The 243,726-nt window shown below is 38.0% G+C and overlaps 8 protein-coding genes and 1 long non-coding RNA gene across 21 annotated transcripts in view; 8 read left to right on the top strand and 1 right to left on the bottom strand.

Moving 5' to 3' along the window:
* The first annotated feature begins 10,134 nt into the window (after positions 1–10,134).
* Positions 10,135–118,259, top strand: bcl9 (BCL9 transcription coactivator). 4 transcript variants are annotated; one of them, XM_079864627.1, is made up of 12 exons: positions 10,135–10,476; positions 48,928–49,042; positions 69,207–69,361; positions 94,847–94,924; positions 103,954–104,348; positions 107,433–107,767; positions 111,684–111,794; positions 112,453–112,612; positions 113,475–113,574; positions 113,677–115,966; positions 116,255–116,539; positions 116,639–118,259. In XM_079864627.1, the coding sequence occupies exons 5-12, from the start codon at positions 104,011–104,013 to the stop codon at positions 117,754–117,756; spliced, it is 4,737 nt and encodes a 1,578-aa protein (XP_079720753.1). In that variant the 5' UTR covers positions 10,135–10,476; positions 48,928–49,042; positions 69,207–69,361; positions 94,847–94,924; positions 103,954–104,010; the 3' UTR covers positions 117,757–118,259. The 4 variants fall into 4 exon arrangements, with proteins under 4 accessions (XP_079720753.1, XP_079720754.1, XP_079720752.1 ...); XM_079864628.1 differs by lacking the exon at positions 48,928–49,042; XM_079864626.1 differs by lacking the exons at positions 10,135–10,476; positions 48,928–49,042 and adding an exon at positions 66,338–67,268.
* LOC307153486 lies at positions 45,243–48,110 on the top strand. Of its 2 annotated transcripts, XR_013820161.1 has the most exons (7): positions 45,243–45,677; positions 45,789–45,862; positions 45,961–46,037; positions 46,162–46,223; positions 46,338–46,412; positions 46,650–46,759; positions 47,639–47,980. It is a non-coding gene; the product is annotated as an uncharacterized lncRNA (long non-coding RNA). The 2 variants fall into 2 exon arrangements; XR_013820160.1 differs by lacking the exon at positions 46,162–46,223 and having other exon boundaries at positions 45,246–45,677; positions 47,639–48,110.
* Positions 118,260–121,063: 2,804 nt separating the features above from the next.
* gja5b (gap junction protein, alpha 5b) lies at positions 121,064–129,600 on the bottom strand. The gene is made up of 2 exons (XM_079864647.1): positions 128,616–129,600; positions 121,064–123,171 (listed from the first exon to the last, which is right to left on the bottom strand). The coding sequence occupies exon 2, from the start codon at positions 123,153–123,155 to the stop codon at positions 122,025–122,027; it is 1,131 nt and encodes a 376-aa protein (XP_079720773.1). The 5' UTR covers positions 123,156–123,171; positions 128,616–129,600; the 3' UTR covers positions 121,064–122,024.
* gja8b (gap junction protein alpha 8 paralog b) lies at positions 128,614–143,583 on the top strand. 2 transcript variants are annotated; one of them, XM_079864646.1, is made up of 4 exons: positions 128,614–129,016; positions 132,131–132,332; positions 133,447–133,645; positions 139,892–143,577. In XM_079864646.1, exon 4 carries the CDS (start codon positions 139,907–139,909, stop codon positions 141,077–141,079), a length of 1,173 nt encoding a protein of 390 aa, XP_079720772.1. In that variant the 5' UTR covers positions 128,614–129,016; positions 132,131–132,332; positions 133,447–133,645; positions 139,892–139,906; the 3' UTR covers positions 141,080–143,577. The 2 variants fall into 2 exon arrangements, with proteins under 2 accessions (XP_079720772.1, XP_079720771.1); XM_079864645.1 differs by lacking the exon at positions 128,614–129,016 and adding an exon at positions 129,393–129,699 and having other exon boundaries at positions 139,892–143,583.
* Positions 143,584–144,678: 1,095 nt separating this feature from the next.
* On the top strand, positions 144,679–146,592 carry LOC307149238 (uncharacterized protein; the record flags this gene model as incomplete). The annotated part of the gene is made up of 8 exons (XM_079855441.1): positions 144,679–144,762; positions 144,882–144,948; positions 145,132–145,253; positions 145,366–145,395; positions 145,506–145,535; positions 145,644–145,673; positions 145,785–145,805; positions 145,912–146,592. 8 exons carry the CDS (start codon positions 144,679–144,681, stop codon positions 146,053–146,055), a joined length of 528 nt encoding a protein of 175 aa, XP_079711567.1. The 3' UTR covers positions 146,056–146,592.
* A 1,673-nt stretch (positions 146,593–148,265) lies between these two features.
* On the top strand, positions 148,266–164,128 carry fstl1a (follistatin-like 1a). Its single transcript, XM_079864649.1, has 11 exons — positions 148,266–148,332; positions 148,430–148,486; positions 155,786–155,887; positions 158,425–158,554; positions 158,904–158,936; positions 160,263–160,393; positions 160,519–160,640; positions 162,749–162,861; positions 162,981–163,091; positions 163,230–163,330; positions 163,481–164,128. The coding sequence occupies exons 1-11, from the start codon at positions 148,330–148,332 to the stop codon at positions 163,520–163,522; spliced, it is 945 nt and encodes a 314-aa protein (XP_079720775.1). The 5' UTR covers positions 148,266–148,329; the 3' UTR covers positions 163,523–164,128.
* Positions 164,129–164,800: 672 nt separating this feature from the next.
* lrrc58a (leucine rich repeat containing 58a) lies at positions 164,801–169,637 on the top strand. Its single transcript, XM_079860048.1, has 4 exons — positions 164,801–165,403; positions 166,814–166,942; positions 167,040–167,317; positions 168,585–169,637. Exons 1-4 carry the CDS (start codon positions 164,949–164,951, stop codon positions 168,776–168,778), a joined length of 1,056 nt encoding a protein of 351 aa, XP_079716174.1. The 5' UTR covers positions 164,801–164,948; the 3' UTR covers positions 168,779–169,637.
* Positions 169,638–174,661: 5,024 nt separating this feature from the next.
* stn1 (STN1 subunit of CST complex) lies at positions 174,662–183,937 on the top strand. Its single transcript, XM_079864648.1, has 9 exons — positions 174,662–175,015; positions 175,293–175,388; positions 175,733–175,810; positions 177,597–177,764; positions 177,899–178,019; positions 181,062–181,212; positions 181,709–181,834; positions 182,558–182,630; positions 182,953–183,937. The coding sequence occupies exons 1-9, from the start codon at positions 174,871–174,873 to the stop codon at positions 183,108–183,110; spliced, it is 1,116 nt and encodes a 371-aa protein (XP_079720774.1). The 5' UTR covers positions 174,662–174,870; the 3' UTR covers positions 183,111–183,937.
* A 143-nt stretch (positions 183,938–184,080) lies between these two features.
* Positions 184,081–243,726, top strand: part of sh3pxd2aa (SH3 and PX domains 2Aa) — a 103,756-nt gene continuing 44,110 nt past the window's right edge. For 7 of the 8 annotated variants that reach the window (XM_079864640.1, XM_079864637.1, XM_079864636.1 and 4 more), the window contains exons 1-6: positions 184,081–184,638; positions 199,084–199,164; positions 220,217–220,292; positions 221,747–221,823; positions 224,346–224,437; positions 241,743–241,768. In XM_079864640.1, the coding sequence (XP_079720766.1) occupies positions 184,567–184,638; positions 199,084–199,164; positions 220,217–220,292; positions 221,747–221,823; positions 224,346–224,437; positions 241,743–241,768 (424 nt within the window). In that variant the 5' untranslated portion in view covers positions 184,081–184,566. Of the gene's footprint in view, positions 184,639–199,083; positions 199,165–220,216; positions 220,293–221,746; positions 221,824–224,345; positions 224,438–241,604; positions 241,769–243,726 lie in introns of those variants that run through there. The other variant, XM_079864641.1, reaches the window with a different exon arrangement.

Below are 243,726 nucleotides of genomic sequence, written 5' to 3'. Positions count from 1 at the left end.
TATAATATTAAATTATTGATTTTTTCACTTGTCTTTTTTTTTATTTCATGCAGAATGTTGGTGGAGGTCAATATGAAATAGACTTGGGAATTGAGAAATAAAAAGACACTCAACCCATATCACCAGGTCCAAAGGTCAGCCATTTTTCTATACTTGCAAAATTAGAAAGGTCCATTTCTTACACGTTTACTATTGTAATAAGTAATATCCCAAGGGTTATGTGATTTTCTTTAATCTTTACACCCTCTGAATATTGTATGTTGACTTATGGCCCACACGCTGAGTCAGATCTGGGTCTCAAATTGTATTTTAATGGAGTCACATTAGAGTTATTGAGTTATTCCAGATTACAGCTTATCAGAAAGCTCAAATTCACTATTCGCATCAGTCCATCTCAACTTGTACTAGGCCTGTGAGAGTTGTATATATAAAGGGTGATGTTGTGAATGCGTTGCATTGACAGGTTTTGGTGATTTCTTGCATCATCTCTTTTCTGGAAACCTTTCCATAGGGCTGCTATTTAACTTTATTTTTTATCCAAGATAATCTAACACAGTTTAGCTATTTTCATGCAATAACTCATTTAAGTGTACCCTTTTAAAAGATAGGAAGTAAACCAGTCCCTGAGGAAGCAAGATTGCATTGACTCCATACCTGGTAATATGCTTGTTTTGCTTGTGGTTTTGTTAGTTAAAAATAGAGATGCAAACACTTTCCACCCATCAACAATTGCAAGCAATTGCGTCTTTTACGTTTATTGCATCTAACTGCAGGTGTTGTAAAATGTGGAAAATATTAATACACTGTAAGAAAATTTTTATCGAATTCTTAAGCCCAATTTATACTTCTGCGTCGAACTCACGCCGTCTACGTCGTAGGCTGTGTGTAGCGCGCGTACCCTTCGGCGTAACCTGACGTGCACCTCTCCAAAAATGTAACAACGCGTCAACTCTACGCGGACGCAAGCCTGTGATTGGTCTGCTAGGACCGCTCCCTCGGGTCTCACATGCTCCCTCTGCATGTGTAATTGCGCGTCAACGCGGACAACGACGCAGAAGTATAAATGAAATCCAACGCGTTGCCTACAGCGTAGAGGCTCCGGCGTAGGTGCGACGCAGAAGTAATCAGCCTTTAGTCTTTCTACTTTAAAACTTCAGGTTTAAAATGTTCTATTGTTTGTAATTATTTGTGAAATTTACTACACTGTAAAAAAAAAAAAAAGTTGCTGCCTTAAATTTTTAAGTACAATCAACTTGGATGTTTAAGTCATTCCAACTTAAATTACATTAGACTAACTTAAAAAAATGAGTTGAATCTTGTGTAACATATAAAAAAGTTGAATACTGCTTAACCTATTTTGACGAGTTAAAGCAATGTAAAAAAACACATGTTTTCATAACTTATTGATCATATATTGTTTTTACAGTTTAGCAGTTTTTGAATGTATATTAGTAAAGAGTCTGGACTTAAATCTTGATGTTATTCATCTACCCAAATGCATTTCCCCAAGTGTCCACAAGGGGACGCTCAGTCTTCAGTACTGTTTTTACACAGGTTTATCCTATATGAATAAAAAAGCTCAACAATATCTGGAAAATATAAGCAAACATTTAATTATTCACACTATGGTTGATATTATTATTATTATAACCAACAAAAAAAGCACCGGAACAAGAATCAGTGTGCAGTTATTAAATAATTTATTCTGATGATAGTGAGAACTGATGAGAGGACAGTATCCTTTCTTTCCAAAGCTGATCATCCTTTTCCTCCTCCTGTAGATACCATAATGTGATTACACTTCTGTAGTCTTTATATAATGTTTAAATAACAGATATGTAGCGTTTGGGAACGTTCTCATGCCTTTCTGCTCCCCTTAAGCAGCAGTAGCAGCATCACTAGGGAGTGAGAACGTGATTGAATTCCTGGCTGTACGGTCACGTCACAGCTCTGAAGTCGTAATGAGGACACAACGGGCCACATGCCTTCCGTCTCATATCTGTCTGTCTCTACTAGAAACACCACTAGAGTTGAGGGGTGTAGGAGAGAGTGACTGATGGTGGAAGTGAGCTCAGAGAAGATATTGTGAGATGTTAGAGAAGAAGAATAGGGTGAATTAGGGAGGCCGGGGCTAGTTGTCACACATTATCTTTCAGAGTGGGCACACATACCTTAAAGTCTTGTTTTTAAAAAAGCTACTCAATATTTCCACCATTTCTGCCCAGTAGCCTATAATTTTAAAAAATGTTGTCAACATGCCCCAATACCAGGATACAATGTCACAGTGGAACAGCCTATTGTAGGTTTTTTTTTTAGCACAATTTATTTCAGGTCAATAATATTTTTATTTTTAAAGAAAGAAATGAATGCTTTTATTCAGCTAGGATGCATTGAATTGATTAAATGTAACTGTATACAGTAACTGTATAAAGTCAACTGTATACAGTTACATTTCATCAATTCAATGCATCCTTGCTGAATAAAAGCATTCAATTGTTACAAAAATTGCAAATCATTGATGATAATTATAAATATTTCTTGAGCAGCAATTCATCATATTCGAATGATTTCTGAAGGATCATGTGACACTGAAGACTGGAGTAATGATTCTGAAAATTCAGCTTTGAATCACAGGAATAAATTACATTTTACAATATACTCAAATAGAAAACAGTTATTTTATTTGTAATAATATTTCACAATATTACTGTTTATTCTGTATTTTTGATCAAATAAATGCAGCCATGTGAGCAGTAGAGACTTCTTTCAACAACATTTCAAAATGTTAACAATCCCACTATTTTGTACAGTATGTATAAGGTTTCATTTTAGCTGACAAATGTTCTATTTAATTATTGTACAAAAAACAGTGTGCAATTATGCTGAGATAACTCGCCCCATATCCCATTTCTGACACCACAAATCAAAGTAGTGAAAACTAGAAACTTTGTCCTCCGAGGCCGTATTACAGAAACATCCTTTCTTATCTGATCGGTTACCATGGCGATTTGAGTTAGGAGTCAGATCTTAACTAAAGATAGGAAGTTACTGTAATACAGCCACTGATCTGCAGTAATTCTGTGGCGGCAGTTCAGAATGAGAGCCATTATTACCTCATCCAGCCAGGATTCAACTACCTTAATAGATGGAAAATGTGTGATGGTAAAAGTTGCTCTTTGATGCAAGATTTCTCAAAAGAAGGTCGAGCTGGTCTAATATGAACATAAATGGTCATTACATCATCTCTTATCAAGGATACAATATTTTTTTTAAAGTATATAAAATATCCTAAAGCTTGAGGATGGAGAAGAGAGGATGAGTATACAGAGAAGCTCTAAAGCAATTACAATAGCATTTTTAATCATTTTCTTTGTCTTTAAACAGTCTACATTTACTTGAGAATGAAGATGTTGAGATAATTGGCATTGGATTGGTTTCCCTCTTGTTTTAAGCACAAACTTATACATTTAGTTTAGATTTATCCTTAAAACAATAAAAATGGCCAGCTTAATTCAAGATTTTTTTGCATAAAAGTAAATCTTAATTTCTTATGCAGTTTTACCTCTCAAGTCCATTTATCGTTTTGAAGGGTGTTTTAATATTATAATGGAAAATAAGAAAGTATATAATTTTTTGCACTGTAAGGAGCCAAAGAATAGGGCGTCAGTCAATACCTGAATTTGTTTTGATGTACTGTTCAAAAGTTTGGGGTCGGTAAATTTTTTTTATGTTTTTGAAAGAACTCTCTTATGACAAAAATACAGTAAAAACAGTAATATTGTGAAATATTATTACAATTCTGTTTTCTATTTGAATATATGTTAACATCTAATGTATTCCAGTGATGGTAAAGCTGAATTTTCAGCATCTTTACTCCAGTCTACAGTGTCACATGATCCTTCTAATATGCAGATTTGCCGCTCAAGAAACATTTCTTATTATTATCAATGTTGAAAACAGTTGTGCTGCTTAATATTTGTGTGGAAACCATTTTTCTTCAGGATTCTTTAATGAATGTAGAGTTTAAAAACAACATTTGTAACATTATAAATGTCTTTACTGTCACACAATTGAATGCATCCTTAATGAATAAATGTATTTAGTTCTTTAAAAAAGAACCCAGATATTTGAACGCTGTTGTATTCGAAACATTCTTGCCTTGAAGCAGTGCACGTTCCTTCTCAAGGTCCCTCTGATATGCGTAGACATATGTCATGGCATTGCCCCCCTTGACTTCAGAATGAAGCAGCGTGTTATGGTAGCGCAGGAGAACGCCTGCTGATGCATCTGCCATCCCATGTGTGTTCCTCACCCAGAGCCGTCCAGTGTCTGATGCATTTCTCCTTCAGGCTGTGGCATGTAAGCGATCATCCCAGCCAGCATGAGGTCTCGCAGCGACGTCTGGACACTGTCCAAATGTGCAGTGGCCTGTAATGCAGTGGAATGTGATTGGATACAATTGCCTCGATTGTCTGAATGACAGCTAGAAACTGCCTCATTTTGAGCTCATTCTGTCCAGTAAATCAGATTTGCCATGAACACTGTTAACTGGCCCGTTTGGTTTCATTTATAACACATTAACGCTAAGATTAAAATAATGTGGGTGTTAGAAACTGACTTGTTTACAGGAGCACATTTCTAATTGCATTCATTGACTGAAAAATATATATTTTTTAAGGTTTTTGAAAGAAGTCTCTTATGCTCAGTCACCAAGGCTGCATTTATTTGAACAAAAATACAGCAAAAAACTTAATATTGTGAAATATTATTACAATTTCAAAGAACTGTTTTCTATTTTAATATATTTTAAAATGTAATTTATTCATGCGATTCAAAGCTGAATTTTCAGCATCATTACTCCAGTCTTCAGTGTCACATGATCCTTCCTGATTGATGCTCAAGAAACATTTATCATTATCAATGTTGAAAACAGTTTGTTTTATACAATAATAATCACCATATTTTTGTGGAAACTGGGATACATATTTTTTTGATACAGTGTTACAGTCTTTACTGTCACTTTTAATCAATTCTTGGCATCCAGTTGCTGAAAAAATAAAAACTTACTGACCCAAACATTTGAACAATAGTAAAACCGAACTGTTAAGAGCTTGATTTGTGAAAAAACAGTGGGAAGTATGTGTGTAGGATTGACTGAAAGAATAAAGCTCAATTTGAACTCAAGATCAGTTTCAAAGCATTTGTTTGGTGTAGAATAATTTTGAAGTGTAGTAGTGAAACAGATGTTGGTACACAGGATAGAAGTGTGGCTAAAACAACAACAAAAAAAACCAGTTTGCTTTTAGTGGCGCCGTTTACGGCAGCTGAGATTGTTGAAATCATAAACACAGTCATTACAAACCTCCAAGGTTTTTTTTTTAATAGCCTGGTCCTTTATGATAATCTACAGTGTACTTTTTCCAGATACCAAGCTATAAATCCACCGCCATTCATTGATGCTGGGAATACTATCATAGGGGTGGTAGGATTTTTTTTTTTTTTGACGGTTGTTTTAAAGGTACACCCACAAAGGGGTAGTTTTCTCACATTTACAGCAATTTATTAACTAACGACTATGAGAAAATATGTGTAATGTGGCATTTTCAACATGACATGCAAAGGAAGGTAGATGTGCGACTGAGACCCTCCCCCAGTGGCCTGGAATAGTTCAGCTCAATCACAGAAAGCTCAATTCTCAATGGAAGCCCGTCCCGTGGCCCCGCCCCCTCCTGTCCGCCACACCAGCAACCAGCCGTTTAAATGTTAACTCTTCGTGTGCACGCTGCTAAAAAACCTTCCTTAGTATTTTTTTGTTTGTTTTGTTTTCCACTCTCTAAGGGGGAAAAAAGCTACAATATCTCTCACTGGGCCAATATCCTTTCAAAAAGTACATCTTTGTACCTAAAGAGTGCATAGTAGCTTAATAATTGTACATATTGGTACCAAAAGTAATACCTAAATGGTAAGTTACATTAGAAACGTTTTAAAGGGTACCATGTCGGCTTCAGATGCTAAATGACAAAATTATTAAGTCTTATTTTCTGAAGAAATAATCAAAATTAAGTGAGGTTTGAAATCTTAGAAACCTCATTTTTTTTTCATGCAAGAATTAAAAAAATAACATCTATTTTTTGAGGGAAAGTTTTTTCCGTTTGTCTTTATGTGTTTGTTAGAGGTTGAATTCATATCGAATACTGCCATATTACTTCTGAATAACTGCCGTATTACTTCTGAATACGATGTCTACTTCATAAATTGTATGAACATTATGGAAATACATGGTTCAGATCCCTCAAACCAGATGGAAGAGTCTTTATTTAAGGTGAGTAACCATGTCGTAATTACCGTAACGTTCTGAACTGTAAAAAAGCTTCACATGCTTGTAGAACTTGTAATTACAACGTGTAAACTGGTAATTTTTAAACTGGTAAAGCCTAGTTCACACTACATGATTTTAAGCCCGATTTGCAAATCGTTGAGCTCGCCGACAGGTCAGGGTGTTATCGCGTGCAAATCGCGGGGGATTACGGGCGATGAACGCTCGCCAAAAGAGAGCTACGACTTGTACCACCTGACCACTGCAGATTTAAGGTGTGTTGGGTTTGAAGCGCCGCTGTGCAGACCGATCGGTGTAACGTTATGACATTGAGCTTTATTTACGGTAATTATGATATGGCGTGAACGCAGCAAAAGTCACCAATAGAGCCTGGATATCATCTAGTGGAAAAGTTTGTTACTTCGCCCGAACTAAATCTTACTAAAAGCTTTTTTTTTTAAAGATATCTAGAATTTGGAACACAAAATGTTCCGATTTTTGGCCATGAATTTCTCTCAGTTTTCGAGTCAAACAGGTTTTGTAAAATATATATTTTACATAAAATATAAAAATATATACTTTTATATTTAACGTTTTCATAAACTTAAACTTCTATAACTTTTTTTAAATTCCACTTTCATAATTGTTTTCACATCTACAATAATCTGCCAAGTGACCAAACTTACACTGTAAGAAAAAAAAAAAAAGTTGCTGCCTTTTATAATGTAAATATGATTTAATGTATTTGTTTTTGTTGAACCTTTAATATAATGGCTCAGTGGTAAAAACTAAACCGCGAGGAAGGCTGTTGGCGTCTTTGTGTCCATCTGCTTACAATTGCTTCTGATTGACACATCTGTCTACTTCCCAGCTATTACCCCCTCCTCTTCCATGCTTATTTTCTTTCCCTCATTTCTCTTCACTCTTTCACGTCCTTTACTACAGTGATTCCCAACCTGGGATAAGTGTACCCAGGGGATATTTAAGTAGATTCCAGCGGGAAAGATTTTCATTTTGCTTTGTTAAAGGGATAGTTCACTCAGAAATTAAAATTCTGTCAACATTTACGCAACATCATGTAATTTCCAAACCTGTGTAACCATTTCTTCTGCAGAACACAAAAGAAGACAACCAACACTGGAGCCCATTAAAAAACACTGAGACATTTCTTAAAATATCCACAGAAGAAGGAAAGTACAGGCTTGGAACGACTTGAGGGTGAGTAAATGATGACAGAGTTTTCAAGTTTGTGAATGAGATTTACACAAATATTATGTGGTTGACACTTCCAGCGTAATATATGGGCCACTTTAATGCATTTCATTTTTTTTATTTAATCGTATGGATGCATTAGTCAGTCATGGCTAATTTATGCAGCGAGAGCGGGTGTCTTCAAAAGGGTGGTTATAGACAAAAAGCAAGCAATATTTGGCAGGTCATGTGATCTCATCTCAATATGGCGGGCCTCATAATGAAGCGACCCAATCCATGTAAAATAAACGGCTCTCATCAGGCTACCGACATGACTGGAGTCTGGACTGCACTTCATTTTAATTAATTAAATATTCAAAAGTACTATTTTCTTATTTGCAAAACTTTTTTAATGAGGAAATTATTGAAGCTAAGCCTTATTAATGATAATGCTAAACAATATTCCATAGCCTTATACTGAGCGGGGCATTCAGAAGGCAAAAAAGGGTTGGCAAACACTGCTTTAGTGTATCTCACTTTTTGGCTATCTGAAAACAAGCAACTTTCGAACTGTTTGTTTTGAGTCGGAGCAAGATGAGGGCTTCACATTGAGACATGATTTTAACGGCCCACAACTTGAGAACTCTTACCCCTCAGTTTGGGGTCTGGGATTCATTGTTCCTTAATCCTCCTCCTCCCCCCACCTTCACATCACCCTTTTTTTCCTTCTCTCTCTCCTCTCTCTCTCTCTCTCTCTCTCTCTCTCTCTCACTCTCTCTATCCTTACTTCTGCGGCCCCTGACCCTCCATTTCTCTCTTTCTCTCCCTACTGCTATAGAAGCCAGATGAGAGCACGAATACCGTCCCACCCTACCCCCCTTCCCTTCTCACTTTTCTCGTCCCCCTCTCCCCCTCTTGTGTTTTTTTTCACTCCCTGGGAGTAACAGAGATGGAGAGAAGGAGCGAAAGGAAAAAAGAGAAAGCTCCTGTATTCCATGAGCCCCCCAACAAGCCATTGACGTGTATGTTTCACAAGTTGCGAAAACTCACCAGTGTTGGAGACTGTCTAACTAAAAGTAACAAAGAAACTAATTTAAAGGTGATGTGTGTAATTTTTCATTGCTTAGTTTCTCCTATTCTGGATTAAAATTTAGAGCCAATTATAAATAATGCATAAGTAATGGTGTGCGTTTGGGGTGGGACTATCTGTTTATTGACCAATGGCAGATGGGGGAGTGTTTGAGGAAACCTGTGTAAAAACAGTCATTATTTTTCCGTTTGGGGATTCCATTAGCATTTGAATTTTATATGGTTATTTTGTCATCCAACATTAGAGTCTGATAGTCTTAAGGAAACAAACAAACAAACAAAAAAGGTTCTCAGTCGTGTGGAACTCTCTAAGCAGAATTTCATCATTTTGTGCAAGCATCTTTGAATCCAAGCGAACTGAGGCAATGATCATTCGCAATGTACTAGAATCTCTCTCTCTCTTTAGTAGCAGTGTAGGAGGTCTGATTCATTTAATGAGTCAGTTGGTTCGAACGAGTCATTTTAATTAAACAGATTAGGAAACTGATTCATTTGAATTGGTTCTCAGTCATGCATGTGGTCGTTCTGTGCAGCGTTTCATTATGTTGCACACACAGCCTTGAAACTGAGCAAACTGAGTCAATGATCATTCGTGCTTTACTAGACTGTCTCACTCTATCTTTAATATTGTTATAGGAAGTCTGATTCATGAGGATCTGGTTTAATGAGCTGGGTTAAAATGCTAATTTGAATCAGTACTCAGTTGAGCTTTTTCGTTTTTTTCAATAGTGAAACACATTGTTACACTTAAAAAGTTCTTTATTGGCTTTGATGGTTCCATGAAATGGTTCTTCTATGGCATTATGGCACAAAACAAATAATAAAGTGTTTTATTTATACATTAAGTTTATTTGTTTAGTGTTGAATATAAATTAATTTGTATTAATTTTAGTGCTCTCAGTTGATTAAAATGTTTAATATTTTTTTTGCTCCACACCTTTAGTTTTTAGAAATCACACAGATTATAGGATTACATTTAATATATGCATTGATGACATTATATAAAAATGAATTAATCGCATATGTTAACGGTCTAACTTTCACAGTCCTTGTGTTAATATATTACATTTGATGCTATCAACTAATTGATATCGTATGGACTGCTCTTTTTAATAATATATTCTGATAATTTTATTTAAAATATATAACCCCCCCTTTATATCGCAGCTTGTGTAGTTTCTTTCCCCAAAAACATAACTTGTAGTTAAAGCTTGCCAAGACAGTTTCAAAGAAGTTTCCCCAATGCTGAAGCTCACACTTCGAGATAGTACGATAGAGAGATATGGGGCGTGAATGATGTTGCTGGGCTCAACAGCGTCCGGTAAGAGAGGGCTTGAGTCTCAGCGAGAGAAGCGAGTTGTTAACACACGAGTGTGTGAGAGTGTATGTGTGCAGTGAAGGGGGATGGCTGCCTTGTTTGTAGCTTGTCAGCAATTGCCTGAGACAAGCTTCCCCTGCATGTGTGAAAGCTGCTTGGCTTGAATGCACGGACCGTACCAAGTGGCGTCAAAAGCGAAGGGGGGGACGGAGGCGAGAAAAAACGATCAGACTGGAGACAATAGGCCCCTGAAGTGTTCCCCCCAAGTTGCTTTGATGTTGTCCTAGTGTCTAGATGCTGAAGGGGACCGGGGACTGCAGGGAAGAGCAGCCCTTTGTGTGGATGTGTGTGCACTTTTTGGGCCAGCACGGACAAAAGGGAGGGGTACAAAAGCCTGGAGAGAAATAAGAGAAGAAACAAATGATGAAAACCCAAATGATCCTGAACGTGTTTTTGTATGGCTGCTGTGTGTGAGAGGGCACACAGAAAGGGAGAAGAGCGAGAGAAATAGGAGGAGACGCTCATACACGGGGGCTGATAGAGTGACAGAGAAAGAGAGGGGGTGAGTATTGTATCTTCTTCAGCACCAGATCACTCTTTTTTTTTTTAAATTCGCCTTTCTTACTTTATCTCTCTCTTTTGTTTTCGAGGGGGGTGGGTGTGCGAAAAACGAGTAGACCCAGAGTTGGTACTGAAGTTGCGTGCTGCTATTATTGTGGTTATTCCTGGTTGGAGCGTCTACGTGAGCGTGGGTAAAAACAATTACGCTCCGTTATTCTTAGTCCTTGAAAAGATATATGGATATGTGGAAAGAGCAGGGGGTGAAGGGGGGAGTGGATGGTTTGGAATGTGTCATTGGATAGTCTGGATGAGTTGCCCTCCATGCCAGTATAAACCTCCTCTGCTCTCCTCTCATTATTGTCTGGTTATTCAAGCAGTCCATGTGTGTGATGGCTGCAAAGCAACAAGAGCTTTTCTCTTTCTGTATGTGTCAGGATTGTCACTCTCGGCAGCGAGTGAATTGTGCAATGATTGGAGCCGTGTGTGTGTGTGTTTGGGGGCGGTTCTATTCTGCCTGGGGGGTTTCTCAGTCTGTGCCCTCCATGGTGGTAGCAGACTGCTTTTACACTACCAGCTGTTCCGAAAACCTGCAGTGATTTTCTCTTTCTTTCTGCCCGTCTCTCACGCTAAAGGTTATCCAATTGTCACCGGTGTGACATGCACATGCAATTTCTGTTGCTTTTATATGTTGTATTAACCAGTTGTTGGAAAAGTCAAAACAATTGTTTATTTATTTATTTATTATTAATATTTTATTGTTAAGAGTTATGGGCACTACAATGTCTTTTATTCCATAGGTTGCAGGATATATGTTGCCTTTACTTGCTTGTCAGAAGATTCTATTTATTCCTGTTCAAGATTTCAAAAGAAACATGGCTGATAACGGACATACTCATGTTCATTTCGCTGTGTAAAAATGTACAACATGCAGCAAATGGTTACAGATATACATAAATGTATATGACCAAAATAGCAAGGTAGTTTACTCTCTGTTACTCAGGTTTCCTAGTTGTAATTCAAAATTGAGAGGACTTTAGTTTTCTATTTACAATAATTTAGGTATCACGTGAAACACTATTTTTCATAAAGTTCCAAAGATTGTGGAAATTATTGAGTAATAAAGGCAGTAGGTCAGTAATTGATGACTAATATATCATTATAAAGTAGATAGTTTGGTAACACTTTACAATAAGGTCTTATCTCTTAATGTTAGTTAATGTATTATAACATTACCGAACAATGAGCAATACCGTATTTATTCATGTTTTTTAACTAAGTGAGAAAAATTAACTAGGTAAATAAAAACTCAGATCCATTAAATAATCCATTAAACCACTTTTAATTGAATAAATGTATTCGTAAATATTGAATTCAGCATTAACTATGCTTAATAAATGCTTTAGAAATATTTGTCATTGTTATTTCTTGTTAACAAATCAAACCTTATTGTAAAGTGTAACAAATTTTTTGACTCTAAATTCTGATTGGCTGAGCCACGTTTCAAACCCACTGTAAAATTGTGATAAACATACAGTTGTGACTACACTTTGAATATTAATGTGCATTCTATATAAAGTTGAGGTGTTTTTGGCAACAGTAAACATAGATTTAAAACTATTTATTCAAAATGCATGTTGCTACTTTATAAAAGCATTACAAAACCTTTAAACTACAACTTAAATCTTTAAACTAAATCCCTTACTATGGCTTCAGTGGACCATGTAATGTATGTATAAACAGCAACAGTTTTATAAATGATGTAATAATAGTTTTTATTAAAATATTTACAGCAACACAGTTTAATAGATTTTTATGATGTTTGAGATGGAGCAGAGGAACATGAACATAGTGTTTTATTTGATGTGAATATAATGGTTATATGTCCCCTGGGTTTAAGAGCAATTACACGCAAACTGAAAGTCAAGTGGAATAAAAATAACAGTGGTTTGCGAAAGCTCATTAATCATGTTTTAAAAGCATCACACATGCCAATAGAGAATGTAAATGTATCCTGCAGTTTTGACATTGCTTCATTGTTTATTTATTTATTTATTGTTTTGTCTTGCGGTTGATGTCAGTCTGCTTGACAGCGAGAGGTCGTAACAGAGGGCATGAGAAAGGTAAAGAGCACAGGGTCAAATGTCTTCTTCATACCTCGCTCTATGATGATTTGAAATGGAGGTGACCGATATTTTGCCAAGTATGATGTCTTTCGAGCAATATTCCTGTCAATCAAACCATAATCTTAATCCTTATATGCCTAAAACCAGAGGCCACCAAATTCAAAAAGTTTGACGTGGAATATGTCACCTTAAGACAATAAAGCAGATAAAAATGAGGTTGTGAGGGGCAGAAGTCTGTTCAGTGTGACATACACTGGTTTACACCATCCACTAAGTTTAACAAGCACCTGTACACTCTAAAACCTGGCTGGGAGACCATCTTAGACCTGTAAACCAACTTAGTTACTGTATTTCTATCCTTCACAACCTAGTTTTAGTTAGCAGCAAATTCAATCTGGCTGAAGTTTACGCTATAAAACCAAGGCCACCAAACACCATTTTCCGTTCAAACTTTGATATGGAATATTCCTTCTTCCGGCCATAAAGAGGAGGAAAACAAAGGCTGGGATGGATAGAGGTCTGTTCAGAATGACATACGCTGGTTTAATCTGGTCTATAGTCTCCCGGCCTGGCCAGGCTGGTGTTCATCTGGTTTAGCTGGTCAGCCATCTTGTTTCCCAGTCAAACCAAGTTTAACAAGCACCTGAACACTCTAAAACTTGCTTGATTAGGCTGGGAGACCAGCTTAGACCAGTAAACCAGCTTAGTTACAGTATTTCTATCCTTGGCCACCAAACACCATTTTCCGTTCAAACTATGATATGGAATATGCCTACTTTCTTCCATAAAGCGGATGAAAACAAAGGCTGTGAGGGATAGAAGTCTGTTCAGGATGACATACGCTGGTTTAATCTGGTCTAGATAGTCTCCTGGCCTGGCCAAGCTGGTGTTCATCTGGTTTAGCTGGTCAGCCATTAGGTGTCCCAGCCAAACCAAGTTTAACGAGCACCGCCTGAAAACACTCAAACCAGCCTAACTAGGCTGGGAAAGCTTAGACCAGAAAAACAACTTTCAGTTTCAGCTGTAGTTCTATACTTTTTTGTTCGCGTCAAATTAAATCTGTCTACGCTATAATCCGACATGGCGAGATCCATCCAAATGCCTTTCCAATAAATACCAAGAGTGTGCCAATGAGGGAGGTAGATTGCAGGGTTTGGACTGAGAAATGGAAGGAATAAGAGGCCTTGGAGATCTGCTACCGAAGGAGGAGAAGAAGAAATGGAGGGAGGGGTTGGGATTTGATCAGTAGGATGGAGAGATGTGCCTCCAGAGAGAGCACCAAAGGAAATAAATGGATTTATTCTTCACAGTTGTCAAATATCCAATGCATAAATTACGAGTGTGTTAAGGGGACGGCTAATAACTCACAGCAAACATAAAACACATTTAGTTAGATGACAGTTTAGTTAATTCTGGGATGCGCGTGTGCACGGTCATAATTGTTTCATTATTTCATTGGAGACAAGGCGCATCTCGGTCAGCAGGGATTTTCGAGACGTAAAAAAAAGAGAAAGATTCCCAATCTCTCTTTTGAAAAGCATCCCTCTTTTGAGTGCCCTTGCCTTCCGATGTATCCTCTGCTCTAATATCTTTCTGAATAGGTGGAAATGTGCGCGCTAGCCTTGTGTGCCTAGCCGCCGAGATGATTGCAAATTCATTTAGAGGTGCCTATCACACAAAGATGTGGGGATGGAGGGAGAGATGGAGGGGGTGGGGTGCAGAGAGATGATGCCTTGGGTTTTTTAAAGCACATTTGTATTCATGTCATGGAGGAGGAGAGCGCAGAGAACGAGAGAGGAGGCGGCTACCTTAGCGTGACAGACGTTAGGAGGAGGCTAGCCAGATTAATATGACAGGCGCTAGCAGAATGCCGAACGCCTGGCTCAGGTCGAGTGCTGATGTCACAACCCACCGTTCGCTGATGTAAAGTGGAGCAAATCCGCTCGGAACACTGTGTCAGAACTCTGACGTAAATAATTCAATCGCAGCGGGGCGCTGTCACCGGCTGGCTGCGGCATTTGCACTTTGTTTATTTTTTGGACTGAACTTGGCGATAATCGTCAGTTATATAATGAAGTATTCTGCTTGTGTAATAAATCTAAAGTAAAATGCTCGAAAACCACTATTGAGTAGCATCAATGGGCCACTTTACCACAACTAGCAGTCGCAGAAATGCATTGTGGGGGCATGTATGTTTTATCATGGACGTTGTGGGTGTTCAGAGCGTTCGGGTATTTGTGTGTAAGCTCAGTATGAAAGATGGCAATGGAGATGTCATTTATTGTGGTTTGGAGGCTCTGGTCACAGCATCTTCATACTTCTAACGAGTGTCTCTCTCTCTCTCGCAGCCTCCTGTAAATCACAGCTTTCGCTACGCTCCACTAGTGACACAGGACATGCTCGCACACTCCAACGACCGATTACATCAGGCGCCTCACACACGCACATACACAGTGAAACCAAACTACTGATTTAAGGAAGAGAAAGCATCACGTCTCACTCTTTTCCTCCCCGTCTCTCGTACCTCTATGTTTCTTGAAGTCGTTCTCACTCATTTTCTCCTATCTCATTCTTGGTTTCTGTGGCTTTCTGCCTTTATTTTCCTTTCCTGTCTGTCTCGCTCTCTTTCTCCCTACTTTTTTGGTTTCATTCCCCCTCCTTGTCTGTCTCACTTTCCTTCCCTCCCTGTCTGTCTCGATTTCTTTCTCTCTCTTTCTCTTTTCCTACCATCTCCCTCTCATTTCCCCTCCATGTCTGTCTCACTTTCTTTCACCCTCACTATTTTCCTCTCTGTCTGTCTCTCATTTTCTCCCTGTCTGTCGCATTCTTGTTTTCCTTCTCTTTTTCCTCAGTCGGTCTAAATTTTTCTATACCGTCTCACTCTCATTTACCCTACCAGTCTGTCTCGCTTTCTTTCACCCTCTCTATTTTCCTTTTCTGTTTGTCTTGTTTTCTCTGTCTGTCTCATTTTTGCTTCCCTTCCCTCTTTCCTCTCTGTCTATCTTCATGTCTTTTCTTTCCCATCCCACTGTCTTTTCCCTGTCATCCCTCTTTACCTCCCATCTCTCTCTTCCTCCCATTCTTTTTCCCTCTCTGCTCGTCTTACTCTCGTTTTCTCACCCTGTCTCTCTCTATCTCCCACTCCTTCTCCCTTACTCTTTCCTTCCCTGTCAGTCTCCCTTTTTATCTCCTTGTCTTTCTCCCTCTCTGCCCGTCTCACTCTCGTTCTCTCCCTCTCTCTTTTCCATCCCTGTCTCTCTGGCTCTGCCGCCCACACTGGGCTCATCATTGATGCGTTTAGCAGCACCGCTGAGCAAGAGACGCAGGCCATCGATTGGCTGCGTAATCGACATGGATTTTTGCCCAAAGTGGTGAAAAATATGCCATGGCTATAGCCAAGCAATTTCTCCAGGCTTCTCCAGCCAGGAAGGAAAAAGACCCCAGCAGCTCTATAATTGATATGGAGATCAATTTTCCTGCTTTGGACTGTACAGTCTTGCACTGACCGGCCCAGTCAACCGTGCAGCTTGTGGCTTCTGTCATGATAGAGGGCAGATGAAATGGTGGGAAGAGGATGAGGAGAGACGGAGGAGAGGGGGGCAACATATCCTTGTGACAATGTGGCCCATCACTATATATGCTGCTGTGTTCGTGCTCTGGAGGTTTGGATGATGAGGGACCAGTTTTTACTAGCATATAGTAAAATGCCAACCAACTGACATGTGATCGGCTAATGCTGGCAACACTCTTCGTCTGTCCCTGGTGTTCATACCTCTTTTTTTCCTTCTCTTCCTCCTTAATAACTGCACCATCTGTCTCTGAGACTGCAGAATCATTCAGGTCAGAAACAAACCTTGTCCTGACTGTCTGCATCTTGCCCATTAAGACCAGAGGCCCTCCGCTACAAGCCAGACATGCTGCATTGGATGCCATCTTGGCTCAAGTCATGGCCACTCCACCTGGAGCCATTTTGGCTCCGGTTCCTGTAGTAAGACCAGAACATCTAAACATAAGCGCTCAAATCCAAAGGTCCAGGGTATTGCTACTCTGTGCATTGCATCGATTGGCAGAGGGCTCCCTCATGGGCCAGTGACATCAGGCGATTGGAGGTGGAAAGCCGTCTTGGCTCCCGTCTCGGTGGTTAAACCTATGACCATATTGGAACCTGTTTTGGAAACAACCAATGCTCATTCGGATTTCACTGTTGAACAGCACAAAACGCACACTGATCGTTTACCATTTAGATCCCCAATGTGTGTTTATTTGTATGTGTGTGGGTAAGAGCAGACTCATTTAAAAAATGAAAGACAGACAGAGGTTTCCTAGAAGGAAGAGAAATAAACTAGTTTAGGCATGGTGAGGGAGAGTAAATGCGAGAAAAAGAGAGATCACTTAACTTCTAAGCAGATCGCCTGCCTGGACCGCCGGCTGAAAAGCGTTGTTGCCATGGTGTCGCTGGTTACACATATCCACGGACAGTGTGTAATCATCAGCGATATGCCAACACCTCCACCTTCCCTACCCCCTGCATCTCTTCCTCCTCCTCTCTCTATTCTTCTCTGAATGTATCGTATATTCCTCTCTACCTTCTTTCCTAGATAGACAACATGAAATTAAAACTCTATTTGCCTTCTTAAAGTCCCCCTGTGATGAAAATCAAGCTATGTTTATATGTCTATGTGGTGTTTTAAATATGCTTTAAGACAAACCATGTGCAAATTCATAAGTCAACACCATTGCTGAGTATTTTCTCCTTAAAACTGAAGTAAACAAAAGACGGTTTGAAATCGCTGGTGTTTCTGACGTCACAAACTACCTTGTAACCAATCACGTCAACGTGTGATCGTCAACGAGTGGATCTCTGAGCTGGTGTGAGTGAGTGGGGGCGGGGCTAATTTACATATTCATAGAACCGCGTATACTAAATGAGGCAAGTGTGTAGAGTTACATTAAAAATGACAATAAAAATGACAATTATCGTCATTTATGATCGCAATTATTTTATGATTCCCTTTAACCCCCCCCCTCCTATTTTTTCTTCTGTACATCTCTTATTGGCTCCTCCTCTTCCTCCCCCCTCTTTAGCAGGATCCTCAACATCAGAGAGGGACTCATCTTCTCAACAGATACTTGATTACAATCAACAGATTGCTTTAGAAGTATCAAACACTCATCGGTACATAATACATTAGAGTAAACAGAGGGACAGAGACTTGAATGATAAAAGGCTCCTCTCAAACAGAGGGTTTGGGTTATTGTAATAGAACAATATCCTTCTATAATCGTCACAGATTCAAGCTCAGCTTGTGGTTTTGAGTTTGGGGCTTGTGTTGACATACTCGAGTACTTATGTCAAGGGCTGATGCCATAAATGAACATTTGTACCTTTAGCTCAATGACTTTCAAATTTTAGTTTTGCTGCTAACATTGTTTACATTGCTAACATTAGCATTTAGCAGTTTGTAATCTCAGCCTCAGATGTTCCTTGACCGTCTGCTTTTATATTACAAGGAAAAGAGGCGAGATGTAATCCCCAAGATCTAATTTGATTGGCTGGCTGGCTGTATGAAACTTTCAGAGGTAAAAACCAAACAAAAATAACACAGGTTTGTCATTTTTACAAGGAACCAGGTTGCTAGGTTTGTTAGCATCTTAGCATCAAGTAAACTAGATCATGCTGAGTCAAGTGTGGGGAATAATCAGGACTTTTTATTTTTTGATGCACAGAAATTCTCTTTCTGGCTCAGTGGGCGGTTCTTGGCCAGAACACGCTGAAAACTGAAGCAGACTTTTGCCAGTAGCCAGAAGCCTGGCTACGTACAACTATCAGGTCTGTGACTGGAAAGGTTTTCTGGGTTTTTGTGGATTTTAGTGTCTCAACATTGTCTGAAACTATACCCAAAAAGGACTGACTATAAAGAGTTTAAAATGATTCTCTGTAGACCAAAATGATCCAGTATTGCACTGTATCGGTGAGTCATTGTACATTTACAAAGGATCTCAGCCAGTTCAACTTCAAAATGAAAACATTTGCAACTTCTTGTAGTTCACTTTAGTAGGATTCAGGGATTTATGGAGCTTCCCAGAACAGACGTTGTGAATGAAAAATTGTCAGTTGCGTTCACTGGCTAAAATCTTGAAGTGCAATTTCTGGTGTGTTCTTCAGTAAAGCAAAAACACTGATAGTCCCTGATAGTGTTTGGAGAGGTCATTATGTATCAGCAGAAACCTGTACATAGTTTAATAAAGTGAATGAAATGAACTCATAACATGGCAACTAACTGTCATGCTGTACAGAAGAATACACACTGAGTGGCTTGTGAACATTGGCTTCGTTTACGTCGTTTCGGTTCAACCTGTGTGTCGGTCTTCTATCTTAAAGCGGCATTTTTACTTGCCGTGCTCAGCCACCATGCTTCTCCGGCGGTGACAGAAATCCAATTTCAGCACGTCTCTAGGAAAGAATCCCTCCGGCTGACGAGAACGATCGGAAGAGCTGGAGCGGTGGTCTCCATTTCCCCCTCGTCATCATCTTCCTCCTCCTCCTCCTCCTTCCTTGTCCCTCTATTTCAGAGCTCACATTTTTCCAGAAAAGTATAGTTGCTGTACTTTTGTTAGGCTGCTTATGAGAGAAATACATTTTGAAGGGTTGAATAGTTTGTTCCTTTACATATAATCTGATTTCAGTACTGTATTCAATGTGAATGAGAAAGTATTTAAGGTTTCGGTTCAGTCCAATTGTGAATTTCCATGATAATTCAGACAAAGCCAAATGGTAATTGAATCAGATTAGGAATATAATCAGTATTATTTTAGTATTAATTATGTTTTATTATTGCTTTTAGTTTTATGTTTTCACTTTAATTTTCACAGGGGGCGGGGCTAATCCCAGCCACATAGAAAAGAAACTTTTGACAAAATGTACAATTACTTGTCACAGAGACAGTTGTTTAGGACAAAATCAATGTTTGGTGCTTTATCGTGTCTTGTTAGGATACAGGGCTAAACTGACTGATCTGAATTCAGACCACTATTAATGTAAACGCCAATGAAGTAAGGATAGTCTTTTCAGCGATGTTGCCGCAGCACCATGTGTTTTGCAGAAGGTCCCGAATCAACACGCATATTCGCTCACACCCTCTGATTAGTCACAGCAGCAGGGAGACGACACTGCCAGCCGTACGATTATTTATTTATCTATTTCCATAATTTTGCTGCTCTGCTGGGGGAGTCTTCCACTTCCTCTGGTATTTCAGAAAGCATCACAGTTCCTCTCCTCTCTTCAGTGCACAAAGAAATGCAGCACATTCGATACGCTTTGGATCTTAGAAATTTGATTCTGAGAGAGCGAAAGAGAGAGATGGGGGAGGGGGTAGATAGGTGGAGTGAATGAAAGAGAGAGAGAGTAAAAAAGATAAAAATGTAAATTTTCATCTTTAAGTCTGTCGATTTTTGTTGTGTTTGTGTGTGTGCTTGTGGTGGGGGTTGAGGATGGGGTGAGACTTTGCAAAAGAGATGCTGTCTGTCTCTCTCTCTCTCTCTCTCTCTCTCTCTCTCTCTGTGTGTGTGTGTGTGTGTCTTTCTCTCCCTTTGCGGTGCTCTGATGACAGAGGTGACTCATCAGGGGGCACACTGCTCACATCTACAGACAGAGAGAAAGAAGAAAGAAGGGATGGGGAGGGGGGAGAGAGAGAGAAATATGGGGATGATATAGAGAGAAGGCGAGAGAGTGATGAATTCAGAGCAGTCTTGCTTGACTGCTAGCGTTTATTGGCCCATGGAAGCTTCGGGAAAGATGCTAATGACACTTCTCCCGTGAATGAGAGACACTGTGTGTGTGTGTGTGTGTGTGTGTTTGTGTGTTGGTTGCGATTGCAACCCAACCCCCTTGATTTTAAACACTTTGCTCCTGTAAATACACTTATGATCAGGGAGCCAGGCTCAGGAGTAAACAGAACAAATAGGAAAGCGTTTGTTTTTCTACACTTCATAAATACAATCATTCATTTACTTTTTTGCATTTGATAGATGCTTTTATCCATACATTTTAGCGGTTCTCGCACTGCCTGGGAATCGAACCCATGACCTTGGTCTTTCTATAGCATCATGTTCTACTGTTTTAGCTGGAGAAACGCAACCATTTGTCAGACTATGGCTGTGTCCAAAAACTAGTGAGATGCATTTTAAGGAGTCATATGCTTCCAACACAAACGCTGTTTTAAAGGTAGGCATATTATAATGAACTCATTCATTTTCAGCCTTAGGGATGCCCACCTGGAGGGCAAAACAAGGTTTCCTCTGCTGCCCGGCAGTTATTTTTTGCCAGGTTTGAACTAAGTATTAACGTACTTACACTGATATTAAAACACCAAATTCATTATACTAATGATGCATACACAGGCAAGCAGAACAACGTTCAATTTAGCGTAGGTGTTCAGTGCATTCATACCTGCTTGCCTGTATATAGTATGCATCATCAATAAGGTGTATATTGAATTTGATATTTTAATATCAGTTAATTTAATAATATTATCTTTATATATTCATGGCTCACAGATGGAAGAGTTTGATTGACAGTTCTATGGATGTTTTGCCCCCCACACCTATGTGCCAGTCACATGACTGAAAACTATGAATTGCAAAGAGCTTAGTAAAAAATTACATCCAAGAGGGTGGACAAAGTGAAAAAAAAGAAGAAGATGCAATAATTCATCTTTTTATAATGTCATGTAAATGCTTTAGGCAAACTGAAATAGTTACTGTCCAATTTTGCGGTATACATTTCTTTTCTTTTTTTGACTATTTGTGTGAATGTTTATGCGTAAAGAGTTTTACAATATTAATTCTGTGGTCATACTACCAAAATGTTGTGGGCAAAAAAAAAGGTCTATAGTCCATTATCATCAATAATAATAAGCTCACACAGAAATCACTTTCAAACCAAGCAACTTTCTGTTGGTCAAAGTGGGGAATACACGCGACCAACTTGAACACAGACAAAAAAATAGTGTGGGGAAACTTTTCGTTCTGAAGCGAAACTCCCAACCGTATGGATTCCTATAGAAATATCTGGATTTCGCTGTGAAATTTCATTGAGAATGGTAAATGTGACCACCTTTTGCTTAGCAACTAACTTGGTTTGTAAGAAGGTTTCCTTTGTAGACCTATATTGGCACTTTTGATTTGATTTCAGTTTCATTTAAAGGGGAACTATGCAGTTTTTTTTTAGCTTGATTTACCTTAACTGAGCAGCTTCGGAGTCATTGGAATGGCTATAAGACTTTTTTCGGGTTGAATGGTGGCCGTCTCGCTTCCCCATAGCGCCTGTGAGTGGAAAAACCACCCTTGCAACTTTGGGCCGGTGGGCATAATCTGGCGGGAAATGCTTTACGGCTCTGCACACAGACACGCCCCCATCCAAATATACACTCTCTCAACATTTATTTGCTAGCCTTCTGTGTATCATACATACCTCAGTGGACATGGCTCCATGCGTTCGCCGGCTTCTTTGAAAACAAATGCACATGACCAGAGGGAGAAGATGGGAGGGGGGAGAGTCGCCAACGAGTTTTCAGTGTTGTCAAATATCTGATCCGAAGCTGGAGGGGGAGCTCTATGGAGAAACCTGCGAGCAAAAAAGCGAAGAAATTGCCAAAACTGCATAGCGCCGCTTTAAGAGCCTGTATATGCCCCTCTTTAAAGGAATAGTTCAGCCAAAAAAGAAATTCTTGTCATGACTTACTCATCATCATATTGTTTTTAATCAATTTAAATGTAATCATATATCTTTATTGTAAAGACTTTTTTACTTCCATTGAACACAAAAATATTTGTGTTGTTCTTTCTTCCAATATAGAAATGCTATGTTGACCAGTCAACATAAAAGTAGTTCTTATGACTCAAATAGACCATTATTTTTCATTATAATATCTGAAAATTTTTCAGAAGTTCAAATGAGATTTGTGAGCTACTGCAAAAGGAATTGTTAGGGGGTAACAAGGACCCAAGGACCAGATGTTTGAAAGAAGACCCGGAGTCAGAATTATAATAAATTGAAGAAAGGTTTTACTGAAGATAGTTTGCAGTTTCATCAGCAGAAGTCAGCTTCAAGACTCACACAGGAGTCCGTAGGCCGCCCCCTTACAGTTACAAAGATCACAGCAGTTATACCCTACACCAAGGTCTAAGCTACGTCCTTGCTTCAGGTTGCAGTTTCTGATTGGCTAAAAAATAGATAAACATAGTAATTTTCCACACATATACAGATAGACTGAAGCATATCTCCATCAATTATGCAGCTGACACTCGGACCCTGAAGTTAGGCACGTCGTGACCTTCCAGATCACAGATTTGGGTTGCTGGGCATCAACATGTCCAGAACAACAATAATGCCAGTGGTTCCTTAACCTGTAACCAAAAATACTAACACACACACAGACACACAGCTTTTCCAAGGTTGGATTTGGCCAGGCTCTAACTATAAACAGGAGAGTCGTCTCAAAACATCAAGATAATGCGTTATTTCTCTCAAGGAGAGGACACTTTAGTCTAACTGGAAAGTAAGGTTTTAACAAAGAGATGGTCCCTTAAACTATAGATTTCATTGACCCCTGTGACCATAGTTGTCAGAGTACCCTAGAAAAACAGATGTATGTATTGACACCCTATGATTGACACATGTTGAAGACCTTTCTCAAACGAAACATCTTTCCGTATTTCATTTCTGGAAGCCGGGCTAAATGAGCAAGCACTGTTACTGCATTCATATCAAATACAGACATTTCAATACAAAGAACATTTCAGTGATCACACTGGTAACTTCTATAACAAAGTAAAATCTCACAAGCTTAGAGAAGTCATTCAACTCATGTGATATTTAGAAGGGAAAATATTGATTAATACCTTGATTATAATCACTCATTACATATACACTGAAGCAGCAGTGGATTCCAATCCACCCCCTTCAGAATGAATAACGATCGTATGGCCAGTGATACAGTGTATGAATCGTACAGAATACCATCATGGTGCTTTTATCCTATACTTCTCTTTTTATACTCCATGGATGAAAGACTTGAGGTGAACTATTCCTTAAACCAGCTCTCCATGATGGTATGACATCATAACGTATGCATGCCGTTCTTGGTTCTGATTCGCCGATCATTCGCCTTTTAGTGAGCTCATTCATTCACAGTATGTTTCTAGAGCAAAACCCAATCCACGTCCAGCCATCGTCTTGTTGAATATTCAGGCAGACAGTCAAGGAGAATAGATTTCTTCTCAATATAGCGTTTGCAGACAAATACCTTTAGGACTTGTCTCCCATGGCAACAGTGGTATTATCTCCTGTGTATGTGTGTGTGTGTCTATTTGTGTGAAAAACGTCTTGGCTAGGCATTATACTCCGGCCAGGTCTTTAGAACTGCCATTCACCGGGTTCTTATTTTTCAGGCCAACTATACCTGCAACACCAGTCGACGAGAAAATGATGTGTGTATGTGGGTGGGTGATTCTTGATTATGCCAAGCTGAACACTGTATATCCTGTGCATCAGATGGAGAGCATGTGAGCAGTGTACGTTAAGCACCGTTTGGAAACGTCTGTATTTTGTCCACGGTTTGTATAGTGCGAATACTCGCTGGCAGATTCACTATGAAGCGGTGTTACAGTAGTATGTGTGAGTGTGTGTGCTGTGATGCATGGCAGCAATGCTTATGCTCAGTCTAGCACGTCACACCAGCATCTGTGCAGCTGTACTGGTGACTGCTCCTCTGAGAGATCACATACAACACATACACAACTCTGTTTTGATTTCTACACAGCTTATCTACCACTTATTGGGCAGCAAATAAACTCAGTGTTAGGATGTACCCGAGGGCGTTTTCTCCGAGGAGGCAAACGACAGTACAACAATAGAACAAAGCAAAGATTACGAAATATGAGCTCGAACAATGTCATATTTCAAACTGAGACACTCGCAGATAAAGTTTCAGAGGGAGAGTGCGCATTTTACCTCCCTTGAGCTTTGTTGCAGTCTCATTAAAGGCAGTTTCCCCAAAAATTACAATTCTGTCATCATTTATTCAACATCCTGTTGTTCCAAACCTGTATGACTTCTGTGGAACACAAAAGAAGATATTTAGAAAAATGTCTTAAGGCCTCGATCAAATAGACGGACTGGTGTGACATCATTTCGAACAAAATCAAGCCAAAAGACAGTTCGTTGGGAGTTCGTTTTGGGAGTTCAAAACTGCTTGCCAAAGCAAACTTTCTGGAAAAGTTTGCTCCGGCTGGTAAACAGCTTTAAACTACCATTGGTTCGTGGCGATTATGTAATAGGTAGGTGTTCTCTGAGGCTCCGCCTACTTTGACATGGAAATTTTGTCCAGTTTTTTTCTGTTCAGTCCGTCGAGGTCAGATGCGAGGTAAAACATGAACACACTGGAGAAGCTGCTTTATAGTAAAAACAGTATATCACTGCAGAGGTATTTCGAAGTGAAGAATGAAAAAAAATGTTGTGAGTAAATCCCATTTAGTGTTTTTTTTTTTTTTTTTTTTCTATTTATTTAATGAAACTCAATGGGGTTTAATGTTGTTTTTTGAACCCCATGGACTTTCATTGTATGGACAAAAAAAGTTCTTCAAAATATCTTTTGTGTTCAACCGAAGAATGAAAGTCATACAGGTTTGGACGATGTCTTAATCTGTCTGTCCAAGTATACATTGTACATATATACTTGAAATCACCCGTCTTTCCTAGCAAGTGCACAACTCTGAGGCCAGTTTTTATTCTTTTTGTGGTTTGTTAATCTGACTTCAGAAAAATTGGACAGTAACTATTTCAGTTTGCCTTAAGCATTTACATGACATTATAAAAAGATGAATTATTGCTTTAATCCAACGAAATCAAACTTTTAATGTGCATATAAATGCACTTATCGAGACCCTAAAACATGCTGTGAATACAAGGGGTGTAATGGCGGAATACGTTTTTAAAGTCCTCCACACGCCATTGGGATGTGTATATGTTTAATTTAGAGGGACATAAATAATCATAATCGCACAGGAACAGTCTTTCCATCCTCTAAAGACAAACAGCTTCAGGGTTTCAGCGACAGAGAGAGAGAGAGATAAAAGGTCATTGAATGGCATTTCAGCATAGGGCTCAGCCAGAGCACTAGCACCTTAAGGCTCTCTGTTTTATCTGATGGAGATTAGCAGTGTGTGTGGTGTCCTTTTTCTTCAATCAGAATTTGTGAAAATGCTTAGAAGAAATTGTGTATTTGTGTGTGTCTAAAGCCCCTTTCACACAGCGCGTTGATCACGGGAAATTGACGTAAAATTGCTAGAGTGCCTTCTGTGTGAACGCAAACACGTCCCGGGATTGATGCCGGGATGGGGACCTAGTAACATTGCGGGATCAACCAATGCCGTAAGGGGTGTGTCGTAGTGATGACGCACGTGCCATCGCAATGTCGTAGTTAGCGTGCGACTCTGTTGCTCTTAGAAGAAAGTTTGTGTTCGTCATCAACAAAGAAAAATTGAAAAAAATTCTGAAAAACTGGAATGAAGCAGAGAACAGGGAGCTCCTTACTATCCGTGCAGAAGCTGAGATTGTTCGCCAGCTTTGTGGAACGGTACGACGCGTACGTTACACGTCACATCCTGACATCACGTATCTTTACGGGATGTGTGTGAACGCACTCACAGATTCCGGAAAATCACTGGCAGTGTGAATGAACCAAAATCAAAAGATCCTGTGACAAATCCCGGGACACATTATCCATGTATTTTCCAGAATCTCTGTGTGAAAGGGGCTTGAGAGAGACAGAATGATAAAAAAGAAAGAGAGTTTCAAAAGGGGAATATGTAGTGCTGTGTGTTGATTTTGTTTTGGCAGAGATGAGGAAAATGTTTCCAGCAATGGCTGTTGAGGATTTTATTGTGTATTTGTGGTTTTTTTTTTATACCGGTAAGTGTAAATGTTTTGTCACTGGTCTCTGTGCATGCTATACAAATTAATTGTCATTTTTGTGCCTCTAGTATCAAATAGAATTGAAGAAACAGTGATTGTTTTCAAAGTTTTCCCAAATACTCCCCTTGCTCTCAGATAGCTCCGCCCCCCAACTCACCCCATTGGTTGAGCCAGTGTTGCTATGTTGGGCCGCCAGACTCTTCAAACAAACAGAGACGGCATTAAATTACCTCATGTCTTAAAACACATAACATTAAACTAATAATAAATGTAAACAACTTGCAGAGCTCTGACCTGTACCACCTGACTGACAGCGATGATAGTGTTGCCAGAGAAATGTATAAATCCGAGTCTGAGGATGTGAACAGCTCAGGGTAGAACGTCACGGGTTGCCATCTTGTAAATATGGTTACGACATGGCGTGAACGCAGCATAAGCTTGTTGTTTTGGTTCAGAAGGAACTGTAAAAGCCTTATTAAATGCTGCCTTATTAAATGCGCTGACGACGTGTGATCTCTGCGCGAACAGGGTGCACGGAGATATGGAAATACATGTTGACAGGCTGGTAGGCCATCGAATGCAATAATTGGACGAACATTTTTTGGTCCTGAGACTTCCACAGAAGATATATGTTTAAATAATTAGACCACTTCTGTAATTGATTGCTATCAGGATGTGAAGAGAGTTTCAACAAGAATAACAAAAAAAAAAATTACAAAAAAAAAATTGTCTAGCCTACCTTTAAGTAAATGAACCTTTTTTTTTACAGTATATGTGGAAATATGCAGGAATCTGTGACATTTTGTAGGAAATTAGATACATATGTTAAATGGAGCTTGGAGTACTGCACCTTCATTTGTAGCTGAAAGCATATCAGCCAAAATATTTTGCAAATGAACACACAGAATTGGTAAAACTTTGTGAATGACACAAAAGTCTGTGGAAATCTACAGTGCTTTTGCAGAGTTCTGCGGGTGCAGGTTTGTTTGGACCTGCTAGTGAGTGACTACATTTAGTTGATAATGAGACATAGGATATAAATACAGACCTCATGCCTAGTTTAGTTCAGCTTTACACCCTTCTCCTTTTTCTCTCCATGTACACACACACACACACACACACTTTCCTGTCATTAGTCTCTCTGTCCTAACATGCATGTTTGCACGGATGCATGCGAATGCACACGCACACATTCTGTCATCACTCCTAGCACACACACACATATAGACACACACTGTCCTGATGGTCCCCGAACACACACACACACACGCACCTTGGCTTGGATAAATAAAGGAAGACAAAGCATTTTTGAGAGCAGCTCAGTGCAGTATGGCAGTGAAATCAATATCGCTTCCACAGTAGCTAAAAAGCCCTCAGTTGTCTCCTTCTGTATTGGAGAATCAGCAGCCGTCATCAAAGACCGCCGCTTGTTCATTCCCTCTCTCTCTCTCTCTCTCTCTCTCTTGCTCTCTTCAGCATTCCTCTCTCTTGATTTCTTCTGCTCAGTCACTCTCTCAAGAAAACGAAAAAGTAAATAATTTTTCCTCAGAAGTCGTTTAAACTCTGCAGGCTGTTGTGGTGCTGTCTGTTTTCCTCTATGCTAACACAGAGAATAGTCAAAGTTTAGCTCTCCCACAGAGACGAGTCTCCGCTCAGAAATACACTTGAGTTGTTCTTCAATATTCCATTCAATATTATTCAATACTAGAGTTGAAGTGACACGTAATTCGATGAAAGAGCTCTGTGTATCCACAAAGTCCCTTTAAGGCTAGTCAGTTCACTCAACGGCCATCTTGGTAACGCCATCAGGCAGCTATTTTCTGTGTAGGCAAACAAGTACAGCTCCTATCTGCAAGATTATGTTTCAATAGTATGTCAAATCAGCAATACAATCGGACACATTTATCACACCATTGTTGTCAGATTAAAAAAAAATAGTGAAAAACACAGCTTTTCTGTGTTATTTGAGTTCTTAGCTTTTGATTAGCTTGGCATTCATGTAGCTTCTTTAGCTCAAATCACACTATAAAGCTGTATGTCTCAGGCTGATTAAGTTCATTTGCATTAATAAAAAGACTTTCTATAAAAAAAAGAATGGGTTCTTTTAATTTTTCCTTTGGTCACGAATCACGACTCATGATATTGAGTGTTATGGTTTTTCATCGCCTATCAGCATAAACGCACGCCCCTTAAAGGGATAGTTCACTCGCAAATGAAAATTCTGTCATTATCAAGCACATATTTGATGAGCTTTGTGCTTGAGCAATATTTATATGTGAATAAAAACTTTACAAATTAAACCTGTTTATAATGTAAAGTGATCATGTGACTTGGATTAAACAGCTCGATTCATATGGATTTTTTGGTTACACTTTTTTTTTAAGGTGTCAGTATTACAGTGTAATTATACATTTAAGTACTGAGTAATATAACTACATGTATATACCATAGGGTTAGGATGAGGGTTTGGTTGAGGGTTAATTGTAAATGTAATTATGCATAATTTTTAGTTATTAATACAGTAACTACATGTAACAATCAAGGACTGAGTTTTGAAGTTTTGAGGTTTTGGTGTACTTTCAATGGAGAGACCGAAATCTTTCAGTTTTCATTAAAAATATTTTCATTTGTGTTGATGAATGAATGTCCTCTGTGTTTGGAAAGACATGAGGATGAGTAAATGATGACAGAAGTGAACCAATCCTAAAAATCATAACTATTGACTATCATAAGAAAAGATATCTGACCTACTCATGACCTTATTGTGCATACAGATGTCTAAACGCTGACCTGTGCGTGTGGGTTAGGAATTTTCTTCCTTGCATACGGTAATCGGTAGAATCACACTCAGCAGTTAATCATGCAAACATCATTAATAGAGACGGCTTTTCCTGTGAGGTATTGATCTGTGCCGTCCGGATAATGAAAAACAGCAAGCGTGTGCTGATCATGCTAATCTGATCATGCCCCCCCCCCCCCCCCCCCCACCCACCCCTAGAATAAAGAGTCAGTGCTGAGAGGTCACCAGTAACTGAGTACTCAGATGAGTAAAGTTCAACAAAAAGAATGTCATCGCTTACTAACCCTCATGTCATTCAAAATCTATGATTTTCTTCCATTGAATTAGTGACTTTCAAGCTAAGAAAACAAGAAAAGCATCATGAAAGTAATACATTTGAAGGCGTATGATAGCTTTATGTGAGGAGCATGCCGAAAAATCTTCCTCTTTGACGTCGCTCTCATAAGTCATGCTTCATTCACTTGACACACAAGAACCAATGGCATTATGATGTAATTTTAAGACAAATCAGTCATTGTTTTGAAATGAGAGCTTAAACTTTTCCTTTTGTGTTCCAGAGAAGATAGAAAGTTATGATGGTTTTGGAATGACATGAGTAAATGATGAAAACATTTTCATTTTCGGGGTGAACAATCGCTTTTAAGACATTATATCCTCGGTAATAATAAAATAACGGTTCAAAACTGGGATTTTCGCAGCAATGCATTAGAAGAATTTTTGGTTTCACTGTAAAAAGTGTTCAGTTGACTTAACTGAAAAAGTGCCTTAAATTGCCTTAAAATTCTTAAGTAAATAAGCTTCATGCGTAATTGAAAAAAAAAAAACTTATGTCAAGTTCACGTAACTGAATTTTTTCAATTTCGCAAAAATTCAATTCCTCACTTTTTTTTTTAAAGTTAAGTCAACTGATCACTTTTTACAGTGTTCCCAAAGAACCTTTCAGTGAACATTTCTCAAAATAACCTTTTTTTTGTGTGTGTGTGAAGAAGAAGATTTGAATAATCTAAGGAACCTTTTTCCACTGTAAAGAACCTTTTGTGAAATGGAAAGGTTCCACGGATGTTAAAGGTTCTTAACCATAGACGCCAATTAATAACCTTTATTTTTAAGAGTGTAGGCACCTGAATCTGTGCCTTTTAATGTTTATGGAACAAAAACATGTAAAAGAGTAACAGTTGAGAAGAGGAAAATGATTCACTCAAGTATTTTGTACATGGTTAAAAGGAAAACAGTGATTTATTGAGGTATGATCCATTTAGTGATTCTGTCTGTAAAATGAATCCTCATTCGATGTTAGTGAAAGTACGTCTGTACGCGTGGCTGCTTACAAGTGAATCCACGGTTTTCACGCATAAAAATTCCACATTTTCATTTCATTTTTCAAATGATTCAAAATTACAACACCCAGTCAGTTCAAAGGTGTCATATTTGCATTGCATGAAACGCCCGTCCCCACCGCTGTCCCTGAGGACTCAAACGGCTGCGTCCAAACCAGACAGAGACTGCTTCGTGTCCACCGGCCAATCGGATGCCCCGGTGGAAAGCGTCACCATGACAACGATGGCTGCCCATCCCAGATGGGCTCCATGTTGCAGACACAAAAAGAAGAAGAGGAAGAAAAAACAAGAAGAGAAAGGGAGAGGGTTGATTTTGTTTGTTTAATCAAACAAATTGCATGAAAACACTGAAACATGGAAACGTGTTTGTGACTGAATGAAAGTTGTCCTCTTTTGCGTGTCTGTATTTAGAATTAATAGTAACACTTAACAATAAGATCTCATTTGTTAATGTATTAACTAACATGAACTAACAATGAGCAATACATTTTACAGTATTTGCATTTACAGTATTTATTCATCAATAAAAATACAGTTGTTCATTGATTGTCCATGTTAGTTCACAGTGCATTAACTAATGTTAACAAATACAACTTTTGATTGTAATAATGACTTAGTAAATGTTGAAATTAACATTAACTAAGATTAATAAATGCTGTAGAAGTATTGTTAATTCTTAGGTCATGCTAACTAATGAAATCTTATTGTTAAGTGTTCCCGAATTAATTAGTGTGTTTGCATTGGTTGACTCAGTCCTTGACTGTTTGCATGAGGCAATTTAAGATCACAATTTTTCAAATTAAAAACCTTTAGATGATATTTTTAAAGAGAAAATTCAGTAGCATTACATCTTGCTAGCACATCAAATACATGTATTCTCTTGGAAGAACCTTTACTCACAGAAACAGTTTTTGTGTGTGTGTGTGTGTGTTTTTGAAAGAAATCTCTTTTAAGACGGCATTTATTTGATGAAAAATATAGTTAAAACAGCCATATGGTGAAATATTATTACAATTCAAGATAAGTATTTTCTATTTTAATATACTTTCAAATGTAATTTATTCCAGTGATGGCAAAGCTGAATTTTCAGCATCATTACTCCAGTCTTCAGTGTCACATGATCCTTCAGAAATCATTCTAATATGCTGATCTGAAGCTCAAGAACATTTGTCACATTAATAATGTCGTTATGGTCACTTACTAGTGTTTTTGCACAGCTGGAACGAAATATTGACCAATCAGAACACAGGACCAGGAACAGAATCTGACTGTAGAAACTGCAGGTAGACAACGAGGCCTATAAAAACATAGCCATTCCTGTGGCTTTTCATGTAAATCAAACCGGGAGATTGTGAAAGTGAGAATTTAACATATTATTCATCAAATCCAGTGGCTGACTCTTATTAGCTATGAATCTAGTTAACGGTTACGATCTAATGGTGTGTGCACAATATGGCATATGCTGGTGCTGTTGTGCAGGTAGGAAACCTGGCTGATGTAACAGGGCTGAAACACAGACAGACGGAATAAAGCACAGCACAGAATCAGCTTCATTTACCTCAAACCACCTCGTGCTTTCTCTCTCTCTCTGTCCGTCTTAATCTCAGAGGCAGTGATGTGCTGTCTATTACAGAGGCTCAGTGCCTGGTTAGTTTTCTGAGTACAATATCAACAATCAGATTGAAGTTTGTTTGTATGAGAGAGAGATAGAGATTGAAGAAAGTAGGAATGATGGTGAGAGAGAGACCCCACACTCTAAAAGCGAATGACACCGCTATACTAGACGCCGATTTGCTGCGACAAAGCGTCTGGAAGTCATTGGGTTGCAGTGAAGGCTGGCGATTTGAGGTGACACGAGCAACAGCAACCGTAGGCGAAGCGAGCAGAGTTCAACTTTATGCTAACGTGCAACGACTATTCAACTTCGAATTATTTGTATAGCGCTTTTCACAATATATGTTGTTCTAAAGCACATTTGCAATGAATAGTGCCTTATAAACCCCTATAGTAATTTAGCCAAAGGCAATAAGGCAAGGAAAAACTAAGATGTTTGAGTACATGAGGAAGCCTATTTCCTCGGGCTGGCACATATTTAAACAAGGCTTACATGCATGAATACATAGATGTTAATTTCAACAGATGTAATCCAGCCACATAGTATTAATTATATAGACTCATTTGTTGTGTAATTAAATATGATTCTAATGACTAATAATGAGTGTGCAGACAGTGCAGCTCATGTGATCCGCTTCATGAGCTTCACGCAGGACATTTCTTGCGCTCAAAAACAGCTGGATAGAGTGCAACAGAATGTAACATTTTTCAAACTCTGACAAAAGTCGCACTCATGGTGCAATAACTGTTCTTCAGCTGAACAATGACACTTTTCTTTTAGAGCTGCTGTACATCTGAAATGAACGGTTTGCATCATTGAATCATTTCCCTGTTATCACTGTAAAGCTGCTTTGAAACTATCTAAAGCGCTGTTATAAATAAAGGTAACTTGGCTTGAACTATACACATCTTGTAAAGCATTGAGGATAACACAATTGAATCAGTAATTATGGTAGAATGACCACTTATAGTAATTGATTATAAGTATTTGCATTTTTATTTATGGTTACACTTTATTTTAACCCTTAAATGCATGAATGTCTCACTAGTCATTATTACATATTCGGGTCTTTATTGACCCGGATCTACATCTAACATGGATGGATCTCTACCTGTCGTGATAATATAAAACTCTCCTGATATTAGAGTAACAATTACAGAAGAATAAAATAAAGCATATTTTGTTACATGTTTGGAGCTTGGAAGGGTTCAGTTTGACCAGATGTTTTATACCATCATCACTGTCCTCGTCAGAGCTCATTTCAGTACATTCAGCATCTGGATCATATTCGCCATCTCAAACATATTCTCAAAACTATCGTTTTCAACATTTTCAAAATCAATATTTTGCTCGCTGACAGCTTCTTCACCAGATCCACTATCAAGTGACAGTAATATTTGATTGCATTCAGTTCTTGCTCTGCAGTAAATCACTGAGCAATTTCAAGTTTTGCTGATGATACTTCCTATTCTTTTGTTTTCTGCCTGCGGTAACTATGAGTGAAACATCACTTCATCATTGTGTATCAGACATTGCCAGCTTGTGGAGTTATTTTGAACTTCCTATTCATCAAAGAATCCAATCAAAATAAACAAATGTATCATGGTTTCCAGAAACATAAGCATTACAACTGTTTTCAACATTGATAATAAAAAGAAATGTTTCTTGAGCTTCAAATCATCATATTAGAATGATTTCTGAAGGATCATGTGACACTGGAGTAACATCAGCTTTTCATACTTAATGAATTACATTTTACAATATATTCAAATAGAAAAGAGTTATTTAAAATTGTAATAATATTTCACAATATTACTGTTTTTACAGTATTTTTGTAACTACTGTTGCAGTCTATACTGAAGGCATTCAACTCTCTTGGTCATAGCATGAGCATTCTAGCCGTTTGCTGTTCACTTAGACGCAGTGTAAGCGATAGAGATGGCAATATTATTCAGCATATCAATTCCCCTCCATCCATTCAGAGAAAAAAAGATCCCCCTCTTTCTCTGTCGATGCTTATCCTGCTAAATGAGCTCAAGAAAGAGCAAGAAAAACTGTTATCTCTCTCTCACACACATGCCTTCTTACTCTCCTCTATTCTAATAACCCCATTTTGAAAAACAGGAGGAGGAATTTATCCATCCCTCTGCTGTTGCGCGTGTGTGGCTAATGTGTTAAGAGTGTTGCTGCGTATTAATTTTGATTATTCCAAAACCTCCATCACTGGTGTTTCTCATTTCTAGTCAGGTGTGTTTCATTACTGAGGGTAATAATCACATGCCTGAACAATAAAATGAGAGAAAGTGAACATCAGTGTGTTTTCCAGTGCGGCCATTAGTTCTGATTAAACCTGAAAGCTGCATATTTGTATTGAGCTGATGGTGTTTATTGGCTTTGTGTGTTAGAAATTGTAATGCCAGTGTGGTTTAATGCTTCATCCAAACACAAACACCTCCCCAGGAGAGAATCGATAGTGTTTGAGCAGGGGATGTGTTTGTGTATTTATGAGTGTGTTTATAGGTATGTGTGTGTGTGTGTCTCTGGGGTGTGTGTTTGTGTGCATTCTCAATGACGCTGGGTTTGTTTTAAGCATGTTTTTGCACGTTTGTGTATGTGTTTATGTGTGTATGTGTGTGTGTTTATGGAGCTGCTGTGCATGAATATAAATGGTGAGTGAGCCAGGAAGAATCTGAAGGAGGGGATGTGAGAACCTGTCTGCTGTTGTTCCCATAGCAACCCAGCCAGAGCACGGCCGAGAGAGAGAGAGAGAGAGATGGGGGGAGAGAAAGAGAGATTAACAGAATGAAAATGATTTCTCGTGCACACTATCCGCCTAACTTAAACTGTTATATGAATTATTATTAATGACGTGAAATGTTTAATCTGATTCTAGAGGCTCCAGTTTGGATACATTCTAAAATAGTGAGAAGGGTATAGTTCCCTAGTGAAAAAAACTATACCAAAATGTATTTAAAATGCATGTATTTCATACTAAGTATACTACAAATCCATTAAAATATTTACTGACATATCGCTTGAGACTTGCTGATATAAATATAATTCAACTTTATTTGGAGTGTTTCTTTATTGAACAATGCACATTTCTTAATATTACGCCTAAAATGTGTTTAATACCACTATTAGTAAGGATAGTATAATATCAGTCTTTAAATGCAAGATATTTTAAGTGTGCCTAAAGTAAACTTGCAATAGTTACATTTTAGCACAATCAAATTGACTTAATGTATATTTAGTTGGACCTCAGCACTATTTCTGGAATACTAAAGTACATTAAGTACAAAATTAGTTCCAATTTAGCAGACTTTAAGTATATCAGTATATTCTGAAAGTACAGTTGCAGGGTATTTATAATAAGTACATAATATGTAAATGCATTTGTTGTATACTTAGCATAAAATAAATGTATTTCAAATACATTTTAGTATTATTTTTCACTAGGGTTATTTATTATAGTATGGACTTTATAGTGGAGAAATCAAGGCTGTCTCTAAAACAGAACCAATTATTTTGTACAAAGGCATTGTTTTGGTATAGAATAAATAGCGTGTTGTGCATGCACTGTCTGCATTGTTTTACCACCTGATTCATGAATGATATTAGAAAAATCAACAGCCCGAGCAGACAAAAAAATGGAAAAGTTCTGATAACAATTTTAACAGTGCAATTGAGCATCTTGTGGGATGAAAATGTATGATTTAATTTTAATAAATAGATAAATAAACTCAAAACACATGGTGCAATATCAGTGCCGACAATGCCTGGTTAAACTGGACTGTGGGTGTAAATCTGGTTACAAAAAACTATACAGTATATATATATATATATATATATATATATTAGGGCTGTCAAACGATTAATCGCGATTAATCGCATCCAAAATAAAAGTTTGTTTTTACATAATATATGTGTGTGTACGGTGTATAATTATTTTCTATATATAAATACACACACATGCATGTATATATTTAAGAAATATTTGCATGTATATACTGTGTATATATATATTTATATTATATATCATTTATATTATATATAAATATTTTATATATAAATAACACATTTTTCTTAAATATATATGCATGTGTGTATTTATATATAGAAAATAATTATACTCCATACACACACATATATTATGTAAACACAAACTTTTATTTTGGATGCGATTAATCGCGATTAATCGTTTGACAGCCCTAATATATATATATATATATATATATATATATACACATGCACACACACATATATAAAGTTAATTAAATATAAATGAATAATTTACATATTTGGACGCTGTATTTATTCTTTACACACAGGATTGTGGGATATCATAGGCAGCAAAGGATGCATCTATTGTAACTGAAGTCTGCCTATACTTCCACATACTGGCAAAGAATGCAGCATTGTTCAGGTTTCAGAAGCGGCCCATATTTACTGAACACCTATAATTATAAACTGATGGTGACTAGACTCTGAGCCACTGATTCATTTGTCCAGTTTTACAGGGTCATTGGTTTTGCGTAGCTCCCACCGTGGGGATTGTGGCCCATGCCGTGTACACACATGGTGACGCCATCTGATTTGATGACAGACTCGCGTGATCGGTGCTCGCAGCTGCTGCTGATTTACCACAGAGGTGTGTTGATGCTGTCACAGCGCACACACACACACACCTGCAGTGTAGTATAGTGTGGGATAGTATGTGTGTGTTTTCAAGGGATGATGAAGGATTACAGCCATACACACACACACACACACACACACACACACACACACACACACACACACACACACACACACACACACACACACACACACACACACACACACACACACACACACACACACACACAGTCTCTCCAGTTGTGTAACTGTGACAACACACACATTCACCCACACAAATATGATCACACGAAAGCATGTCAGGTTTACTACCAAAAAAGCTGCTTAGTATAAACAGAATAAAATCAGAAGCAAACCTGAATCTCAAATGTTGTGTCTTTTTGTTAGCGCGCCAAAGACAGACAGCTTTTACCTTTCCATCAATCCCACTTCATCACTGTCAAACACACAAAGTGTAACGGTTATGCTGCATATAAAGGCACGAAGATGAAGGTTCAAACAGTATTTAATAATATCCACAGGGTAAATTCCACACAAAGAACAGCAAGCAAACACAACCATACGTAAACAAGACCGGACGAGGGTGAACTGGAAGCACAGGACTTAAATACACAGACAAATGAGGTGATTAATGAAGATACAGCTGACAGTGATGACAAGTCAAATTAGAAACCATGACGACAAACTAGTGGCGGAAAAGATGTAACTTTTTTGGACAAAAATTATATATATATATAATTTAATTAAATATATGTAGAACTATTGTTTAAATGCAACCAGATGTGGGATCTATTCTGAATGGTTTCTAGGTTGTTGGTTACTGCTCCAAGTCAAAAGAGCCCACCACCAAGCCTCTGTGCCATACCTATATATGACTCTGTTTCCTCCTTCAATGTAAGTCTATGGGATTTTTTTTTTTTTGCCTATTTTATCACCAGTTAATTCAACGCTATCTCACGACCAATTCGTACGAGTGATAAAAAAGTGGCTAAGACCTCACTCGTACGAATTTGTACGATTTGTCTAAACCCACGTGATGGGTAGGTTTAGGGGCGGGGTCAGGGGTAGGTCATTCGTATGAATTCATACGAATTGGGCAATTCGTAAAATATGTACGATTTAGCAAAAATCGTACGAATTCGTACGAGTGAGGTCGTATGAATTCGTACGAATTAGCCACCTCGTAGAATTCGTACGAATTGCCGTGAGATCAGGCTGGTTAATTCATGTTCATTTAGTCATAGCACACGTCTCCTCAACAAGCCGGATGGTGGAACAATCAACAGTGCTGGATATTACGTGTTAAATTTTAATACGGTCAGGGCTTTGTTCAAATGGCAGGGTAATATAGGTGAACAGAGTGTTTGTGTGTGTGTGTGTGTGTGTGTGTGTGTGTGTGTGTGTGTGTGTGTGTGTGTGTGTGTGTGTGTGTGTGTGTGTGTGTGTGTGTGTGTGTGTGTTTGAGGGGAGGTGTCACATCGCATACCACAGAAATGAACTCTCTCGCTCCCTTTAACACACATATATATACTTTGGCAACCAGTCAGGCAAGTTTACAGAGAGACTGTCCAGCAGCTTCTAGTGTGAAGAGGCAAAATTATTTCCTGTCCGTCTCTGGGCTAGACTCGATTAAGCGCCTCAAGCCACACACACAGACACACACACACACACACACACACACACACACACACACAGTCACAGTATCTTGTGTGCACACCTCCGCAAGACACTAACACACACACACACACACACACAAAACAAACACCCACACACTTGAAAACGCACACAATTTATCAAACTCCCACATTACCCTCTTTCTGCACTCTCCATTCATCCTGCCAACTTGGCTGCTTTCCTCCCTTCTCTCGCTCTCTCTTTCCCTCCCCTCTCCTCTTGCTTTCCTCTCCTCCACCACTCCTTCCTTGTGCAACACATTGTCAACAGTCTTCCTCTTTTGTGATCACTTACTCTCGCTGAGCACATCTGTACTTCATATGCTGAATGAGCTCTTACTCAGAGAGCGCTTTCTGCTGATACGGCCTGTTTATTCTTTTTCACATGAGTGGAGAGATTGTTTGTAATATGGTTGTTAACAAGTGGGTTCTGTTTTACAGCCTCGGTCTCTCTCGCTTTATCTCTGTCTTCCTCTGTTTGTCTGTCTTGAGTATGTCTTTAATTTTCTGTTGCCCTGAAGTTGGGCAAAAACAAAAAAAGAAATTGTTCAGTGGAAATAAAGAGAGTTTTTTTTTTTTTGCACTGCAACAGTATTTTCATGAGAAATAATAATTTCCCCCCAAAATGCTTATTACCTTGATGCCCTCAAAAAATCCATTACATTTTGAAGAAAAAATTACAATAAAATTAATTATTTGTACAATATGGTAGTAAATGATATATTAACTTTTTACTAATGAACAAAACACATAAACAAACTGTATTACAGTAATTAGAAACACCATTGAGAATAATGGAAATTACAAAATAATAGACTTATATAATAATAAATATATAAATACATAACCAGTAAAATGAGTTGTGGTCTATTTTGATTAAATATTATGAATAAAATACTGCATTACAGTAATGAAAAATACAATTGAGAATAAAATACAATTGGAAATTACAAAATAAGAAACAATCAAACTGAAAATTATGCACATTATAAAATGCTAAATAAATAATTCACCAGTAAAAAGAATTGCTATATATTTTTTCTTTCTTTTGGAATGCCATGCATGGCTGAAAAGTTCACATGTAAGGAAGGAAATATTGATTTCATGTTGCCTTGAGTATTCATGAATTTTTCACAAAGCAAAAATAATCTCAATGGCAAAGTATTTTCAAAACATATTTTCTTCTTTTGATTTTGGGGTGAACTCATGACTGTTACATGTTTCTATGGTGTTCCAGTAATTTCGTGATCCGGAAAGCATAGTTGTGAGTGACAGTCATCCTATAGCGCTGAGAGAAAGCAAAAAAAGAGACAGACAGACAGACAGAGGGAGCAGCTGCATACAGGGGGCCAGTATCAGGCTTCAGACCACTGGGTCTCAACACACTCACACATATGTCCTTCCCATATAAATACATGCTTGAGTAAACTGTGCAACACACATAAACAGTGTTCCTCCTGACGCCTCCCTCATACTGTCTCTCTCCATATCCATTACTCACTCGGTCCCTGAAACTCCCCTCATCTCTCTTGATTTCTCTCTCATTTACAGCTCTCCAGGTTTCCCCATCCCCCATTTGTATAGTGCTATTTAGGATAGAGCGGAGAAGCCTGGACTGGAGCAAAACTGTCTGACTTATTGTTTGAACTGTCTACATGATTAAGCCCTTATTTCATTCTAGACAAAAATGTCAGCTTTCCTATCAAAATGGACAACTTTAGCTATTTTATGTCAAACTGCTATATTTATTTCAGATTGGTCTAGTGGTTCTGCTTCAGTTTATTGAGTCCACTCCTTGAGCCCAAACTTTTCTGTCTGTGGAGAGAAGCGATATTTGATTGAGCTGGTGTAAAGAATTTGAACACGTCAAATTTAGTGTGGCTAGAATTCGTAGGGTATCTCATCCTGTTGGCCTACTTAATTGATTTCAGGAATGAGGCAAGGTATACGAAAACATGGTTGGATTGTTGGTGACCAAGAGGGAAATTTATGGGCACTTAGGAATTAGATACACACTTAGAAAAAAAAGTTTGATGGGGTTCTATATAGAACCCTAGGGTTCTTGACTCAATTTTAAAGAACTCTTTATGCCAAAAAAGGTTCTATATAAGGAGAAATGTCTTATGATTGAATAATACTTTCATATTTAATGAGTTATTTAATTTGTTTATAGTGATGAAGTACACTGTAAAAATGACTGTTGGTTTAACTTAAAAAAGTAAGTTACCCTGGTTGCCTTAAAAGTTTGAGTTCATTGAAATAATTTTTTTTAGTTGGTTTAATCAACAGAAACTCAAAATATTATTTTATCTGAACCACATTAATTATCCAAGTTGTTTTGACAAAAGAAAAAAGTTTTTTTTAATTTGAAATGAAAAAGTGTTTTTACAGTGTTTACGAGCTGCTTAATTCATACAATGTAATTAAATAAATTAAAACAAAATTAAAAATAAATCCATCAAATGATGTGAACCAAGGTTCTATATATGACGTGCCTGACAGAACCCCATATAGAACCTTTTCTTCTAACACAAGTGTCAACACCGGACATTACAGTTGTCGAGTCGTGTTGCGTCGCAACAGCTTGAAAGTAGTGCGAGCAGTTGAAGTACGTCAGAAATAGAACGAGGCATCCCAGTTTACTGTCGGGAATTTGTCGTGTCTTGTGGCGCCATATCCAGAGACAACATCACTGATTATTATGGATTCGATTTGCCTTTGTCACGTCGTCTGGTGCAGTTTAAAAATCATAACTGTTCTATTACTTAATAATTTTAAGGCAGTGGGTTTCCTCACTTTTTTTAAGTTAAGTCAACTGATCACTTTTAAGAGTAACTAACTTACAACTGCAAAAAGGACCTAAATAGAGCTAAAATAAGGTTCACAAATCAGTAATGTTTTGAAGTTTATGCCATCGTCTTCTAGTAAAAGAAAGGGTGTTTATGAATTTATAGTTGTCATGGAATTATATTATGGCTGAATATTTTTCAGAGATTCTTTCAAGTAAAACATTTGTCTATTTCTAAGGAAACCTTCTAAAGAATATTTCTGATATATGCTTTTTTAAATGTATAAATATAGAACAAAAATCCTTGTTTAGACAAAAAAAGACAGGCGTTCAGATGGAGCACTCTTACTGAGTGCCTTTCTGCTGGTATGAGATCTTCCTCATAGAACAGAGGCTGTATTGTCAGGACCTGTGACTCTTAAGAGAACTAGAGGACAGGAATGAATGGATAGCGAATAAGTGAGTGCCCTGTTTTTTCCCCCTCTTCCACCAGCATAAGATAAATGGGGTCCAGACATTTAGGAATTTGAGGAATCTTATCTGGTGCCAAAACTATTTAAGGGAATATTTTATTAGTGGTTTTAGAATGTTAAAAAAAGAGACACTTTCATATTCATATCAGGTTTCCGGCATATCGTACAGTAGCCAGATGTTAAAAACATGCAATGATCGTTGTTATTTGTTGTATAAATTTCAGAAATGACTTAATATTTCCACTTCTAGACATTTCTCATATAAATACACTACCGTTCAAAAATTTTGGGGTCTGTAAGATTTTTTTAATTTCTTGAAAGAAGTCTCTTATGCTCACCAAGGCTGCATTTATTTGATTGAAAATACATTAAAAATGGTCATATTGTGATATCATTACAATTGAAGTTACTATAGAAGAGTTTGGTAGCCACTGTAGACGCTGACAGTGTTGCGGTCATATTTCAGTACGAACTCTTAACAGTGACAGCACATTGATTCCCTAACTAACAAATGATTGATTGCAGTTGCTTGCGGGTCAACTGGTACCTTATTAAAGCTCATGAGCTGTTGTTGTTATTGAAAGTAGTTGCTTAGTCACTGTTCAATAGCATTTTGTGCTCAAAGTGACCATGAATCTGGTTTAAAGATAGCCAACCGTCTCACACCTATTCTTCAGATTTAAGAATGTGTATGGAACTCGCAAGACTTCCATTAAAGACAAATGAAGGGAAATTGAATTAATCTTTGCATATATTTGTCCTCTTTACCTTAGGTCAGCAACCCATTTTACTGTTTAATTAGAGTAAATGGCTTTCTTGATTAATGTGGAATGAATGGTGCTAACGCTAGTCAGGGCGGTAAACATTCATCTGTATATGTTCTATATACACAGTTAGCGCTTAATGCTGCCTTCAAGTCATGTCATAGTGATCATATTTACAACATAAGCCTACTTTAAGTGACGTGTGAGTGAGCTCTGACTTTCCAATATGGTGTGTGAATTAGCAGAAGCTAATTGATATTGATCATAAGGGGTGAATGCTAACTGTAACGTTTAAATGCCTATTTTAGTACTGTTGATGAAGAATAGTATTCAAGCTAGTTAGAAAATACTACTCATTTATCTGGTTTATGAGTTGACAAGCTTGTGCAACCAAACTACATGTCCCATGATTCTCTGCGGCAGCACAATAAATGCACAAAGCATCACTTGCACACCTAATAAGCATTAGTACTAAAAAAGATTCCTGTTGTTGTCAGGAAATATAAAAATATAGGCCAATATCAAATGTACCAATTTGCTCTTTATTTTGCTTCATTAGTGCTAAAAAAAGGCTTCCTACCATTGTCAGGAATTGTAAACGAGACAAATAACTATTAAATGTATCTATTTGTTCTTTTTTTCCCCAGGAGGACTTGAAGGCAGCGTAAGTAACTGAGTTTAGTGACATATTCAAAATGGCTTCCATCTGGTGAGCCATTCCGGCTCTGATTGACAGTGGTGCGTGTTGGTGGCTCGACTTATCATTCAGCACTGTGGGGGTGAAATGCAACTGCTCCTGCTTCTGAGCCAGTCGACGCAGAGCATAGCAAAACACCCCTGAATGAATTATAATGTTGCTCTTAAGCTCGATCGAGTGTTGGATCGAACGCAAACACTTTTTGTTTTGGACAGGTGGTTTTATCATGCATGTGTGCATAAGAGAGCGGAGAGCGCAAATAAAATACAGAAAGTCTGTTTAATCAGTCATAAGTGGGTATATATCAAAGCCTTTCATTGCTGTTGAGACAATTTCGTTAGTTAGTGTAAAGCTCATATTGTCTACTGAAGAGCCGAGGGCTTTTGGAAAAAACAAAAGTGTGTGTCGTATTTTACATAAAAATGAAATTTAAACCTATTAAGAGGTGGTATTCAATTTACATGTGTGCTGTATTGTTGTAGGATTGGATTAGAGGTTTGCTGGGAGCTGGAATCACAGTTCACAGCTCGGTTCCTTATTACCGCTGCAGCAGGGGAGTACGATGACAGAAATAGTGCACTGAGGAGACATTTCAGTATCTCAGAATGGAATCGGCCAACCACACACACACACACATTGGCTGGTATGGAGAGGACATGAATAGGAGAATGAGGCAAACAGTGATCAGGTCAAAAGTGACAGTGACTGCAGAGAGACAGAAGCAAGAGTGAGATATGTAAGAGAAAGAATTAGGGATCGCGTGAGACATGGAGAGACATTTCTGTCTGAAGCCCTGAGAACTCACCTCACCTCTGGTTTTCCTGTCTCTTTGCTCTTTTCCTCATTCTCTTTCGCTCACCTATCCTCATCTCCTTCCCCTCCCCCCCTCTGCTGATATTCCTGTTACCATACCAACACAGCTCTCCGCTTCAGGACCTGCTGGCCGATGTACACTCCAGTAAATATGATGCTTGTAATCTAATAAACATAATTTCATGGAGCCGTTGACACAGAACGTGCTAAGTTTCGGTTGCGTTTCTACGTAAACATGCGCTAGACGGACATATTTGACCGTTGCACCGCGTCTTGCTGCTTTTTCAGGTCGCGTCTTGTGCATGAGCGCCACGTTTCAAAGATGTCGTATAAAAAGTTCAACTTTTAAAAACACGTTCCAAGACAGTTATTTTCATCTCTGTGTGTTTGTAATGCTGCACTACATTCTACACATGCAAATTTTAGTTTAGACTTGTACATGTAATATAGAAATGTAGTATATAGTACAGTAGTTATATATTACCGTTCAAAATGTTGGGGTCAGTAATATTTTTATTAATTAATATATATTTTTAGTCAGTAAGGACTCATCAATTGATCAAAAGTGACAGTAAAGACATTGTATAATGTTACAAAAGTTTTCTTTTGAACTTTCTATTTATCAAAGAGTCCTGAGAAAATGTATCACGGTTTCCACAAAAATATTATAACATTATAAGACATGGAAAATAAGATTTTCTTTTTGCAGCAAATCACCATATTTGAATGATTTCTGAAGGATCATGTGACACTGAAGACTGGAGTAATGATGCCAAAAATTCAGCTTTGATCACAGGAATAAATTACATTATAAAATACGACTATTTTAAATTGCAATAAAATTTCACAGTATTACTGCTCCTTACTGTAGTTTTGACCAAATAAATGTAGACTTGATGAGCATTAGACTGATTTAAAAAAAGAAAAAAATCACACAACCCCAAAACTTTTGAACAGTACTGTATATCTAAAACTGAAATGTACTGTATAATACAATATTAAATGTAACATGCACTGTAAAAAATGATTGATGCGAAAAGTTGTACAAATGAGGAAATACATGTTGGCTCAACATAATGGTTGTGTCAAAAAAGAAAAAATATGTTTGGTCAATGATTGCATGATTTCCATGACTGTACTACAAAATGTTCATCAAGAGAAAATAAATAATTGTGTTCACAGAACTTTTAACGTTGCACAAAAAATATTATGTTGGCCGAGCAAGAGGGAACAGCGTCAATCGTCTGAGCATGCGCAAAGAAGCGCGACGAAACTTTTTTCACAGACGCCATTTTCTTTGACTCACGATGCAAGGCATACGAGGAGGGAAAACACAGATATTTAGTGTTTTATCGCATTTATATATGCATTTTATAACATTATATTGTTTTATTACAATATGTATGTGCTGTAAATGGCTAAATCGTTCTCAGAAAGGCATTTTCGTTGACGCGCGATGCGGAGCAGACCTGGGTGAGGTTGCTTTTAAACAGAGAAACGACGAAAGTAAGTGTTTTATCTAATTTACAATATGCATTTTATAACATATTGATTTATAGAGAAATTTAAATGCTCAGTCTGTGCACATGCTTAAACGAGCTGAAACCTTTCTCAAAGGCGACATCTTTGACTCAATACGGAGCTGACGACGAGAAGGTTTGCTTGTAACGTTAACAGGGAAAACACCGAAAGTAAGTGTTTTTAACCTAATTTACAACATGTATTTCATGGCATTATATTGTTTTATAACGATATTTATGTGATGTGTGCGCCTAAACCTTTGTCACAGACTAACGTTAGGCCCTGCATCTTTGACTCGTGACGCAGTGCAGACACGGAGTTTGCTTTTAACGGTGAAAACACAGAGTAAGTGTTTTAACTCATTTACAATATGTATTTTATAATGTTATTTTGTTTTATGACAATATTTGTGATGTGCAAATATCATAATGTATTTATCCTCAAACCATATTTTACTTTCGTTTGCCAGCACACCTAACTTATCTTAACTGAAACCTAACGTTAACTGAAAAACAAATTTTCTTAGAATGTGTAAGTAATTCTTTAAGATTAAATGTTTATGAAAATGTATTTATCAGATTCAATTTTGGTTGATGTTTGGATATGCTTTCATGTTTAAATGTATTTGCTATTTGTGTTTGCTAGGAGCATTTCCATGCTGCACCAAGTGGTTAAGGCTAACCAGGCTTGGTCTTTAAAGGCTGTGCAGACTAGAACCTGGTGAGGGTCAGATTTTACAGATAACATTTGAGATAATCATGTGCATAAACATTTAAAAAAAGCTTTGTTGCTATTTGGTATAACTAGATTTTTTTGTGTTTCATAAGTCATTTTGAATTTGTCCAGTCAAATTACTTTACAAAAGTTACTTTTCCTTTTCCTTAAATAAAATTAGTTTTCAAACCAATTGTTTTCATGATTTGACAGGTAGATGTTGTCTTGCTTTTTTAATTTTAGACTCAACTGATTGGGAAATCTCTGCCCATCACCTGCCTCCAACATCACAAAGCCACAAGAAGGGAACAAAGATTCTTCCGTCAGCTGACTATTTAGTGAGATTTCTTAAGGTGCGTGTCTAAATTTATTCCTAAAGGGTTAGTTCACCTACAAATGGAAATTATGTCATTACTTACCCTCATCTCGTTCCAAACATGTAAGACTTTCTTTCATCTTTACAACACAAATGAGGATATTTTTAATGAAATCTGAGAGCTTCCTGTCCCTCCATTGACAGTCTACGCAAATACCACGTTCAAGCCCCATAAAGGTGTAAAGGTACATCATTAAAGTACTCCATGCGACTCCAGTGGTTTAACATACATTTTATTAAACTACGCGAGTGCTGTGTTTGCAGCAACAAAACATTTACCACTTAATTTAGAAAATATAAATTTCCAACATGCGTTCATGAGAACATTACGAGTTGTGCATGTTGTTGATGCGAAAGCAGATGTTAAGTGAGCGTGCATCGAAGATTAATAATTAGTACATAAAGTTAAGTTTTTTGTTGTTGTTTTTTTGTGCAAACAAAGCACTCTTGTTGCTTCATAAAAAAAAAATTGAGGTTAAACCACTTGAGTCACATGATTACTTATGATTTCCTTTATACCTTTCTGTGGCTTTGGAAGTGATAGTTGAATAGGCTGTCGATGAAGGGACAGAAATTTTAAAATATCATCATTAAGTGTTCCAAAGATGAGCAAAACTCTTACTGGTTTGGAACAACATAAGGGTGAATAATTAATGACAGAATTTATATTTTTGGATGAATTAAGTCTTTAATTTACTTGGAAATCAGTAAATTCAAGTCTTAATCTAACCAAAATAGTTTATTGTTTGAGTCACGAAAGTCTAAGATGATTGAACTTTTTCCACCATAAACTTGCTGTATTTATAAAACACAAATATTAATTGTAAATGGTCTGGTTTTGTGTTGTCTACTCTAGGGAACCAGCACTACAGGATTTTTCGAGAAAGTTGGATCTGCACAGCCTTTCCTTCTCTGTGAAACAACTATGCACTGAACTTTACTGTTAGCAATTGGACACAACTGATCCACTCGTATCCTGCAACTGTTTTTCATCTGTTGAATGTTGTTGCTGTACTGTTGCAAAGTCGAAGGTATTGACTCAACTTCACTGACACAGGACTTACATTCACTGACATGTACAGGACTTGAAGTATTACAGAGATAACAGACCATTTGATGAGCAGCTTTCACATAATTCTGATGGCAGAAATGTCTATATTTTGCCTTCATTTATTTTAAAAGTTAACCTATGATGTAAAGGGACTTGTTTGTTAATAAAAACTAGTTTGTTAAAACAACTGTTTGCATTTTGCCTTTATTTTTAACATTACAATGAACAGAATTCTACTATGATCCCAGACTAAGGTTACATTTTAACTTTCTGGATTGTTTTGATGTGCATTCATTGTTATCAATAGGTTAAATGCTTTGCTTTTATTTCTGAAAAGATTCCTTTTGTCAAAAAGCACATCTCATAAATACAAACTCAATTTGAGTCAAATTTAACACTCCTGAAATGTATATATGACTCCCTCCATTTTGGAGTTAAAATAACACTTTTGAAAGTGTGAAATATGCACATTACTAACGGAATACATTTTAACACTGTAAGTGTAAGTTTCGAGTTTCATTTTGTAAAGCAGATATTTGTTTTTCCAGTACAGCTATTGACTAAGAGTGATATGCCATGCTATTTTATTAGCATGACAGACAAGTTCATATGGATTTAAATAAATACATAAAATGTACTTTATCAGAGCATAGTGTGTTATTTATTTGAAATAACGAAAAATAGATTTTTTGACCAACATTAATGAAAAATAGACTTTTTGGCCAACATGAAATATTTAATTAATACAACATTTTATTTCAATTTGAGTCTGCTTGTTGGCCCAACAAGCTATGTTTAGTCAACAGAAAATATTTAATTGACACAACATTCTATTTCAAGCTCAGTCTACATGCAGGGGTAGTCAGCACAACACAAAGAAGTTGGTTTCTGCAACTTAAATTGGGCCAACTAAAAATTTTAGGTGCAACGGGTCACTAGAAATTTTTATGTTGGAGAGGCATATTTTTTTTTACAGTGTGGAAGTGTACACTACACTACTAAATGAATTACTACAATAGTAAATAAAACATGGAAATGACTAAATACACCACTAAATTTGACATCAATAATTTGTTTAATTTCATTTGTTTCAGGATTCTGTCAGAAGCTTTCGTGTATCTTAAACAGTGGAGCATGGTGCTAGCAACACCAAGGTCATGGGTTCGATTTCCAGGGAAAGTAAGGACTGATAAAATGTGTACCTTGAATGTAAGTTGCTTTGTTTATCATCAAACATGAGCATGCACATTACAATAGTAAATATAACAAACTACTCTTTTGGAAATGTGCACGAAACTACTAACAAACAACATATAAGTGTACTCTATACTACTAAATGAATGCTACTGTACGCTACTTTTACAGTAGTTTATGTAAAATGTAGGTCATTAGAATTGTGTGTTCATGTTTGTGTGTATTTTCACCAAGTATTCCTGATTAAATATTCTGTGCAGCCAAAGACAAAACCATCTTGAGAGACTTACGACACACACACACACACACAGCAGGTCTGCCCCTAGGAAAGAGTCTCTGAGCTGAACACACAATCAGGCTGTAGACTGGGGGAACAAGCAGGGAGTGTGTGAGGACAGAGCGAGGGGGAAAATCTACCGCTGCTTCTCTGAGAAGAACACTTCACTGGAATTAGCTTCAGCTCAGATGGGAAAACCAGACTGAAAACCGTAGGGACAATACTGCTACAGGCGCTTATTCTTGTCTTTCATAACATCGGTATGTGTGGCTCCACATTGATGGCCCTATCTTGCACCCAGCGCAATTGACTTTGTACACCGACGCATGTATCATTCCTATTTTCCACCCGACGCATAGCGGACTTTTCCCTCCAGAGGCGCATGTCGATAAATTAGGGAATGAACTTGCGCTCCCAGGGGCGGTTCAGCGAAAAGAGAAGTGTTCCGGCGCAACACTTGGAGAAGACAAGTGTCTTCTCCAACAACACGGAGAAGTTGTTCCGGCGTAAACGTTCCCTGGTGCTATTTTGCAGTTTCAGAAAACAATTCCGCCACAGACCAGGAAAAACCTATAGTCTAAAATCAGTGGCGCTTTATTAAGATGCTATTTTAAGGGCGCATGCTTGGCCATAATGTAGCGTGTGCACAACGCACATACACTTTGCTTCTCTCATCTACACAGACGCAGACAGCAGTTCCCATTTTTGCAAACCATACATAATTACAAGGAAAAATATTACCACACAAGGGAAATCATTGTGGTGTCCAGAGATGACGCTCTGATTGGTTTATTTCACGTTACGCCCAAACCACACCTATGATTAATGTAGCTACTTCAGACCAACCCATTTTAGATTTGCGTCGGGCGCAAGAGTAATTTATCCCGCCGGTATAATAGCAACAGCGCCCGAGATCCGCCCACAAAGTCACTTGCGTTTCGCGTTTGATACTTGCGTTTCAGATCGTTAAAATAGGGCCCTGAGTCTGTTGCTCCGTTCCAACACCTAGAAAGTTGCCATCATAGTCATCTCAACGTGAAACAAAGAAAAAGCATGTGTAACCGTATAATGGATCCATACATGATGACTTAAAGTGACAGCAGCCTAATTTACCTGCTACCAAATTCTGAGATAATATTAAAAGTGGCTGGTGAGCAAATAAGTTAATGTCAAGCCCTGGTTCTAGCTTAGCAACATGCTAACATCAAACTCTATTGAAATCAATAGTTTGTTGATTCTCCAGTACGGAGTGCTATTTGTGTGGTATGTGGTATGCCAAGCAAGCAATAGTCGTCATTTCACCGTCTACTCTAGGTTAACTATAGACTCGATATATAGTTCGGCTATGAGTTACCCACTTATAGCCAAAATAAGCTTGAATTTGGTTATTACCAAAATAACTTGCGAGATGTATGATATTCCATCATGTAAGCAAAGTCAACAGTGATTACAAGGTGTTTGGTTTCATTTTATTTGGTGTTTCAATTCATTTAGTCTAACTGATGACTAGTCTATTCTTTGGATATGGTTGTTAGACGTCTATTAAATTTTCACTGACAGCCCAAATTTTGCCTTGTTTTAGCCTAGACGTCAGAGCTGTGTTTGGATGGCTAAAAGACGTCTTTTAAACGCAAAATTGTTTGCTGGGGGTGTTTCAAAATGGTCAAAAGCAGCTGCCTTTAGGCGTAGACTTTGAGGAGGCTTCCTAGCATTTTGGTAGAGAGGCCATGTATGTATTTTCCTGTTTACAGTTGTTGCAGCCGTCTTTCTTACACGCATTCAAACTAAATCAGACAACTCTAGATGATGACCCAGATCATTGCTGTTTTACCAGTTGTTTGTCTCCTCCCCATCTACTTCCCTGTCGCACACATTTCTCTCTAAGGAAGAGAAGGAGAAAGGGGCAAGACAAAGAATGGCCAAGAGAGAGATAGAAAAAAGGAGAAAGATAGAGAAAGAGAAAGAGGGGGAAAGTCGGTCAGACCCCCTCCTCAGTAGAAGAGGAATGCAGGGAGTCTGGTGAAGGAATGTAGAATGGGTCTCAAGGGGAGGGGGTATAGTCTAGATGTAAACACTGTTTGTGTGTGTGTGTCGCACTGTTAGTGTGTGTGTGTGCACGGTGTAATGGGTTCAAAGACTTCCAGCGCATTATGAGGTTGTGTTATATGTGTCCTGTGTGCGTGTGTTGGTGTATTTTGAGAAAAGGGGGCTCTTTAGGTAGGCCAGCTGTAGGGAACAGCTCCCCGTCTCTGATGACAGCTTTGGGCCAATGAGGTGATTTTATCATGCATGGAAAAGTACCAGCCCCACTTAAACATTGCACTGAACCGAGACCAGTTTCTCAAAGTCAATTCCATGTCTTTTCCGAGATATTCATAACCTTTGCCCTTCCGTCTTGAGCTTGTTACATTTACAGAATCTCATGCTGTAGTATTTAGCAACCTAGCCAAAAAAAAAAACATGCCTCTACCTCCATTTTAGGAAAACTCACAAAACTTTTGCATTTCCCTGAGAAACTTTGTGTGCACTCACAGAACTTTTGTGATTAAATAATATAAGGTGGGATGAAAAACTATATTTCAGTGCTTTTGCAAGTGAACGAAAAGTTTCTTGGAGGAACAAGCAAGCAAAAGCAAAAGCAATGAAACGATTTTTTTGTCCCATCCCATCATGGCTTTGTACTTTTCACACAATTTATGATGATATATTATTGATTATCAGACAATTAGTTAATCAATTATTAAATACTTGTTTTTGCGCGATTCTTTAATTTTGCGCAATATAATTTTATGACCTCAAAACACTTTTACAATAGTGCATAATTCGCAAACGTATACATTTTGACATTTGAATCATATTACCAGTTCTATATGTATAACTTTTCTGATGTAGTAAACTTGTTCGGTAGCTCACCTGGTACAGTATTGCACTTGTGTAGTGTCGTGCTTACATATGAGTCACCATAAAAAGGCTCAAAGACTTGTAGAAAAAAGATAAACTACAATGGTTACTTCAGCAAATGAGTTTTAATCTCATGTTTTCTATATCGGTTAGGTTTAAGGTCGGATTTAGTATAGGTGGTATGTTATTTTCGAACGCAATAGACCATTAACGTTTTAGCCTTACTGACCGGACATTTAATTTCCAAACTGCTTCAGTAAGTACAACCAACTGAATAAAATGTTGACATTCACCTGTTTTGGATAAAACTGAATACGCTTTTACTGCCACTCACTGGATATTTCCCTTTGAAAGTGTCAAAAAGTAATATTCTGCTGAAATATCTCTATTTTTTTCCAATGAGCTTGGGTTGGTATTTAGATATGGATACAACTCATAAAACATAATTAGCAAAGTTAAATGTTAACATGATATTACAAACCTTGTATGGTCTGTCAGGATTTTAAACAGGCAATCCTTTTAGTCACTCGGCTTTGTAGCACATACATTCTCATTTAAAGTGACTTTCGCTACAATAATTGCCAGGACAGACCCTCTGGAACAACCTGGGGCGGAACATGGAGAAGTGTCGCGCTCCAGGGAAGAACAGTGACAGAATAGGGCTGAAATCATAGCACTTCTCAGTTCCTGGGTCAACACTACTTGAGTTTGAGCCCACAACTTTTGCGTTCACAGCTCGGATCGTTTGCCATCACAATCTGGATTTTAAATACGTTATTTAAGTTCTGTAATCATCTACTCACCCTTGCGTTGTTCCAAACCTGTATGACTTTTTCTCTTCTGTGGAACACAGAAGATGTTTAGCAGAATGTCTGAGCTACTCATGTCCATACAATGAAAATAGTAAATAGCCAAGCTCCAAAACTGAAAAAAGCAGTCCATATGACTTATATTCTAAATCATTTGAAGTCATACGGTATAGCTTTGTGTGACAAACCATCCAATGTTTGCCATTATGTGCTGAAAATCATCCCCAAAGTCATTGTTGTCAAACCTGAAATGTGTTTGGTTTGAGGTCAATAACTCAAACCAAAGGTTGGTTGGTTCTTGCACATTTCATGAGCAATCATGATGCAAGAGGGAAAAACTTTTGGTCTGTTCCTCACATAAAACTATTACAATTCATACATACTACTTTTTGTTTAACTACCTTTGACTGTCTATTTTTATTGTATAGAAAAGATTCTGCAAAAATACCTCTTTTTTGGCCAGTTTCACTGAGAAGGTTTAAATCTAGTCCCAGACTAAAATGCATGTTTGAGCTGTCTGAACTGAAAGTAACTTGTACTAACATATCTTAAAGTGTCAGTGCAATTGTTTTGTCTCAAGATGCACACCAGTAATGTTTTTTTCTAGGGCACATTTATAAAAAGCTACTTAAATCTCCTATTTGAACTAAGGCCTAATCCTGGCATAATCTAAGCCTTGTCTGTGAAACCAGGCCTTTGTGTTCCACAGAGGGAAGAAAGTCATACAGATTTGGAGAGTAAATTACCCTGGAAATCCAGAGTTCTCGCGAGCGCACTCTGGCGTCGAGTAATTATTGTCTTTAAATATGCCCTTGTATCCGAGCTGCACCAATCACATCGGGTTATCTGATATAGGCAGGCCAGAGGTGAGCTAAACAGATGACGACAGCGCTGTGACGTCGAAGTCATTAGTAAACATTTCAAAATGGCTATGAATGAACACCAGTTGTTTGAAACGGCTTTGGCCGCTACAATGAACGAGTTAGACTTGGCTTATTATCTAAAAGAGGAACGGAAGACGGCGCTCAAATCGTTCCTTTGCAAGAAGGGCATTTTTGCTGTTTTGCCGACCGGATACGGCAAGAGTCTAATCTACCAGTTATCTCCTCTGGTAGCTAAGCGTATGGGGCGTATTGTTGTGATTGGTCGTAGTGTTATCCAATTGTGTGCAGTGAGATTTTCAAATGCATGCTTGGTTCCGCCCCTCGAGCTGGCCGATTTTCATTAGTCGATGCCAGACCATTAATCTTTCAGATTTAGGTCTGGATTTCCAGGCTAAGAGTAAATAACACAAATGACACAATTTCCCTTTTTTTGGGTGAACTACTCCTTTCATTTTACTAATGCAATAATCAAATGCAAGCTTCCAGGGTCTCACCTTAATAGAAAACTCTGTCTAGAATGAAGTGAAATAAAGCCAATTAATCAATTAACTTGATAAGCACTATAGAGCCTTTAAATTGTAACGTATTAATGTAATGCTGGTGGTCTACGCTGTTCATCTGCTGATCTAGGGTGGAATAGAGCCGCAGGCAAGGTTGAGTCAAGGTGCTGGGCTTAATTCAGACAGGGAGAGAAAAACTATATGTGAAGGTTAGGGTGAAAGACTGAACTGTATACTTCCACTACTATACTAGAACTAATGATTTTAATAAATAATGATACTCATTTGTGGTTTGGGTGTTATTTGGTGCTAAGAGGGCATTTGTGGCAACACTAAGTAGTTGAAAAGAGGGCAAAGAACTGTGTGTGTGTGTGTGTGTGTGTGTGTAAAAGAGAGATTGCCTTGCCTTTCTTGTAAGTGTGTGTGTGTGTGATATTTTTAGCTTGTTCCCTCCATGAGAGGGTGTGCTGCTGGAACACTATGCTTGTGTGTTTCGGAAACAAGCTCCAGTGCTAACAGCAAAAACTTCCATGGCGCACACATGTACACATAGAGACACAAAGTGTTCCCCTAAAATCAACTCTGTCCTAAATTGAGTACCAAAACTGCATACCTAGAAATGCTATGCTGAGGTTTTCAGAGTTTTATTTGGTCTTTATTTCTTTCTTATTAGGGTATTTATTCAAATAGCTGAATTGTGCACTTTGGGTCAACGTCTGTTGCTTTTAAATGTGCGATATTAATACTTCTGTCAGGACCACTATCGTCAAATACGATTGACAATTAGCATACAATTTGGATTGGTGGTATAGTTCTGTTCTGGGCAAGAACTATCTACTTAGCAAATGTGCCTTGTCTTAATTCAACAGTACAAGCTATTCTGCAATATTACATTTTAATATTCTTAAATTGTTTCCCAACAAATATTCTGCCTCACTCATAAATTACAGTTACGTTAAATGTTTTGCTAATTGCCATGTTTTTTTTTCTTCAAGTCAACGTGGTTCTATTCTGGTGCTGAATGGCCCCTTTTCAATCAATCAATTCCAGATCCAAGCCTACCCTGCATTATTTCCCACTGAACATTAAAATACTGCACATTACAGAAGTTAAATGTCTCGCGGATCCCGTTTCAATCGGTGTGTAAGTTACCCAGGTTTAAACTTGTCTTTAAACAGCAGCACTGCTCAGGTCAGAATGAGAGGACAACCTCTATCAGTGCTGATGGAACAGCATGTTGTATCCACACAAAGCTTGTAGATATTAACCTTCAACCTCATTTTTCCTTCCTCGTTTAGGATAGTTAATTACAAGGGCCTGGCCAAGCTCCCCCTATTGTGTGTGTGAAGAGTGTAGTAGACAGTCGACTCATTTGTAAGCACTAAACGAACACTAATTCACGGCCATGTCAGTGTGGCCCTTAAACGGGCAAAGACGGAGGTAATAACACTTCTGTTTACATTCGTAGAGGTCTACACTGGTGACCCGAACTGGTGCTGTGAGCTTTCATTCGCTTGCCCGTCTCTCTGGCTACAGAGGCCCCGCCCACTCAGGGAGTTCCAGCCACACAGATGGCTCCCTGATGGTCTGTTTACATCTTATTTGCATACAGAAATCTTCACGTCTTGTCGCTGTCAAAACAGACGATTGCGTCCGAGCCTCAAGTGTCAGGGATAGCCGCAGGGGTGCTACTCCTCATCTCAAACGCACAAGATGTACCATTACAAAAACTAGTTTTTCTCTTTTTATTGCTTTGAACATATCTGGACTCAGAAAACAGATATATTAGAAAATACGCAGGGAAATTAATTGATGTTATTCTTGATGCCACATGTGTTGTTTAGCAGTATTTGTGTTTGGATATAAGTGATCCAGGATGTGTCTTAACAAGGTCAGTATGGTTGTGTATAGTGAAAAGGTTTCATCGGAAGGTATTGATTTTTTAATTACGTATCTTGCCTCAAAATAGCAGCAGAATGGCGCTCACTCTATAACAGCTGGCCGCAGACCCGGGAGAGAATAAACCTCATTGATATTCAAACCGCTCTTTATCAAGAGGACAGAGACCTGCAATAGAGAGAGAGAGAGAGAGAGAAGGGAAAATAGAAAGTCATATTCACTATCTGCATTTGTGGAGCTTGCTTTTAATTCTTTTAATGTTTGGACCAAAACATTAAATTTAGTCTTATATGACCATTTTCCAATTAAATACACTGATTTTTGGCTGTTGGACCTTTAAGACTTTAGGTGCGGTCACATCTACTGTATTTCAGACGAATTTTCAGGGGAGTATACACAATCTGCAATTTTGCTTGAGGGCGAAAGATTTCCCCATGCAAATTTTCAAAACGGGTTTAAAAATTCGTCGCTTTGAACAGCTTAAAAAGCTGCATGTATTGAAAGTTACTTCAGTGTGTACTTCACACATAGCTACACTATTTACAATAGAAATGGGCCTTTTTTGCTCAGAAAAATTTCGCTAATCGTTAATTTCACCGCACATTTTCACATCTGTTATTACTTTCAACATCTATGCATGTGAACTGGGTGAAAAACCCAAAATACATTGTGACAAACTCACACAATAATTGTGACTTACAAACTGTTAAAGGGGACATATCATGAAAATCTGGACTTTTTCCATTAAATGCTATAATCGGGTCCCCGGTACATCTACCAACCCAGTAACTTTGTTTTGGTAAGCCTTTCTCTGCAAGCATGTAAAAAAATAAGACATCAGATTTTGCTTCCCTTCTGACATAGAAAGGGGATCTTATTATAATATTACCGCCCTTTAATCTGCACGTTTACACCCGTGGCGCCGCCATTTGGTTTTCACAAGCAACAACAGTGTAACCAGTTTTAACGCAATGGTAAAAGTTGGAGCAAAGCATACAAACAGTTCTGTCATTTGACCAAAAAACGTCACTGCCGTCTTATAAAGACCTCAGGGAACCATGTCAACTTGTATAAAAGTTAAACATGACTGTACATGCAAGTCAATGAGATGAATATGACTGTACATGCAAGTCAATGAGATGAATCAATGTACTGTAACTCCACAACAACTACATAAATGTATCCACTAACCATCCAGAAACGTCCAGGTGCAGTCTAAAAGTTGCAACCACTTCCTGAGTCTCTCCATAAGGCAGCACTGCGCTACTGGTTATTTTGAGATTTTGGCTGAGTGAGATTCGCGTGTTTTGTTATTGTATCCGAATGAAGCTTAAAGGTAGTAAAGGATCGGCCGTCTTCTGAACGGAGGCTGGAGCAGCAGCTCATTTGCATTTAAAGGGACACACAAAAACGGCGCGTTTTTGCTCACACCCAAAAAAGAGCAAATTTGACAAGCTATAATAAATAATCTGGGGGGTATTTTGAGATGAAATTTCACAGACGCATTCTGGGGACACCATAGATTTATATTACATCTTGTGAAAAGGGACATAATATGTCACCTTTAAGATTGAACAGAACAGTTAGTTAGTTCTGGTTCTGATTGGTCAGTCCAACATGCAGCTCCGTGACTTTTCAATGTTTGTGCATTCCAGACAGTCTGTGCATTAATTGAGGGTTTTGTTATGCCAATTTGTGGCGACAATTGACTGTTTTTGAGTGAGTCACTGATTTATTCATTCAACCGATCCGTTCAAAACACAGATTTATTAGTTTATTAATGAGTCATTGAATCATTAACCAATTCGTTTAACAATGCTGATTCATTCACGAACGAAACGTGGTAGTAACTGACAATATTTTGTCTAATGTATAAGTTAATCATTATTAACGTATTGAACTGTTTTTAAAGCAACATCACACTGTGCAAAGAGGATTTTTGTGGAGGATTCTTTTTCCTTACTTCCAATGTCAAAAGATCAATTCATAATGAATAATGATTTATTCACAATATGACCCCTTTTAAATGAAGTGATAAATATGCATTTTATGAGTTTTGAGTTTGTGTGTATGTATATGCCTTTCTGTACTGGAATAAGCTGGCGTGTATGTTTTTTAGAAATTCTGGATGTGCTGTGGGTTGGACAGTGTGTTTGTATGTGTTCTGGCGATCCTCCAAGCGGGTCGAGGGGCCCAGCAGAGAGCAGACTGTTCCAGGGTGGCTGGGAGGAATATCTTTCTTTAGTCTTGCTGTATGCCTTCATAAACCTTACAGCTTTCTTTTCTAACAGTGTTTCCCTGAGTGCACACTGCTGTTCTTTCCTTCCTCTACTGGCATCAGGCACAATCTATTCCTCCCTGTTTGATTCGCAGGTGCTGGCTCGTAACTTTGAATGTTCCTCCTTGCTCATTGTGAGGTAATGACTTCTGATTGTGGTGGATTGAAGCCAGCGTTTAAGCTAAATAATCTAGGCTAATGAATGTGCTGTTCAATTATTTATCAGACTCAACACGCTCTCTCTGCACAGTATATATAGACATCCTGCTGGTTGGCTGGCTGGCTGGCCTGATGACCTAGTGACTGACTGGCAGCCGTGCTGACTGGCCTATTTGCCAGGAATTGCTGAGTCACGCTGCCCATGGGGTGGAGGGGCTCTCTAGAGCCGGTCCCAGATCTGCAGGGAGGCACTTATACTGATTCTAATGTGTATTGATGTACATTTGTGTTTCACAAAGTCAACATTTTTCTGAGTTTGCTTTAAAGACCATAAATGTTTCAAAGAGTTCCTCTGTTGACATATTTCCTATGAAATCTATCTATCTATCTATCTATCTTCAAATTCACACAAGTGTCCTTAGCAGAACCGGTATAGTTCAACTACACTAAGTATAGTTGGTATAGTTATACTATAACTAAGTCTGACAACCAGAATATGTCCAAGACTTTGTCTTAATTTATTATTTAATTTATTCTTCATATAGTTATTGTTTCATATTTTAAACTAATCAAACTTTGAATCAAATGTTTTGAATGAGGATTTTGCAAAGATAGATCAACAGTGGTCTGAGGTGAGACAAACCACAATCCGGCGACAGGGTGTTGGGCGCCCTAGACTCGATGCAGGAGGGCAACAAACGCTATCCAGTCTGTTTACCTGGGCAAGTGATGGCACCAGGATACAAGCCGGTGGAGGGAGTGTGATTCTCTGGGCAATGTTCTGTTGGAAAACTCTGGGTCCGGTCATTCATGTGGATGTGAATTTGTGAAACACGTGCCACCTACCTAAACATTGTTGCAGACCAGGTACACCCCTTCATGACAGTGGTGTTCCCTGGTAAAAGTGGCCTGTTTCAGCAGGATAACGCACATGTCCGCACTGCACATATTGTTTAGGAATGCTTTGAGGAACATGAAGAGTTCAAGGTGTTGCCCTGGACTCCAAATTCCCCAGATCTCAGATTGAGCATCTGTGGGATGTGTTGGACCAACAAGTTCTTCGGTTTCACTTCGCAACCTACAGGACTTAAAGGATCTGCTGCTAACGTCTTGGTGCCAGATCCCACAGAACACCTTTAGAGGTCTTGTAGAGTCCATGTCTCAGTGGGTCTGCGCTGTTTTGACAGCACGCAGTGGACCAACAGCATATTAGGCAGGTGGTCATAATGTTTTGGCTCATGTACTACTAGGCACTCTAGTGTGTGGTTAACATTTAACAAATCCAAGTGATTAGGAGCAGTATTAGATCCATGGAAACATCAAGAGACACCTAGTAAAAACACTAAAACTCTTTGAACTGATCTCATGTTGCTGACTGAGAGAAAAGATGTGGAAATAAATGTTGTTGAGTGAAGAAAACCTCAGTCTGTTGAGCAAACGCCACAATGGCCTCCTCAGCCACCCTGACAACCACAAACCGCTACAGCTACATTACAGTAAACACCCTCTGAGACACACAATGAGAGACAATGGTTAACGTGAGAGGGAAGTGAAAAGATGCAGTTTGTGTAAATGTTTATTTTTGCTTAGATGTTTATTTGTGTCCATAGAAACTCTTGAGTGTCATGTGTTGAGGTATTTGTATCTCTAAAGGTAGATGGGAGAAGACAGGGACACCTGCATCTGAAATGTAGCATAGGGGTTGGCGTGCAAACTACAGCCACATAATGACTGGATACCTGCCTGAACAGATGACATGTGTAAACCCCCCATCAACACAGCCTTGGTGGTCCAGTCCTCACCTTCTAGTGTGGGACAAGCACATCCATTTCTGTTGAAGATAACATCTCACGGCTCAGGCAAAGCCCAAGAGAGACTTGTGTGGAATGCTATGGCTGTTTGGATATTCACTAGAACTACAGAATTACAACTATGCTATTTCTAAAAACAAGACATCGTGTCTATGAATGAGGGCATCATTTGGTACAGGGCCAATGATTAACATGTATATTTCCTATAATACCATTAACTAATGTATAGTTTATGTGGAACTTTTTGGGGGAATTCTGCCTCATTAGAAAAAAAAAACTCCATTAATTAAGAAAATGTATGGGATAAGGACACATCTTCCACAGAGAAAGTTTAAGAGGAAAACGCGAATAGATAACAAAATCATGGTGGCATCTTCACAATATTGTGGCTGTAAGAATGGAAGCTATTTCTTTACTCCAAGGCCCTGTTAACACATTAAGATGCGTCTTGGCCGATCGAATCACAAGTAGACGTGGGAGACGCATTTCCGTTTACCTGGTGTTTTAACCCGTTTCTTTAGTCCACTTTTAACCACTTCAGTCCTGATTTCTTCAAGTGGAGGATCTATGGGCACATAAATTAATGTGTTTTTCAGATCTTTCGATCTAATGGACAAAATAAGCTCACGCAATTTACATATGAAAGCGCTAAGAGACGACAGAAAACATACAGAGAGCATCAGTTTCGTTTCTGCTCTGACAGCCACAAGAAGACGCTGAACGCTGTGAGTGTGTGTTAGAAGTCAGGAATGGTGAGAGAACATTGTGCTTGGTGTGTTTTTTGTCTTCAAACCAAATTTGGGTCTTCAGCCGACAAAGTTTAAATCCGTTTCGCATAATGTTTACATATTAGGTCAGTAGGAGGATAGTAGATAGCCTTTGTGGCTGTTCGAACGCATTCGACCACATGAGCGTCTACACTACTGTCAGCATTATGTTCAACAGTATTCAGTTCTAGGACTTTTAGTTCCTTGTTCTTATTTCCCGCCACTCATCTGTCACCATGGACACTAACAATCACCACAGCTGTTTACCGTTTAGTTAATCATCTCTGTGTATTTAAGTTCCTGCCTGTGTTCTGTTCATTGTCCGGGAACGTCAATGTTAATTGTATGTGTTGCTTTGAGTTCACCTGTCAGTTGGTTCATTGTTCTTTGTGTTGGAATACCTTCGTCACCTTTGCCTGCATGTTTGCCAGCAACCACCCCTGTACGAAAGCAATCTGGTCGAATGCGTTTTTGACAAGCTCAAAATGTTTTAGACCCCATTTACACCTATATTTAGGGTCGTCCACTTGTGATCCGATCGAACAAATCGCATCTTAATACCAGGCCTAAAACACACATGTACATTACCTGGACCAGCCTTAAAAAAACCCTGTTTTTTTAAGCGTAATTTATTATACTATGGTTGCAGATATGAAAAAAATATAATCTTGGTAATATAATCTTGGTAAACATGCATTACTGTTCAAAAGTGGGGTCAGTCTTTTTTTAAGGGCTTTTTAGCTTTTTTTTTCTTTAATCAATTATGCATTAAATTGATCAGAAGTGACAGTAAAGACTCTCTATTTTCTATTTTGGATAAACGTATCAAAGAATTGTGGAAAAGAATGTATCACAGTTTCCACAAACATTAAGCAGAACAAATGTTTTTATCATTGATAATACGAAATGTAAGCGCAAAATCAGCATTGCCACCATATGAATAAATGATATCTAAAACAAGAAAGCAGTTATTTTAAATTTGAATAATATTTAAAAATCATATGTTTTACAGTAATTCTGATTAAATAAATGCAGCTTGGTGAGACTTCTTTCTAAAACATTAAATCTTACCAACCACAAATTGTAGGATGCTAGTGTATTTGAAGATTTTGGTCTTTCCCGAATCAAGTAGAAGGTATACTTGAATGACTATTTTATACACAGAAATGAACTGTCTGGAGACGTTGCCAAGATGGCAGCCGAGTGAACCGACTTGTCAGACTCGAACCTGCAGCAACTGAGCACTGACTCAACCTGTTGCTAACCACTGCACCATGGCTCCAACCTCTTATGATATTTACGTCGTATACGGAGCACGCGAGGCGTTTATGTAGCAAGCTGGTGTTGCTCTTGACTCTCTTTGTGTAAAACTGAAGCTGTTTAGCAGGGATAGAGAGAAATGTTTCCTATTACAGAGACAGAGTGTGCAACACAGAGACGAATGAGATAGAGGTTGAAGGGAGAAGGAGGGTAGAGTGGCAAGAAGGAAATAAACATTAGAGGAACAGAGAGAGAGAGAGAGAGAGAGAGAGCGAGAGAGAGAGAGAGAGAGGGAAAGGCAAGGATGGATGGTGCAACTAAGCTATGCATGCTGCCAAAATCGTAGAAATAAATTAAAAAGGAGGAGTGCGGGCCCAGCAGAGGAAGTTTGTTTTGCTGTGACGTTTGTGCAGAGTCGAAAGATCTTCTGTCCTGTCGAGGCGGATATGACTGCGGCCAAAAAATCTTTCCTTCAAACTTCAGCCAAAAGTTGAAGAGAGATCATAGCTCTCTCGCACTGGCAGCACTGAAATTTTTTTTAAAAAAATTAAAGCATTGCACACATGATCACTCAAGCATTTCACTTCTTCTCTAATTAATATACAGTTTTAACGAAACATGCCCAAGTTAAGTAAATGTATTATTTAATTTTGTTAACAACAATTAGACAGAAATTCATTTTGAAAACTCTCGTTTTAATTCAGAGCTTTGATATGCTATTATCGAATAAATTACGGCGCTTGATTAAATTGTTTGGTATTAAGTGGCATGTTGATGACATGTTAATTGTTCTTTTCAAAACACATTTGTGCGTTTTAATGCGGCTGAAGCAGTTGTAGTTGATATTTGACCCTGAGGGAAAACAAAATAGGGCTAGTTGTCATCATTTTTGTATGTTACCTTTTACATTATTCCTGTTTCATGAATCGTTTATGCCTCATTTTGCCGTGTGGATTGTAAATTTCTCTCACATCACTCTCTCGAATACAAATTTTAACCCTATAAAGCCTACTGTTCATATCTGATACACACATTTCTAAGGCCTGTTTTACACATATGCCTTCTGTTGTCTGATTGATAGTTTATATTTTTAAAGAAATTAAAGGCCTTTTAGTATAAAACATTTTTACCTCATTTTTATAAAGTAAATGTACAAATTTTTGTATTGTAAGTAATATTTCAAGATGAAAACTTAGCAACTTTGGTTTAGTTGACTATCTATGCATTTTATTTATTAATAGAAAAACCATGTAAAATATGTTTAGATTTAAATGAAAGGTTCAATAAACTGTTCCATTTAAAAATATTTGATTTTTATTCATTTATTATTTCATATACCAGGCCTTACAGAGTTAATATTTGACAGCGATCTGTGCCCTGGTGATGTTTGTGCTCTTTCATTCAACCAGATGTCACCTGGTGACACTTGATGGTTAAACACACCTGTGACATATGGCTTCAAGGGCTTATGTTTCCAACACATCTTCATCCCCATCGTCTTCATTATAAGAGCATCTAACAAAACTGGTGTCAAATCAACAGTAAGGTTCAAAACAAACATGAACGTGAATGCTTCTAGCTAGACATGCTTGATTTGACATATCACTGCCACAAGGGGCGCTATAACTTTCTGAGCAATTTAATTAAACCGTTAAAGAGACAGTTCACCCAAAATGAAAAGTCATAATTTACTCACCCTTATGTTGTCTCAAACCTGTATGAGTTTTATTCTTCTGTTGAACTCAAAAGAAGATGTTTTGAAGAACCAGTTGATGGACCCCATTGACTTCTATAGTATGGAGAGAAAAATACCATGGAAGTCAATGGCTACCATCAACAGTCTGGTTACCAACATTCTTCAACCTATCTTCTTTTGCGTTCAACAGATATAGTAAATCAATGATACCAAAACAGGAAAGCTCAGTCGAGCACATTAAAGTATGTAAACAGTGTCATCTGTCCCTGTTCTCTCCTTCATAGAGCAGCAAGGTAAAAGCTTCATACTCCACTAAGACACTTTCATGTTTTTTCTCTCCTGGAAGAGAGTAAATACATTTCCTTTCGATCAGCAGGGAAGCACTGTTTGTACGTATCACTGCTGGAGGAAAAGGCAACAGATCATCGGTTTTCCACTTCTTTGTTACCTGGGGGGACCCAGTTCGGGACTCAGCAGTGGGTAAAAAGCGAGAAAGCAATTGCTAACATCACGGGGAATTGAGCACACCCCAGGATGGAAGGAGAATCTGGTGCTGTTGTTTTTAGCCAGCCCCCCCAAACGGGGCGGTGTAATCGCTTGGGTTTGTTGGTGGTAGTGGCGGTTCAGGATTAGATTGCCAGCAAATGCATTTAATCCCATGAGTCTCACCTCTTCCTCAGCATTTAATATTCTGTAGTGTGAACAGCAGATTCTGTCAACTCTGAGCTCTCACTCACTCACACTAGTTGTTTTGTTGTCGTCGAAATTAAGAGAAATGCATTTTTGTCCCATCTCGCTTTCTATTTCAGGCTTGAATAAATTGCAATTTCTTGTTGTTTAAATAAGTAAATACATTTCTGCTATTGCGCTCAGCTTATACTTATGAAATCCTTTTGTATTCTCTTGTTTTGCCACTATAAGAGTTTGCTGTCGGAGTGTCTCAGTGGAACGGGGTGATATAAGGATTATGTCTCTCCAAATGACATTTAAACAAGAGGATCAGCAAAAGATTTTGGGAAAGATTGTTGGACCTGTGGTATATTCTAGTGCGAATGTGTTTTGACATGAACTATGTGCCCAATGGACAATTATTTATTTTTTTCTGTTGAATAATGCCGATTTCATAATAATATATTACGTGTGTTTTGATAAAACCTGTCAAGAGCATGTCATACCCCAAAATAAAAAATATAAAAAGGAAAACAATACAATAATTGAGCTGTAAAGTATTTGGTAGTGTACTTATTCAAGTGGTTGTATGGATTTCATTTATGCTGTACTTTCAACGCATGGATGCACTTCATCCAGGAATTGTTTGCCTATATTGTTATGAATGTTGTCGTCATATGCATTTGAAATAGTAGGGAAGATTGCATATTGAGTTGTGAAGATAGTGTCCAGACAGGATAAGTTTTGTTATTATATTACAATAAACACATGGATGTTGTGTGATCTCATCTGGAGTGCTGGTGGTGGTTATTGATGCTCAATGATCGCTCAATAGCAGGGTTTCTCTCTCTAATGTATGTTGGGCGAGAAATGTAAATCCTGAAGTGAATCTAAAACTGAGTGATTATAGAACACTTTACTCCACTCATATACACGGTTCCAGACCAGTCCATATGTAAAGCATGAGTTCTCTCTCTCTCTCTCTCTCTCTCTCTATATATATATATATATAAACGACAATGCAGAATTTTTTTTATTAGATTCGTCCCATATCTAGCATCATACATCAATCAAATGGCTGTAAATGTGACTATAATGTCATGTTTTGACACCTTCTCTCATGTCTCACTCTCAACAAAACAGCAGTACACCACCACGATTCACCGTGTCCTAGTGAGCTCTTCCTTGCATTGTTTGACCATTACCTACCTATATCTGAACGACAAATCATAGCGGTTGATTCGGAGCACAGTCGCCCGAACTGATGCCCGCCGTCAGTCACTATATTCAATAGCAAGTCAACCTGACCTAGAATTGCTACTTATTACAATATGGACTAAACCATCCGGCCGGATCATAGCGGGGGGAGGCGAGTGCACATCAGCGGCGCTCGCTGATTTCTGATGGGGGAAGCCATGTTAGTGCCGTGAGCTATTTTAATCACTTGTGTTTCACAAGGAAAGGCTGTGACTAGCACGTTTTGGGGAGAGTGAATCGCTCGTGAAGCCCCGTCGCGCGGAATCGGACACCTCTCTGTGTTTTTCCAACCGCACACTTTTCACCATTAAAATATAGCGGCTTTTCCCAACCACTGTAAAAGGAGAGCAGTCCAAAGGATAAAGGAAATAGAGTATCCTTTTTGCATCTAAAACACTTAATGTCGATTAACAAGGAAAGCATAGCCCTACAAGTGGTCCGATATATTGTCTATAAGGACTAACGTTGGTTCTCATATAATGTCTTTGTGTTTAGTGCAGCCAGCTGCGGTTATTATTTAAACCACTGCTATTTCTTTAACGTTAACGGATATCGCTCGCTCTAGAAACACACTGCAGACTTGATTTAAACCGTTTATTCTAGTGGATATCTAGCATACAAGAGCCAGCAGGATTTTAAGCTCTCTCTCTCTCGCTCTCTTTGGCCAGGAGCTTGATAAAACAGCTCCCCTCCCCCAAGCTTTGGCGAAACAGGAACAACTTCTTTGAGAGAGAAAAAGGGCTGCACAAGTTTGGGACGTCTTGGATCAGCCGTTTGGCCATTTGTAGTCTGGAGCTGAGATTTTTTTTTTTTTTTCATCACCGATTCTTTGGGTTTTACCTTGGATGGTCGGAGCCCTTTGTTAGCGAGAAGGCTCGGGCATCTTGAATTTGTCTTTGGAAAATGGGATACCTCTAGGATTATAATGAGGGGAACGCGCTCGCTTGTGGAATAACTTCACTTTTTTTTCAGTGGGAATGGAATTCGCGGAGCCCTGATTTTCTTTTATCACTTGCAAATGCTATGGGAAAAGTGCTTTGTGTGGAATATTTGCTGTTACCGTGCTCAACATGGGTAAGATTTGTTTTGCTTTCGTTCCTACTTTTCTTCTTCCATGCTCGATTGGCCTTGCTCCCATTGAAATATACTTGGGGAAACCCCAAAGAATGCCTTATTTAAGATCATAGGATTTAAAACACCACATTTAAATAGACTAAGTGCTTTTAATTTACCTTTATTGTGTTGTATTTATTTCCCTTTATCAATATGCATTCATAGTAAGACGCGTATAACTTTCTTGCAAATACCATTATGGCTGGAGATGCTAAAGCTTGTTTTTCCCACCCCGCGGTTTGTCCCACTCTCATACCTACGTTTAATCGCAACAATTAATTTTAAAGCATGTATTTCCGTGTGCACCATTTTTATTCGGTAACAGCACTTGTGTTCCTCTTGTAAACTCCTTTGCTTCTCCAACTTTCCTCGTTTTTTTTTGTCCTCTTCAGAGAATCCACCAGGTTACAAGGAAGTTCGTGAGGCCGCCGCTGCGTGTTTTTACAGCTCTCCATTGTTACATCAAACCCCATTTACTTTTCTTACAATGTTTCTAAAACCCTCGTTTTGAAACCGTATATCCAGCTGAACGTGATACACCACTCGACTGCAGATATAAACGGTGTTTTGTTGTCTATTAGCTTCCTCTGTGTGCAGGTATCTGTGTTGGGTTACTCGAGAGAGGCTAGTTAACTCTGCCCAGGCCTGCACTCAACAGGGTGTATCACAAATGGGCAAACACATAAACAACCAAGGTGTTTTGGGACTACATCTTATTCAGAAGATTGTCAAGACCTCAGGAAGTTTGGGTTTTGAGCTCGATAAGGTTGTCACAGTTGAGGAACTCTCATACTCTGCATACTTGTGATATTATTCAAAAGGAAAGCCCATGTTTGCTGGGTGTGGTTTGCCAAGCATGAATATACAACCTTAAATTCTTTTATTTATTGGTATTACAACCTCTGGTTACCCTGGTTTGAACTAAAGTGACTTTTAGTGCATTATGTATGAACATTAAAGTCTGGTCTTCCTATATAGTGTTGTGAACTTGCTGAGACTTGGCATAAGACCACAATTTGGATATTGATAAGGAATTAAGTGTAAGTTTTGTTTTTGTAGTCAAGAGTAAAAGCACACAGATTGTTTTTTTTTTTTTTACTTGAAATAAACTCACGCAAAATAACTATTACAGTGTGCTAATGCAATGCTTGTTTTCCTCTGATCTGAACCTTGACTTTGCCAGTTGTGTAGACTAACCCATAGTAAACCTCAGAGAAATCTTCCCCTGTTTCTTGAACTAGTCAGTGTGTGTGTGTGTGTGTGTGTGCGTTTAGAGAATGGAATCCTTGTTGTACCTATCCACAAAGTGAGTCATGTAATTGCTGCTGTAGGTTCGGTTTTGTCAAGAATTAGCATGTGGTGAAGTTCGTTAGAACGATTGGAAAAGGGGGGAAGTTCTTGTGTTTCTTGGGTTTATTCTGGCAAATGTTCTATTCGTTTTGGCTTCGCCTCATCACAGCATTCAGCAATAATGCCCGGTATTTGTCCCAGGTCACTGTGCAGCAAGTGAAGCCCAACTCTAAACTTATTTAGGGGTTTCTGAAATATTGCATACTGTGATATTTGAGAACAGCTTGGTTTTTCTTCATTGAATCTCGGTTTCTTGCTGCCGAGTAATGCAGAACGGCATTGGCATTATTTGGAATCTCGCTTACAAAAATAGCTTCCCGGTTTTGCCTTCATTCCTGCACTTTCCATGAAATCTCATCCTCGCTTTTATGAGCTATACATAATCTCAGTGCAACCAGTTCTACCTGACACCTAAGAATAAATGTTCAAATAAGTAAATCGCACAACAACCTCTTACTTCCTCCAACAGACATCTACCACTGTCCTCAGATCTTCTGTGGTTATGTGTAGGTTTGTGGTCTGACTCTGGTTTCTTTTTTTTCTCCACAGGTGTTCGGATAGTGTCTGTGATCTCCTGAGCTCACTGGTTTAATCTACGGGAGAAGAGCCGGACACAAATTCAAACACTATTTACAGTGGAAATTATTTGCACGCTCTTCAGATGAGGGAGAACAGGAGACTCTGAAACCTGAGGGGCGTTCAAGGTAAGATAACTGTTGTGCAATGCACATACCATCTTGTTTTACACAGATCTGAAATGTAGGCTAGGCTTAAATATTTAAGACCTTTCAGATTCTGCTAAGAATGAATCACAATATTATTGTACTTAAAATCAGTTGTGCTCCTCCTATTATAAAATGGGAGACCCTGGAAATCTATTCGAGTAAGAGAGCCCAGTAGATTGATTTGAATGGGATTGGTTGATTGAATATATATTAATAGTTGAGTTTGCTAAAGTAGACTATGCATTACTTTTCCCCATGCTTGAGATTTGAGTTTGATACATTAAATTGTGTGTCTTGAGGAGAGGTTTGCTATTGCTTTAAAGGAATGGTACACCCAAAGATTCCAAACTTTCTATCTTCTGGAGAAAGTTGAGCTTGTTCTGGCTGTTTTGTTCCATGTTGTTACAATTAATAGAGACAAAAAGTAGTCATGCTATGCTCCAAATTCTTATGGAATTTTTGTATGTGGAACAAGCCAAAAGCTAAGTCGTTATTCACTGATAATGTCATTGAGTTCAATTTGAGAACTGGAGTAGAGTATTTTGTGAATGAATTGCTAAACCTGATTTTGTGAACCAGCTCATTCAATTCATGCCAAATATTCACTCAAAGAATAATGTTGTTATTTAATGGCTTCAAGAGATTTGTGATGTATTGCACATTTGGTCCATTTGCATTCTTAAGCTTAAAAACTCTAGTCCCCATAAATTGCAATTGCATGGAAGAAAAAATTGAATACAGGAGTGAGTAAATAATGACAATTTGGATCAAATGGGTAAAAATCTTGTCCACATTGAATAAACGACTCAAACCATATTTAGGAACCAGAATATTATAGAGACTGGACACTGGTGTAGGAAGGAACCACGTTGCAACATGCTAAAAAAAATACACACCTGACCATTGTGGCTTCAAGTTTTGCATAGGCAAGCATCACTCATGTTCATGTAATCGACGTCTAATAAGACATTTGCTTTTGACGATGATTATTTTGATGATTATTTTCACAGTATAGGCTAGATGTTACAGTGGAATTTACCTGCTACAAGTGAAAGTGAGTTTGTGAGAGAGTTAATGGGAAACTATGATTTGATTGTTTCTTCTGATGCAATTTTAGTGTCTTGCTTTTTCAATATCTGTTCCATTCTCATATTTGGCAGATGTTCTTAGTATACTGTATCACAGGCTTGGCTGTAGTTGTGGTATGCCCAGAGGTGACTGATGCTAGCAACCTACTGTCTTTTGATCAAAGATAACTGTAGGCATTTACAACTTTGAATTGTGTTGGCGACGCACTAATAAACTAATTATTCTCATGTTGGTTTTCAAACCACGAAATCTGCCAAAGCATATTTTTTCGGCCGACATTTAGCAGTGTAGTGTTGGAAGCTGGATATTAATTGTGACAGCGCACTCTGTAAAAAAGGTATTGTTGGTTTGAATTAAAGTAACCTTGCTTTAAAATTGCGTTCATTGAAACAAAAAATATTCAGTTAAATGCAAAGAAAGAGATTGCACTTTCTTCATTCGTTTACGGTCTCTGTTTATCAGTTAGTTTGTTTTAAAAGTTCTGTCTAATCAATTATTAAAGAAATGAAACGCTATACGTTAAACTATTATAGTGTTTACTTTTCTGTTATTAATTGAATGGAAAATGCGAAGTAAATCGATTATATTTCGTCAATAATTTTTGTTGTCAGTTACGGCTTGTTAGATCTAGCATTCTGCCCACTTTGAATCAGACAGAGATAAAGTAGTGCATAAGATTACAATGCTTTGAATTAATTAATTATATAATTTATTTGAATTAGTCATATTGATCGAGAGAGAGATTTGTACATGCGTCTGTTCAGTGTCTCTCTCTATTAACAATGAAACTGTGAGTTTAATTACTTCAAAATATCAATGTAACCCCCTTGTTGCTGAGAAATATGTTGCAAAGCTATTTTATTACTAAAAGTTGCGATCTCCGCTCTCTGTGTGCGAGTGACGTCTGTCTGTGTGTGTGTGAAATGAAAACAGCGCATTAATATAGAACAGTGATTAAACTGACTTGGAACTTACCTGCGAGTTAAATGGTTTTATTGCACATCTTCCAGCCAATCAGAATCATGTATTCAGACAGACCATTGTATAAATCATTGCTGTTGTCTTGCAGTGTTAAACCTAGTGTTGTTTGTGTTCTTTTGAAGGTAAGGAACTGTATTAAAGTTTGTGTGCAAGTGAGTTGGGACTCTGGGAATTTTCTCTGTGGATACCTACACAGAATGCAACCTGTAATCATTGCTACAGTCTTTGGGCAGATGTAATGGTCTCTCATTTGTTTTGAGCTGGATGGTCTCTCTGTATGTCTAAGATCTGTATGGTGAGAAAAGTTTATAGTGCTTGTTTGTCTGCGAATGGGGTTTGTGTGAATTATTTTCGATGTCTTGCCCGTTTGCTTGCTTGCTCTTTGATTTAGTACTATCCCCTCTTTCAGGTCTGTGTATGTTAGTTTGTGGTTTGCATTTCCTTTGCAATTCATAATTAAAGGTGATTTTGATAAATGTGCAGGAGGATTTTATAAACCCCACTGGCCACAGCGGAAATCCTGCCCTTTAACCGGAGCGGGTCATACTTTTCTTTATTGGTTGTCTTGTTGCCTGGGTTACCTCACTGAATTGTGAGTGTAATTTATCACTGACAAACTTCTAAACCCATGTTTTTTTTGGGAAAGTTTATAATGGTCGCAGTTTAACCTTTAGTTGAATGCGATATAACATTGAGTTCATAGGAGTAGTTTTGACCAAAAACCCAAATGCTTGTTTTGCATAAATTGGAAGCAAACAAGCAGGTTGCTTGTCAAAAAAAGTGCTGGTTTCTCCTGGAAAAATAGGATTTGCATGTGTAAATGTTCAGACTATGTTTTTGCTTTTCACAGAGAGGTAGGCCTATTTATTTACCTTTGAGAATATCAAGCATTATGTACTCATTTGAATTTGTCCCTTATGGTGATGATACACAGGGCAACTTTTTGAGCAATGTTGCAATCAATGGGCAACCAGGTTAAGACCCAGGGCCCACGGCCGATCTAAAGTATCCAGATAGAAATTTGTTGGCCATTCTCAATTAGGGCTGGGCAAATTTTTTTAAAATGTGGTCGATTCATTTTTCCCCCGATATTTATTTATTTATCGATCACCCAAAAGCCAGTATTAGTTTTTCTAGACTGTTAATAGGCTTTCAGCCTCCATGTTACAGCTAATGCTGTGAGATTTTATGTTTGTTTTAACTTAAACATAAAATAACCTGATCCTGTTTAATCAAGGCATGCGGAAATCCTGTCTATTCATTGTATGCATTTAAAATATAGAGTTGGCTTTTGTTTTAATGTACCCAAGTGTACCTAAAATTAAAAAGTTTAATATACAGGTTTGTGGCTCTTAATTTCTTTTTCTTAATTAACCGCTTGTAAACTTATGTTCTCTGTTCTGTTTTATGAAATATAGGATTTGTATTAAATCTATATTCATTGAGTCGAAGCAAGAATCGAATAGGGAATCAAAATCGAATTTAGACTTGAAAATCGAATCGAATTGAGAGCTTGCGAATCAAAATCGAATCAAATTGGAATCTGAATCGATACCCAGCCCTGTTCTTAATGGAAAAGTGCCCAAGCAACATCACTCGGCAACATTGTATTGTGATTGTGAATTAGGCTACATCCAAATGAAACCGTTTAGTGAGGTGGGGACTTGGTTCTATCAGGTGTTGATTGGATGGAGGCAGATTTGAATGCTAGCTTGCAGTTGGTTTAAAAAAGGGGTGGGGTTTAAGCCAACCAAATGATTGGAGAAGTCCGGCATACGTCACCAAAGAGAAGTCTGTCATTTCAATGGAAGATTGAGTTATGACATTTTCATTAAATTACGAACTCAAAAAAAAAAAAAAAAAAGTATGGCTGAAACTTATTACACAAACAATTTAATAATGTTTAGAAATTAGGTTGAATTTTAATTTCATGCCAGTTTTATGGTCCATACTGCCTTATGTCTATAAATGTCCAACTATCAAATTATGTCCAATGTAAATCCTTTACACTTTGCTAATAAATATGCATGTCAAAATGTCTATTTTTCTGCAATGTCGTTGCTGAAATGATACAAAGTATGGCAATGATAATCTCAGGTAATGTTTATGTGCTTTATTTGTTCTGATTGGCTGTGGTTTTTGATTGATTTTGTCACGTCTGGTGTGGACAGACAAATTGCTTGTCGCTGGAATCTTATCGTATCGCATCTGGTTAGGACACAATGTAAGTTGCCATTCCTGATTAAATGAAGACCCTGGTAGTGGCATATGTCTCAAATGTGTCTTCTGTGACCATGTGTGATCGAATTTTCTAACAAATGGGGTCATTGGTTTTTGATACTTGACAGTTGCACAGTTCTTGTTGTTCAACTTCTTTATACACTGGATTTCTATATAAGCTAAACTTCAGATGTGTGTGCTTCACATGATGTATAGAGATATAAGGCAAACTGGAGAGTTTCAGTGAAATCTTGTGCATACATGTATGGTCTTTTTCATAGTTTTCCAATTGGAGGGTTATTTCCTTTTTAAGCTACATGTAAATGGAACATTTTAAAACCATTGTTTTAGTGTAATGGTTGATTGACAGATGAGTGGGCTCTCCTGTGCTCTTTTCTTGGCTGCATCATTCAGGGTGCATTAGTGTACACTATGGTTTGGATCACAAAGCATTTTGGACACTGTGTAGGTCTGACCACTTGTAATCGATCGGATCACCAGAGACTGAAGTGGGTCTAAGATGCATTACTCCCTTGTAGGGCTGTCACTTTTGTGAAAAAATCCTGTTCGATTTTTGAGACATAATTGTTCATTGAATCGATTATAAAATCGATTTTCCATGTCTAAAGACGTTTCCATTTTAAACGCCAAATATGGGCAAATCCACAGACAACTAACAGGCATTAGGACGAACGTAAAGAGGGTGCTTGAGACGCACAAGTCTGCAATATTTCTGATGATTTATTGGCATGAAGTTTCGTGCACAATGACAAACTGGAGTGCAACATTCTCGGAAAACAATAAGCAGAGTGGACTGTCATAACATCAATGAAAAACATTACTGCAGTCTTCAACATGGCTGTGTTTACGATTAGAAATGTCAAACAAATTTAGGCGATTGTAGACCATAGCCCGAATCTGTATGCATGTGACTGTCTGAATACCGGCAGAATTCACATTTTTGTAGTAAAAAGAGAAACATTATGCAGAAGTATAATTTGCTGTTATGTGTGTGTGTGTCAGAGCCTGCAGTTGCTGTGTGACGCGCGTTCGCTGTGGGCGTATCGTGACGAGCTGGACGCGCTCTGAGAGAAGGCCGTTAAAATCGATTCCCTATTTTCGTTTTCGAAACTTGTGTTGGTTGGTCCAATCGATTGTGCAATCGATTTTCGAACGTAAAGTGACAGCCATACTCCCTTGTAGACTGGTGTAGATTGAACTCATTGTAATCTAATTCAGTTTATGTTAAAGGGGCACCAGGCAACTCTTGAGTGTTTTTTCTCTACGAAGCTCCCCCTAGTGTCTGGTAGTAAATGCTTTCATACACTCTGTCGTAAAAACGAACTGTTGTCACCCCACCCCCCTCGCCACGAGCAACCCAGCTGATCAGCTGTCAACCCAGCTGAGCAGAGGAACTGGCTATTTCAAAGCCAGTTATGTCTACCGAGGCAAGTAAAGCAATATTTTCTTTCCAACTGATGGCGATTTTTATTTTATTTTATTGTGTTGTCATGCATACTAGTATTTTTACCGGGAACGAACGATATGAACGAGGCGAACTACTGCTTTCGTGTTTGTTTGTTTTTGGGAGAGTGGGCATGAGCATAAAATATATATATATCGGAGGCTAATATTTGTCTAAAGTTATATTAGCAAGGTCTATAAGTTCATCTGGTAGAATGATGGTTTACCTTTGCTTGTCTAAGAAAACATCCGAACGTTTTTTCTAGCTCGATCATGATATGTGCAACATGTTTATTGCCTATTATCAGACGCGTTGACTTAGTGACATAAAATAAAAGTGTAAGTTACACAAATAAAACCGACAGAGGAACGGCCACACAACTACAGAAATCAAACGTGTTTGCTAATGACAATGCCTAACATCAAAGTTATAGTATCTAGCGTAACGTTACTAGTAAGCCCGTAACAGACAGCGATCATAATAAAAAAACTTTATGGACAATAGCAAACATCCTGAGGTCGCAATTACTTGAAATTTAAATATTAAACACAGTTTATTCCAAAGATACTTACAAGTGCAACAGCAATAAGGCCAGGTCAGCATCCGTTTTGCAGGCTTCTGTTTCTCTCAGTTCTCACCATTCTGAAAAAGCCGGTCCGATATTTAACTTTACTCGAGTCTGACTTATTGCTCGGTCAGTCTCCCGTTTCCTCTTTCGTTGGTCCTCCGACAAAGATTTCCTAGCTTTCTGCTTCTTTTTACAGGCTCAGCCATAACTAAATCTATCGTTGCCCTTTGCTTAGCTAGCTGGTGCTTGAATGGGGGCGTGTAATTACGTGTGCAGTGCCGTCAAGCAATTCGTTACATCGCGAGACCTGATATCACGCGATACTTCCTGGAACACGACCCGCGTCCCAAAGTTGCAAGTGAGTTTTTTCCGCTCTCGGGCACCAGGTGGGTGCGAAACCACCACCATTCAACCCGAAATAAGTAATATAACCATTCCACTGACTCCGAAGCTGTTCAGTTAAGGTTAAAAAGTTACCTAGAGCCCCTTTAAAGCAGAAGCCTGTACTTGGCTTGCATTGTTTATTTGCCTCATGGTGCTACCAAAATGTATAGTATTACCATTGCACTTTTGCTGTTTTTTTTAATTAATTTATTCATTTTGCCTCATTCTTTAAAGTACCGTCCCTGGCCCTGCTGCAGAAAAAAACAACAAAAAAACCTAACGCTGTTTAGCTTGTCTTGGCTGGTTTAAGATCAGCTTAAAAAAGTGGTCAGAACCTTTCTAAAACCAGCCTGCGAAACCAGCTGACAAGTCTGGGAGACCAGCCAACCAGCTTAGTTGGATTTTAGCTGTTTTTTTCAGCAGGGATGCAAATGACAATGTGCATGAATATGGTAATCAGTCACCACTATAGTGTAAATTAAAGTAATATCTGATTATTATGGTCCTGCTGTAGTACATTTTTGTAAGGAATTTTCTTTAGTCTTTTCCTTCTTTACCTTATTGTAGTTGGTTTGCTGGTAAGGTGTTGGGGAGTATATCTATTAAACAGTTCAGAAAATGCCCTGAAATTTAATTTGTAGTTTAAATTTGCAGATTAGAAGTGGAGTGTTGTGTAATAGTGTAATCATTGTCTGTTTTCAGAGAAAATCTAGCAGCATTAAATCGACCTGCAGTTCACCAACTCTGTTAGCCAAATTGTAGCCTCAAGCGAATGAAGAGAGCAAGAGCTTCAGACTCCTGCTAACCACATTTATACAGTGGTAAGGTGCACACATGTTCAAATATCAAGAATTTTAACTGAGAACCTTTTATATCAGTATTACTGGTTTATACTGATATAAAAGTATATAGTTTTTAAACGTCCTATCTAGACATACTTAACCCTCATCCTTTTGCACTTTTTGAATAACAATACTCATCATATATTAGCAGTAAGTAGGCTATTTGTTTTTTTTGGCCATATTTATCTGGATTTTTCTTAGCAAAATGAATCAAAATAGTCCTAGATTTATTCAAACTTTCTTTGACTTAAAACAAAATGTTTTTATTTCTTACCAAACGGTAGTTGTAACCGTATTTGTATAAGCAGTCTCAAGACTTTTTAGGACTCTTTTGTATGTAACCATATTTGTCTCCGAGAGTAGTGTTCTCAGTATGCAAGCGTCATTAAATGCTAATCATGGCCGCTGGGTGCTGTGCTGCAGCTATAAGCTTTTTGGTCTCATGGTTTCTCACTGATGACCAAGTAACCCTGTCCTGACACAGTCTCGCTGGCTTCTCCCCTACAGGCCAGCGCACCATCTGTCCACCCTCACAGCTGTCATCCAGAGCAGCTTTAAGGAAAAAGGCTCTTTTAATCTTTGCGCGAAACCATACTGCTTTGCTAATCTTGGTGTGCATACTATTTTGCCAAGCTTAATTTAGGAATTAGGTATTAAGATCGAGGATGCTCCTACCTTCTGCACAGACGCTGTGTGAAATTCATGCGGTTGTTTGCATATCATTCATGCTAATGTGCAGTGGGACTATGAAGTAACATTGATTCATGTAGACAAAGCCCCCACCCTGTTGTCCGTCTTGGTTTCCTTATTCGCCATGGATTTTTGGGTGTCAGGCAAACAGCAGAGAGTAGGAATGGGAATCAAAAGCAATTGAATGATTCTGGTTCTGATTCCTTTTTCATTCTTTTAGTACGTTTGAGTAAGTTTCTGTAGGTGATTTGGTAAGTCAGTGCAGTAAGACAAGAACCACACGAACTAAAGCTGCACAATTAGTCTAATCGTTAAAAGATCGCAATCTTGATTCAAACACCGATGCGATCTTAATTCTAAATGACAATGTTTTGGTTATGTCTAAGCCTTTGAGAAGTACGATCACAGCGGAACATTCAAATCTGCGTTGACACTAACCCAGAGAGAGCAGTTTTCTTGTATAGGTATGAAATGGCTTTTCAACCACAAAGTATCAGAATTTTTGTTCCAATCATTTAAATGATCACAGAAGTTCTGAGATTAAAGTTTATATCTTGGATAGAAACAAATAAAACTCTCTTTGAAAGTAACTTGACTCTTCAATTGAAGATGGTAGATATTACATTGTTACACCAGTAGGTGGCGACAAGTGACTGTTAAAAATGTGTCATTGAATCATTCATTCAAGAGATTCATTCAGAAAGGCTGATTCATACAGTAATTAAACAAGTGAAGTCTTTATGAGTGAGTCAATGAATCATTAATTAAAAATGATTTTTTTTCTTTTCTTTAAAAAATAATTTGAAAAATCGGTAGGTGAAATGTACCCGGATATCCTACTACTTCAAGATTCTGGACTGTGCATTCAATGGACACTTTACTATCCCATGAGGCCACGGTAGAGGAGTTGTAAATGGCAGTAACCTGACGCTGATGAATGTAGTGTCCGAATTCAGTGTTGTAGTGTCTCGCTTTTCGCTTCACGAATTCACGATCACACTCTCGTACTTTGTATATAGGGAGTGACGTACTATCCACAAATTTTACAAGATAAGATATTTGTCAGTGATGACCAGTATCTATTGAGCACAAAATCCTTCGCTATCATCTTGTCAGTCGTGTTCTTACTCATCTCACGTGTTAAGTGAAATCTTAACTCCTGCTGCGCTGTGCTGCGACTCTGCAAGGCGTGCTGTATGGAGCAGAGCAGGCCCTTTCAGTTTATAATTGTAGTATGACTAGCGTCTGTTGTCCAACTGTTCGCTAAATGGTTTTTATTTCTATAAAAAAACACCACGACACCGACTACCGCAGCAAGCCTACTGCAAATACAGTGTGAAAGTGTTTAAGAATTTAACTACTTTTAACCAATTTGAATTGCAGATGTCATAAGTCTCCTACAAATTAAAATATTTATTTTATTTTATGAATGCTGAACCGGTTTTGAGTAAGCTCTCCAGTGTCTTCAGCATTTGCTATCCACTGCATCATTGCATGATGCCATGCTTACCATATTGGCCATACTTGAGTCTACATTGGAAAGGTGTTAAAAGGTTTCTAATTTGCCTTTGCCAATTATTGGGTACTGCTGACCTAAAGCTGTGTCATTTATGGTGTATGTGTTCATAGTTGCAGCCTCTGTGGGATATGGAGAGGTCCAGCTGTGCCAGCTTACACCCACCAAGCCAAGAGCAGTTTGGGCCTGAGCATCTGTGTGCCAGTTCATAAGTGAATGTGGGGGGTCTGTGTGCCAGCCTGCTAAATGGACCCGAATTTGACAGTGTCATTTTGTTGGATGTCTGTCTGTGTTTTTGTGTGTGTCCTGAAAATCTGGAATCTATATGAAACGGATTTGCAGATTACACATGTTTTTTTTGCTAGTTAATGTGAAGTTAAGCATGGTTAAGCAAGCTGTTAAGCATGGGTCATGATGATCAAATAGTTAAAGCTACAATATGTATTTTTTTAGCCGCTAGGGGTCGCTAACCTCTTACAATAACAAAGGCGTAGGTTGATGACGCATAAGCGGAATTATGGAACTTGTCATCATGCCGATGGATCTAATAATGTTTATGGATGAGTGAATACATTGATGTTTTTAACATGACTGTGGTATGAAGCATGGTGCGATTGCTAATGAGAGACAGATATCAGCGCCACACGCGAGTCCCGCGAATTTGACGAATTAAACTTGTGAGGTAACGCAGCGCTGTTTCACTTGGTCTACACTATCATACTAAACAGCATTTGAGTGTGTTGAAAGTTATAATGTTATTCTATGTGTTAGTTTGTTGGCTGTATGAGACTAGCGGTAAGCTAGATCAACATTAGAATAACATACTGATCATATTCTAACATTTCATCATGTTGAGCTATATAACATTTGATTTGTTTTATGTACATTTGCTCACCTGTCTAATATAGTACATGCAAGAGCGGCGTCTCTGTCTAGTCGAAGTTAAGCCTGGTTCACACGGGACGATTTTAAAATTGTCGGCCGATTTTCCAAACCTGAGAGACCCCACACATGGCGATTAAAAAATCACGGGTCTAACAGTTTTAGTCGTACAGTGTGTGGTGCGCAGCCACATGGCAAAATCAACACATCACACACGAACCGATTTGACTCCCGAGCATTCCCAGGTCAGATGGGAAATCTCGCAAAATCCCTCGAGATCAAACGTGACTTCAGAGTTAATGCCGCCGGCTGTTTTGATTTTGTTTCCCGGTGCTTCCTCGCCGCCTCGTCACCTCGCTTTGATTGGCTACACGCCACAGTCCACAGGCTGCGTGCTCATTTGTTCCCGGGGGACACCACACAGAGAAATCGGGCCAAAAAAATCCCCGATTTGAGATCGGAGCGGTCCCGACGTCCTTCCGAGCAGACGAGAGCAGTCTTAACACACCACACACGGCAGGAATATCTGATCAGATTATTTTACGATAATCGGAGCATCCTTAAGATTGTCGCAAGGGGTGAATCGGGGCTAAAATCGGCCTAATTATCCTGCCGTGTGAACCAGGCTTTAGTCGCAGACGTGGAGCTCTCGGGATCTCGAAAACGCCACGCTGATATTGATCCTCGTTTTAGTTCACCTTTTGTCCCAAAGTCTGCTTGCCATGGTACTTTTTGAACGAAACAACAGCATGAGCGTGCCACTAGACTTTACACAGTCGTCCACGTCTGTCGCCATGGTTACTTGGCAGTACGAGCGGAAACCAGGGATAATGCGGATATTACGTCGTTAACAGGCGACAATGACCAGGGACGAGCCATTATTTAAAATTGGAATTTCTCTGCAATTAAAAATCTTTGGAAACTTTTGGGATATTGTAAGTACGCAACTGCAGGAAATATATTTTTCATTTTTCATTTATTTTGGTTTGGTCATTTACAGATCATTCAAACAAATCATTCGAAACGTAAAATACAATAGATGACCAGGTGCAGGCAGAAGCTAAAGCTTATTGTGCCTGCCCTTAACTTTAGAATCATAAATGCAGCACATTAATGACAACATCTGTTCATAAAATTAACACATTAGTGGACCATTGTCCACACCAGAAACAAGCCTATTTAATTAATTTTCATTTTGTTGAATATTTTTCCATTATTATTCTCTTGTAAATATTTTTAAACTGAAAAAGAGATGTGGCTTGTTTTAACTCATTACAGCAACTATTCCATAATTTAACTCCTTTATTTGATAAACAGTGTTCTCTTAATGTAGAGTGTACTTGTGGTTGATTAAATATACATAGTCCTCTGAGATTATAATTACTTTCTCGCTGGGTAAACAATATTTGCAAGCATTTAGGAATTTTATCATGTTTAACTTGGTAAATAAACTTTGCCGTGTACAGATCGACTAAGTCATAAAACTTCACAATTTTTGATTGAAGAAACAGTGAATTACTTGATGAATTGTAAGATGCATAATTAATTAATCTGATAACCTTCTTTTGTAATAGGAAAATTGTATTGGTTCTAGTTTTATATGTATTTCCCCATAATTCGATACCATACGTTAGGTATGGTGTGACAAGTGAACTATAAAGTAAATGTAATGCATTTTTGTTCAAAATATATTGCAACTTATACAAAATTGCAATCGTTTTTGATACTTTCTTTTGAACGTTTAAAATATGCGGTTTCCATGTCATTTTACAATCAATAATTACTCCAAGAAATTTTATATGATTTACTCTTTCTATTTCATTTTCGTTAATAGTGATCCTGATCTCATTATTTATCTCTTTATTACTAAATACCATAAATTTCGTTTTATTTAAATTTAGTGACAATTTATTCAAATCAAACCAATTCTTTAGTTTATATAATTCTCTCTCTACCACCAACACAAGCTCTATAGGATTTGGGCCAGAACAATAAATTGTTGTATCATCCGCGAAGAGAATGAAATTAAAAACATCCGATACTTTACAAATATCGTTTATATATAACAAAAATAACTTGGGGCCCAAAACGGAGCCTTGCGGAACCCCACAATTAATTCTCTGTAAGCAGGACGCAACTCCATTTAAATTAACATATTGAAAACGGTCTGTTAAATAATTTTCTAACCAAGAATGTACATTTCCCCTAAATCCATATTTTTCCAGTTTATGTAATAATATTCTGTGATCGATGGTATCAAAGGCTTTCTGTAAATCTAAAAAAACTCCGATTGTATGTAATTTTTTATCTACTGATTGTGATATATTTTCTACCATTTTAACAACTGCCATTGTTGTTGACCTATGAGCTCTGAAACCAAACTGATATTCATTCATTATATTGTTCACTTCAACATAGCTATCTAATCTTTTAACAAATAATTTCTCTAATATTTTTGAAAATTGTGACAACAGCGAAATAGGTCGATAGTTACAAAACAAATGTTTGTCGCCACCTTTGTACAATGGAAGAACTTTTGATACTTTCATTTGATTTGGGAATATACCAGTTTTAAAGGATTGATTACAAATATATGTAAATGGATAAATAACATTTTCAATAATATTTTTAACCATAAACATATCAAACCCATCATTATCAGTTGACTTTTTATTCTTGCAGTCTTTCACTATTTTCAATATTTCATCTTTATTGGTTGGGTTTAAAAAGAATGAATTTGGACTTTCATATGTAACCCCAATTTCCATTCCATTGTTTGGAATGGGTACAATTTTCTTTGCTAAATTATAGCCTATATTTACGAAATAATCATTAAACTCTTTAACTATTTCCTCCGTACGACGTATTGTGTAGTTGTCTTTATTAAAGTAATTAACACTATCCATATTGCAGTGTTTTTTATAAATTAAATCATTAAGTACCTTCCATGTTCCCTGAATGTTTTGTCTATGTTGTGTCAACAATTTTGTGTAGTACTCTTTCTTACTATTTCTAATTATATTAACTAATTTATTCTTATATGTTTTATATTTGCTTTCAGCATCTTGTGTTCTGGAATGTATAAATTTCCTGTATAGTAAATTTTTCTTCTTGCAGGACTTTATAATTCCTTTAGTAAACCACGGTTTCTGCATATTACATTTATATGTTATCGTTTTAAATGGGCAGCATTTGTTATAGATTTCTAATAATCTCTCTAAAAAAATACCATAGGCTTCATTTGGATTTTCATAACTATAAATCTCATCCCAGTTACACTTATTTAATTCCATTTGCAGTGTTTCAATTGCTTCAGGTGTTCTATGTCTCACTGTTCTTGAATATATAGTTGGACCTGATGGTGGTTTAAACACATTTTGAAAACATGCAAAAACAGGCAGGTGGTCACTAATATCGGTCATTAAAATACCTCCATCAATTTTACCAATGTCATTTGTAAATATATTATCAATTAATGTTGCTGATACTGTTGTTATTCTTGTTGGCTTTGCTATCACTGGGAATAATGTACTATTATAAAAGGCATTAATAAATTCTGTGGTCTTCTTATGTCCACCTGGATTAAGCAGGTCAACATTAAAGTCACCACAGACAATATTTGTCTTATTTCCATTTGAATTGAACATGTTTCCTACAAACTCATTAAAAATATCCAATGATGAACCAGGTGTTCTATATATACAACAAACAATTATATTCTTTTGTTTTTCCATATGAATCTCAACAGTAACACATTCCAATATATTTTCAATAGTGGTTGACATACTAGCCATTATATTGCATTGCAGACTTGAGTCCACATAAAGAGCAACTCCACCTCCTCTCCTATCTTTTCTATTCATTACAAACATTTGATATCCCTCTAATTCTACATCTGCTAATTTGTCTTCGTCCAACCATGTTTCAGAGACAGCTACAACACTAAATTTTGGGAGCAGGTTCAAAAAGTCTTTGATTTTTGAAAAGTTACTCCGCAAACTTCTACTATTTAAATGTATTACAGAAAAGGTATGTTTCATATTCACTCCTCTCTTAAACTGTTCTTCCGTATAATAGTGACAATTTGGCTGACTACACAAATATTTGTCCGGATCAATATCTCTTTCAATATCATACTTGCTATAATTTGTATCATCTATCTCGACACCTAAATGTAATATATTGTCATCATCAATATTACATACTGCCATTTTTTTAAAATAGACTAATGTAACAAAAGCAAACGTAAACTAAACTAAATACTCTACAAGTCCGTACGATAGTCCTCATGTCCATTAACAACAAAAGAAGTATATCTTCATAAAGTTCATCACCCATTTTTGCAAAGAAAATTGTAATCTTCTTATCCTGAAAAGTGGTCTGATCGACGGTATTGAATAGGTATCTCATGCAGTTTGCAATTAGAGTTACTTGAACTGTTCCAAATCTTTTGTTTCCCTTACCGTGATCACCTTTGATTCTTCTGGCATCCCATTTGTACGGACAAGAACACGACCATTTCTGGTCCATGTCGCCTGTATCTTCTTTTGTTTCCACAAACTCCTCGCTTGCCTCGCAATATCTGCATTCTTTCTGGTAAGGTGTTCGTTAATATACACGCCGCTTCCCCTTAGCTTGCGTGCTTGTCGCAGTAGGTCATCCTTGCGCTTTCTGTTCGCAAAGCGAACTATTATCGCCGGGTTGGCAGGCTTTTGCTTACTGGGAAGCAGGTGACAAGCCGATATATCCTTCGTGTCAATGATGATGTCCTTTGTTGCAAGAAAAGTTTCCACTTGTTGCTCCAATGTTTGTAGCTCCTCTGCCGGTGCGTTTTCCCCCTCCATAGCGCGCCCGGTGCCAGCTGCAGCTACTCGGGCGTAACTTCGGTGCTTTGTTTCCAATCCATTAATGATTACTTCGTCTACTCGCATATACTGTTCTAGGTCATCAATTCTTCTCTCTAGCCCATTTATGACCTCGTCCTTCTCCGAAAGAAGTACTTTTAGATTCTTCACTTCATCCAACAGCGTCACTATCTTAGCTTGCTGCTGCGTCAAGGTGAAGATGTCTTTAGACATAGAGTTTAACGATCTCTTGATTTCTTCCAGCTCATGGTTTACTTCCACTTGTGGATCTATTCTCTTGGGCGGCATGTTTAATCCAGTTGAACATCAATAAATGACGTATAAATATATACATATAAATATATAAATATATATATATAAATGACGTGAAAATATATCACACTGTGTTAGTTATTTTTGGATATTTTATTACAAAAACGTTACATATTGTACCTTTTAACTGCAAACTCAAAAGAATTAGTCAGTTCCCATTAACTTTTTTTTCTTTTTGGTTGTTTTTTTTGTCTGTACAATAAAAATAATTGGGGTCCAAAAAAACAACACATTTATTAAAATATCATCTTTTGTGTTGTTTTATGCTACTTGTTCAGCATGTAATATCATCTTGAAACTTTTTCCAGAAAGTTTTGTCTTTCTCTATGTACAATTATTTATTATTTTTGTGATAAGGGATAGTATCTTCTTTAGATTCTTTTATTTATTCTTCTTTAGATAAGGAATAGTATCTTCTTTATTTATTTAGCCAATTTTTATCCTGTTCTTGCCATGGAAATAGCTTTACTTGCATAGCATAAAACAAATAATTTTTTAATTTTTAATTTTTAACTTTTTTTAATGTTGCAATGCCTAAATTAACTTGTAGTTTGATTTTATTTTTTAGGCTTTTTTGTTTTGTTTTGTTTTTAGTGTCATGTCATATAATTATTAGCGTATAGATATAGTCTAGAATTGTAGTGCCAGTGTTAAATATCACTGAGATACCACTACTATAATTGTCCGTTTTAGTAATTTTTTGCCATTTTTATTATTTTGGAAAAAAAGTCTAGTTTCTATAAATTTTATTTAAGTTTTTTTGTGATTTAGTACATGGAGTACTAAATGAAAATCTATTCAGTGCTTTCTTAAGACAATTAGTTGACTAGTCTTTCAAGTGGAGTCGATTTTGAAAATGTGTAGTGGCCATCTGTACTTTGTGTATTACTAAGTACTAAGTATTGTATAGTGTGTGTGTGTGTGTGTGTGTGTGTGTGAGCATGCTCGTTTTCTCCAGTTGTGTGTGAATGCATGCATGCACGTGCACACACTTACGTGCCAGTGCACATCACCCTTCTCACCAGCTGGTCGTCTGACATCATGTCACCATGGCGCCAGGCCTTTGGCGGCCTGTAGAAGCCTGCAGCACCATGCCAACAACACACACACACACACACACACACACACACACACACACACACACACACACACACACACACACACACACAGAAACAGAAGTTTAGTCTTGCATTTAGGGAGCAGGAACGCCATGCCAACTCTGGTAGACAAGCAGGAGAGCCTTCTACCACAGACACACACATACACACAGGAGCGAGTGTGATCCATGCCAGCGGTGGTCTCAGATCAGGAGAGCTCACTTCACTAGACAGACACAGACACTCCACTGAACAAAGGAACGTACACGGCCAAGAGTGCAGCGCTGCATTTAGAGAGAATGAGGAGGAGAAGGGAAAGAGGCACTGAACATTTGTCTACTGTTTAAGTTCGCTGGGTTTAGCCCAGGCCTGCACAGTTTACGGCTAATGCGTTTGGAATATGTTCAGGTGCTGTGGAGGAAACAGACACACGCCTGATAGAAATGGCCATTTGAACATCCAAACAGCATGTGGGTATTTTGTAGAACAGTGTTTTTCAGGCTGGGTCTTTTTGAGTTAAATTGAAAAATAAAAAAGCAGAAAGCAAAATGGTAGAATACATCCATAAATACATGTTTGCATTGTCTGTGAACAGTTTGGGGGCCTTCGTTGAGTTATGTTATGTTAGGGAAATCCTGGTGTAAAAAGGATATCTGTCCTTTTTTAAGATGAGAAATACCACAGTTTGATCTTAACATCAGCCGTGTTTCCATTACCCTTCAAATTGCGCAAATTAAAAATACGCCCAATGGAAACACGTCAATTTTGCAAAAACTCCCATATATCGCAAAAACGTTTTTACACTCTCATGAGATGGTTTTTCAGGCAGTTCGTAAAAGGAATATTTCGCAAAACTCACCTGGTCACCTGACGTAGATGGTGCGGTATGTTTGGACCGAAGACGAGACAGAGTTCTTCATTAAATTCATAAAAGACAAAAGAATTACGGGAATACTGGATTCTAAACCACAAAGAATATGAGGGATAAACACCCAGAAATACCACATACGTGCCACTCACAAGTATTCCAGGCTTTTCTTGCCATTAATGCTTGGAATGCTCGCCTATGTCTCCCATTAAAAAAAAAAAAAGGCCAGTGCGCAATGACTGCGCAAATCTGTAATTGAAACGCGACTACTGAACTCTTGATTTGGATGAGGTCTCTTTGCTTCTTGATTTCCTTGATCGCTTTCTTGTTGTGATAGCCAATGAATCGGTTTGGCCAATATATTAGTCTATTGTTTGGCCAATTAAAGACAATTGACCAATAACTGTTAAAGGTGAATAAATGGGAGTTTAATGCTCATTACATTCTAAACTTTTGTTTCTTGCGTAGAAAACAAAAGAATATATCCATAAATAATATCCAATCTGCTGTTTTGCCATGCAAGTGGAAGGGGGCAAGATAATTCCTTTGTCAACAATATAGTTCTATAATCTTTTATTTTTATATGTTCCATTTTAAATTCTGAATTGTATGTAATAAATAAAAATCAGCTGAGTGGGCAGTTATTAGCCAAGGCCTAGTGATGCTTTAAATATTTTGTTGAAACCATCATGATGTAGTCTCAATTTATTCATTCAAAGAATGAATGAATGAATATTATTTTGACGGTGTTGACTCGTATTGATTGAGTGATAAAAAAGGAAAAGCTTAGTAAGGACGAATTGAATAAATAGAAATCGTTTGTAACGACATAATGTCTTCAGTGTTCTTTTTTATTGTAAAAAAAGTGTTGTGCCGGTAGACGAGTGTATCGACGATAGTCAGAGATGTGGTAATTGGCACATTTTCCAATGAATGTATGTTGTTGTCGTTGTCGTCGTCATCAGACGAGTATTGTGAAATTAATATTAGTATCTATAATTCATTTGCCTTTCCTAAGTTCTTAACAAAATCACAGCATAAACACTTGCAACACCGACACTCGCATATGAGGATTGAGGACCTCCTCAATGACAATGTTATTAAAACGACTAAACTACATCAAAATAGAATTGCAAGGTTATATATTCACAAATTGTCAAGAGTGCTTGTTATAAAATAGCACATAATTCTTATACAGTTGTTTATTTCAAGGCGAAAACGGCATTGTTGTTTGTCAGCATTTTGTGTTGTTTCCATAGTTTATTAACAAATCATTTTAATGACACTAATGAAACTACAATTACAAATTATTAATAATATATTGACTAAAAGTATATAGGCCTAATAACAGTCTTTAGGTCCAAACAAATATTCATCAAAGAAAATCAAAAGCAGCTTCAAACACAGACTTTAAATAAACACAACTTGTTTAACAAGAAATATTGATTCGTCTCATTTTTTCCCACTGTCATTAATGTATGGTCCACAAGAGAAATATTAAGCCAAGAAATTAAGATGGTTGATATACCATTATCAGCACTGAGCTCTTGTGTCTGAGAGTATTAAAGTGCCATGCAGCATAAGATGTCAAAAGCTCAGTTTTTTACTTTCACGTTCAGGGAATAATTGACTGGTTTGAGACTCCCTTCACTGGCATAACTCCGATGCAAAGCTTGCAAAATGTATGTGGGCTCTCCTTTTGGGTGAAATATTTACGTGACGTGACATTTTTCTTCAAATCCATCTTTGCTTGCAAAATGATGATAATAACATGAGTGAATAAATAAATAAGTAAATTAAGTAAATTAAATCAAATTAGTAGACTATTGCATCCCCCGCACGTGTGATAATATTGTGTATCGGCGATCTCAAAGGCTGATGATAGGACTGTATGACTGGAGCGTATCGCCCAACACTAGCCCAACTGTGTCATCATTGATGATAATAAGAAATGTTTCTTGAGCAGCAAATCAACATGTTAGAATGATTTCTGAAGGATCATGTGACAGTGAAGACTGTAATGATGCTGAAAATTCAGATTTAACATCACAGGAATAAATTGCGTTACAGGAATAATTTTTCACAATATTACAGTTTTTTTTTACTGTATTCTTGATCTAATAAGTTAATAAAAGCATAAAAGACTTCTTTCAAAAACATAAAAAAAAATCTTACCAACTCAGTAAGTGATCCTCTGAACCGATTCAGCAAAAAATAATTCCTGACACATTTATTTTTTTATGCATTTGCTCCAGTTCTAAAGAATCAGTGAAATGTCGCTGTCAATCCCAAACACTGATTGCACGAAGATTCATTTAGTGTGATTCTAAGAGTTTGAAAAGAATTTGATTAGATTTGCTATCTTTGAATATAGTATGTTTTATGCTTTCTAGATTGAACCCTGCTGGCCTTAAATGCTTTTCAAGAGTGTGTTCTACTTCCTTTGTGAGGGCCAGAGAGATACAGTACACTCAGGTTCAGATGGGCAGTGAGAGCAAGGCTTATTTTTGTTCCACAGTTCTGGACCGAGACAGAATCATTGCCTTCCAGCAGCGGGGAAGCCTATAGGTTTCTGCACCAGTCTTCCCTGAACACATAAACTGGTTTGTTGAAGCATGTGCGGAATTCTATTGTGAAAGCTCTGTGCAGGGAAAGGTTAAGTCGTACCATGTCTGCTTGCGTCACTGTCCTCTGATTGAAGGTAGGGTGTATGTGAGTTCGCACACAAAATAACCTATAATTTGAGGCAACATTATCTGACAGACTCATGACGACACCCAGTTGAAGCTTTTGTTAGCACCTCTTGTTTGCTTGTCTGCCGTCACCTAGCTCGGTGCGGATACAAATTTTGTAAGCCTTTAATACATAACTGTAAAACTGTTATAAAGATTGACTATAACATAACCCTGGGCGTAGACACGGGCAGGTTGAAGGATGTTTTTCAATGCTGAATGAGAAAAGCCTTGATGTGATTGACAGGAAACAAGGAAAGGCGAGGAAAGGTCGTTAATGTTTTGTGAGATTGTTAAAAAGTTATAAGTGTTGTTTATGCTTTCATAGTGGATTTAAAGGAGCAATCAACCCATAATGAAAACTTCCATTAATAACTCACTCTCATGATGTACTAAATGCTGAAGCGGAAATGTTAAACTTTTAGTCTGTTGGTTTTCTATTGTATAGCATTAGAAGACCGATAATAGTGGGTGTGAATGGTAATGGATCACAACGGACAACTAGTTGTCTTACTAAACTGACTATTCTATTAGGGAATAAGTTACTTTTTTAAATTTTTTTATACAAGTTTCAGTGACAGGACTTGACATGCTGACAGCTTGCTGTACTTGAGGTGTTTGGACAGTTTACACAGTACAGTTATTTACCTATTTTTATTTGATGATTTTGGACATTTTGCACAGTACAGCTATTTTTTTTTTTTTATATATATATATATTTTTTAGTTTCCATCCATGCAATCTCCAAATTGCTTTTCCTAGCCTATGTAGGGACACAGGGATGTTGGAGCAGTATCTTGGGCCGTAGGCAGGGAAACGCCCTGATTTTTTTTTTTATTATTTATTTTATTTTTGGTTTCTTTTTAATCTTTTTCTTTTTTATTTCTTTTTTTGTTTTATTTTACATTTTTATTTAATTTAATTTTTCATTTAATTTTTATTATTTTTCATTTTATTTATTTATTTATTTTATTATATAATTTTACTCATTTTTATTTTGCCTGAACATTCTTTAAAAGGGTCTTGTTCTGTTCCACAGAAGAAAACAACATATGAATTAGAAACTACATGAGTGAGTAAACCCCTGGTCTGGAAAGTTTAAATGGTTATATGTGTGTTTGTATGTGTAGGAGAAATTGAAACATTGTGTTGATGTGTTTATCTTATACACAGAACCTGCTTTTGCAGTCACATTATGTCAACGTCTGTCTCTCACTCTCTCTGTCCTTAAACACATTGAAGTCACACTGTGCTGTGCTGGTGACCATAGAATAATCTGGATTCTGCAGCCGTTCGGCCTCTGGTAGTGGCTCATCATCACACTGGAGCTTGTACTGACTGTGACTTCCTTCGATGATATGGCCAATTGATGTCACATTAGAAGAAATAATTTCACTGTTAGAAACGGCACAGAAATGGTTCTCATGTGGAGATGCACAGTTTCTTCTGGTTTGATTTGGTGTAATATTCTGCTGACCCAACTAAATGCCTTTTTAAAATTGATGCTCACATTTATTAAACCAAAACACCATGCCCGTTGAATCGTGCACATGCTTCAACAAATAGCGTGCAGGAAACTTTAGTTCACAATACCACCCACCTTTGCCACTATCCAGTTAAAAGTAGTACAAATAATAAAATGTCGTCATAATCAACTTAGGCTTCACTGGACTTGGCAATGACAATGAGCCAGATGCAGGAAGATTCTTTTAACGACTCTGGGGAAAGAGGAAACTGGATGTTGATCAGCTCCTGTTTGGAGTAGGAAGTGACCTCATTATATGAGGATGCTTCTGATGGGATTTAGAGTGTCACTTTAAAACAAAACAATGCGTCATTTCTTCACGCCGTTGTATTTCTCTGCTCTTTGTCTGATTGTGGGCTTTGAAGCATAGTTTGTGGGCGACATGTTTTTACCAGTGCTTAGAACCTTTGATAAAGTTCTTTCATGTCTTATTTCTAAGTTTATTATATTTGGGGACACCCACACAGATTCACACTTTCTCTTTCGCTTTTATTCATTCACCTACTCTCGAACTGCAAGGTACAAGCTTGCAGACTTCATCACGCTTGGAATAGAAGAGCCCCTCACCTGGTCAATGCATTTAAATGTGTCTACTTTGCTGTATTTGTGCTTGTTCCAAAGACTTTACATGTTAGTGTGGTGTTTTTTTTTTTTGTTTGTTTTTTTGTACCACTCATGCTCACCAGAAAAGCAAAGTCGCTCAAATTGACCGCAAAGACCCGCCCCCTTTAGTTACTGTTGCTATGTCCGACAAGCCACGCCTCTCTCACGCCACATCGTGTTCTCACGCAGTGAAAAATACATCGCGGAGCAAAGAGGACACTGACAATACACTGACAGACAGGACAAATCAGTTTACTTTTGATGTGAAACAAAGTCTCAACTTTCAACTTTTTTTTTTAAACCAATTTAAACAATAAATACCGTTTTGTGGCGGTTTAATGTGTCGTGACAGATCACTGTAGAGCCTCAGTTAAAGCTGCTCGTGAACTGATCATCTCTTCCTTCTAGTTCATTTATAGCATCAAATAAACATTAATGAACATCAGAAGGAATGTTGTTTTAACCGCGGAAAGACATCAGTACACTCCGTTTTTCAAGTTCAAATCCTCCAACGTGAATCTACTAACTTTCCTGACTGTTTTGTCAGACAAAAATTAGCGGATTCGGCGGATGGCGGATTATGATTGGTCAGATCGCCTGTTATCACTGTAAAGCTGCTTTGAAACAATCTGTATTGTAAAAAGCGCTATATAAATAAATGTGACTTGACTTGACTTGACTGATCCGCCCCCCTGTAAGCCTCTCACATGCTCTGATAATAATATCTTTCTTGGACTATACTTTATTTTGATAATTGGTCAAAAAATAAATAGTTAGGGCCTATCTGATTCTGTTGCATAGAACTGAATGAAGAATAGGCCAATATATTGATATTTATATATTTTCTCTCCCATTTTGGTGTGGTACTTAAAATAAAAGTGTGATTATTTTATTGTCTTGTATTTTTTAAAATTCAGATTCAATTAAGTGTAATAAAAATAAGAAGTCTAATATACAGTTATACCAAAAAAACTAATTTAAAATAAGAAATTCGTAATTATTAAAAAAGGTCATTTTTGTTTCAGCCAAGTGCATCCAGAATTTTCGTTTCGGTGCGTCCCTAATTTCGATACGCATCGATACTGAAATATCTGAAATGGTTCCAATACTCCTTTTCTGCAGTATTGATACAACGATACCATCTTCTCTTCGAAGGCGAATTGACACACCTGCCTCCTTTCACTCACTCGTCTCATTCGCTCCGGTTGAATAGTGCTTGTATTGCACATCATTTTAATCATTCTCGCAGGTTTCACACTCACACCGAAAGCACCCGCACCACTGATCTATATAAGTGGAGCGCACGTAAAGCCGCCTCAAACAGCTCGAGAGTGCAAAATGTAGTTATTTTTCGTGGCTTATTGTGCTTAAACTGTCAAATACACGCAAAACAATTTTAAAATACCAGTCTTGGCGGATATTCAGGTGAACAGTTATGTAACAGTATATTGGATCCGTGCATAAACTCAAGTCATGGCAGCCTAATATACCTTTTGCTGTCCGAGAGAATCACTCGCTACTCTTGACCTAAATAACTTTTGTTAACTTTATTTGTAAGCATTAATCTGTATTTAATTTCTACAATGAAAACTATCCAGTGTTATTTTACATTTGATTACTATTAGTATTTTTATTTATTTATTTATACAGTTTAGAGTTACAGGGACAGTGCACATTAATAAACATTTATGTCAATGTGCCAGTTTAGCCAACTTGGCTAATTTTCAACTGTAGTCCCTGGGCAGGAGTAATGTCAGATAAAATACATTAAAACAAATTAACAATACTTATACATACAGTAGACCACATTTCATAAGAATACATAAAGTACACTTTAAAACAAGGACAGCAAAACATAAAACAAGGCAAAGCACGCTTCAGGTGATTTGAAATGGCTACAAAGTATGGGCACACACTTGATTGTCTTTTAACCATGATTTTAAGTTTAATTTTAAATGACCAATATGAATCACAGTCTCTGATAGACGTAGACAAACTGATCCATGTGTTAGCTGCTCTCACTGAAAAAGCTGAGTGTCCAAAGGCAGTTCTCCTCATTTGTATTACACAATCCCCTCTTGCCACAGATCTGGTGTGTCTAACAAGAGTTGTTTTCTGCTTTATTAAAGCAATGAGTGGTGCGGGAGCCAAGCCATGTACAAGCTTCTCACTTCTATTTCTTACCTGAATACTATTAGACCCATCTGAAAAACTTGGCGGTATATGGCGGTTTTCCACATGGTATCGAATATCGATATTTTTCAAGGTATCGTATCAAAGTTAGAAATTCCAGCATCTTGCCAACACTATTTTAAAATGTAATAAAATAATTACTTTTAAAAACAAGAAAATCTTACTGATTTACATTTGAGCAGTAGTTTATGATGAAAAAAGTTAAAAATTAGGTTATTCATATTAATTCTTGGTATCCACTTTCAAATGTCATTCATTCTTTTGCATATTTAAGACAAGGAATCATACAGGTATTAAATGGCATGGGTGAGTAAATGGTGATTTGATTGATATATCCTTTCACAGGCTTCATAATGGTATATTACAGCTTATAGTGTGAGTGTGGGAGAGGGTTTGACAAGCTTGACAATTCTGAAGGTTCTTTATAATGATACACATTTCAAACAAGTGTCATTCAATCAAAATCTGGTTCGCCCATCTATTATTAATCAAGCCATTACCTCAGTCCATTCTGCAGATTTGGCTTTAACACACTACTCTTCCCTCTTAAAGCATTTCCTCAGCGGTGTAACATTGGCCCTCTGAGTGCGTTTAATAAATGTGTATTCTCTGTCTCTCTCTCTCTCTCTTAGATCGTTGTGCGGTTGGTGGTGTTCTGTTGCAGTCAGTGCAGTCATGGCCACAGCTATATCGTGACAAAGAGGGACATGGTGAGTGCAGCGTACATATCTTATTTTCATGCCTGTGCTAGCACATCCATGTCAAACAACAGCTGTGATGTATTTATGGGTTTCATACATGTTCAAGAGTTTGGGGTCTGTATGATTTTTTTTTTAATGTTCTTTAAAGTCGTCTCTTATGCCCAACATGGCTGCACTTATTTGATCAGAAATATAGTAACAACAGTAGTATTGTGAAATATTATCACAATTTAAAAAAAACAGTTTTTGATTTTGATATTTGTTGAAGTGTAATTTATTTTTCAATAAATGTTCAGAAATCATTCTTATGTTTATTTGCTGCTCAGTAAATAATTATTATTATCGATGTTAATACCAGTGTTGCTGCTTTACATTTCTATGATAATAATTTGTAATTTTTCTTAGGATTCTTTGATGAATAGAAAGTTCAAAAGAACAACATTTATATGAAATGGATCATTTATAACATGGTAAATGTCCTAACTTGGGATGCAACGAAATTTCGGCTACAGCTATTTTCGGTTTCTGGGCTAAATCAGTGACCAAAACACATGTTGAATAAGCAATGGCACGTTTTGATATAAAAACTCTTGATATAAAAACTACCGCATGTGCAATTTAAATGTTTGTAAAACTCAGTTTAAGCTATTTGAGTGATGATAATTAAATAAGTTTAATTAATTTAATTAATTAATTGATTATTGTTGGTGCATCCTGAATTTTCGGTTTTATAAAGTATTAGTAAATGATGAAATTAACAAAGATTAATAAATGCGGTATAAGTGGAGTTCATTATTAGTTCATGCATACTAATGTAGGTAACTAATGAACCTTATTGTAAAGTGTTACCAATTATTCATTTCTTATTACTGACCCTATTCATGTTATAACTGGCAACTGTTCTGGATAATTGATGTCCATTGATGGTTTGGAGTTTGTTGGGATATTTTTGGACCACACATCCTCAACTGGTTCAAGATATGTGGTGATCATTATCTGGGCACTAAATGAACTTGGTGGATGCTGTAATAGAATGGGTCCTCTCTGTGAAAAAAAAAGAAGTTCTGGGTCTCGTAATATCTGAAGAAAGCTGAAAGCTCTGAAGAAGTTTGCAAATAATAATAAAGCCCCATCCCCCCTCACAATGTAAGTGTCTCTAGTCAATTTAGAGAGAAATAAAGCTCAATGTATTGAAAACCCCCAATTAATTAACTTTTAGCTAATAATGCTGGTTTATGACCAATGAATCCCTTTCTACCTGTAAGAGTGACAGAGTACACATCTCAACCTTTTTTCCCTCTCCCAGTATGCACTGCTAAGAACTGAGCTTGAAGTGATTGAACTGAGTTGTCTTTAGCTTTACTTTAGCAGTGCAATTAATGGTTGTAAAATTGGATTACTTGTTCTGCCATTTGTGTTTAGTGCTCACTTTCATTTGTTTTGCTATATAGCTGTGGGCAAATTTGATTGATTCTGATCATTTTGATACCATAAAAACTAATATGCTAAATGAACATATATTCCTCTTTAAACAATAAAACAATGCAGTGTAGCCTTCAAGTAACAATTAAATTATTAGCATGGTGTTTACTGCGTGTTTATTGCCTGTAAATCATTTAGTAAGGATTTGTTTAATGCTGATTATCTAATACTGATTGGTTTGACTGAGAAAGAGACCTGTAATTAAAATTAGTACAAGCTAAAAGTTTTGTTCATGTTAGATTGTAGAGGACTTATGTATGCATTTAATTTTGTTTTTTATTTTTTAATATTGTTAAATTCTTTAAAATTCCTTAAATAGATCTGAGGTGCTCGGTCCTCCTGCTGAAGATCTGCTTTCTTGCAGACTTGAGCTACGGCTGTAATTAAATTCGCACCTGAAAGAGCTAATCAGGGTCTTTGGTTCACTTTATCACTTATAAATTACAGTCAGGTGTGTTCGAGCAGATCTCAGCTGGAAGAAAGATCTGCAGGTGCAGGACTGACTAAATAGACTAATTACATGAAGTCACTTATCGGTTCATAAGTGTGCTGCTGTGTTTATGGTGGACGTGTTTCTGTAAGTCTCTGCTCCGTATCTTCACGCAGAGAAGCGTTACATTGGCATTGCTATGTTCATCATGGTGCCGAATAATATCCAATGTGTTTTGCATTTGATGTAAGTTGATTAAAACACCTACTGTGCGTTCATCATTTGCACTATGCATTGGGAGTTTGTGAAGAATTGTGGTAAAAATAACCACACTTCTTAGCGAATAATCAGAATAACGAAAATGGCATGTAAACGGGAGTGAAGTGCTCTTGTCATGTAAACATCTCGCTGCGATTAAAGGGTAACTCTCGCCAAAATGCAACCTAGGCTCATTTTGTTAATCTACCCGAGGCAAACTTTCGTTTAAAAGCATAATTAGAATGGAAACGCCACTTTTAAGTTTGACCGTGTTTTCGTTTTAGGTTAAAATGCCTTGTGAATGGGAGTGCTTGGAGCACTACTATGATAGCATCAAAAATCACTATTTTTAAAACACTAAGGATGCTCGATACAACATGAAACTTTGCTCGAAGTATCACCAGGGGCTCTACACATGAACTCGAGCATTGAGAACATTGTTCAAAATCTTTCTTTTTAGTAAACTCTGTGTACACAAACAATGTTCTCAATGCTCGAGTTCATGTGTAGAGCCCCTAGTGATACTTCGAGCAAAGTTTCATGTTGTGTCGAGCCTTCTTGGTGTTTTAAAAATACCGATTTTTGATGCTATCATAAAAGTGCACCATTCACAAGGCATTTAACCTAAAACGAAAATACGGTCAAACTTAAAAGTGGCGTTTCCATTCTAATTATACTTTTAAACGAAAGTTTGCCTCGAGTAGATTAATAAAAAGACCCTAGGTTGCATTTTGGCGAGAGTTACCCTTTAAGTCCTTTATCTGATTATTATAAAAAATTGCATTATTGGGGGTGCACATGTAAACGTAGTCATTGAAACACACCTGAAGCTTGAGCCTTGAGCTAGCAATGCGAAGGTCGTGAGTTCGATTTACGCTGTACAATGTATAGTTTGAATGCACTGCTATTTGCTTTGTGTAAAAGTGTCTGTCGATGCATGAATGTCTGGATGGCTCAGTCTGCGACGGCCCTGCAGTTAGTCAATAATCTACAATTGACAGGCAGATCTGCTTGTTTGCGTCTTTGTCACTGCAGGCAGTAAGCCAAGGCAGACGGTCAGTTTGGACTTAATCATTTGTGCATTATAAATGGGATTTGCATATGTCTGGCCATTTTTATAAGGAATGAAAACCTTTCTCCGTAACCATCTAACACTGAACAGTTCAGATTGATGGATTTTATGTCGACTGTTTGTTCTGGCTGCTATATCTAGCCTTAAATCATGCTAGCTGTCTCTTTAGCTGTCTTTATTATATTAACAGAAGCTCCGTCTAATAGCAATATAATACTAGTTTCATACGGCGTCTATATTGGTAAAGACTAGGATTTTGGTACGGAAAACCACAGCTAGCATTAAACGACAACTTAAGTGTGTGCATGTGTTTATTTATTTTTTTCCACCCAAAGGCAATGGCTTTCAAGGTTATTGCAGCTCTTTTTGTCTCTGTGGAAAAATATAAAAAATCCTTTTCACCATGATGCCGCACGCGTGTGTGGTCGGGCCCACACGTCTCCTACACACATGCACAGTCTCTTTATGATTTATAAGTGGGAGCATACAGCCCTTGAGCCATGCAAAATGGAAATGCAGTTTAGGAAGCTTTGCTTTAACTGAATAAGGGTGGCAGGACCTCTGCCGTAAACAGCCCATTACACAGTTCATATAGTCATTTAAGCCTCACGGCTCTGTGGCGTCCAGCTCTGCTGTCTGTGTGCACGACGCACCTCCTGCTATTTTCCTATTTGCCTGTTTGCGTTCCTGATGATGCCCTGTAGCAGAACCGCCCGCCGGCCGCATCCCGAGCGCCTTGCCGTGTAGCCTTGATATTGCTGTGCCAGTTTTGCGGTAATGGATTGTGCAAATATACAGCGAACTGGCTTGATCTGCTTGTGTGGCACTGCACAATACATTTGAATCTGTCTTTCTTTCTTTCTGGCTGTTTCTCAATATGCGTTCTTGTCTGTACTTGTGTTCTTGTGGACTTGTGAAACGTCATCAGTCGCTGCCCAAGTACTGTTCTAGTTCATTGTTCACATCTAGCCAAGTCCAGTACAGATCCCCGGATGTGTTCTTGATCCGCCCCTTTTACCGAGGATGCATTTAGAGGTGACTTGTGCGGTCTTGAGACAGCCAGGTATCCCAGAATGCATCTCGCACCAACCAGCAACCTTTCAATAGCAGAGGGGAAAACCTGCTTAATTTAAAAATACTATTGTTATTGTGTCACGAAATGTAGTTTTAACAGTTTTTCACGCAAGAATGTAGTTGTTTAAAGCTCAAATCTGTGGTTTATTTATAAAGATAGCGCCTATCTGAAATTTTTATCTAACGTTTGAGTTGTGAGATCCAGGCGATCACCGGGCGCTCAGCGCTCATGTACCCTTCCTGAAACAGCTTTACCTCAGCTAGTCCTTCTGATGTTTGCCGCTGGCTCTGATGTCTCGAGTCTAGTGGGTAAACATGAGATATAATTCGTCTTGTGTATATCTAACGGGCGATCTTTGGTCTCATTAAAGTCCAACTGAAATCAAAATTGACCCTATTTACTTTGTTAGCGCATATTACTAGTCTTGTGGTGAAAAATTAATCCGTGCAAGTTAATACACAGAAAAAAATTGTTTGCCGTCGTAATCTTTAATCAAAGTCTGAAAAGTTACTTCCGGTCTGGAATGGCGTTCCTTCTCTGATGATGTAGGTTTGACGGCTTGGGTTGGGAAACGCTTAACCACTCCCCTCAAACCGTTAGTCTGCTATGAGCGAGAGATGGAGAGGAGGAGCGCTAGAGTAAAACCCTGCCCTCTGTTCAATATTCCTTTTCACTGTGAAATATGTCACAACACTGGAGAAAAGTCGTTTGCAACTTCCGATTCATGGGGACTTTAATCTATAATTTGTTCCCTGGCAAATATTTTTGGCTGAGGGGATCAGCGAATAAAAAATAACATGCATTTTGTATGTTCCGTCTTATTTTGTTGAAATTAACATTTTGCTGATTCTGCAAGGGGTGTGTAAACTTTTGAGCACGACTGTACAATGTTATATATTTTGTTTGTTATATACAAAGTTATATGCTAATAAATGCATAGGAAAAAAATATGTAGTTAAATTTTTTCTTTATTACTGTAATGTTAACATTTATTTTATAATTTATTTTATGTATGATATATTAAAAGTGTGAATATTTTCAGCCTGCATTATTGAAGCTGTGATTTTCTTCTCATTGAAAGGGTATGTTTTGGTGGTTTTGACCTCTCTTGTCTCTATATATTAGATTTATATCATCACGCCATTCCAGATGGCTGGATATTAACTGGATATCTCATCGCACTGGCCGCTGTTTTCACCTCTTTCTTGTTCCCACTCACTCAAGGCTGGACAGGAAGTGTAAGCGCATACTGGAATGTTTGTCCATTTCTGAGAAGGAAGTGGAAAAGTCTGAGCTTGAATGCACAACATGCATTCTCTTCACCCGTTTCTTGCCTCAAGTTCAAACCTCGTCTCGGGCTTCTTAGACTCACAATCGGGCATTCAGTTTAACAGGTTTTTTCAAAATCAAAATAGACATTGATTTTTTTTCATATCAAATAATTTAGCATTTTGAAAAAATATGCGTATTTGTTAGTGCATGCTATTTCTAGGAGAAAAATCCTGTGTCTCTTGTAAGCCTTTAGAAACATTTAGAAATATAGTAAAACTGTGTGCAATATCTGTCTGTACCTTTAAGTGCACATGTGTTATAATTCTTCAAGCAGATTGGTGGGTGCGCGTGTGTTTTTGAGGCTGTTGTAGATCCAGGGCCTGTCGGTTGGGGTTGCCCTGGCAACGGTGTTGGTGGGTGTGCGTGCATGAAGAGAAATGTCTATGGCGGGCTGGAGAACGCTTGACGTCAAGGCCATGCTGCTGCCGCTGTTCGCCATTAGAGCAGCACACCGGCCTCTCACACTGCAAACGGTGAAATCTGAGAATGTCAGTATGCAAGTGTGGGTTCAAGAGGAGAGAGAGGGGCCATGCAAGGAAACCACGCTTTAAATGACAAAAAATTGAAATGGCTGCCTCAATTGACGTGTTCATTTCTCTTACTGTGTTTCCTTTTTACTTTTCGATATCAAACTGAGCTCTATGCTTGTTTTTGTTAAAGAAATTAATCCCGCAAGGATGCATTAAATTGATCAAAAATGGCATTAATGACATTTTAAAATGCTACGAAAATTTTTATTTGAAATAATTGCTGTTCTTTTGAACTTCAGACTCCTGAAAATAAAGTATCACTATCAGGGTTGCCAGGTCTGCGCAACAAAACTATCCCAATGGCCAATCAAAAATAGCGCATTGCGATTTTTCTCAGTCTGGGGCCAAATTCATCTCTATAATTTGGGGGAGAGGAATCAACCCACGCTGATGACTGTTTCCACACAAATATTAGTAAGAAATGTTTCTTAAAAGTGCAATATGTAATATTGACAGCTAGTGGTTGAAATGGGTACTGCAGTCCAAATTCTAAATATTGGTGTGTTTTTCCCTCGCCCCCTCTTTAGACTTGGTGCTCATGCGGGGTGGGAGATTGAGGACACGCAGCCACGATCTCTGACCCAGTTTGACTTTGTTTGCTGGCCTTTATGGCTGCAATACGCTGTGCTTTCCACCAACTGGCAACCCAGGGTGTCGAAATACTTTTGGGTAAATTGGCAGTGGGTGGATCACAGACCAAAACAAAAACAGACATTCCGACACGAACACACATTTCATTGTTTTTCGGAGAAACAAGTATGTGAACTTTGCATGTTTCTTAAATATCTGCAAACATATTATGGTACAAGTGTCTAAAGAATGTTAAGCTGGATTGCGATTGGGTTTAGATGGTAAACTACGACTAGGAATGTTTTGTTTGTAATTTACCTAAATTTTAATTAACATATGATACATTAAAATAAATAATTGACCTGCATTATAATAAACATTTGCCCTTTTTTCTGAGAAGCTTCATAAAAGCATTAAGTTTAGGGTTGAGTTAGCGCTGTCTTTCAATCCTCACTGTTAAACTGGGAGGGAATATGCGAGATGCTTGCATCATTTGAGTGTTTTGGAAGCGGTCCTGAATATTTCCTGGATGACAACGCAGTCTGACACTGCAGCTTTTTGAGAGGGTTCTCATATCTTATGAAAGCTAGCGTTTGCGTAACTGCAGAAGGCCACTACATGTTAACACAATCTCATTCACACATGGAAGCACAAGCACACCCTGAAAGATAAACTCGATCATTCTCATTCCTGTGATTTTTGTACGTTATTGCGGAGTACAAAGATTTGTACTAGTCAGTTATCTTTTGAGTTTTTGAGGTGGTACATATTACATGCTTCTCATTCTCACATTCTCTCTCTCTCTCTCTTTTTCGAATTATTTTATGAATAGAAAGTTTAAAAGAACAGCTTTGAATTGAAACAGATTTAAAAAAAAACATTTATAAGTGTCTTTATTGCTTTTGATCAAATGAATGTGTCCTTGCTGAATAGAAGTATTCATTTTCTTTAGAAAAAAATTAAAATACTCTGACCCCAATCAAGATGAACAAATCAAACTCTTCAAATCAGAGTACATCTGCAGATTTCATCTGAGACTGGCTTTTGCTGAATGTTTCGAAGGATTGTCCAGTTGGTTATTTGAATCCTCCAATTTTCCATCCTTGGTTCCATCCATTTTGGTTGGATTTTTAAGTTTTCCAGTCCTGTTACTGAGACTTGCTCTTAAAACACGATGGTTCTCTTTACTGTAAATGTGTTCTCAGTATGATGTTCTGGTGCAGACTACAAGATCCTCCAGCAAACTGTTTTCAGTCTATCACACGCCTCCATCTGAGATGTTACATGACTTCTTGTTTTCAACAAATCGGTATTTTGGTGCCCTTCGGTCTGACCCTTCAGTCAATTTTGGATGATGTCCACTGCCTGGCAGATTCACAGTTCCACATTTTCTCACCTTAAATTTCAGTGTTTTGGCGAATATGCAGTGTTTTAAAATGTTCTTATATTCTTGGAATGACTGAGATTTTTTAGAACTTTAGTCTTGGATGTGGTTTGGAATGGTCTGTGGATTTCATGGTGTAGTAGTTTGTTGTGGATGTTCATAGACACTTATTCAGAACTCATACGGAGCATGTCTGCACAGGTGTACAAACAAGTAAACATGTGACTTGAAGTTGGTTACTTTAGAGCTAGTTTAGGTGTGGCAATGCAAGGAGAGAAATAGATTTAAACTATACACTGCCATTCAAAATTTGGGGATCAGTAAAATCATTTTTTGGATTTTTTTTTTCCCCTTTCTCCGGGAAAGGACGTTAAATTGATCAAAGTTAAAGATCTTTAGCAACATTATGAATGTTGCTACTATTTCAAATTAATGCTTTATCTATTCAACCTTTCTTTTCTTGAAAGAATGCTGAAAAAAAGTATCACATTTCCACAAAAATATTAAGCAGAATTTCTTGAGCAGCAAATCACAGGAATAAAGTACATTTTAAAGTTATTTTAAATTGTAATAATATTTCACAATATTATTTTCTTTACTGTGTTTTTGATCAAGTGCATCCTTGATTATCATGAGACTCCTTTCAATAACATTTAAAAAAAATTAACAACCTCAATCTTTTGGTCAAAATTTAGTTTAGTTGGACATTTAGTTTTTTTTCTAAATGTTAAACATTTTGATTATTGCATTTTTATTTTCAAAGTTTTCCAGTTTTTTTCAATGGATGTAGTTTAGTTTTTTTCTTAATCTTTGATATTGAATTAATTGAAGTGAAGTACAAGGACAATATTTGCTAGCTCTCATGGTCTTAACACACTGTTCTTTACTTGTTTGTTTGTGTTTAGTGTGGCCAGGGGCTGTGAGGGCTCCTCGGGGAGACTCCAGACAAGCCCACACAGAGAATGCTGGAGGTGCAGGAGGAGAGACCAGCAGCAGCAGCCACGGCTACCACCGCAGCTACCGGAACCACAGGAAACGCTTCAGGCAGGAAGGAGAGAGCCAAAGAACGGCAAGAAGAGGGCCAGGACTGCAGCAGCCCTGTCGCAACCCCCAATACCGGGCCCCGGAGCACCCGGGCCAAAGCTACGCCCACCACTACACATACACACTCCCACACACATACACACACCCACAGTCCCCACCAGCACTCTACTGCTCCTGCCTCTGTCGCACTGGGACTGACGTCAATGCATTCCAGCAACCCCAAAGTGAGGAACTCTCCATCGGCTAACACTCAGAGGTGAGAGAACCCTACATGCGGGTATATGAACTGTTCCTTGAAACTGACCTTTTATACTTGTATACATACACTACAGATCAAAAGTTTAAAGGAGGTATGGTTTTATTTTTAAATGAGAAGAATACTTCAATTCAGCAAGGATGTATTAAATTGATCAAAAGTGACAGTAAAGAAAAATATAGTGTGTCAAAAGTATATTTCTATTTATCAAAGAAAACCTGAAATAAAAAGCATCACGGTTTCACTAAAAATAATTAAGCAGACCAACACTGATAATAATAATCAATGTTTCCTGAACAGGAAATCGGCATATTAAAATGATTTCTGAAGGATCATGTGACACTCAAGACTGGAGTAATGATGCTGAAAATTCAGCTTTGCCATCACAAGAATAAATTGCATAAAATATATTCAAATAGAAACCTGTTATTTATGGAGCCCCTCACATGACATGCAGGACAAATTAGTAAATCGTGCACTACAAAATCCGTAGTTATTTTATTTTGTAATGAATTTTTTTTTTTTGCAGAGACTTCTTTCAAAAGCATTAAAAAATTTAACCACAGTCTTTTGAATGATATTGCATATAGCAATACAACAAAATGCTAAAATTAATTATACAATTCTGTAATTAATAAAAATGTTTTTTGTGTGCAGTGTGGCATGCAAAAATGTTTAGAAGTAAGTGAAGATAATGCTGAAAACAATATTTGACATTTTTATGGGAATTTATCAATTACTTGAAGAAATAATCAACAAGGATGTCACCACAGTCGACTAGCCATCCAACAACTGAATAGTGGATATGTCTATCTAGATTTGTTTTGAACATATCGACTTGTTGATTTTGAAAATATGTAGTTTTGAACATCCCTAATGTTAATAAAGTATCAAAATAGTTTTTTTGTTTCATCGCTAGTTTTATAGCATTGCCTAGGTAAATGTGTTAATAAACCGTTTTAATGCAGTAGGGCAAATGTAGATACAATTAATTCACTGCAATCTTATTACACTGTTCTTAAGTGTATGAGAAGGAGTTGTTTTAATTTCTTTTTAATGGAGATGCACCACACCAGCAAATTATTTGCTGCCCACTTGATTGCAATTCCCACTCTGCTTATGGCCATTGAGCTGTCTCTTGTGGACAGGAAACCAGTGCAAGCTGAAGTAACTGCAGCAGAAGTGCAGGGGAAACTGTGCCCTAAAGGCAGAGCTGGACCTGGAAAGCTTCCAGAACCTCATTGAGCATATGAGAAACTGACCCACTTCAGCTCAGCCAGAGCTTATACATCCCGCCCTGCTGGACGTTGGTTCCAAAATGGCTGTTCTTGCTGATTCACAGATCTGGAGCTGGTTAAAGCGTCTGCAGAGGGGCTCCTGGGAGTCCTTCAGTGAACACTATGGCACATAGCCTAATCACTCCCCATTTTGTATATGTTAGCAGCTGCTGTCCAAGGAGTTTGGATTTTCTCTTGAATGTTGGAAAATATTTTGCATTGTAGTGTGCAGAGCTCTGAAACGGGTACCTTACTTTTGGAAAGTGGTCTGCGCTTTCAGGCACACATTCAAGATCCAAAATGGTGGCAGTGGACAAGGAATATGAGTGTAACTGGCAGTAAAACTCTTATTGCTTGTCCATTGCCACCATTGCAACTCAAAGATGTCCAACAATGACCAGCCCTTACTGTTGGTGTGTAAATAGTTTCCCCTGGTTTTCTTACAGTTGGCATGTAACCGGACACTGTGGACCCAATGCATTGGGTATGGATGGAGGCTAGCTTGTGGGAGATCTGGTTTGACGAGTTTTGATTAAATATTAACCTGGCACTCTGTCAACAAAGAACAGGGCTAGGACATAAGGTCACTGAGAGTACTGTAATTGCGTCACCGGTACACGTCAAGATTTTCCTATTATTGAATGGCATGTTTTCAGGGTGTGGTGGCTGCAGCCGGTCAGCTGCTAAGATATGACTCAGTTGTCTCAGGCTTGTGTTTTGGTGGGTTCTTTACCAAAGTGAGGGAAGGTAATAGTTATGACTTAGGATTCCACTGCTTTTTCACCATAGACTGTAAATAAATATGGATGTAGTGTCCGTGACGTCACCCGTAGGTTTCTCAAGAGCATTTTTGAAGCCCAAAGATCTGAAATCTTGGCAGAGCGTCAATCCCAGATAACCGAAAATGGTCAAAGAGGCGGGTTTAGCTGAGGTGACATTACGGCTTACAGACAGCAGACAAACGTCTAGTAGTGACATCAGCAGTGGCAATCCACCTGTCACTCAAGTGGTCACGCCATTATACAGAACTTTAAGGCTTAATATAAAGGGGGGAGGTATATGGGATTGACTCTCTTTTGCATCCAGTCTCTAACAGCCAGTCGATGAATGGCAGTTTAACTCACTTCCGTGTTGGTTTTTAAGAGAGAGACTGGCAGGTTGCCGCTCGTTTCACACAGACAAAAGTGTAAACTCCAAAAACATTTAGTGCTCTGTTTTTTAAGGTCTTGTTTTGTATTCCTGATACTACAACATGTAAAACTATTGATTGAAGGCATTTTGTTGTCTTGTTGCAAGTTAATGTGAATGGGTTACAATCTATGTCAGTTATAAATTCATAACTTAAAATATAAAACAATTAGTGCTGCCCAATTGACCAAAATAAAATCGAAATCGCGATTTTTAGCTTAGTGCAGTTATGAAATCGCAAAGGCTGTTACTGTTATTTATATTTATATATTTTTATATATACACTACATTTTAATAATAGCACATTCCATTTACACATTACAAAATATTTTAATTGTAAAAATATCTGCTGGTTGTCTTTCTCAACTCCAGTCCTTGAGACCGTCCACCCAGGATGTTTTAGATGTTTCCCTAAAAAACTGATGAGTTGAATCATGTGTTTTAATTAGTTAGACATCTAAAACATTCTTGGAGGTGAGTCCCCAGGACTAGAGTTGAGAAACGCTGATTTGTTTTCGGTTAGCAGTACCAATGTTTTATTAGTTCTGAAATCAGAGATCTTGATCATCCACGTGTGCCCTGGGCCATTCTCACAGACTTTTCTTTACGCTTTTCTCAGCAGTCCGAAATCCAAGCAGGAGGCCATGGTGAGGTCGCCACCCGTGATGTCCCCCTCCAGCGCTGCACAGATGGACTCCAAACTGCCCAACCAGGGAAAGCAGGGGGGCGCTGGCAGCCAATCACAGTCGTCTCCTTGTGACCCCAAGTCGCTGAGTGGAAGCCACACACCCAAAGGTCCCCAAGGCCCCATAGGGAGTATGGGACTCAAAAATGGACAAGGCCTGAGTTCAGGCAATGGTGCAAAAGGAAAGATTAAGAGAGAGAGAAGCACTTCAGTGGAGTCATTCGAACAAAGGGATACGGGAACGCCAAGCAATGAAGGGGACCAGAAAGGTAAAAAAAAGTGTGAATTGTTTATTTTTTCCTACTACAAGTTGAATTATGAAGCTGATTCAGAGCTCTTGCATTCATAATGTGTCATTCAATAAAGGGATCATTTATCCACTGCGGTTTTAAATGACCGATAGTATGGTTTAAAGCAACTCTAGTATCTAGCCTTACTTTCTTGGTCAGGTAATTATATTGAGCGGTGTCATGATGTGCAGTTATTTTTGTATTGCTGAATATTATGATCATTCTGTGGCACAGAATGATACTGTTACCACCTTGTTCTGACATTGAATGGACATTATTTTTTTCCAGAGCGAGCCTTAGGCCCATTCTCAGAAAATGAAGCAGTTTCTGTCTAAGAAAATTCTTTGTTTAATTTCATTTGAAAAAGTGACTGCTGATCTTCCAAGAAACTATATTTTTCCCACCTCAGGCCCACGTACCAGCACTGTAACCCCCATAGCGTTACACATTGTTCAGCCCTTTCACAGTAGGGAATTAATTTGCTTACAATTTGAGTAGATAACTGAGGAAAGTTTGGTAGTATCTGGTTGTTACTGTTTTGCTTCCTTGTAATAATTCACATGTTATAATTCAGGGATGTCCAATCCTGCTCCTGGAGGGCCACTGTATTGCAGAGTTTAGCTCCAACCCCAATTAACCACACCTGAACCAGATAATCAAGGTCTTACTAGGCATTCTAGAAACTTCCAGGTAGGTGTGCTGAGGCAGGCTAGAGCTAAACTCTCCAGGACAGTGGCCCTCCAGGACTGAGTTTGGACACCCCTGTTATAATTGGATGCAATTAGATCACAGAGTAAATATTAATAAACATGATGATTTTATATTTTTAGCTTGACAAGGCAAATACAAGTATAAACATGATAAAATCACATGGACAATAATCTTTTATTTATTTTACACTTTTTGTATGGTGTCTTGAGATTGAGCCATTAATGCTCTAGTTCGTTTTTTTTTTTTTTGCTTGTTTGATAATGGCCTTTTTATGCTTTTATGTCGTGCTGTTATATCATTTTTATGTGGTTCTGGTCCCAGTTCTGTATCCTTGTGTCATGATAGACTATGGCAATGTTCCATTGGGAACAACCTTTTAATGATTCAGGATGCAAATGCAACTATCCCAAGGGTCACGCATTTTTGCTGGTTTTCCTGTCTCACATATGCGTTTATGTGCATGTTTGCCCGCCTCCTCTGGGTTGCTCTGAGGACTGTAGTGATGCATCAAGACATCCACAACCCTGTGTGTTTCCTAGTGGCATCATCACAAGATAGGCCTGGTTTGGGAACGCCAGGGAATGTACCATTTGGTTTGCTGAGTGAGGGGGAGACACCTTTTCTTCTCTCTCTCCCCCCGCCCCCCCACCATTTTTTTAGGTTGGTGTGCTTGACAGTCTGAAGGACCCCTGCTGGTTGTTAATGTCTCTCCATAAACATATTTCAGTATGAAGCTCAGGCAATTTTATTTTTGTTTGAGAATCTTAAAAAAAAAAAAGTTAATTATTTGTGCTTGAGGTGCAGCACATAACGAATATTAAAGAATGTTTAGGCTACATGTGTGTGTTTTAAATGCTGCTGTTGATGTTTAAGTCAGAAATTGCTTGTCCAGAAGCAACCTGTTTGGTTTTCTTTGTGTACTGATGTGCTTGTGTGCTCACAGGGAGACAGCTTGTAAGGCAGTTTGGTGTGCATGTTTGTGTTTGTTCAAGCTGTCGATAGTTTGCTCTTGCCGTTTGTTTGAGCTGTGTGTGTTGTCTGTACACAGGAAGTCTTATATCTCCCCTTCTGACCTGACCATGTCCCAGTTTCAGTGAGATGTTGTGGTCTGTGAAATAACCAGTGGTATAGAAACTAACAATAGTGCTATTTTATTCTCTTTCTTAAACCTTGTTCACGCTGACTGAATTTTTCTTTTTCTTTTTCTTCTCGCTGGCGGTCAGCTGTATTGTTGATTGTTGTAGGTGTTCCTATTAACTGAATGCCATAACGTTTTAGGTGGGCTGCACAACTGGCCATAGATTAACAAAAATACATAAAGTATTGCCAGTAAATATAAGATTGTAATTTGTTTTTACAAGAAGTTCTTGCCATTGTAGTGGGTAAAAAATTGTGCGATAAACTTGGTCTTGAAAGTGTAGGCAAAAGCTAATTCGCAACCTAATGCATCTGTTTATGTATTAGGCTGTAGATACATGTTGTGCAGTGTATGTTTGTGCATTAAACTTATGAAGTGGTATATAAGTTTTTGTGAATTTTATCTCATGCATCTGTAAACTGCTGTGTGCATCACTGAGAGGTTCTGAAACCATTTTAATCTAGGCTAATGATTGGTGGAATATTTCATCCAGTAATTTGGAGTAGTGGCTTGTTTTTGTCTCCTTATTTAAAGTCATTCTGTATTTGTATTAATAGCCTATGCTTTGATTATGGTTATGTTTGTTGGAATGTGTTCTTATGTTTTTTTATATGTTTTATGGACTTGTGGATTTTACCTTCAACCTGCCAGGGACTACAGATGAAAAATAGCCTGTATGGCTAAATCTGGCACATTTACATGATGGACTTGAGTGCTCATGTTAATTAATGTGCATTGTCCCTTTTCAAGTATAGGCCTAAGTGACTGGGTCGCTACAGTGCTCCAGACTTTGTTGTGAACTGGCCTGTGGTTTCATGACACTTTAATGGTGACTAAGAACTTTCTACATGGCCAATAAAATTGTATTCTTTTTATGGAGAGAGCAATGTGTGTGTTTTTGGCTGAGAGTTATCCAATGTTTGTTTTAAGTAGGGATGTGCGCAACGACTAATTTCATTACAGTTTGAACGGAAATTTTGCAACCGACTAGTCAGCCCCGCCCCTCCGGAGACAGTCTGTATATGCAATCCATTTGAAATAGACTACTTAAACTATTAAGTCAAATCCCATACTAAATGGCACTAAAATAGGTACGATTGATGATCATTGTATATTAAACTTGAGCATTCACTTAAAGCAGCAGTCCGTAACTTTTGCCGCTCTAGCGGTTAATAAACAGAACTGCATACATCTTGCGGATAAACATTGTAGCCGAAGCTACTTCTCTGTTTCTGTTCGTACCAGTCTAAAATTTTCTGAATATAAACACTTAATAAATGTGTACCGTAGTGACTCAGGATAAGACAACAACATGGTTTGGAAAATGGATTCATGATGTTTGCTTATTATATACATTTTATATAAATCGCAAGAAAAGCCTGGCATACAACTATACATTATTTAAGCATATTCTCTTTATTAGGATGTTGAAATTGAAACTGTTCAAGTGTCAAGTAATTTTCATTGATAATGTTTCTCCTTTAATCCGATATAAAATTTTATACTGTATCCCTCATAACCGGTAGTATAGCAAGACTAAATGCACGTTTAATTGTTATACTAGTTTGACATGACATAGAAGAAAACAGAAATGTTTCGATTAGGCTGTCATAATACTCCCTCATCTTGCTCATCTTACGAGTGGACATTTCTCTAAACCCGCCGCTTGTAAAATAGTAGTATCGTTTAATCAACTAGTCTGCTAGTCTCGCGCATCCCTAGTTTTTTAAGCCATCCTAGACTCCTGTAAAAGTTTCAGGACAGCCTGGATTAGTCAACATGGCACGAGGAGAGAATGCCAGAGGATAGCACAGCACTTTCCAGACAGTGCTCGGTGTATTCATGCAGGTTTAAAACTTTAAGGGGACATTTGCTCAGAAAGACTAAGACCTGTCTGGTACTACACTACACTGCCATTGGTGATTTGTTATATTTTCTATCCTCTTGGTGTTTGAGAAACAAACCTACAATTCAGTAGTAATGTACTCCATGGTAGTAGAAATCTCATGACCATTATGGTAATCATGCTCTTCTGTCTCTCTAAAGAAATAGGTAGTAGAGCAAAAAGGTTATGTGTTGGAGAGCGGCGGTTGCCCTACAGCGGTGCAGATTGGTGTTCAGGGGGAGAGAGCGATGAAGATGACCCAGGATTCTTCAGTACGTAGTTTCAGTATTTCATTTATTTATTTGTCTATTGCATTTGTAATAAAGTGCATGTAAAGTATACATTAATATATTTTACCTTAAAAATGTAGGTATGAAACTCTTGACGGTTATTGTTGTCGCCTGGTGGCATAGATTTATTATGCAATATCCACATTCAGATCAAGCAATTGTAATAACTTGCAGTATTCTAATGAAGAACTTTTGCATGATTACTAATGCAATCTATAAACTAATGACATTTAAAAATATTGCTTTTACTGCAGTCAAATGTTAATGTCAATGTTTTGCCATGCTTAGTGTATCATCAGGCTCACACAAAATCTACACATGGAACTTTGTGAATTTACGCATTAAACTGGAACTGCTAGGATTCACAAAGTTGTGTACATAACCATACAAGCATTTGACTATCAATCCGTCGTTTTAGTTCCTTGATTATAGCGAGTAGTAAGAGTGTAGTACTTTCAGATGTGTTTTAACAGATTTTTCCAAATGCATTCTGTTGTTTTTCCCAAAAATGTGAAAATGCAAAAAGTCTGCAGATTCCTTTTGTGCATGCACATCACTGAACGGAATGATTGGCAAAATGTACCTTATTGTGGCTAATGCTATTTGATAATAACCATAACATTTATTATGTTTTGCACAGACTGTAACTCCACTGACATAAAGCCAGATCCAGGTGCTCTTTCTGCATCTACGCCTACCCACAATACAGTTGGAGGACAAAGCACAACGTCTGAACTGGGGAGTGGGCAGAAACCAGGGTCAAAGGTTGTTTACGTCTTCACCACAGAGATGGCCAACAAGTAAATATTTTCTTGTTTGTTCATTTTTGTTTTATGTTTGTTGTCTAGAATTGTGAATGTGTGCTAACATTTTTTTCAAAAACAGGATGCCCTCAGGTGCACTGCTAAACTGCAGCTGTTTTGTGAAATCATAGTGTCAAGGTTTTGTCAGTTCAAAGAAGCAAATCCCACTATCTCTCTTTTGCATTTCCTTTTTGCTGAGCTAAGAAATGTCTAAAAGTAGTAGTGGTAAAAGATGAAAGTGTTTGAGCACTGACAGCAGCGTGTTTGCTTAAACTAGACCCTCAGATGGCCAGATATTAGGTGACAGGAGTTTTCAGACGTTCTGTGATCATAAGAAGAGTCTCCCACAGAGCAGTGCCATTACTGCTCTGACATCACACTAGATGGGACTGAGCCCAGTGTCAAATTCTTCTGACTGTTTGTCCATCTTCTAGACCTGTTGTTGTAAATGTGGAGAGGGTCTGCTGCATGGACATTAACAGTACCCATTATTAGTTTAAGTGGTGAGAGTGTTCTAAATAATAAAGCTGAATTGTGTAATTTCTGTGACGCTATCATCACCGAACAGAATAGCAAAAAAGTCCTCAAATTGGTTGAGCCAATGTCGCTGTGTGTATTTGGGATGCTTAAACAGAGCAATGATATGATAGTGCCACAGATTCAGAATGCTTAATTTTCAAGAAAATCAACAAACAAATGATTTAGTTGTTTTTACACATTAAACTGGTATTGGTGATTTTAACAAAAATGACTTACTTTAAAAAAAAATTGACATGAAAGGTTCCTCAGAGAAGACATTTATTTTTCATCAGTGCAGTTATGCAAAGCTTTGACTATGACTGTTTTCTTCCCATCTCAGGGCAGCAGATGCAGTCATAACGGGGCATGTAGAAAACATCATCACTTACCACATGAATAATATCTCTAACGGCAAGGGTGGAAAGCCCCAGCTCCCCCTGGTAAGAAAGGACATCAAAGAATTGTGTTTGCTATAAATGTCATGATTTTCACAGACACATTGTAAACGTTTTTTTATTTTTTTTTTCATATGTCTGTTTTAGAACAATCAGATTGGGTCCCTCAGAAGTGACACTAAACAACAGGGAGTCCCATCCCAGCAACAGCCCTCATCTCTCTCCAGTGATCAGAACCACCAAGCAGCCTCTAAAGTAGCGCAGTCAGGCCAGCAGCAACAACCTCAAGCGCAACCCACCCAACCTCAGCAACCAACCCAGGGGGCAAAACCAACAAGCCTCCCTCCAGACAATGCACCTTCAGCTGGTATGGACTCTAAGAGCCTCCCTAGCAGTAGCCCACAGGATGGTGCTGGATCCCATGATGGTAGCAACTCTGCAGGGACACCTGGTAGCCAGGCCTCCAACCAGCCTCCCAATGCTGGCCCTCAACAGAGCTTCCCATCCCTAGATCTACCTAAAGGGGCAGATGCTAAGCTCACAGCGCAACACCACCAGCAGCTGGCTCATGAAATCATGTCTAGCATGGGGGACAACTCTGAGGGGCTTTCCCAAGAGCAACTTGAACACCGGGAACGTTCCTTGCAGACTTTACGTGATATACAGCGAATGCTCTTTCCAGACGACAAGGACATGGCTTCGATGGGCCAAGGAAACATGGTTGGACCTCCACCCAATTCTGCAATGATGGAAGGAGGGCCCAAGAAACCAGAACAAGGGCCTCTCCAAGCCATGATGGCTCAGTCACAAAGCCTTGGGAAGCCAGGTGGTCCAGGAGGACCACGTCCTGATGGGCCTCCCTTTGGTCCACCTGGTCCTAGGGACATGCCCTTTTCTCCAGATGATCTTGGACCCCCTCCACCAGGTCCAGGACCTATGAACTCGCATCCAGGTCCTGGTGGAGAGCATGGAGACCATATGACTCCAGAGCAGATAGCCTGGCTAAAACTGCAGCAAGAGTTCTATGAGGAGAAGAAGCGCAAGCAGGAACAAATGCAGCACAGACCAATGGGAGACATGATGCTCCATCAGGGTGGACCTAGAGGAATGATGCGAGGCCCACCACCACCCTACCAGATGAATCCTGGAGAGGTGTGGGGCCCTGGTGGCCCTGAACCATTCCCTGACCAGATGAACATGGGCCCCAGAGGGATGCATCCACACATGCAGAGGATGCCTGGCTTCCCAGGTATGATGAACCCTGATATGGATGGAGGGCCCAATGCTATGCCCAGACCTGGAATGAACTGGCCTGATGATATGCCCAAAATGAGCGATGGGAGGGGATTCCCTCCTGGCCAAGGCATGTTTGGAGGTCCGGGTGGAAGGGTGGAAAGATTCCCCAATCCTCAGTCTGTACAGGAAGCTATGTTCCATCAAGGTATGGGTGATAAGCAAGGCATGGGTCTTACACCTGGCATGATGATGGAGATGAATCGAATGATGGGTAATCAAAGACCCATGGAGCCTGGAAATGGAGGTGGCATGATGTTTCCCAGAATGCCAGTTGATGGTCCAATGAGCCCCTCCTCAAGAATGGAGTTTGTGAAAGGTCTTGGTCGAGACATGGGTGAATTTGGCATGGGGCCTGGTAACCTCAATGTAAACATGGGCCCTAGCCCTCAGATGATGCCCCCTAAGATGAGAGATCCACCAATGAATCTTAGTCCAGAGGAAATTATGAAGATGAGGCAAGGTGGAGGTCCAATGCCTGAGAATGTGATTCCTTCACAGAGAATGATGCAGGGGCCTCCTTTCCCTGACCAGCCCCATCCAGGAGACCTCAACATGGGACCCAACCGACAGTTCCCTGGCATGGGTCCCCAAGGCCCTGGAAATCCCAGAGGTCCCAGAGGCGAGCCACCCTTTCTACCTGACCAAAGAGGTAATGTGGGTGGAAATGGACGTCTTAGTCATATGCCTCCTTTACCACCAAACCAGGCTCCCAACAGCTCAGGGCTTCCGCCCGGCCAGAGGAATATGAGTCGCAAGCCCTCAGACCTGAATGTCCAGTCTGGCCCCGCTAACTCGCCCAATGTCAACCCGCTAAAGTCACCAACACTGCGGCAGGTCCAGTCTCCAATGCTGGGCTCACCATCAGGTAACCTCAAGTCTCCACAGACACCGTCCCAGCTGGCTGGTATGCTTAGTGGGCCTTCAGCTGCAGCAGTAGCAGCAGCGGCAGCCATTAAATCTCCTCCTATGATGGGCTCAGCAGGGGCATCACCCGTCCATATGAAGTCACCCTCGCTCCCTGCTCCCTCCCCCGGCTGGACGTCATCACCCAAGCCACCCATGCAAAGCCCAGGAATCCCTCAGAACAACAAACCTCCCCTTAGCATGACGTCACCAAATATGATGGGCAGTGTAGAGCAAGGTAAAATAAAATTCCTGCCTCCTTTATTGACCATTATGAATATTGTATATGTTTACTTTTTAGTAAATGTTCATACGCCATATTTTTATGTGGATGCAGGAACTTTGAAAGGCTCTTTCTGTTTTCATGTGGTCCCAATTATTCCTGCTAATACTGTTACAGCAGGACTGTTTTTAGTAATGTTTTTGTAGCAGCTAAGAGATGTCAAATAAAAGGTCATTGGTAAAAGCTCTTCATCCTTCCATTTCTCTCCTCTTAACCTCTTCTGCCCTCTTCTCCTGTTCTCAGGTGGTAATCCTCCTCCCTCAGCTCCTCCATCCAGTAGTACCTCCAGTCAACCAGGTGGTATGAATGTGCAAGGAAGTCTTCCATCCAGCAGCCCCTACACAATGCCCCCAGAGCCAACGCTATCCCAAAATCCTCTTTCCATCATGATGTCCCGCATGTCCAAGTTTGCCATGCCCAGTTCTACACCTCTCTACCATGATGCAATCAAAACCGTGGCCAGCTCTGATGATGACTCGCCGCCTGCTCGATCGCCAAACCTGCCATCTATGAACAACAGCATGCCCGGTAATGTCTATAGGAGTTAATGAATATGCGGTAGCATTATCTGTGTCATTTCCTGGAGGGCTTTTCCACTAAATCACAATCTTTTTGTTCTCTTTATAGGTATGGGTGTGAACCATCACCCAGGTCATCCTCGAATGATGACACCTAACTCTTCTGGCCCCATGCCTTCCCTTAGCCCAATGGGGATGAACACTATGGGCTCCCAGCCACTTTCCCATGGCATGCCAAACCAGATGCCCTCGCCCAATCCCATGGGCCCTAATATGCCTCCTCACTCTGGGCCTATGGGTCCAGGCATGATGCCTCATGGTATTATGATGAACCCAGTCTCACAAGATCCTGGCATGGTCAACAACCAGATGATGTCACAGGGACGTATGGGTCTTCCTCACCGAGGACAGGGCTTCCCCCCTGGACAGTCACCTCCACAACAGATCCCCTTCCCTCACAATGGTCCTGGGCACCAGGGTGGCTTTCCTCATGGGATGGGTTTCCAAGGAGAAGGGGGCCCACTGAGCAGGATGAGCAATATGCCTCATGGACCTGGTGGTGAGCCAGTTATGTGTAAACCTAATACTCCAGGAGGCCAGGAGTTTAATAACATGCCTGGTGTCTTCAATGATTCGGATCTACACGAGGTCATGCGACCAGGTGCGTCAGGTATCCCTGAGTTTGACCTCTCTCGAATTATCCCTTCAGAGAAGCCCAGCCAGACTCTATCCTACTTTCCTCGTGGTGGGGATGCCCCTGGTGGGAAGCCACCACACCCGTCTGGCCCACCTGGCTTTCCCCAAATGCAGGGGATGATGGGTGAGAGCAACCCAAGGATGGGCCTCCCCATGCAGGGAATGGGTGGTCCTCCTGGCCCTGGACATATGGGACCACAGGACATGCCCATGGGTAATCCAGGCCACAACCCTATGAGACCCCCAGGTTTCATGGGTCAGGGTATGATGGGGCCTCAGCACCGGATGTTGTCTCCTGGCCAGCAGCCAGGAATGATGGGAGGCCCTGGAATGATGCAGGGAAAGGAAAGGCCGATGTATAACCACCCTGGCCCTGTAGGCTCTCCTAACATGATGATGTCACTACAAGGGATGAGCGGTCCTCAGCAGACTATGATGATGCCCTCTCAGATGAGGCCTCGAGGAATGGCAGCAGATATGGGCATGGGATTTAACCCTGGACCAGGGAACCCTGGGAATTTAATGTTTTGAGCCTCCATTACAGTTATTAACAATCGAGAAACTGTGTAACCTGTGAAATAGCAACCTTCGTAATGAAATACAAAAAGAAACTGTGTTCTTAAGCAGATATGTATGGAAACCAGGACATTTTTTGTGCACATACACACCCTGACACCTGGTTAGAACAAGGTTTATAGCTTACACAGCGATGGGTATCCATCACAAACACATAGATGTGTTCACAGGGAATCTTCTCCAATGGTAAAGTCATTTAACAGGTGGAAGTGTGAGAAGCTAATTGTGCTTTCCTCAGAGTTGGGCTCAGGTCTGGCACCATTTGGAAGGTACTTTTTCTCTAACTTGGGAATGTATATGGAATTTACAAGACTGACTCGTGTCAAGGATATTTGCTTGACATTGTGGCATGATGCCACATATAAGTCTACAGCAAACCAAGTATGAACGTTTAGGGGCTTCATTGTACTTTTATACATGGGTGGAAACCAATAAAGATTGTTGAAAAAAAAAAAAAAGTCCAAGAACTGAAAGAACAGACATGAAAATGGAAAAGTCAAGGAACATTTTGTCACAAGGTGCACCGTCTTGGCTATATGTTTACATCTCATCGCATCACTTCCCTCCAAACAGGAAATGCTCTTTATATGTGTGTACTGTACTTGTGTTGTTAAAGGGATTCTACCAGTGATTTCTATAGTTTTTTTTTTTCCATCTTCATTTGTAAAGGGGGGATTGAGGTGGTTGTTTGTGGACAGTAGGTGACACAACAGCACCACAAAATACTGTGTACTGTGGTGCGTACAGAATATTTTAAATTTAATTTTCTTTGCTACTCCAGTGTATGATAAAACCAAACTAAGACCTCATACAGATCATAGTATTATTAAAAAAAAAGCACAAACAAGAATTAACTGTAAAGAATAAAGTGTTTTCTTTTCTCCTTTTTTTTAATTGTAGAAAAAAACACTTTGACCGTAAGTAGGAGCAGTAATCAGATTTATGCAGTGTGGTCTCCCGTTCCTGTTTTAGAAACTTCTGTAAGCTGGTCTGGGTACAGGTGAGGGTGACTCTGGAGGGGTGTTTTTGAACCCCGTAAACCAGCACTCAGTTCTGCAGTGACGCTCAGGCTACTGTCTGCATATCCGTGTCTGTTTCGACAAGGACTGTCGCTGTTTGCCACCACTGCGGAATACATTGAAAAGATTTTTTTTTTTTTTTAATTGCTTGGCTGTGTACAGCTATACAGTGCAGCGCTGACAACATCGGAGCTACTGGAAAGTGGGCTTTTTCTTTTTTTGTTCTTTTTTGTAGAAAACAAATGATTATTAAAACAAAAACAGAAAAAAAGCTAATAGGTTGTCCTCTTGTCCCTGCCCCTCCTGTGTTGATGCTCGTCATGTGTAACTCCATTGAATTTGGTACTGAACCACTTCCTAAGACTGGGCTGTGGTGTTGGACGACAAATAAAATATATTGTTTGGTATAAAGAGTCTCAATGCCTTTGTGTATATCTCATGGCTCTTTATGGTCTTCCTCTGCCCCCTAGTGGGATTGTAGGTTATTAAAATTTGACTACCAGTTGCACAAAACCAACAAGACATGATCTTTGTGATCTGTTATGGTTTGTATTTAATCATGTTTTCTTTAGGATTGAGCTAGGATGTAACATTTAACCCATTTTAGAAGTGGTGTAGCAAGTGTTTATGATCTAGTCTGGTACTAAAATGTTTTAAGTTGTAATGTAAATTCCACAAAGTGACCCTTTTTTGAGCAATGCATTTAACATGTAATAATAATCATACTTCAGGTTGCTTTGGATAAAACCATCAGGTAAATAATGAATTTGTGATTACTTATGTACAGCAGGTTCCCAGCTGAATTTACACTTTGTTTTGAAAAATTGTGTAATTCAAAGCAATGGTTTTAATATGGTAACTTCACAAACTACACTCTTATATAATTAAAAAACGAATAAATTTATTTTACAATGTTATATGTTAAAATTCACCATCATTTACAGATTCTATATGGCCAGCTTATGGATACTAATAGTCGTGGCCTAATGGTAGGAGTCAGACTTGTAACCCTAAGGTTGTCGGTTTGATTCTCAAAAACGGTTGGAAAATGCAACTGGCGAAGTGAATGAACAGTGCTCTCTTCCACTCTCAAAACGCATGACTGAGCTGCCCTTGAGCAAGGCACCTAACCCCCAATCGATCCCCAGGTGCTGCAGTAAAAATCTGTGATGCGACTGTATATTGGAGAGAAATGGGTAAGTTTACCAATACTGGGTGAGCAGATGCAGTGAACCCTGAAGAAAAGTTATAAACTTGCTTAAAATGTACATTTATCTATGCGTGTTTTATTACTTCAGATATTAGCCATGTTGTAAATGGAAATATTTTGCCTTTTAATTTCAATTGTAATATTTCAGGTAAATTCTTTAGTTGAATATACAGGGAATTCATGCTTGGCTGATCATGGCTTGAATCTGTGCCGGAAGCGGACCAGTCCTATTCTATCTTCAGTTGCTTTTTCCCCAAGTTCCTTCAAAACGCATGTTTGCTGTGGTGCTATGAGCTAACACTTTCCACTGCAGGGATAATTTTAGCTGAGATTGTTTAACAGCTGCTGCAAGTGGACTAGCTCACTTGTTTGGTCCCTATTTATCTGAGCACAAAAATGTAAAGCACTTCGGTGTCAGGATGTCAGCACATGACCTATTAGCTTACACCAAGCGCTCTGATGAGGGCGAGTCTTGCTCAACACCACTGACTAGCATGGTATTGTAGTGGAGAGTTATTGCGCCATCTTGTGGTAGCGATGGCATGATTTGTTGGATGTAGTTTGACCTATGAGTTTGACATAATAGACCTTATTCATAGCAGCGCCATTTTTAACAGGAATGAAAGCGAGGCTGTGAGGGATAGACACACTTTTCAGTGAGTTGTACTGTTATTTAATGTGTTTTTGGGTGGTTCTGCAGACGAAATACTGCTAAAATATCTTTCCAAGAAATTTCAGTAGACAAAAGAACTGCAGACAGCATAAGCTGTGGAAAATAATAAGTTACCTAGGAGCGGTTTTACAGTGGATGCTGTTGAAAACACGGTAAGTCTATCCGTCACAGCCTCGCTTTCATACCTGTCATGGCGCTGCTCTGAACAAGGTATATGCCAAGTTTTTTATTATTATTTTTTTTAATTACTATATGGATGTATTGTTCTGATGGATTTTATTCCAAAACATTATTTAAAAAAAAAGAAACCACCCATGCTTTTTAAACCAAATTCATCGTATGCTGGCAATTTTAGATTTTGCAACACTTATCTTTACTTCATTGTACAGTGATAACGTTAAACAAACTTGTTTTTTTTTTTTTATTTTTTTTTTTACAAATATAGGATAACAAATGGAACACAAAAGTTAAAATGAAAACGTTGTTTTACATTCTTTTTTCATTCATATTTTCAGGCATAATATGTACAATTGGGTTTAGTTGAAGATCTCTTCACCCAGATTTTCACAATTTAAATCACTCTTTCCCTGTTTATCGAATTAGATGGAATTGTTTCTGCAGAGCTGGCCTCTTAAGACAGTCTCACGTATATTCACAGTAATGTTTCCTTTTTGCAGTATTATTACATGTCACAATTGTCTCACACAATCAAAAGGGTTTGCGCAGTCACAGTCTGTGTCAGACAGTTAGTTCTACATCTATTTTCCATTTAAGAACTGCTTTTGACCAAGATGTGTCACGTTCCTTCTCTCATCAGCAGTCCAGAATGTTAACATGCTGCTCAGATCAGCAAATATATTATCAAGTATACCATAAACATCAAGAAATCACCTATAACATCTCATTTGGGAAAGTCAGTGAAAACATCTCAGTGCATTACTGTTCTAGTGCATTATTGGTTAACTTCAAAGTGAAACTGTGGTGTAGTCAACAAATTCAGAGAGGAAAAAGTAGGCAAAGACAAAATTTCCAATGCACAAGTCAAAAAACAGTCAACGAAAGTCGCATTGTTCGTAGTAAGACCGGGAACATGTATAAAGAATTCCATTTTGATTTCATGTTGACTTTTCAAAAGTTGAATGATTCTCTTTACATGCATCACTCCACTCTCATTATGCATTTGTGCAAACATGTGAACTGATATTCTGTCTCAGTCTTTTCGACAGCAATAACGTAGACAAGTTATTGCAAGTGCAAGATCAAAGCATGTTTATAGTCACAGTAGAGTAGACAACCCTCTTCTAGATGTGATTGGTCGGTGCTATACTGCAAGGTCGTCCGGTCTCATGCGGCTGCTGGTCCCGCTGCTCTTGCTAAACCTTCGCTTGTCCTCATCAAATTCGCTGCTTAGAAATGAAGGCGAGGCGCATGAGTTGGGCGTCTCTGTAGGTGCTTGTGAGAAGCTCAAGAAGTTGACCCCTAGGTAATCTTGACCCCGGTGGCGTTCGGTAACCGTGTTTGCCGAGTTCTGTTGGTGCACCAGTCGGTCGTGAAACGGCGGACATGTTGGATGTATAAGCGAGTGTGCGTGTGTCTGCATAGTAGGGGAAGACGGTGGCGATATCAGGCACTGGTTGAAGTCGGGAGGTGGAGTGCAGGCTCGATTTGGCGTGGACGGGTTTGGTGAGACTGCAGCCACGGTGGAAGGCGTGATCGGTCGTTGTTTGGAAGTCTTATAATCATGTAACCACCTCTTGCACTGCTTCCACGCCAAATGATACAGTTCCACGATACTGAGAAACAGAGACACGCCGGCTACCGCCAGCATGAACACGATGAACACGTTCTTCTCCGTAGGTCTTGAGATGTAGCAGTTGACCGCATGTGGACACGGAGGGGCCTTACACACGTAGAGCGCGTTGAGGAAGACTCCGTAGATCAGATACTGGACTATGATGAAGACCACCTCCATTACGAAGCGGATGAGGATACTAAGTACGTAAGTTTGTAGCAAAGCACCCTTCAATCGCACCTTCCCACCTCCACCTTCATCCTCCTTCCCACAGTCCTTGTCTTTTTCAGGGTACTTCTCTCCATCTCCGTCTCTCTGTGCTCCATCTTCCTGCTCTTTCCGCTTCTTCTCCTCGCTGCGGACGCTGTGCATCGCGTGTCCCATGTAGATGAGAGATGGTGTGGACACGAACACTATCTGGAGCACCCAGTAACGTATATGCGCGATGGGAAATGCTCGGTCGTAACAAACGTTCTCACAGCCGGGCTGCTCCGTGTCGCAGGTGAAGTCTTCCTGCTCGTCGCCCCACGAGGACTCGGCAGCAGTTCCCAGGACCAGGATCCGGAAGATGAAAAGAATGGTGAGCCACACCTTTCCCACCGAGGTGGAATGCTCCTGGACTTCTTCTAGAAAGTTCCCCAGCAGACTCCAGTCAGCCATGGCTAGTCAGAAGAGCCTGAGAAAAAGAGGTAGTGTGAAATGAAGGGAGCGGAATGGCATACCGTACTCATACTATTTCTGTCAAATTAGGATATGGGAAAAATTATACTAGTAGTATGCAAGTATGCTATTTCGAATTCAACCATAGTTAGTATAATCATGTCAGCCACTGCCTAGTGCCTTCTCATGCTATTCTAAAACAAGGACAAAGATGTCAAACATGCAGAGACTGTATATTTAGGTTGTGCTTGTGTTCTTCGAGACAAACTTTTCCCACACACTCAAGTGCTGGGAGTCTGGGAAAAGGAGGCAAAAGAATTTAAGGAACCTACAGCTAAAAATAAGCTAAGTCGCCGATATTTAGAGGAATTTGTTTTTCTGGGTTGGACTGTTTCCTGTTATCATTCTAAAGCCATATGTATATTTGCTCATAGTAACATTCCCCATTAATGAAATTATTTTGGCATATTAAAATCCAAGACTTTAGCACAATATTTAAAAATAGTAGAATTAAGTCCCAACTCAGCTGCTAAAGCTTATCAAATTTAAATGTCATGGGAAAAGTTCCATTTGTCCTTTAGGGCAGGGTGTTGCTGGACAAACATCATGTGTATTGTGTAGCATTTTTGACTTAGTCTCTCTGTTCCGTCCTTTTATACCAATTTACCAATTATTCAGTGTAACAATGTTCCTTATTTCTCTCTCTCTCTCTCTCTCTCTCTCTCTCTCTCTCTCTCTCGATTAATCTGAAGTTTAGCGTCAGAGTCTCAGTCCTCCAGGGGGTTTATGGAAAGAGGGAGCCCGAAATACTCTCATCATTTTAACATGAGAACTTGGGTAAGACTGTGTGTGTTTAAGGAGCAGTTTGTCTGTGGGAAGCATTGAAAAGTATAACACTCTGTGTAAACACACCTTATTTTTACACAGAGGTTTTCAGTCTTTATCGGCTGGCTCCACTAATGCTAACCACACACAGAATAGACTTATTGCTTTATGACTGGTTTGGCTAACAAGTTTTGATTTGTCTCTTAACAGCTTCATACTTTATAGACAGCCATTTATTTTCTATATTTTATTATAACACTTGGCATCCTTTCATTTATTATGCCTGAACATAATTATATCCTTTTACATAATTATATTATTCTGTAATACATGATGATTTTTCATTTGTGGCATTGAGAGGTCAAATCTATTTTTGTATAATGGCCTCAAGATCATTTTAATTAAAATTAGATGTTTTTTATTTATTAATAAGTGGTAAAATGTAGTCATCTGGTCATTATCCCAAAATAAACCCCTTTTGGGTGATAGAAGACCTGATCTCGACCCTGACATATTTTTCTCTCTAAATAATTACCAAATAAATCTGATATGTTCAGATTTATTGTTATATATTCAGAACTTATATAATTATTTCCTGTTTGCTATATGTATTATAATGTTAACAAATACCAGGAAGGGCAGTTTGGCATCAGATGTGGGAACCGTGTCTTTAAAGACAGACTGAATGTGGTGGAGCCTCTATATAAGTGTGTCTCGCTCCCCTCCCCTTTAAGGAAACAATCTTAAACAATATAATTTCCCTCTTACAAGGCACTTGAAAGGAAACTGACTGGGTTCAAGTCACTGGGGCCAAAGAGGTTAACGGCACACTTAAAAGACTGTGTGTGTATTCAGTCATTCAGTTCAAATGTTTATATAATGTTAGTTATATTTATTTTATTTTTAATATAATATAATGTTATATTTAATTTTTAAATATAAAAATTGTATACATTTTTTTTAGAATAATATAATATAATATAATATAATATAATATAATATAATATAATATAATATAATATAATATAATATAATATAATATAATATAATGGTTTCCCAAACTGGGGTTAGTGAGTTGATTAAAGGAGAACTCCGGTCAATTTTAACATTGAGCTCATTTTTTTGTAAATTTGGAGTGCTGTCAATACAGAGAACAACGACAAAAATCGGTGTTGCCTACATCGTGTTATCCTCTTTTTAAAATTTGCACCCTGTTGACTTCAATGGGGCAAGTTTTAAACCTGCTTTTAGCCTCTTAACATCCTTGATGTGTCATTACAAGTGCACAGGTCATGTGAGTGATTCCTTCGGAGTGAATACGGTGAATCTGACTGCAGTAGATGTGAAAGATATGAATAAAAATTATATTTATTTAGCCAGCGCTCATACCTGTATTTACATCCTGTTTTCTGTCAAAGTCCATAGTAATCGATTGTCGAGTTCACGCGCATGATCATAGGTACTAAACCAATGCGCGTGAACTCGACAATCGATTACTATGGACTTCGACCATCGAAGGAATCACTCACATGACCTGTGCACTTGTAATGACACATCAAGGATGTTAAGAGGCTAAAAGCAGGTTTAAAACTTGCCCCATTGAAGTCAACAGGGTGCAAATGTTAAAAATAGAATAACTCGGTGTAGGCAACACCGATTTTTGTCATTGTTCTCTGTACTGACAGCACTCCAAATGTACAAAAAAATTAGCTCAATGTTAAAATTGACCGGAGTTCTCCTTTAAAAGCTTTTAAATTTAATTTAAATAAATAAATAAATAAATAAATAAATAAATAAAGCAAAAAGTTCATATTTGCAATATTCTAAATATGAAATATTTTACCTGCATGTCATTTGATTATTAAAATCAGAGAACCATGAACATTGAAATCTGTTGTTAAAATTTCAAATTTTAAACTTAGGGTGTATTTCAGCTTTGTCAAATGTTTGGATATATGATGTGATACGATATGATAAATTAAATATTAAATGATACGATTGATATATGATATGTGATATATGATATGATACTCAGTTAAATTCAATTCACATTTATTTGTGTAACGCTTTTCACAAAACATGCATTTTCTGTAAAGCTGCTTTGAAACGATATGTCTGCATTACAATTTTGAGTAATCTGCAATCAGAGGTGACTGTCTATGTATTTCAGAAATGTACATTATACGAATCACGCAGTTAGCTAACAATGTATTAAAGGCAGAATTAATACATTGTTAGCTAACTGTGTGACATTATATGATGTATGGTATATGATATACTGTGTGATATGATATGATGTGATATTTAATGTGACGGTTCAATGTCTTTTTATTAGCACTGGGAAGGTGCTATAACAAAATCTTCAATCATCTTAGCTGTATTTATTTTTTGCCAAGTTATCTTAATGTGTTTAAGTAAGTAAAGTAAATGATCTGTCCATATCAACCTAATTGAAGCTTATGCAAACCAGACATTTACCTGTGGGTTTTGTTGCAGGGATGTTTTTAGGTGATTCAAAAAGCAGGCCATGGGTCAGCAAACTGTACATCAACAGTCTACTGTATGTGAACATTTCTCAGCGCTATTTCTGGGTCAGTGAAACTTTCAGGAGGAAGGTGGCGAGACCTACTCCCTTCTCCACTTGTTTACCCGAGGAAAGGAGAACAATGTGGGAGATTTTTTGGAGGGGGTTTTGCAGCAGGGGCATCTGGAGATAGGAGCTGCTAAACAGCCATCATGAAGAGAACCATGCTCTTCCGGTCTCTGTTTGCCCTGTCTGTGTTTGAGTCAGCACTGTGGCAGACGGCACAATAAAGAAAGCCTGCTGGCTACATAGATGTGGAATTCAACCTCAGTAGCCAGGCAAATGGAGATTCGAAATGTAGAAAATACAGTAAAAATCTGAAGTGAATTCAACAGCTAAGCCATTATTGCAAAAATAATCCAGACATGGTGATAAGGAAGGGGTCTTGTATCACTCTGAAGGTGTTTATTTTGTGATAATGTCATGTCAGGATGGCTGTACTTTATCCTGATTGTTTGAGTGACAGAGAAAAAGATTCATTTCACACAAGTAACCAATGACCTTAATGTATTAACTAACATGAACTAACCATGAGCAATACATTTGTTATTGTTAGTTAATAAAAATACAACTGTTCATGTTAGTTCAGTGCATTAACTAATGTTAACAAGATTTGAATAAAATATTAGTAAATGTTGAAATGAACATGAACAGAGATTAATAAATGCTGTATAAGTGCAGTTCATTATTAGTCAATGTTAATGTAGTTAACTAATTAACCTTATTGTAAAGTGTTACCATTTATTTTTATTTGTTTTATTTATTTGTTATATTTACTTAAATGTTTTTTTATTAATTTATTGTTTATTTGTATTTAATTATATTAAAAAAAAATCTGTATTCTGCTAAGCTTCAGATAATTTGGCAATACAACAGAACAATTGGCTGTCATGCTTACTTGTTATAAAGCACATTAAAACTGATGTGATCTTAGATTACTGATCTCACTACTGAATTCTACCCATGTAAACTCTTTCCTCTTTATCTGTGCTAATATGTTTTTTTTTTCTTTTTAGGATTCAAACAAGATATGTCTGTGCTACTGGAAGTGAATTCCTGAAGTTTCCCGATCAGCACAGCGAGGATGATTATTATATAGTTGATATTCATCTTGCACTGACTCTTTTGCATGATTGTCTTCTCTGTCTGCTCTTCTACCTCTGAACAGATGGACAGAGTCTGGTTTATAGTCCAAAAAATCTAGCAGAAGATGAGCTGCAGGAGTGCTTCCAGAAGAGTGTGTGAGTGTGTGATCAGCCATTTAATGCAGCTGACAGCGTGACTGAAATAACTTGATGACATCTGGAAACTAAGAACAGCAAAAGGAGCAGCAAGGCTAAGCTTTAGAGATTGAGTCCTGCCATCGGATCCTCCCTCACGAGTTCGTTCAAGGCTCCCACTGTGTGTGTGTCTATGTATTCAGAGATGCTCTCCTGGGAACCATCATGACCCTTCATTACTCAGGCTTTTCCTATTAGTTCCCAGCATGTTAATTTATTAGAGAGACCAAATATTGATCTGCAGCCAAAGTCTGTAAGGTTAGATTAAATTAGATCAGTCAAGCACCTATTGAATTTCATATTCAAAATTCAAAATTCAACTCCTTAAACTCTAATTAAATTAAGGAAGGCGTGTGTATATATATGTGTGTGTGTGTGTGTATATATATATATATATATATATATATATATATATATATATATATATATATATATTTATTTATTAATTTTTTTCTTTCTGGCAACAAGTAACAGATGTACAAAAAATACCTTTTGTGACTCGAGACCTTTAAGAGAAAGATTTGTCAGTGATATTACTACAGGTTTACAGTGTATGAAAGGTCAGCGATACAATATATAAAAGCTTCTGCATTAAAGGCTTCATCTGCAGTGTTTTATAAAGCAGTAAATCAGGCCAAGCTTTTTCAGCTGTATAGTGCATCTGCTTAAACTGACAATTAGCAAGAGGATAGAGAAGCTACACCTTAACAAACAGCTAACTGAAAACGATTAAATGTCTGTGTGTGTGTGAATCTGTAACGGTGTTCATACCTTTAACAGCTGTAGATCTGACAGGTGTCAGTTAAAGATCAGACGCGAGTGTGTTTGTCTCTCTGTAGACTGATGGGTAAAGACTTGGCTGTTTAGTAATAATGCTTGACAGATTCTTGTTCGCTCTGTCTCTTTACCCGAGAACCCTTGCTGTCTCTTCTGCCTTTAGGATGTGGGATTAGAGTTGCCAGAACCACTTGGCGGTCTGACAGTCCCAGAGCCTCAGAGACCTCCGAGCTTCAGCAGAAGCTTCACTTTGATATATGGTTCTGTTCGTATGTTCTCTGTGATTAACGCCTGAGGTCGAGTGTCTCAGATCAAAGATCCACACTGAACAATCTGGAACGGAGTCAGACTGTTGATGCTTTCTTATTGGTGTGGATGTTGAAGAGCTGAAGCAGGTACGTTGACACCTCAGCGTGATACAGGTGATTGAACTAAGCTGCTTCTTTTCCCTGTCAGGGTCGAGTTGTGGACACAAGGCCGTTTGCAGACGGATCGCTTCTCGTTCACTTGTTGTCAGTATAATCCACAGGCTGATGGTGAAAATGGACTCTTTATTACCCCGGTTGACAAAAAGAAATCTGTCCCCTTCAACGATAAAGCTTGAATTGATGGATGAACCGCTGCAGTTGTTCGGAATCTCTGCTAGGTTTGAGAAAGGAAAGATGGATGCCTTTATAGATGGTCAACTCTGTTGTTTCCGCCCAAGAAAGAAACCTTCTTATACATCTAGTGTAAAACAATCTTTAGATGAGTCCTTGTCCTCTCGGTGTCATTTCCAGGGGACGACAGATTACAGACGTGCTGATAACCAGAAACAGCTGCTAGCAGGCCGACCACCGTCATGAACCATCTGGAAGTGCCCTCATACTCAAAGGGCATGTTAAGAAATACCAACAGAGCCGTACCACCTCCTTTCCCTCCCTTTCCTTCTCCACCTCCTTCTACTCCTCCTTCCCCTCTCCTCTCACAATGCTTCACTGCCACTCTATTTTAGTTGGAGGAATATCTCATCATCAGGAAGGAAAGTGAGATTGTATTGAGAAACAATGGGGATTGGACTCAGGCTTGTGGTCTCATGGTAATTATTCGGAGCTCTAGAAGTTTCATGCGACTTGTTGCTTTCAGCTTTACTTTAATATGTGCAAAATCCAGCAAAACCAAGTAGGCAGATATTTTTGAAGTTTTATTTCTCGGTTTTATCATAAACTATCATGCACTCTTTTTGAAAGATTATACTCATCCATTATACAGTAGTATTTTATAGCAACACATTTTTTAGGTTCAAAATGCTTAAAATTTAACACACAGTTCATAGAAATTCCCTGCAATTTTGTCTGCATCTCTGATCACAGTGATTGAAAATTCATTTGCATTTATTTACGTTTTATACCTGTGGTCTCTGAAAAATGCTGTACCTTTTTTTTTATTTTTTTTTTTTTATGAATGCTCACCAAGGCTGCACATATTTATTCAAAATATTGTGAATTTTTTTTTACAATTTAAAATAACAGTTTTCTATTTGAATATATTTTAAACTGTAATTTATTCCTGTGATGCAAAGCTGACTTTTCAGCATCATTACTCCAGTCTTCAGTGTCACATGATCCTTCAGAAATCATTCTAATATGCTGATTTGATGTCTAACATTTTGAAACAGAAATGTCTTAACTGTCATCTTTGATCAATTTAATGCATTCTTGCATGAATGGTAGTTAGTAAGAAAAAAAAAAACTTTGTATGGGGATTGTTTGAAGCATATCATCAAGCTGATTTTTCTTTATAATCAGTTTATCATCAGTACAATCAAGATTAAGAAAACCCATCAACGTGATTTCAATACCCGCCAAGCTATTCAAAGTGCATTGTGGTCTCTAAAATCAAGCTCAAATGAAGTTACGAGGATTTTGACCACTGAATGTCAGACATACTGTACGTGTTTTGTCCGTCATTAGAAGGGCCGCATTGCATTACGTAACTGACAGGTTGTAGTTTACTGTGGCTATGTGCATGCTCAGTTTTTTCTGACATTTGTCCAAAATCGTATGTTATAAAAGTTCTACGCACTTACGATTTAAGGCAGTATTGGATGTGACTCAATGACAAATGCTATCTTCTCTGCTCCTCAAATACATAAAACATATCAGCCTTTATATATACATTGTTTCTTGAGTAAAGAAAACTCTGTACTTGTTCAAACAAAGTTCTTTATCCTTGCAGTGCAAACAAGCAGAGACGGTTGTGACTAGTAATGCTATGCTACCAATCAGATTGTGCTAACAACACAATATTTGCATTGTTTTAAGAGTAGGGGTAGGTATGGACGTTAATAAAGCCTCAAAGCACATGAATTTGATGCTGGTAGCACAATCTTATAGGTACTATTTTCGAATACTATCTATTAGAGCTACCTACTGTTTTAATGGGCGTGAGCACAATCTGAGCGGGTAGCACACGCCAGTTTGAGGATCCAACAGAGCTACAAGGATTAGTCACAAGCTCTTACTAATACGTTTCATTGGTTAAATATGTGCAAAACCCACAGACAGACGTAAAGGGTGACCAATAAAAATGATTTATGGAAAAAAATTATAGAAAATAATGAAGATACAAGTTTTCTGAACTTTATTTAAAATTTTGTTAATTCGTATAGTAACTTAAATGTCTTAAAGTGTTTTAGAGTGTAATTATAATAATAATTTAAAAATAAATATATATTTCTCCTCATTGTAATTGTTTATAACATGTTTATATCATCTGGTCATGCCAATGCATAAATCCGGCCCTGTCTCTAACAGAACATATTTACTCATCCATCAAAGCCATTACAATTACAGTGCTTCTCATTTCCTCCCTCACAACCTTTTAAAAAGTAAGATGGCACACTACCAGCTCGACAACAAATATCTCTTTTATAATCCTTCACTTTTAAATGAGCGATGCAGGCACATGACGCTTCCTCAGACATGGTATTGGCAATGGGACATTGAAGAGACCCACCATGTGACCAAACTAGCTTTGGGCCACTGTTGAGTTTCATCAGTCTGGAGTTTGGTTTCTTTGTTTCTGTTTCTGACACTCACAGTGAAATTTATTTATATCAGTCTTCAGGAATGCAATCTCTAATTAATCATTTTATAAATCACATAAGTATTATTAAGAATATAAGTGTGCTTGCAAAAATTGTGGGTCATTATGCTATGGCATTGTGGGTGGTTGCCAGAGCATTGCTGTGCAGTTAATATGGTGTTCTTGGTTGTTGCCAGCCAGGGTGGTTTAAATTGTTTCTAGGGTGTTGCTATGGCCAAGTCAAAAGAGCTGACTAAACGCCTTTGCTATTCTATGATGGCTTATTTCCCTCTTTCACTGTTAGTATATTGGGTGCATTGCATGTACGATTGCATTGAAAAGGTTTTAATCTCTAATCGTAATATGAGCAATAGAATGAGAGAGGCTTGCCTTTATAAACACAACTAATAATACAAACCAATGTTGCTTGTGTTCCCTAATAGAGCTGCTCAGGGTGCAGGAATCACTCAAGGGAAAGTGTGACTGTGGCACTTGAAGTTGTCATCAACACCACTGTGACCCACGGCACTCTCTCATCAGCCCTGCATACAGGGGCAGAGATAAAATGCCTTTCTCTTCATTTAGCCCAGCCACAGGATCGTGTGAAGAGAATCATCCATGTGCCTAAACCAAGTCTGAAACAAGGTCAGTGAGGGGTAAAAATGATAATATGGAGCAATGCTATATATTGCTCAAACAGCTAAAGGTCAGCAGTGGCTTTTTTCTGCTCTAATTACACCTCATGTATTCATTAAACTTAAGAAGACAATGGCACTTTAAGTCATATCAATTGTATTTCAACCTTTGGAAATCATTGCATGGACCATTGTAAGGATGGTGACCTGCCCTGACCCCTCACATTTTACCCACCTAGACAGCGTTAATCCACCTGATGATCGCGCATGAAAAGACACACTTTTCCTTTATTTATTGCTTGTATGCTTCTGTCACTCATATTGACCTTTATTGTTGTCCTAACAGCCGAGCGGATTATTACGCAAAAGGCCTCTGCAAACATTCTCAAAAGCCAAACAAAACATTGGCAACGTTCAAAGTGATATTGCTGGGTTTTTTCTACATAGACAAAAAAAGCAGAACAACCTCTTGGTGTCTGTCTCCGTCTCCTCTTGTGTTCTGGTGTCAAAGCTCATTTTCTTGTTCACCCTTTGGAAACAATGGAGAAAAGATGGCAGCTTTACACACTCAGCAAAAATATTTTTCGAAATTCGAATTCATCACAATGGTTGTGCTGAGTCCTTTCAAATTTGACATTCAGACTCAGCTTTAAGATTACGGGGGGCAGAGGTTAAAAAAAGATATATTAAGCAGACATCTGCAAAAAAAAGATGCTAAAGCTTTTAGAGTTATTTTTATCGGATGTGTGAACAATGTCAATGTTTGGAAGTATCCAAAAAAATTTGTTATTTCCTGTAGATATACAGTACACACCTATTATTATCGTGTGTTTTGCTTTGAAAGTGTGCTTGTGCTACTCTTCTTTTAAATAAATATCTTGTTGTGCTTTAAGTGTGGCAATTTTTTAAATATCTTTACTATGTTTTTCTTGCATGAAAAATGAAAACAAATCTCATGGCTTTGTAGTCAGCTAAAACGGCAATGAAGGTGTGAAAATTGCAGCTAGACAGGAACTTATGGTAGAATTGGTTTTAATCGTTCAAGTGCCGTTTTTTCGCACATATGATACATGGGGGTGTGAAACTAATCACAATGCTAAAATCACCTCTATCTCTTTTTATAGAGAGCCGCAAAGCTGCAGAATGCAAGCAAGTGATAAAGACACCCTGTGCATCAGGGTTATCGCCTGAGAGAGAGTGGACCCTTCTACAACCTGGTGTTAGAGACCGGTCTGACTACATCCTGACAGAATCCTGGCTGAGAGAAAGAGCCAGACAACCAGACGTTCCTACACGCCAATGACAGTTGCATGCATTTAATTGGTTAGTAGAGTTCCTGTAGATTTCCAAATTAACTAGATTCAGTTGTCAGTGACTCAGCATAATCCAGCACAATTCTTCAAAACTAATGTACAGTTACATTTAGCTGTTGCCTGAGCCATGCATTAACAACAATGTATTGTAGACATTTTTATTGACCAAATGATGAAGTCCGGCATACTTCACCAGAGAGAAGTCTGTTGTTTCACTGGAATATTACGATGTCAATTTTAAAAAAAAAAGAAAGAAAAAGAAACATCCATAGATGTTTGAAAGAATTTTCATTCCATGCCGACTTTAAGTGAAGCATGAAGAAAAAAGCGCTCAATAAGAACTCAATGAACTCTACTTTGAATCGATGGTTGATTGTCAAGATGATTTCCCCTTTTTAACCTCCTTAGACAATCCATGTTCTTTACTTTTTAGGGCCATTGGATTCGGTCTTTTAGCGTCTCTTTGGGACTTGTGACCATACCTTCCGTCTTTCTATTGTATTGCCATAGGCCTTTCTTTCCTCTTGCTGTACCCTAACCAACGTGTACACACACAGGAAGTCTCATATCCATTTCCGTAGAGACTGGACAGAACAATTGATCACCTTTTCTCCACCCTTTCTCCTGCCAATTCACTATCGTATGTGATGCATTAAAGGCCATAGAAAGCTTGGACTCTTGGTCAGGGTGTGGTTAGATAGCTGTTTGTTACCATACTTCCAGGAAAATAACTATTTTAAACCCTAATGCTATGTATGTGGACACCTTGTCTTCCGGTACATTCCGGGTCTTGGAGATAACACTTATGGATGTTTAGGCTTTTGTTATCCAGAAAGACTGGACAGTGTCCCAGTAAAGGTCCAATATTAAACTTCCAGTTAATCTTTATTAACTGGAAGTTTGTCAACTCTAACAATGGGCCAACCAAACCAAGTAGTTAAGATGCATGCCAAGAGTGTTCTCCATTGTATTCCAAGCAGTTGTTTTACTCTAAAAAGTGGCACACAGAGATATGATGAAATAATTCTATAATTCTGCGCTGCAAGTCTACAACGAGGCTTCATTCCCATGTGGAATTGAAGTGTACTGAATCAGGTAAATCCTCCTTATTGTTGCTGGTATCTCTGGTATGCACAAAGAACAGAGAAGAGAGAGACCCACATTGGATCCATCAAATAGCTGGCGCTGGAATAGGGATTAATGGGGATTACCACAGAAGAACAAGAGGATAGGCACCACTGTCAAACCATGCAGGAGAACTCTGAGTCTGGAGCAATATTTAAAAATCAAATCTACTTTTAAATAAAAATTTGGTACATTGTGTTAATAATATTACTCACAAAGACGTTAGTTAGGTAGCCTAACTCTTACGAGGTACATCTATTGTGTACAAATGTGTGGTCCAGCTGGAAAGGCCAGTATATGTTGTGTTTTTGATGTTGCTCTCCAGAATGGGATGCAGTGAACTGATTTCCCCAATAGGCTTCTAAACTAACTAAACTAGCGAGACTTCCTTGGTCAACCACCATTAACCAAAAGATGATGTGAATGGTTTGTACGTCCACCAGCTAGTCCGGGGGTGTCCAATCCTGCTCCTGGTGGGCCAACGTCCTGCACACTTTAGCTCCAATCTGCTTCAACACACTTGCCTGGAAGTTTCAAGCGAGTTGGAAGATACCCAGATGAAAGATGACCGATTTCCGTGGTCGTGGCTCCTAAATAGCAGTCGGCGTTCAGTGAGAGAGGTTCAAAGACGGCCATTGCCATGGTCTTGTGACAAGGGTGCGAACTACGGGGGAGCTCGGCTCCCCTTAATAAGACATTGTGAAATTTTGGGGGGTCTCAAAAAATATTGACAATGTGTTATTTTGACGTGCAATTTCAGTTTTGTGTAATGTGATCATCGTGGATTATTATGTGTAAAATAGCAAAAATATCATTCATTCATGCAGGATGGCGATTTAAACCTACCGGTAATTCACTTCAATAAAGATAACTATGCATGATATTGGCTATTCTTGTCATGAGCATCAAGGTGTGGTGGCGCTGCGGTGCAAATTCCACTCATGTTAACTTACAGATTCGTCGAAAAAATATATAAACGAGGCCATTGATCTGCGCGCAAAGTCCTTGAAATCCATTCTGTGTTAAGGTAAGTTATGTTATTCCCAAAATGTGTTGTGGCTTGGTTGTTATAGGTCTGCGTGACTCTCGATGTCTTAGGCCTAATTGAACGGAGGAATTATGGTATTCTTCTGTAGCCCGACGAATAATTGATGATCTTAGATGAAAGAATCTTTTTTCGAGCCATTTCGTTCATTTTGATGAACGAGATCGAACAAGAGTCAGTAAAATGATTCGAACTTCCCATCCTCGTATGGCACGCGCATAACCAATACACCCCCCCCCCCCCCGTTATAAAAAAAAACATCAACAAAAGTGGGCTCCCCCAAAAGACACGGTATAGTTCGAACACTGCTTGTGACCAAAGATAGCCTGCGATAATTTTCTGACAGTGTCAGAAATGTAGCATGATCAATGCTGCTACGACCTACATCTATTGACTAGCCAATAAAAATGCAACGTGAAATGACGCTAACATGGCACTAAACTTAAAACTACTTAACTCAAGCTCCATTTGCAAGATTGGCATGCCAAGCTGGCCTCTTTTCCCTAGCCATGACCACATTCATATTCTCCTCTTTCGCATTCCACCTCTTTTTTTAATCGCACATAAAACCGCAATTGCCAAAGTGCGATTCATCTTGCTCTATTTGTTTACCACTATCGCATGCTGATGACGTTTTATTCTTCTATACTAATTTGCGTCTTAGCCTACAATTCAATAGGTTTTATCATTGTACAGTCTACATATATATGTCGTACCCAAGTTTATCAGATCCATATTATTAGATATTAGATCGTACAGTGTGATTTTTAATGATCTTATAGGATTGCTGAAATCACACAGTCTGTAGCAGGCATAATTAGTGTTGGAGGACAGGTTTGGACACCCCTGAGCTAGACCAACAAGAACACGCATAGACCAGCATAACAGCAAGTGGGTTCTTAGATAAAATAGAATGACTATGGCTGGAAAAGCAATACTTTTAGTAATACGCTCTATGCACGAACGCTGCTGACGTATTTCCGATAGAATCTCAGCCAGAATCTTTACTTCCACATAGCGAAGTGTACTAGTGGCAAAACTTTCATAAAATTCATTTTTGAAAAGTCAACGATTTTAGAAACCAATTCGCTAGTTGGATTTCGCATGATATGAGAGATTACTCACCCACAAAGTTGTCGATGTAGCTCAAAATATATAATTTAAAGCCCTTCTCTTTCTTACTCTTAGGTGTGACAGCTAACTGCCTCACAATATTGTTAACATCATTCACGTTAGCCACTGGAAGTTCTTGTAAACAGCGAGTGTAATTTACCATTATCTCCACCGAATGCAAAAACGGCTTCCGACGCAGCACCGGATGTAACTGGGCGGGCTGAGCCAAAACGCGGAAGTGATCGTGCATAGAGCCTATTCAGAACTGTGCTAGTGAAATAAAGTCTCAATCATTTTAAGTAAACCTACACAACTTGCCTTAGTTATCCAACAGATAAAGTTTTCGTGTACTGAGATTGAAAGCATACAGTATGTTGCTCCCATCCTTTTCCCTTGCTAATGGTTAATGCTTCCTATATGCTAATGCTATACTTCCACTGTATCCTACGTAGTTTTATGGCAGTCAGCTAAATCGTCCCGCAGGAGCAGGAAACGTGGTGTAACAGCATGTAGGCAGATCCCTGTAAGATAACTTTGTTTGAGGGAATGTCCAATGCCTAGCCATAGCCTGGGGCCTGCTTCATTCGCACAATCTGAGATCATGCCTCAATGCGCACGTTTAATAGACACGGTGGACTTCATAATGACATCATGCCTTTGTTTGAAATCCCAACACCCATTCACCACTATGCTGCTGGCTTAGGCTGCCAGCGCCAGCAATATCAACAAGTAGCACCTTTAAATGAAGGCTCCAGGGTCAGGCTAACATGAGGACTGTTTGCTCCAACTTTTTGCGTACTCTATGCAGACGGTGTTGAACTACTTGTGTAGGGCTCTGTTTGAAACCCCATGTAAGAGTTGACTTTAGACAAGTACTTGCAAAGGTTAGGATAGAATACATGGTTTATTTATTGTCAGGCTACATCAGTTGCCAAAGTTGGATGCTGGTCTCGGGCTTTTCTCCAAGCCTGGTTTTGCTGGTTTTAGAGGGATTTGGGGCACTTGTCAGACTGGGAGGCTAGATTGCCAACCAGCTGAAGACCATCTTAACCAGCTTCGGCTTGAGATGGTCTCATGTAGTGGCAGAAATAGGGAAAATTCCCATTGTTTCCCCAACTTTTAACACTGGCATCTTGAAAAATCATGGTGCAATCAACCCAGTAACTAGATAATCTCAGTCCTCAATCTCAGATCCTTCAATCTCAGATACTTCACTGTTGATCCAGTTATTTTCTTCTGTTAAAATTATAGTAGAGGGGTATTTTTAGGCGATCTGCCAGTTTTTGTATTTCATTCTATAGTAAATGCAACAGGGTCAGTATCCAGGACTTTGTATAATAGCAATACATTTTTTAACACCTACTTGTGATTTATTGCAGAGGAGTAACTAGTGTTTAATAGGAAAACATTTTTGCATACATGCAAATGCCCTGCCTCCGCCCCCCAAACATTCACATGACCACCCACTGAACATCATTCTTTAGTATCCGCCAATGGCAATGCTTAGTCCATGATGTCATTTCTAGAGCACATTCCAGTTGGATAAAAAGTGGTCCACACCGGCTAAAGCATTGTCTAGAGAGGGATTATTGGTTGTGGTTCTGACTAATTAGACTTGATACATTTGAGTCAAGAAGTATGTGTAAAACTTTGCTTGACCTACTGTATTTAAAAGTTACATATCTACATTTTAAAAAATCCAAATGCATGTCCCCTTTCATGACTTGTAATGTGTGCAAACTGGTTCCAGTTTACAATAGGAAACTATCATCAGTTTCATGATAACATGGTGTTGTTTTAGCCATTCCCTGATGCAGTATGATGTCACATGAGATACAAAATAAATAAATAAGACTAAGTACTCTTGATTAAGTTTGATCTAGTAGTGTTATCAACCAATACAACACAATTAGCATGTTTAAATGTTTGCTTGATTGGGATTGGTATTTTGAAAAAGTTCCTTTTTTTCCCCTTCAAACTAGCCTGTTGCTAGCTTTTAAGCTATTATATGCCTTAAAAATTAACAAATCTATCACCGTGATGAAACAAAATTTCTCTAATGGTTTTAGTATTTAGCACAGGATTAGCCTGGTGCATTTTGGAGTAAAAATGGTTTTCTTTTGTGAAAAGCCCAACTTACCACTTCAGTGCTCACTTTCTGTAAGTCAAAGAACAAATGTTTCTGAGAAATGTGACCAGAGATAGATGATTGCTAGATAGATAGATGGAACACTGCTAGTTCAAACTCAAGTAGTGAATCTTACAATCATGCTTTAATTAGCACCATGTCAAGTTTACACTTTTAAAATCGCCCTTTTCCCAATGCCAGTGTCACATACGTTCCCATTTGTGTTTGTGAATCCTATTGTGCTATGCGTCACCATGCGTCGCCCTCTGAATAAAGGCTGTCTGGCTCCCAGCTTAAATATTGCAGCAAACTAAAAACCAACCATCAGACTGGATTCATTCACTTCTGCTCACTCGGGCAACAAGGATTGGAGGCCATAGGTGGGAACCAGAGAGCAAAAAGTTCACTTCACACCACAGTGTGCCAAGAGAAGGGGGAACACACATACTCTGGAGCTCTTACTGTGGCAAGTTGCCCATTTTATACTGTTTACCTATATTGCTGTTTGTTCTATATAGAGCACTGTTGGTGTGAAGGTATGCATTTTAATCAGTTGTAGATAATTTTTAGTCTTTTTTTTTTGTGTGTGTGTGTGACTTGTTTGGCCTGTTTTGTTAGACAAGGGTTGAAAAATATACCGTGTCATTGTTTGATTTGATTATCTTTCAAATTCTAGATAATTATCAGATGGTACTGATGCCACAAACATTATTTTAAAAAAATAACTATCGCAAACGGAATGACCTTTACAACAGTACATTGTTTGGGACAATCTATAATCATGAAGTTTAACTTGAGTTGTAGTCTAATAAGATTCCTTCACATCTCTTTTGTTTGTTCCGCAGTGCTGACAGTCAACCATGGGTGACTGGAGTTTCTTGGGCAACATCCTCGAGGAAGTAAACGAGCATTCGACGGTAATCGGTAGGGTGTGGCTCACGGTCCTCTTCATCTTCCGAATCCTCATCTTGGGCACCGCCGCGGAGTTCGTGTGGGGCGACGAGCAATCGGATTACGTGTGCAACACGCAGCAGCCGGGTTGCGAAAACGTTTGCTACGACGAGGCATTCCCCATCTCGCACATTCGGCTGTGGGTACTCCAGATCATCTTTGTTTCCACACCCTCTTTGGTGTACGTGGGCCACGCTGTCCACCATGTACACATGGAGGAGAAGCGCAAGGAACGGGAGGAGGCTGAGCTCAACAGACAGCAAGAGATGAACGAGGAGAGGCTGCCGCTCGCGCCCGATCAGGGAAGCGTCCGTACGGCCAAGGAGACGAGCACAAAGGGCAGCAAGAAGTTTCGTCTAGAGGGCACTCTCTTGAGGACCTATATCTGCCACATTATCTTCAAGACTCTCTTTGAGGTAGGCTTTGTGGTGGGCCAGTACTACTTGTATGGCTTCCGAATTCTGCCGCTGTACAAGTGCAGCCGTTGGCCGTGCCCAAACACGGTTGACTGCTTCGTCTCAAGACCTACAGAGAAAACCGTTTTCATCATCTTCATGTTAGCCGTGGCCTGTGTCTCGCTTTTCCTCAACTTTGTGGAAATCAGCCATTTAGGCTTGAAAAAGATCCACTTTGTGTTCCGTAAACCGGTGCGGCCGCAAGTCGAGGGACCAGGGGCGGGCGAGAAGGCCCTGCCTTCCATAGCAGCCTCCTCCATCCAGAAATCCAAAGGCTACAAGCTGCTGGAGGAGGACAGAGCCACGTCGCACTTCTTCCCCCTCACTGAGGTAGTGGGGATGGAGGCTGGCCGGCTGCCGGCTCCATACGAGCCATTTGAGGAGAAATCGGACGACGCAACCCTACCTAAAAAAGACGTGTCTAAGATGTACGATGAAACGCTGCCCACCTACGCCCAGACGACAGTGATAGGACCGAGTGCAGCAGCAGGAGTTCTACAACGGGATGAAGACGAGATGGCCGTCGAAGCAGACGTGGAAGCCAGTGAGACGATAGAAGACACGCGACCGCTCAGCAGCCTGAGCAAGGCCAGCAGTCGGGCAAGGTCAGATGACTTGACGGTATAAATAATATAGAACTGGATTAGAAGTGCAGCAGTATAAATTGTAGTTTTGGGAAAAGCGTAGAAATTAAAACCGAGTGAGAGGGGGAAAAAAGAGAGGTGCCTTTAGGCAATTGCGACAACACTTATAATACCAGCTTGTTATTTTGAGGAAGAAAACAATTGAAAAAAATAATGCTGTGCAATTTTCATGAGGAAACTTGAGAGCTTGATTCATTTTTTTATACAGCAGTATTTTTTGTACTGTTTTTATCAAACAGTTAACAAACCAAAGTTAGCGATCTGCAGCAGCTAGATCTACGTCGGGAGGAGTTGGGGGAACTTATTTAGCAAAATGTGCTGTTTTTTTAATAATAACATTTTCTATCCAGAATTTTACTTATCGAAGGTGAGATTCTGATGTTTACATTTTTTGGATTAGCCATTAGCTGAATGTTGTATGTGATATTTTGTTATTATTCTGATAAGAAAAAACTGTCAGGGCATCATTCTTTTCACCTCAACAATTTCAACCACACATGATGATAAATAATCAATCTTATTTTGATTTGTATGTGAATGGTACTGTAATGGATAGGTGTATGTGTGAGGTGAAACACATGCTGATAGTTTCATCGTCGTTCATCATGGCATATTAGCAAAATATAGACTATTTATTTAAAAGAAATGACCACCGCTGATATACGTTAAACATAATTCCTTGTTTCTCGTTTCAGTAAATTACATTATGAGTCTCTTGATTTCATAAACTGTAGGTCAGAGTGTATCTAGCAATAACAATGTAATTGTTTGGGGTTTCAAACAAACATGTAATAATAATAATTGCATTAGCCATAGAAAAGATTGTAGGCCACATTCTTTCTAGTCTCTCTGCGCATGCAACCATGATGATGATGATAAAGATCATGCCCAATCAGCACAAAGTATTGTTCAACATGAGACAATAAAACAACATTACATGACATGTCACCACAGACAGTCTGACATCCTTGATGTTGTTGGAAACAGCATTTTCACACTTTTGCCCTCCATGATGCTTTATTTAAATTCATAATATTTTAAAAGGGCGAGAACACAAGTGTTTCGCCCCTTTATTGACTCAACAGAGACATGTCTTTTGTTTTAAACCTATGCCTTGGAATTTAGTATGATATATCGAGAAAAAAAAAAAAGAAAAAAAAAAGGTCATGTAAGAGTTTCAGTTTCCAATTATTTTACTTTATTATTTATTGTAATTATTACTCCTGACCAAATAAATTGTCCCTTTGTTTGTAAAACATCCACAGTTCTACCAAAGTCATAACACATAATTTACTGAAATGTATCAAAATTGTTCATTTCACGTCAAATGAGTGTTTATGATAACAGGCATGTCAAAAGAGTTCAAACTACCTGGATTTTATATCTTTTCTTTTCTCCTCTACCGTGCTAATGGTTTCATATTAATTTGGTTTGAATGTAAAATTGTTTTATTTTATGTTGTTGCCATGTAGAGAAGATAAACTTTTCCAGAACCCAAAGAAATGACTGGAACTTTTTAGCGATTATATGCCGTATGTGGATGATATATCCTTTAAAGTGAGCGTGATTTCACCAAGTACAACATGCACATCTGATCCTGGAACAACATTCCAATCAACCAATCAGATTTGAGGGACACATTTAGTTTTGTGTCACGTTTTAGCTTACAAGCAGGTTTTAGTGCTAGTTATTCAACTATCAATTCCCTCTGATTTTAGATATATGGGTAGGGTTAGGATTACATTTTCGGGCGGGAATGCTGATCCAGGAATATGTCTTACTTGAGAAAATCACAGTGATGCGAGGGCAGTATGCATGAGCGGATCCATTTTAGATGCAGTTTAGGAACATCAAAGGTGATAAAGTACTGTAGGTCTAATAAATAAATTGTAACAATATAAAAAAAATGAGGAATGATCATCATTTTGCCCCCTAGTTACTGTACTAATGTGAAGGACACCATTGTCTATTCACAAATCAATGTTTAACAGCAGTCATTAAGGGGTTTGTCTATTCTGTTTTGAGTCACTGCTAAACAGTTCTTCACTGTCTTTTTTCCGAGAGCTGGTTTGTGGAAACAACAGTGAAACATTGAGGGCTGTTACTGATGAGATAAGAGCATGCAATTTCTTCTTAGAGAAGCTTGCTTTCACGATCTGAGAATTCAAATCGGAACGACCTGTGACACACATTAGTGCAAAGTTTGTAGCAGAGGACTGAATCTACATTTTGCTGTAGTCACAGAATTTGTGCAGACAGCGATCAACAGTTTGTAAAAGAACACATCAGATTTTCAGGATGATGAGAGAAATTCTGATTGATTATTGGTTCTTAACTGTGAGTTTCAATGGCAAATTGTTCTGATATGTAACTTTGATTTAAGGCCTTTATCATTTCATTCATTTTTACTAACTTGTAGTCCTTTTCTGCAGAAATGATTGTCAGTTGAAACCTGTGAATATAGCCAATAAAAGGTCATGTGTGGTCAACAAGACTGTCTGCCAGTATTTATTAATATCACAGTGTTAAAATTCATGCTCTCCAACACAAACAAGTTTACATATACAGATGTCTCTCACACACATTTAACTCTAAATGAGGACACACTATCCCTGTTTCTTTTTTATTTTGTACAATATTTGTATACAATCTATTAATGACACACACACACACACACACACACACACACACACACACACACACAAACACACATATATATATATTACTTCTAACTTCTTGGTTATCATTTTGCATTCAAGTTTTACAAGCAAATCAACATGGATAAAAAATACTTAAAGCTATCAGAAACAAACTACTATTTTAAGCATCCAAACTGCATTAATATGGTAATAATTCAGCACCATACTTCCTCATACACAATTGCACCACGGTATTTCCACGGTCCCTTTTGTAAGGTTCAGCTGAGACTCAGAACACGTCTGCTGCTCTCTTGTGGTCATTTGGTGAATTATTTTATTTCTAGTAAAACATTTCCATTACAAAACACTGTGAGAAGAGGCAAATAAGATTTGATTGAGTAAAGATGGCTTTATGGACATGTGAAAACTATACAGCTGTGGTTAACTAATTCATTAATAAGAGTGAAGATGCTTGTAGCAAGCAGGCGTAGGAACGGATGCCGGTGGCGCTAGTCTTAATAAACGTCACACCTGTCTCGATTCCCACGGAGAAGCTCCGGAAGGATAAAAGGAGGAGTGTCGACAAGATACGACCAGGCCTGGGACATTATGTTGGGGTTTTATGATGTTTATATGCGGCAGTCATACGTGAGGGTCTGCAGCTTTGTTGTTTGTTTTTGTGATTAAAGTTTTATATTGATAGTTTGCTGTTTCCGTCTCCCTCTTCCCTAAACTTGTTGCAATGCTCACTGCAACAATAAAAATAAACCAATACTTGTTTTGTGACACTAGAACAGCAAACGCCATGTGTTAATAGTTTTTTTTTTTTTTTTAGTATTGTTTTGGTTTGCTTTATTTTTAAAGTTTTTCTGCAGAGAATTCTGAGGGTGTGAACCTTTGAAGAGCATTTCCTTTGTGAGGTTGCTCATAGGAAATGTGAGATATGCCCACCACAGTGCTGCATTACAAGCAGACTACACTCGCACACTGCACAGCTGCAGAGCTTTATCAACCCATCGATATCAGGGTGAGTTTTAGTGTCAGTCTTCATTGTTTTTAATCACAGAGAAGGTTTTTTTTAACCTAGTCTTTATAAGAAAACACTAGGTACAGAAGTATTTTAACCAATCTCATGCTACTTTGTAGTGTGCCGTCTTGAATTCAGCAGATGAATGGATAACAATGGGTTCCGATAATAGTTCTGATACTGGAGGTGAGTTGAGACTGCGGTCACTCTGAACCTAAAGTGAGACTTTAATTTTAACATTACTATTCTTCAGTGCTGTTATGAACGGCATGGAATGAAATCTAGCTTCAAGAGGAAAAGTAATAGTGGCTGTAAAAACTCAAAGCACACATTAAAAGATGTCTAATTTTGACTATTTTAATTTTTTAGCTCCTTCTTTTACGAATCTAGCCAGCCTTTCAACAGCGATCGTGTTGACTGTGATCTGGTGTTTTGTTTTTCTTCTGGTATTCATTATCTGCTTGCTTTTATGGAAAAATCAACAAAATGAGGTAAATATTTTTATATTCACTTATAACTGGCAAATGCAAAGGACAGCAATGCATTGATCTATAGACAAACAGGGAGACTGATTATTAATTTGTTGTTGTCTGTTTCTAAAAGGTCACAAACGCTGATGTCTCTTTAAACGAGGTATGATTGAGAATTCACACCTCCTCAGAGTCAAACCTCAACTTGAACTATTTAGTATCTGTCTATGCCAAGGGTTATTCAATTGTGCTTTGTCTTTATTTTCAAAAAAGGTCACAAACGCTGATGTCTCTTTAAACGAGGTATGAATTGAGAATTTACACCTCAGAGTCAAATCTCAACTTGAAATATTTAGTATCTGTCTATGCCAAGGGTTATTCAATTGTGCTTTGTCTTTATTTTCAAAAAAGGTCACAAACGCTGATGTCTCTTTAAACGAGGTATGAATTGAGAATTTACACCTCCTCAGAGTCAAACCTCAACTTGAACTATTTAGTATCTGTCTATGCCAAGGGTTATTCAATTGTGCTTTGTCTTTATTTTCAAAAAAGGTCACAAACGTTTTATACGAGGTATAAATTGAGAATTCACACTTCCTCAGATTCAAACTTCAACTTGAACTATTTAGTATCTGTCTATGCCAAGGGTTATTCAATTGTGCTTTGTCTTTATTTTCAGGTCTCTGAAAAGACAAGAATACGAGAAAAGCATAAAAGTTACAAAGAGAGGGTAAACTCAGTTTACTATGAGTGGTTAGTGGATCACTCACCACAGAGGAAACCCATTCATTCAGAGTTAAATGAAATGATAGAAATGTCTTAATAATGCATTATAGTGAGTTATAATTGCAAACACTGCCAAAACACTTCACATGTATTTTGTCTAATATTTTACATTTTTAAAAATAAAAACCAAGGCTGCTGAAATGAAGTTCAGCATTGTTGTTTTCATTAGTTATGCTTATCCAGCAGGAGGCACTATTGCACAAAATCAGTCATGGCTGCAGTTATAAATAACAAATATTGAATATTAAAAGGTTCACCCAGGAATTTTTAATAATTCTGTCATTTACTCCATATTGTTCTGAAACATTATATATATTTGTATAGCCTAAGATTTTTTTTTAATCCTTAAACATTATTTATTCCCAAGTTTAAATTCTGAATTTTAAAGTCTAGACTTTTGAACCCCAATGCATCATGCAATATAATTATGTTGTTTATGACTTTTAATGAAGTTACCCACATGTATATGCAAATGTGTTTTTTTTTTTTCATTCATTTGTTTACTTAATAACTTAAATGGTTTGGCAATTGTAATCCATATAAACCATGCCAATAAAGTTGTATTCTGACTGAGAATGGCCTGTGTGTGTGTGTGTGTGTGTGTGTGTGTGTGTGGCCTTGGTATTTTCTACGTAATGGCGACCAAATATTCCCATAAGGATAGTAATACCAGTATTTCTTGACTATGAGGGGACTTTTTTTTTTGTCCCCATGAGGAAAACATTTTATAAATCATACAGATGTTTTTTGAATATGTAAAAATGCAGAACGTTTTCTGTGATGGGTAGGGTTGGGGATATAATATATAGTTTGTACAGTATAAAAATCATTATGTCTATGGTCAGAGGAGAACTGGCACCCTGACTGAGCCTGGTTTTTCCCAAGGACAGGTTTTTTTTTCTTTTCTTCATTTCTGTCACCTGATGGAATCTGGGTTCCTTGCCACTGGCTTGCTTAGTTGGAGACACTTAATATACAGCAATATTACTGATTTGACTGCACTGCACTATTGGATGAACAATGAACTGAGATGGACAATGACATTACTGTTTTCTGCAGAGCTGCTTTATTGCTGAATTGAACTAATTTCATAGTCGACGTACTTTACAGTTACTGAACCAAAATGAATCAACACTGAACTGATTTCTACTGAATAATGACTGCTTACTATTGTCTTTTTAGAGCTAATTTACACCAGAATTTAATTCTGTTTTAGATCACTGAATCATTAATTTCCTGTTTATGTCTGTGAAGCTGAAACTGAGTAGTGAAGACATGCTAAAACATGTTTTTATTTAAAGTCCCCATGTAGTCATTCATGTTATCCCTTAAACTCATCTTTGATCTTTGACCAATGACATTTAAACTTTTTTTCCTTGAATAAAAAATTCTTCATGCATTAAAATAGCTTGAATGTAACTCTACACCCTTGCCTCATTTAGTATAGTTTTATGAATATGCAAATTAGCCCCGCCTCCACTCACTCACACCAGCTCAGAGATCCACTTGCTGATGATCACACGGTTGATGTGATTGGTTACAAGGACGTTTGTGACGTCAGAAACACCAGCGATCTCAAACCGTGTTTTTGAGACAGTCTTTGGGTCAGTGCAGTTTGAAGGCCTTTATTAACCCCCTGGAGCAGTGTGGAGCACTTTTACGATGGATAGATGCACTTTTATGGACTTCAAAACAGAAACGTCCATTCACTGCTATTACAAAGCTTGGAAGAGCCAGGACATTTTTTAATATAACTCCGATTGTTTTCTTCTGAAAGAAGAATGTCATATACACCTAGGATGACTTGAGGTGAGTAAATCATGGGCTTATTTTCATTTTTGGGTGAACTATCCCTTTAACCTGGGATAAAATCATGGAAGTCTATGCAATGTCCTCAGTAATATAGCGAAACAAACACTGTGTATGTGTGTGTGGCCTGGTAAACCCTACATTGCACAAAGATGGCAATATCCAAAGTCCTTGTGGGGACATTTTTTTGGTCCCCATGAGGAAAACAGCTTATAAATCATACTAAGTGATGTTTCTGTGATGGGTAGGTTTAGTGGTAGGGTTAGTCTAGGGGGATATAATATACAGTTTGTACAGTATAAAAACCATTATGTCAATGAAAAGTCCCCATAAAACATGAAAACGTGTGTGTGTGTGTGTGTGTGTGTGTGTTTGGGGGTGGGGGTCTGGGGGAGGGTGAATCACTGGATCTCTCCAGAAGTCTGTAATGTTGTCCTTCAGTTCTTACTCTGCCCGTGCAGCAGCTCCTCTCATCTCTCCTTTCTCCTCTCATCTCCTGATAATGGTAAGTCATCATGGTATTTATGATTTATGAATCCGACCTTATATGTGCAATGCTACATCTAATTGATCTGTTCTTATATTTTTGTGTCTCTCCGCAGATTATTAGGACACTTTCTCCATTCATTGTCCTCTTCGTTGTCTGCTGTTACGCAGAGGTAAGACAGAAAGCTTTCTGAATTCTTTGGACAACATTCTCTAATAGAAGAAAAAGTGACTTTAGAAGTTGAACGGAACACTTTTGTATATTTTCTATCTTGGATATTGCTGATATGAATGACTGCAAATAACTACAGCCATAAATCCATCCAGGTATCAGAGGATTTAATTTATTTTGGCATGTATGATATTAAAGCTTAATCATTTGAGACAGTCACTAAAATATTATTTTTATGCTTTTTGTTAACAAGCGGGTTTCTAAAGTAGTATCTCTTGAGAGTTAATTTGTTGTATTTATGTCATTTAAATGTGGTAAGAAAAGTTCATGAATTTAGTGTTAATTTAAAGGATTTTCCGTATTGATTTCTCACAGGCAGAACAAAAGGTTCTATAGAAAATTAAAGGGTTCTGTCAGGCACTTCATATATAGAACCTTTTAGGGGTTCCTATCAATTTTATGGATTTAGTTAATAAAAAAAAATTTGTGAAAATTCAAGAACCCTAGAGTTCTATACAGAACCCCATCGAACCTTTTTTTCCCCCTAAGAGAATTGCATTGAGTTGTGCTTTAGGGCTAAAGGAAATGACTGTAAACATAACGGATAATATACTGGCCGAAAATGACTAGTACTCTAAGTTTTTCTATGAATTGTTTTCACACTGTGATAGGTTAAACTTACTGTAACTTCAGAAGCCCTGAAGCACCTTTTTTTCTGACTGTTAACGCAGTAGTGAGGGCGTCAGACGTGAGCTAAATTTTCTGGGCATGAACAGCTGCTGTTTGTCTTGGCAGGTAAAAGCAAAGTAATTGGTGCGTGGAGTAATGGAAAGCAAAACAACAGCAGACGTTACCACCTGGGTGGGATAAGGGCATTTTAACACCATTACTTCACACAGATGCAAAGGCACAGCCATTCTGTCGGTCACAAACACAAACGTGTGTGTGCGTAACTGTCAGAATTGAAGCTCTGGCATTTGATCAGTCCTCTGGTCTTGTGCAGTGTTGACATAGTTAGACATGGCAGATGTGCTGGTCTTTTCATGTGGGCGCCTGGAGGCCTGTTACATCTGCACATCATCAAGACGAACGACCACATGCCTTTTCATTAGACACCAAACAACAGGTCTCACACACCGAATCTCTAGCGTTCAGTAAGAGCAGTTGTGTAAAGGGTATAGTTTCAGAGATGACTTCATAGCTAACATCTGCATGATGATGAGATGGTTGAGGAACAGATTGACCTTTTGGAATGTTTGGTGTCTAAGATTTTTTTCCTTTTTTTTTTTTTTTTTAAATGTTTTCTTTCAAAATCCCCAAGCTTTTGAATAGTAGTGTATGTTTATGCACTTTTCCATCTTTATAACGTGTCCATTGGTGCTTAAAAACTCAATTAGATGTATTGTTTCCACTATGCAGGTTTAACAAAAGTTGGAGAGGAGCATGTTTATGTCATCATACTAAAGGTAAGGTGTATTTGAGTAAATTGGGCCAATTTTGACAGTCATATCAATGCCAAAAAGTGGCCTAATTTACTTAAACTCACCATGTAAGCACAGCCGTTTAGTAGTCTATGCTTCATTTGCCAGTTCCTCCAACATAAACACAGTTACGCTGGCATTCTGATCATGCAAATATGAACATGGACAAACATCCAGACAGACAGAAGTATGAGATCTAGGCCCCCTCAGGCAGAGAGGGGCTTAAATGCTTTGCTCAAAAATACGGCAACTAAATCACACAGGATGGTATCAGATAATTTGCATTCTGCCACTGCAGGGTACGAATCTAATGAGCTTCTGGATGGTGGCCTGTGAGTATAAATATAAAGTCACATTTCTTTCAGTAGAGAATTCAACCAGTGGTGCCTGTGCAAAAGGGTGTGTGGGTGGTTGATAGGGTGTTGCTAAGGTCTTCTCAGTGGGTTTTGCGAGTTATGTGGATGCTTATTTGTGGAAGTTACAAAACATTCTGGTCCCTAGAAGCCCACCTATGAACCTTTGACTGTAGAGGTGTGTTTAGCACTCAGCAGAACTAGAAAGTAAGACTCCTTTACTAATATTGTGAGGATAGAAATATGGATTTATCGACAAACCAAAGGCCTGAGATTGAACAATTTTGAACAACCACTGATCAATTTAGTGGTATAACTCAGGGTTTCAAAAATGTGTTTAGAGTTTGGGAATGAACTAAATTACTTATGGGCCATGTTTATTACAAATGCTGCAGATTGTGCTGCAACACACAGGAACAAACACTTTTAGATTGTTTTTCAGCACATACTGAATGGTGTTGCAATGAAACATTATTGCAAAACCGAGACAAAGCAAGCAATTCTGAATATTTGGCATTCTACCATTGACGAAGTGAGCAAATTTTTCTTACATCTTGTCTTTGATGCATACTTGTATTGTTTCATGCCAGGGGTTTCAAATTGGTTGAAGTGTTAAAATGCCGATAAGTACATGTTTTTTTTTAGAGTAGTGTTTCCTTTGTGGTTTCCTTATGGGTGTTAATGAATGTGAAATGTGTGTACACAGTTAAGATCATTCTCAAAATGTGGGGTAAGATGTAGTTTTCCTTGTTTTACCCATTGCAGGAAGTCATATGTTGACTGTGAAATAGTAGACTTTAATTATATGCATTTATGGAGAAATGACCTTTTTTTTTTGTCATTCCATGTTCATTTTGACCATGAACAAACAATGACCTATCACTTTAATTCTGTGCCGGCAGCATATAGCAAAAATAGACAGAAAACGAAGGTTGCGCTGCTGAATCTGCACTGCTTCTGCAACGCATTGCCGGACCACATTAATTTCCAGTGAAAATTCTCTAACCTCTTAACATGGGCACGTACTGCATACGAATCGTGAAACGGGCGCCAGACTGCATCAGAACAAAAGCCAGAATGAGAACAGGCAATGCTGTCAGTCTTTCATACCAGGGGTTTATTTCATGGTTAGGACCACTACAGGGAGTGTATAGTGACTTCTGTTCACTAATGCTTTGGTGTCATCTAACAGAGTCTGTCTGCTCTGATCTCCATCAGACGATCTCAGCTGACACACTCTGGAATGCGAGGAATGTTTCTGTCTGCCCTCTGGTTTTAGGTCAAAGCCCGGTGTTTGTGTGTCTTCTATGCTTCATACAGCCTGTTGGTGGAGATATATGTGTGTGAAAGTAGTTTCCGCTCAACTCAGCTTATTGCTGTTAATGTTCTGTTGAATCTGTGGGGGAATCTTAATCTAGACACCATATGTAAGGTGTGAATTCTCTCTCTCTCTCTCTCTCTCTCTCTCTCTCTTTAACTTCTTGTTAATATTAATATGTTTAACTCTCATTTCATCATTCATAAGTGTGGGGAAAGGGAACACTGACTGTATTGTCATACTAAATCAGTTTGATGGTACCTTAAACAACTGAAATACACTACAGTTTAAAAGTATGGGTTCTGTTAGATTTTTAAATGTTTTTGAAAGTAGTCTCTTATGCTCGCCAAGGCTGCATTTATTTGATTAAAATACAGTTAAAACATTATTACACTTTTAAATAAACTGTCTCTGAAAGTACATAACTTTTGGCACTTTAGATGTTAATAAACACTGCATGCGTCTTGAGAACGAACGTTGTAGCCGGAGCTACTTCTCTCTGTTTATGTATATGATGAGTCACGCAGGTACTGGGCTAGTATGAATATAAACACTTATTATAGCCTAGGCGTAACACAGTGATTCAGGATGAGACAAAAACACTGTTTGGAAGATGGATTCATGATGTTTTTGCTTATTATATATATATACATTGGTTGTGCCAATGTTGCTGTGTTGGATTGGTTATGGTGCTCAAATGAATATAGAAGAGGAGTAAACAAGCTGCTTTCCATATTTTAGAAGAGCCATGCAGCAATGCTGCAATGTTGAAATATCTTAAATCAGACCCAGTCTAAAAACTTGAAAAGTTTTTTAAAGGAAGCAAGGGATTTTTTTTAATTTGTCATCATGTTAACAGATCAAATAAATGGACCAGGCCTGTTAGCGTTGCCCTTTGTGCACATTTACCAGTCATCACTGGTAAACACATTTACACAGAAACACACACACACACACACACACCACTGGAAAATTGAGACGCTTTCTCCAAATGAGATCTTATTATTGGCACTCAATGCATATTTTATGTGAAATATTCATTGCATGTGCACTCTTTCTTTGAGATAGAAAGAGAAGCATTGCATTAGGCTGCTCCACCCTACATAAGACTCTCTTCCTTGAAATACCATTCTATTGTCTTCCACAATCTTCCCAGTGAGATGTTAAAGGTCAGAGTTAAGGGGTCACAGGGCATGGAGAAATGGACAGATGTCCTAAGGCCATATGTCGACATGTATCCAACTATTACGCCATCTTCCTGTACATTCCAATGCAGTCTCCACCGAGCCAGCAAGTATGCACTTGCTATTTATATTAGAATATATCTCGAAATTAATTGTATTTTATTTTATTGTCAAGAATATTAACAGTGTTCCATTTTTAGTCTTTTTAGTTGCACTTTAAACTAAACTAAAACATATATACCCGTATTTTTCGGACTATAAGTCGCTCCGGAGTATAAGTCGCATCAGTCAAAAAATGCCTCATGAAGTGAAAAAAAACATATATAAGTCGCACTGGACTATAAGTCGCATTTATTTAGAAATTTATTTCACAAAATCCAAGACCAAGAACAGACATTTAATCAGGAAAGGCAAGTTATTCAACTACACAGTAGCACACAGAACAACAGACTGAATAGGTGTCCAGTATGTTAACGTAACACATTAACGCCCGTTTCACACATACTCCGTTTGTAGTGCGTATATTTTTCCGTACCTTTGTTAACAGGTCAGAGCTTTCACAATGCACGCGGTTGCAGTCCGTCGATCCGTTCCAGGTGCGGTGCGTATACAGAAGTGCAGCGATCGTTTCCGCGCCGAGTCTATTTTTGCTGTGCTGCACGCGCTGAATTAAAGTGACAGCACACGGTTTGTGGTCAAAATGAATACAGATTGACCAGATTGACATGAAAATGTAGTAATTTCATCATAAATGCATTTAATTAAATACTAGCCTACTATTTTTCACAGTCATCTTTTTACTTCAAGCGTTGGTAAATCAAGGAAAACTACAATTTACTTCAACAAGGCGACATAATGAACAACACTCGTCTCATTCGTGGAGGTGGAAAAACAAGTTATTTGTGACATGCAAGATTTATTGTATAAAGATTTAAATTATGCAAAAGAAAGGGTATGAGTCTGCTGTTTTTGTCAATTTTAAGTTTTAATTTAAAATGTATGCGATTTTAATATAAGTGCATGGTTAAATATTTTACCACTTGCTTGAGCAACTTAATATATAATTATATAGAAGTAATGCATTGAATAATAGTTTGTTTAAATTGTGTTTAAACGTGAATACGTCTATTAAAGAGTATACATATAAAGAGAATCGCAATGCTGACAAAAAACTTTTTCTTTTTTTTAAAATAAAATTTGCTGATAACTTCTGGATTTGAAATACAATGTGTTTGGGGTTACAGCCGCGGGTCAGTTACGCACTGCAAACGCAGCTTATGTGAAAGCACTTTAGCGCGTGCTGCTCCTGCACAGCATATGCACCGCACACGCACTGCACACGTTATTCAGCTACACAATAGCATAGAACAAATATCTGGGAGGCTGAATAAGCTAAATTAACATAAGCCAGCGAGTCCAACAAGCAAGTTACCAGTAAACAAGTTCACCAAGCTCCCGCGATCTCATTCCTCATCATTTTCTTCATCATCCGTGTCGCTTCTGAACAACTCCGCCAACTAGAGCGCCCCCTCGCGGCTGTAGACGGTAATGTTTTCTCTTGGTTCATCTCAGTCTGAATTAATTTTGATATATAAGTCGCACCTGACTATAAGTCGCAGGACCAGCCAAACTATGAAAAAAAGTGCGACTTATAGTCCGGAAAATACGGTAATACAATAAAATAAACTTTGACAGAGGTGAAAGATTTGGTAGAGGTTAAAACAGTCAGCTGCTTAAAAATGTAAAAAAAAATTTGGAACATATTTTCATACTTTTTTTCTCACAATTGCGACTTTATATCTCACAATTTCGAGTTTATATCTCAATTCTGAGGATTTTTTTTTTAACTGTCAGATATAATACGAGCTACGAGTTTATATCTCACAATTCTGATTTTATTTATCGAAATGACAAAATGACATTTAGACAAAATGGCGCCAGATAAACTTGCAATTGTGAGAAAAAAGTCAGAACTGTGAGGTAAAAAGTCACAATTACCTTTTTTTTTTTTTTATATAGGATACACAGATGTTGCAGATGGTTTGTACATGTGTGGGAGTGTGTGTGCCATCTGTCTTGCAGACGCGAGGTGCTTCTTTTATATGTGTGTATTTCAGTAACAGCATGCGCTGGTGTATTGTCATGGTCAGACTCTTTGTTACTCACCCTCTTTATTAGATGGCAAAGGTCAACAGGTCTGGCTCCCATCTGGAGCTGTGTCACTGTGGCTTTCACTTCAGTCTGCACCAATCAAACAGCACAAGTCTGTGGGGAGTGAGTAAGCGAGATCTGTTTATTTAGGTGAAAACATGAGTAAAAGTCCATTTTTGTACTACTGTGGGTGTGTGTAAGGTCATTTGTTATTTGGATGTTACCAAATAAAGAAAACAGCAATTTGATTGTCATTCATTAATAGATAATTCTGCTCCAGATTTTGTTAGATATGAACTAGTGCACTAGATATGAAGTGTAGTCTGCCATCTTGTGTTTAAAATCTACATGTGTGATTTTAGACTTGGAAAAAATGGGATTAATATAGGGTTTGGGGTTTAGTATTCGGACTAACTTGAAGAAATAGTTGAAAGAAAATTCTGCCATCATTTAGGCTACTCACTCACAAGTTGTAACCTGTATTAATTTTTGAAGAATGTCGGTAACCAAACAGTTGATGACAACAGACATTGACTTCCATAATAAAAAAATATGTAAGTAGATCCATTCATACATGTAGGTTTGGAACAACTTGAGGGTGAGTAGGCTAAATGATGACAGAAATATCATTTTTGGGTGAACTATCCCTTTGACTATTACAAAGAGTATTAAAACAAGGTCCATCAGCATATTACAGTATTAGAACTTAATTTTCTGAAGCGTTTTCCTTCCTTCACCACTAGTTAGAACCAAAGTCCTGTGTGTTTGGTGTAATGGACAAACATTTTTTTGATTCTTGTGTGTTGTGTGCAGGAGGTGAGGAGTAAAAGTAAAGTTTGTGCGAATGTGTTCTGTGGAGCTGGAAGAGAATGCGCTGTCACAGAGAAAGGAGAACCAACCTGTCTGTGCGTCGAGGTGAGTCAGCCTCCCCATATAGAGATATTCAGACACACATTGGGCCTTTAAATATCCACATTTGCGGTCTTGCAGGATGCATACAAATTCGTGTGCACTCGACAGGAAGTAAGTGTGCAAGACTGTCCCATGTCTAAACAAGTAATAAAAACTCAGTGAGTGTTTTAGCGCAATTTTCTCACGTCATGGGATCACAAGACTAAGAGATAGTAAATCTTTTCCTGGATTTTTTTTTGTGCGTTCCCGAGATTAGACCTACCTTAACATAATGCCGAAAACCCGAAGTCTCTAGGTGGTCTGGTTGAGGAGTAGATAGAAGTGCAAGATTGGTGCGCACAGACAGAACAGAAATCATGAGTTAACAATCGCAATTTTGTCCGGTGGAAAATTGCGCTAAAAAATGCCATGAAGTGTACCCAGGCAGCAACACAGAACGTTGGCACAACCCAACCTTCTAACAACGTTTTAACAACATGGCCAAAAGGTTGCTGTAACTAGCCTACGTTGTGTGTTGACGGTTGTTACAGCGTTGTCGCAATGTTGACATTGAACCACCGTTCAGGGCCTATGGTGTCTTGACAACCACTGGACTACATACGTCACTGCCCCGAAGCGCGAAAATCAGCCTTTTAAATTTCAACCGCCCGTTGGGCTCATTGTGTTGTCTCGTTCTTCATCGACCTCAGCTAAAAAATATACGTAATTAAAACAAACACAACCTACAACTTCATTTTTTTCCTGCTTTGTCTGCTATTTAGTCTCATTAGTTTCTTTGCTCCTCTGGATTTGTGGATGTTTCCTGGATTCCTGATTCCTGTTAATACCGACCTTTATCGTCCGGCTATCGACTAACTTACGTTCCCTAGTCTGCCATGTAAAGTTACTACAGAACCCGATTTTGTTCATTAAATGTTCTGATCTTTGCTTTCTATGTTTTATTTATTATAGGCTACTTAAAATAAATTTGTTTATTCGTTTAGTTTTTTTTTCTTTATTCACAAATGTGTGATTACCATATAATAAAGTTGAATTAACGTAGGCAAGTTAACCTTCTGTCATTTTTACTCTTCAAAGTGTACACTTGCAGGTGTTGATTATAATTAGGCTAATTTACTGATAGCCCCATTAAATAATAAGGATAAACAATATTTAAAAAGTATAATTATCGCGCAACAACGTTGCTACAGCCCTGTCGCGTCTTACAAGTCTAACTTACGTTGTTACAATGTTACGAGCACGTAGACAGCGACGTTGCCATAGTAGTAGACGTGCAACGTTCCACAGACATTGCCACAACGTAATGTGCTTGCTGGGTAGTTCCCTGAACGCACACTATCTTGAATACCGCGCGCATTCCATCCTGCAAATTGTGTCTTCTATTACATAAGGACTACTAACCAGACATTTAAATGTATATTTTAAGATGCAACATATTGCAAATCAAAACAAAGCTCTGTAAGCACTTGCTTTTTTGCAACACTATTGTATCAAAAGTTCTACAATCTTCTAACTTGCAATCTTCACACCTATTTGAACACTTGGGCCAAATACAGGAAATACGTCTTGTAAGTAAACAAGTGGTCAAGTGCAAAGACCGCAAGTGTGGCTATTTCAGGTATTTGAAAATGGCCCCATTCTTTATGACCCTGAAAACACCCACTCAAACACATGTTACCTTTCCCACCAGGGTTGCCAGATTTTCCCTGATTCTGAAGTTATGGTTGTGGTTATGGATAGGCTCTGTGTTTTTGAACAGGAATGTTGTTCAAAATGTTGATCCAGGAACATGTCTTATTTGGAAAAACCACGGCGACCACTTAAAACAGTCAGCTGGCCAAAAACTAAAACTTGTCATAATTCAAAATATGCCACTCCCATACAAATAAATCAATATTCAAAGAATCATATTTTACAATCACCACTGTTATGCATTACACACAATTTCAACTTGAGAATCACTGTCTAGTAGTAATCATAAACACAGTAGCCTATGTTTTCATAAAGGAGCTCAAAGGTGTTCAAAAGTAAAGATATTCTCTGTCTCATTTTTTATTTATTTTAGTTTTATCATATATATAACAATATGTCAAACTTTTAACTTGCAGGTTAGAAAAAAATCAACACGTGGCAAAGTAGCCCAATTCTACCCTAAACCACTGACTTGGCAACCCTATTTTCTACCACCACTTACTGTTCTCTGAAATCCATTAAAAGACTGGGTGTTTTAGATCACTAGGTTTTGCATTGGTTATCAAGTGGAGACCCAACAAGTATCATTTAAAAAAACCTCAATTTGAACTTTTACCTCAATTTTTACCTCAATTTTAAAAGTTGATAAGCTTGCTATTAAAATATGCAAAAGTATATGGTTAGATGTCATATTATTGTTTGCATTTAGCACTGTTTTTTAGCTGCTGTCCTATCAATACAGACATGTGACCCATTTTTGAGTCAAGATTGACTAGTTGAGAACCACTGGTATAAACTACGTAGATATCATAAATGTCCACTTATTTTAATGTGTGTGTTTTGATCAGCAATGTAAACCCCATAAGCGTCCAGTCTGCGGCAGTAATGGGAAGACGTACCGTAATCACTGTGAGCTGCATCGTGATGCCTGTCTCACTGGACTCAAAGTACAGGTGGCCCATCATGGACATTGTGAAGGTAAGTGTGTATGTAGGTTTAGTTTATAGTTTATAGTGTCTAAATAGCATGATACATTAATGGAATGTTGCAATAAATATTACAGACCGTTCTGTTTCAATGACTAGTGTGTGTAGATGCTTCACCGCAAAACCATAGATGTGCATGAGAAAGCTGTTAAAACGAAATCTCATTGTAACCTAGTTTTGGGTGCTATTTAAATAATAGCAGCCATTTCCTCTCAGAAATGTCACTACATGTTCCTACATTAGAATACATAAATATGCAAGAGATTTTAAGAACTTTGCACAAAGAGCAGTTCCTGTTTTCAGCTGAAAGTCACTAACCAGGTTTCTGTCTTCTCATTTAGAGAAAAAAATGGAAAAGATCACCAACAGCCCAAGTGAGTAAACAAGCATCTGTTCGACTGAGAACTGGTTATCATTAAAGGGGGGGTGAAATGCTCATTTTCACTCATTCTCCTGTTAATCTTGTGTACCTATAGAGTAGTATTGCATCCTTCATATCTCCAAAAAGTCTTTAGTTTTATTATATTTATAAAAGAAAGATAGGCTGTACCGAGTCTTTCCGGAAAAAAATGAGCGTCTGGAGGCGGGCCGTGTGGGCGAAGCCAGAGCCATAGAGAGAATCCGTCGATCTGGGCTTTGTTTATAAAACATTCATTGTCGAAATGCAGGGAACAAACAGTCTACACAACTCGTTTTTGCCCCGGAAAAACAATCTGCATCCACTGTTCCTAACGCTGGGTTCTTTGGGAACACTATGCAGCGCTGCCGATGATTTCCTGTTGAAGCGCGTTGAGGTGCGCGGTCTCGCTCTCCTCTAGTCGACGTGTGCGCGGGCGAGCTTTTCCGGGAGAAATGCTCATATAAGGAGTTCCACTCTGGTCTACGTCATTAGATCCACGGTCGAAAAAAAACAGCCGAAACTTGTACCAACCCGGAAGTAAGATTTTCGGCACAGAAATTCTCCGTTATTCGTCCAAAATATTTTTTAAAAACTTTGGCCATGTTAAGCATGAGAATCCATCTCTTTAACACTGTAAACAACTCTGAATACATGAAACACCATTGTACCCCCCCTTTAAACATTTTATTAAAAATGTGGTGGAATTATGTCTCTTTATTGTTAGAGACCACCATCCAACATCCAATAGGCTACTCAGGTTTAAATACTTAGCAGTTTTGTTTGGACAAAATTAAGTCTGAGAAATAGAACCTATAAATTAAGGGAACATTTACACGACAACGATGCTTCTTAAAGCAGAAAAGTTTTTCCTTTGCGTTTTTTGCGTACAGACGACAACACTGTTGCTGTATTCTGCTGCCAGGCCAGTAGTTGGCGATGTCACTTTGTAAACAAGAAACAATACACGCCGACTGAACACGTAATAAAAAAATAATAATAAAAAAAACCTTGCACTTTGAAATTGAAACCCGTTTTCAGAAGTTTGCATTTTCAGGCCCCCAAAATGCTGTTGTCGTGTAAATGAACGACCAAAACGCATAAAAAGTTTTCTGTTTTTAGACAAAACAGTGTCGTATAAACGGCCTCTAAAAGTAGATGGTGATTAAAATCAGATGTTCATATTTTCATTTGAATCATTAACTATTCAAGGGTCGAAGATTATGTTTTGAAAGGGCGTGAAGTCTTTTATTTTTCAAATGTGTAGTAACGTTGTGCTTATTTGTTCTGTTTTATTATTTAGTTGTTTGTTACCTTACGGACCGCAATGAGTTGAGGAGTCATGTGATTGAATGGTTGCAGTCTGAGGTGTCGCCTGGCGGCTGGTTTTCTAAAGGATCCAACTTCTCAGATGTCCTGCTCAAATACTTCCAGGTTTGTGTCTGTGTGTGTGTGTGTGTGTGTGTGTGTATGTTGTGTTCATTGAACACAAAGCATATGCATTCAGATATGCATGTCGGTCTCCAACTTTTTCTGTTAAGCTGTTTGTGTCTCAACAGAACTATGATAATGGAGACTCTCAGTTGGATTCAACAGAATTCCTGAAGTTCATTCAGCATAATGAGACTGCAATAAATGTCAACTCTCCTTATGCTGAGGAGGAGAACAACCGCCTGCTCAGGTCACACACACATACCCATATTTATAACAAAGTCTAATTTTGTGTTATATTGCGCATTAGAGTTTTTAATGTTTTTGAAAGACATATCTTATGCTCATCTGTATTTATTTGATAATATTGTGTAAATCTGTAATATTGTGAAATATTATTAAAATTAAAATGGACTGTTTTCATTACTTCAGTCTTCAGTGCCACATGATCCTTCAGAAATCAGTCTAATATGCTGATTTGGTGCTGTCAATGTTATCAATGCTTTCAATGCTGCTTAATTTCTTTTTTCAGGATTCTTTGATGAAAGCTCAAAAGATCAGTATTTATATGAAACAGAAAACCTTCTAACATTATCATTTCTTTTCTGTCACTTTTTATCAATTTAATGTGTCCTTGCTGAATAAAAGTATTTTTTTCTTTAAAAAAAAAAAAATAGTTTTGACCCCAAAGCGTTAATTCGCTTAATTTAATTCCTTATATTAGATAACACAAATATAAAGTTTTATGTGTAGGCCTATATCTTTACTAAAGTAGTAACCAAAGATAATTTTAAGCATATTTCCTTTGAGGTAAATGGCTTTTACAGTGGATAAAGTGTTCCTTCATTTTAGTTTAGTTTAACAATGCATCTTTAAAAAGATTCTCACTTGCATTCAGACACAATGTTAATATATCATATTGACATGCTTTATCATGTTTATAATGTCCTATTGCCCTTGTTGGTTTATCTCCATCTCAGTAATCATGTTTTTTTTATCATGCGACCTACACAAATCAGATAGACACAGTTTGGAGTTGTGAGTTTTATTAACCTGAATACTGTCTTTATCAGTTTATCACTATCTGTGTCAATACTCTTTACAGCCACTTCTGATAATGTCTTTCTGAAGATTTCTGATAACCGATAAATCTCTGAGCTACTCTATAAAATGTAATGATTATGACCTCACTGTCCTCTGACAGCTGCACAAAGGAATTCTTTCAATATGCTCACAATTTGCTCACACAAGATGAGAAGACAAAACAAGATTTTGGTGTCATGTACAGCTGTATCTACTTTGTGCATTTAGCATTTCAATTGCATACATTTGAAACATTTTGGCTAATAGGAACAGGCACAAAATCCATCATCAAGTATACGATACAAGTTCTTCGAAAGGTCAATGCCGATACTGATATCTAGAGATGAGGTTGGCCAATGGCCAGTGTATATCAGAATACAGTTTGCAGATTGTATGACAAATGCAGAATTGCTTAAAAGAAATGCTTGGCTGTTTTATACATTATTTAATTACACAGTCTATTACAGTCATATCTATAACGCATTTTAACATGGAAGATCACAGTGGGAAATATTTCATAGTCACTGTAATGCATTGGAATCTGAATTGAATTTGGATTGAATCTATACTCAGCAGAGAGAAAAATGTTTTGGTCATTATTCTTATAATATTTTTTAGTGGCTATAAAGCAGACATACTATCTGATTGCAAACTGATGATATACTACAATTTAAAGGTGTTTTTTTCCAGGAAATGTATAGTTTTATTCAGCAAGGACTCATTATTGCGATTAAAAGTGACAGTAAGGACATTTATAATGTTACAAAATATTTCTTTCTGAAATTTGTATTCATCAAATAATCAAAGTATATCAGTTCCTACAAAAAAATATTAAGCAGCACTACTGTTTTCAACATCGAAAATAAGAAATGTTTCCTGAGCAGCAAATCAGCATATTAGAATGATTTCTGAAGGATCATGTGACACTGAAGACTTCAGAAAATTCTGCTTTGCCATTGCAGTAATAAATTACATTTTAAAATACATAAAAAATAGAAAACAGCTATTTTAAATTGCAATAGTATTTCACAGTATTACTGTATTTTTTTTATCAAATAATTATGGTGAGTGTAATTATAAATATTTTAAAATCTTACCGACCCCTTCTAATTCTTTTCTAAAGGGTAACTTGTTCTTGTTCATGTTCTTGTCATACAAATTCGTGTATGATTGTGTACATGGAAATGATTGTAATGCTAACAGAAGGTTATAAGAAAAATATTGCACTGGAGAATGCAATAAAATATTAAAAACAGTGGTGATTGTGTTCTACAGGAGTCTGTGTGTGGATGCCCTCATTGAGCTGTCTGATGAGAATGCTGACTGGAAACTGAGCTTTGATGAGTTCCTCAACTGCCTCAGGCCTGGATTCAACCCTCCAGAGAGGAGTAAGATCTACCACCACTAAGCCCACTTACCCTGGCATACTGTAATAACGCATAGTATCATATATACAGACCTATATGAACATATATCCTGTGTGTTGAGTGCTGCTGCGTGTTTTTAGAGTGCGCCTTAGAAGATGAGACGTACGAGGATGGTGCTGAGACTCAGGTGGAATGTAACCGCTGTGTTTGTGCCTGCGGGAACTGGGTTTGCACTGCTGTTATTTGTGATGGTGAGCCAAAACTCTGACCTGCCATATTGCTGTGTTTTTTTCTGCAAAGGCTGGGATTTGGACAGCAAAGCTGGATAAAATTGGATTTTTTATCTGTGGAATGTGGCCTGACTTTCTGTCTTCTCTCTCTCTCTACAGGTACAAATAAGTTACATGATCTTGAGGAAATGGAGGGAAATGATCAGGAGATGACGGAAGAGGAGTGGACTCAGAGAGTGGACGAACTTAATAAACATCAGGTTGGTGCAGAGTGTAATGCTGGAAGCCTGAGCTCTCAAGTATAGACAAATAACATCATGTTTTGCTTAGCTGGCATGTGTATTTGTCTGGGTCATTATGGACCTAAAGCAAATAAAATGTGTGACTTTGGAATGGTTTTGCCCCTATAGGAAACTGTGGAGAAGATGAAAGTGGCAACTAAGAAGGTTTGAGGAGTAGTTGAAGAGGAATAATAAACATTTGTTCAGATTTCAGCTTCAATCAACCTGTGTTTGAATGGAAAGAAAAAGTTTCATATTTTCATTTAGTTTATTATTATATTAATTATTGAAGTTTTCATAGCTGTGTTTTGTTATATTATTTGTTATAGTCTTTTTTTGTGTGTGTGTGTGTGTGTGTGGGGGGGGGGGGGGTAATATTATAAGAGAGTATGTATATCTGTACTTGTAGTGTAAATTACTGCAACCTTTTTGTAACCTTTCACTGTACTTTTAATGTTTCTAGGCAGGGGTTCATATTTCACCTTAAAGTTAACAGAAAATATGAAATTATATTTTGTATAAAGACCAGTATGATCAACAATATTTGTGTAATAGAAAAATTTTACCCCTACAATTTTGATTATTGTAATATGACAAATATCTCATGTACAGTGTAGAATTTACTTTGCGTTTTAAAAAGTAGGTTGTGGGCCGTGTCAACATAAATTCCTTTTATGTTGTGATAACTTTGCATTAATAAATGGCTGCCACAAACTATGTAACATTTTATAAAATAAATAAATACATCTGAATTAATTCAAAACATACGAAACTGCTCGGATTGGTCTGTTTGCTTTTTGTGTCGGGCATTTTTCATCTGGTCAGGCTGGGAGACCATTCCAGCTTAAACCAGCTTTTAGCATGGAAACACTAGCATTTTTTTTCCTCATGGAAATACTACAGCTGTTTCACCTCTAACTTCTCTAATTGGTCTGTTGTGTATTAATCTTAATTGGCAATCACTCAATAAAACTATAAAGCAATACTCTTAAAAAAAAACTGGGCCAAGTTTAATCTCACGGCTGCCAAATGGGCATGTCTGATTGTGACAATCAAATTCATTATTGCTACATGAATATATAAGTTATAATATAACTACATAAATACAGGTGTATATAACTATAGGAACTGTTTGACTACAGTAAGCCATGGCATGATCATGCCAATAAAAAGAGTAGCCTACTGTACCTTTTTATTGTCCCACCATCTACATGTGGACAATTAGATTTATGCTTTATGCATTTAATGCAATCACTAATCTTTTCATAAAAGCAGACCTGCTGACTACCAACAGGTTTTTATGTAAACCAGGCACTCGAACTAAACGTGCAGGGTTACATAAGAGACTTATGAGACGGAGCAAACTTGCCTCATGTTTGGATGACCAACCACTGACTGCAGGAGGCGTGACGCGCGCATTCTAGCACAGATAAAACCACCAAAGTCTTCGGTCAGGAGCGCGCATTTCGGACACTTTAGTCAAAGGTTATAAGTGTATGGATTATAACTCGAAGTGATACATTTTTAGACTGCTGCACCATTAAAAAAGTGTGATACTTACTCCTATATTATTATTTTACTTTACTAAATAGTCCACATGGCTCGTTTCTCAAGCATGGACGACAAGTGTGCAGTTTTACATTTATCACGTCTCCATCTGGACGACTTGAACTTGGATCATCTCGCGGACAGTAAAAGAAAACAAATCCAGCAGCTGCATCTCACTTACAATCGTTTATCGTTTCTTCCACCTTCCGTTTGTTTTCTATCTAACCTGGAATATCTGGATATGAGCAATAATGCGCTCACGGTCATACCAGATGACTTTATGCGACTTACAAACCTAAAGACGTTTGTGGCAAAGAACAATCTTCTGAACGAGTTCTCGTTCCCTAAGGAGTTTGAGTGCATGCAGGTAGAAACTCTGAATATGAGTGGAAACAGGTTTGAGGATATTCCCATACAGTTTCTAAAAATGACCACACTACAGTCCCTGTCACTTGGAGGAAACAGATTGAAGAACATCCCTTCAGAAATAGAGAACCTGGTCAGGTATGGGACTGTTTGTTTCTATTGCTTTAGAAACAGCCAGCAGCTGTCCTGGGGAACGACGACCCCAGGACAGCTCTTATAATAAGAGATAAGTTATTAGAGAGAGAGGGAGAGGGAGAGATACTGTATCTGTTGAGAGCCAGACAGACTCAGGTCTGACCCGGTCAGTGTTACAAAACTAGACCGTAGTTGAATAAATTCCATGGCCTGGGGCTGGTTGGTGGGCTTTTGGGTAAAATATTAACCAATAGATTGAAAGAACGAAGCTAGGGTCTACTCTTAGACAAATATTTATGACATAACAGACTGTTTACTCTTAAGTTAATGATCTCTGCTTTCATTTACTAGAAAGTTAAAATTAGATCTTCTTGTTTCATCATTACATTGCTAAATTTTGACCTCGGTATTTTTTTTATTGTCCTCGTTGTGATCACAATACTGTAATACTAATTTAGCTTTTCACATAGGCCTATTCATCTCCGCACTCTCTACATAGTTGTTAATATTTTTAAAGTACATTTGAAAACAGGGACGTTCTTATTAAAGCGTTTTATTGGACTAAATTTGGTTCATTCCTGTGCTGACAAGATGAGAAAGCAGTATTTTTGGGCAATTTTCCAGAAGGAGAAATACTTTTTTTCTTTTGTCAACATGTAGAGTTACATGTAGAGTTAGATACGCTAACATATAGCTAGCCTCAAAGCTAAAACAAACTAAAAGCTACAAACCTTTGATTTGATTTTCATGGATCTTTAAAGGAATAGTTCACCCAAAAACGAAATTATATGATTTACTCACCCTCAAGCCATTCTAGGTGTATATGACTTTCTTCTTTCAGCCGAACACAATCAAGAGTTATATTACATAATATCCTGGCTCTTCCCAGGTTTGTAATGGCATTGAATAGTGCCCGAGTTTTTGAAGCTCCAAAAAGCACATCCATCCATCATAAAAGTAATTCATTCGATTCCAGTGCGTTAATAAAATCCTTCTGAAGAGAAGCGATGGGTTTTTGTAAGAAAAAGATCCATATTTAAAACGTAATAAACTACAACCCTTCCGTTGGAACTCGACTCTCTCCTGAACGTGCGTATAGCCGTTGCTGTAAGCCAGTGATTATAGTTAATAAAGTTTTAAATATGGATATTTTTTGTAAAAAAAAAACAAAACAGTGCTTCAGAAGGCATTTATTAACTCACTGGACTCGCATTATGGAAACTACGGAACTCTGGCACTATTTAATGCCATTACAAAGCTAGGCAGAGCCAGGATATTATTTAATATAACTCTGATTGTGTTCGACTGAAAGAAGAAAGTCATATACACCTAGGATGGCTTGAAGGTGAGCAAATTATGGGATCATTTTTGGGTGAAGTGAACTATTCCTTTAACTTTTGACCTCTGCTATAGTCTAGAGATGCTGTATTTGGGAGGTAACCTCATCTCCTCCATCCCACCCGAAGTGGCTAACCTCAACAGTTTGAGATACCTGGTTCTGTGTGACAATCGCATCCAAAGCATACCGCCCCAACTCAACAAGTGAGGTCTTTTGTTACTTATTCTCTTACTGTATGTTGTAAAGTCAAAGCAGTGAGGTGATTTTTTTTAATGTTATCATCATATTCTCTCCTTGCAGACTACACTCCCTTCTCTCTCTCAGTCTCCACAACAACCTGCTGACCTTCCTCCCTCGTGAGATCCTCAGCCTCGTCCACTTGCAGGAGCTCAGTCTCCGTGGAAATCCTCTTGTTGTGCGCTTCATCAAGGACATGACCTACGACCCTCCATCACTTTTAGAGCTAGCAGGACGCACGGTCAAGTCCCAGAACCTTCCGTTCCGCTCGTGTGACCTACCGTCCAATCTGATCCATTATTTAAACCTGGCTAGCGAATGTCCCAACCCAAAGTGTGCAGGTAGGGGAGCACAATAAGACTGTATAATCTGTGAAAAAGTGGCATATTTAGACAAAACTGTCTTATCAAAACTAAATCTTGCAAGGATACCACTACTTTAAGCCACATAATGCATTGATTAAAGGAATATTCTGGGTAATTTCAACCCAGAATAATAATTTCAACATTAAACATTATAATTTAACCCTTTATTTTCTTTAAAAAAAAAGCAAAAATTGACATTAAGGTGGAGCACTTACAATGGAAGTGAATGGGACAATTTCTGAGAGATTTAAAAGCAAAATGTGCTTATAATTTTAAAAACGTACTTATATCTATTTATTTGTTGAAAGTTATTTGAGCTGTAAAGCTGTTTAACTCGTTATTTTTGCAGTCATTTTAACGAGTATTGTCGTTTTGCAATGTCAAAACTGTAAAAATGTATATAACTTTACACAGAAAAGATATGACACTCAAAAATAAAAAATTCTGACTTTTCTCATACGAATGAGAAAAAGTTACAAGCCTCTGCATGCTCATGTGAAACTTTCACGTGTGCATGCATGAGAATTTTTTTGTGCAGACTCAAAACTTTCTGGTGTTCGCACAAAAAAAAAAAAATCGCGAAGTTTCATGTAAATGCGCAAATTTTTAGCAATCGCACATTTTTTTCTCGTTCGCATGTGAATGGCTATGGATTTTTTTTGTTGCAATTGTCCTTTTAGGGTCTCCGGAATTTTCTGGCTTTCCGTGTTTTACTGTAATATGATAGGGGGCGCTATTACGCATCTTCTGAAAGAGCAGAGAATCTCCGGATCAAAACAGGGAAAAAATTAGAAGAAACAAGCGATAAAAGCATTGCTTATGCACGTTGAAATCTTTGGAAAAAAAGAATGCAATTTTCTTAGCTTTTTGTTCAAAAGATTGCTTTTTTTATGAAACTTACATTTAAGTGTATAATAAAAAAGAATGCATGAAGGTAGAATAAAAGTTTTTTTTTAAAACGCTGGCGGTGAAATAGTTAACATGCATGTTGTTTGCGTCTTGTGACTAAACTGACTGAGAATTGAAAATTTGTGATTTGTGATTGAAACTGAGAATTTAAAAATGTACAGATTTGCCCCATTGACAGATTTGTACCCCCATTTTATTTGTACAGAAAATGACATTTGTTTTGTGTGCTGTTGACTAATGCTGTTATTACTTTAAGCAGATTTTTATCGTTGTCTTTAACATCTTGAATATTTGTCCACCTCTTGACACTTTTCCATATCATCATGCCCTTCAGGTGTTTACTTCGACTCGTGTGTGAGGCACATCAAGTTTGTGGATTTCTGTGGGAAGTACCGCCTGCCGCTCATGCATTACCTCTGTTCCCCGCAGTGTTCCTCTCCCTGCAGCTCAAACCCACAGAGCGACGCAGAGTCAGAGGAGGAGAACAGTGTCCCCGCAGACAGACTCCAGAGAGTACTGCTGGGATAGGACAAACCTCCAATCTGTCACAGGACTTCCATTAAACGCTTCATTTCAACATTTAGAAATGTTTTAGTGACTCAACAAAAAAAGCACTGGCTATATAGTTTAACTGTGATTAAAAGAGGTAGGTTTGAACTGTAAATCAAAGTTTATTAGGTTTAAAGGGATAGTTCATTCAAAAATGAAAATTCTCACCCTCATGTCATTCCAAACTCATGTATATATTTTTTTGGATGACTTCAGAAGACTTTTGATACTGTATATAATCAAACGAATGACTATTAATGTTCTTTTGTGGTGTTTTTGTGTGTTTTGGAGAATTCACTGTTTATGTTCCATGGAGGCCAAAAGCAAACTTGTTTGAAATGGCATGAGGGTGAGAAACGAATGAAAATTGTGAACTATTCCTTCTTAGAACGTTGCTCAAAAGGCATCTGAAAACGTTAGCATCTTGCCTAAAACAGTATTTCAAGTGGGTCAGCTTGCCACAGACAAAGCCCACTGGCAAATAGAGAACAAATTGACTGCTTTGCACTTCTGGAAAATGTGATCAATACGTGAACAGTTACCCTTTGACCTCTTCTTTGTATTGACTGTTAATCTGCCCTAACTCTTCTGTCCAAAGGTCAGGTTATGGACTATGATGGCTACTTCACACAGTTCGGGAATTTATGTAAAGCTATCATCCATGACACAACTTTGAAAATAGTTACATGCTAAAGAACACTCTTTTTTTTTTCTTGTATTCAGAAGTTTGACTATAGCGAAAAGGTTTCAGATCAGTATTAAGCAGTAGTGTTTACTGTCTCTAAAAGAGCTCATAATGGCCCTATAATAACAATAAAGCATACTCATATGATAACTTATCTGCTGTGTGTGTTTCTCATCAGCAATAGTCGTCGTTTCAGCCAGTCAGATAGACCATACAGTGGTGATAATTTTAACAGTACAATGTGGATGGCTTTGTCTGAGGGTTTGGGTCAGTCAGTTCACATCAATATCTGACAGTTGCATTTATGGCCAATTTCAATGCACTCTTCTAGCACCAGACGCGGCTATCAGTCTCTTACTGCAAATAACAGTCTTCTATCACGGTTTACGATCTTACAGTGACATGACACAGATTGCGACACCTCTCCATCTCTCTCTGGAATAATAGGACAGATTTACAAAAGAATCTCGAAGGTAGGATGACTCAGCAGAGCTTCACATGTCTGACATTTTAGTGCACATATAGTTTAGATAGGCTAACTAAATTAAGAAAAGGAGTAAGTAGGCTATCCATGCTGTAAAAAAAGACGTCTTATCTGGCCCCCCAATCTGGTCTAACTGGTCTGTTAGCTGGTTTTAAAGAGGTTTTGTGCACTAGCGTGGGCAGATTGGGAGACCTACAAGCTTTTCAGAAGGAATTAATCTCTAGCCCATATTTCAAGACTCATGTAGATGGTAAAGAGGAAAAATAGCCTAACCCTACATTGTAATCTTACTTTGTATTTCTCAAGAGCAAGACCCGATAATGTAGTGCTCTAGTGACGATTATGAGTGTATTTTGGATAATGATCTCCATCGAATGTTTTGGTGAAGGTGATTGTCATACTTTCTGTTTCTGCAATACTCTTAAAACGTATGTGTTGAAAAAAAGGTCAAACCATCTAGTGCTATTCAGCGCTCCCTGGTGGTCTAGTGGTTAGGATTCGGCGCTCTCACCGCCGCGGCCCGGGTTCGATTCCCGGTCAGGGAACATACGTTTTCTTTTAATATTCAACGCGGAGACAAGATCTAGCTATCTAGCTATTTTCTGAAAATTCAGTGTATCGCTTAATCCTCAATGTGTTTGACTTTCTGCCATAAACTTCGAGAACTGTTATATATATATATATTAATTAATTGTATACATCGCGCAGTCGGAGCCTGTCTAAGCATGAGCGCGCTCCAAAAGTGTGATACGATTTGCGCGAGCCGTTGATAAAATGTACAATCCATTTTAATTCTATTGAGAATGTAGTAAAACACTGTGGAGAAAATCAAACATGATCTAAAAACAGCCACTAAAAAGACTGATGAAACGAGGGGAAAACATCCTCCTGCAAGCTTTTTAAACTTCTCATAACCACCTTTAATTTATCAAGTTCTATTGTATTTATTGTAGTAGGCTACATTTTAACTAACTTTTAGAATTTATAATAAATAATCTGTTAGGGGAATAGACTTTTAAAAGAAGAAAGAAAAAGTTCAAGTGAGCCATGGTCTACCTGTAATTATTTCCTTATTGTAACAAATGCTATATTAAACAATTACAAGAGCTACTTTTTCATAAGGCCAAGTACAAGTTAGAATCAAGAGCATATGGACCTTCTTGAATTATTGACTAAACAATTGGTTTTCCTCATGTGCAAAATGTGCTCTGCTAATATGACAGATACTGTATGCATATTGGAAAATAAAAGATAATCCAATTAATGACAGGAAACTAACTAACATGTTCAGTATAATAAAATTTTATGTATAATAGTAAGACTTCTCATTGCACTTTGTAAACAAGTGATTATTATCAACCAACTTTGCATGTGTGGGCCATTTTGCAAAAATAAAGCAAAAAACAAATGAATAAACCTCATGAGCGAGCATTTCCTGGTACCACGGCACGGTTCACACTTTAACCCCCCAATGTTCAAACCCAAACTACAGCCTTGCAACCGATGGAGACAACCAGTTCAGATCTCAAACAGAAATGAGCAAAATAGAGTAAATCCCCTTTTGAAAGTTACTTGATGCTTCAAATAATGTTGATTACACTGTGACACCAGTAGGTGGAGACAAGGGACTGTTAAAAAATGTACTTGTCATTGAATCATTCATTCAAAAGATTTGTTCAAAAGACGGAGACGGTGGTGTCTGTGCCGGAGTCGTTGGTGTCTCTTCCGGAGACGGTGGTGTCCGTGCCGGAGACGTTGGCATGGTGTCCGTACCGGAAACGGTGGTGTCCGTGCCGGAATCGTTGGTGTCTCTATCGGAGACATTGATGTCCGTGCTGGAGACGGTGGTGTCCATCCCGGAGTCATTGGTGTCCATGCCGGAGACGGTGGTGTCCATGCCGGAGTCATTGGTGTCTCTTCCGGAGATGTTGGTGTCCGTGCCGGAGTCATTGGTGTCCATGCTGGAGACGGTGGTGTCCTTGCCGGAGTCGTTGGTGTCTCTTCCGGAGACGGTGGTGTCCGTGCCGGAGACGTTGGCATGGTGTCCGTACCGGAAACGGTGGTGTCCGTGCCGGAATCGTTGGTGTCTCTATCGGAGACATTGATGTCCGTGCTGGAGACGGTGGTGTCCATCCCGGAGTCATTGGTGTCCATGCCGGAGACGGTGGTGTCCATGCCGGAGTCATTGGTGTCTCTTCCGGAGATGTTGGTGTCCGTGCCGGAGTCATTGGTGTCCATGCTGGAGACGGTGGTGTCCTTGCCGGAGTCGTTGGTGTCTCTTCCGGAGACGGTGGTGTCCGTGCCGGAGACGTTGGCATGGTGTCCGTACCGGAAACGGTGGTGTCCGTGCCGGAATCGTTGGTGTCTCTATCGGAGACATTGATGTCCGTGCTGGAGACGGTGGTGTCCATCCCGGAGTCATTGGTGTCCATGCCGGAGACGGTGGTGTCCATGCCGGAGTCATTGGTGTCTCTTCCGGAGATGTTGGTGTCCGTGCCGGAATCGTTGGTGTCTCTATCGGAGACATTGATGTCCGTGCTGGAGACGGTGGTGTCCATCCCGGAGTCATTGGTGTCCATGCCGGAGACGGTGGTGTCCATGCCGGAGTCATTGGTGTCTCTTCCGGAGATGGTGGTGTCCGTTCTGGAGACGGTGGTGTCCGTGCCGGAGTCGTTGGTGTCTCTTCCGGAGACTGTGGTGTCCGTGCCGGAGACGTTGGCACGGTGTCCATACCAGAAACGGTGGTGTCCGTGCCGGAGTCGTTGGTGTCTCTTCCGGAGATGTTGGTGTCCGTTCCGGAGACGGTGGTGTCCGTGCCGGAGTCGTTGGTGTCCATGCCGGAGACGGTGGTGTCCATGCTGGAGTCGTTGGTGTCTCTTCCGGAGATGGTGGTGTCCGTGCCGGAGACGCTGACACGGTGTCCGTGCCGGTGTCCGTGCCGGAAACTGTGGTGTCCGTTCCGGAGTCGTTGGTGTCTCTTTCGGAGATGTTGGTGTCCGTTCCGGAGACGGTGGTGTCCGTTCCGGAGGTGCAAATCGTGAGAGTCAATGCTTCAATGCTTCAACGATTCATTCATAATTACAGCCACTTGCTTCGGTACTGAATGAATGAATGAATGACTCGATGACTCACTCATAAAGACAGTGACTTTCCGCCACCTAATGGCGGTTTTAATTTAATATTTAAAAGCATCACTTAATTTTTTACAATCATTGCATATTTCTCTATTGAACATTTTTTATCTAAAGCATTATTTCATCGATTTAAGGGAGCAAATATTGCCCTTTACTGAAAAAGGTGTGACTGCAGAGAGGGGGTACACAGAAGGATGTTAAAAGCCTTAGGGGTACGATACTCTAAGAAGTTTGAGAACTTAACTGTACAAATGGTAGCTAATGTTTACAAAAATGTTTTATTTTTCGTTTTGGTTGTATTGTGTTTTCATTTGATGCATTAGAACAAAGTGCGAAGAAAACAAAAAGTTTCGTTTTGAAAACAAAAACGAGAACACAAATGATCTGACCTGGGCTGCGTTCAGCCCCACAAAAAGTTTCAAAACGTATTTTAAACGGAAACGGTGCATCGTGCGTTGAACACCCTGTTCTGATGACGCAAGAGTTGCAACTATGGCAGCTGAGAAGGCCATTCTTTGTGTTCTTTTTGAAGAATTATCGGAGCCTGATGAAATCAGTATAAAATACGCTCAATGTTACAGTCACTGCCCTTGCCGTCCAGAATAAAAGAGAGTGATCCATTCGAGTGAAGGGATTTGTGGAAACTGTGATTCCTAATTGTTGTGATCCAACATTTGCCTCACATTTCAGACCGAAAACACATCTATTTAGCCTCACATTCTACTAATTACGTGCACCCCATTTAATTATCTTTTTTATCTCCTGCTAATCAATTTTAATTTAAATTATTTTATTTCTGGTTCTTACTTTTTTAATACCTTGTATTTTCTTTCTCATTTTTATGTAAAGCACTTAATTACCATTGTGTATGAAATTTGGTATATAAATAAACTCGCCTTGCAATGATACACAGTACACCTTCTCAATATGTTATTAATAAGTATTTGCATATTATATGAACATTCGTAAGCATTTTGTTTCTATATGAATTAAAGGAGATTGACAATTAGAAATAAAACAAAACATCTGTAATCTAACAAATCTTTTTTCAACTAAAACAATTTATTTATTTATACTATTTGGGCCTTAAATGTCTATTATATTAAACCATTTAAAAAATATACGCATTTGTTTATGTATTTGTATGTGTTCTTGGAGAATGGCTCTTGATAAATTAGGAAAGCTTGTGTCACATTTGCTTGTTAAAGGGACAGTTCACCCAAAAAATGAAAATTCTGTCATAATTTACTCGCCCTCAAACTGTTCAATGAATTTCACAAAAGAAGATATTTTGTAGAATATGGGTAACCAAACAGTTAATGGGCCCTGTTGACTCCATAGTATGGGAATTTTTATAATCAATACATTTTTTTAAAATCAATAAATTATCAATATTATCAATAACATTATCAAATAGTGATGATAATATCAATAATATTTTCAAATCAATTTTATCAATATTTTCTGACAGAATTTTCATTTGTGGGTGAACTATCCCTTTAAACACGTCCAGGCACTGAAGCTAATTAATATTCATGAGGCAAGCGTAGTTCCTTCCTATGTGCGCAGTGACTCAACTGCGCATAGAGCGGAAAAACACAAACACGACACCGCGAGTAGAACAAACTCCAGGGTTTCTTAGTTTCTATTCCCTCACCATCAAGTAAAACAAGTTAAGTTTAACCAAGCTCACATCAGAAGCACGGAGATTCCCTTTCGTCGTGTTTATGTTTCGCGGTGGTTAACTTTGTGTTGTCAGCGATGTCTGATGGCTGTGAATGATCCGGGAGGTGCTGATGCTGATGCCGAAGAGCCGCCGTCTATGCTGTGGGGTCTGGACCCCGTGTTCTCCGCATATTCCAAACTCTACATTACTGACATCCTACAGATGAAAGAGTCCAGACAAGTACCTGGTAACGTAAAATACAGCAGTTAACCCTCGGCCCATTTGCTTCTGTTTATTGGATTTATCTTTATCTACACAGAAATAAAAGTAATAAAGTATTGATAAATAATACCAAAGCGTTTTTCTAAATATTTGTTACACTGTAACATAATGTTTTGCATGAGTTACTTGTTTATTGTTAGCTGCTGTTTTTAAAATAGATAATGCATAGATATAAGAAGGCCCTGTACTTTTACTGTTACCAAAGAAGGAGGGTCCCACATTTGACACATGATATCTTGTAGGAGTTTATTTCTACAAGAATCACCCAATCTTCCAAGTGGATGTACTGGGGACGGTTGTTTACAAGCGGGAGAGAGACGATTTCTACTGTTATGGAGGTCTGGAAAAAACATTATTTCTGCATTATCACCTTTTTAATGTCATAGAAACATAAACTTTTTTATTTTGGCATTTTATTGATCTGTATTTTGTGATCAAATATACTAATCAAATTTTATCATCATCAAAGATTTTATACACAAGAAAAATGGTCTGACAAACAAACAAAGTTTGTTACAAATTTTCTTGGTTCCTTTATAAACTCGACCACTTTGACCAGTATTTTTTTCCTTTCATGTCTTATCTTGCCTTGGGAACCAAGTGAGCCAGTACTGCCCCTCAAAAGTGGGCACATGTTGCACCTGGCCTTACTATTGCTCTTCTGTTTTCCTTTAACACATAGTGGATGATAGTACTGGTGTCATAAATTGTCTCTGTTGGAAAGATGAGAAATGGAGGGATCAAGGAGAACCGACTAAATGTAAGTTACAAAAACTGTCTTGACACTACATTAGTAACATTAAAGGGGTCATATAATGGTACATGCACTATTACAAGTTGATTGTACTGAAATGTGTGTTGGCAGTGCCTGTACACAACATCATAAAATGATAAAAATCCATCCAGTGTTTTTTTTTAAAATCTTATATGTTTTCCCCTGTCTCAAATCAAGCCGTTCGACCGTGTGACGTCACACGGTCGGACGCCCCTCCCATGATTGTTGATTGACAGCAGCGTTTCAACAAGCTGTCTGTCATCGTCCGCCCGGTCATTGCTGATATGCTGGAGCACTGTCTATGAGCAGAATGGCGTCTAAGCGATTGTGGTGTTCTGTTCTTGGGTGTAATAAGGAACACAGCATCATTTTGATGTTCCTAAATCCGAACCGCTGAAGACGCAGTGGCTGAGTTTGTTTTCGAAGGGAATATTCCCCACGATCAACGTCATTGCTTTCATGTTTGCGTGAATCATTTCACACACCAGACTGCTTTACAAACGAGGGTCAGTAACGTTATAAAGCTGGTTTTGCTAAGAAGCTGCTCCTGAAAAAAGGATCGGTACCAACTATTCGTGTTCCTGCTGCACCTCCAGAAGAAGAAGTGAGTGTAACGTTTTATTAACCTTTATATTAATCTTTGCAAATCGCTTGCTGCACGCTTCACGATGAATGCGGCTGTTTACACTCAGGGTACATTACGGCATGTTTTATTTATACGACGTTCTCAATATAATTCATAATCCCACGTTTATAATGAACAACACGTTATTGTTATTGTGTTACAAACGGTGTACGCACAGAACAGAGGGGCGGGGTGAGCAAAGCTCATTATCATTTAAAGACACATGCACTTAAACGGCGTGCTGAAAACAGCTGTTTTTGACCAGGTAAAATTAGTGTTTTCTTACAATACTAATGAGAATTTTGAATTAAAGTATATTACAAACTTTTAATTTAGACCCTAAAGAATCATATTAGCTTGTACAAAAATGGCATTATATGACCCCTTTAACATTTCACAATAATTCAGTACAATTACAGAAAAATATATTTTGAATCTAGACTACTGTTCACAAATTTGGGGTTAGTAAGATTTTTAATGTTTTTTAAAGCAGTCTCTTATGCTTTCCAAAGCATTTATTTTATAAAAAATGCAGTACAAATATTAATATTGTGAAATATTATTGCAATGTAAAATAACTGCTTTGTATTTGAATATGTTCTAAAATGTGATTTATTCCTGTGAATTTTCAGCATCATTACTCCAGTCTTCAGTGTCACATGATCCTTCAGAAATCATTCTAATATGCTGCTCAAGAAACATTTATTATTATTATCAATGTTGAAAACATCGCTGTTTTAAAAAAATATTAAACAGCGTTGCTGCCTGTTATATTTCTGTGGGTATCATAACAATATTTTTTCAGTAATCCCAATGACCCCAGCATATTACTGTCATTTTTGATGAACTGCATTCTTTCTGAATAAAATTTATTAATATTTTTTTTAATTAGCTGACCCCAAACTTTTGAACAGTAGTGTGTCAAAGATATTTAAAAGCCTTAAAAGATGGAAACTCCTATAGTGAAAATAATGTTTTCACTGCTGTAAAATTTAATCAGCAACAATATTTTTTTTCTTTGTGCAATCTTTTTAAAATTACTTAAACATTTTTTTTAAAGAAAGCCATCTGTAGATGTTGTAGAAAATCTGATGCGTAATGAATATTAATCCAGTAGGTGTACTAATCCAGTGCTAATGTCAATAGGCAGAGATCCCAGCGGATCCTCCAGAGGCTTTAACATAGAAGACGAACTCAAACGACTGAAGGAGGCTGAAAGGCAGAGCACCGAGCTGGAGATCGGAGACCTGCTGAGGATACGAGGGACTGTCAAAACCTCCAGGGATGCGAGGGAGATCAAGGCCACCTGCTTCTGTAAGTGAAATGTTAAGGGATTTAGATGCACATAATATGTCTGTTTAATCAGTTAGAGTGAGCTTGTTTGCAGAACACATGGTTATTTTGCTGTAATCATCACTCTGTAGTTGTTTGTGTGTGTGTGCGTTTAGATAAAGTCAGTGACCCTGTGATGGCAGTGCAGATCTCGCGTATGCTGGAAATGCCTCAGCTGTACAGAAAGTGCTATGATGAGCCGTTCCAGATGCCGAGTGATGACCTGGGCGGCACAGAGTGAGTCACACAGAATGATGGAGGTCTCATTTACATCTGTTATTTTACATGACATCATTTACATCTTACACCTGCAGTGACATTAACCTAATTGTGTTACATGGAAAAAATGCTTGCAGCCCTTTTTGCATGCATTTTTATGTGAGATATATGCATGATATAAATATATAATAATAAAAAAAATTATATATATATATATATATATATATATATATATATATATATATATATATATATATATATATATATATATATGTGTGTGTGTGTGTGTGTGTGTGACCCTGGACCACAAAACCAGTCACATGGTTTAATTTTTTGAAATTGAGATGTATACATCATATGAAAGCTGAATAAATAAGCTTTCCATTGATGAATGGTTTGTTAGGATAGGATACAACTATTCTAGAATCTGGAATCTGAGGGTGCCAAAAAAAACGAAACATTGAGAAAATCGCCTTTAAAGTTGTCCATTTATGTTCACGATTGTGCTGCATTCACTCACAAAAATAAGTGTTTTTTTTTTTATATTTACGGTAGGAAATTTACAAAATATCTTCATGGAACTTGATCTTTACTTAATATCCTCATGATTTTTTGGCATAAAAGAAAAATCGATAATTTTGTCGGCTATTGCCACAAATTTACCCATACTACTTGTGACTGGTTTTGTGATCCAGGGTCATATATATATATATATATATATATATATATATATATATATATATATATATATATATATATATATATATATATATATATATACAGTGAGGAAAATAAGTATTTGAACACCCAGCTATTTTGCAAGTTCTCCCACTTAGAAATCATGGAGGGGTCTGAAATTGTCATCGTAGGTGCATGTCCACTGTGAGAGACATAATCTAAAAAAAAAAAATCCAGAAATCACAATGTATGATTTTGTAACTATTTATTTGTATGATACAGCTGCAAATAAGTATTTGAAAACCTGAGAAAATCAATGTTAATATTTGGTACAGTAGCCTTTGTTTGCAATTACAGAGGTCAAACGTTTCCTGTAGTTTTTCACCAGGTTTGCACACACTGCAGGAGGGATTTTGGCCCACTCCTCCACACAGATCTTCTCTAGATCAGTCAGGTTTCTGGGCTGTCGCTGAGAAACACGGAGTTTGAGCTCCCTCCAAAGATTCTCTATTGGGTTTAGGTCTGGAGACTGGCTAGGCCATGCCAGAACCTTGATATGCTTCTTACAGAGCCACTCCTTGGTTATCCTGGCTGTGTGCTTCGGGTCATTGTCATGTTGGAAGACCCAGCCTCGACCCATCTTCAATGCTCTAACTGAGGGAAGGAGGTTGTTCCCCAAAATCTCGCAATACATGGCCCCGGTCATCCTCTCCTTAATACAGTGCAGTCGCCCTGTCCCATGTGCAGAAAAACACCCCCAAAGCATGATGCTACCACCCCCATGCTTCACAGTAGGGATGGAGGTTCTTGGAAAGGTACTCATCATTCTTCTTCCTCCAAACACGTTTAGTGGAATTATGACCAAAAAGTTCTATTTTGGTCTCATCTGACCACATGACTTTCTCCCATGACTCCTCTGCATCATCCAAATGGTCATTGGCAAACTTAAGACGGGCCTTGACATGTGCTGGTTTAAGCAGGGGAACCTTCCGTGCCATGCATGATTTCAAACCATGACGTCTTAGTGTATTACCAACAGTAACCTTGGAAACGGTGGTCCCAGCTCTTTTCAGGTCATTGACCAGCTCCTCCTGTGCAGTTCTGGGCTGATTTCTCACCTTTCTTAGGATCATTGAGACCCCACGAGGTGCGATCTTGCATGGAGCCCCAGTCCGAGGGAGATTGACAGTCATGTTTAGCTTCTTCCATTTTCTAATGATTGCTCCAACAGTGGACCTTTTTTCACCAAGCTGCTTGGCAATTTCCCCGTAGCCCTTTCCAGCCTTGTGGAGGTGTACAATTTTGTCTCTAGTGTCTTTGGACAGCTCTTTGGTCTTGGCCATGTTAGTAGTTGGATTCTTACTGATTGTATGGGGTGGACAGGTGTCTTTATGCAGCTAACGACCTCAAACAGGTGCATCTAATTTAGGATAATAAATGGAGTGGAGGTGGACATTTTAAAGGCAGACTAACAGGTCTTTGAGGGCCAGAATTCTAGCTGATAGACAGGTGTTCAAATACTTATTTGCAGCTGTATCATACAAATAAATAGTTCAAAAATCATATATTGTGATTTCTGGATTTTTTTTTTAAGATTATGTCTCTCACAGTGGACATGCACCTACGATGACAATTTCAGACCCCTCCATGATTTCCAAGTGGGAGAACTTGCAAAATAGCAGGGTGTTCAAATACTTATTTTCCTCACTGTATATATATATATATATATATATATATATATATATATATATATATATATATATATATATATATATATATACAAATATATACAGTACTGTGCAAAAGTCTTAGGCATGTTAATACCCCCCAAAAATGGTTTTAAGTCAGTTATTTATATCTTTTGCTGTAGTGTGTCAGTAGGAAATATCAGTTCACATTTCCAAACATTCTTTTTGCCATTAATTGTAATAATCCAGTGAGATTTCTGTATGCACAAGGAGTCTGACAGCAGCCAGGATGATCTGATCTCACCATCATCGAGTCCATCTGTGATTACATGAAGAAACAGAAAAAACTGAGACAGACTAAATCCAGAAGAACTGCGGGAACGGTCTCCAAGATGCTTGAAGAAAACTTCCTGCAAAAATGGCAAAAGGAATGTTTGGAGATGTACACTGATATTTACTACTGACACACTACAGCAAAAAAAATAAATAACTGGCTTAAAAACTGTTTTTTTGTGTGTGTGAAAAGACTAGCGTGCCTAAGAGTATAAAAAATGCCTGCATTTTTTTGGATCCAAGCTTGGGAACAAAAGCATCTGAAATTTAATGTCTTGATTCGGACCTCAAATTTTAAATGTAGGGCCTACTTATGAAACACATCAAACATGCTTTCTGTGCTTTTCAATTTTATTTACAGAGCTGGTGGTTCCTCACATTTCCACTATTTGCTGTCTCGGTCAGTTCTCACCCTTAAGGAGTTCCTCTCAGAGAAAGAGGTGGCCAGGTTTCGTCCTTATGATGTCGAGTTCCTCTTACATCCACTGATCCAAAGTTCTTCAGCAGAACAGGTACTGGGCCTGACCTTGACCTCCACTATACTCGACAGAGTATGTTTCATGTCTTTCCTTCACTGTCCAGTACCAGTAAAGCTGAAAAATTCCACTATGCAAAAGATGAACGCACAAGTCTACCAAAGTAAACTGTCCTTGTTCAATGTCACTACTCTTGGCTGGAGTATATCAGGATATAAGAGCCAGGAATAACTTGTGGGCACTGCAGGGAGGATGTGTTGTGCTGTTTGATGGCAGCAGGGAGTGATCGTCTGTAACATTTTATGAGATGCTGCTAGTTTGGAGATTCAAGGACAGCAAAGAAGCATGCTAATGAGAAGCCTGTCGATATCTTCGTTAGACATCAAACGAGAACGTTCATGGAGTATGCGTTTCATTTAAACATTCTTTATTTGTTAAAAGGAGCTGAAATGGTAATTTTGAATGGTGCATCACAGAAATGTGATTCATTGTTTGGGTGACTCATCATTTAATTTCTTTTTTTTGCCTGAAGGAGTCAGATCAGCCCAGTACGTCATCGGCTACGCAAATTCGAAAACTTCTGAAAGAGACCCTGAGCGTCCTCCAGGATGAGGGACAAATATTTCGCAAAATACGGACCCAGGATGAAGTCTACAATGTATGTGCGCACACATACAGACACCTCTTAGCAAGTATGACATCATCAGAGAGAGAGAGAGAGAGAGAGAGAGAGAGAGCGAGAGCAGTAGTGGTTAATGTTACCTCAGGAGACTCTTAACAAAACTAAAGGGATTATGTGTGTAATATTCTCTTCCTACACATACTTTTTACATATTATAGATCTGAATAGGGTTTGTACCCTTTAGGATTTTAACGAGGATTATATTAAAAGCGCCCCTATTATGCTTTTTCAGATATTCCCTTTCATGTAGTGTGTAATAAAGCTGCTTGGAAATGTAAAAGGTTGGCAAAGTTTCAAAGATCAGATCAGCAATTCCAGACTTCCTGCACAAACCTATGTGGGTTTGTAACAAATTTGCATAATGCCAGCCTATGGAACGTCTACTTTGATCCGCCCTCAAACACTGCAGTTGTAGCCGAGGCCTGGTAGAGTTTGGTTTGTTTTGTCGAGGACTCGGGCTCGAATTGATACAGACTGGGCCATCTGACCAATTGGAGCAGAGTAGGCTCTCAGAAAGGAGGGGTTTATAGAGACCGGATCCTTTATCGAACTGTTTCAGATACTGTGAGACCTTTGTTAGACCTTCAAAACAAAAATAGCACAATAGGGGCACTTTAATGTGGTTTAACCATAACTAAAATATAATTTCTAAAACTACTTTAGAATGTAATTATATTTTTATTACCTTGGCGGCTTTAGGTAACAGAACAAGACAAAGATCTTCACACAGCGATCAAGGACATTTTACGAGAGGATACCAAACGGGAAAAATGTGAGTGTTTTTTTTAAATACTAGTTGCGTATGCATATAATATTATTACACTGAATGCTTGATTTTGGTTGGTCAAGCACTGCATTTTCGGTTCAAATTATTTTGTATAATGTATAACCATGTAATTCATGGTTGTCCCAGGCTGTCACATAAGACTTTCAATTTGAATCAGTATTTATTTATTATATATATTTTATTCTTCATTGTTATTTTATTTTATAATTAAACAGTGTGCTGAGTGGGATCATATACAAGCAGGTGGCCATTATTGCAAAATAAAACCTGATCCAAATATGTGAGTAAAGGACCCTTTTTTTTGCAGATGCTGAGAAAGGATGCCATGTCCTGCATATTTTGTCCAGCATGAGGCAGCGCTACAGCCAAAACCTGAGTCGAGAGGTGCTGGAAGTTGCTCTGACGTTCTTAGAGTGCAAAAGTGACATAATAAGCACAACAGAAGCCCACTACATTGTGTTGTAGCATCATTTTAAAATAATAATAAGTTTATAAAAATACGAGCAAAGTGTTCAAAGCAATCATGAAGAAAGATTGTAAATAGTGACAGAACCCTTTTTTTAATAGAAATCATTATAATATCTAATGGCTCTTTGTTTCCTTACATGTTGCCTTTTATGGTGGAATGAAAATATACAGATATATTTACTTCAGCATTGTTCTCAATACAGAAATTGCCTCTTTAATGGGCTAACATAAACAGTTGAGATCTCCTGAATATTTATATTGTTTAACCTTTCCTTTCTGGCACTTTTAAAATTGGAGCTCGACAGATCTAGTTCCCTTTCACTTTAATTATACAGAAAAGAGTGGTCTGGATATTCTTCAAAATAAAACATTTTGTGTTCCAAGGAAGAAAGTCATACATATTTGGTACAATATGATAATGAGGGCGAGTAAGTGATTCATTTAGGAGACAAATAGGTCGTTTTATACTGTAGTTACACTCAATGGCCATAGGAGGTCGCTGTGAGCAAATAGATACGTCACCGTCCGCGAGCACATCTGTATCTGTGCGCGTTCAGGTCTATTTATGCTCATTTGCGGTATGAGTAACGGAAATCACGTCTCACACTGTCCTTGATAATCTTAGATTATGGAATACATTCGCAGCATACCATATGCTTTTTTTGTTTGTTGTTGTTGTTGTTCGGTTTACACTATGCAAAAAATGTATTCATAATTAAACGTTCATTAAATGACTGTTCATCTAGCATATGGCATGGTTTTGTTACATATACTCTATTGCAATGTTTTCCCTCACAATAAAGAAACAAACAAACAATGCATGCTCTGTAAAATCTAGCCATTGTCTCTTTTACGAAGGAAGACAATGATATCAACACAACACTCGTTTCCCCCCCTGTAGAGACTCTTAAACTGCAACAGAGTCCTTGTCAAGAAGCCCATCCCCATTGCCCAAATATCCCAGACCAGTGTGTGCGCGCGCTTCCTGCCGAATGGACTTCGCGGTGAATGCGCCCCGGCCTTTATGACGCGCGCCGCTCACGTTTGAGGAGAACCCCCAGACTTCAGCGACACTACTGTAGTCCACACAAAGAAGACGCGCTCGGTCCCTTATGACGCGTCGATCCGGATTCCAGAATGACACTCTAGAACGCGTCTCGATTCGAATTCGGTTCGAGAATCCGCTCTGCGCTGTGAGAGAAATGGATACGAGCATGTTCGTTTCCTGCAGACGGATATAAGTTTTACCTCATTTATTACTCGATCTTCACATCTACATTACGTCTAAGGGGAACAAACGGACTGATTAAACTGACGGGCCGGGGGGCAAAAATCGTTCGCTTTCATTGCGAAGAAGAACAGCGATTTTATTCGTGCAAACGTCTTCGTGACTGTCCATTTATTCAGTCGCTGTCTGATTACCAACGGTGCTTCTGAAGCCTCTGTTTTCACAATGCAGTTTCGGACAGTTTTGGATGTAAAAGTGGTGGATGTGGAGAAGAGGAGGAATCCATCCAAACATTACGTGAGTTGGCTACCTATTCACCTTGCGTCCTTCTCGAACCTGATGCTGAGATAGGCTACAGAAAGACGCATCTGGATAATGATAAAGAACATTTCTGCAACATTATAGACACGAATACGTTTTGAGCCGATTCTGTTTTCTCCTCTAAAAAGTCTGGTAGCCTACATAATATGAATGGGGGTTACAGAGATAAAGAAACAACAAACAAATAAATAAATAAAAGAGAAGAATGACCTCAGATTGAACACTTGGACTCACTATTAATTATATTCACTTAATTTGGCAAATTAATTAGTAGATTTTCATTTATCGTTTGAGATAACCCTAGTTATATAATTATTAAAGCATGAATGACTTTAGATCTACACCATATTATTCATTTTTTCAATATTAAAATTCAAAATCGCTGCAGCAGGTAAGATCAATTGTAGCATGACCAATAACAATCTGATCATTTTTTTGTGAAGATGGCAAAAAAAAAAAAAAAAAAAAAAAAAAAATTGTTTCTAAGTCCTTTATGCAACATGAAGAGTTACATTAACATAAATACATTTTGATGAAATGTTCCAAAACTATATATTTATGCACCTCACTAATGATTCTGAGGAACTGATCAATGACGTGCGTGTTTTGATCAGCTGATTGAACTTTATGTCACACTCCCTTTTCAAGCAATTTAGGCTACAACTTCAATGACGGATTTGGGGGTTTAGTGGCTTGAAATAAGTGCCCATATATGGCTGGAGTAGAAGCATATGGATTTCCTGCAAAAGATGGACTGTGGGGTTTGTTTTAAATATTTATGAGACCACTTCTTGCAAGCATATGCTAGATGATACAGATTAGCTTCATACTAGCTAAACGTACATTATATAGGCTGGATTTGGGACATTTTTGACATGTGGGCTAATATAAAACCATGCCCCATTCCAGAGTTCAACTTCATTACAAATTAGTGCAATTTCAGTGCAAATTGATTTTAAAAGTAGAGTTTGATAATTATTTGTTTTTGTCTTTGGCATGCCCCCCCCCCCCCACCCCCCACCCCCTTTTTTTTTCTGTATGACAAGTGTAACTCCACAAATGTGCAATGATCATGTTTTCCAGCATGATTTTAGAACGAACCCAAAGAGAATCTTGTGCTTCAGTGGAAGCAAATATATCTGACCTACTGTACAAAGAGTTCACAAGCTTATTTTTATTAGTGACCCAATTAACGCAATATTTCTTGATTTTTCATTCCATTTATGCTACAAATACAAGTTTAACTTGTAAAATCGGAGAAACCCCATTTAAACTGTAGCCAAATATTCGGTGATTTTTAACAACAGTACATTTTAACATCCAAATCAGCCCTTGACATTCATCAGTGGTTGTGGCTTTTTGTTTTAAAGAGCTTCTTCAACATGGGCCCATTGTCTCTAAATCTCCTAACCACCGAGAGCTTCAGAACAGTTCTCAGATCAGCATTAGTGCAACATCCTCCCCCATAACTCTCACTGGAGTCATTTGCTTAGCCATAGATTCACTGCATTCTCTCCCGGGAGAGCGAGACTTTCGGAATATGCACGGCCCTATGTCCCACAGGCTTCTGCGTTCTCTGGATAGAGAGTAAAAAAAGAAAGGCAGTTGTTCAGTCTCATTAGTAATGTTTGTCAAACAGCTGGGTATGCTTTCCTTTCCAGAGAGAGATAGAGAAAAGGAGGAGGGGAAATGTGAACCCGCATGCCCTTGTTTTAATCCCCAGAAGCAACCCGACTTCCTCTCTTTGAATGGAAGCTTGGCTGTATTTAAACCAAGTGCAAAAAAACACTCTTTTCCTTCACACACAAGACAACGTTCTCTCTGCCCTTTACTTTGATCCGGGATGCATCGGTAGGATGATAAAGAGTGTACTCACAACCGCTTCGGAAAAGAAGTGCAGGTTTGTCATCATTAGTCAGCTGAGAGTTTGAAGTCGAGTAAAAATAGGGGATCATACGATGGAAAATGTCATGCTTCCAGACAGGAAGTGAGCACTGAAACACTTCTCCGAAAGGTGGACAGAATTGGTTCTATTATGCCTTTGTGGGAATCGTGTGTGTGTGAGACGTGTTTTCTCACACACTCACTTCATTAGTGAGCACTGGTTCCCAACAGAGCCCCACATGTCTCAAATGTGTTTGTGTGTGTGAACGTTACACAACGCCGCCTTGAGGCTCTCCCCTGACAATCTGCTGTCTTGTCAGCTTTTGTATGTGACACATTTCCTTAGCTGTTTCCATCTGTTAAATCATTGGCCACTACAAAACGTTCATGCCACAACATGCCATGAATCCTGATCGTTTGCCCGGTGTAATGGCTATTAAAACACTTTTATTCAGCACAAAAAGGGACTAAAGCCATGATTGTTATGTGGCTTTATGTCTCTCTCTCTCTCTCTCTCTCTCTCTCTCTCTCTCTCTCTCTCTCTCTCTCTCTCTCTCTCTCTCTCTCTCTCTCTCTCTCTCTCTCTCTCTCTCTCTCTCTCTCTCTCTCTCTCTCTCTCTCTCTCTCTCTTTGGTTTAAAGGAATAGTTCATACAAAAATTCATCCATCATAAAAGTAATCCACACGAGTCCAGTCACCCTTCCGCTGGAACTCGACTCTTTTGTGAACGCATGTACGCCCATTGTTGAAGGCCACAAGCCAGTGATTATAGTTTATAAAGTTTTAAATATGGATATTTTACAAAAACTCTTCGCTTTAGAAGGCATTTATTAACCCTCTGGAATTGTATGGATTACTTTTATGATGGATGGATGCGCTTTTTTGAGCTTCAAAAACTCTGGCACTATTCAATGGCTTTACAAAGCTGGGAAGAGCCGGGATATTTTTTAATGTAACTTTGATTGTGTTTGACTGAAAGAAGAAAGTCATACAGTATATACCTAGAAAGGCTTGAGGGTGAGTAAATTATGGGATAGTTTTGGGTGAAATATTCCTTTAAGGCAATCCATCGTTTTCTTTAAAAAAGGAAGAAGAGAGGTAACTTACAATGCAATTCAATAGGGCCAATTTGTGAAGGATTTTAAAGCAGACACATGTCCTTTGATTTTATTAAAGGACTTGCCCTAATTCTTCTGTTAAAACGTGTGTATTATTAGAGCTGTAAAGTTGGTTTTTATGGTTGTTTTAAGGATGTAGGCGTTACGTTGTCATGACAATGAAGTTGTAAAGTTGCATATAAACTACTGCTGAAAGTTTTTAAAAATGTTTTTGCATTTAAAAATGCTCAAGGCTGTTTTTATCTGATCAATAATATAGTAAAAACAGGAATGCTGTGAAATATTGTTACAATTTAAAATAAGTGTTTTCTATTTGAATATATTTTAATGTCAATGCTGAATTTTCAGCATCATTACGCCAGTCTTCGGTGTCACATGATCCTTTAGAAATCATTCATATTATTATTCATGTTGAAAACAGTCGTACTTTTGTGGAAACCACGATGCATTTTTTGTTACTGTCACGTTTGATCAATTTAATGCATCCTTGATGAATTAAAAGTAGGGCTGTCAAAAGATTAATCGCGATTAATCGCATCCAAAATAAAAGTTTGTTTTTAATAATATATGTGTGTGTACTGTGTATAATTAAATTTGTATATATAAATACACACACATGCATGTATATATTTAAGAAAATTTTGTTATTTATATATATAAAAAAATATATATTTATATATAATATTAACTATATAAATATATATACAGTATATGTATGCAAATATTTCTTAAATATATACATGCATGTGTGTGTATTTATATATACAAAATAATTATACACAGTACACGCACATATATTATGTAAACACAAACTTTTATTTTGGATGCGATTAATCGCGATTAATCTTTTGACAGCCCTAATTAAAAGTATTCATTTCTTTAAAAAAATGAATGACTTACCCCAAAATTTTGAATAGTAGTATACACAGAAAAGATTAGTAAGATTTTTTTTTTAAATACAGCTGTCATGTTAACATGCATATTATTTACTTGTGGCTAAACTATTGAAACGAATGAACGTTTTCAGATTGATCAAATTCACATCCATTGTAAGTGCCTTTTTAGTTTTTGGGTGAACTATGCCTTTAAACCAGCCCCCCTCCCTCCCTCCCTCCCTCCCTCCATATCCCACACATCCTATTCCAGCGCTCACATACGTTGATGTACTGATGAATGACTCCTGCTGCATCCTGCCTGTCTTTAATTTCCACGTTTTCATTTCCCCTCCTCTTCGCTTGTTCCTTGTCCAACATGACATCTCGGATCACTAAAGCTCATTGCTCCTTTCTGTAGAGTTACTGTCTCCCTGCCGCCAGTTGCGAAGCAAATGCTATTGCTTTCAGTGCAGCTTGATTACATCATAGAGAACAAATGATGCCAGAGCTGCTGGTGACAACATGTGTGGGCAGAAAGCGAAGGCCCTGCCACAGTAGAGCAGCCTTCATGGGAAATGGCTTTCTCTCTCACCGTAACTAATGATGGCATCACCCATAAGGAGAAATGATCCTGCCAAGGGCTTTCCTGGGATACTTTATCAGAATTGTATCATATTTTCCAGTGCATTTGATACATTCTAATGGTTTTCTGTTGTTCAACAGCTGGAGCTTGAATTACGTGAACTAATGATGTGTTTGTTTATGATGCTTTGTTTAGCTTTTTATTGTCTGGGACACTGGGTCTGGCTCTCTCGAAGGGCTCTATGATGAAAGATGAGATTGTTGAGGGGGTTTGAAAGGCCACGTAGGTGTAATGGAGCTGAAAAATAGCAGTAAAATGTTCCTTCTCTGACAGGTTTGTCTACACACCACCAGTTACAACATTCTGTAGACACGTAAGATCTTGCGGAGGCGACTGACTCGCTCCTGACTTCCAATAGTAATAATCAGAATTCAGTTGATGATATTTGGCTGTTTTCAGATTATCGGTTTGTTGCAGTTCATAAATTTAAACATCCTCGTCAGTGGACAATTAGACCTTCAGATTGACTCCATAGCAGCTTTCATTGGCCAAGGACTGCCCAGAGGTCGTTTTGTTCCACGTCATGTTTAGGGACGTCAAAATGTAACGCCGATGTCCCTACAATAACAGACCGGTGTGTAAAACTCTTGGACATATTTTAAAGAGTCTATGACGCAAACTTAACATACTTAACATACTTTTGAATATCCAGCGTTTAGTTGATCCTGATATGCTCTCGTTGTCACAGTTGTAAACACGACGGGGTTCTTCTTCCATGCACTGTAAAAAGTGAATAGTTGGATCAACTTAAAAAAATTACTTCAATTGGTAACACCTAAAGAAATTAAGTTTTCTCAACTTAAATTATCACGTTTTATCGTGAAAAATCTGATAATTTAAGTTGAGAACTTAATTTCTTTAGGTGTTACCAATTGAAGTAATTGTTTTAAGTTGATCCAACTGTTCACTTTTTACAGTGTGAGGGGCATCACTGCATTTTTGTTTCCAGGCAGAGCATTAAAGAACGCGATACACACGTCTTCCAGACATCCTGTAGAATTCAACCAATCAGATGACAACTTCGAAAATCCTGAAGTGTTTCCAGTTAAGTCTGCCATATGCATCAGACGTTCATGGGCGTGACGTCTGAGACAAGCGGACAATAAACTTTTTCTACTTTTACAATAAACATACACTGTATTAAAGCATCATTAAACATTGTTATTTAAATTCTAGCAATTCGCCACATCCTTTTATAACAGCCTCTTTGCACCCGTTTCTACGGAGCCCTGCACATGACATGCGGGAGAAAAATGTGTATCTTGACCACAAATCTACAGTTCGTTCCCATGACTTACTAATATGTGAACGTTTAAATTCGTTCCCTCATTTTAAGTAAATTGTGTGATGTCAGTGACGATATAATAATTTAATCCCTCATTTTAAAGAAATCTTGAGCACGATAATTTGTAGCCTCGTTTAACTAAATCGTGGCCACATTGTAATAATTCGTTCCATTACTTTAGTTTAATCAAAACGACGGAACGAATTAGTTCAATGTGGCCCCAGTTTTCTAAATTTAATTCTTGGCCACAATTGAACTAAAACGAGAGAATGTCGTAATGTGTGCCCGCATGTCATGTGCGGGGCTCCGTACATTTCATTTTGACTGGCTCACAAAACAATCACTTCAGATCAGACTGAAACAATCAGGAATGAAGTTCCGTCTTTCCAAATGTCGGATTGTTCTGGAGGGGCAGAGTGGAAGGTGCTACACCCAACACAATATTTGATGCGCAATTGTGGCCAAAGGTTGTGACGCTGACAGGTTTATGTGTACGCTGAGTTGACACTTTTTCATCTGCACTTCTTCAGGAAACATGGTCCACTCTAGTTCCACTTCCTGTACAGCATCCCTTTCCGGAAGCTGGAATGTGCTTTGTATGTAGGTATCGGGGTGATAGAGGTGAAGAGGGGTGACCAGTGACACCGGCAAACTGGAAATGACCACAACAAAATGCAAAGGAAGTGAGAGAATGAGTGTCAAATAGGTTTATGTTCTTTGGATCATTGTTGATCACAGTGCTCAGTGAGGAGGTTTCATCTTTCATCTTATGCTCTCTCTGCCTTGATATACATACTGTTTAATTAATGATTTACAAGATTATCACTTCCTGGGGGAGATTCTCTTTCCAGAATCCCATTACCAGTGGTCCCAGTAGCAGTTACGCAGCTTAAACTGCGCAGTAAATGCTCACCCCTTGAGACATAGAGCTATAGTTGCTGTGAAAGTTTGTGGGTCTTCATTTGGGTCAGTGTTGTTGTTTGGGAAAATGTATATTCCCACTATAGAGAAGAATGCTTTTTTTTTCTAAATATGCATCTGTCACAGGTTTCAACAATTATTTAGTAGGAAATTTGTAGGGTTAAAAGTAGATACAATTATCTGGAACTTTTCACCACCGCACAAAAAAGGCATTTCTTACTTAGTATTTTTGTCTTGTTTCTAGTCCAAATATCCAAAAAAATCTTAAATCAAGATGCGTTTACTAGACAAGTAAAATGACATAAGATATTGTTTGGTTTAAAAAAAAAAAAATGCATTTGCTATTCAAGTAAAATGGCAAAATATATTATGTCTCTAGGATCTAAATTAAGTGAGACTTTGCTTAAAACAAGCTAAATCATCTGCCAATGGGGTAAGAGAAATAATCTTGTTTCCATTTAAATACACCATTGGCAGATAATTTAACTTGTTTTAAGTAAAAAAACCTCTCACTTAATTTAGATCCTAGAGACATAATATCTTTTGCCATTTTACTTGAATAGCAAATGCATCTTGATTTTAGTTGAATTTTAGATAAGTTTAGAGAAGTAAGAAAAGCATTTTTTTTTTTTTGCAGTGTGTGCAGTTTGTCTGTGAATCTAATCCATTTTGTTTGTGTAAATTTATTTGAGTACACAAATGAAACGGCATTCTCAACCCATTTGACTTTGTAATGCGAATGATATTTGGGTGGAATTAGATTTGTATCCATTGGGCATTGAAACATGTTCTCTATATATTTGACAAATTATTATTAAAATAATACATAGATTTTTTAAAATTAATTGTTATTTAATCTATTTTAAGTAATTTAATATTTAATCATTTAAAATGAGATTCATTTATTTGTTTATTTTCATTTTTTAATGCACACCAATGAATTTTTCACAACAGTACCAGATACTCAGGCTGGTGTTGATATGAGAACTGGCTCCTCACCTGATTTAAGGTATCTACTTCTTCTAAAATTCTAACTTGACCCCTATAAGCATGCATTCATTTCATGTCTGGACAAAAGTTTTTAAGATCTTAAACTACTTTCTCAGCATCACAAGTTTGAACTCTATAACCAGCTGAACAAAATGCTTTTTTTTGTGGCTATGAATGGACTATGGTTGGAAATATGGTAGATGGATAATCTTTTATGTGTCTCTTGAAATAGTCTCCTTAGGCGGGGTTGACTTCAGTGGTGAGGCCTGTACTTTTAAGCCCCACCAAGACTTAAAGCTTAAACACTCCTCATCCTTTTCTTTAAGACAAATCTGAAGACAAGACGACTGCTTTTCAGTAAGTTTCTCTGGCTTTACTTTTCGCTGTCTATTCGAAAAGTTATTTAGAAATATGTTCTTAGGTTGGATATGCTAAAGTCTGCTGATATTAATTCAGTGCCTGATTATAAGGAAAGCTTTGGTTTGGTTTTTGATGAAATGCAGAATTTTGCTTTCCAAGACACTTCCTGTTCCTGTGATCAGAGTGTTTGGGCTGACATTTATTTATTTATGAGCAGTATAAAATGTCTACGGCCAAACCTTTGAAAGTTTAGCTGAAGTTTTTAATCAGTGGATGATGTGCTTTGTTTGCTGCAATACTTTGAAGATTATTGTTGATTCTGCAGGAATTGAATTGCTTGAAGAGGGCTTTTGTGTGGCATCTCTGCATCTCATTGGAAACAGAATGAGGGTTTTCTTCTCAAAAATGATGAGATAGAATGTAGACTAAGTGGTTGAATGTGCTCTTTTTCTCATATACATATAATCAGTTTCTTTGTGGCCATATATTTTGTCTTAATCTTGTTCTCTGACTCTGTCACCGGATAATTATTTAGGAGAGGAAGGTATCCATTGTGTTATGTCCGTTCCTTTCTGTCTAAGAGTTTTGAAGAACAATTGAAATCAGGACCCTTTGTTGCATTCTTTTCTACAGCATCAATGGATATAATCAAATCTAATGTTGGAGAATAGATTTTACCAGCAAAAGGCTCTTTTTCGCACTGTTTTTAAAGTGTCCCTATTGTGCTTTTTCAGATATTCCCTTTCATTTAGTGTGTCATAAAGCTGTTTGTGAATGTAAAACGCCTAAATAAAGTTATTGACTCCCAAAAGAAAGAATCGATTCTGAACTGCCGAAACGAGCCGTCAGTAATTCCAGTTTTATTTCCGTAACTTACATATGTAACAATGTAAAACATTTACATAATGCCCACCCATGATTTTTAATGGCTGTCTGCAAACAACGTCTACTTTGACGTACCCTCAAATAATTTAGCTGGTTCGTGTTGTGTACATGTCGAGCAAAAGCAAATTCCTTTGTAAACTCTTCCAAAGGATGAGGATGTGAAGAGTCAGGGGTTAAAATTACCACAGCGAAACAACCGCAGTAGTTTATAACCTTTTGACGATTGCTATTCAAATCTCTGTGAGGTCTAAATGGGGTTTACAAAACGCTTATCCATTAAAGATGGGACAGTACCCACATTATTTGGACCAACTTGCTCCTCAGAATCACAACCTGTATGAACAATTATTGATGTATATATTTTCTACCGGGTGTTCAAAAAGTTTTATATTGTGTAGGTCTCCAGTTAACCGTCTTAATGAAATACTTCTGCTAATCAAGTGTGGGTCACTATTACCTAAAACTGTGTCTATTAATTCCGATTGTCTGTTGTTCTTACTACTTTGAGTAATGATAAAAGATGGAGCAATTTGTTTTGCAAACTTTAATGTTACATCAGTCATTGAAAGTAGTGCTCGGCTACCATATGCGCTGTTGTTGATACAGTTAATGATGCAGTTCCCACATGTGCACTGCAATAAATTAGAAATATACACATCGGTTTGTTGATGGACATACACTTGTTAATGCTGATGGTGAGGAATTACAGTTGCATCATAAACAACAAACTGAGTAGTGTATCACTGAGAAACGACCAGCTCAAGTCGTCCTTGCGGTGGAGGTTCGGGTTGAATAACTAGTTCTTCCAATGTTTCATTCGACTCGCGCTCGAATTGATATGGTAAAATTGACGCCATCGTTACTGTCTTTACAGTGTGTACAATCGCTGAGGATTGAGGAAGCCTCTGGAGCTGAAGTTCAGTTATGGTAATAGACCTTATAGTGTGGTGCAGGTATGACATCAGAACCCGAAAGACTAATTCGCCGCCTGGTTTCTTACGAGATTTTCCTATGGGGTTTTATAATGTGGTTTTTCGATTTAAGTGTAAAATAAAGCCTATGATAAACATAAATTGACTATACGTTGACGCTTTGTTCTAAAACATAAATTACACACATCCATAGTGAAAACGCAAATTTTGAAGCAGTTATGTTAATTTTTGAAAAAACATAAGTTTTTCACAAGTAACTAGATAAGATGTAAGACTAGATAAGGTGTAAGTTCTGTTGTTTCCAACATAGTTACGAAACCATAGTTCCAATGAACATTCGCAAACAGCTTCGCAAACTCACGAGGAGCTGTGGTTAGAAGAATAGTTTCTTGTTAAAATAATGTGGACGCAATTTTCAAAAACACTACTAATGCAACTCAACCAGTTCTCGGGACACTTGGGACTGAGTCAGTGCAATGGACAGGGTAGAAAACGTTGTACTGTTGTAGCTTGCACGGTTTTATTAGCATTGTTCAGTCAAAAACCTTCGGACATTTTCCATTTTAGAAAATGTAAAGGTCTTAAAGATTGTGAACATAGTTTTGTTTAGAAATTTTGCTCGTGGGGGATGTTCTGTTGGCTTAGTCGGTGCTGTTTCAGTGCTATTTTTGCTCTCTGGGACAGTGAAGTTACACTTGATATTTTGGGCGTGGGTTTTCAGCAGTCCTGTTTTCCATTGTGGTTACCATGAGGATGGTCCCATCAGCCAATCAAGACAGAGATTTGATGAGTTTGCATCTTACACAAGCACACAGACATGATTGAGGCTGCTCTCTGTGGTGAAATTACAAATTACAGTTGAGCAAGGAAGGGCAGACTCAGCAACCAAACATGCCAGTCCGGTCAGAGGTCTTTAAATAACTCAAACACCCGGACGCGCACACACATATGCATACATGGAGTATCTTTTTAGCACATGCTTTCAAAGAAAGGCTCTCATGCACTCTCTCTCACACGTTCACACACTTTTCCAGGCACGCGGTGTGTGATAAGCATGTATCTGTTTGGATAGCTGCACACACACACTGTGGGAAACAGCGTGAGGCGGTTTAGCCAAGGCCGATTCCCAGCATTCAACTAACAGAGGGGGCACTTTAACCTGGCACAATGCAGATATTCACAAGCATGTAAGCCGTCTGTCTCACAGCCTCGTCTACCTGTCTCTCCCTCTCTCTGCCACAAACATCTGCCTGTTTCATATGATAGCAGTCATGTTTTATTACACACAGAAAAGCTGATGTCTCTTTCCACTTTATGCCCCATTATGTAATCTTTGATACACAACCGACTATGTTGCTTGTCTAATAATTGAACCCAGACTCAATTGTGCTAAACATACTGTGAAATACAAAAAACTTTTGTACCATTTGAAATTACTTTCTTTCGCAACAGATGCCAAAGTGTCTCGCTATCCATGTGCTCAGTCCTCTGGGTTTACTACTAGTTTGATTGTTTCAGTGGAATTGGAAAGGGTTTCATAACATTAGAACAATCTTTTTTATTTTTTACCATAGTTACTGCAGTTACTGTTACTGGAAATTTTTTTTTTTTTCCTGTGAAAAACTCCATGATCCTACTAGGTTATTCAAGGTGATTGCTAGGGCTTTGCTAGGTTCAGTACTTGTTGCCACGATGCTAGTCTCAGTGTATTGCTATGTCGCCGCTGGGTGATTGCGAGTGCTTTGCTAGGTGTGAAACTCAAGGCCACAGTGTTAGCGTCTTGCTATGTGGTGATTCCAAATTCGCATACTGTCTGAGTCTGTGCTACATTTGACTTTACTTTGTTACCGTTAAAAAATTATGTTCTGTTTAGTATGAATATGGGTATGAATGAAATTCAGACGTACTACATCTGCCATGTTGTTACTGTCACATGATCTACCAGTCTCAGTTGCGTCGCTTCACTGCCATTCATAAATCCTTTCCCGTGGCCCCATGGGATAAAGTGTCCATTGAATACACAGTTCACAATCTCGGTGGAAGTAGTAGGTCATCCAGGGACTTTTCGCATACTGTTTTTAGGATTCTATGTAATCGGACATACTACTTTTTTAGTGTACTGTTTTTTGCATACTATATAGTAGAGAAGTATTCAATTTCAGACGCAGCATGGGTGTTTTTTTAGTGAATGCTAGTGCTTTTCTTGGTGCAAAACTCGCTACCACAATGGTAGAGTTGCTATCATGTTGGTTACAGTGTTAAGGTTGGTAGCGAGTTGCTAGTGCTTTGAACATATAATTGTGTAAACTGTATTTGTGTATATCTGTATATATATTTTTTTTTGCTTTCTCTATACGCTATTTATATGAAGTATTGTTTTTTCCAATGGAACAAAAATCTTGTAAGCACACTTGGTCAATAAAACCTATTCTGAGGCGTTGCTAGGTGCAATACTCTGTGTTGTTAGCATGTTGCTAGGGTGTTCTCAGTGGTTGCTAGGTAGTTACTTACTGGCCCCTGTCAATGATTGGCTCTTTTGATATCTGTCTTTTTTTTTGTAAAAAGACATGCAATACTATGCAATGCTGAGCAAAAATGTAGCAATGCTTACTGATGTATCGTCTATCTCTTGCACATCTAGGGCCGTTTTATGCACATACACATTACATTCAAAGACACACATACTATGTGGCTACTTCATACAGCATGTTGGCCAGCTGACAGGAGATCACTAGAGATAACAGCAAAATTCCAAAGCTGTTAGATCCCAAGTGTCACAAATACAGCTTTCCAGATGCTCCTCCAGGATCAGCTCACACATGCTGCTCACAGAGGAGAAGACCTTGAACGGGCTTGACGTTACTGTTTAGACCCCAGAGAGAAGATGTCAACACACTGTCCTGCAGCCCACAATTGGTAGGATGATTTATTCAAAGGCTTGATGCTTGTAGAGCTGTGGTTGGAATATTATGCTAAAATAAGCCAGTAATATTACACACTTACTGTATGTACACTGTGTTCAGTGTGTCATGAAAGACGGATCACGTACTGTATGTCCTGTGTTTAAAGGACAGAGGAAGCTGTCCTGTCCTCTGCTGAGTCGGGTGCAGGGCAGAGGCTCTCTGCAATTATCCTGCGAACAGGAGTTCCCCTCATCTCTGTTTCCACCCAGTGTTCGGTTCTGCATGATGTCATTGTCTGTTGGTGGCCTTGTGGAGGAACTACACTTCTGATCATCATTTCTCTTGCAGGACAATAGAGCTGCATTTGTTGGGTATTGTATATGTGCAGGAAATACTTGTCCCTGACTATACAGTGGTGTTTTCACTGACTAGTCAATGCTGTGAAGCCATTAGGCTATATATCTCAATCTCTGAGTTTGTCATCTGCCGCTTCAAATGCTCGTGCTCTTCATCAGAATGGATTCTGATTGGCTGTCAATGTCAATCATTCATCAGCTGGAAAAGATCGTTCTCAAAGCCACTTTAATGCCCGGTACACATTGTATGATTTTGGGCTGTCCCAGACGAAAGATGACCAATCGTGTTGATTTCTGTGGTCATGGCTCCTAAATGGCGTATTGATCAACTCAACATGGCGCTAAAACTTAAAACTACTTTCCTCAAGCTCCATTTGCAATATTGGCATGCCAAGGCTGGTCAGTTTTCCCTAGCCATGACATTCATATTCTCCTCTTTCGCTTCCTCTTCTTTTTTTCAGTGCACATAAAATTCTTTGCTCTATTTGTTTACCAATAGCGCATGCTGATGACGTTTTATTCTTCTATGCTCCCAATGAATGTCATCATCATACAGTTTAAAAACATGTCGTACCCAAGTTTATTAGATCCATGTCGTACAGTGTGATTTGTAATGATCTTATAGGATTGCCGAAATCACAGGCATAAGGCAAGCATCCAAGGTTAGCAAAAAAAGGCTAACGCCTGCTAATGCTGCGGGACACAGGGAAAGAGACCAGAGCGGCTTATCATTTAATGAAGCAACAGCCTATCGGCTAATCTTCAACATGTTTGCCCTTAAACATTAGTTTTGGATTGATCTACTTTTAGAGTTTACACCTCCAAAAAAACGCTGTTTTATAACAAAAGTCATGGACAATTGCGCAGGTATGATTCAGTTTATGGCACTTCTCATTCATTTCTATGGTATCCGCAGACACTGATTAACTACCGCACAACGTCAAGGCTGTAATGTGATTGGTTATCAAGGCACATGTGATCCAAGTTGGCCATTAAACTTTCAGTAGTAGAGCCATGGACCCTCGTGTCTCCAAATAAAAAGACCATCTCTGTCGTTCTGAAAGTGATTCCAATGATATCGTTTCACTGTGGCGTTATCATTATTGTTGTGGTGTGGACTTCCCTATTCTTTCTGAATTAGAACAGTTACTAAAATTTTAGAGTTATCATTATAGTTTGGTGTAAACTTGACTTTATATTGAAATGCAAAACTAAACTAGATTAAATTGTAGAGAATCTAATTGTCGTCTTGTCTTTTTCTCTTTTCAGGTGTATCTCATCAATGTCACATATTCTGACTCCACATCCCACATCATCTACAGAAGATACAGTAAATTCTTTGACCTTCAGGTATGGCTTACTTAAGTTTAACACTTGCGAATTCTCTCTCTGTCTAACTTCTTTTACTTTACTTTTATATTATTTTTTTCAGGTGTCACCTCAGCACTGAGTTTAATGTATTTTTAATGTTGGGCTTATGCAAGCCAGGGCTATGTTTGCACTCCTATTTCTCATTCTTTCTTACATTTGAATGTGCTTTATTAGCATTACACATTAATAACAGTGTATTTTTATTCCCACAGCAGTGGCAAGTTAGAGGAAAATGAATAATAAGGGGAAGAAAGAATGTGATATGAGTCTAATGCTATTTAATGTAGCATGTGTTATAGGCCGCAGCCAAGGGGTTACTCTGAATGACATTTATGGGTGTATTTGTACAAATTAAAGTCTTAAATCTGCAACAGAGCTCTCAGGACATCTCCGCCAATAACAGTATTTGCTTTGGAAGTAGAATGGAGGGACCGCAGCGTTGACACCCAACCCTTCAGGTGCAGCAGGCCCCTCTGTAAAGTCTGGGAAGAAAGATCATGTGTGTGTTGGTGTGTGAGGACGTGTATAGGGTTAGGATGACTGCGCACATTTAGTTGCAGTGTAAGCATGTCTCTGTGAACATGTCTGTACAATTGGTACAGTAGTGGATATGTGTATTATAATTTTTTTGTGGCTAGCACTTACAAAAGTGCTAAAAAGTAACATTTTATCAGCATGTTTTTGGAAATGTAAAATTTTAAACAGTAATATTGCGAAGTATTATTACAATTTTATATATATATATATATCTCTCATTTTAATATATTTTAAAATATAAATGTTTTTTGTCATGGCAAAGCTGAATTTTCAGCATTATTACAACTTCAGAAATCATTACAATATTCTGATTTGCTGCTCAAGAAACATTGCTTATTATTTTAAATGTTGAAAACTTGCTTAATTTTTGTGGAAACTGTGATGAGTTTCTTTTCAGGATTCTTTGATGAATGGAAAGAACAGCATTTATTTGAAAAATAATTATTTTGTAACTATTTACAGTTTTTACTGTCGCTTTTGATCAATTTAATGTGTCCTTTGCTGAATAAAAATATTTTTATAAAAAGCTCATACTTTTGAACAGTGGCATACTTCATGGTAATGCCATTATTTTTTTGATAATGTACTATAGTATTTGATGTTTTTTACCTTAAACCATAGTAGTGCCATATTTTTTGGATATGTATCATGGGAACACCTTGGTTTTTGACAAGGTAACAGGGTGATGCCACTTTATTTGTAGGGTTTCCTGGACATGAAAAACCTGGAATTATCAGGTTATTTTAAAATTGTGTTGTCCAGGCCTGAAATAGTCATGGAAAATAATAAAACAATAAAAAGATTTTTACATTTCTGAAATGTTTATACTTTAGCTTAAAATTCCTCTTTGTGGTTACAATCCCTGCAAAAATACATAAATAAATAAATAAAAATGGAAATTGATTGGTTAAAACAACATAATACCATGATATACATCAATATCTGATACATTCACTGTACCATGGTACACTGTTTTTTTTTGTTTTTTTTTTGGGACGGATGTATGTGTATGTGTGTGTAATATGTTTTTTTTGTAGTTGTGTGTAGGGAGTTCTGGGCTCCCCCTGGACTCTTCTACATATCTACAGTCTGTTGAGGTTATTAGTGGTTAGTGTTATGTCTCAAAGACTCCAGTGTTTAACACGGGAGGTAATGGCGGCCATGTTGTGTACAGGGCGGAGGGATGAAGTCAAAGCCTCCATTGATAAGCTGAGAGGGCGACTAACTCAGTCAATCACTTCCCTCCTCTTGAGTTCCTGCTGCTACATGTGGGATAGACGACAGGAACAATAACAAACATTAGGAAGAGGGATGTGCCTTTTACGAGGTGTCAGCAGATGTTTCAGATCGTTCTAAGAATGCATAAATAATGCACCCGGCTGTGCTTCATGGCTTAAGTAGTTTTGTAGTTTAGAGGCTTAGTTTGGTTTTGGATAGTACACTACTGTTTAAAAGTTTGGGGTCAGTAGGATTTTTATACTGTTAAGGTCCTTGCACACTGAGTCCAAAATTTTCCCATGCGTTTTTTCATATTCGTGATTCGGTGGCTCTGAATTGTCAAAACTCCATTCAAAATGCTTGCTACGGATGCGAAAAATGCAGAAAATCAAACCTGATCCGAATTTTTTATGACGTACGAAAGTTTCGGAGGCAGTGTGCAAGCGTGATTGATTGGTTTTGTCGTGTATTAGAGCAGTCATCAATGTAAGAACTCATTATCTTTCAGTGTTACTGCCAATGCGCTGTTGGTTAGCATTAGCATTGCATGTATAAAAGTGTAGTTGAACTCCAAGCTGAACAAGGGAATTGTGCTTAAAAGCTTCCCATACACACTGACCGCTGGTTAAACACTATTCAGTCATTCTTTAATGCTCCACAGTTCATTTAAAATAAAATCATTCACGCTGGCCAAGAACAAGGTCCTGTGCTTTCATTCGGCTAATTTTCTGTTAGCTGAGCTGAGGTCTTTATAGTTGTCCAAACACATGTGCAAACCCAAATGTGAGACGTCTGCAAGTTCGGCCTTAATTGCACTGAGAAAGGCCATCATATTCTGGAACATCCTTTAATTTTCCCTTACAAACATTTACCATGGCAACTATAGTTTACTATGTAATAGCCTACCATGCGACTGCAGTTGTTAGTGGTTAGGCTTAGTAAGAATTCAAAAGTAAAAAAAAAGCACAGAAAAATTCTGAAGGCCCCAATAATAATGCTTTTACAGTAGTAATATAACTGCAGGAACTGTTTTGAATGTTTGGAAAGAATTATCCTTTATGGCTTTAGTACATTAGCAGCATTATTTCTCTTCTAACACACTGGGAAAAAAAACAAGCCTGTGGTGACATTGTTGTAAAATGATATTACTTTGCTTCTTGCACGTTTTGCAATACTTTAAGAGTGAAAGTATTTTTCAGTTTTATCCAAAAAAAGATGAATGCGAATGGTAACATTTTATAAAGCTGGTTGTTGTATGTTTAACGGCAGTTCAGAAATGAGATGTCCGGTGAGTGGCACTTAAAGGTTAATGCTCTATCACGTTTGGAAATAACGTTCCACCTACACTAAACTCGACCCTAAACATAACCGATAGTGTCAACAAAAGCAAACGTGAAATAAAAACACATTTGTGTTTTGAGTTGATATAATAGTATATTGCAAGGTGAAAAAAAATTGTTGTTGGTGTTTTAATGCCAATAGTGTTTGAGCTCAAAACTGCAGTGAATTGTATTGGTATGGTTTTTATTTTATTTTATTTTTTTTGGGAGATTTGCACAAATGTAGGTATAGGCATGTTTTCCCACTTCCTATGCGGAAAAAAAATGGTTTTGTAGAAAACCATTTTTTTGCCAATGGTTATGCACAGTGAAATATGGTAATTAAGCAAGCGCTATGGTCATAAACGGTGGGTGTATATTCTTGGATGTATATCAGGAGGCCTGTATTGTTTGTACTTCTAGGTTCTCGTTTGAAGTTTCAGGTTTATTTTGTCCTCTTTGGTCTCTGCGGAACAGCCACCCACAGAGCTTATGTATAGCTAACTCAGACTTAAACTGTGGACTATAGTGGCAATTTTGTGATGTTATGTAAATGGAAGCTTGCCTCTGTCTCAAAGCTTGGAGACTGGTTAAAGTGGATTCTTTATCCCACAAGGATATGCAGGTACGGAATGAAGTATTGTGAGCAGAATGTTAAGAGGTGACCTCTGTTGCTTAGATTACTCCTCTCATACTCCTTAGAGGAGGTGGTTGTGTCTCATTGTCAAGTACTCTGGCAGGGCTCCAGTAGTGTACTATGCTCAGGTCTTCATCTTATCGTACAGCACTGCAGAGTCCTGACTTCTGCATAATGCACCAGGTGATTCATCCTGAATTCTTGACTCTATAACTCTAAATTTGTGTTCTTTTCTTAACCTACTTTTGTTTTAGGAAGAAGGTGAGAGAAATTGGATATAATGAACGGGTAACAAAAAAGGGGGTATAAAAAAAACAGCAATAGGAATGAGTCAGCATGCTTTCGATTAGTCATCCAGCAACTGGCTAGTCAATAGCTGAGTTTATCCAGATTTTGAATATTTTGAATAGACATACTTTAAATGGCGTGAATTTAGAGACACACTGTAACCTTTTTGAGACGGTTTTAGCGTCATTAACAACATGTTAATAGTAGCATTTGGACTGACAGGACTGTTTTTTATTACGTTATATTTTAATGTTGTATATTATATTATTATTGTTTTAATTTATGATTACTGACAGACTACAAATGTTTTGTAATGATCGGTTTACACTAGCGTTCAAAAGTTTGTGGTCTGCAATAAAAAAAAAGAGAAGACATTGATAATATTACAAAAATATATATATTTCAAATAAATGCTGTTGTTTTGAACAGTCCATTTATCAAAGAATCCTGAAAAAAAGTATCACGGTTTCCATAAATATTAAGCAGCACAACTTTGTTTCTTGCAAATCGTCATAGAATGATTTCTGAAGGATCATATGACACTGAAGACTGTAGTAATGATGCTGAAAATTCAGCTTTACCATCACAAAAAACATATCTAGTGAGCAATAACCCACTTTTATATGCTATAAAATGAAAGCATTTTGTGAAAGGCACAATAGAAGCACAGGGTGGCAAAATGCGTCATTCTTCATACATGTCTTAGTTCTTGATCTGAAAGCCTGGACATACATGCAGGCTCCCCAGCGTCATTGTGTGGGCTGCTAATCTGGGTGAGATGAGGATAAGGACAATAATACACCTGACAAAACAGCATAGTCAAGACATCTGCTTTGCGTTTTCCTCTCATCTAAGCTGACTCTGTCAGTCTAAGCTGTCCAAGACCAAACCAAGACAGCAGGATTTAACATGCATCGACTGAGAGGCTCTTGATGCTGTGCATAGGTGCATTGCTGCATTTTCTTGAAAACCTGAAAACCTTTGATTTTGTGGATATGGGGACATTTTTTGAGCTATAGGTGTCCAACTGGAATTTGTTGTATTTGGATCCATAGATCCGTTAACTATTAAATCCTATTTGCACTGACTTGTATAGTTTAGTTTTATTTTATTATTTTATTTATATATATATATATATATATATATATATATTAAATAATATTTTGCAGGCATCTTTTTTAAAAGTATTATCTTATTTAATTACATTTTTATTTAAAAAATTTTTTTATGTAGCTTTATTTTATTTTATATTTATGAAGGCATCTTCATAAATGTCTTATTTTAGTTTTAAGTTTGAATGTAATATCAAAGTTTTTTTAATCATTATTTTAGGTATTTTTCAAAGGCATCTTTTTAACAAGTACTTTCGAGGCAATAATTATTTATATATATATATATATATATATATATATATATATTTTAAATACTATTTTAGAGACACCTTTTTTACAGTTACTATTGTTTTATTTGATCATATTGTTTATATACAAACAATATTTTATAGTCATCTATTTAACAAGTATCTACTATCTTATGTTTATAGTTTTTTATAAAAAAATATATTTATAATTTTAATTTAATTGAATTTAAATATTTTAACAAAAAAAAAAAAAAAAATGTAAGGGCACTTTTTGAACAAGTAGGCCAGTATTGCCAAAATCGATACTGATACTGATTAAGACATTTTACATCTAACCACTGTAGAACACTATCCCAAATATATAGGTCTTGACAATATTGGATGCCTTTTTTCGCTTCCCTTTATTCACAGGTGATATTTAGTTTAGATTATAGATATGTGCAGCTGAACTTTTTGTCGTAAGCTTCGCCTGCTCTATTTCCCTATTTCCCTCAGAATGATTCAGAACATGAACCCGTCTGACACTGGAGGATCTCCTCAGTACGTGCTCTGGCAAATGGAGGGTCATTCAATCTAGATTTGGGAATGCGTAGGCAGCCCGGCCCGGCCCGGCCCGAAAGTCCAAAATGGCTGTCTAGACCAAGGCATTACAGGCATGCCAATGGCGCCAATGGCTGGAGTAACTCACGGCCTCAGCACTTTGGTGGTGTTCAGGGACTCTCAGCTCTGCCTACTGTACTGGTGTCAGTATGGGAAGAAGGAGCTTGATTGTTGAAGCTGGATAAAGGCCTGTTTCATGAGCAAGGTCGAGTTGTAGTCAGAAGACCAACACCTACACTTCAGAGACACACTGGCCTTGTGCTCAAAGGGACAATGGAGGGTTTTGAGCCTGTGGTGAAGAGAGAAGTTGCCCTTGGCTCCTGATCTGAGGCCATCAAGCAAGAAAGCAAGAGAGACTAAATTTAGTGTTTCATAGTCGAGTCCATTTAGAAGGGGGTTTTCATCCTACTGTATTTTTTTCTTTATTTAATTGTTTTTTTAATGTTTGGGTTTCGGAACCAACCAGAGACAGAGAGAGAGAGAAATAAATGATATCTTTTCATTTCAATATGAAATCAAACCTTTTTCATTAAATAACTAAATTTATTTAACTTCCATAACTTTTTGATAACAACCATTTCATTCGTTTCTGTTATTTTTCCTTATGAAACATCCGACACACAGCTTAAATGCAACATAATTGCAGAGCTTCCAAAGCCAATAAGCATTGGATGTGAAGTTTTGTGTAACAGGATGTGTGATCTGGACGTGTGTGCCAGTGTTGTGATGGATGCTTTGGTTCTAGTAATGAAGTGGGACTCTTTTGATGTGTTTGCTGTGGTCATGTTTGTGTGTGTACTCGTCTGAATGTGGGTTTATTGTGCATTTCTCTGTGTTGGTGCCAGACTCTGGGCTTTTGACCACCTCTCTGATGTCTTTTGATGTTTTCATAGACTTTGAGTCTGTACTGCCGCACAAACACGCTTTGAGCTAGTATATGACCTGAAACCAGCCGATGAGCTATTAGAATAAAAATAGTAAATCGTTTCCCTTCTATTCAGCAGTGGCAGCATGGACAACATCTAAGCTGTTTTGGAACATATTGGAGACAACTGAGACTGAGATTTTATATGTAAAAACTAACGTAAGCTGCTGTGAGTGACTAAATTACATGCAATAATCTTTTAAAGAAACAATAATAAAAGGATAATGCAATAATACTTGAAACAGTTTAAGCTATTATTATTAGTAAGAAAATGTGGAGTACCCAACATGCAGGAAGCATGTTTAATGTGATGTAAAATAGGAAATGATATCACAGAGAGACATTAAGTTTGTTTTATTTTTTAAATATATATCTAATCATCATGAAAAGGCAAGGTTAGTTCAGCTCAAATGGACTAAACCCCCAAAACATGTATTTTTTTATGATATATATATTTATTTTTACCCTAAAAATGTAAAAAATATATATTTTTTAAAATATTACACTCACAAAAGATTTTACACTCTTTAATATCTAGGCAGCTTTCTGAACAAAACAAAGCCTCACTCATCTGTAATTCTCTTTGTAGACGTGCTCACCTCACAACATAGTGAAACACAGAGGAGACTCACTATTCCAGTTGACGTATAAAAATACCATGAAAAATATTGAGTTGATTTTTCACTCTGATTTGTGTCTTCTTTGCAGAGGATACATGTGATGTTGCCTTGAAATTTGACTAAAATTAGCTTTTGTTTGCTAAAATTGTTGCTGCCTAATTATTGGAGCAGCCTTTTGTGTATAAAATTGGCATGAAAAGGAAGTTGCGATGGTCGTTTCTTTCCTATTGTGACGTATATCCGAGTGAAATGGCTTCACGAACAAGAAATAATGTAGGGTGGGACTTCATTTTGTCCTTGTGGATTGATGGGATGCTTGTGGTTTGCTATTGGTCGATCTCATGTGAGTGACAGGTTGTCCCGCCCTCACTCCAGTAAATACATCATCAGAGAAGAGATGACACTGCAAGAGTCAGGGGAAGTTATTTTGATTGAAGATTATGAGGGAACATGAATTTAAAAAAAAAAGATGTGTACAGATAAATAATTTAGATTACATACCGCAATATTCCATGAAAAAAAACAAAAATTGTTTGATTTCATGGTGACTTTAAAATGTTGTCTAGGTTTTTTGACATGGAACACAGTGCAAATTATATATTACATACTGACTCCTTGTTACCTACCACACACACTGTTATTGAATGTTTTAGTCATAATGTTAAGTTATGTGGCACAAATGTTGTGAATAAGGTCGCTCAGTATAAATAAATGAATCTCTCTTTGGTCTAAAGGCAAACACTCACACAAAACCCCAAAAGGAAGGGTGTGCACGGGAAGCCAGCTTTAAACTGAGTTAGTTGTAGAAGTCTTTCTATGAAAGGGAGGACTCTGTTTGTTTAAACTCTTCCCTCTGGAGTTTTCACTGTACAATTTACACACACACACCGTCGCTGGGACGGGCACGTTCCTCCGTTTGATCCCATGTGCTGAAGTTAGCCTGGTTGGCACAAGACATGGAAATTACTCGCAGAGGCTCAGAATAATGAATGTGTCTGACTTTGAAGCACTGTTTCATATAGTCATTGTGATGGACAGATGTGGAATATGTAATTATGTCGCTGGCAGGAATGAGATCAGGTCGCATTTATATGTCCAGATATGAAGTGTTGGTTTTACTGGGTGACCCAGATTTGCTGGGGTTTTCTCTGCACCTGGTTACAGTAGACACACACACACACACACACACACACACACACACACACACACACACACACACACACACACACACACACACACACACACACACACACACACTTACTTTGGGCACTGCCACTCTCCCAGGGGAAGTCCTTTGGCACACTCTCATATACACACACATGTTCTCTCTCTCTTTCTCTCACTCGCTGTAGTAGACATTCAACAAAGCATGTTCTGAGCTTCTTTTTCTATTTGAGGCTCGTTCAAGGTCCACTGCCTACTGTTACTTTTGTATCGTTTTATTTTTCCCCTGAAGGTAACTTATAATGTTAGTGAAGGTTTCGTGCACCAAAACAGTTGTAATTTTGTTGTCATTTTTTCATCATCTTTTTTTTCTTTGAATTAAATGGGTGTAGAAAAGTAAAAAAAGGTAAATTGTGTAAAAAAGTTAATTGCGAGATAGAGATACACTTAAAATCATAATTGTTAGATCTAAAGTCACATCGTAAGATATACAGTAACAATTTGGATCACAATAAAATCACATTGTGAGATAAAATCTCAATATAAGATTTGTGCGAGTTAAAGTCATATTGTGAGATATAGTCGCATTGTTTCTCATAATTGCTTCTTTACATCTTACAAATTTGCAATTGTGAAATTTAAAGTCATATCGCGAGATGTAGTAACATTATGAGATTTCAAGTCACGTTAAAGTGACTTTAATTAAAAATTTAAAGTGATATTGCAAGATTGTGAGGTAAAGTTGCTATTATGAGAAACAAAGTAGCAAGATTTATATAGTAATATTGCAAGATAGTCACGTTGTGATATATAAATTTGCATTTACGAGAAACAAAATCTTAATTGCAAGATTTAAAGTCATTTCGCAAGATATAAAGTCACATTGTTTCTTTGACTTTATATCTCACATATTGTAATTGCAAAATTTAAAGACAAATTGCAAGATTTAAAGTCGTATTTTTGAGATATAAGATAAATAATAATAATAATAATATATTTGCTTATATTATAAGATATACGAACTGTAAAATTTTACGTGATATTGCAAGAATGTGAGGAAATCGCTATTACGAGAAACAGTCACAATTGCGAGATTTAAAGTCACATTGTGAGAAATAGTCGCATTTACGTAATTTTCCAATATATAGTCATATTGTGAGATATAAAGTCACATTGCGATATATAAAGTTGCATTTACAAGAAACAAAATCGCAATTGCAAGTTTTAAAAGTTATTGCGATATTGTGATAAATAAAGTTTTATTGCGACATTGCGATGTATAAAGTCCTATTGCGCAATATAAAGTCACATTGCTTCTCGTAATTTCGACTTTATATCTCACATAGTTGCAATTTAAAGTCAAATAGCAAGATATAAAGTTACATTATGAGATATAAAGTCACATTGAGAATTGTGAAATTTATGAGTTAAAGTCGCTATTGCAAAAAACAAAGCCACAATTGCGAGATTTAAAGTCATATTGTGAGATATAAAGTCGCAATTGCAAGATGTATAGTATTATTGCAAGATATAGTCACCTTATGATATATAAAGTCACATTTATGAGAAAAAAATTGCAATGGCAAGATTTGCATGAGATAGGGCTGCATGATTTTAGGAAAAAATCGCCATTTGAATTTAAAAAACAATCAGAGAGGCTCCATCGCTGGATAATGAGCTTCTCACGTGTAAGAACACAATGACACACTTCACTCTGACAGTTTTTTCGATTTGATAATTGCACTAAGGAATTATTACAATTTCTGTTTTATTTTGATTAATCGTGCAGCCCTATTGTAAGATATAAAGTAAAAAATTGGATATATAAATTCACAGTTTTAAGAATCAACATCCTAATTGTGAAATATGAAGTTGCAGTTACCTTTTATTTTTTATGTTATTTTTTTACTTTGAAGTGGAAATGAGTTTCCATAACAGGGTTCATACTAGATCTCTCAAATATTTAATTAGTGTGACACCAGAATGTGCAACCACACTTTTCCAATCTCCTGTTTCTTTACAGAATACACACCATATTCAACCAACATCGACACAGTTCCATATACGCGTCAAGTCAGTGAGACTAAACTAGTGTGTAGTAGCAGTCTGCAGTGCTGTCACTGTCCAAAAGTCAGTAAGAGTACAGTATGTCCTGATTGTGTCTGTGCTGTCTTTGGGGTTCAAGCCAATCCTGGCTCCTCATATGGAGAGAGTGAGGAGAACAGGGGCTAAATCTGGGTGTGGGCAGAGGAGACTGCCAAAACTCTTCATCCCTGCTGCTGGCTGCCCTACATATACTGCTCAAATAATCTGTGTGGACACCCACAGTTACTCATGTGCTTCTTCTCTTTAGTCTCAGATCTTAGTAGTATATGTGTGTATATGCGTGTGTGCGTGGGTGGATTTCAGGCACGTCCGCCAAATGTAACAAGAGACAGGTGAGGAATACGTGACACATTTGGGAATGTGTGTGTGAGTGTGTGATTAATTTTAATATGGACCCGTATGTTGCATCAAGCGTCTCTGATGACACATAGAACATCTGACAATCTGTCATTGCACTGCCCACATAATTTTGTCTGGTCTTCGGGGTCAGGCTTAGGGTCACATCAAGGGCATTGGATTCCCTCTTTGTCTTGGTTGAACTTACAATTTCAGACTGACCTCAGATCTAAGTTGCAATTTGGGGTGGTGCAAAAAAGATCAAGGCTGGTAACCAAACGTTTAGGTTTGAACCCAATAGAGCTTAGTTTGTCAGAATACATTCCATATTTAATGGAACACCTTTTTTTTGTAGTTGTGTAATGATGACAGAACTGGGCCATTCCTTTAATTGGAGGCTGTAAGGAATGGATGAACAATTTGTTCAGTATGACTTATTGAAAATTTCAGACTGTTTCAAAATGCCACACGACATAAAGTCACAGCCAATGCAGCATGATAAAAAACTGACAACGGTTGCGATTAATCTGGTTGCGCTTGGCTAGGGTAACATTTTTCAGTTTCATCAACATACTGAGCGTCATTCATGAAACATGCGCATGATGAATTTCTGTGTAAATTATAAAATCGTTCTAACGTAAATTGATGCTTTCATGTTTTAGCATAAATGTATGTTAACAAGAATAAAAATAAATAAATCAGAGTGGAAAAAATTACAAAAATGTGTTAAAATTACGCAGAAATCGTTAAATGATTTTAGGGGGAGGGACATTCACTCTCTAAAAAATGCTGGGTTGTTTTAACCCAATTTTGGGTCAAATATGGACTAACCCAACGTTGGGTTAAAAATGCAATTTAAAAAATGGACAAATTGCATTTTGAACAAAATCAAAAATGGACAAAAATGTAATTTAAAAATAGACAAATTGCATTGGTTACATTAAAAATGTAACCCAACGGCTGGGTTTGTCCATTTTTAAATTGCATTTTTAACCCAACGTTGGGTTAGTCCATATTTGACCCAAAATTGGGTTAAAACAACCCAGCATTTTTTATATTCTAGAGCATTGGACAAAAATCTACACAGTATTATTTTTTAATTTTTATTTCTTTAAAATACTTTTATTCAGCTAGGATGCATTAAATTGATCGACAGTGATAGTAAAGACAATTATAATTGCAAAAAATTGTCTATTTCAAATAAATGATTTGACTTTTTTTTAAATCTAAGAATCCTGTATCACAGATTCCACGAAAATATTAAGCTGTGTTTTCAACAGTGATAATAATATTAAAATTTCTTGAGGAACATATTAGAATGATTTCCGAAGGATCATGTGACGCTGAAGACTGGAGTAAAGATGCTGAAAATTCAGCTTTATCACCATCACAGGAATAAATTACATTTTAAACTATATTCAAATAGAAAACAGCTATTTTAAAGCTATTTTTTTGGGTCAAATAAATATGCTGCCTTGGTGAGCATAAGTGACTTCTTTAAAGAAAAAAATCTTACCAACCAGTCCAGGTTCAGTCATCAGTATTTTTGTTTCGATTTCATGCAAGAGAAGGACTGAAACTTTAGATGCATCACTGCATTTCACAAGTACACTAGCATATGTAACCTCAAAGGGAACTCATATGGAGTAAAATCTACAGAACATGGGTTCTTTGGCAATCTTTTCTTGCTCTGGTCATGTGGCAGCCAGTAGTCTCTCTCAATGTTGGGCTGCTGCTCATTCAACATCACAAAACAACCTTTTGATTCGCTTCCCACCAGAAATAACCCTGATCTGCACTGTATATATAGAGTGTGTATATGTGTAAGTGTGTTGTCAGTCCAAGTGCACATATGTCTCCTGAAACCTGATACTGTGCTCACTAATGCATGTCCGGACTTGATTCACACTATCCATTAGTAACCTGTGTATGTGTGTGTGCAGGCCTGGAGTGAGTCACACTCACTATTAGGTTCCAGAAATGTGTTTGTGTTCATGTGTGTAGTGGAGGTGCTTTTGTGATTGTACGCGATTGAATCCATGTGTGTCCTGTCAATCAGAGCTCCAGCCAACAGAATAATTCAAGGAAAACAGCTTTCTCTCTCTCTATGAACCTTTCTCTTTCTTTTCCTCTTTCGCTTTACTCCATCTCTCACACCGTTTACTCAAATGGAATCAATAAAGCTGCCCGTAATGCTGTAATCAGGGGATTTACTGCGTTCTTGGATCAGTGTAACTACTCTCACCCTTTGGCTACCAGTCGCCTTTTACCTTGATTTAAGACAGGCACTCCAGTGTTTTGGATGGGGAAGAGCTGATCTTAGATCAGCTTGAAAGCTGTTTATAAAAGCCGACTGACACGCCAAAGCCAGAGAGTTTATTTCTCTGTACCCAAACAGGGATCCTTTGATTATTTGCGCTGGTCGCTAAGGCATTACTATTGCTTATATACTTGAAGTCAGGGATTTGAACAAACCTCAAACCCTAAGTAATAATATTCAGTGTGTAACCCATCATGCTTGGTACCTCAAATGCAATTACCTTTACCTTCCTCAGCAACCAGACTTGCTTATTTTATAAATATTGGTGAAACTGAAAGATCACATTACACTAAATTAGTGATCGAGCTATCTAAGCAAATTTATGAACCAGAATATTAATTAATAATATAGCTGTTATGTTCTAGTTCTGTTTTGGTCTCGTTTTTATTCTTTGCCATGTTCGGGTTTGCCTGAGTTCTGTTTGCTAGTTAGTTTCAATGGCCACTGATTATATTACGCACCTGTTTTTAGTTCTGTTAATCATTTTGTGTATTTAATCCCTTAGTTTGTTCATTGCTCAGTCTCATTTATGTTTGTGTGGTAGTGTTCTATGACTTTGATAACTGTATTATCCTGCGTGTTTCCAAGTAAAGACTGTTGAATTTCCTGCGTGCAATATTTACAGCCACATGTGACAATAGCAGCCAAAATTATTATTATTATCATTATTAATATTATTATTTTGCTGTTGGTATTCATTTAATAATAACACAAAACCAGTCTTAAGTCGCACGGGTATATTTGTGGCTATAGCCAACAAAACATTGTATGGGTCAAAATTATCGATTTTTCTTTTATGCCAAAAATCATTAGGATATTAAGTAAAGATCATGTTCCATGAAGATATTTTGTAAATTTCTCACCTTATTTATATAAAAAATGTATTTTTGTGAGTGGATGCAGCACAATCGCGAACATAAATGGACGATTTTCTCAATATTTTGATTTTTTTGCACCCTCAGATTCCAGATTTTCAAATAGTTGTATCTCGACCAAATATTGTCCTATCCTAACAAACCATACATCAGTGGAAAGATTATGTATTCAGCTTTCAGATAATGTATAAATCTCAATTTAAAAAAAATTACCTATAAGACTGGTTTTGTGGTCCAGGGTCACATATTAATAATGTAATAATATGATTAAACGGCACTGTGATTATTTTGGTGTTAAATAATAATAACAATAATAATGACGCCCAAACAACACCCTAGCAAGCACTGATACATCTATTAACTGCATAGCAACGCCCTAGCAACCATCCAAAACATCTATCAACTGCATAGCAACGCCCTAGCAACCATCCAAAACACCCTAGCGTCGTAGTGGGGATTTTTGAACAGGCAAGCACCACTTACATTTTCTTGACAGAATGTGAAAGTTGATTTTTTTAATTCTCTGTGCAAAATCAGTTTATTGAGTGAATGTTTAGACTCAGAGCACGCTTTGTATGGTTCCAGGTGGATTATGCCATGTGAGAGTTTTTCATGTCACCCTGCCGAAACTCACTCAGCAAGTAATTTTTGAGACTGTTTGACTCATTTGAAATACTTCACAGTTCTCCTCGAAAATTGTTTTTCTTTGAAGCTGACATCTTGTTCTTAGAATAAGTCAATGTTTGTACAAACTGAACTCTGTGTAATTGGTTGTTTATGACATCATGCAACATGAGCCCAATCAGCAAGCATTAGCAATGGGTCACTTGACCACTGTCATTATTTGGGTCATGGGATGTGTGCAGATGTATGAAAGGAGCAAGACACATAAAAAATAGAAGCAAGAAGCCTTAACAACATTAGATTAATTATAAAGGCTATAAAGGTGTAGAATATAGCCCCTTTAATACTGCAGTGCAGCCCCTGTGTGTAGCTCTATAGCAGGGATCAGATCACTGTTTTAAAGGGGTGGTTGATTATGATTTCACTTTTCTAACTTTAGTTAGTGTGTAATGTTGCTGTTTGAGCATAAACAACATCTGCAAAGTTACAACGTTCAAAGTTCAAAGCAAAGGGAGATATTTGCTTTTAAAGAAATTGCTTTTTAAACTGCTGGTAGGGACTACACGACATTCCTCCCGGGTTAGTGACATCACCAACCTTAGAATTTACATAAACCCCGCCCCCGGGAACGTGATTTATAGATTATCATGACAGAATATGCTAATCAATGACTAGAAGATAACTACACATCAGCTACCTAAATTCATCAACTAACAATTCAGAAATGTCCTGTTGTATTCTACATGTTGTCACTTCTTCTTGAGTCTCTCCATTATTTTCTGACTCCGGTTTGAACATAAAAGGCTAAAAGTTTTTGAGATTTTCAGTGCGCGTCTGTGTGAGGTAAAAGGACACAAGCTGTTGAAGCTCCACCCCCTGTACTGGGAGGAGCAGCTCATTTGCATTTAAAGGGACAGGCACAAAAACGGTGCGTTTTCACTCACCCTCAAAAAGTGACAGTTTTAACATGCTATATAAAAATATCTGTGGGGTATTTTGAGCTAAAACTTCACATACCACACTCTGGGGACATCAGAGATTTATTTTACATCTTGAGAAAAGGGCATTATACCACCCCTTTAAGTGTCATGAAATGACTTCAATAAGCCCAATGATGGAGCTGCATGACAGAGCTCACTCTCTTGCAATATCCTCAAACTCTTTGGCTGTGTTTTACCAGGAGGTCTCCCTGGTGCAGCTCCTTGAAAGGGCTAATCAAGAGGTTTAAGTGGTTCACACACTTATCTCTGACTTTGCTGGAGTTACAATCACTCTCATATCGGATAGGAGACCTCATGGAGCTGAATTTGATAGAGGGCCCCATGGTGCAGCTCTGTGATGTGACGTTTTGAGTATATCAATTCATAAATGATTTTTGACTCTCGCTCTCTCTTTCTAGAAATGTTTCAAGTCATATTTTACCCCAAAATAAAAACCAATTATACAAATAATAAGGATAATTATTAATATTTATTTACTTATTTTTACCACCAATGTTCTGGGTGGTTGCAACACCCTGGCAACCACCCAAAACTTTGTAGCTGTGAATTTGCTGGAGTTACAATCGCTCTCATCTCGGATAGGAGAAATTAGTTGAAATATAAATATTTTTTTGTTTTGTTTTCTGGGGTGAAGTAAAGCCTTTTTTTTGTGTGACATTCACTCTTAGAGTAATTTGGAATAATGCTGTGTGTTGTTTCTATAATATCAGAGGTATAATGGGAATGAACATGTTCCACACATGCTAAGTCAGCAGAACTCATAGGAACTGAAAAGTTGATGGCTTGTTGTTGTATGGTATAGATGTGTGTGTGTGTGTGTGTGTGTGTGTGTGTGTGTGTGTGTGTTTGTGTCTCCATTCCACACCATCACCCAATCACTGGCTCGTTCTCCTCTCTTCCCGCCCCCTGTTGCTATGGAGACTCAGGAAGTCTTCCAGGTGCCTCAGTGGTTGGGAAATACAGCAACTTCTCCTCGTTCTGTCTGTTCTCACTCACATCTTTATTTTTCCTCTTCTCTCCCAGCCTCTTCATCCTCTTCTCCTGCTCACTGTCATTTCATTTATCCTGCTTATCATATTTCCTTTTCCATTTCTCATTATGTCTTTCCTTGTACAATCCTCTTCTCCCTTTATCTATGTATCTTGATTTTCTGTCCCCTCCTTTTTTGCATGATTTTTTTTTCCCTCCTCTGTTTTGCTCTTCACACAGAACAGTGAATGTCTTGTTTTCATCCTCCACAACCTCCAGAGTTCTAAATACAAGTTATTTTATTTATTTATTTATTTCTCTCTGGTTAAACGCTGATCAACACTTAGGCCACTGTTTGTGTATGTGGTGTAAATATGCATCAGCTTGAATTTGCTCTCAAACAGGGTCAAAAAGCATATCTGGAACACATCACATTCTAAGAGTCACATTTGTGAACCTGATAAACATTGTAAATATTCTACACTGCCGATGAAAAGTTTGGAATCATTCATATTGTTAAAAAAAAGAAGTCTCTTATGCTCTCTAAGGATGCATTTATTTAAACAAAAATACAGTTAAACAGTAATGTTGTGAAATATTATTACAATTTAAAATTTGAATACATTTAAAAATACCATTTATTCCTGTAATGCAAAACTACATTTTCAGCATTATTACTGCAGTCGTCATTGTCACATGATCCTGAAGAAATCATTCTAATATGTGGACTATCGATGGATAATATATATCGATATATATGTATATTTGATGAATAGAAGGTTCAACAGCATTTATTTGATAAATACATATTTAGTAATTTTATGTTACTGACTTTTGATACATTTAATGCATTACCCAAAACTTTTGAATGGTTGTATATCATGGTTTCCACAGAAATATTAAGCAGAACTTAAAAAAAAAAAAAAATCATAATGATTCCAAACTTTTAACTGGTAGTGTAAATTATAAACAAGATCTGCTGACTGTTTAAAAATATCATAACCATACATTCTGCTGCTCTTTGGTTGATAGTGACAACTGCAAAAAGCACAAATTATGCGTTATTATCATTATTATAAGTTCAGGGTCTGGGAAAACGAAAGATGTTTTACATCTGTGAGACGTGATCCGTTTTTAGCCTCCAATTCTTCATGCCATCTGACCCAGATCCTCACAACCATCTTGGTGTGCACCAGTGACCCCCACATATATAAACACAGAGGTTAGCTGCATGTGTGTTTGATGCCCTCAATTACAGATTCAGACTCGGATTTCAATTACTCACTGCCACTGCCATGGATTCTGGGGGAGATATTTCAACAGGACCAGCAGTGAGAAACAGCGAGAGACGCTGCACATCTGGTGTGTCCTGGCTCCACAGCCTGACCTTGTTGTACCTGGAGAACATACATTCTGACAGGCCTTGTGGGAAAGACATTAAAAGCCTATTAGAAAGATAGCAAACAGAAATAGAGCCTCCAAACTCTATTCCGTGTAGCTTTGTCCCCCCCTTTTTTTTTTTTTTTTTTTTTTTTTTTTTACGACCTAAAGATTCTAAATGTAAATAATCTGAATTTTCTAATTGTAAAGATTCAAACAATGTTTCCTGCCTGATTTCACTGAAATGTTGCTTGGCTTGCAAAATGGGCATTTTTAAGATTTAAAGGGATAGTTCACTTTGAAATTAAATTTTGGTATGTTTTAGCTTACCTCAAGGGCATCCAAGATGTAGGTGTCTTTTTTTCCGCAGTAGTTTCAATGTTGATATTTTTAGGTCAAACCGTTCTTGTCTGTCAGTCATTTAATGCAGGTCTGTGGTCACTGTCTCAAAGAGCATGCACAGAGTCGAAATTAAAACAATTCCTCATCGTCCAAATTAAACAATTCCCCATCGTAAGTACACATTGATGGCCTAAGACACGAAACGAGCGGTTTGTGTGAGAAAACGAACAGTGTTTATATTGTTTTTACCTCTTGTAACACAGCCACGTCCAAGTGATCTGAGGGCGCGCGCGCATCCTGGTGTATGACGTGTGCGCAGACTGGTGCTTACGATGGGGAATTGTTTAATTTGGACGATGGGGAATTGTTTTAATTTGGACTCTGTGCATGCTCTTTGAGACAGTGACCATAGACCTGCATTAAATGACTGACAGACAAGAACGGTTTGACCTAAAAATATCAAAATTGAAACTACTGCGGAAAAAAAGACACCTACACCTTGGATGCCCTTGAGGTAAGCTAAAACATACCAAAATTTAATTTCAAAGTGAACTATCCCTTTAAGGTTTCAAAAGTATAGCCTACTCACAACACAGTATATTACTTGGATAATTTTAAATCAGAAATCTTAACCTTCGGTTCAGTGAGTGAGCAAATAATTCAAGCCTATTCAGTGAGTAAGTGAGTAACAAATTACATCTGTGATACAGACCAGTAACTCCTGAGTTCAGCTCAGTCTGATTTACCAATTGGTCGATTGTCTCATTAAAATGAACTGTGCCAACTGATTAATTCATTTGTGAATTGCATGTTGCACTGTAAACTACCATTCAAAAAGTTTGGGGTCAGTGGAATGGAATGGAATTTAATGGAACTAATATTTTTATTCAGCAAGGACATTTTAAATTGATCAAAATTGGCAGGAAATACTTTTGCTATATTCATCAAAGAATCCTTGGGAAAAAAAAATCTCTCACAATATCCACGAAAATATTAAGCAGCACAACTGTTATCACCATAAATCCGAGTCTGAGCCGGACCGAATGCAATGATTGGACGGACATATTTTGGTCCTGAGACTTCCACAGAAGATGCACAATGTTTTAATATTTAGACCACTTCTATTATTGATCGCTATCAGGATGTGAAGAGAATTTCAACCAGAATAACAAAGTGTTTATGAAAAAACATTGCCTATACCCTCCCATTAACTTTTGGAACAGTTGTGCATGTGAATTTTAACAAGAGATTTTAAAAGTTCTAGACTATAAAGAATTTTTTTAAAGAGGTATTACATCGTAATAGTCAAAATTAACACTGCTCCAAAGATTCTATCGGCAGGAAACAAGTGGGCTCAGGAAAAGTCTGGAATTAAACTAGCATCCCCACTGAATTTATTAGTATTTGTTTTTTCATGTTGAAGGACAGTATTATTTCTTGTTTTCATTTAGAGTTTCTTTAACCTCGTAATCTTTGCGTAATGTGTTTGTTCATTGGAATGGTCAGCAATTTGGTTCCCACAACAGCTACTTCTAAACTTTACTCAATCTCTCAGTTCTTGTAAATGTTTCTAATGAGCTCAGCCCACCGGGAGTTTCCAAGCAGAGCTCTTACAGGGTCACATTTGCATGGGAGTAGCTCATGTTGAATCTTCCAGCTTCTGTTGATGGTTTCCAGTAGTTGTTTTCAATTCTTAGAACTGAGATTTACATTTGTTTGTGGGATCCTTAGAAATAATCTGCAGCTGTTTGTACTTCATATCCCCAAAAGGCAAAAAATGTGGAAAGTGACGGAAAATGAAGCGAACAAAATGATTGGGTTTTCGGGAAACATAAGCTCAGGATTTTAAACAGAGATCATGAAATTTTTCATTATGCATAGAAAGGAGAATGTGGACGTTTTCCCTATTAGTCCAAAACACTTTGTTTACTACCTATAAAGCTTCTTTATCAGCATTGATGGTTCCATGAGGAACGTTTAACATTCATTGAACCTTTCCATTCCACTAAAGGTTATAGTGGAAAAAGGTTCTTCAGATTATTCAAATGTTCTTCAAAAATGGTTCTTTTAAGAACTGTTCACTTAAAAGTTCTTTGAGGAACCATAAATGGTTCATCTTTGGCATCACTGTGGGAAATAAAACCCTTATTTTTAAGAGTGTAGTATGTTGCATTTCATTTTTGTGAATCATTTTAGACTGTCAGTGAATCGTTTCTAAACTCTGATTCAACAGTTAATTCGTTAAATTGTAAAAAAATTCTCCATGTGGCATTTTTCATATATTATTATTTTTTTTGTAAATGTTATGCATCTAAATAGTGCTCTTTTGTACCATTGCTGGCATTATTATTACTGACGGTGTCTGTTATAATTATCATTTACATGTTTTGTTTCTTGTGTCTTCCCACAGATGCAGATTCTTGACAAGTTCCCAATCGAGGGAGGGCAGAAAGATCCCAAAAAACGGATTATCCCTTTTCTTCCAGGTGATTTTGGGAGGAATTTGTCCTCCCCTTCCTCTCCTCTGCACACACACAAATGCACAGACCTGCAAATACATGGTGTCAGCAGATCTGTCCACAATAAGTCATGGTTATGCTGGGACAGGGTCGTGCTTCTGTTCTTGACTTACACACACACACACACACACACACATGCTGGAAACAGGCACACGAGTCATTGAGATGAGCAGCACCGTTCCCTGAGAACAAGAGCCATCAATAAGAAGAAAAAGAGGAGAGCGAGACGGAGACACAGAGAGATCGAGACACGTTTTCGTTGCTGACGCGGCTGTTCTATTCCCTGGGAATGTATTGTCATCCAGCAGTCCCTCTGATGCTCTCTGTTTGTTCTCACATCCTTCAGTATGAACACACAAACTCAGATGATCACTGGCTCCATTGTATTATTTACTGGAATGCAATGTAATTGGTTGGATTACTATAATATTAAGTGGATTATAAAACCATTTGCAGCCGTTGTGAGGGAATATTAGGGTGTCAAGTTTCAAACCATTAAATCAATGCACTGTCTCCGTTTAATTCCAGTCTGATTATTGGACTCCACTGGGACATAAAGAGGGACAGATCAGATTTTTATCGATACACAGATTACATCCATCCACTAGCAATAATTTTGTATTGATTTTCCTTTGTTAAAAGGCGTATTCATATTTTATACCTTAGGATATATATCAAGCCTTCTATAAACTTCAATAATTAAATATTTGCGATATTTTCCTCAATATTTGAGGTCCATTGTCCTTGAATTTAATGGTTTATATCTTGAAAACTTTATACAGCAACTTTTAGATACCCTTCTGCTTTGAATTCATCCAGTCTTTACGTCAGTTTTTTTTACGGCAGTAGGAGCACATACAGTGATAATAAAAGATGAGAATGAACAGATGAAGGTGAATATACATTTGCTTTATAAATGTTTGTTTCATAAGGAATTCATACTGCACGTTGCTGAGTATCTCTCAGTTTTTACTTGAGAATAAACAGCTTGAGACAGGAGAACATGACAGCTGGAGTTTGGTGCTACGTGGTGATCTTATCTCCTCCAAACGTCTGAATCTGATTAAGATGTTCCAGATCTCAAGAAGAACACATGGCGGTTCTCTTCAGTTGTTTCCTCATGTTTCTGAACACTGTCTGATGGGTTATTCTAAAATACTCTGGGCTTTGCTTACAGTGAGCAGGGCTCAACAATGAATATTTTCACTGGCTTGGTCAAGTTGCATATTTATATAAGTGCATATTTGTGTGTATATCCTTTTATATCATATTTTCCGTAAAAATAAATAAATCTTATTTTATCTTAGGATCTTAAATCTTAAAAATCTCTTATTGTTGAGCCCTCATTTGCTTATTTTTCATCATGCTTACTTGATCTTGTGAAGTAGACCAAATATTTGACTCTACCTTTTATTTTAAAGGAAAAATCCTATTCCGACGAAGTCATGTGAGAGACGTGGCCATGAAAAGACTACGCTTTATTGACGACTATTGCAGAGTAAGTTGCTTTTTTTTCCTTCCTTCCTTCCTCTTTGTCTGTGCCTTTGTGTTTTGTCCTCATTTATTTTCTTATCAAATATGTGTAAGCTGTATTACTTTATGTAGAAAACCATTAAACTGTGAAAGGTTCTTTGTAAGACTTTTCCTTTGACAAACACTGTGTGTGTCACATGTTGTCATGGGGAAGTGTTGCTCACACGCATACGTGTGTGTGTGTTCAGCACATGATGTTAAGAACATCATTAAGAGTGTGGCTATGGCATTGGCGTTCCTCAGGGTTCAATATTAAGCCCCTTTATGTTCTGTACTGATATTCTTTGGACTACATTCCTGCTGTTCAAAGAAGAATTGCCTAAAATAAATAATTTAAAATCCATTCAAAAAGGATAAGTACTTTTTATTTAACAGCTAAAGAAACATTAATTCTAAAAAATAATAATACATATTTATATATAAAAAAAAACATTATTAATGGCATACGATGTATTTTAGTGGGGTCAACTTTTGTAATTAGGCTCTTTTAATTTTCTTTTAAAAGCAGTTAGAATGGCTTTCTAATATGCATACACTGACCAACTTGTTTAAGAAATTACATCTAACATTTCATAAAAAATATTGTATTGAAACTATTTACAACCTTCAAGACCCATTGGCCTTTTGTTTCGACTTCCTCTAGTGGGTTTCAAGCCTTAAATAGTGTTGTCAGATCCCAGCAAACCACAAATTTCACCCTTAGCAACGGTGCTGCATTTTATGCATGTTCACCATGTCAGGTTTTGAGAGTGAATTTGCCTCATTATCAGAGAATATCTGCCATCTTGTTGAAATATGATAATGCTATTACACCAAACAGACACTTGCACTTATTCGTGTCCGCTGTCATGTTTGCTTTGCAACAGCTATAGGTTACTGAATAACACCCTTAAGATTAGTTTGTGGGATTTTAACGACTTGTTTCTTCCTCCTCTATATTTCTCCCTCTCTTTATCTTTTCCCTTCAAGTGTCTTGTCTCTTTTCCTTTCCTTCCACCTCCTTCCTGATGGAATAGAGCCCACTTTTTTTAAAACAATCCATGCACACACATGCAGTGGATGTAAACAAACACACACACACTCACACACACACACACACACACACACACACACACACACACACACACACACACACACACACACACACACACACACACACACACACACACACACACACAGTGGAGAGCAGCTGTTAAACTGAGCTGAGATAGTGAGATAGGCAGCATTATGGGATGTCTTGGAAAGACTGCTGTTGTGACAACAATCTCCATGATATCCACACAAAGGACATTAAAAATACACTTCGAAAAAAAATAGAGCATAGAATTAATCTTAATGTAAATGTGTCCTTCAGATGCTCATTTATAATGTCAATCGAGTAAAAGATTAATACAACAAATTTCTAATTAGCTGCATATGTAAACATTTGATTAGAAATGCCCGTAAATAAAGACAACTCAAAGACTTTATGTTTCTAAAGACTGAATAATATTAAGTGGCAAAAAAAAAAAAAAAAAGGTGAGGGTGGCATTTTTGGTTGTACATATACTTATGGAGTTAACTTTATGAACAGTTCAGGGGACATGTCTATAGTTTTATTTTATTTTGGTTCAATTTTGAATACAAAATGTTAATCACACTAAATTAAAGGACTAAATTGACAGCCCTAGTTTAACATTTATTTAAACCAACCTTTAATTATGTGACAGTTGCTTATATGACAATTTGATAACTAACTTCCTCCAGATTTCCTCTGTCTTTTCAGTGTAGAACCCATCAACATCCTTCCATGAGAGAGAGAGAGAGAGAGAGAGAGAGAGAGAGAAAGAAAGAGAGAGAGAGAAAGAAAGAGAGAGAGAGATAGAGAGAGAGAGATGTGTCTTTGAAGGGCTTAAACGTAGGATGTTTACCAGCTATTTCCTCAAAGCTTTAATTAGATCTCCATTTAATTGCATTGTGTTCTTCAAAGATAAATAAATAACAGCGTTTACTCCAGGGATTCTTCAGAGGCATTTTGTCAGTCTCTCTCTCTCTCTTTCCTTTTTATTTTCCTCTGTTCTTTCGCTAATTTTCAAATCATGTATGAGAGCTTTGAAAGCAGTTGGAGCACAGAGTGAATTTGTTAGACAAACATTTATGCAGTTTGTTGAAGCAAAATGGCGTCTTTAGAATGCCATTAAAGTATTTTAAACTAAAATCAAGTAGTGTTTTCTTTCTTTCTAGTATTGTTTTAGTAAAACTCCTTGAGGTTTATTACATTTACATTTACTCATTATGCAGACTTGAATACACCTTGTCTGTGGTGATGTTTTATTTTGCTTAATTAAAAAGATTTTTCCTTTTCGTCATCTTAGACATCCGATCTTTACGGAGATTTCAAAAGGAAACAACATTTGGTTTAGTTGTGGATTAATTAGTCTGCTGTGTTTCTGGGTGGTTGTCTTGATGTTTTGATTGTCCGGTTTCATGTTCTTTCTGTCTTGTCAGGCGCTGGTCCGGCTTCCTCCCCAGATTTCGCAGAGCGAGGAAGTTCTCCGCTTCTTCGAGACCAAACCAGATGATATCAGCCCTCCCGTAGAGTGAGTGTCACACAGACCTTCACAAATCAATGTCTGCACACTCTCCCACATAGAGAAAGCTAAATGAAGCCAAATATGAATAAAATAAAGTGCGGCGTAGTGTTTAATGCACACTGCACTACCATATACTGAATACTATTTTCTAAAGTCCCACTGTAGTCAATAATTGTATCCCTTAAAACTCATCAAAATTACATATTTAAACGTTTTTCCTTTAAAAAAATTCTTCATGCCTTTAAATAGCCTGGATGTTACATATGCTAAAGCCCGCCCCCCTCGTGATGTGATTGGTTACAAGGTTTGTGACGTCAGAAACACCAGCGATTTCAAACCGCGTTTTTGAGACTGTCTTTGATTCACTGCAGTTTTAAGGAGAAAATAATCAGTAATGGTGTCGACTTATGAATTTGCACATGGTTTGTCTTAAAGCATATTAAAACACCACATAGACAATTAAACAACATTAAAAGCTTGATTTTCACCACAGGGGGGGGCTTTAAAATAGTACTATTTTATTTATTATGGCACTGGAAATGGAAGATGTGTGAATTGCACTGTGGGATACAGTATTCCATGCACGATTTTGTTTATATCATCTGGACATTCAATGTGCTGACACACATGACACACATGCAGACTTGCATGATTTCTCACACTCCCACACACTCTGCATGGTGTTGTGTAAATCTTAAAGCCTCCTGCTGTATTTACATACTTTTCTTGGATTAGCTCAGTAAAAAAAATTCATAATTTGGCTCTCAAGAATGTCGCATCTTCATTGTAAGAGAATCTGTGTGGGTTTCAGGAGAGGTGCAAATGCAGATTTTCTTCATTCTCCAGCTTTAAGTTACCCCCATCCCGACACATTTGAATCACAGTGATGCGATGGTATTGTTTAATTAACACTGATGTGGATATGCACGGTCCTCTGTGAGTGTGTATGTGAACGTCTTTCCCTAGGCTGGTCCATAATTAGCTCATGTGAATCCCATGAAAATTCGAGCCAAATGAATTAACCTACAAAATGAATAGAGAAGGAGAAGCCCATGTTAGGAATAATTCATTTGTTATATACACTAGCATTCAAAAGTTTGGGGTCAGTACATTTTTTTTAAAGGGATAATTCATTCAAAAATGATTCCCCCCCCCCCCCCCCCCATCATTTACTCACCCTCAAGTTGTTCCAAACCTGTTTGACGGTACAAGTTGACGGTAGCCATTGACTTCCATAGTATATTTTTATGGAAGACAATGGCTACCTTTAACTGTCTGGTTACCAACATTCTTCAAAATATCTTCTTTTGTGTTCAACCGAAGAAAGAAACTCATACAGGTTTGGAACAACTTGAGGGTCAGTAAATGATGAATATTAAAGTAATCAAAAGTGACAGTGGTGACATATAATGTTACAAAAAAATCTATTTCAAATAATTGCTGTTATTTAAAACTCAAAAAATCATTTTAAAAATGTATCAAATATTAAGCATTTCATATTTTAAGCAATTAACAGTTTTCAACATTGATACAAATAAGAAATGTGTCTTTAAAGACATTTCTTGAGAAATATATTCTAAAATATATTATAATAGGATGGAAGGAAGCTTATTTGCAAAACAGGAAAAAAAGGTAATTACGAGTTTTTATTTCAGTTTATTATTGAAACAGAATTATGAGATAAGAATTCTGAGGAAAAAAGTTTTTTTTTTGTGCAAGATATAAACAAATATTCCATGGAAGAAATCAAGCATCCATAGGAAAAAGTTATTTTAAATTGTAATATTTCACAATATTACTGTTTTTACTGTATTTTTGATCAAATAAATGCAGCCTTGGTGAACATGAGACTTCTTTCAAAAATATAAAAAATCTTACTGACTATAAACTTTTGAACGGTAGTGTACATATACATAATAAGTATTAAATTAAGTATTATTATTTATTATTTTTTGAATGCACGTTTAAGTCATTGTCAGTCTGTCACGATGTTGGATTGTTTTTGTAATCTCATATAGGCAGCCTTGTTTGCTGTAGTAGTGGGACAAAACAAACAAAAGAACATTTTACTTTCTGTAACCATTTTACTTTCATCCTTGTGTCTTTTCTTTTCTTTTCTCCTTTTCTGGACTCGGAGCTGTCCGTCACATACTTCTTTCAAATTCCCTGCTTTTCTTTCCCTCAGTGTGAATTTCTCCCTAGTGATATGAAGTAGGCAATCTATTTTCATGTTCAAAACACATTCATCATATGCTGCAGTGGCTACACACAACCACACACACACACAAACACACACACACACACTGCTCACTCTTTACAATCATAAAAAACAACAACTTCGTTTTGTCTGTCATCTACAGTGCATCCTTGAACACTCTCCTGATTTTATGTTGCTGCTCGTCTGTGTCAAAGTCCGTGACAGTAAAATATGAGTGTGTGTGCTTGTGTTTACGTGTGTGTGTGTGTGTGTGTGTGTGTGTGGTATAGGTGTCCTTGTGCCCTACTGATTATAATGACTTATACTGTCTTTTTACGCATCGCGCCGCGCTACGGGTGTGTCTGCATTTGTGATCGTATAAACAACAAGCAAGTGTTACTCTATACTGCTCAAAAATCGCGTTTGAATAGTCAGGAGCAAATTCTTAAAATAGGAAAACATACAGGCTGTGTGAGTCAGAAGCGCCAGAATGTACATGCAAATATGAAATTGCTTTTTAGAATCAGCTTTGTGCACAGCCGGTGTTCGACCCCCGCCAAATTATTACCCCCCTAGGATTGGTAGGTTTAGTATTAGTTGTGGGGGAGGGGTTAGGATTAGGCAATCAGGTACTGACTTCAACTAGGGGGTAATTATTTGGCAGGGGGTTGACATTTGGCACAACACCGGCCTTGCACTCTGAAAACAGTCCTCCGAAAAATGCGCAAATTTTTAGTTGGACTGTTCTGGAACAGTGTTGTAAATAAAGCTTAAGCTCTGTTTTCTAATTGTGTCCTCTTTTGGAAGGCCAAACAAAGTAGTTTGGCTTTCGCAACGAAAAACACAGCGTCTCCATGACATGGTGGCGCCGGCGCAACAACAATACAGCGAGAATAAAAGTTACTCCTTCTTTCTTTGTGTGTACATTTGGGCGGTGTTATAAAACTGTGCCCCCACACACTGACGTAGATTTGTGGGGGAGTGTTTGAACGAAGCGTTTTAGGAAGGCATGGCTGAGCCTTAACTTTTACAAAGAATTTGAGACTCTGAGCTTTGTAACTCTGCAGATCTTATACTTGCACTAACACACTAAAGAAAAAGGAAAACATGAAATCGCATCATATGACGGAGAAAGAGTTATAAACAGTTGAGCAGTTTTTTCATGATATTTTGATTATTTATCATTTATTTAAAAAAAAAAAAAATTCATTGCATTATAAATATCTTTACTGTCACTTTTGATCAAATGAATGTGTCTTTCCTGAAGTAAAGTATTCATTTATAAAAGCTTGTTTCCGCCACGGAATAACAAATAAAAAAGGTAATTGCAATTTTATATCTTACAGTTCTGAGGAAAAAAGTCAGAATTGAGTGATATAAACTTACAATTACATGGAGAGAAAAAAAAGTGAGATTTTTAAATTTGGATTTTTTTATTCTGTGGATTTTTTGTTGATTTATTGACTCATAATCCATATTAAAGTTCTATTTGTTGCCGCACTAGTCTGTTCATTTCAACAGAGCTTTAAATGGCGTCTGTTCCTGTCATCAGTTTTGAGGCTGTTCCTCTTTATCCGTTTTAGTGGTGTAAGCACCTGTTGTTTGGAAACTGACTGTCTTGACTCTCATGATGCTGTGATGTGTTATTCAAATATCCAAGTGTTAATTGTCAGAGCTCCATTAGGACAGACACATTGCTGCTAATAGCTAAACAGTCTGATGTCACTCACCTCTGCAGGTGGATTTGTTATGGCGCTTGTTAATGTGTGTGTGTGTGTGTGTGTGTGTGTCTGTGTGTATGGTATACAGACTGTGTCCTACAGTGAGCTGTATGTGATTGGTGGATTTGTATCAGGCTAAGCTGGGTGAAAAATGCACTACACAGTTTTTTCGGAGGTTTCCGGATTGGCGGGAAGACCGTTAACAATCTTAGTACAGGAACTATTGCACCACGTATAAATTGCTTCAAAGGAGCATAACATGTTGATTATTGTCACGAAAACAAAAGAAATGACAAATATGGAGAAATCAAGATCCGAGTGGATGGTTACAAGTTAGAACAGGTTAATTTCTTTACACACCTGGGTAGTCAAAAATGAGCGGATATACAAATGGCTAGAACAAAGAGCGGATTACTGAATCACATTAAACCCTGCAATTTAAGCTATTTTGGTCATATAATGGAGGCATGAAGGAATGAAGACAGCATCATGACAGGGGTAGTGGAAGGTTTCAGGAGTCGTGGAAGACTGAGAATATGCTGGCTGGATAATATTACGACATCGACTGGTCTGTCTGGAGCTGGCTTGTTTTGTGCCATACGAGACAGAAGACTCTGGTCATTACTTTCTCATCCATGCAGCCAACCACCGCCAAATGACAATGTCAAAATGACATATCAAGCTGAGAGTACAGCCTATGAGTACGTCTCTCAGTCTCACATATACGGCCTGAATCACTTGGAGACCAGCAGTTAGTAAATCAAAATGAAACAGGGACCCTGACGTTTAAGAGAGTGTGCCTGTGAGTGTGCATCCTATCAGCGATCAGTCTCTGCATGTGTTTGACTTTGGTTTGAACTGTAACTCACACATATTAAATGTGTGTGTCTGGCAGTATAGATATATTTGGCCACACAAGTGTATGTATCTTTCTGTACAGTATTCTCTACCAGTAGCATACATTCAGTTGATACTGTGCTGATCTTTTTCAGTGGTGTGATTTCACAGATTCTTAACTTGTGTGAGACACTTGGAATGGTTTAAGTCTACAAGTCCACATTCCGCGATGATCCGGGTGACGTAGTTTTCGTCATCAGGAGGGACGTCATTTCGTCTTTCGTCATTTCGGCATTTTCGTCATGCCTAATTTTTGTGTCTGCGTAGACAGTGCACGTACAACAGTGCATGTGCGAGCGACTTTAGCGCTTGAAAACAATGTCCACTAGGTAGCGCGCACGTGCCAAACGTGTCTTTCCACACAAAGGAGTATACGTTGGCCCTGTCCCAAATGGCCCACTTCATGTGCACTTGATAACAAGATCGTAGGGTGTCCCATTTGTTATTCTAGGTTTCAGAAGGGTACTCATGAGTGCCCCCCCCCCCGCCGCCCTTCCCCCTCCCCCCTTCGTGGCCGATATACGCCCTCGATGCACACTTTTGCCGAGCCCGCACTGAAGCGAGCTCCACCGCAGACTTCTACCTGATAGTCAAAGTGCCATTATTTCACGAAAGTGTGGATTCGGAGTAAGATTGCGAGGGCTTAAGGCTCCATTTGGGACCGGGCCTTTGAAAGGCTCGCGCACAATTGAGAGGAGCGGAATGTGGAAAATGAAGTATAACCGGGCCTTTAAATCCACGCTCACATGCCATCAACCTGATGTATGTCTGCAGCCATTCAGATTTCTGCAGGCTTTGTTACGCTTGGTTGAGAGTTTTATAGAACATACACTACCGTTCAAAAGTTTGAGGTCAGTAAGAATTTTAGAAATGAATACAGCAAAGCATAGGCGGAGGGTGAACCAACTCTAGGGGAAGGCTAGATGCGATTCCTCCTTAAACCATTTTTAAATAGAATGTCATGAAATAATTAAGTCACCTATCAACAACCTACACATCCCAGCATAAACACTCTTGTTATTAAGGTTACGTTCACAAACCACTATAATTCGAACAGGCAAGCATATGTGTGATCTGGCATGGCGGCCAGTTCGAATAAAAAAAAGCCTAACTAAATATGTCTTACCCAATGCAAGCAAAACATACGTTTTATTCAAATTCTGAGGCCTTCCCCAGCCTTACACTCGCTCCGCCTATGCAGCAACGACACATTATTCAGCAAGGATGCATTAAAATGATCATATGTGACAGTAAATAGATATATTCAGTGACATTTACACCCATGTCATAATTTATAAACCTTGTTTAGTTCCTCTTTTTGTCTTTATCTGAGGTTGAGGCTGAGATCCATGAACACATCACTGTCTTCGCATCAAATGGTGGGATGGTTTGATTACTGTATGTAAAGGGTTCTAGAGGTCTGCTTTCTCAAATTTATACACAATGTAAACAATACTCAAACTTTAATTTGATGCAAATGCAGATATATCAATATATATCATGGTTATTGAATATGCACCATGGAATGCTCTTTAGCGAGGTTTAATAAAGCTAGACCACGAACAATACAGGCTTGGTTGTCATAAAGAAAATCATTAAAAATTGTAACATTTATAATGTTACAAAATATTTATTTCTATTTTAAATAAATGCTGTTCCTATGAGCTAACGCACTATATTTTAAATCTTCTGAAACCATAGCTTCGAATGACGAAATGACTGAACCACTTATTTTATAGTGCTATATATTGAATATTGAAATTTCTGGATGAACTATTCCTTTAATAAACGACCAGATCAAGCTAGCTTTTTAAATTGTCTCGTCTTTATGAACTGTTAAACTCATGTTGCCAGAAAATTATCGCTTGAAGCAGATGGTCATTTCGTAACATTACCTAGCCTTTCATTTAAGGAGAGATCTGGAGTCATGGAGTTCATTGAATGGATGTGGAATAATGGATTGGTTTAATGTGGTCTGTCGTGAGGACAGTTGAAGTGAAGGTGAAATTTGAGATGCGTTTGTGCCATGTAAGTGTGCTGCTAGTGTTTCTGTTTTTAGATGGATATGAATTATTGATGCACTGAGAGATTTCCACCGGGAAATAAATTCCCCTGAGGAAAACACACTTGACACGTGTGAGCACTCTTGATCTTGAGAGCTTGCCCACTTTCAGCAAATACTGATCTATGATCAAATTTCCCACCTGAAGTAATATTCACACCATGACGTCAATTCACTACAAGTCAAGGTATTGCAGGTTCAGATGACGTCATCCAATCTAACAATATCACATGACGATATCAATTCAGTTAAGTGTAGAACAACACAAAAGAGAAAGACGAAACTGCAGTTAAACCTAAACAAACAGCATCAGCCATAGTCAGTTTTTACCTTATGATTACACAAAAAAGTAAGAAGGTTAAATGAAGTCCATGTTACACAATATAATTATTACTTTATAGTACTTTCAATTTAATTAATACTTACCCAGATGTTGTTCTAAGGCCATATTACCTTCTTTTTATTGGAACACATAAATGTGCTTGCGCTTGTCCATTTAAAGGTGCAGTGAGCGATTTCTGAGAAACAGTTGATATTCAAAATCAACCCAAACAAACACACCCCTCCCTTCATTGCTCCACCCCCAAAGTGCACGAACACGAAATACAAGTGTGGATGTCTCTTTATCATAGCTTAAGCGAAGCAAAATAATGCTTCATGAAAAATACAGCGAAGATGACGAGCGAATGACAAGGAAGAACGAGTTGTCGCCGTTAGTCGCCAGCAGCAGATGAGCAGATTCGTTAAGTTGCGAATTTAACTTATGCGCAAAATTAGAATATCGCATAAAAAATGTGCGAATAAAGCACCGTTTCCATCCAGTGAGCCAAAGAGAACAAAATCGTCACTTCCTGATAAACTGGCACCAAATATCACCAAGAAAAATGGAAGTTGCTGCAGAAGGAGAAGCCAATGTATATAATAATTTCGTATATATCTGGTTAGTCCAGTTATGCTGTCCCATCGCAAAGTCACATGTCTTTTTTTGATGGAGGAATTTATTCGGTAAATGTGTTTCCATCGTAGTTTATGCTCATGTTTTCTTACCAAACAAAAAGTATATCCGACTCAACTGAGCGCATAAGATTTTTAGCGTAATCTTTAGAATTTATGCGTATTTTGGCGTTTCCATCGGTTTTTTTTTTTTATGTGGATGAAAATGCGCACAAAATAGGTGGATGGAAACAGCTGATGTTACTCACGTATGGAGAAGAGATAACACAACCTCAGTGTCTGTTTTTCAGGCCTTCTCGCTTAGGTCACAACACCAGCGTGTTCACAGCTTGCCCTTTGTTTTGTTCAGTGTGTTTGTTTTCTAACTACCACAGTTTGTGCCATTAAGACTTGTAGTGTGTGTGTGCTGCATGGCTGTTCTCAGGGACAATGCAGGGCACTGTCGACAAAGAAACTCCTCCATTAACACAGCTGGAGGGAAAGCACTCTACCATCTGATGAAGAAAGACAAAGATGCTCTTTGAAAACTCAGAATAAGCCATGACTGATTCATAGTTTCCACTGCTATGTGAATTATGGGAGTGTGAGTCAGACATTTTGTGTTCCAGATATAGCCTAAATTTGAGGGAAAACGTACATTTTATACTTATACTATTTGTGTAGTGTCAGGACTGCAGTAACTACTTTTGTGTTAGATAACATAATAGTTATCACAAAAAAAGAAAAAATCCTAGGAAAAAATTATATCCTCATATATATATTAAAGTGCCACAGAATAAGATATTGACTTCAGTTATTCAATTTAAGATTGATATACTGTAGATATCTCGTGGAGGTACGCTGTTAGAGCCATCTGCTGGAAGACATGCGAACTGCAGCCTAAACCCCAATGCCATTATTTGTTCATTTGGTCTAATGATGGATTTCATTGAACATTTCATGTTAATTATGGATCACTTTTATCACTATTCTGTTTTTATTCCGATTTAATTCTTTAAACCAGAGTATTTCTGTATACACAAATGGTATGCATTTATTTTCTGGATGTTTTCATTTTACCAAAATTCTGACTGGATCTGACCCCTTAGAGAAACAAATTTTTGTTCGTTACACTAACATTTAATAAGCACAAATTGTCCAAATACATATTCTTGTATTTGGATAAAACTTATCCAATACAAATTGGATAAGTACAATCCAATTTGGATATTATCAAATACAAATTCTTGTATTTGTTTATATAAAACAAATAAAATGTATATATATATATATATATATATATATATATATATATATATATATATATATATATATATATATATAACAAATATATTTTTTATTTTTCTGTACATTCAAATGTTATGTAATTATTTTCCAGCCATTTTTAGTTTACCAGAAATGCAGTGTAAATTAAAGTATTAGTGTAGAAAAATACTGCATTATATAGAAAGTATACTTAGTTTATTATGTTAAATGTGAGCATATAAATAATTAAATTGGCCGTGGAGTGTAACTGTTATGAACACTAGAGGTCACTGTCACTCTGAAAACATCTGCTGGATTCAGTCTATTATTCTTATCAATTATTTTAAAATCGTTTTTTACTTCTTTTTTTTAAAGGTATTTTTAGGAACCAGTAATTATGTCTTATTTACTCAATAATACAAGTGTTCATTTGCATTTTGGTACTTCTTGAATGTTAATTTTTGACATTGCATGCTGAAAGAAATTACCCATTTCTGTGTTGATGTTGTACATGTACAGCGTTAAATTTTAATTGCAATGTAAGAATTAATATTAGTTATATATGCATCAGTAGCTTGGTTTATAGACCAAACTGACAGTCTTCTGCTGTGTGTTAGTTTCTCTCTGACACACACACACACACACACACACACACACACACAATTTAAATGCACTATGGCTGGTTGCTTTTTCTGTCAGACACATTTTTTCCACTCGGACAGAATTCTTTACATATGCATAGCTCATAGACAAGCGACTGAATCCCAGGAGATCTTCTTCACACTGCAGCATGCGTTCAGAGCGCACTGGAATGCGTTTTACCATTAAGTTTAAAATAGAGTGTCACACAAAAGCTGCTGTCCGGTACAATCAAAACTGAGATGTCATGGAACCTACTGTATTACACAATAGATCTATGATAAATGGTCCTGGAGATTTTAAAGACAAAAAATATAGCTTTAAAATTACATTGCCATTCAAAATCCCAGTATCTCTCTGTCTGTCCATTAGTCCAAGCCTTACACTTACATCAGATGATCTGAGACAGATGGCAGTGATCAGAGCAGCGTTTCCACCACAACACACACATTTGCTATTTTAGACCATCTGATATTGAGCAGTCACTCTCTCTCTGTTTGCCGGCTGTGTACAGGGGAACGTTTTTTATTAGCTGGTATGATGGATGGTTGCTGGTAGACTGTGTATTCCCACATGGAGTGCTGTAAATCCTGACCTGGTTATCCTATAGTCTTTCTGCGTAATTAAATGGGGGTGGGTGGGGGGTTGGGGGATCTGACTTAAACCCCTTAGAGAAACAAGTGACATCTGATCGCAGTTCTGGAAATAAATACACTCAACACAACACAGGTGAAAATCCTTCAGAATCTATAGTTTCAGTGTATTTCCATGTTTTCAATTTATATATACACTCACCTAAAGGATTATTAGGAACACCTGTTCAATTTCTCATTAATGCAATTATCTAATCAACCAATCACATGGCAGTTGCTACAATGCATTTAGGGGTGTGGTCCTGGTCAAGACAATCTCCTGAACTCCAAACTGAATGTCAGAATGGGAAAGAAAGGTGATTTAAGCAATTTTGAGCGTGGCATGGTTGTTGGTGCCAGACGGGCCGGTCTGAGTATTTCACAATCTGCTCAGTTACTGGGATTTTCACGCACAACCATTTCTAGGGTTTACAAAGAATGGTGTGAAAAGGGAAAAACATCCAGTATGCGGCAGTCCTGTAGGCGAAAATGCCTTGTTGATGCTAGAGGTCAGAGGAGAATGGGCCGACTGATTCAAGCTGATAGAAGAGCAACTTTGACTGAAATAACCACTCGTTACAACCGAGGTATGCAGCAAAGCATTTGTGAAGCCACAACACGCACAACCTTGAGGCGGATGGGCTACAACAGCAGAAGACCCCACCGGTCTGATGAGTCTCGATTTCTGTTGAGACATTCAGATGGTAGAGTCAGAATTTGGCGTAAACAGAATGAGAACATGGATCCATCATGCCTTGTTACCACTGTGCAGGCTGGTGGTGGTGGTGGTGTAATGGTGTGGGGGATGTTTTCTTGGCACACTTTAGGCCCCTTAGTGCCAATTGGGCACCGTTTAAATGCCACGGCCTACCTGAGCATTGTTTCTGACCATGTCCATCCCTTTATGACCACCATGTACCCATCCTCTGATGGCTACTTCCAGCAGGATAATGCACCATGTCACAAAGCTCGAATCATTTCAAATTGGTTTCTTGAACATGACAATGAGTTCACTGTACTAAAATGGCCCCCACAGTCACCAGATCTCAACCCAATAGAGCATCTTTGGGATGTGGTGGAACGGGAGCTTCGTGCCCTGGATGTGCATCCCACAAATCTCCCTCAACTGCAAGATGCTATCCTATCAATATGGGCCAACATTTCTAAAGAATGCTTTCAGCACCTTGTTGAATCAATGCCACGTAGAATTAAGGCAGTTCTGAAGGTGAAAGGGGGTCAAACACAGTATTAGTATGGTGTTCCTAATAATCCTTTAGGTGAGTGTATATACATACATATATATATATATATATATATATATATATATATATATATATATATATATATATATATATATATATATATATATAATGGATTTTATTTTACTTTTCACTAATATTTGACAACCACAAAGTGTCCAAATACAGTTTCAGTTTATTCAATGTTGAACAGTTGTAATATTTTTGTTTAAACAGGATTGGTTCAGAATTCTTTGATAAATAGAAAGTTCAAAAGAACAGTATTTATTTGAAATAGAAGACGTTTGTCACACTGTAAATGTTGATACTCTCACTTTCGATCAATTTAATGCATCCTTGCTAAATCAAACTAGTATACATTTCTTTCAAAAATAATAAAAATAAAATCTTACTGACACTAAACCTTTGAACAAGTGTATATAAATTGTATGTGATTTTTAATGTACTCCTGTGACATTTAAAGTGTAAATTTAATATACGAAAGACATATGCAATAGATTAAAATATGTGTGGGCATGTCATCATCAAAGTTTAAAAGGCTTAGTTCACCCAAATATGAAAATTCCATAATTTACCCATTGTCAAGTTGTTCTAAACCTGTATGAATTTCTTTCTTCTGCTGAACACAAAAGAAGATATTTTGGAATGGAAGTCAATGGGGACCAGTAACCTTTTGATTATAAACATTCTTCAAAATATCTTCCGTTATGTTCAACAGAAGAAAGAACTTAGGAATTAGGCTGAAAGATGACTCAACAGATTGCAGTATTTTTTCCCATCGCTCGAGGGGGGCTGTAACGGTTTTGGAACCATTTTGCCATGTTTATGATGTTGTTCTGCCAGTTTCGGAATTGACTTCCACTGTATCCATTATGGGAGACGGTTTGGTTACCAACATACCATCAAAATATCTTCTTTTATGTTCCACAAAAGAAAGAAAGTCATACAGGTTTGGAGCAACTTGTGGGTGAGTAAATAATGACAGAATTTTTGGGTGGACTATCCCTTTAAGGGATTTAGTATGAAGTGAAAGACTCATTCAGTGGCGAGCCTGTCATGATTGGTTGGTTTAGGTGCAGACCCAGGTGGTCACTGGTCACAGTGACAGATTATTGTGTGGCTCCTCAGGGGGTTAATGCAGGATAAAACTAGTTCATTATCTAAAGTGGTGTTGCTGAAGGATCTGATAAGATGATCAGTCAAGGAAAGAGACAGACAATGAGACACACAGAGAGTAAGTACAGAGGATAGCCAAAAATAATTGTGATTTAGTTCAAAGTTAAAGGCCTGTTTCATGAGGCGCTTCCTTTAAGGCCGGGGAACGTTCATGGAGCAAATTGATGTCGAATGTGGAAGGAAAATGACATCATGACAATCCTGATAGGCTGTTAAGACCACAAGAACATGCGGTAGCTCTTAAAGGGATAGTCCACCCAAAAATGAAAATAACCCTAACCAAACCGTTTCCCATTATGGAAACAATGGAAGTCAATGCTGAAACTGGCAGAACAACATCATAAACATGGCGAAATGGTTCCAAAACCGTTACAGCCCCCCTCGAGCGATGGAAAAAATACTGCACTCCGTTGAGTCATCTTTCAGCCTAATTCTTAAAACCGGATGGGTTTACTGTTAGGAACCGTTAGCCTATTGCTCGGCATGGTCGTGTAACGGCCAACAAACATCAGTCAGTTTGTGAGACCAGGTGGACAAACACTGTTCCCTCAATGTTTTTCCATCTCCCAAACAAATGCAGAATGGTTTCATGAACAGCAGATATCAGACACCTTTCAAGTCGTCTCCAATCATCAGATCTAAACATCATTAAACCTTTGAGGAAACAATGTGAAGTTCCATCTCTGCAGATCTGGAGTGTGAGGGAGGACCTCTGTTTTGTGCTTCTGTGCTCTGTGTAAACATGCATCATGAAGGATTTGTTTTTATTAAATGTTGGATCTGTTTGTAGCTCAAAAGTCTTGTGTTGTAACTCATGGTCCAGTTTCCCGTCCACACTGATGCAGAAACAGAATAATAACAGAAACCAGAGGCTCTAGTTATGAAACACTGCTTGTCATTTATTGGTATTTTCTGCTCGTGTGTGTGTGTGTGTGTGTGTGTGTTGTTGTGTCCTTTGACACTTGCATTAAAGGAGGGACCCAAGCTGTAACAAAGAACGAGAATATCATAGTAACTCAGGATTGGTTTCTTTTGGGCCATCTTTCAACCACCTATCAATGGCATAACAATGACCCAAAACACTCTAGCTGCAATACACTAAAAACACTCGAAAACCTTACCAGTCGCATAGCAACACCCTGGCAACTGCATAGCAACATGCACTACCGTTCAAAAGATTGGGGTCAATACATTTTTTTAAGTGATGAATACCTTTTTTTTTGTTCTTTTTTTTTTTTTTTTTTTTTTTGAAAGGATGCATTAAATTGAGCAAAAGTGACAGTAAATTCAGTAAAGACAGTTTATTACGGTTACACAAGAATATTAAGCAGCATAACTTTCTTTCTTTCTCCCTCCCTCCCTCTCTTCCTTCCTTCCTTCCTTCCTTCCTTCCTTGAAGGTTTTGTTTCAGTAAGTGTTTGATCTGCTTGTAGTTCAAAAGTGTCTTGTTGTAACACACGGTCCAGCTTCCTTCCTTCCTTCCTTCCTTCCTTCCTTCCTTCCTTCCTTCCTTCCTTCCTTCCTTCCTTCCTTGAAGGTTTTGTTTCAGTAAATGTTTGATCTGTTTGTAGTTCAAAAGTGTCTTGTTGTAACACACGGTCCAGTTTCCTTCCTTCCTTCCTTCCTTCCTTCCTTCCTTCCTTCCTTCCTTCCTTCCTTCCTTCCTTCCTTCCTTCCTTCCTTCCTTCCTTCCTTCCTTCCTTCCTTCCTTCCTTTCTTCCTTTCTTCCTTCCTTCCTTTCTTCCTTCCTTGAAGGTTTTGTTTCAGTAAGTGTTTGATCTGTTTGTAGTTCAAAAGTGTCTTGTTGTAACACACGGTCCAGTTTCCTTCCTTCCTTCCTTCCTTCCTTCCTTCCTTCCTTCCTTCCTTCCTTCCTTCCTTCCTTCCTTCCTTCCTTCCTTCCTTCCTTCATTGAAGGTTTTGTTTCAGTAAATGTTTGATCTGTTTGTAGTAACACACGGTCCAGTTTCCTTCCTTCCTTCCTTCCTTCCTTCCTTCCTTCCTTCCTTCCTTCCTTCCTTCCTTCCTTCCTTCCTTCCTTCCTTCCTTCCTTCCTTCCTTCCTTCCATCCTTCCTTCCTTCCTTCCTTCCTTCCTTCCTTCCTTCCTTTTTTCGATTGCATGATTGCACATCAAAACTGACATTTAACTTAATATTTAATTTTGAAATTTAAAAAAAGCTGACCTCCCTGAAAATCATTGTACAATTCACACACTTCACTGGTGTATGTGCTGGTGGTCACCATAAGTTTGACAAACACAGAACAGGCCTGTTATTTAAATATACCACTGCAGATGCCAGAGATGACTGTATGAAGATATCATAACAGAGGAAGCCACAAAATGCGATGCATCACTCGTAGATTTATAATACATTACTTGTATGGTCAGGCTGAGTGAATGAACCGAGCAGTGCCCAATAAGCACAATCTACCATGTTATGCCTTTCCTCTCCCGTCTTTCACTTAATAGTGACTCTGGGAGTTATAAAGCTGAGAACTGTAGATTTTTTGTCTAAAACTTTTGGGGCGACCCGTATATTTACGTGCAGACAGCCCACTACAGGGAACTGTGAACAGTCACTTCCAATAACAATAACGGTCTCAAGCGATAAATGTGAACTATTTACTTTGAGATATGCCTCAAGAGGTTAACAGCCGCAACAACTGGTGTGAAGGACTGTTGGACTGAGTATGATGCTTGATACAGATATTGGCATGCTTTAGTCTCTTACAACTGGGAATTTTCCTACTGCATATTATTCATAAATGTCATGTCCTATATGCGTCTTAATTGTGACAGTTTCCTTTTATGTGAGGCAGATAGCAGATCTCTCTGATTTAGGGCTTTTAGGACAGTGTCCTGCCTCTATTCGGCTACAAAGGAGTTCATTCTAGAAGGTTTGCAGTGACCTCATACCGCTGATCTGAAAAAGAGAGTATTCATTCTCCCACGGGAGCCACAAAGGAGGAGATTGAGCGAGAGAAGGATGAAAAGAAAGAGATGCAGAAACAGATGAGAGGATGAAGAGCTTGTCATATTTTGGACTACATGGGGGGAATGAAGATATTAGAGCAAATGTCCTTAAGGGTATTTTTGGGGAATACCAGCCATGAATGTGTGCATGTGCGTGAATGTGATCAGAGAGACAGTTTGGCATATTTTCATAATATGTATGTCATGTAAAAAACTCAATCTATTCAAATCCAACTAGTCAAATCAGCCACTTCCAGTAACAGTATGCTTTGTTAACTCAGAAAAAACTTAATGTTACAGTCAGCAATGTGTAATATGAGGACGTGCAATGCTAAAGCCATTTTGTAAACAGGTCACATGCTGCGTTTGTCCAGTCAGTAACACTGACACCGCAAATATGCAAAAAAAGACTTTAACCCAGGGTTTAGGTATGTGCAGTGTGAAACTGCAGTTTATGAATACCCAGGATTAACTGTTAACCCCGGGTATAGTATGAGCAGTGTGAAATGTGAATAAAGATAACCCAGGATTACATTTAACAGGGGTTTAGAATGACCCAGGGTTAACTATTTCAAGTAGGGAAAGCCCTGGAGATGCCAAAAAAACCTAAACCAACCGCCTTGACCTGACTGCATATATACGTGTTAAAGGATCCATTCAGAATAACTAAACACAGCAACGGAAAAAATCAAAACATTATCCTGAATGTGTGTGGAAACAACGTGAATGTACTGATGTGTCTGTGCTTCAAAATAATGTGCGATCAGTGCGTCGGGGGTTGTTTATGCATCAGAGACTTCTCTCCGCTTGAAATGTCTGAAGAAACGCCTTTTCTAAAGCAATTTTTAATGGTTTTATATGTTATTAGTGATTCTATTAACCATTGGCACATAACCACAGTATCATAGAGAGAGCAACCACTTAGAAACCGCCTATGCGAAGTTCTCAGCCCAACTCCAACATTATGGCGCAGAGTTTTGCAAATACCACTCATTTTCTTTAGAAAACATAAAAAATGTAGTTATTCTATTTGTGCTTCTGTCTCATAATTCATCTTTCCATTTTGCGTCTGTCAGGATGCAACTGTACTGTATGTGTCTGCACTTTTGCTTACTTTTATTGTTTGCTACATTGCCTATTTATCAATTTCCATAAATAGATCTCATCCCTCGTCACAGTTTAACTTCATTTTACGCTGATGGATAGGCGACACACACTGGCCGTGTGTCATTCTGATCTATTAATCAGGGTGTGTTAAGAGATCCGCCCTCTTTATCCCAGAGCCAGAGGATGAGAGGACGGCTGGGGGGGGGGATAAAAGGATAGAGAAAGAGCCATGGTTCTTTTTGGGTCACATGATCAGATGTTGTGGCGATAGCAGCTGGCCCCTTCGATCTTAACACAGACTCGCTCCCTGCCCTGGCACACGTCTTGCTCTCACTGCATCTCTAGTGTGTGTGTGTATGTGTGTGTGTATGTGTGTGACAGCTGTCTGCTGCAGGACATTGTATCACTGTGACTTACTATGTCACTCTGCTGTTGCTTTTTTTACAGGGATTATGGATCCAAACGCAAGTCAGGTAAGACAGCCTTTTATATACCTCTCGTCTCAATGTTAAACCTGTTGCCGGGTTTAAGTACTAAGTCAGCCCTGCTCACTAACTCAGCATGCCCTCCCTGTTATTGCGGCATTGAATGACTTGCTGTTTTGCACTCAACTCAGGGGAGGGAAAGGGTTTTTGACTGAGTTTCTTTTAAGAATTGGACATGACTCAGAGGTTTGTAGAGCTCTGGGAGTGTCATCTGTAAAAGGTTTGGGAATAACTGGCAGGATTTTGAAAGAAAGCCACATGAAAGTATGTGCATTTGTACTTCACACTGTTGCCAAAGTGGTCTCAAGCCAAGTCGTCCGGCTGAAGGCACAGAAAAGCATGTAACCAACCTGTGCTTAGCAGTTGGTGCTTTTTTTTTTTGTTAATTTTTTTTTTTCTGAATGTGCATGTATAAATAAATAAGTATATATTTTTTTCAGACTGTTATTATAATGTTAAGGCACAGTGATCTGATTTATGACAAGGATTAAACTAAGTTTCCTTTGCATAGCATGCTAGGGTGTGTGTGTTTTGAACAGCCGTTCTGCAGCCGTTCATATCCAGACACACACACACACACACACACACACGCACACGCACGCACACGCACATACACACACACTGTTGAACACTAATGTAATTGGAGTGAGCATTGGAGTTTCTGTACTCCCACACACATCCCTTTGAAACATTTTCCGTTTTTGATCTGTTTGCTTTCCGCTTGCACACACATATTCATTTGCTATTACAATATTTGAAATTTACCATTTGGATTTAGTTTTTGTTTTGATGTATTAAATAATTCCAGATGTCATTTTGTTTCCTGTCCTTTTAACATTTATCCATGGAAGTTCGTTTCCGACATGGAATAATAATACCATTTTAATCGCAGTTAATTGCGACTTTTTTATCTCACAGATTAATTCTGACATGTATCTATAATTTCAATTAGCAAAAAAAGGAAGAAAAAAAAGTTTTAAGGTGCAATCCTGAATCTTGAATTTCAGTTGTTTGTCATCAGGTGACACAGGTTCTGTGTTGCAACACTTAAACCCATGTTTTGAGATAGAAATAGATGTGATTCTGATGTTAAGAGCTGAATGTGTTTGGAAGGTAAACTGCACATGTACGATCACATGCATGTAGTTCAGCCTAGAGTCATTTATAGTCATTTTTGAGAAGGAGTGCAGAGTTATGGCCTTATACTATAGCCATTTCAGTACAGTACATTTGTGATGAAGGAAAGTAGGCATACTAGACCAGATTTTAAAGAGCAACAACATTAAGGTTTGCAAATTTGTGTTTATTATGTAGGAAAAAAACACACACACATGCACGCCTCAAGTAGCGAAACTTACATACTGTGCCTTTAAGACATTATTTTAAGACATAAAGACATCCTTATATGGTGATATCAGGTTGGATCATTTTAGTCTTGTCAAAACCTAATCCAGACAAACATCCACCCATAGGTATTGATTTTTTTTTTAGACCAGTAAATAGTTATTCTTAAGAAACATACATAGTTTTAACCCCTTTGCAGTATTTATATGGTCTGCATTGTTTTTTCAAATATTTGTCTTTCCATTCATCATCTGTTTGTTAATTCACATTTATTTGCTCTCACAACATTTGAAAATTGCTAACATTTGGATTAAATTTGACCAGCAGCTGAAGTGATGCAATAAGCAATTCCAGCTGTTGTTTCCCCCCCCCCTTCACTTCTCATTTGACAATAAATCATATGTAACCACTTATCATTAATCTGTTGGATCACTGGAATTTGCATTATCAACATCATCCTCTTTTCCATTCTGTTTTTTAAGATGACCACTGGATGTGCATCTGTCAGACATGAGTAATCATTTGTGTTAGCTGGAAGTGCATAACATCCTGAAGATGTTATATTAATTATTCAAGTATGTATTTTGTATGTTTGGAAATTT

Source organism: Squalius cephalus (genome assembly GCF_949319135.1).
Source record: "Squalius cephalus genome assembly, chromosome: 2".
Taxonomy (NCBI): Eukaryota; Metazoa; Chordata; class Actinopteri; order Cypriniformes; family Leuciscidae; genus Squalius; species Squalius cephalus.
The sequence above is the reverse complement of the archived record's forward strand: the minus strand, read 5'-3'. Positions and strand labels throughout refer to the sequence as shown.

What these genes read in the sequence shown, in the direction of transcription:
- bcl9 (XM_079864628.1), top strand. Translation starts at nt 104,011, where the DNA reads ATGCTGGAGGTGCAGGAGGAGAGACCAGCAGCAGCAGCCACGGCTACC. An exon ending in GATGGGCAGTGTAGAGCAAG is followed by an intron (nt 115,967 to 116,254) that starts GTAAAATAAAAT and finishes TCCTGTTCTCAG; the next exon opens with GTGGTAATCCTCCTCCCTCA. An exon ending in TATGAACAACAGCATGCCCG is followed by an intron (nt 116,540 to 116,638) that starts GTAATGTCTATA and finishes TTCTCTTTATAG; the next exon opens with GTATGGGTGTGAACCATCAC.
- gja5b (XM_079864647.1), bottom strand. Translation starts at nt 123,155, where the DNA reads ATGGCTGACTGGAGTCTGCTGGGGAACTTTCTAGAAGAAGTCCAGGAG.
- gja8b (XM_079864645.1), top strand. Translation starts at nt 139,907, where the DNA reads ATGGGTGACTGGAGTTTCTTGGGCAACATCCTCGAGGAAGTAAACGAG.
- fstl1a (XM_079864649.1), top strand. An exon ending in CCATCATGGACATTGTGAAG is followed by an intron (nt 158,555 to 158,903) that starts GTAAGTGTGTAT and finishes CTTCTCATTTAG; the next exon opens with AGAAAAAAATGGAAAAGATC. An exon ending in ATTCAACCCTCCAGAGAGGA is followed by an intron (nt 162,862 to 162,980) that starts GTAAGATCTACC and finishes GCGTGTTTTTAG; the next exon opens with AGTGCGCCTTAGAAGATGAG.
- lrrc58a (XM_079860048.1), top strand. Translation starts at nt 164,949, where the DNA reads ATGGCTCGTTTCTCAAGCATGGACGACAAGTGTGCAGTTTTACATTTA. An exon ending in ATACCGCCCCAACTCAACAA is followed by an intron (nt 166,943 to 167,039) that starts GTGAGGTCTTTT and finishes CTCTCCTTGCAG; the next exon opens with ACTACACTCCCTTCTCTCTC. An exon ending in TCCCAACCCAAAGTGTGCAG is followed by an intron (nt 167,318 to 168,584) that starts GTAGGGGAGCAC and finishes CATGCCCTTCAG; the next exon opens with GTGTTTACTTCGACTCGTGT.
- stn1 (XM_079864648.1), top strand. Translation starts at nt 174,871, where the DNA reads ATGGCTGTGAATGATCCGGGAGGTGCTGATGCTGATGCCGAAGAGCCG. An exon ending in CGATTTCTACTGTTATGGAG is followed by an intron (nt 175,389 to 175,732) that starts GTCTGGAAAAAA and finishes TTTAACACATAG; the next exon opens with TGGATGATAGTACTGGTGTC. An exon ending in GATCAAGGCCACCTGCTTCT is followed by an intron (nt 177,765 to 177,898) that starts GTAAGTGAAATG and finishes GTGTGCGTTTAG; the next exon opens with ATAAAGTCAGTGACCCTGTG.